We start from the raw sequence: 210,852 nt of genomic DNA, 5'->3' as shown, positions 1-210,852 counted from the left end.
TAACCACCACAAAGAATCATGACATAGCGAAAAGTCTCACGAATGAGCCTTACCGGACTAAATTACTTAACATTAATTTTTGTTAAGTTTGAAATAGCAATAACCCCTTTCCGCTCCTAATTCTGTGATTGGGAGTGGCGGTGGAGAAAGACTGCCATACGTGCAAGACCCACCACGCTTTACCAGGTGGCGGCAGCAAAAATGGCCACTAGGACTTGATTTCTGGCAGCAGATTTTATAGGATTGGTCTGAGTGCAGCTTCTTCAAAGAAGTGGCGTTTTATAGCTGGTCAAGATATCCGTTTTGGAGTGCGTAAAGCGGAGGTGAAAATACTTGTTCTTATTGAAAAGAAGAGCATTTCTATTCCACTTGGAAGGAGAGAGTCATTCTCAAGAGATTAGATCAAACTAAAAGTCTTGACTTTGCTTTTTATATAACGCACTGAACTCTGACTATAATTGGATGAATTCAAGTACACTCAGAGCCATAAGGATGAAAAATAAAAACTCTTTCGAGTCAATTTGACTCCTTTTTGTTATTGCTTTTTCCAGAATATTTTTTCAATTCCTCAGTTTTAGGATTAGTGAGTAGAGCACTAGTGGGATGTGGTCATAAGTAACTTTTTCAAGGTGAGTTTGGTGCTTCCACTTTCAGTGCAAGAAGCCAAAAGAGTATAGCTGGGGGGGAGGGGAAATAAGCAGGTTGGAGGAATTGACGCAGTTGCAATCATAAGTTGGGAGGAGAAGTTGCCAAGCACCCAAATTTTGATTGTCTGACTGTGGGGACACTTCAGTGCTCCTTTCATTCAATGCTGCCATAACTTTGAATCATTGCTGAATGATTGACTGTAAGTCATGTGTACAGTATTTATCTTTTTGAGCAATACAACCCTAATAATGCCTTTTTTTAACATGAAGGAAATTCATAGCAAAAATTCACTTGTTCCAACTAGGGCCAGGGTAGGCAACCTCGGCTCTTTTATGACTCATGGACTTCAACTCCCAGAATTCCTGAGCCAGCCATGCTGGCTCAGGAATTCTGGGAGTTGAAGTCCATGAGTCATAAAAGAGCCGAGGTTGCCTACCCCTGAACTAGGGCTATGATTACAACCATCTGTTTTGCAAATCACTGTGATATCACATTCTGCTTCCAGATTTCTCAGCAACTGAGAAACATATGGGAAAGTAAAAGGTAACATATCCTTCAGTCAAGCTTATCTTCTGATGATGTCATGGATATATTCATATAACTTTTTTAGGCAATGATACAGAAGAGATTTTTCAAAATATTTTATTTACTTTCCAGACTGGCCTGCAGCCCTGGGATTTCTTTAATGGGAATCATGTGCATTAAAGTGACAATGAAGCTTGTATTATATGCTATATGAAAAAAAAATCTGAAATCTACCATTCAGCTTTGCTGGATGATGCTTGATCCTAATATTATGGAATCCCAATTTTTTGCTGTCTTTTGAAAAAAATCTGCAGTTAATTAAATATAAGCGCTGTTAGGCTGCTTCCTCAATTCTCTATACATTAAATTTGGTAATTTTGACATAATGTGGCAAACCATAACATTTAACAGGGGTGTCAAACTGCTGGCCTGCGGGCCAGACGTGTCATCCCAAAACCGCGCTCACTCCATTTCCAGCAATGGAGAAAAACCTCTGATACGTTGTGCGATGTCACATGACTTCGCGAGTTTGACATGTCTGGTAGAATGATGTGTGAACTCAGCCATTACATCTTGTAAGTTCTGGTTTACTTATTGAAATATGTGTCAGCCCCACTAAGCAGACTCCACAGGATGTCTACAATTATTTTTTTATTAAGATTGCAAGTCTGGTTTTGCTCTATTTTCCTTCCTCTTCCTTGTAATTCAGTGAAGTGCCTCGGCCAGTTCTGAACATTATGTGGACTTTCTGGACATAAAAAATATAGTAGTGCTTGTTGCCTTTGCAATGGAGTCTGTGTATCTCCATTAAGGTAATCTTTATTTAACAAATGGTGATTAAGCCAGAATGTCCAGACCATTCAAGGACAGTTGTATAGAATACTAAATACCATTTAAGACTAAGTCAGAATTTACTTCAAAATCATCAGATTAGGACATCTATATGTTCTGCTTTTTTCATAATTAGAATTTAATCTATGCAAAGATAATTAGAACCCCAAGTTTTAAATCCCTCTTTCTCCTTTAGATGCTTCCAGAGAAGATTTCATTCATTATTTTTAGTTAGCCTACTATTGCACCATTCCCAGAATACTATTACAAAATGAAATACAAATACAATCTAAACAGTTTACATTTTCTAGGATATGGAAGTGGACAGCAAACATGAGGCTATTGCTCCATCATTGTTTCTGTTACTGTAAACCTCCTTGAAGAATCACAGCTGTTTAAGGAAAGTTGATTTTCAAAAGCACGTGCTATATATAAAGTTTATGTAAGGTAAGGTAAACTCCTACTTTAGAGGACTTTTACCATGGGATAATATAAGCATGTTTATAATTCAAAGCTACATTAATTTGCAGCTGTGGCCAATTATTGGAGTGAACTATTTTGACCTAAACCTGGATCATCCTGTGTTGGAAGAAGTGTCATAGAATGGAATTTCTTTTAACTCTCAAGATTTTGATGACAGGCTTTTAACTGCACTCAATAATATGCTCTGTGGGTTGAATATGTCCTAGACAATATCTTTTAAGATGATCCAGTAGTACAGAGATTAAGGAAAGTTTAAGGAAAGTTGGTTTTCAAAAGCACGTGCTATATATAAAGTTTATGTAAGGTAAGGTAAACTCCTACTTTAGAGAACTTTTACCATGGGATAATATAAGCATGTTTGTAATTCAAAGCTACATTAATTTGCAGCTGTGGCCAATTATTGGAGTGAACTATTTTGACCTAAACCTGGGTCATCCTGTGTTGGAAGAAGTGTCATAGAATGGAATTTCTTTTAACTCTCAAGATTTTGATGACAGTCTTTTAACTGCACTCAATAATATGCTCTGTGGGTTGAATATGTCCTAGACAATATCTTTTAAGATGATCCAGTAGTACAGAGATTATAAACATGTGTAGTCAAATCCTCACCCCAGGAAGTGCTGGAAAGAAAAAGCTGCTGCTGCTGCTTCTTCTTCTTCTTCTTCTTCTTCTTCTTCTTCTTCTTCTTCTTCTTCTTCTTCTTCTTCTTCTTCTTCTTCTTCTTCTTCTTCTTCCTCTTCCTCTTCTCCTTCTCCTTCTCCTTCTCCTTCTTCCTCCTCTTCCTCTTCCTCTTCTTCTTCCTCTTCTTCTTCTTCTTCTTCTTCTTCTTCTTCTTCTTCTTCTTCTCCTTCTCCTTCTCCTTCTCCTTCTCCTTCTCCTTCTTCTCTGCCTCTCTGCCTCCTTCATCAGAACTCTTGGGAAAGCAGGCTTATGAATTATCCTACTTCAGATTTGTTGAAAAGAATGATCTGCCTCCTTCATCGCATATAACCACAATGGTTCTGGCTTCGCTGCAAAAGCCGGTCTCTGGTTGAGATTTAAAACTCACGCCTATCAGCTGTTTGGCATGTAAACCTCGTTGCGCCGCACGCAGTCCACTGACTGGTAGGTTCCTTGTGCGAAGTGGCATCAGAAAGGTCGCCTTGTTCCTTTGCGTGCGGTCATCATGGTTCTGGTTCTGTTGTGGGACATGTAAGTGACTCGCCCTCCCTCGTACCTCCTTACCCGGTTGCCGAAAGATTGGCTGTGTTGCATGACCTGGTTTTTCGGATCTCAAAGTTACTTTGGTGTGAGGTTGCTGCACGTACCCTTCTTGTTTGCACGGTTGCTTGGTGTGTTTGAATGAAGGCAAGTGTTATGTTTGTCAGCTGTGAGTGATTCTGTGGGATGGGTAATCTGGACTGTCATTTCTTGTTTCATCGCATATGGTGAGACAGGTTTCAGTTTTGGTCGTGGTCTCAATAATCTGTTGCTGTTTGGGTGTTGTGTGTGCTTGTTTGTTGCGTGTGGTTGTTTAGTGATGTTGGATTTGTGTCTTGGATGTTGTAGTCAGAAGTGGCGTTGTTTTTATGTGCATGAGTGTCAGATGGTACATTGGTTATGCAAACCATCATGGTTATGTTAGAATTCTGTCTGTCATTTAGATCAACTGGAGTGGATTGTGTTGAAATAAACCTATCTGTTGTGTTGGTATAATGTTTGACAGGTGGGTGGGATAGTGTTTTTGTATCTTTGTTGACTGTATTGAAATGTTTAGATATTTTGTATTATTGTAAATGTCTCCTCAGAGTTTGATATGGTGGTAATAAGTCAATATGCCTATTGATTGAGTGGTGGTCAGATAGCCAAGCCTCTTTTAATAGACGGCCGCCTTTAGTGGGGTCTTGAGAGATGACGCCAAACAGTTGATAGGCATGACTTTTAAATCTCAACCAGGCTTTTGCAGCGAAGCCACAACCACCATGGTTATATGCGAGTGAGCATGACATGAGCATGCCATACTCACATTCCACACCTTGACCATTATAACTGTCATATAAGTGTATGTACTCCCTTATCATTCAGCCCTTGCTCTGATGATGTCAACAGCTAGTTGATGAAAACTCACCAATAAAGAAGGCTTTTTTCTTATATCCCAGAGTTCATCGTTTTATTTTTACTGATTTCAAATGTCTACACCTGGGATTCCAGTTTTTAAATTTATCATATATATATATATATATATATAAAAGGTAAAGGTAAAGGTTCCCCCGCACATGTGTGCTAGTCATTTCTGACTCTAGGGGCTGGTACTCATCTCCGTTTCAAAGCCGAAGAGCCAGCGCTTCTCTGAGGACGTTTCTGTGGTCATGTGGCCGGCATGACTAGATGCCAAAGGCGCACGGAACGCTGTTACCTTCCCACTGTAGTGGTCCCTATTTTCCTACTTGCATTTTTACGTGCTTTCGAACTGCTAGGTTGGCAGAAGCTGGGACGAGTAACAGATGCTCACTCTGTTACGCGGCACTCGGGATTCGATCCGCCAAACTGCCGACCTTCTGATTGACAAGCTCAGCATCCTAACCCACTGTTAACTCTCCCTGCTAGTTTGTTCTGCCAGAACTCAAGTCTGTTGAGCTCTATGACCTTGTGATAGTTTAGCTTTAATTGTTCTCAATCACTAGATTTGATACAGAAGAAAGCTTTCTTCCATGTTGATTGCTATTTATACATAAATTTTGCTTTAAAAATTCCTGTTTGCCATATTAATTTCAGCACAATATATAGACCAATTTACACTTCTCCAATCTCTGCTTAACTGTGGTTTACATTTTTGTTAATTTTTGATTTTGGCTGTATTATGTTCCAGATGGGAAATGCATTATATTTATTTTTCATATACTGCATAAGAAGAGTTTATAAGAAGACAAAAATAAAAAAAATCTGATCTGTAAAAATTGAGATGAACACTGTGGGGCAGCAAAGTACTAGAAATTTCTGTATTCCTTTGCTGCCATCTGATGAATATATATATTTTTGCAGCCTAGATGTTTCTTCTTAGAATTTTTGTTGTAAGTTTTTTCTCTTCATTTTCTTAAAATTATAATAAACTATGTAAAGTCGCGTGCTTCACATAGAGACGGACACAGAGCTGGGGTAAAGATGAGTTTATTCTGAACAGAACGAACTGGGGAAACAGGGAAGCCTGGCATCTATTTGTACCTGCCCAGGTGCATGGCATCCAATCAGTTCAAACCTGGGCTTCCTGCCAGTGCAGGTGACAATGGGTGTAGATCCTGGCTTCCCACCAGGCTGACCATGCCTGGGGCTGTCAACAGCTTAACTCATTAGGCTTATCCTGAGTGAGCAGTTATCGCCCGGAGCTGTCCAACCCCTCTGCTGATCTGCACCATCAGCCTCCTGCTGTGCTGTCCTTTGTGTATGCTGGGAGGCATACACTGCAAACTATTAATATTAAAATCTGAATTTCAGTAGCACAGATGTTAGAGGCACAGCTAAGTATAGGTCAGAGCTGAATCTTGACCCTTCTTCTGAAAATCTGGGCTAAACTGTGCTTTAAACCCCTGCACATTCCCTTCCCTTCCCTGTGTCCTTGAGGGCACAAGGTTGTGTTATGCTAACCCTTTTAATCTTCACTTGTTAGTTTTTAAAGAATTTGACCCCCCCTTCCCTGCTTTTAACTGCTATCCTGTGTAATGTCAGCAGAAGGATGGAAGGAGGATAGTGCACTCCTTTCCCAGCTCTCCCTTGCAGAGAATGAGAGCCGAGAAAATAAATAATTATTTCAGCTTCATTTCCAAATAAGGTATTTAATCTTTTTGCTGAATTGTGCCAGAACAAGCTTTGTGTAGTCTATAAAATGACAGCACATTGATCAGGAAAGGCAGACAGAAAATCCCACAAAAAACAACTAAAAAACCCCAAAGGTTTCTGTTTGTGGGTGAGAGATGGTTTCATCACCCTGTTAACCATTGTGAGAGATAAAAGAGAAAACCCTTTTTCCAAAATTGCGGGTTTTCAACTGCTTTTATCACAGATCTTTAGGAAAGGAGGGTTGCTACATTTTCTTCTGCGTAGATGTTGACTGAGTAGCTGATGACAACATGCCACATTTTAAGGGAAATCCATTCCAAATCTCTAAAAGCTGTCTTTGGTTTAAATCCCATTTGAATTCCTGCTTCTGGTAATAAATTCTAACAGGCTTTGTGGAAAAAGATACTGAAATTTAAGGAAGCATTCCACATGAGTAATATTTATTGGATCTATTAACAACCCAAGAGCTTATCAGCACAGGAAACAGAAGGCCTGTTTTAGAAATTATTGGCTCAGTCAGATTAACTTTTTAAGACCACATTTTTATATTTCACAGTGATTTCCCTCATTTCTTTCAACGCAGTTTTCCCAGCATGCAGGAGACAAACACCATGAAGGTCTCTTCCAAGTCTGTTATTCTGTTCTGTTCTGTTATAAAATGGGTGAAGTTGATTAATACTTCACAGATAGCAAAATTAATGTGAATGAAGATTTAGCAAAACCATGCCAGATGCAAAAGGCAAGAAGACAGGGCCACTGGTTGTTTTTTGAACAGAGATGTAAGATGGGAGGAGAGTATTGTGGGAATAAAAATTAAAAATGACCCTTACAAGCTAAGAGCTCCTACAGTTGATGTGATGCTGACTTTGGAAGATCTTAAAAGGAATTGAAATATTAATGGGAAAACTAAGAGAATTTGTTGCATTTACAGGTTTCAGGATTAAAACACCGAAGTCAAAGATGTTAAAAAATGTGAAGATACAAGATCAAACAGAGTTGATGACTAAAACAGATTTTAAGATTGAGAAAAGGGTGAAACACTTGGGTATTACTATGACAAATATGAACTATATGTTATTTCAAAATAATTATATTAAGACAGAATGAAATTAAAACAGACATGTTAAGATGGGCGACAGTTAATTGTCATTGTTGGGGAGTATTTCTGTGATTAATATTAATGTATTGCCCAGAATGTTATTTTTGTTTCAGATGATACATGTTTTGAAACTAATGTAACAAATAATTGCAAAAAGATATATATATAAATTTGCGTGTTGAGGGGGGGAGGAGAAATACAAGTTAAATATAAAATATTACAATCTATAAAAGAAAGAAGAGGATTGAGTATACATTTTTGAAATTATACTTTGAAGTTGTTTAATGAAAGAGTGGCTGTTTGCTAATAAATAGAAGGCTTTTAGAGTTAGAAGGACATGACTTGAGATTTGGGTGGTATGGATATTTATAGTACAATAAACATAAGGATAATTTAGATTTTAAAAATAATTTTGTTAGCTATGCAGTACTGATAATATGTAATGGTTACTAACCCAGATTGTATCCCCAAAAACCTTTTGTGGTTGTTAGCTCAAAAACATTTACTAGCAGGGAGCTGATAATTAAGCACAAATGAATAACTTCTCATAACATACAGGTTAGTCTTCAAGGTATAACAGGTCATTTAATGACAGTTTGAAGATACAAAGACCCTCCCCCCAAAAGCCATATACAGCCCTATTTCAAAGTTAAAAATTCTCCAAGATCCACCCAGTCATTTGCCCTTATGACCAACTGCAGAGACAGTGCACCATGCCCACCTGTCTGTTCCCCCGACATCCTGCCTTGACAATCCATGAAGTCATTGGGCCTGCTTTCCCCCCTACTGAATTCCACACACGGTCCTCCTCTGCTCCCACAATCACTCTCTTACCTTGTGAAGATAGGTAAGTGCTCAGGAGATGGGAGGAAGAGGAGGCAAACAAGTCTCTCTAGCTGGGCCACGTGGGAGAAAGCAGCTTGATCCAGCCACCTTGCAGCCTAGTCTACTTCCCTCGTCGCGTGTTTTGAAATCTGAGCTTACAGTAGTTCTGTATAAGTAGCCCTCTGCCTTCCCTGTAGGCTTATTATCTCTTTATTTTGAAATCTGCCAACAGTGGACAACAGAAACAATACAGAGGTAAGCCAGAAGGGAAGTGAGGGAAAAAAGGCTTATTATGTTGGCTGGATGGAAAAAGAAGCCACTTTCCCCCGTGTAGTTCAACAAGAGAGGCCGTCTTTCCTTCCTTACGTTCACCTCCTGAGCTTTACAGGTCTTTGCAAGGTAGGTAAGCAATTGTGAAGAGTAGAGGAGACTGAAGTGTCTGTGGGGATTCCAAATGCTGGGAAGTGGAGGATGGGACATCTCAGGGGATGGGGGGAAGGTCTTGGGAGGCCCAAGGCAGGCATCCAGAAGCATCCTATGCACACTTAACTATCCACACATTCCGTTTAACGAATGCATTTGTAACAGCAAGGATGGATGGTCATTAATGTCTTGGTTCATTTAATGCTTCTTTCAACATTTGACAGCAATGGGCAAGTTCCATTACTGTTACATCTCAAGGATTATTAGAATTTTGTTTAAGAGAATGTAAAATAAAACCAAGAGATCTGATGGCAGAAGGTAGCAGTTGGAAATGTTTTTTTATGTATAATTAGTAGAAACATTTAAAGAAAAGATTTTTTGGTTTTGAGTAATGTAAATCTGAGTTTGGAATAGAATGTATGCAAATTCTGAACATGTTACTAAAATGTATAAATTTTGCTGAAATTTTAAATAGAAGAACAAGTAAAAGAATGTGTAATAAACCAAACTGACATTTTTTGATTACAATATCTTTATCTTTATCTTTGTTAGACTTATATACCACCCTTCTCCCGTAGGACTCAGGGCGGTTCACAAGGTTTTTAAAATAACAACACAATACAATACAACAATTACAAAAATTAAGAACAGTTAAAATGATTACATTTAGACCTTAAATAAATATAAAAACCCCAATTAAAATCCAATTAAAACCCCAATTAATACTCTCAGTCCAGGCCACAAAGCTCAAAGAGCCAGGTCTTCAGGTCCCGGCAGTCTTAAGCTCTATGGGCAGCTGGTTCCAAAGGGCAGTCACACCCACAGAGAAGGCCCTCCCCCTGGGTGTTGTCCACCGGCAATCTTTTACCAGTGGTACCCTGAGAAGACCCTCCCTGTGGGAGCGCACAGGACGAAGGGAAGTTGACGCCGGCAGCAGGTGCTCCCGTACTAATCTGGACCCATGCCATTTAGGGCTTTATAGGTCATCACCAGCACCTTGAATCTCACCTGGAGGGCAACCGGAAGCCAATGCAGCTCGTGGAGCAGAGGTGTTACATGGGAGTATCGGGAAACCCCCATCACAACCTGTGCGGCTGCATTCTGCACCAGCTGAAGCCTCTGGGTGGTCTTCAAGGGCAGCCCCATGTAGAGAGCGTTGCAGTAGTCCAATTGGGAGGTCACGAGCACATGAGTGACTGTGCGCAGGGCATCTTGGTCCAGGTAGGGCCGCAACTGGCACACCAGGCGAACCTGAGCAAAGGCCCCCCTGGTCACGGCTCCTATATGGTCTTCAAAACTGAGCCGTGAATCCAGGAGGACGGATGCAAATGGAGTAGGATAATATTGGTTGAATGGACTGAAATTTATATTATGTTATAATTTTAAAGACAATTTTTATAAAATGTTAGTATATGTCAATAAAGTAATTGTTTAGAACAGGCATGTCAAACTCGCAATGTCATGTGACGTTGCATGACGTATCATGACTTTTTCCCCATTGCCGGAAATGGGGTAGGCTCGGTTTCATTATGATGCATCCGGCCTGCGGGCCGGCAGTTTGACACGCCTGGTTTAGAATGGTGCTTCAAATTTATGTTGGAAATGTGAACAACTGTGTGAACAACAACTCCAGCAACTATTGCGAACGCTTTCTCTGTACTTTTTCTTTATTTTTTCTTTATTTCTTCTTTCCCCCCCAAATATTAGTTTTTGCTAATTTTCAACTCTCTTTGTGATAATCCTATATTGTAATAAAACTGTAATAAAATAAAACAATAACGTTATATGAAAAAGTAGTAGATAAAAATGATGTCAAACAACAAATGTAAATAACTTATAAAAGGGTAAAACAAGTCTGAAAAACCAAAAATGCCCGATGGGTTCCAACCAGTCCTTTTTTTTGCAAAAGAAAAAGGTGCCAAAACTTACATGTGTCATACAACCCACCTTGCCTACCCCACAAGGTTCCATCCAAAAAAGGTGCCGGAACTCTATTCTGAGTATTCTATGAGAAAAAAAGCCCTGGTTCCAACTAATTTCCTGGGTCCAGTACCTGGAAATGCATCTAGGTCTTCAAGTCTGTAATAGCTTTCACTACCATATTCTGGAGCTTCTGCATGGTCTTCAAGGCACTTGGTATAGTCTGCTTGGGAAAAGATGAGAACATGAGTGACCATGAGTGGTGCCTAATGCTATTTTCTTTAGAATTAAATTAAACATCGTTTCCAAATTTTATTTGCCTTGGGTGGAAACCAGGAGAAATGACTGTGGCTTTAACATATTCTGGACTGGGGTCAGTTTGGCACTATTAGTATCTGTTCTATCTGTCTGTGTAATAACAGTTCTTTTGATTGCTTATGTCTCATCATATATTAGTTTATATTACATTAACTGAAGCATCTGTACTGCAGATGGTTTAGACAATATATTAACCTTTGCACTCCAGCTCAATTACAGTTCAGATATTCTAAACAGTGCAGATACTCAAAACAACAATGTCAACATTTTAAAAGATCTTTTTGAGGCAAAATGCACAAGAAAGACATTTATACTTCTGGCTTCCTAAATCTATAAACTTCAGACTGGTTACTGTTAAGATTTGACTGCCCCATTCTAAGCTTTAAATGAACTGAGAGTACATTTTTTCTTTTATTCTATAAGATTGTTATAAATAATTTTTATACAATTGCTTTGGATAGAGAGATGGGTGGCATATAAAATTTAACAAACAAATAGAATACCTTTAACCACATTCAGATATGAACCTGTAAGAGTAACTTTGATTAAAGGCATTTTCTTTCCTGTCTGAACCAATACAAAGACAATATTATTTTTCTGGTGATTATTAACTCTGACATAGTTGTCAAAAAAAAATAAATAAATGTATGGACTGAAACATTATGGATTCCTCAGTTTGTTATGTTATATTGAACTTTTTATTCAAATACATTGGGGTAGCCACTTCTTTCCAGCTGGGGGGACAGATTATTTTTTTAAAATTTCTAGGAGACATTGGAATTATGACTGATAGTGAAATTGGAGAGAGTGGGGCATTTTCCAACTTGTTATTAAATAGGTTTGGATGAAATTTGGAATTTTAAAATCACTGGAGTGAGAAAAATACACCAGTTTTATGAAATAAGTTTTAAAGATGTGAAATATACTGGAATTCAATTTTGGGGGCACTGGTTTTCAGCATTTATAAGCCCACTGACTAACAGAACTAGACATAGCAATAGCTTAGCCTATATATCTCCATTCCTTGTTTAATTTTTTTTTGCTTTCCCCACCCAATCTCTTAGAACTGAGGGTGTCTCTTAGAACTGATAGAAAATGTCAAGATGAGGTCTACCACAGGGTGATTGAATTCCACATTTTTTTAAAATGTCAATCATGGCTGCCATCTTGACTGAATGAAGCCCTGATTGAAATGTCAACTGGAGAAAAATAAAGTATCAGAGATTTCCTTGGGCAAGAAAAAAGAAGTGGCAAAAAAATCTGAATATAGGTCAAAGTGTATCGAATGGGGACCAACAGCGAACAATCTGCCTATAACTTTCGAAGTTAAAAAAAAGCCACAATATCTCATTCCAGATGCACAATCTCATTATCCTGTAATAGTTCTTCACTTATGCAGAATAATTCTGCACTCGACTTATGCTAACAAATTGGAACCAAAATTTCCATTGCTAAGCAAGGCAGTTGTTAAGTCAACAGTGTCCAATTTTATGACGTTTTTTGTGCTCATTGTTAAGCAAATCACCATAGTTTTACGTGAATTACATGGTTGCTAAGTAAATCTGTCTTACCCCATTGAGTTTGCTTGTTGGAAGCCAGTTGGGAAGATTGTAAATAGCAGTCACATGACTCCAGCATGAAAGATAGTCATAAGTATAAGAACTGGTTGTAAGCCCTCCTTTTCAGTACTATTATAACTTTGAATGGTTACTAAATGAATGGTTGCTAGTCAAGGACTACAGTAGAAATGTTGAGAGTTTGGAAAAAAATCAGAGAAGAGCAACTAAGATGATCAAAGGCCTCGAGACTAGAACATACAAAAAACGTCTATGGAACTTGGGTTTTATTAGTCTAAAGAAAAGAAGAGATAGGGGAGACATGATAGCAGTATTCCAGTATCTGAGGGGCTGCCACAAGGAAGAGGGGGTCAGGTTGTTCACCAAAGCTCCAAAGAGAAGAATGAAACAATGGTTGGAAACTGATCAAAGAGAGAAGCAAGCTGGAATTAAGGAGAAACTTCCTGACAGTGAGCACAATCAACCAGTGGAACTGCTTGCCTTCAGAAATAGTGGGTGCTCCATCACTGGAGATTTTTAAGAAGAGACTAGACATTCATCTATCTGAGACAGTATAGGTTCTCCTGCTTGAGCAGGGGGCTGGACTAGAAGACCTCCAAGGTCCCTTCCAGCTCTACCCTACTCTACTCTACTCTACTCTACTCTACTCTACTCTACTCTACTCTACTCTACTCTACTCTACTCTATTCTATTCTATTCTATTCTATTCTATTCTATTCTATTCTATTCTATTCTATTCCATATAATTTAAATATGCTGTTTTTAATCCAGAGTGATTCTAAGATTGATACTGTCTTATTATTTCTAGGAATCTCTATTCCATAGTGATGGTGGTTACAATGACAATAAATGTCTGTGTCATGGTTGAATCTATTAATTGGTAGAGCACAGTATTGAATAATGAAGGTCATAGTAAGTGTAGGTAAATGGGGGAATTGGGAGAAATGTTCAGCTATAGTCTTGTTGTGACTCAGTTGCAAAATATTTTATAGATAATATGTTCATATTATTGTTTGTATTTAGTTTTGTTCTGTTTCACAATGACTATTTTTATTTGTCCTATCTTTATTTTTCTTTCTTTTTTGTATCATTTTGTATAGTCTCAATATGCAGACATAGTTTTTGAAGAGGTGAAGTATTTGACAACACATTTTATCAATTAAATCCTGGAAAACAACTTTCCAAGTTTTTAGATTGTTGGGAATTCTGATAATTTTAAATCTAAATACTTGGAAGACATCAGTTAATGTTAGCCACTCTTGAATTTTGGATCAGACAGGCCTGGACTATGATTTACAGAGATATTGATGACTTACATGCTTGGTGAAGGAAGAAACTATGGACATGGTTCTGTTGAAGGAAGCTGTGATGAGGTTTCTAAAAATTAATCATTGTCTACTTTAGTTTTTAGAATGTTTCCCTAGCCTGCACTATTTATAAACTGCATAATTTCTATACGTGTTCTTTCTGCAGTTCCCTCTCTGGATGGGACAAGTAAGCTTCCTCTTGCCAAGAAGTTCTTCCTGAGAAGTGGATGTGCAGTCTCTCAATTGCTGGCTCTGGGTTTAAGTACAATCCTTTCAATCCAGAACGTTAGTATTTTTCCATGTAATATTTTTTCTTTTGCTGTTTTCTCATGATGGTTACAAATTATCTACGTAAATTCTTTGATCTTACATTCTTAAGCAAGCTTCTATAAATGAAGGGCTACTTCTGCCAAGTTATTTTAAGTACTGCAAGCTGAATATGTTTTTTCTTAATTTAAAACAATTTTGAGCAAGATAAAAATCACTAGATCTGCCCTGATCTGCTTCATCACATTTCCCTATGTAAAATTTCTTTGAACTCAGTCATTTACTCAATTTGAAGTAATTATGTTCCATATACATTTGTAATTAAATTACAAATCTGAATCCTTTCCACTTTTGTTGTTGTTGCCATTAATAAAAAGAGTTTTGACAAGGGTCTGTTTTTCATCAATAGTTAAGGTATGAATAGATCTTCTGTTATAGTCATTTAAATGGAACTTGTCACCTGAAAAGCACAATCTTGAAGATCAAGAGTATAGTTTTTTAAAAGTAGCAGTTCATCTATTAGCCGAGCAATATTAGACATAAATATTTTGTATACATATTTCTGCCATTCAGACTCATCTTGAAGGGATAATGGATGGCATAGAAAATCAATCAATCAATTTTTCAAAATGAATAAATGAAAACGTGTGTATACACACACACGTTTGCATTTATTCATTTTGAAAAATTGATTGTATACACACACATACACACACACATTTATATTATATAAAACCTTTCTGAAATATGAGCTGCGACATCTATTGATCTATATTCATAATAGCAACAGCCTCCGTTACTAATGTCTTATTTGATTGGATTTATCTCTTAAGGCTGGAGGGACTGCATCTGGGAACCTGAATTCTGAAGAAAATGTAAGTTTATGTTGTCCCTGAATATGCAAGTCCATAGTTCTCATCCCAATAAACTGAAAAGGAAGAAATGATGGGGCTAATGCAGTGGGAGTGAGGATGGAACAAGGACATTCTTAATAAGTGATTGTCCTGTGACTGACTCACATTTTTCAATTAATATCTGGAAGAGAGACTACTTAGACAAGTTACCTTTTCCTATTTATTCATGTGAGCTGTCAGATAACAAACTTTCTGCTGTAATCCCAATTACATAATTATTTCCCTGTTTTGTGTTAAAGAAAAAAGAGAAAGTTTTCTCCTGCCAGTTGTATCCAACTCTAGACTGTGATGCTCATCTCCTGTTTACAGAGGAAGAGCCAGCATTGTCTGAAGATGCCTTAGAGTCATGTGGCTGGTATGACTATATGCCAAAGGTGCACAGACCACTGTTATTTTCCTACTGAAGTGATACCTATTTATCTACTTGCATTTACATGCTTTCAAACTACTAGGTGGGCAGGAACTGGGGCAAGTAATAGAAGTTCACTCCATCACATGGTACTTGGTCTAGAACTGCCGACCTTTTAATTGACAAACCCAGTATCTTAACCACTCAGCCACCATGCCCTAGTGGGCTCCAATAATTACTAAACAATTAATTCACATTAATGTCTAATTGCTGATGCCTAAAGTGAACAATTCTAGGGAGAGAAAAGTAGAAGATTTATAAAAGTTATTGTACAGCAGGGATTTAACTGAAATCAAAACAACTTGACTCCGTATATAGTTTACTTTGCAATATATATTTTAAAATAATGCATCTTGGAAATATACTTCTTTTCTGCTGCAGCACAGGGCATTTATTCAGTTTAAACAGGAGCCAAGAGGTTGATTTGGGAGGATGTATTCTCCAAACGGTCTGCCCTAAGTAGAATTAGGAGGCGGGTTTCTAAGTTTGGAGGGAGTGTGTTTGCCTCTTTTCCAGAGAAATAAGAGATGACTGAGAGCAAATCATATGGACCACTAGATAAAATTCAGATGGGCTTCTAAGTAGTTTGGTGAGTGCAATGTTTTATTCTTTCAAGTTTTCCATTCACTTTCTTTACTTAGAAACACATGGAGCAGCTGTCTCAGGAGATTGTTCATTAATAAAAACTTCAAAGAGACGTTTAACATTTAAAATCGACTGATTTGCTAATGAATAGGATTTTGTGGACAACATCATGAATTCACGATCCTTTGGTCTGTGCCTCTAAAGGGAAAAGTGTGTCTTTGTTACCAAAGCATTTTAGCGTTGCTGTGTTTCGAATAGATTAATGATTCTGAGTGAGATTGACCTGACTGTGAAGATAAGAAGAGGATTATTAAATAAGTTTTCTTACCTCATAGAATGGCTATGCTTGAAATGCATTGCTAACTTTTTCTAGATCCTTGTGATTGTTATGAATTATGGGAACAAGCCCTTATAAAAAAAAACAAGGGATCACTTTCTAGGAAGGAAAATGAAACACTGAACATGTGTGTTAAAGCTCTGTAGGGTTTTTTTTAATTTTATTTTAGATTGTCATCCTTTGCTGAGATTTCCAGAGAAAACAACGCAGGATAGAGAAAAGGAGGAAGAATACGCAACAGCTTTCGAAGGTAAGAGGAAGAATAATTATCTAAAATAATTTACTAATAGTTATTTAAAAATTATGTAATCATTGCCTCTCTAAGTTCAAAAGAAAAGAAACAACAAGCAGAATATTGCAAAAAGGTATAAAAGGCATACAAGTTTCCACAATTCTGTCTGGATACAAAATCTAATCCAAGAATAAATTTTCTTCCAAATAGGGAAAGGAAAAGGGATATTAGTCAGATGTGAGATGACCTTATAATCTAGCAGCAAATAGATGCCAGTATGGGATATAATACTGCTGAATGTGTATTTATTACAATTGTAAATAACTATGTTGAGAAATACAATATTCATATATTTCAGTGGTATCTACGTATTCCAAAAAAATATTGTTTTTCATACCATAGCAAATATATCTTCCATCCCTTTCTCCCTTTCCCTCTTTTGTTTATAAAAGTAGGTAGGGAAAAATTATTTTGTAATAGTGATATAAGGGTTTTAATTTCTCACAATTAACATTTATAACTGAATAGCATGTCAGTTAGGTTTTTTGGGAATATTATTTTTTTGTGTTTATTTTTTTCCTCTTTTTGTGAAATGTTTACTATGCACATTATGATCTGGTATGCTTAATCTTTAGCTAAGTGGCAAAATACCTTTTTTTAAAAAGAGAAATTAACTTAATATGTGGCTAAAACTGATTAATTGTCATAGTCGCAATAAATCACTAGGAACCATATTTTTACTTCACTGAGCTATATTGAACATATTTGAATTAAATATTTCAAAAAAAATTGTTCAGTGGAAAAGTTGAGAACATTTTTAATAATTTTATTAAATATTACAATTAAAAAGAAACTAATGCAAACTAAAAAAATAAAAGAAAAAATAAGAGAAGTAAAGAAAAAAGTAAAGAATTTCATCTCTAAAGATGAAGTTATCCCACATATGACTTTTTAAATATAAAAATGCACATGGTTGATTGGGATTCAATGACACAATAAGATGAACTTTGGTGATGTGTACGTTAGTTGCTATTGGACAGATGTTTATTTATTTGTTTCAGTTCAATTTAGGTGCTTCAGACTGAGCCACGTTGCTCATAATATACCGTAATTAACCATAGAAATACAACACAGGACAAAACAAGATAGGATCTGGTCATCTATATAAAATCTTAGATGGAACCCATCCAACAAGGGATTCCATCAATTTTAACACAAGGCCTTATGGAATGGTGAAGTGGTGAAAGCCACACAAATTTAAGGGATTTGTGTGAGGCATCTCATTTCAGAGGGCAGAAGTTGTGGCTGAAGGCACATTTCCTGACTCCTGATTGATGGTTTTGTTGAATTGAAGGAACCCAGAATGCTCCATGATGGAACAACTAAGGAACAATAGATTTCATTTTTGAAATGAGAAGGAACTGATATGGTCCCACTCTTTGAGGCAGAGTGCTTTTAGAGTTGATGGAGACTGCTGTATAACATAAAGAGTAATTTCCTATTCAAATCCTAACCAGTTCCAATTTGACTTAGCTTGAGGACCAGTAAGTACTTGAATGGTACTTGAATGGGGAACTAACTACCTATTTCAGTGCTGTGGGTTTTACTGAAAAATTAAACAGAGCAGAATGACAAACAATTCCTATAAAATTGTACTTCCTCTCCCCAAATCCTACATGGCTATAGCTATCTGGATTGTCCTCATATATAAAAAAGGGAATAAAAAGGATCCTAGTAATTATAGGCCCATCAGCCTGATTGACATTGTAGCAAAAATATATGCTAGGTACCTTTTGAACAGAATTGAAATCTGGGTAGAGGAAAACAACATCCTCACAGAAGAACAAGCAGGTTTTAGACAAAACAGATCTACTATTGATAACTGCTTTGTCTTGAACCATCTAATTGCCAAATATGCCTATAAGAGGAGACCCCTGTTTGCTGCTTTCATAGACCTTACAGCAGCATTTGATATGGTAAATAGAGACCTACTATGGAGTAAATTGACATCTCTTAAAATAGAACCCAGACTCCTAAGCTTTGATTAAAGCCCTTTACACAAGTACCTGTTTGAGGGTGCGGTATGGGGTTAATGGGGCCCTGACTAACAGGATTCACACAAATAAAGGGATAAGGCAAGGGTGTATCCTGGCCCCATTATTATTTAATTTATACATCAATGACTTGCCAGGATTAATGAAAGATACCATGGTACACATGCCGATGATCCTAAATACTTACTGTAACAGCTTGCTTTATGCTGATGAAATGATTTTATTATCATACTCACAAGTAGGATTACGTAGGCTATTAAGAAGATTCAGCTCTTATTGCCAGGATAACTCCTTAATCATTAGCAAATCTAAATCGAAAATAATGGTGTTTGGAAGAAACCATCAGAGACATAAGTGGCAATTAGATAGTGAACCAATTGAGCAGGTTAATACCTTTGTATATTTGGGAGTAACTTTTTCCAAGACTGGATCTTGGGCCTGCCATCATCAACGGAGTACATTTAGAGCAAAAGCCCATTTGAATTTATTGCTCAAACTAAAGAACCATAGTTACCCAGGGTCCCTAGCTCCATTACTCAAGGTTTATAAGGCTAAGGTTACCACAATGCTCTTGTATGGAGCAGAAATTTGGGGTCTTTACTCAACCACAGTCCTAGAACAAACACAGTCCCAGCATTTGAGATGTATTTTGGGTGTAGATCCAAGAACATCTGCTGCAGCAGTTAGAGCTGAATTGGGAATTCATACAATTCAGGCATTATCTAAAATTAGAGCTTATAATTACTGGTGCAAAGTTAATGAAATGGAGACTGATAGACTCCCCAACTTATGCCTACTAGAGCAAATAAAACTACAATCACAAATCTCCTGGATCACCAAACTAACAGATTTTGTAAGAAGCTGTGGCCTTCCTGTCTCTTGCGTAACAGGAGAACAATCTAAAAAAAAGAGTTGCCCAAAGAATTAATGATAAAGAAGCACAAACTGATATAGCTATCCTTAGTAAGATGGGTAACTTTAAATGGCTGAGTAAATACAAATGTACTTTTCAAGTGGACAGTTATTTGAAGTTACAACTCCCAAAACATCTTAGGGAGATATTTACGAGAGCGAGATTCGAACAGCTTGACACAATGGTCAGATATGGGAGATTTCATGCTATACCATACAATGAGCGTCTCTGCATTTGTGGAGCGGCAGAGGTAGAGGACCTGGCTCACATCCTATTTGACTGTTGTTTGTATAAGAGGGTGAGAGACAGGTATCTTGGTCTATATACCAAATGAATGACCCATTGGGATCCCCACATCAAAATAACTTACCTTATGTCCGGTCAGAACTTGAAAATAACATTTAACGTAGCACAGTACTTAAACAAAATGATCCAGTTAAGATCTGCATATGTGGGAATGATTGGGGTAGATTGCAAGGGCGACTCCAAAATATAATGTTATCATATTTTATCTATATCTTAAATTATTGTACATTATTACAATTTCATTTTAGATTGTATTTTATTACTATTTCATCTTAAATTGTATTTTATTTTAATTCCATTTTAAATTGTATTTTATCAAATTCCATTTTAAATTATATTTTATCAAATTCCATTTTGGATTGCTTTTATCAAGTTTTGGTGACGGTTTGTTGCTGGAACTTTGCACTTTGATACGGCCCAAGGGCTAATCAATAAAGTTGTTGTTATAGCTATCTGGAATTGAATTTTGCTCAATGCATCTTTATCTTTAGTCTACCCAAATACATTTAAAAATAATAATCCATCAGTTTAGAACCTTTGAGCTTATTCTACTAATGAAGACCAGTAAAAAATTGAATTCTTTGTGAAAAGGACCTTTGCTTTTTGAGCAATTAAAAGCAGTTAAATCTTAAATCCAATGCACTTGGCTATAAGCTGTGCAATATCCTGCACTGAGTCAGCAAAAAATCAGACTTGTTCCCAAATCCAGGATAGGTAAGATTGGGCAGCTGAAAGTTAGCTTGTGGGGAGCTGCGGAATGGACCTTTTAATTTCAGTGAAAATGAAATATAGTTAGTATCTTCTCCATGCTACCCTGTTTTTATTATCATGCTGCATTTCTTAATGTTACTTTTAATGTTTTTAATGAAATGAATAACATTTTACATGCTTGTTGCTTTCAAGTAGAAGGTTATAAACATACTTAGATATATTTCTTTTGTTCTGTGGAAGCCTTTCACAATCAGTTCTCCTATGTCAAAAACTAGCATGTCAGGAAAAAGATGGATCCTAAGCATTTTCCTTGATATCTAATGCGACAGCTATGGGTTTTCTATGCACATGAATTTTTTTTGATACAAAGAACTATCAACTGAGGCATTACTTGCAGACATAAGCAAAATTCAGAAATAGTGATTATCTGCTCCATGGACCATTCCTTTTGACATGTTAATGTTAAGATTTGTTTTTAAAAAACCCATAATGATGTACAAATACTATTAATTTTTAAGCCTGTGTATATTTCAGAAGGGAGGTTGCATTTGGGCAAAGGTTAATGCCTTCCAAGCTGTTTGATAAAGCAGTGTGTTTCTCTGCTTCAGAATACTGGAAGAGGTGTGTTGTGAATCACTTCAGTGAAGAAGGGCACATCATACCCAGCCTTCTTAAGGCAGTGCATGTTGCCTTTGCAGGGCAAGAGGCATGACTGAAATAAATCCCACCCAATTGCCACCATTGGTGATTGAAATAAATGAAATAAATGAAAAATAAGCTGTTCACATTTGTTGCCAGTCCTGGCAATGGAGTTGATACAGACACACACAATGAGAAGACATTGATTTCTCCATAAGGAAAAATAAAAATACGTGTAATCATGGGGCATATATTTCCAAAGGTGGAAATGTTTGTATGATAGTATCCTATACTGGAATGGAAAAAATCCAATAATTCAAAAATCCTGTCACAATTCTGTCTTCAGTAAAATTCAGAGCATCTATGGAGATTATCAATTATCCAGGTCATTTGTTATCCCAAAGGTGCTTTTCTAGAAGGCAGCTGGACTTTTGCTTCTCATCCAAGAAGCTTCTTCAGTTCTTCAGAGGCGAAATGTTTTCAAGAAAAAACCCAAGAAAGTCCACTTGTCTTCTGGAAAAGCACTTTTGGGATAAAATTCAAAGCATTGTTGTAAATTCTGGGAGAATTAATCCACATTGTATGTTATACAGTGCGAAAAATTTCTACTTTGAGTAATCTCCATTAACAGTCTTCCACAATTTGGTGCTTTCCAGATGTGATATTGGACTATAGCTCCATAGTCCAATTGTCTGGTTAGCATCAATTTTGGAATTCTTTTCAGGGATTACAAATCCATCCTGTTTCCTTTCACTGAGCAAGATTGATTTAATTTACATCTAACATATGGCAGTTCTAATCAATCTTCCTTTCCATTTCCCAGTCTTTCTTATCCAAGTTTAAAACACATCTGAAATTGATCCAGGGTGTGTTGACTACTTTCAGCATCAAGACATGACCATGGATGTGTAGAAAACCAAGAGATAGTCAACATTTTTGCTTTATGGCCATTATGGAGAATTTCAAATCAACCAATGCTTGATTTCTTGTTTGCCTCAGCTGGTATTTCAGGTGCTTGCAAAAACACACCTCACATCCATGGCCTTACTGCTAAGCTTGTAAGCCGCCCTGAGTCTTCGGAGAAGGGCGGGATATAAATGGAATTAAAATAAAATAAATAAAATAAATGTCTTTTCAATAAAAGAAAGTAAATTTCTAACAAAATTTCATATTCTATCTGGTTGGCATGCCAAGATGCTCATTTCACCCACTTTTACAAAAAAAAGGCCAGTTCTATAATGGGATTTTGGAAGGCACTGTTTCTAATAGGAACATTTTTATTGATAATGTGCTATCAAGTTAGTTTCAACTCTTATCTATCTATCTACCTACCTACCTATCTATCTATCTATCTCTATTTTCTCCCTGACTATCTGTCCTTAACTTGGTCTTGGTATTTCAAATTTTCTATTGTATCCATTGCTTCTGTAACTAAGACCATCCACCTTGTAACAAGAACCTATGTAGTATGCAGCTGTTTGTTTCAAGCAGCAATTACTCCTTAAAAATTGATGTGCCACAGAATTATATGTTCACCACTGTAATATTCCTATCTAAATTTTACTATTCCAATATCTTGGTCAACATATTGTTTGAAGCTTCTTAAAATGTAAAGCTTGCAGGTAGAACTGGTGAGGTGAGCCTAATAGCAAGATTGCAATTGTTAATTGATGATATACTTGTAATGTGTCTCACATGTAATTTGTATCTGCATAAGCAATCTATTTTCCCCTCCCTTTCCCCACCCATATCACCTCCATTTAAATCCTAGATCAGTTTAATTACTCTATATATCTGATGAAGTGAACTGCAGCTCACCAAAGCTGCATTTTAATAAAATTTGATACTTAGGAAAGGTACTTTCTGATGCATTGAGTCCCATGGTTTTAGATCTCATGGTTTTAGATCTGTGTTTTAACCTTATGACCAGGGCTTGTTTTGTCATAGAATGCCCAGAACGGAGTTCCGGCACCTTTTTTGGATGGAACCTTGTAGGGTAGGCAAGGCAGTTTGTATGACATGTATGAGTCCTGGACCTTTTTTTTCTTTTTTCTTTTACAAAAAAAGCACTGCTTATGACTATCAACTGAAGGTCTTTATGGTAGCTTTCAAATTCTTAACTGTAACTATTGAACACCAGGTAACCCTAACCCTAACCCTAACCCTAATCATTAATGTATAAATCTGTCTAATAATCTGTAGTCTCTGATCCTAACATAATTGGTGTTGCTTGAAACCCCTCCCCCCATTCATTACAACATCATTTGATCACAAGATAGGTAATCTCATACTAAAACAGCACTTTCATTTGGGGTCCCTCACAAATCTTATCTGTATGGTCTTGAATTTTCAAATCATAGGAATAAAACTGTTGTTGTTGTTAGCTGCGACGTCGTGTCCGACCCATTGTGACCCTATGGACAACGTTCTTCCAGGCCTTTCTGTCCTCTACAATCTTCTGGCGTCCATTTAAGCTCATGCCTACTGTTTCAGTGACTCCATCCAGCCACCTCATTCTCTGTTGTCCCCTTCTTCCATTGCCCTCAATCTTTCCCAGCATTAGGGCCTTCTCCAGTGAGTCCTTCCTTCTCATTAGGTGGCCAAAGTATTTGAGTTTTAGCTTCAGGATCTGGCCTTCTAAAGAGCAGTCAGGGTTGATCTCCTCTAGGACTGACCAGTTTAATCGCCTTGCAGTCCAAGGGACTCGCAGGATGGTGTTAGTTCTATAAGGTGCTGTAGGGCTTCATAGAACCAGTCAATTTCATCCTCTTCAGCACTGGTGGTTGGGGCATAGACTTGGACTACTGTGATATTGAATAGTTTGCCTTGGATTCAAACTGAGATCATTCTGTCATTTTGAGGATTGTATCCCAGTACTGCTTTTCCTACTCTTTTATTGACTATGAAGGCTACTCCATTTCTTCTGAGGGATTCTTGCCTGCAGTAGTATACCTGATGGTCATCTGAATTAAATTCACCCATTCCTGTCCATTTTAGTTCACTGATACCTAAGATGTCGATGTTCAGTCTTGTCATCTCTTGTTTGACCACATCCAGCTTTCCTTGATTCATGGATCTTACATTCCAGGTTCCTATGGAGAAAAAATGTTTACAGCATCGGACTTTCCTTTCATCACCAGACACATCCACAGCTGAGCGTCCTTTCGGCTTTGGCCCAGTCGCTTCATTCTTTCTGGTGCTACTAGTACTAGCCCTCTGCTCTTCCCCAGTAGCATATTGGACACCTTCTGACCTGAGGGGCTCATCTTCCAGCATCATATCGTTTTGCCTTTTGGTACTGTCCATGGGGTTTTCATGGCAAAGATACTGGAGTGGGTTGCCATTTCCTTCTCCAGTGGATCACGTTTTGTCAGAACTCTCTGCTATGACCTGTCCGATTTGGGTGGCCCTGTACGGCATAGCTCATAGCTTCATTGAATTATGCAAGCCGCCACGACAAGGCAGTAATCCATGAAGGGGAGTAATAGAACTATTAACAAATTATTTTCCAAATTAGTTGGCTTAATCTTATTACCAAGATAATTAGTGCTTGATTTTGCTCTGAAAACTGTCCAGAAACTCCATGTTTATAAAAAGTTAGTCACTGCAACAGATTGCTTGGAAGCAAGCCCCCGAGTGAAACATGGTTGATACCACATTGTCTAAACAAAAGATGAAATAAATCTTGAACAGTGTTTTTTAGTGTTGCATTTTATAGCTCATTGTTCTCATTTCTCAAGGTTATTGGCTTCCTGCTATGGAATTCAGCAATCTTAAGAAGGACTTCATTAAAATATTTTTTTTTAAAAAAGTGGGAGGGGGGGGAGCCAAGAACATTTTTTTGTTATTCAGGCAGTTGGCGTGGGGGAAGTGGCTAATACATACAGCTAATCCTTGAATTAAACTACAGTTGAGACCAGAATTTTAGTCATTGAGTGAAGGGTTGTTAAAGGGAGCTGAGCAAGTGACTGCTTCACTCAACAACCTCAATCCTGGTATCCCCAGTTGCACTTGTTAAGTGATTTCCTGGTCATTAAGAAGAGAGAACAAAAGAGGTGCTTGCCAGAGGATCTCAGCTTTGCCCAGGGCTGAATTCCTCTGGCAGGCAGTGCTTTCATCCTCAAAGAGGCTGGCTGAAAACGGTCCATCCTGAAATCCAGGCAAGAAATTGGCAGGGAGTTTTGCAGCATGGGCATTTGCAGCTAGCCCCCAACATCAAGAATAACCCCTCTCATTTCTGGGGGGCTGATTGCAAATGTCCTGTGTTGCATCTATCCTGAAATCCAAGCAGAATTTGTCATGGAGTGTTTGCAGCTTGCAGTGTTTGCAGTCAACCAGAGACAAGAAGATTCCTTCTAATTTCTTGGGGCTGGGTGCAAGCACCCCGTGCTGGGGACAAAGACTGTATACAAAGAGAGTTTAATGTTTCACCCCTATTTTTTTATAAAATATATTAAAGAACATTGTCAGAGTTGTGACTTGAGTGATGATACATTTAACATGAAATAGCAAGTTCACCATCAGGTGAGTCAGCTTCTTTTTTAAAATTCTATTTCTATTGAATTTTACTGTGATGTTTGAACTTACTGTGACATTTTATGAAATTATCGCTATAGGTGAATGGTTAAACACCAATGAAGAAGACTAGGAAGAATTTTCTTGAACTCATATGTAACATAAACTATGGTTTAACTATTGTTTAGTGAATAGATCACAATAGCTGGATTCATGCAACATAAGATAAAATCAGAGTAGCACACTATGATTTATCTATTATTTGTAAATCAAGGTATTATTAAAGAGAGCAAAACACAAGTCTAGGCAGGTTGCATCACACCATCCTAAAAACAGTCATGAAGTAAATATTTTATGAAATTCAGCTAATTTAATCCAATGACATTCTATTCTAAGATTGGAGACTATCTTTAATTATTTCAAAATTAGAACGAGTCAATAAAATTGTACAGAGATATACTTTCTGAAATTCTGGAAAGATTTAGATTCAACAATTTCATTCTGGTGCTTATTATTTGATTCTGACACTATCCACTTTTTAAAAGCAGATTTCCTGACCAAGTGCTTCTAAATGGATTGGGCTGCATTGGATTGCAATCCCATAACCCCCAAATCAGGATAGCCCAGGGGTAGGCAACCTTGGCTCTTTTATGACTCGTGGACTTCAACTCCCAGAATTCCTGAGCCAGCATGCTCAGCTTTCCCCTCAGCATGGCTGGCTCAGGAATTCTGGGAGTTGAAGTTCACGAGTCATAAAAGAGTCAAGGTTGCCTACCCCGGGATAGCCACTGAGTTGGGGAAAGTTGAAGTCTGAGCTTAGATTTTTGCATGTCCATACAGAGCTAAGCTTCAGCTGTTATAAATCACTGCATTCATCTTCCTTTTCAATCCACTCTTTCCTTCTCATATGATGTATGGGCTATGAGGCTTTATTCAAAGCATTTTGGCTTAGCTAGTTTTGAAAAAGGATTTGTTATGAAAAGATCAACATCGGTTTGCAAGGCCATACATTGACTGATGGTACTGCTTTCAGGATTTTTGGAATTGGTTTGCAGTCTACTTTCCATAAAGGGAAAAATGCACCGAGAAAGCAGTATGAAACAGTTTCAGAAGGTCGTACTGAAGGAGCTTCTGAAATACATGAAACATGTTTCATTGAACAGAACAGCTGCTGTACAGTCAGCAACAGATTCTAATTATTTAGTTTGTGGTAAAGAATGCTAATATTATCTGTAAGATTTCCTTGTCACGATGAATTCAGAATCAGTTGCTTTCTTTTATTAATTATAATAGATGTTTGGCCTAACACTCTCCATCTGACTACTTACAGCCAAAAGACTAAAAGCAGATTTTGACAATTTGAGCCTAATTCTGATGTATATCAAATCATTGTTTCTGCTTGCCATAGTTAAGGCTCAAACTATACTTTGAGCTTCCAGAGATACCCCATGTCACTGTGGTTTAGGGATCTCTAACCTTCCTTAGGTTCAGCTATGTCAAGTTTCCATTTCTGCCTCAAGAAACTACTTGAGATAACACAATGATTGCAACTGTGACTCCCAATTGTTTTGGTATTAAGGACTAAGCCCTTTTTTTGAAAGAAAGTCCAGTTGCCTTTTGGAAAAAGCAGCTTTGGACAGATAATAACTTGTTCAAGCATAATACTATACCATGAGTGTTGTGTAAATGCAGGCAATACTTTTGATACAGTCCAGCTAGACATTTAGCATCATACCATTGCAATGCACTTTGGCACCCTTCATTTGTATTGGACTACAGCCATAATCCTTAACCATCATACATATGTGCTATTATTATAATAAATATATTTGAACAATATGCACCAGTTTAGAGAAGCTTGGTATATACTAATAGTTAATGTAAGCTTACTGACAGTGAAATTCTGGATTAGAATAGTATGATCTTTTTTTTCTAGAATGGATAATTGAGGTTTTTTTTCCTTTTTAAAAGTATTTGCTGTGGAGGTGTGTTCAAGATGAATAATTGGAGCTACATTCTTACTGTTTCCATTTTAACTACTTGGTGCTACACAGATGCTCAAGCTACTGGTAATGTCATACTTTGATATTCAATGAGATCAATTACAAAATATACTTAGTTTTCAAAAGAAAATAAGATTTGGGAAATAGATATAATAATCCAAAGACTGGAGCAATTGTCATTGATTTGAATTCAGTCACAGCCTTTCCAAATGGGAAAATCCTCCATTTGCGAATGCTGCAATTTGGCAGCTTTGTGCAAGCTTAGTTTGGAGCTTGGAAAGTAAGGGGAAAGGGTGGAAGCCTTTGAATATTCTTGAATGAAAGATCATTCAAAGATCTTGAATGGTCTTCAATGATCATAGTTCCAGCTGTTCGCATGTTTACTAATTGAAATTTCTAGAGAGTTTTGGATTATACTGCCATTTTTGCCCCATGCTCAGTGCCAATAGGTTTATAGTTCAAAAACATGGAAATACTAGTTAGGAAGTTGTCCTAGACACTATCCTTCTTCTACAGAAGAACAAAGAAGCAAAAATAAACTATTGCTGTTCAAAATAAGTAGAAGACTATTTTTGGTATTTCAGCTTGGGGGGGAAGGTAGAGAAAGAAAAAAAATGTAATTGAATAGTACATACTTTGGAAAAAAGAAAAACATTTCTGCAATAATAATTGGAGATAATGATTCAATTGACATAGTACTCAGTATTCATCAGTAGGCATCGAGAGTCTTCCCCACCCCCACCCTCCCAAAATCAAAAGTAGGATATGAAAGCTTCAGTTGTTCACATAATTTATACGGGTTGTGATTGTTAGAAAATTTCAAAAATTGGACTATTTTAACTAATGATCATGGCATTCAGTGGTAGTGAATTAGCCACCAACTAATTAATGCTAAGAATGGAAAATGAAACTATCATGTGTTTCTTCAGTCTGCAGAGAAGCTTCTGTCGCTGATATTGTGTTCATGGTGGATGGATCATGGAGTATAGGACCAAAAAACTTCAGAATCATACAAGAATTTCTCTACACATTGGTTAACAGTTTTGACATTGGAAAAGACAAAATTCAAGTTGGGATGATTCAGTATAGTGATGATCCTCGCAATGAATTCTTGTTGAATTTTTTCCATCAGAAAAAGGACATTTTAAAGAAAATACAAAATCTAATCTACAAAGGTGGGGGTACCAAAACTGGAAAAAGTTTGAAGTTTATGCTAGATGAGCAGTTCAATGAAATGGCTGGAAGTCGACACAGTGAAGGCGTTCCCCAAATTGCACTAGTGATAACAGATGGGCAAAGTCAAGACAACTTTTCTGGGCCAGCAGAAGAAGTCAAGAATGCAGGCATCATACTTTATGCCATAGGCATCAAAGATGCTATTTTGTCTGAGCTTCAGGAAATTGCTAGTGATCCAGATGAAATGCATGTTTATAATGTGGAAGATTTTGCTGGCTTGCAAGGTATCTCTCAGAACATACTCCAAGTGTTATGTACTACTGTTGAAGAAGCCTCTCAAGACTTTATACATATTTCTCCAGGTAAATTTAAAAGGCTAACTATTTTCTACATGAAAAATGGCCACCTACCCCTTATTTTATATACAACAAATAATATAATCTAACACTAGTGGCTTGTGTAATTTGCAACATCTTATCCAGTGCCAGGCCTATGGTAGGAAATGGGAATCTGTTGTTCATCAAGTGCATGGCAAGGATAAAGCAGTCTCCCTCCTCTCCCCCAGTCCTCCAACAAGACTTTGCACTCCAGATGCATTAACATTATTCTGTAATCCTATGAGGTATCTCAGTGGGGTATGCAAAGTTCTCTGGGGATGGCTGCACTAAAGAGAGGTAAGGGCATTTTTTTACTAAATTACCGAGTACAGTAGCAAACTAAAATTGGTGCTCCAATTTCTCCAAATTTTTATTCTACTATAAAAAGAGATGCTCAGGATTATTTAGAAATCATTTCCAGTAAATTTTATTGTTGTAAAGGGAGTAAGTCTACTGCCTCCTCCCTATCTCATTTTTACCTCTTCCCCCCCCCTTCCTAGTGTTTTCCCACAAGTGCAGGATTTGTGTGTTGTTGTTTTTTTGGTCAACATTTGCTTGTGACTGGAATTGACCAACCAGCTTGTTGCCTGATGTCATGGGTTGAGAGAGAATGATTGGCCCAGCTGGCTTTCATGCTTAAAGTGGAACTAGAACTCATGGTCTTCTGGTTTCTAGCCTGATGCCTTAACCACTAGACCAAACTGATTCTCTCCTCCTTACTTCCTTGTGTGATGCAATAGGAACTACTTCCGCTACTCAGCCATCTCATAACATTAATAGGATAACTCTATTCACCGTTCGTACAGCTGCCGCGCTCGTCCATGTTTGACGAGTGCGGCAGGTCTCCAAACGGGCGGTGGTGGTTTGAAGAGGTGCGCACGCACTCTCCAAACTACCACCGCCCCGTTTGCACAGCTGCTGCATTCGTCCGTGTTTCTTTCAAACGCGGAGAAATGCAGCAGCTCGGCAAATAGGGTGGAGGCAGTTTGGAGAGCTGCACAGCTCTCCAAACCTCCGCCTCCACGTTTGGAGAGCTGCTGCCTTCATCAAATGCAGAGGTTTGGAGGTCCCGGGAGAGGGGCAGGGCGCTCGGGTGGCTCTGGCGGCGCCCGGGCTGAAGGTTCCACTGCAACCCAGTGCCCGTCGCCAGGGAGACCCATCACCGCCGTTGCACAGGTGCCTCACGGCTCGAGGGAGCCGCACTGCAGGAGATGCTCACGAGGCTTCCTTCGGCCAGAAAAGGGCCCGTTGCCTCCGAGGGGGGCCGGGCAGGATCCTCTGAAAGGCCGTTTCCTTCCTCGGCCTGCGAGTCTGTCCTCCCCCCCCCTAAGCTGGCAGCACTGGGCAGCGACAGGTGCGTGCGGCTCAGGATGCGGTGCAGGCATAGGGGTGGTGTATGTTTTTGCTTGTTCTGCGCATGCCCGTGCGTGCCCACAGGCGTGCACACATTTTGCGGCTCCCACTTTTTTGTCTGTATGACGGAACCGGTTCCGAGTGGCTCTTTTGCTGTTTTGGGTTGCTGACCCCTGCACTAGGGCTTAGTGCAGCATGACTTAGTTCTCATTTTAGTCAGTTGTACATTTTAATAGTCATAATATTAAGAGGAGTAAAAATAAAATGAGGTACTATAAACATTTGTGAAAACAAACCTTTCTTCTTTCTTTCTCTCTCTCTCCTCCTTTACCCGGCCTGGTTTTCATTAAATGGTCATAGAACTATTTTTTCCCACTGAAGCTTTGAAATATCTACTTGTTTGGAGTCAATCCATCTGCAATTCTCTAAACAACTCACTAAATTAAAGTTAGATGTCCATGTCTCCTCCTTTAAAAACTCATGTTTCTAGATAACTCTATCAGTATCATTCCCCAAGCATGTACATTGAGAATGATATAAATGCATCTTATCTGGAATAATTTCATGGGACACTGATTTCATCTGAAGTTTTATAAAATGGAAAGGTCTGCCAATCGCATGAGATGTGTATTACCATTCTGTAAGAATTGGGCTTGTTTACCAGTTTTTACAGAATAGGCTGGTTCCCCAGTGCTCACAGACAGGGATATTTTTCAGTTTAAGATATATATGATGAAAAAAATTTCTTACCATCACACCTAGATAAACAATAGCATCAGGGATAGAGAGAGAAAGAGAAAAAGTAATCCTCTTAGTTTAAGAGAAAATTGAAGTTCTTATTCACGTGCCTATTTTGTAATTATTGTCCAAGCATCCTGAAGGTGGACATTTAAATTATTCTTAGGTGGACAGTTTTAGCTTATCAAAACTATAGGACAAAAGCCAGTTATTATGTGTTTATTTATTAGACTCATATCTGTTGCAATTAAAAGTGTGGCTTGAAAGCCATTGCCTTAGCAGGGCAAGTGTATCATTACAGTATATCAAATACCAAGAATACTGAAATTGGTTCTCAATCCCATTATAATTGGGCCGTGCACATTTTTATTTTATTTTATCTTATTTTATTTTTTATTACCTTACCTTACCTCTTATCCAAAGTATTATAGCTTGTCATTTTTATTCATTGCTTCATCTTTAGGCTCCTCCATAGAATACATTAGATCAGGGGTGTCAAACTCAATTTCACTGAGGGCCGCATCAGCATTGCGGTTGCCCTCAAGGGGCAGGGTGGGTATGGCCAGGGTGGGTGTGGCCTACTGGGTGGGCATGGCTAGAGTGCGTATGGCCTACTGGGTGGGCATGGCCAGCTCTACATCATTGGCATCAAGGGTGCCTATGGGGGCCTGGGCAGGAGTGGGACAGATCTGAGGGTCTCTGGCAGAAGGAGGGTCTCTGGGCCGGGGCCAAGGCAGCGGGGGCTGTTCCCTCACTGTTTCCAGGATGGCTTCGCGAGCCACATGAAACCACTTTGTGGGCCGGATCCGGCCCCCGGGCCTTGTGTTTGACATGTCTGCATTAGATGTTCTCTCCAGGCTTCCTTTTAAAAGATGTTGATTTTTACACTTTAAGCCTAGCAGTGCATGGGAGTTATTCCAAGAACAGAAGATATTTGGGTCTTTTGAATATAAAGGGTTATAATTTAGCAGCTAACTACATTTTCAGGCACTGGATGTCATTAAGCAAGTTGATATAATGACTGGCCTAGAAGTGGCTAATATTTTTATGAAGGAATAAATGTATGATTTCAAAGGGATATTGAAATAATATTTTTAAATATTTTATTTTGGTTCTGAGTATAAAATTAAATTCATTGGAAAAAAAGATTTATATGATGAGAGTAAGAAATTCTCAAGTTATATTTGAAGCCAGAAATAACCTCAGACTGAAAGGGCTAATGAACTCTCCTTTTTCTTCTTATATATGTATATTTCTCATTTAGTATGCCGAAAAGCCACTGCGGCTGACATTGTGTTTTTGGTGGACAGTTCATCAAGCATTGATCTGGAGAATTTCCAGAAGGTGAAAAGCTTCCTCTACAACCTGATTTCCAGCCTTTTTGTTGGTCATGACCAGGTCAGAATTGGAGTGGCCCAGTATAGTGATGAGATCTTTAGCGAGTTTCATCTGAACCAATATCCTTCGAAAAATGATATTCTAGAACATATAGAGAACTTAACTTTACGGAAAGGAAGCACTCACACAGGTGCTGCTTTGGATTTTATCAAGGAAGAATACTTCACTGAATCTGCTGGGAGCAGAATTCAAGAAAACATCCCACAAGTATTGGTCCTACTCACAGACAGGGAGTCACATGATGAAGTTAAAGTTCCAGCCCACAAATTAAAAAATGAAGGAATCTTAATTTATGTGGTGGGCATTGGGATCCAGAACACCACTGAACTTATGAATATTGCAAACCAACCTTTTAATAAGTTTCTGTTTAATATTGACAATTTTGATATCCTTCAAGACCTTATCAACAGCCTTCTTGAAACAATGTGCTTTGCTTTGGAGAGCCAGATTAAAGGTAATTAAATGGCCTCTGGTGGTAATGTAAGATTTCAGAAGGTATTTTTATTCTTTTATTTCCGTGTTAAGTTATACAGTTTTCTTTTTGGGCAAATGGTGCATTTTTCTTTTTGTATTGTGATTTCTATGACACCAATTTAATTTGGAAAACTTTTCAGGCTTTACTTTAATTGGAAAGTCAAAGACTTTTTTAAAAGTTGCATTTGCACAGAAAAAAACCTTAAAACTTAGTGTTCCAGAGACATTTGGATGCATTTTTTTGGCCATTTCTAAAGGCATTAAAAGGATCTGTGTGTATGTATGTGTAGTTAGCTTTGCTGCTGAATATCAACAATATGCTCTGAGGCTCACAAAACAGAAAATGAAGGCAATATAGGCATGACACATTGTCTTTTTATGTTTAATAATGTTATTATCTTCATTCCCACTCTTATAAGACAGACGTTACAGAAGGAATTATGGAAGTCAGACTGTATATATTCAAGTACGGTATATCCCTCTATGAGTTAGAGTGGAGACACTGATTATTTTGTTCTTTTTTCAACCAGATTTTAATCTGGTAGGATATAATTATTCAGCTTTACACAATAATCTCTTGAATGTTTATTTGTCTGGTAAAGAATTCTTGAAAAGAAATTGAAGTTAAGAGGCAGGGAGATTTGGGTCCCACTCCATAGAAATCGGCAACTAATTAAATCCAACCTACTTTGTGTAAGTGATTTCTTGGGGCTTTCTGACAAAAAAAAAAAGATTTTGAGAGCATGTGGGTATCATTTTAAAAAATAGCTGCCACAGTAGAACAGTAGGAAATGGCTAGACACAAATAAGTTGCAATTGTAATGTGAGTTCTATTCCATCCTGTATGAGTGTACGTCTTTTAAAAGCATGCTGTTCTATTTTTCCTACAGCATTCACAAAGCGCTATGCTGATATTGTTTTCCTTTTGGACTCCTCTAACAGCATGGGATCTGCCAATTTTGAAAAAGTAAAAAAAGTAATTGTCCAGATTGTTGAACAATTAGACATTGGCGCTAAAAAACACCAGATTGGACTTGCACAGTACAGCGAAGGAGGGAAAGTGGAATTTTTATTGAATAGATATAAGACGAAGAAAGATATTCTTAACCATATTCAGCAGAACACTGTATTCATGGGAGGCCCTTTGAAGACTGGCAGTGCTCTCCAATTTTTGCGAGAAGTCTATTTTGTTGAGAAAGCCGGAAGCCGTCTTCGGCAAGGAACACCACAATTTACAGTGATTTTTTCCTCTGCTAAATCGGAAGATGATGTCAGGAAACCTGCAAAAGAACTGAAAGAAATGGGAGTGAACATTGCAGCAGTTGGTGTCTTACAGTCTGATGAGGAAGAAATGAATATGATTGCTACCTCCCCTCTACTTGACCAGGTTGATGACATAGAGTATCTTGATCAGCTTCAGAAAATCGTCAAAGATATTGTGGACGCACCAGTCCAGCAAGAGTATGAGGCTGTTTTAGATGCCAGTGTGCCTGCAGGTATTGTTATATCACTAGAAGAACTACACATTAAAATAGGAAGGAGGCTAATATAATTTATTCAGCTTCTACAACCAAACATGATTGTTATTATATTTCCTCATGAAGTTAATGAACAATATTTCCTGAATTTTTCTCAGATGGATTTACTTGAACTAGAATGTCATTAATTCTTAAAAGGACTTCAATAATCAGTTCTGTGCAGAGTTCTGGATTCAAAGGGGAAATTATTTCAGTGTGTTTATGACTGTGTATATTGCAACTGTTGGTGTTTTCTTAAACATGCCTTTCTTCTCTGGAATTTAGTTGGCAGCACAGCCTCTTTAAGTATTGCCAATAGGTGCAATGTGCATGTCATAGATACTTCAAATTTTTCTCTTCATATATGATTGTTAGACAGACCTACTAATAAAACATCAGGATAATTTCCAGAAATTCCAGGAGCCTTGGGCCATGACATGTCATGAAAGAGAGGCTTTAATTATATTGCTTATGAGGTTGGGTTAAATTCCTGAATTTGAACTATGATATATATTTACCTACTGAAAATATTTACCTACTTTCAAACCAGCAAATATTTCTGATCAGCACCTAAGTTAAAACAGGTATGTTTGACTTTAACTTATTGGAAAATAGCTTCATGGCTTTTTGCGAAACAGAAGCAAATCAGGGAAGAGTTTACATTAATGAGCTTCCATTCTTTCTTCAGCATATAGTCCTCAGTATTATTCTCCTGGTATCTTCTAACTTTTTGGTAGGATTTCCAATTATTTCTTCATCTATTTGGGCCTTACTTCTTAAACAAATAAATGTCGGTCAGCAATGTTAAATACACTTACCTGTGGAATAGTCTCATGCAACTTCTAAGATTGTGTGGTTATCACTTTGTTTTTACTAACTTTTATTTGCTTATTTTGTTCATAGTTTGCTCCACTGCCTCAGTGGCAGACATTGTGTTTCTTGTGGATGAATCCACTCGCATTGGTCAAAAGAATTTTCAATTGATCAGGACTTTTCTGCTCAAAATAATCAATGCTCTGGAAATTGCCCCAGATGATGTACGAGTTGCCTTGGTACTTTACAGCGATAAACCAAGATTAGAGTTTAGCCTGAATACATTTGAAGACAAATCAGAGGTTATGAACTATCTAAAAAGATTGCCTTATCGTGGTGGGCAAACATATACAGGTGCTGCTATGGACTTCCTAAGGAAAAAAGTTTTCACCAAAAGAGCAGGGAGCAGGAAAAGTCAAGGAGTGCAGCAATTGGCTGTTGTGATTACGGATGGTCAGTCACTAGATGATTTCACTGTTGCTGCATCCAAGCTTCGCCGAGCAGGTGTTACAGTTTATGCTGTGGGTATTCAAAACATTTCTGCAAGTAGCCAACTATACAAAATTGCATCTTATCCCCCAAGGAAACATGTTACTACCATGGAATATTTCTTGCAACTATCGAACTTGGAATATGTTATAAAAAAACAACTTTGTAGTGAAATAGTTTCACAAGCATTTTCAATTCCAGTGCGGGTTCGTTCCCTGAAGGAAGGTAAGAGAGTGATATCTTGATCAATCTCAAATCCTATTTCAATAAACTTTGGAAAATTAGATGTGAGTGAGGGGTTGTTTTGGACTTACCTTATCTGCCTAGGCACACATATGCTTATTTCTTCTTTCTCTTTTTCTCTCTTGGGCAGCTAGTAAAGAGAGAAATAAGGTAAGGGGTGGATGATATCAAATGAAAGATAGTTGAATCAAGGTGGGAAGCTTGCCATCATCAACCTACTCTTATTCTGATTCTATTCACACCGTTCAACCTTCTGCTACCTATTTCTTTTCTCCCCCCAAAAAAGGTCTTCAGCGCAGCCTTCACCTGTTAGATTTCTCTTCCAGAATATAAACTGCCATATCTAGTATTCTTAGCCATTTTAATAGAATTGTAATTGAAAATTCTGTGAGTTGTTGTTTGCATAATCTGGAAGGCTTGGAGAAAGCTGTGTTTAGCAAAGGCAGAAGGCTCTATTATGTGTGGGATAAGCAATGTGCTGGCCACTGCAAATAGGGTGTTTGAGGTCCAATCCATTGTCACAACTTGAAAAGAAGCTATAGCTTTGTTTAACTGCCAGCAAAGTTGTGGTGACTCTGTTCAAAAGCATCTTGTCCTCCCTCCCTTAAGAGGGAAAGAAGCAGACACTGGGCCGGTAATTGTTTTGCCCAAATAAAACTACATAATGAAATACTAAACTATTTTCAATAATTACCTATAAAGTTTGCAGGATGTGATTGACTTTGGGGATGTTTTCATGCTTCCCCAACTTAAAGGATCCATGCTTTATTCTGTGTCTTGTCCCCATTTCCCATAAAGCAAAAGCTGGACAGCATTGAAAGAATATAGTGAGTGGGAGGAATAAAGGTAAAGGTAAAGGTTCCCCCGCACATGTGTGCTAGTCGTTTCCTACTCTAGGGGCCGGTGCTCATCTCCGTTTCAAAGCCGAAGAGCCAGCGCTTGTCCGAGGACGTCTCCGTGGTCATGTGGCCGGCATGACTAGACGCCAAAGGCGCACGGAATGCTGTTACCTTCCCACCGGAATGGTCCCTATTTTTCTACTTGCATTTTTTACGTGCTTTCGAACTGCTAGGTGGGCAGAAGCTGGGACGAGTAACAGGCGCTCACTCTGTTACGCGGCACTCGGGATTCGACCCGCCAAACTGCCGACCTTGTGATCGACAAGCTCAGCGTCCTAGTGCTCCATCTTCAAACTTTGGATTTTAAATTGCCCCTAGTAAAGCTTGGAGGTTAGAAATGGCTGGGAAGAAAAAATGTTCTCGGAAAGAAACAGGATGCAGAAAAATAATTATTATGCCTTTAATTACATCCTTTAAATTTACAGTAAGCTAACAGGAGCTACATTGTATGCATATGAATATGGCCATTTTGTCTTGTTATGCTTGAGTGTTTGCATTAAACTATATATGTATGCATCTTTCTCAAAGTATATATCTTTTTGCTTATAATATTGTCTAGCATACAGAGTTGTTACTATTTTACATAATGTAATCCTTCAAATTTTTGGACTTACTGAGTCTCGGCTTGTGTTTTGGCTTCAAAAATTAGAAATTATATAATTTCATACTTAGTATGAATTCAACAACCTTCTCCTCCACCCTTAATTGTAATACACCACCTACTTTGTTCTTAAGGCAGTAGTTCTTTACATAAATGTTGTGCAAGGAACTACTGGATAAGTAGTAGGGGAAGCTGAGATAATATTGTAGAACATGTCACTGATGTTTATTGAAAGTGAGTGTAGGCTTCACAGTAAAGGAATTGTCATTCTTACTTTCCTCTCTTCTACTTTTCATTAGGCTGTGAAGAGACAGAGGAAGCAGATATTTATTTCTTGATTGATGGTTCTGGCAGTATACAGACCGAAGGGTTCCATGATATGAAAGTCTTTATGAATGAAGTGATTAGCATGTTCCAGATTGGCCCCAATCAAGTTCGTTTTGGGGTGGTTCAATATGGAAGTGATCCCAATAAAGAGTTTTTGATTAATGAGTACGATACATTGACCCAGTTAAAAGAAGCAATAAAAGCGATCTGGCAGATTGGTGGTGGCACTCAAACTGGAAAAGCTTTACAATACATGAAGAATTTGTTCAAAACTTCAGCCAGGGACAATGTCCCCCAGTTCCTCATTGTTATTACAGATGGTAAATCGCAGGATCAAGTGACCATGCCTGCAGAAATGCTGAGGAATGCAGGGATTGTTATATATGCCATAGGTGTCAAGGATGCTGTTAAAAGAGAACTAGAAGATATAGCTGGGACCAAAGACAGGATGTTTTTTGTGAATGATTTTGATTCCCTGAAGCTCATCAAACATGATATTGCACAGGATATTTGTTCTCCTGAGGGTAAGGTGTTTTCTTCAATGAAAGTTTCTCAATGTTTTATCATAACCAATCTTTTGAAGGCTTAAATGGAAACAAATTCCTTTTAATTTTCCAACACGGATCATATTTATGTTTTCAAAGCATCATCTGAAAAGAATTCACCTTTGCTGGGTAAATCTCCACCCTTTTGGGGTGATTATTAAGGGATATCCCGTGGGAAGGCCGTATGGCTGACACTTGTTTCAAGTACAGAAGCTTTCATGTGAGGTTCACTTTTGATGGGTTTTTCCTACATATAAGGGGTAGCTAAGACCTATTAAAGAAAAGTCATGAGAGTAAATTCATGAGCAAGCAGAATTTAGTTTTACTTCTTATTAAATGAGAATTTGACAAAAAATGAGCAAGAAAATAAAATAAAGAAATAAGGCAACCCTTGATAACACATACTGGTTAATAGATTTTAAACCTTAAATTTCATGTTAATTCCATGCCAAAAAGAATAATGATCTTACCCACATTAAATTACAGCTGGAGGGAGTGTGTGATAGATGTTCCATTCTCTCCCTCCTGTGATCTCCTTCCTTCTTTTTAATAAGTACTTTAAGGGAGTTTCCGCACTCCCTACAAGATCTGCAAGTGTTTCCATGGAACAGGCCATTCAAGCTCCTAGCTAGACTTCCAAATAGAGCTTTCAAATAAGTCCACACATCTTGGTGACTTCTGCTTGGATTGTTTAATTAGGAACACATAGTAGTTCACTAAAAGATGTTATTTCACTACATAATTCTCAGGGGTTAACACTGTAAATGTGAAGAACACTGGATTATAATGGTATTTTTATTTAGAAACTGCAACGGCATGAATATTATAATATAAAACATAGCTACTGTTCATTCTTTCTCCATAGCATATGCCTATTATATGGTTATTATAGTGATTGCAATATAGTTAACTGAGTAAAACCCAACAAAAATCCATCTGCTGTTTAAAGGTTTCTTAAAAAACTCCCAAGTCATTAATTTTGCATTATTTTAGGAAGCTGAACAAAGCCCATTATTTTTTAAAAAGTGGAAACTCAGTTGCAAAGATGAAATGCAGCCTAGGTTCTGGAAAAATCTCTTGTTAAGAAGAGTAGACATTGTGTACAGTCAAAAAACATTTTTAGGTAGTGAATGCCAAGGACTTATTGCTTTGAAATGAAAATGTCCTATTGTTTGGGCCTGTAATATTTTGCAAATTTATTTAATATATTTATATATCTTTTTCATTTGTCTACTTTCAGCCTGTAAAAACTTGAAAGCTGACATAATTTTGCTAATTGATACATCGGAAAGTATGGATCAGTTTGAATTTGAACAGATCAAGGATTTCATTGATTTAATTGTGAACAAGTCTGATGTTGGGACTGATAAGGTTCAGATTGGGCTGCTCCAATTTGGCTTCAATCCAGAAGAAGTTTTCCCACTGAACAAGTACAACAACAAGGCTGACCTGAGGAAAGCAATAACTACAATGAGGCAGGTTCAAGAAGGAGCCAGAATTGGAAGAGCTCTAGACTTTGCCTCCCCTTACTTTGACAAATCTGAGGGAGGGCGTTTGGGTGTAAAACAATATTTGATAGTGGTCACAGATGAGGAATCTAGCGACGACGTGAGAAGAGCAGCCAGGGCACTCAGGAAGAAAGGTGTCATCATCTATGCAATTGGAATACTGAAAGCAAACAACTCCCAGCTTTTAGACATTGCTGGAACTCAGGATAAAGTATTTTCAGAGGATTATTTTCAATCCCTCGTGTTTCTGGTGAAACCAATTCTATTTCAGATTTGCAACCCTGACAAGGGTAAGTATTGAAGCGAGAAACGTTATTTCTTCAGAAAATTATTTTGCACTCTCCATATTTTCTGCTATAACCCAGAGCCAGATATTGTCAGGGTCAGGGTTAATGATTGTAATAGTATGTGGGAATGACCTGGGAGACAGTAGGGAAAGCCACAGACTGGGCAACTGGACAGCATGTAAAAGAGATCTCTGCCTCAGGAGGAAGAATGTGGGAAATGTTTTATACGAGAGGCAAGCTTTCCTGAGAGTAAAAGGAAAGAAGAGGAGAAATATTTTTAATCTTGCAATACTATTTATTAATTAATCAAATTTGTATATTGAGTGTTTTTGGGCAGTTCACAAATAAAGCCATAAAATCTATATAAAAAGTAGACTAATTTTAAAAAAATCAATTTGAGAAGTTAAAAAGACAGAGGGATTGCCCTTAAGTCATCAGCCAACCCTAAAGTTGCATGCCATGCTAGCAGGCAGGGCCAAGTTTTAATGCTGTTGCAGTGCACCAGAAGAGTGAGACCCAACCAATGTAACCTTATAATAAAGTCAGGATTCATACTCCTGGTTGTATTTCTTATCTGGATTACCTCACAGGGCAAGTAATTGTATAGAAAACAGCAGTAAAAGATTTGAGATCAGAACTTATATATATATATGTGTGTGTGTGTGTGTGTGTGTGTATGTGTACAGTATGTGTGTGTGTGTGTGTGTGTGTGTGTGTAAATTTTTTGGCTTGCTAACAAAGAATAAAGGGAGACCAATATGATCATTTCAAACTTATTTGTTCTCATCAGTCAGCCATACCCTTCTAGATTCAAACCTGGGCCGACTGCGTCTTAAGCAGTTGTTTTAACCCCTAGGCCCCTCTCTCTCTCTCTCTCTCTCTCTCTCTCTCTCTCTCTCTCTCTCTCTCTCCCTCTCCCTCCCTCCCTCCCTCCCTCCCTCCCTCCCTCCCTCTCTCTCTCTCTCTCTCAGCTGAGAAGCAAGGAAGATATGTGTTAAATGTTTGTTAAGCATTCAGAATACACTTTCTTAGTCCCAGACACGGGACAAATCTTATTTCCTGTTTCAGTCTAGCCCAAGGCCATCTACAGTGGCAGCTCATATTTGTGTAAATTTTTTGGCTTGCTAACAAAGAATAAAGGGAGACCGATATGATCATTTCAAACCTATTTGACTGATGAGAACATTGACTGATGGTCCCATTATTATTATATTACACACACACACACACACACACACACACACACACACACACACACATATATATATATATATATATATATATATATATATATATATATGCAAATTATTCAAATTGCTAATAAAGAATTTGGGAGGCTAAGATGATCATTTCGAACTATTTATGTTCTCATCAGTTAGTCATACCCTTTATCTGAGATTCGAACCCGGGCTGATTATATATATCAGGCAGTGTTTTAACCTCCTGAGCCACGGGTTCCTTCTCTCTTATATTAGCTGGAAGGCAAGGCAAATGTATGTTTAAGTATTTGTCAAGGTTTTTTGAGTGGACCTTGCTACTTAAACATACATTTGCCTTGCCTTCCAGCTAATATAAGAGAGAAGGAACCCGTGGCTCAGGAGGTTAAAACACTGCCTGATATATATAATCAGCCCGGGTTTGAATCTCAGATAAAGGGTATGACTAACTGATGAGAACATAAATAGTTCGAAATGATCATCTTAGCCTCCCAAATTCTTTATTAGCAATTTGAATAATTTGCACAAATAATGAGCTGTCATAAGTTGACTAGTTCCTGCGGATAAGCCCTGAGCCGGGCCAAAACAGGAATGAAAGAGTTAATTAGCAAGGTCCACTCAAAAAACCTTGACAAATACTTAAACATATATATATATATATATATATATATATATATATATATATATATATATATATATATATATATAATTTGAAGGAATTCTAATGCAGATTATACAGTATATTTTCTTCCTTTCTTATAACAAAACTGGAACATTTTGCATTATATCCTTATAAAAAACATATTTTTTGAAGGACAGTTGGAAAAAGTGACTTATTCAAAAGAAACCAACAGGCTTCACAAAGTGTCCAATTCCCTACTGCACAAAACAGCTATAGTCATTATTTCCTCTACTCTACATGATAGCTGCCTACATATTCCTAAGAAAAGTGTCCATGCATCTGATGAAGTCCATGTTATTTTATATAATGTTACAAGTGTTATCTTACAAGATGCTATGCAATGAGAGAGAGAGAGAGAGAGAGAGAGAGAGAGAGAGAGAGAGAGAGAGAGAGAGAGAGAGAGAGATTACTATAATTGGTTAGATGCTAAGAGAGTAGAAAGTGCTATGGTTCAATACATTTTAAAGTAGTTTGGATAATTCTGATGTCAGCGACCAAAACATAGATGAAACCAAAAAATCAACTCCATATTAAGACTAAAATTACTTTTATTAAAATTTGCTAAAGTAACAATGCAGAGACTTGTTAGATATGACTGAATGGAACACAAAAAAGTAGTAATCTTGCAAGTCAGATTACAGATACTTCTCAATTTATGAACACAAATGGGACCAGAATTTCCATCATAACACATTGCAGTCATAATTCAAGTTGGATCAATTTTATAAAAAAATTTATGACAGTCACAAAGTAAATTACCACCATCACTAAGAAAATAATGCAGTTTTTAAGTGAATCGCATGGTCATTAGGCGAATCCAGCTTACTCAATAGGTGGGGGTTTTTTTGCTAAAAATTGGCAAAAAATCTTGCAAATTGTAATCATGACTGTAGGATATTGCAGCCAGTTGTAAATGTGAGCTGGTTGCCAATCCCCCAAATTGCAGTTGTGACCATGGGGATGGTACGTCTTAAGCATGAGTACAGAACTGAGTAAGTGTTATTAACCCACATTTGCCAAGGCCAGGGGTAGGCAACTTCGGCTCTTTTATGACTCATGGACTTCAACTCCCAGAATTCCTGAGTCAGCATAGCTGACTCAGGAATTCTGGGAGTTGAAGTCCATGAGTCATAAAAGAGCCGAGGTTGCCTACCTGTGGCCAAGGCCATTATAACTTTGAACCACTGTTATTCCCTCCTTCTTGCACTGGTAACAGATCCCTCCTCTCTATCAAGATAATTTTCCTTATTCTCAACAATTGCCTTTGCCAAAGGCTGCGACTTAATCATTATGAATCCTACCTTGATTTAAGAATTTTTTTCCATGGGTGCAGCCTCTGGATTTTGCTAATTTACAGCTTTCAGCAATCCCTTCCCAGAGTGATTTATCCCAGAACTTTTGAGAGCTGTAGCTCTTAACCTCTAGGTAGCCATCACACTGTTATGTTTGCACTATTCTCTATTGTTTCTATTTTAACTTCACCTTTAGCAATTCATATTTTTCAAAGAAATGTCCTAAAAGTTAACAGCAAGGGTGAGGAAGCATTTGACACTAGATTATTGAAGCAAAAGAAGCAGAAATTTATTTTAACACTGCCATTTTTTTTTTTAATGACAGTATGCAAGCGAACTGAAGTTGCTGACATAATCTTTGTAGTTCATGGATCCAGAGACATTACAGATCTGCAGTTTGAGGGGATTCAAAGGCTTATGGAAGCAATTGTGAATGATTCAGTTGTGGGCAAAGACAATGCTCAGTTTGGAGCTGTTATTTTTGGGACTCTACCTGAGGAAAAATTTCAGCTAAATACCTATTCCACAAAATTTCAACTCAGGGAAGCCATTAAAAACCTGGTTCCTTTAAGAGAATTCACCTTTACAGCAAGAGCTTTGAATTTTGCAAGGGAACGCTTTGGTGCTGCTTATGGTGGCCGAACATCATACCTAAATATCACAAAGATCATCGTCCTGATCACAGATGAACCAACAACACCCACAGATAGACCTAATCTCTCAGCAGCAGTTCAGGCTTTGAAGCAAGAAGGCATCCAGGTCATTGCAGTAGGAATAGAAGACGCGAGTAGAACAGAACTAGCAGAAATAGTTGGTGAAAAGGGAAAATGGTTTTTTACTCCCAGTTACAACACACTGGACAGTTTATATGAAAACATAACGTATCTTATATGTGATGAATCAAAACCAGGTAACTAGAACCTTTGTTTATGTATATATTTGATTTATTACTAGCATTCATTTTATATTGCCACACTAAACTGAATCTTCTTCTCTACTTGGCAAATAAAGCCACTTGGGATGGACTGGAGGAATTGATTTGGACACTAGTTGAACTTCTTCCCTCTACAGTCCCTCATTTTGTTCCTTGCTTCCCTTAATTTGGCAAGGTAGTTTCTAAAAATCTGCATCTTGGCCAAATGAGAAGCAGCTGTCATACCTAAATTTGAAAACACTTGGCTATGTTTTGTCAGTATGAAACACTGCAAACTTTTGGTAGGGGGTCAAGTTGGGATATTATGCTAGATATAGCTAAAGAGCAGGAATTTGGTCTGGGAAGTACAAGATACAATAAAATATTTTACTTTTCTATGCCTTTGATTCATGTGATTTACTGATCTTCGTTTGGAAAGAAGTATATTTCATTTACTTCAGCTCCCCTGTTATTCATATTGCAGAATGTTTTTGTTAGGCAATAATATAATACAATAAGTGTGCCACTTCAGGAGAAATAGGACAACAACCAGAAGCTCCCCTATCTGCTTACCAAGATTAAATAATATAAATATTATATTATATTTGGTAAATATAAATATTTATATTTATAAATAGCCAACAGTTTTCAGTCCTCAAGGCACACATTAGGAGAAAAAAATATATCTTGCAGTACTTCAAAGTGTAATATGTTATGAGATAACCTACCCTTTTTTAACATGGTACACTCCAGATCTGTTGAGCATGGCTGTCTGTTAAGTTATTACTGTTACGTTACATTACATTTTGTTATGTTATGTGGTACAGATAGTCCTCAGCTTTCAACCACAATTGGAATTTTGGTCACTAATAGATGCACTCATTGAACAAGGCATCCCATGACCAGAACCAATTTTGTGATCATTATGACCCTGGTAGTTAAACAAATCACACGGTCAATAAGTAAATCATGCAACTGTTAAATGACTGTTGATTGTTAGAAGTTGGCTGAAAAGGTTGTAAATGGTGATCACATGACTGCAGGATGGTGCAAATGTTGGAAATGTCAGCTAATCGCCAAGCACCAAATCACAATCATGTGATTTTGCACAGGTGGTACAACAGCTATAACTTTAGAACAGGTCATTTTTTCCCCAATGCTGTTGTAACTCTGAATCATTGTTACATGAATTGTCATAAGCCAAGAATTACCTGTGGTATTTTCAGTGCTAAAAAGTTATTTGTTAATTTTGCAAAAATACAAAATATTATATATAAAACAGAATATGAATACATTTTCTGGAAAGAAAATCTATTGATTTGTGTGGAATAATAATAATTTTAGTATTATAGAAGTGGAATAATAATAATTTTAGTATTATAGAAGTAAGTGTCGCTGAGCTCAATAGAACCTACAGTATTTCCTAGAAGTGTATTCAGAATATTACCTTAGGTGTGTTGAGAGTTACTTCATCTTTTTGTATCTCACAATCAAATGGATTTTCTTTCTGCAGCTTGTGATACTGGAGAGGCAGATCTTGTGTTTCTGATCGATGGCTCAGACAGCATTTCAGCACAGAACTTTTCTACTATGAAGACGTTCATGAAAGAAGTAGTTGATAGCTTTATGATTGCAAAGGACAAGGTCCGGGTTGGAGTGGCTCAGTACAGCACAAAACCTCAGAAAGAATTTTATCTCAATGAATTTTTTAATAATAATGCCATAAAAAAGAAGATCGATGCAATTGCTCAGTTAAAAGCTCGCACTTTCACAGGCGCAGGGTTGAAATTTGTCAAGAGCTTCTTTGAACCTGTGAATGGTGGTCGGCAATATAATGGGGTGGTGCAGTATTTGATTGTCATCACAGATGGGCACTCTGATGACAAAGTGGAGGATGCAGCCATTGCTCTAAGAAAAGATGGCATCTACATCTTTGTAATAGGCATTGGGAATTTAAGTCCTTTTGACTTCCAAAAAATTGCTGGCTTTGCTAGCAGAGTGTATCTGTTGGAGAACTTTGAACAACTGCAAAGTGATACAAGGAAGATTGTCAGAGAGATCTGTAATCCTGGTGATAAACCCCCTCCAGGTAAGTCTCAGCATTTTTAAAACTCTATACATCTCCATCTTATTTTTTCCACCTCAGAGTGTTTAATCTTATTCGCAAAATATGAGATAGTTTTTAATACTTTCTTTTTAAATAATTGCTTTGCTTCAATTAAGGAGGTTATTTATCTATCAAAAGAGGAAAAAAGGCTGCAGTTGTGTGAAGAGAATCCAAGAGGAAATTTAAGAAATACTGAATGCATTAGATATTAAGGAAAGTAGATTATAGTAATTTAAAAGAACACAAAAATGACAACAGCAAGTCAATGTTATCAATCTCCTCCTCCTCCTTCTTCTTCCTTCTTCTTTCTTCTCCATTCTCATTTGCTGTTGTTACATTAGCAAGGAGACCAAAATGTTAGTGCAGAATAGTAGTTTGGCTGCCAATTTACCAGGTCTGTTGTAGGGCATACTCGCATGCTTCCCAAAGTGCTAGTAGGATGAGCTGGATTCGCAGTAGAAAGAAAGACAAATGGCTCTTCCTGCAGTGTCATCCTAGGCCCCCTCCCTTCCCCGGAGCCATCTCATAAATCAGTGCCATAAATAGGAAGGTTCAGAGCCAGCAGAAATCTGACTGACTGCACAGAGTACCAACTTGTTCCTCTCCCCACCGTGCCACTGAAGTGGTACCTATTTATCTACTCACATAGAACATGCTTTCAAACTGTTCAGTGGGCAGAAGTTGAGGTGAGTAAGCCACTGAGCCACCACAGCTCTACACTATCCTACTGTAACAACAATTTTAAAATACAATTAAGAAATTACTGTAGTTATATTATGAATTCCATGAGACTCAGTTTTTAATTTAATATATGCTGTTTTGTATCTACATGAAACAACCTGGAGAAATTATTCAGAGTTGGAGTTAAAAGTATCACAAATATGCAGATGTCCTCAAGGTTTACCTTTTTATATCAAAACTATATGAGGCAGTGAATAATCTTAAATCAGAATTTGAATATAATAATATACTAGATGAAGGTTGATAAGTTGTCATTAAAATCAGATAAGACAGATGTGTCATTAAATGTGTTTCAATTGCTTCACTATTGTAATCAGTGTGTTGGGTATGTATATGTGTATGTATATATTACACTTCCTTGGATCCAATATTATCTCTAGAAGTACAGTTAGTTTTAGTGATACAGAATTTCTTTTATCAGATTGGTTCTATAGTTATAGATTTGGTTGCTTACCATCTGCCTCACCCTTTTGAATACATTTTTTAATATTAAAAATAATTATATGCCACTTCTGATCAGCCTAAATGGTCTCTATCTAATGATGCTGTGTTTCTCACTGCTTTTTGTAGTATATGGGAACTATTCATTCTTAGCATGTATCTAATGAGAAAATATATTTATGAACTAATCTTTGTATGGAATCCAGATATTAGAAGCAGATCTTGTCTCAATTGTCTGCTCTCATCATTCAAATTGACAAACTTGAGCTTTCATAATAGTGTTCTGAGAACTTTAACTTCGCTATCCAGGACAATATGTTTATGGCCCACAAAGAAAGGAAGGGGAGGGGAGGACCAAAAGTGATTTAGAAGTGACAGGCATTCCAGAAAGGTCTGCTTTTTGCAGTTGGAAAGTTTTAAAATTAAGGGTATCTTTTCCTCCTATTCATCTGAACATTATTATATAGGCTGTGTGACACATGTTATATATGATCTGTTAGAAGCAATAAAGAATCAACCATGGAATATGTTGGGCAATATCTTTGGAGATTTTATTAGAAATGCAAGAGTCTAGATTACCTGATACCCAAGTTCAAATTGGAATATCATCTGTCCTGATACAAACATCATAAGGATCATTGTTAAAGTTCACAGAAATCTTCTTGGTGGCAGGGCATGAACAAGTCAAAGCTAGCACATCAAATGTTTATTTCCAGCCCAAAAGTTCACATCTGGGATCAAACAGTCCCCACAACTAATAAAAACTTGTTCATAGTAAATTGTAAAATGCTATAGCAGCATCTAGTGGCTTGCTTAGAGCCTCTTGGCTCTATCACAAGCTGATCATTTTGCAACTTTGGAAAAAAAGTTCTATTGTTCCCTTAAGTTGTTTTCAGAGCACATAATGCAAAACAGAGTACAACTTTTAAAAAAAACATTTATAAGCCTTTGTGTTGGTCCACTGACATAATGTTTGTGTTATTTTTTTAAAAAAATGTGCCAAATTTTAAGGAAATTCATATATACGCTTAATTATTCCATAGTAACTATGTTGGGGAGAGAGGTGGGGAGAAGGAGAGGGAGGAATAATAATAATAATAATAATAATAATAATAATAATAATAATAATAATAATAATAATAATAATAATAATAATAATTTTATTTGTATACCACCCTTCTCCCGAAGGACTCAGGGTGGTGAACAGGGCAAACATATAAAAGTGCAAAAATACAAAAATTAAAAAAGAATTAAACGACATGCCCAAGTTACAACAATAGATTAAAATACATTTAAAACAACAATAAAATCCAAACCCATCCCCCATCAGGCCAGGCCGGCTTGTTCGAACAAATAACTCTTCAGATTGCGTCGGAAGGAGCGAAGGTCAGGCGCCATCCGGAGTTCAACAGGCAAACGATTCCATAAATCCGGGGCGCCCACAGAGAAGGACCTCCCCCTGGGGGCCACCAGACGACATTCTCTGACCGGTGGCACCCTGAGGAGGCCCTCTCTGTGGGAACGCACAGGACGGAGGGAAGTTGACGCCGGCAGCAGGTGATCCCTAAGGTACTCCGGACCCATGCCATGTAGGGCCTTGAACGGAGGAGAGAGAGAGAGAGAGTAAGAGAGAGAGAGAGAGGGAGAGAGAGAGAGAGAGGCTTCTACATTTTCCGAAACACTTAAAGAAAAAAAGAGCATCATCCACCATCTTTGTCATCCTGCTTAATTCTTAACACTTTTTATTGAGAAACATAAAAAACAGTGATCCTCATTATTCACTGATTTCATAATTGCAAATTTGCCTAATTGCTAAAATTTATTTGTAACCCCAGAATCAATACTAATATTATTATTATTTGTGATTATTCATGGACTTGCACAGAGTAACAGAAAATTTGAGTTGACCAGTTCCAACTTGGCCATCCGACATTCCCACCTGAGGTTCAGTATTTGCTAATTCAGTCTTTATGGTAACTATAGGACATAGCAAATAATGAGAATCTGTATGTTTCCCTTAATAAACTATCTACTTCAAATGATAAAATCAAGCAAACATGTGGGTTTGCTCTGATCCATGTCAAAGTCCAGAATTGCTTGATTGCTAGAAAATCTCATTATGCTGATACCTGCAAGATTATTATTGGAGCTAAAATATTCTGCCACTTGTCTATACTTTGGAAAGTCTTGATTTATTTTTTGCATCATTCCAACTGGGATTACACCAGTTCTTTTTTTAAAATCCCAGTGTTAAGATATTTTCAGCAAGTAACAAAAAGGGTTTCTTGGAATTTTTTGTTTGGGTTGTTTACTGTTAGCTTGTTTGGATAGGGATTGTTACCTATTGGGCTTAAGTGTAACACCATTTGGTAAGCTGGAGCTAGCTAACGGCTCCCAGCAACTCAGACACCCCGTCTCCGGTGCTGCTATTGGCTGCCCTTAGGCAGCAATGGGTTGCTTTAAACCTATTGGCTACCACCTAGGGGCCAGGTTATAAATCGCTGCAGGCTGCAGCTCAGTTCCAGTTCAGATCCTGCAAGCAAATAAACATGACCATTGCTGAGCTCACTCGCCTCGTCTTCATTCCTGCGCAACGAACTCACTACACAACAGGGAAATTGTTTACTTCTTGATTATTGGTTTGATGTTAAACTTGGTGTTAAATTATGCTCATCTGGGTATTGATTGCTGGTGGGGAAGTGCTTTGATCTTTTTCTTCTTTCTTTGGCTTGTTGATTGTCTCCTTTGCACAGTATGTAGATGCTGTTTATGTCTATGTGTCTATTTGTCATAGTGCCAGGCTTCCAGAAATTCTTTAGCATTTTTGGACTTGCTTTGGTCTTGGATGGTCACAGTTTCCCAGTTGAACCTATGGTTATGTCTGTCCATATGAATCTTACAAGAGTAGCAGAATGCAGCCACAACCACCAACTATTAGTCAGAAGATATGAAAACTCTTTAATTCCACAACATACGGACACACTTAACCATAGTTTGGTTAATGAAATGTTTTCAGGAAAACAACCAAGCTCAGAGAGCATCAAGGTCCCCTCATTTCAATCCTGAGTTACAAATATACTCCTAGTAACAATAACAATAGTAACAATAAAGCAAGTGTTTCTTTCAAGCCAGATTATATTAATTGAAGATTACCCAGATATTTTGACTACAACATCTATTTTTAATTTTTACTATTGTACTCCTATTCTCAGTCCTGATGGAAAGATTGTAGATAAAGATAACTTTTATAATTGCACATTTTCCTTCCCTTTTTTACAGATTGTGAGATAGATATTTCTATAGGGGTGGATATCTCTGAGCCTGTGAGTTCTCCATCTGCAGCCAGTTTGAAGGAAAAAATGCAAGCATTCTTGCCTCAGATCATTCAACAAATGAGTTTTGTAAACAACATCAGTTGTACTGCAGTAACTGCAGATAACATCAGGTTCAGGTACCAAGTATCCACAGAAAGCAACCCAACTTTGTTTGACTCAGGTTTTGAAAGTTACAGCGATGAAATCTTTCAGAAATTCTGGGCTGTACAAACAACTGTGGAAACTCATTTTACAGTGGACTTCCTGCAGTCTTTCTGGGACAGATTGGTTACTGTGGACTCTGCCAATGTGAAGGTAATAATTTTGCTGTTGTTTAATTTTTTTATTTTTTTTATTTTAATCCCATTTATATCCCGCCCTTCTCCGAAGACTCAGGGCGGCTTACAATTTAAGCACAAACCAATGTGCTTAGCAACAATAGCCTTCATTCTATGTATATGCCTGCTTATTAGGGCTTTCGCCCTCCCCCCCCCCGAAGCGGCATTATTACAAAGTCAGCTTAATTGCCCCCAACAACCTGGGTCCTCATTTTACCTACCTCGGAAGGATGGAAGGCTGAGTCAACCTTGAGCCTAGTGGGATGCAAACCTGCACTAATTGCAGGCAGCTGGTGTTACTTAAGGAGGCATTAGCCCACTGCTCCACCAAGGTTTTATTTTTATTTTATTTTAATTCCATTTATATCCCACCCTTCTCCGAAGACTCAGGGCGGCTTACAAGCTTAGCAGTAGCCTTCATTCTATGTATATGCCTGCTTATTAGGGCTTTCACACACACCCCAAGCGGCATTATTACAAAGTCAGCTTATTGCCCCCAACAATCTGGGTCCTCATTTTACCTACCTCAGAAGGATGGAAGGCTGAGTCAACCTTGAGCCTGGTGGGATGCAAACCTGCACTAATTGCAGGCAGCTGGTGTTACTTAAGGAGGCATTAGCCCACTGCTCCACCAAGGCTAGCAGTAATGTAGCAGTAATGACCTAAGCACATTTCAATGAGTATTGAGTGATTCCTTTCTTTGTTCCAGGCATATCCTCTGAGGAATAATCATAAAGTTTTGAAAAAATGAATAAAGGAAAGGAAGTTAAAAGTCCATCTAATGTGAAAACAGTGTTGTATTCTGATCCTTGCAAGGCAAACAAATTGGACAGGGGAGGGCAAGAAGTTTTTATCACATCCTTTCAGGTGTCTGCAGAGTGATGAGTGATATAATTATCATATAATTAACCAAAAATTTGGATGGCTAGGCAATAGTCTTGCAGTCTTTGTGGCTCATCAAAAGTCCACAATGCCCACTAGGACCTTCTATCTGAGGGGGCTGCCAAATCTAATTTCCTTTTTTAAAAAAATGAATATGGCCAATATCATTTTTATTTCTTGGCAGAAATGGAAGCATATTTATTTGTTTGGAGGGTAGGAAGAAAACTGCTAATTAACCAAGGTAGAATCATGGAAACCATGTTTATATATGATAGGTCACAAGGGAAGCCTTAAAAGGATGAGAAAGTGGCAGTTATCATACAATAGAAAGAAGAATAAGACTTCTATCTCAGCTACCATGTTTACCATTTTGACCAACTTTCCCAATTGGCCACTTATGGTAACCTGTAGTATGCAAAGATGGCTCTCAGTTTCCCTTATTAAAAGTAATGGTCCATTACAAGGCTCTGTCAAATTTTAGAAAGTGAAATATTACAGTCAGCTGCAAGATCTATCATACAACTTTTTGATGTGCCCAAACCCCCTAAGCTGGGCTTTCCTGCAAAACCCACCTATGTGATATGCCATCTTCATTTGCTATTTTTCACAGGCTCTTCTCATATTTTCTGATGGACCCAATGATAGGATAGACGTTCTTAAAACTACAGTGGATGGTCTCCGTGGACAAGGTATTCAGATAATAAAAAAGATCTTTGCATTTTACTATTGTACCATAATATTTGGTTATTTGCAGGATAGATTTCAAGGAAAAAGGTGTTTTAATGTTTTGGAGTCTGCCTTGCTTATCCCTTTTTTTCCTTTACTTATAATAAAATTTTAAAGTATTGTCTATTGTAAACTATTGTAGTTTCCAGGATGAAGACAGAACTTCCTAGAGTAACTTTATTAGAGGTTGCCAAACAGCATTTTAAAACCCTGTGTCTCTTTGAAATATTAGTTAGAGAAATATAATTCTGTAGCAATGCAAATAACCAAATGCACTCTGTCTTAGAAGCTAATTTTTTAGCCAAAAAATTGATGAGGTACAGTCCTTTGATGCATGATCACTCCAATGCTTAACAATAAATACAGGGCAATCAATGCTGGATATGATATTCCAAAACATCGGTGAAAAAAATATCTAGGTACTTTAAGACATGTTGAAATCTTATGTGTGCTGAAGACTCAGAACAAAAAGAGGTGGAAAATCAATCAGCTATTTTTGCAAAGTATTTAAGAAAAAATTCTGTTTCTGAATAACTGTAATGAAAGAACAGATTCCAACTGTCTTGATTTATCTGTAAAAAATGATATCCTCTAAAAAGAATTCATTTCAAAACACATTGGATACAAAATTGTTATATTTTATCAGCTGTCTTGAAGGGTTTTTTTTTTTAAATTTTAGCCAAATGTGCTCAACATGTGTTAAAGAGACAGCTGATTCCAGCAACTTCCTTGCTTCTCAGAAAACTAAGATCACTCCTACAAATAGGTCTGAAAACATTTCAGGGCTGAAAAAGCACCCATGACTTATCTGCATTCATGACTTTATTGTATGGAAGTATTCATCCTTAGGATAGTGACTGAATATATTCAAGTTGCTAAAATTCAAGTACAGCTGGAGGAGAGAATAAGTTCTCTGGAACCATTTTGCCTGTTAGAGAATTAAATTTAAGAGGATTCTATATAAATTATAAACCTAATTACATCAATATTATTAATAAACATAAAACTCCACATCAAAATAACTTGGGGACTTCCGGTGGCTCCGCGGCGCCGGAGACAGCCTTCCCGGGCTGCCCGCGGCTCAGCTGTGTGATTTTTCGCCCGAAACAGCGCCGATCAGCTGTTCGGGCGAATTTGAAGCCCCCTCCTCGGGAGAAGAGGAGGGGGTGAGCCCCCAGGTAGGGGTCGAGTTCTCCGGGGCCGCCTGAGCTTGGAGCTTGGGCGGCTGAAGGATTGAACTCCCCCGTAGCCTGGGCTGCTCCCAGCTGGCTAGCGTCTCTGCTCCGGACTTCATGGAGCAGAGCCAGGCGTCTGCGACCATCCCTGCTTGAAGGAGAGACTATGAAAGGAAAAGAGCAGGCAGAGCAGTACAAGAGGGAAAGATGAAGAGATGAAGAGGATTATTTTATTTTACTCTCGAGCTTGATGGACTTTGCTTAAAACTTAAAGTGAAAGTGCGTCACAATTGTAAGTAAAAGATGGCGGCTAAACCTCCCCCTAGAACTTTTCGGAGTGCTGGAAATTCTCCGGTGCAACAACAATCATTACTGCAGGCGTTGCATTCTCCCGATGTATTGACATTGAAGGATCTTGAAAAACATACCCAGTTAATTTTGGAGTCAATGGGTGTTAAATTTGTACAGATGGAGGAGAAATTGGAGAAATTGGAGCAGAGAATGGAAGAAAGGATGGAACAGAAATTCAGAGAGATGAAGGTAGACATTTTGTCCTCAGTGCATAAAGTAGCTAAATGTGTGGAGGTGCTGGATGACAAAGTGGAAGATCTGACTCAAAAGAATGCTATATTAGAAGCAAAAGTATTGGAAATTGAAGATTTAAAAGACAAAATGGATAGCGAACTGAGTCTGGCTCAATTTTACCGGATGCAGTTTGCTGTTAGAATTAGAGGCCTAAAAGAGAATATTAAGGAAGATTTAAAGCAGCTGGTTTCTGAGGCTTTTGAGGTGGTATTGAACCATCCAGCATCTGAAATAAAACAAGGCATGGACAAAGTGTTTCGTGTGAACTCGTGGATTGCTAAACAGAGAAAGTTGCCTAGAGATGTGGTGGTTTATTTTGTAAAAAGGGAAATTATAGATGAAGTTATACAAGCTGCCTATGATACTAAAGTTGTGATTGCTGGTCAAGAAGTTTTGGTTCTAAAAGAAATTCCTCCAAAGATTTTAAAGAGAAGGAAGGACTTTATATTTCTTGTGCAAGAGCTCAAGCAAAGAGATATAAGGTTCAGATGGGAGATCCCAGCTGGGTTGAGCTTCATGTATGAAGGCAAAAGGTACTGTTTGGGTACTGTGAAGCAAGCGCATGATTTTTACAACAATGTCTTAAAAGCAACCCCATCAACACTTTTGGAAGCTGCAGAGGGATCTGGAGAAGGAGAACATCAAGAGGATGAAGATGGACAGATAGACGAGAATGGTACAGGAGGAGATCAAGCTGTAACTCTTTTGGATGATCCTAGAGAACAGAGGGTGACGCGTGCTGCCTTAAAACGCTCAAAAAAGATAAAAAAATAAGACCAGTAGAAATCTATGGAACTTCCACAACATACTTACAGTCAAGTGGTAGTTGTGTTTTTAAGAGTTTTGGGATGATATGTATGGTAACAGAATCTTCAATTTGGAATTAATGGACAATTTACTACAGAGGAAGAGGAAGAAAGTTTTGTGGGTTAATGTGGGTTAATTTGTGTAAGAACTATCTATTATAGCCTATTTTGGCTAGAGAGGTTAATAGGGATAGGTGCTTGTGATGTGTAAATGAGAATTTGTTTAGGAAATAGTGAATTGTGGAAGAACATAGATGGGAATGACGCTAGTTTTCTTTTATTTTAGTTCTTTATACATATTTAGTATTATTAAGGATTGGTTTACTCTATATAAGCTAGAGAGTGATGGATTTTAGAGTTTATAATTGTTAGTATATGATTGTTTATGATTGCTTTTTAGATATATACCTTGTATTTTGCTCTGGGAAGTCGGGGGGGGAGGGGGGGAGGAGGGGAAGTAGGGGGGGGAGGCAGGGGAGGGAGGAGGGAGAGGGGGAGGGGGGGAGATAGGGGGGAGGTAGGGAGGGGAGGAGGGAGGGGGAAGGGGGGTTTTTTAAAGGAAAACTGTATTTTAAAACTTTTCAATAAAAAAAAATAACTTGGAGCTGCTAGGTCTTAGATTCTGCTATGTATTGGAGTTACAGTGTATAGAAAGCAGATTGACAGAGACCACCAGGTGGCACTGTAACACGACTGCCGCAGGCTGGGTTTAGTTTTGGCGGGAAAGTCCTGTTTGAATTGATTGGCTGGCAGCACACCTGGCCAGGTATAAAAAGGGCACAGGTAACCCTATTCCCCTGTTGAATCTACCTCTCAATAAAGAGCTGAACTACCTGCCTAGCGTTGACTGTTTCCTGAACCCACAACATTGCACTGGCGATGAAGGTGGGATCCTGCTTCAAAGAGAGCTGAAATCACGAAGGGACAGTATCGTTCGCTGGGTGGAAAGAGGCATCTTTTCACCTCTCTCCCTTCTACATCAACCGGCTAGCCACCACGCTAGAGGTCTACACGAAGCAGGACTGGCAGGATCAGATGCAGCATGGCACAGATCGGCCAGATCCAGCCTTTCGACCCCAGGTGCCCCGAGCGTTGGAAGTCACACCTGAGCCAGGTCGAATTTTACCTACAGGTAAATCGGATCATGGAGGACGGTATGAAGGTCACGGCTCTAATGTGCACAAGTGGCCCCGCTGTTCACGATCTGGCCGTCGGCTTGTGCACACTGACAGCCATTGGAGCTGTTACATACAATGACCTCGTGGAAAAGCTGAACAGACACTTCAACCAGAAAATGTCTGAGCTGACCTGGCGATTCCATTTTGAAAAAAGGGATCAACGGCCAGGTGAATCAGCGGCAGATTTCATAGCGGGCATGCGACAGGCCGCCCGCTTCTGCAAATTCACGAATCTAGACAAGAGGCTTCATGACCGGATCATCTTTGGCCTCCGCAACAAATGGTTGTGGCAGAAGTTTTGTGCCAGGCCGAACCTGACCTTCCAGGGGGTCCAGGACAAGGTCTTAGCCAGAGACATGGACGACGGAGTGGACCCAAGCGAACCCTGACCCAGCAGCATAGGAGAGGGCATGCACCACAGGAATGCTGCGTACAGCAGGAGCAGGCTCACGGAAGAGTCCACCGACATCGACGCAGTTCACCGGAACCAAGTTCCACAACAACGGTCAGGGTGCAACAACAGTAAGGGAACCCAGAAGAGGCCAACAACACCAATGACGCAACACAAGTGCTCCAGCTGTGGAGGCGGTGCGGCCCAGCCCAAGTGTGCAGGCTGTGGGGGAAATCACGCCAGAGCAGCCTGCAAATTCTGCACGGCCAAGTGTCGGGCCTGCGGAAAAACAGGCCACATCGCTGCAGTCTGCTGGAATTGCTCCAGAGATGGCCTGCATGAGATCCAGTCTGAGGACGAGGCATTATCAGGTACTGGGCACCTCCAACACTCTGTCATAGACTATTTTAAAATTTGTAACACCGGGGTTCACCGGTTACTCATCCCCAAAATTAAATTGGACATCTGTCTGCAGGGAATTCCCTGCCAGGTGGAACTGGACTCTGGTTCAGTGGTCTCAGTGATTTCATATGAGACTTTTAAACACGTGTGCGACTGCAGCTGAAGGTGGGTCAAATTGAGGCCCTCCGATATCAAATTGACCGATTTTCAACACACCCCAGTTAAAATCAAGGGGGAGGCCACATTGTCTGTGGGGTTCAGGGGGTTCCATGGGCATTTGGATGTCCTCGTGGTTGAAGGCCGGAGGACTAGTGGGGTTGGATTGGTTCAAGGCCCTGGGCATCAATATCTCAGATATTCACAAAACCCAGGCCAACAGCATCGAAGCCGTCTGCAAAATGTTTGCAGACGTGTTCGATGACCGTTAGGAAAATACACGGGGCCACCCATTTTGTTTAAATTAGACCCTAATGTTAGGCCCGTTAGATGAAAGCCCTGGAGAGTTCCCTTCGCTCTCAAGCCAAAGATTGAGAGCAAACTGGATAAATTAGTGGAACAAGGAGTATTAGAGCCTGTAGAGGGGGGAGAGTGGGAAACCCCAATAGTTACTCCCCTCAAATCAAATGGGGAGGTTAGAATTTGTGCAGATTTTAAGTGCACGATTAATCAAGCACTTAATCCGCATGCTTACCCGGTTCCAACCATCAGCCACGTTCTTGCTGCACTCCAAGGCGGCACCATTTTTGCTAAGCTCGATTTGGTGCAGGCATATCAGCAGCTCCCAGTTACCTGGGAGACAGCAGATGCGCAAACTATTGTAACTCACAGAGGGGCTTTTATAGGGTCAACCGATTGCAGTTCGGTGTGACTGTGGCTCCAGGAATTTTCCAGGAAATAATGGAGAGAACTCTGAAGGGAATCCCAGGAGTGTGTCCATACTTTGATGATGTCCTCATCTCTGGAGACACGGAAGAGATATTAGCTGACAGATTGCAGGCAGTGTTAGGAAGATTTCGTGCTGCAGGACTTAAATTTAAAAAGGACAAATGCAGCATAGGCGTTAAGGCCACAGAATTCCTGGGATTCAGGATTGATGCCAAGGGCATCCACCCTGCAGAGTCCAAGATAAGGGCCATCAAGATGGCCCCCACCCCGAAGAATAAAAGCTACAGGCGTTCCTGGGACTACTGAATTTCTATCATTCATTTCTCCCAAACAAAGCAGCAATTGCTGAGCCACTTCACAGACTGCTGGACAAGCAGGCAGTGTGGAGCTAGAGCCAGAGTCAGGACAGGAGTTTCAGGAATTTAAAAAAATTACTGTCAAGTGAGTCCACTGTGACTCACTTTATAGAATCCAAACCCATTTGCATCGCGTGTGATGCATCCCCATATGGAGTGGGTGCAGTCCTGAGTCACTTGGAAGGGGACGGGACCCAAAGATCCATCGCCTATTACTCCAGGACACTGTCAGGGGTGGAAAAGAATTATGCTGAAATAGATAAGGAGGCACTGGCAATAGTGGCGGGAGTAAAAAAGTTTCACAATTATTTGTATGGCCGGGAATTCACCATATTCACCGACCATAAGCCACTGCTGGGATTGTTCACAACGGACAGGCAAACTGCTCAGCTTTTATTCCCAAGGATGCTCAGGTGGTCCATTTTCCTATTGGCCTATAACTGTAAACTGGTATACAGGCCAGGGAGGGATATGGGCCATGCAGATGGATTAAGTAGGCTGCCACTAACTCAAATGGAGCCGGACCCTGCACCGGCAGCTCAAATACTGGCCATCCAGGACCTGCCAGAATGCCCGCTAAATGCTAAGGATATTGCTGCAGGAACTACTGCAGACAAAATCCTGAGCAGAGTGCAAACATGGGTAGAAACCGGGTAGCAAGGGAAAAGCCCAGGCCCAGAATTCCAGGTGTATTTCACACACAGGAATGAACTATCCATGCACAGGGGTTGTTTATTGTGGGGTAGCAGGGTAGTCATTCCGAAGAAGCTAAGGGACAGGGTCATACAATCACTACATGAAGGACACCTGGGAATGGTAAGGATGAAGGCCCTAGCGAGGAGCTACCTCTGGTGGCTGGCTTTAGACAAGGCCATTGAGGAGCAGGTGAATGGGTGCTATGCCTGCCAAAGGTCCAGACCAGAGATGCCCCATGCGCCTGTTCACAAGTGGGAGGCCACACACACACCATGGTCCCACATCCATATTGATTACGCGGGGCCATTCCAGGGCCAGTTATTCTTAGTGGTAGTAGATAGCCATTCCAAATGGCTGGAGGTGGTCCCAGTAACTAGCATGACCACACCAAGGACAATCCAGGTGCTCAGGGGACTTTTCGCCACACATGGCCTCCCAGATGTCTTGGTATCGGATAATGGCGCTCAATTCACATCCACTGAATTCCAGGTTTTTATGAGGAGCTACACAATTAAAAACGTCAAGTCAGCGCCCTTCCACCTGGCCACCAACGGATTGGCAGAACGCATGGTGCGCACAACAAAGGATGCATTGAAATGCATCATCAGCGGTGACTAGCACAAAAGTTTAGCCCAATTCCTACTAAACCAACACACCACACCGTGCACGGCTACTGGGAAGAGCCCAGCGGAACTTTGTTGGGGCAGAAGGCTTATCACTAAGCTGGACAGACTTCACCCTGACAGAGTAGCTATGGAAAAGGAACAAACCAACCCCCTGAGAGAACTTCACACTGGTGACCGGGTTTGGGCCAGGAATTATGAGTCTGGACATGTATGGATTCCAGGGGTGGTGGTTGATTGGACGGGACCCTTGTCATACATTATTGGGGTGGAAGGGGGTCGACAGATCCAGAGACACATCGATCAGGTCAGGAGACGAGCTCCTGAAAGATCACCGCCCGCAATCAACAAGGGAAACAGCCTTCAGGACCCACAAGCCTGTGGGACCACCAAACTGACGCAGAGGAGGACCCAGACCTGCTGTCAGAAAAGCCTGTTCAACCCAGCCAACAACTGGCCCAAGGTGGTCACAATGAACCGGTTACAAGATCAGACACTGGGGCACTGGCCCAAGGTAGTCACAATGAACCAATTACAAGATCAGACAGTGGGACAGGTTCACTGGGAGGGGACGAAGCAAGGCTACCAACTAACTCGGCTGCTCAGGACAGGGCCAGACCACATTGACAGTCAGTTAGGACCCATAGGCCTCTGGCCTATCTCAAAGACTATGTGTGACCATAGGGAAACGGATGTGTCTGTCAATTAAACAATGTATATAGTTATGCATGTATAAAAAAGAAATGTTCATGCTTAAGGGGGAAGGGGTGCTATGTATTGGGGTTACAGCGTATAGAACGCAGATCAACAGAGACCACTAGGTGGCACTGTAATGCGACTGCTGCAGGCTGGGTTTAGTTTCAGTGGGAAAGTCCAGTTTGAATTGATTGGCTGGCAGCACACCTGGCCAGGTATAAAAAGGGCACAGGTAACCCTATTCCCCTGTTGAATCTACCTCCCAATAAAGAGCTGAACTATCTGCCTAGCGTTGACTGTTTCCTGCACCCACAACATTGCAGATTCTAATTCCCAAAATCTTTCTCCACTGGTTGTTCCAATTCATTTTGATAGACAAAGAATTCAAGATCGCCTAGAACAGGGGCGTCAAACTCAATTTCATTGAGGGGCACATCAGCATTGCGGTTGCCCTCAGGGGGCCGGGTGGGTATGGTCAGGGTGGGTGTGGCCTACTGGCTGGGCGTGGCTAGAGTGTGTATGGCCTACTGGGTGGGCGTGGCCAGCTCTATATCATTTGCATCAAGGGTGCCTTTGGGGGCCTGGGCAGGAGTGGGACAGATCTGAGGGTCTCTGGCAGAAGGAGGGTCTCTGGGCCAGGGCCAAGGCAGTGGGGGCCATTCCCTCACTGTTTCCAGGATGGCTTCGCGGGCCGCATGAAACTACTTCGAGGGCCGGATCTGGCCCCCGGGCCTTGTGTTTGACATGTCTGGCCTAGAAGGTTTTGTTATCCTAGAGAATTAGTGAACTCATTTGTTTTTACCTCTTTAAGATGAAAGCACATGGCTTGCTTTCATTATTGGAATCAGTTTATTCTGAAAAAATTGGGGTGTACCCTCTCCCTTGCAGTCCTCCTCCCCATTATATCTTCAGAATATGGACTCCTATTATTCATGCAAGGGGGAATCAACCTTTGAGAGAAACCAAACATGGATGTGAATATGCCAAGTACTTCTTACATGGAAAGAAAGCAAAAAAACAGAAACAAAAAACAACTATATAAAATCCTTCAAGAGGGAATTGGATTTCTTCTTCTTCTGGGGAATAATGAATGTTACCTATATTTCATTCTGACTATGAGTCATCCAAATATTACGATCCAAAAATCATTTTTTTTCCTACAAAAATTGTAACAATATAGCTTTGTATCCCTAATCTGAACATGCAGCTAAATGAAATTATTGTACCTCAGTAACCAGGGACGTGGTGGCTCAGTGGGTTAGGATGCTGAGCTTGTCAATCAGAAGGTCGGCAGTTTGGCGGGTCGGATCCCGAGTGCCGCGTAACAGAGTGAGCACCTGTTACTCGTCCCAGCTTCTGCCAACCTAGCAGTTCGAAAGCACGTAAAAATGCAAGTAGAAAAATAGGGACCACTACGGTGGGAAGGTAACAGCGTTCCGTGTGCCTCTGGCATCTAGTCATGCCGGCCACATGACCATGGAGACGTCCTCGAACAAGCGCTGGCTCTTCGGCTTTGAAACGGAGATGAGCACCGGCCCCTAGAGTCGGGGGAACCTTTACCTTTACCTTTAACCAGGGAAATGTGTGTGTGTGTGTGTGTGTGTGTGTGTGTGTTATTGTTTTTAATGTTTGTATATTGGGTTTTTACTTTTTGTAAGCCACCCAAAGTCATTGAGGTGGCCATATAAATTCTCATAAACAATCTAGGATTCACACATGAACAGCTCTTGGTTTTACAGTAGAGGAACAGCAGTGATTTATTTTGTACAATAACTTGTTCCTGATCTAAGTAGAACCTGCTTTTTACCAGCTTACCTAAAAGGGGGAAGAAAAGGAAAACTGTTTATGAACATGCTGTTTGTCCTTATTTTGCTTTAGTTTGCTTATTATTTACATACAAATACATTCATTTCATAATATAACAGTCTTTATTTGAGCCTTTAAGCATTCAGGAAATTTTGTTTTGATAGTTTTATGAATAACACTGATATCTCCTTGTCTTCTCCCCAGACTTGGAAAAAAAAAGGTAAATCCAGTTTATATAGCCACATGTCTAATTTAGAAAATCAAACAGCAACCTTCCTTTGTTTTTCAGGACTAAATGCACTCTGGATTGTTGGATTAAAACATTTTCCAGAATATCATATGTTGCAAGAACTTGAGTTTGGTAGAGGATTTAGTTATCGGGAGCCTTTATATTTTGGAAACCCTGAATTACCAAGCATGTTGAGAAGAACCATTGTAAGTTTCTTCACAACAAAATGAAAAATAAAAGGAGAACAAGGTCAGGTTTTAATTTAATAAAATTTTGTACAATGACTGATTTGCATTTATTGTTTTGAAGGACACTATTATAGAGCGAGAATGCTGTAAAGTTTGTTGCAAATGTTTTGGGGAAGATGGAGTTCAAGGGATTGCTGGATATCCTGGAAATAAGGTAAGATTTGAATAGTTAAGGAAATTATTTGCAAATTATGCTGATTAATGCTTACATAGTACAAGATGGAGTGATAATGTGCTTTTAAATTTGAAATCATCATTTGGATACTGTTAATTTATTGCTTGATATAGATAGTCCTTGCTTAATGATAATTTGTTTAGCAGTTGTTCCAAATTACTTCAGTGCTAACATAGTGACTTACTACTAGTCTCCACACTTAGAACCATATGGCAACCATCATAGATTTATGAGAGTCATAGCATCCTGCAATCATGCTATCCTCTTTGCAATTTTCCCAACTAGTTTCCAACAGGCAAATTCATTACTTCTAACAAGCAAAGTCAAATGGGAAGCCAGCAGGAGATCACAAGTTGGGATCACATGATATCTCACTTAATGACCACGAATGATTTGCTTAACAACTGCAGCAAAAATTATAAAATTGTGTGTGATGTTTCATGTAATGATTGTACCAGGTAATGATAAATTTTCTGATCCCTCATATGGTTGTAAATTGAGGACTATCGGTATCAGAAAGAGATCATATACTGCACTGTTTTTAGCCCCCCCCTTCTGCTAATAAAGAACGAAAGAGAAACTAGGATTGCATGATCTATAGCAGGGGTAGGGAACAATGGCCCCTTTCTGAATTGTGGACTTCAATTCCCAGAATTCCTGAGCCAGCATGGGCCAATCTTTCCCCACTCTATATAATAAAGGAAAGAATCGGTCAAGTAAAGGAAGGAATCGGTCTGTGTTTATATGTTTGGCTTTCTGCACTAGCATCTAAAAGACACATATAATGAAAATTCCACAGATGATCTTCTATCCATGCTCTACTAGACTCAGATTTTCTTCACAGCATTCTTTGTAGCCATATTGCTTAGGAGTTCTGGAAATAATAGTTCAACAGATATTAAGGGCAATCTGACTGGAGAAGCTCATCTTACCATACTCTTAATGCTTCAAATGGCAAGCACATTTTGTTATTTGACAGGGCAAAACAAAGTACCTGTATTTGCTTTAATAGAGCCTCACTAATTAGGACAATGGGGGGGGGAAGCATATACAGCTTAAGAATTGAACATAGGAATTACTTTGAGTTCCACATCATATGATTCCAAAATTTCTTGACTGCCCAAGCATTTTTTATGCCTGCCATATAATTTAGGATGCACAAACCAGTGTCTTTTTTGCTCTTATGTAAGGGTCAGAAATCCTTGCTGAATTAATGATGTTAACTAAACTTTTATAGATAGCTTTAGATCTATCTTCTATCTTGTTATTTCCATAAAATTGTTTCTATCTAACTACAGAGCAACATATACATTGTACCCAACCAATCTTCAATGTGGAGGTTGACAAATGGCAATTTGCTGAAGTTCACAACAAAGGAAAAAAACTCTTGAATCACTAGGTGGCAGCTAAGAGTTAGTATTCTATATCACTTTGCTGCCATCTAGTGGTTTTTGAATATTTTCAGTCATATATAGTACGTAATACTGGAGATGGCTTCTGGATTAATTGGCTGATCCTACCTTCCCCTTAAGTTTCCTGCTCCCCCTGCCCATCTTTTTAATTTATTTTGTTATACTTTTACTGTTTTATTGTTTCGTTGCTTTCCTATTATTAGGTTTACATTTTGCTTTATCATTTCTTTCTGTTTCACTGTTGTAACCTGCCCAAAGTAGCCTCAAGCTAGATGGGTGGTAAATAAATTTAACAAATAAATAAATAAATAATAAAACCTTATTTTCTGCATAAATAAATAAATAAATAAAACAACCGCAGAGAGAACAGGAAAACTCACTGAGACTTTTACAGGCCAGTCCTATTTTTTAAAAATTTAAAGAACCAATAACTCTCTTTCTCATTAGCCAATATTTAACCATCATGAGGAGGGGCAAACTGCCATTTGGTATCATTTCTATTGTAAATGACATTGCACATATTAATTGGTGAGATCTGGGCAACAGAATATTGTCCTGAAATGTAGCCTCCAGATAGGGATCTTACCCTGCCCTGGATAGCATGAAAATGCTTGGAGAAAACTGCTTTTGCTGTTAGCTGGGAATGACTTGAATTAAACTAAGTTTGTAACCTATTCAATGTTTTCGCTTTCTTAGAAAAAGAATTATGCGAAAGCCTTAATTGGCCAAAGTCACGATGAGGACGATGTTTATAGGTCTACTTAGTGATTAATCATGTCATAAAAGATTATAACTTGAAATGTAAGAAAAGTTAATCATAAGGATAATGAATTAACAAATGAAGCAGCTGAAAGAAATACAAATACATTATGTGTCTATGAAATCAATAGAGAAAGGTAAAGGGGTAATAGATATGATTGAAGATGGTATATCGAGATGGAATTGCTGAATATATGCTGGAAATGGTAGGGTCAGTTGTGAAGGAAAGCTAAAGGCATACAATATGACAATAGCTAGAGTGAATAGCAAATCTGGATGAATCAGGTATGAGTTTTGGAAAACATTATGCATCATTCTGAATCAATGAGATCTGGGGGAAGAAATATTCTGAGAGAGTATAAGGTCAGAGATTGTAAATGAGACAAATATTTAGTCCACTCAGAGGCCTAAGGTTGAATGAAAATGGGGACTACTTTATATGCTTAGGAAAGGGTCTGTATGTTTCAAATGTCTCACTTAGTTGGCCATGTCATGTGGGGGAATTCACTGGAGAAAGCAATTACAATTGTCTGTAAGTGGGAAAATGAAACCAGCCTGCCAAAAGACACCATCAGCTGGACACTATCAAAGCTGACAACAGCCAGAGCATAGAACAATTCAAAGATGTAGTACAAGACTGGAAGATGTGGAGAGACCTGGCCCATAGGATCACCAAGAGTTGGACATGATTGAATGGATGACATCATCATCATCATCATCATCATCATCATCATCATCATCATGATTCAAATGGAAGAATTTAATACAACTAATTTAATATTTTACATTGAAAGAATGAGAGAATTAGTGAAGGGTTATAATTATGAGGAATATTGGATGTAGGAGAAACAAATGTGGATATTGTCAAGAGTAGATCTTTGGGTGAAATGAACACAGAAAAAATAGAAAGACAAGAAAAGAATTATATAACATTGAAGATGAAAGTGTAGATCAAGTCATTAGTGACTGTAGCAAAATCACTTAAACAGAATAAAAACAATGTCATGACAGGGTTGCAAAAATGTTCGTTGCAATTAATGTAGAAAATTAGTTTTTGCTATATGCAAGAACCACTATGTGTCCTGCCCCCCCCCAAAAGTTGCAAAACAAAATGAAAATTCAAACAGGCATTGAAAATATACCATACATTAGCAATATAGTATATTATATTACTTATAAAAATGATCCCCTTGGTTCGCTGATGTGATGATACCAGGAGACAATTCAATTGATTAAAAAAAACCTGAAGAAAATAACAGAATATTGTGATTTACAAATTAAGATTGAAAGATGGTGCAAGAAAAAGTAGATTGCCATATTGGGTATAATTAGAGGTCAAATGATTCACAAAATATTTTGCACTTTTAATTTTTTTTATTTCTCTTTGCATTATTTTGTAAAAGATTGTCCTATTGAGACAATAGACATGTTATGATGTCTTCTTGAATCCTTAGCTAGGAACTGAATAATTGAGCCAGCCCACAATTGATTTGGATGTATTTAGATATTTGGATGGATAAAATAAATAAAATTAAAAATATCTTTTAATGGTGTCTCTTCAACACTTAATTTGTATATGAACACTATGCTGTGTAACAGTTTGTTTGCTTTTGGCATAACATATTGTTCAAAATGGTCCGATGTGCTTTGAATCCTGACTGTTCTTTAGTCTCACCTTTAGAAAATATTTGGATTGAACTGTGGAGTCCCTAATGGTCTCTTATTTTCTGGCAGACATTTCATTACTCAACTGGTAACATTATTGGTGCTATCTAGTTGTTTAGTGAAAGGGAATGAGGTCTGTTCTTTGTTTATATAAAGTGGTTCTACTTCCTTCTAGCTCTGATGATGTTATCTAGTTGGATAATGAAATGTCTGCAAGAAAACACTATCACTTTTCTTTAGTCGTGTTGAGCTTGGTCAATAGTCTTTAATTAAGGAATTATTATACATTTCAAAATAAGAACATGCAATCTGGGTATAATAATTTACTGTTAGGAAAGTATTCTGTTGTTTGAGGAACGTATTTGCTGAAGTGCAGAAGAAAGAGCTCTGCTATCAATAAGATGCAACACTATACTGAATTAAGTTTGACTTTGTCCTTGTTATCTTTCAGGGAAAGACAGGCTTTATGGGCTATTCAGGCCATCCTGGTGAAGAAGGAGGAATTGTAAGTAACACACCAAGAATACATTATTCAAAGAATACGTTGTGGTCACTTAAGATAAGACCACCTGGAATTATCCCTAGCAATCTACATTAACTCTTATTTTTGTAACATTCTAAGAAAGAGAGAGAGAGAGAGAGAGACAGAGATGGGGGGGGAGGGAGGGAGGGAGAGAGAGGCGCAGAGGCACACAGACAGACAAATACTTCTGTGACAGGCATTTATAAGATGGAATGTGTCAGTCATATGGAAGAGGGTTTAAAGAATACAGCAGATCTTATTCAATGCTTCAGTTGTAGATTATTTATGATCACTGATCAAATAAAGCTTATTATAAGGAGAAAATAATATAAAACATAGGTGATGGAGAAGAAGATGAAATGCTAGCAATCTGTACATCTGAACTATACCTTTGAAAAAGATTGCTTCATTTCTTCCTTCATCAGGATGTGTGTTCATTCAGGTGTCTGTATGTGCTTCTTAACAAACCTGTGCAGTAAGCTCAAATTTGAACAAGTTCACAATCTAAATATGTCTATAGTATTAAAAATAGTTTTTGGTAATATTTGTCTATCTCATTAGTTAATCTTACATTATTTAGTTATTATTGTTAGGTCTGATTCAGCAAAGGCTGCATTTCACAGCATGTAGTCAGGAGACAACTCAGCAATTTTCAGAAATTCTAATTAGAGATATTAACCATATATCCTTCAAAGAGAAGGCAAATGTATCTAAGGCATTGGGCATATTCAAAGGACAGGTTTTCCAATTTTTCACTTTTTTATTTTGCTTTAGGGAAATCGTGGTCTGATGGGTTCTGATGGAACGCAAGGAGAAGTTGGATGCTCTGGGGCTAGAGGTCCCAAGGCAAGTCTTGAAACCATTTCCCAAAGGGATCACCTTAGGTGTTCTTGTGACATTACACTTCATATTATTTCATTTCTTACCATCTTGGTGTGGTTCCAGTGTGTGCTCATTTCATTTTGAAAAATGATTTCATAGTTCTCTTCCACTTCAAGAAATGAGAATGCATGGGTGTCTGTAAGTTATCCTTCAAAAAAATCCAAATGGTGGCTACAGTGATGTGTTTGATACTCTGCTTATGTGATGTACATAAAAAAAGACAAGTGTAAGTTGAATTGCATTGTTGTGGCTGCCTTTGAAACAATTTGACCACACTCTGAGTTCTCCCATGTTATAAGGTGTGCATTTTTATCCAGTAAATTATATTTTGTATTTACCAAAAGGAAGGTGTCCCTGAGAAGATGAGAAAAATAATCTCCTCTCAAAAAAGAAAGATTGAACACCAGCAGTAGCATCAATAACAAACAGAATATAACAAGATACGAAGTTTGCACATGGCTCAACTGCTCTAATTTGCCAGCTAGAGTTGCTGGCTCCTGTTAAAATAAGAGTTGAAGGGTGTGTGTTTTTTTTCCACCCAACAAATGTGCTTGGTATATAATATACTTGTTCATAGGGCTTTGAACACAATAAATGGGGGAGGGAAAAGCACTTTTGCACATAAGAACTTCAGATTAAAAGTCAGTAGGAATCTTATGGGTGGTAAGAAATGCATTGTTTTCTATGCTTCTCTGAACAATAAAAAATGAGAAAGAAGCTGCCGAGTTCCTAATGTGAGGTGAACAATTGCTGGGAATGAGCATTTGAACTATCACTATACTGTAAGGCAGTATAGAAAAAAAAAATCTACTAATCCCCACTACCTGAATGCTAATTTGCATTTCTGATTGTCTAGTATTTATAGTTCAGAAAAATACTCTGTATTTGGCAATCTGTTTCAGGACTTCTGAATTTCTTCTGTGTAACACCTGGTTTCTTCTACATTTCAGGGAGTAAGAGGATATAGAGGAAAAAAGGTAGGCAAATTTTTAAAATAGAGAAATAAAATGCTTTGTTCAACAGATACGACTGGAAGATTTATTTTGATTATTATTACTATCTTGTAGTTCAGACATGTCAAACACAAGGCCCGGGGGCCAGATCCGGCCCGCGAAGTGGTTTCATGTGGCCCGCGAAGCCATCCTGGAAACAGTGAGGGAACGGCCCCCACTGCCTTGGCCCTGGCCCAGAGAACCTCCTTCTGCCAGAGACCCTCAGATCTGTCCCACTCCTGACCAGGCCCCATAGGCACCCTTGATGCGAATGATGTAGAGCTGGCCACGCCCACCCAGTAGGCCATACACACTCTAGCCACGCCCACCCAGTAGGCCACGCCCACCCTGGCCATACCCACCCGGCCCCCTGAGGGCAACCGCAATGCTGATGCGGCCCTCAATGAAATTGAGTTTGACACCCCTGTTGTAGTTGGTAGATATGGACTTTTTGCAGTCTAAGGCACTGTATAAGGGCACCTCCACAGCTTCATTATTTTTATCTCATCATCTTTCAAAATCAGGATAAAGATGGTTTGTCATTCTTTTCACTTCTGCTGTATGGGGTGTGGTGGCCTAGCAGTTAAGATGCTGGGCTTATCACTGGAAAGTTAGCAGTTTGAGAACCAAGTATCATTTGATGGGGTGAGCTCCTGTTCTTGCCTTGTTGTTGTTAGTTGCAAAGTCATATCCGACCCATCACAACCCTATGGACAACATTCCTCCAGGCCTTCCTGTCCTCTACCATCTTCTGGAATCCATTTAAGCTCACGTCTACTGCTTCAGTGACTCCATCCAGCCACCTCATTCTCTGTCATCTCCTTCTTCTATTGCCCTCAATCTTTCCCAGCATTAGGCTTTCCCAGAATTCTCCAGTGAGTCCTTCCTTCTCATTAGGTGGCCAAAGTATCTGAGTTTCAACTTCAGGATCTGGCCTTCTAAAGAGCAGTCAGGGTTGATCTCCTCTAGGACTGACCGGTTTGAATGCCTTGTAGTCCAAGGGACTCGCAGGAGTCTTCTCCAGCACCATAGTTCAAAGGCCTCAATTCTTTGCCGCTCAGCCTTTCTTATGGTCCAACTTTCACAGCCATACATTGCAACTGGGAAAACCATGGCCTTGACTATACACATTTTTGTTGGCAGGGTGATGTCTCTGCTTTTTAGTATGCTGTCTAGATTTGCCATAGCTTTCCTCCTCAGGAGCATGCATCTTTTAATTTCTTGGCTGCCTCCTGCCTATCTAGCAGTTCAAAAGCATGCAAATGCTTTTATCCCCCCCCCACTTCTGCTGAACTTGCAATGTTGAGAACAAGGAACAAACAAAATTACACTTCCACCTCAAGTCCTAAGAAACAAAATGTCTTTCTCTCTTGCATGTGAAGAGGCGGGGGGTGGGGGGAAGGTACTTGATTATAACATCTCTTTCCCTTTCATGTCTTTCATATTATATGTCATATGAAATTGTTCATATGAGTGGGAGATAAAGAATCACCCTACATTACTCTTGAAAGATTAGTCTAGGAGAGAATGGGAGAACAAAGCTTTCAAATACAGTGATGAAGTCATGGGACCATGAAGGTCCAGACGTGCTCTCAAAATGGCCCAGAATTATTAAGTGAAAGTGAGTTAATTTGAGTAGGGCTTTTATTTTTTCTTTATCAGTATATTATTATTTATGATTCATCACACAATCAGCCAGATATTCAGACTGGATATGGCATTTTTGCCTGCTTATCAAGTCCTCCCCAAGGATCTGGGATAGGCAGATATTGATGATTGATGGTGTTACGCATATTGTCTCAGGATGTAAATTGTTCCAAGTAAAGCTCCATTTTGCAATTGACTGATAATGAATTTGTCAATGCCGATGGTTATTATTATTAGGTTAGCAGAACCTCATCAGAACTATTTGGTTGTATCTAACATTATATATATGTTAGTGCTGGTTTATCAGGCCTTTGAGGATACATAAGCTATATTCATAAGGGACACGGTGGCTCAGTGGGTTAGGACGCTGAGCTTGTCGATCAGAAGGTTGGCAGTTTGGCGGGTTGAATCCTGAGTGCCACGTAACAGAGTGAGTGCCTGTTACTCGTCCCAGCTTTTGCCAACCTAGCAGTTCAAAAGCATGTAAAAATGCAAGTAGAAAAATAGGGACCACTACGGTGGGAAGGTAACAGCGTTTCATGCACATTTGGCGTCTAGTCATGCCAGCCACATGACCATGGAGACGTCCTCGGACAAGCGCTGGCTCTTCGGCTTTGAAACGGAGATGAGCACCGGCCCCTAGAGTCGGAAACGACTAGCACGCATGTGCGGGGGAACCTTTACCTTTACCTAAGCTATATTCAGAAGAAGGGAGAAAAAAGAATGTGTCATGCATGGAAGACTTCTTATTTGATGCTGCAAAAATAACAAAGAATTTCATACTTATATTTCCTCCAACAGGGTGAACCTGGTAATTCTGGGATTGATGGTATTGATGGACAGGAGGTATTTATTCAATATATTTTTATCCTCCATATACATACATATGTGCTTACATACATACATATAGTGTGTGTATATGTGTGTGTTTTATAAATAACTCAAGGAAGTGAACATACATAGTATTCCTTTCTTCTCCTATTTTCCCCATAAAAACAACCTTGTGACATGGGTTGGATTGTGAGAATGTTACTGGCCCAAAGTCACCCTAGTGGCTTTCATACTTAAGACAGGATTAGAACTCAGTTTCCTGGTTTCTAGGCCAGCAGCACAATTTGATGATCCCATTTTTATGTAGATGATTTAAAGATGCATATAGCTTCTGAATAAATGCAGAACTGAATTAAGTCACAAAACCGATCATCTGTTTAAATGTTACAATCTAATGAATACTTTGTAAAAGCGACTTTAAAAAGGATTAGAGTCACAAAGGCTTTCCAGATGTCTCCTGAAAGATTGGAGATCATCTGTAATCTAGATCTTTTAAGAAACATGTTTCATAAGGTTATTGAATTACTGTCCTTTTCTTTTGGGGTCTAGGGAGAACAAGGAGTTCCTGGATCACATGGACAAAAGGGACATTCAGGACGAAGGGTAAACCAAATTCTATGTTGAAAGCAATTATGGGCAGGGGGCACTATAATTTCTTGCAGCTTTCCCTAATTTGTCACTGTCCAGATCTCTTGAGATCACAACTCCCAAAATTTCTTGCTGGTGATTCTCCTATATATATATAGTGTCAATACATCTGAAAAAGGGGAAAACTGCTATATAGTGTTGTCAGCAAGCTTCAAACTTTTTGCAGTCATGTGAATTAATGATTATATGATAAATAAATGCATTATCTACACAGAGAGACTGGTTAATGCCCATTGATCTACCTCAAGGGGCATCAGACACAAATGCTATAACCCAGCTTAGAGTTAAATGACTTTAAGCCACTTCCTTTCCACTTTACTACTGTGAACATGATTACAGAGCACCAAACAATGACTGGGATGATAGGCGGATGAACCCTAAGTGAACTCTCTCCTTTCTTCTCTTCATGGTCAAAGGGTAGAGAAGGCCCTAGAGGAGAACCAGGTCAGCCTGGACAGCCTGGAGCAAGAGGAGACAGTGTAAGTTAAGAACAGCTATTGTTTTGGTTTTAAAAAGCAAATGGAATGGAATGACAATAATTAGAAATAACAATTTTAGAATTATTTTTTGCATGAGAGAGAGAGGGGGGGGCTGGCTGTTTGGGCTACAAAGTTAAGCACTACTGGACCTCATTAGTGCTTGAACAGGAGAGTACTATGGAATACCAAAGAATGTAACTTTGGCTGGGGAGTTGGGGAAAAAAACCCATGGCAAACCCATGTTGTTATTGTTGCTGATATCGTTACACAGATATTTGTGATATGACTGGTTTTTCTTAACTTGATATTTCTTCCTTTCTGGAACTGCACTCTTTTCAGTCTTTTCTTGCAGTAGCTGGAAGAGGCACCACCATGTTTTGCACATGTCTGGAGGCCTCTTCCAGTTGCTGAGTCTCAAAGCTGCAGAGAAGCAAGCATTTAAGAGCAATGGGGCAATTTGTCTTGGTTGTCTAAATCCCCTCATTGCAACTTCAAAACCTTTCTTTCTTTCTTTCTTTCTTTCTTTCTTTCTTTCTTTCTTTCTTTCTTTCTTTCTTTCTTTCTTTCTTTCTTTCTTTCTTTTCTTCCTTCCTTCCTTCCTTCCTTCCTTCCTTCCTTCCTTCCTTCCTTCCTTCCTTCCTTCCTTCCTTCCTTCCTTCCTTCCTTCCTTCCTTCCTTCTGCATAATTGAATGCTTTTCTCAGGAAAGCTATGATATTATCCATATAGTACACAGTTTGGCAAAGACTTACTGTATTGTTCTGTTCCATGCTTACATGAAAACTTTTGTAACTGCTTTGTAAAATTGATTCTGGTGCCATAAAGTTCTTTGGAAAGTTTTTTGTTTTTTCTTTAAGTAGGGAAGTTTTTGTAAGTTGGAACTGATCATAATTGAAAAACTGGAAATAGCATTGAAGAAAGCTTTATATAACTTTGTGGCAGATTGCTCATCTAGGTTGCTATCTATTCTAATCTAATAAAAATAAAAATCTACACTGTGCAGCCCTGGAACTGTTGTAAATTTTTCAGTTCTAATCTAATTTAATGCTGAAGAACCACAAACCATATAACAATAAATACAAATAAGGAATACAAGAGGCCTTGAAGCTTCCCAGCAACAGTTATCAATTGCTTAACAAATTGAACTAATATTGCAGTGCTTCAATTCAAGTTCTGCCCCTTCTATACATGCACCATGACATTGCACGCATCAATGAAAGGAGAGGAGTTTACAATGTGTCAGTGCTTTCATAACCTGGTAAAAGCTTCCTTTGTCGTTCATGCAAAGAGCTGAACATAGAATCAGAGTCAAGGTACAAATCAGGAATAAGAACTTATCAATCCTCATAGGATCAATAGAAATGCCAAAGTGTACATAAAAACTTTGAAAACCTTTTGATTCAACCAAGATTCAAGTTCAAAAGAGTGCCCTATGTAAACTTCCTATTCAGGAGGAGCTAATGCATATCATTTCTTGTATATACATATATAGATTTCAGGAGGGCATGAGCCAAATAGACCAGGTAACATGCTCGTTAGCCAAACAATTGGCGTTACAGAGACTATAAAAACATGATTTTCAATCCTGGCTAGAACTTTGATGATGTCAGCAGCTGCTGACAAAAGCTAATTTTTAAAAATAAATTTTTAGTCTTGGTGATCTGTGTTTTAGTTTTTAAACATATATAGATACATACAATTCAGCAGAGATATACTACTATAAGACATGATGTCTCCCAGTCCATTGTTGAAAACACAAGAAATTACTTGGTTCAATAATTCAGAATGTTGTTGTATTTTTTAAAGGGTAGGGAAATAGAAATTGTTTTACATGAAGGTATTTATAAATTCAGTCATGAATCCAGCTATTCAGATTATATTGCAAGATTTTCTTGCCGGCCACATTGATTGCCTCTGTTGCTTTTGACTGAAAACCTATTTTATACTAAGATGAATGTAGCTTCTATTACACTGACTCATTTTTTTCAGCTGCAGAAAAAGCAGAAGTCTGTGAAGCTACTTAAGAGCTTGTTTGTTCTTTTCAGGGGTTTCTTGGATCTGACAACAATGAACTTGGTCTTCCGGGTAAAAAAGGAAATATGGGGCCGCAGGTATCCAATCATCTACAAATCATTAAGAGCATACATAGCTATTTCTAAACATAATGTTGCATATTTTGACTAGTCTGCATCATGTTGTCTTATGATACTGAATCAGTATGTTATCCATTCATTTATTAGTGCTGATTAAAATTCATTTTGAGATTCAGGTGTATCACAGGTATCAAAAATAAAAAGAGAGAGCCACTCAATGACTGTCTAGTGCACGGGTCGGCAACCTTAAACACTCAGAGAGCCCTTTGGACACCTTTCCCACAGAAAACAAAACACTGGAAGCCACAAAACGCTGCTGCTTCCCCCCCCAGCACTCCACTGCTGCTGCTGCTTACCTCCTCTCCTGTGTAGAGCACCCTGCCACTGCTGTTTCTTCCTCTATGTCCCCCGCGTGGAGTGCGCCCTGCCACCAGTTCTCCCTCCTAACTCCCCCATGCGGAGCGCCCTGCTGCCACTGCTTTTCTTTCCTACCTCCCCCACATGGAGCACACCCTGCCACCACTTTTCCCTCCTACTTCCCCCGCACGGAGTGCCCTGCTGCCACTTTTCCCTCCTACCTCCCCCATGTGGAGCATGCCCTGCCACCACTTTTCCCTCCTATCTCCCCTGCACGGAGTGCCCTGCTGCTGCCACTTTTTTCTTCTACCTCCCCCATGTGGAGCATGCCCTGCTGCCACTTTTCCCTCCTACCTCCCCCATGTAGAGCGTGCCCTGGCACTGTTTTTACCTCCTATCTCCCCTGTGTGGAGTGCCCTGCTCCCGCCACTTTTTTCTTCTACCTCCCCCATGCAAAGTGCCCTTCTGCTGCCACTTTTCCCTCCTACCTCTCTCATGTGGAGCATGCCCTGCTGCTGCTTTTCCCTCCTACCTCCCCCATGTAGAGCATTCCCTGCCACCACTTTTACCTCAATCTCCCCTGCATGGAGTGCCCTGCTGCCACTTTTCCCTCCTACCTCCCCCATGTGGAGCATGCCCTGCCACCACTTTTCCCTCCTATCTCCCCTGCACGGAGTGCCCTGCTGCTGCCACTTTTTTCTTCTACCTCCCCCATGTGGAGCATGCCCTGCTGCCACTTTTCCCTCCTACCTCCCCCATGTAGAGTGTGCCCTGGCACTGTTTTTACCTCCTATCTCCCCTGTGTGGAGTGCCCTGCTCCCGCCACTTTTTTCTTCTACCTCCCCCATGCAAAGTGCCCTTCTGCTGCCACTTTTCCCTCCTACCTCTCTCATGTGGAGCATGCCCTACTGCCGCTTTTCCCTCCTACCTCCCCCATGTAGAGCATGCCCTGCCACCACTTTTACCTCCTATCTCCCCTCCATGGAGTGCCCTGCTGCCACTTTTCCCTCCTACCTCCCCCATGCAAAGCGCCCTTCTGCTGCCACTTTTCCCTCTTTCCTTCCCCATGTGGAGCATGCCCTGCTGCCACTTTTCCCTCCTACCTTCCCTGTGTGGAGCATGCCCTGCCACTGCGGCTTTTCCCAGCAGCAAACTCCCAGGAGTTTGGGAGGCAGCGGCAGGGCATAGCCCAGGCATGGCCCAGCAGCAAAGCTCATCCTTCCGACTCAAGAAGCCCCCAGTGGCTCCGCGGCTCCATCCAAGTTGAAGAAAGTGGAGGTGCAGCAGAGAGATTACTCTCAATAAGAGCCAGGTGTGCTGCTCGCTCGTATGCACCTGTCTTATTGAGAGCAATCCCGCTGCTGCGTCTCCACTTTCTTCAACTTGGATGGAGCAGAGTGGGGAGGAGAACAAGGAGGAGGAGAGTGGTGAGGCTTTTTGCCAGCCAGCTGGCCAGGTGTGCGGTAGGTTGGGCGATGGTGGCTGGCTGGCTGGGGGGGGGATCATGGCCACTGGGGGGAATTTGACAAGCCTCATGGCAGAGGAATTGGCAGCTCCCCCCACGCAGCCCATTTCCCCGGCCTCATACAAGATGCTTGGCAGAAAACCACCCGCCCTTATTGGACCCACGTGGCACTTTCTTTCCAGCTCTGACATGGTCCTCCATCACTTCCTCTGTTGCCGTGTGCAGTCTTACAAACAAAAGAAGCTTGTGGGCAGTCCCACAAACTTCTTTTGTTTGTTGGACTGCCCACAAACGTCTTTTGTTTGTGGGACTAAAAAAAAGTTCAACCAACCAATTCCAACTTCATGAGATCTTTTTTTCCCCCCGTGAGAAGTTGGAATTGATTGATTAAACTTTTTCTTTAGGTGGCGGAGGACTGGGAGCCACAGTGGAGGGATGAAAGAGCCGCATGTGGCTCCGGATCTGTGGGTTGCTGACCCCTGGTCTAGTGGCTCCATCTTAACTAAGGCCCGATTGTCGGAGGTGCACTATGTTTCATTGTTTTCCTCTGGATTTTGGCAGCTTTCCAGAGTTAGTTGAAGCCAAACGGAATCAAGATACCATTGGCAGCATGAACTGAATTTGCAAGTGTCTGTTACTTGGCTTTTTCAGACTGAATCAGATTTATACACACATGTTTACACAGCAAATGTGTTTGCAAGTCACACATACATACACTCACAGTTGTAATGATGAAGCTTAAAAAGTCAGGCCATATTGTGAACATTTGCTTCAATCACAGGTCAGAATTCATCACCAATATATTATGGTACCTAAAAAAGATACAAATGTATTTTAAATAATCTTGCTCTCCTTTGCAGGGAGAACCAGGGGATGATGGAGAACCAGGAGAAGCAGGCGAGACTGGTGCTAATGTAAGACTACTTGTATGCAAAGAAAACAAATAGTCACAACAGTCCTGTCCCTTTCTCAAATGTAATCTCTCTTTAACATATTCTAAAATTAGCTATAGGTAATACAACATAGACCAAAGTAAAGTCACAAGTTGCCAAAAGTTTATGGAGCCCCTAGTATCTCAGTAATTTATTTATTTTTATGGTGTACCATAGCTTGCAATTCACCCAGTGTCTCATGGATGTCAAACATTGCTGTGGTTTGCTCTATGACACCTCTGTGTGTTTGTTGCAATGCTCTTGAATGATGTGGCACACAGTTTGGGAACTACAGCCCTAGGCAAATAGAAAAAAAAGCCTCTTAAGCTTATTAAATCCTTTTCTATACAAGCCTGGTCTTTTCCTCTTTATCACTGCATTATATTTTTCTCTTTCCGTTTTAAGATGCTTTAGCCTATGACAGGTACATCATTGTAAAAAAGAAGGAAAGGGGTCTATAGTTACAAAGAAGGCTATAGGAGATGTCAAAAATATCAAGATGGCATGGACAAAGACTTAGCAACAGAAATTCCAGTCCCAACTGTGGTTGTAAATCAAGGATTTCCTGTAGTTTTATAACTTGCTTCAGTATGAGATACTATAACTGCTTTTTCTTCCCTCTTTTAGGGTTTTACTGGGCAAAGAGGTCCTCCTGGTTTAATGGTTAGTAACCATTGTATTCACACATTACTGCTTTACTGAGAACAGTCTGAGTTTTCTTCTCTCTCTCATTTAACATTGAATTTCATGAATACTAATCAATGCTTTTACAGACTTATTCCAGTGCTGAATCAATCCTGATATGTGGAATTAACAATTTAAGTGAAAACTGACATTCATAAAATTAATGATATTTCTAATTGTTCTTGGAAAAGGTGTTGACTTTCTTATCATTATGATCAAATCTTGAACTGCCAATAATTAAACTTAAAAAAATCATGATGTACAACCTGTCCAGATCTTAATTTAGGCATTCTTTTAAATATTTTTTTCTTAAAAATATTTTTAGTTATTTGATTACAAAGTTTAACACCTACTTCACTTTCATGTCTGTATTTTGCCAGTAATTCTCCTGCCCTTACAATGTTCCTTCCTTGAGTTTATTCGGTAGTTTAATTAATTTATTTTACTTGACAGTATTTCATTTTGCTGAATGTTTGCTGACTATCAACTTAAAAATAGCAAATACTTCATACTTCAAATAGTGAAATTTAATGCCATTTTCCATCCCATTATTTGGCCATATGTGCTGCATTTTCAGACATTTATTTAATCACTGTATTTTTAGAGGATGAAGTTAAGGTTTCCTCTGTTCAGTCTTTTCCAACTCCAGGGAGGGGTTATCTCCATTTCTTAGCCAAGGAATTTAATTTAATTTAATTTAATAATTTGATTTCTATACCGCCCTTCTCCCGAAGGACTCAGGGCGGTGAACAGGACAATACACAATAAAAATCAAATACAAAAATTAAAAAAACCATTAAAAAACCATTAAACATCATGCCCATAAAATCAATACAGATTAAGTTAAAAACTAATTTTAAAAACCCAACCCCATCCCGTCAGACCAGGCCAGCTTGTTCGAAAAAGAATGTTTTAAGATCGCGCCGGAAGGAGCGAAGGTCGGGGGCCGTCTGGAGCTCAACCGGTAAGCTGTTCCAAAGGTCTGGCGCGCCCACAGAGAACGCTCTCCCCCTGGGGGTCACCAATCGGCATTCTTTGATCGGCGGCACCCTGAGGAGGCCCTCTCTGTGGGAGCGCACTGGACGGAGGGAAATTGACGCCGGTCGCAGGTGTTGCTGTAGGTAATCCGGACCCATGCCATGAAGGGCTTTGTACGTCATAACTAACACCTTGAACCTCACCCGGAGAGCAACCGGTAGCCAATGCAGCTCGCGGAGCAGAGGTGTAACATGGGAGTATCGGGAAACTCCCAAGACGACTCGCGCGGCTGCATTCTGCACCAGCTGGAGTCTCCGGGTGGACCTCAAGGGCAGCCCCATGTAGAGAGCATTACAGTAGTCTAGACGAGAGGTCACGAGCGCATGAGCGAACCTGGGCAAAGGCCCCCCTAGTCACAGCTCCAATATGCTCTTCCAAAGAGAGCTGTGAATCTAGAAGGACCCCCAAGTTGCGGGCCCTATCTACGGGGGGTAATAGCTCACCCCCCATGGCCAATGATGGAATAATCGGAATTTCCCGGGATGCCGGCACGAACAGCCACTCAGTCTTGTCAGGGTTGAGTCGAAGCCTGTTCCTCCCCATCCAGACCTGGACCGCCTCCAGGCAACGGGACATCACGTCGAGGGCATTGCTGGGGTGGTTTGGGGTAGAAATAAAAAGTTGGGTATCATCAGCATATTGGTGATACCCAACTCCAAAACCACGAATGATCTCACCCAGCGGCTTCATATAGATGTTGAACAGGAGAGGCGAGAGAACCGATCCCTGAGGAACTCCACAAATGAGAGGTCTCAGGGTCGATCTCTGCCCCCCTACTAACACCGACTGCGAACGTCCCAGGAGGTAAGAGGAGAACCACTGGAGAACCGTGCCTCCCACTCCTAACCCCCTGAGACGTCGCAGCAGGATACCATGGTCGATGGTATCAAAAGCCACTGAGAGGTCTAAAAGGACTAGGACAGAGGAACAACCCCTGTCCCGGGCCCGCCAGAGATCATTCACCAGCGCGACCAATGCCGTCTCCGTGCTGTACCCGGGCCTGAAACCCGATTGGTACGGGTCTAGGAAGCCAGCATTCTACAAATATATTAGCATGTTCATGTGGCCAGCATGACTATATGCGGAGGCACATGGAACACTCTTACCTTCCCACTGAAGGGATACCTATTTATCTACTTTAATGCTTTTGAACTGCTAGATGGGCAGTTGCTAGGGCAGGAATGGGAGCTTACTCCATTGTGCAATGCTTGGGTCTTGAACCCAGGTTGTCAACTTTCCAGCTGATAAACTCAGTGTCTTTAACCATTGAGCCATCACACCCCGTTATTGTATTTATATTTTATATTTTTTGTGGTAGCAGACAATGCTACATATAGAAATCTCCACAAAAATTATAGGGCTAAAGGAGAAAGACTGGCCCAATAAATTAAGATACAGAGTAAACTGAAGAATCCTAACTGAAAAGGGTCAAGATAATCCGTGTCCCCAGAGCTGGATGTTGACTATCTTCTCAACCACCTTCTTGAAAAATATAGTTGGAAACCAGATTAAAACTGTCCAGATTGACTGGATCCAGCTATCTTCTCTTGGGGATGGATGCAATCTCATCACTTTCAAAGCAGCTGGAATGATCAAGAGAAGCATTTACCACCACATAAGGATCCAATTTTCCTCTTAATAAACAAGGAGGGAGATGGATCAAAAATACAAGGAGCTGCATCTGAGATCCAAGGACTGTGTTCACATCTTTGGGACTAATAGATTTAAACCACCCCAGATAACATCACAATACTGTTCCTTCATTGCTAGAGTTTAAGTGAGAGCAAATCTGAGTGATTTTATTGTGAACAATCTTGAGCATGACCTGCAGATGCTCCATTGACCCAATCATGTAACAAAACATCAGTGAAGCTCCGTCTGAAATCCAGTAGGACCATTAGGTGAATATTGTAGTTGGATAAAGGAATCTTGCATACCAAACATTTCTTTACCTTGTGATCTGGGTTGACTTTAGTATAATTTCCTTTTTGTCTGCCTTACAATCCAGCTACTCACTGGCAATGTTCTTATAAAACCCTAGAGGGCCCTGTAGGCTTTGACATTTTTATAAAACATTTCTCTTCCTTCACTTTAGTAAAATGTTATGGGAAAATATCTTTCCATTAAAATTTTATCATTAGTATAGCTAGGTTTTCTTTTATTTATATCTAGACTCTTTCTTTATTAAATATTGCCTCAGATGGCTAAACTTAAGTTACTTCTTAGAATAGCTCACATTGTCTTTGTTCTAAACTTTCAACTGAATTATCAAAGGCATCTGTGCCTGGTACGTTGCAGATGAAGTATAACTGAAAATAATAGGTTTGATTTCCATTTTTAAAAACAATATTAATGTGAAGAATGTAAACATTAGACCAAGAAAGGAATGTTATTCCCAATGATTTTCATTCATATGTACATAGTCAATTATGGTGAAAGGAAATGTGTTATTGTAAAACTAGAGGAGCGTTTAAATCAGACTCAGCTTTAACATATGGAAGTTTTGCGCTATAGCAATTTTCCTATCATTTAAGTAAAAGTCAGGACATGTAGCCAGGTTGACTACATGTACTGGTTAATATTTAAATGATGGGAATCAACATGTGAAAAACTTTCCTTCCTTCCTTCCTTCCTTCCTTCCTTCCTTCCTTCCTTCCTTCCTTCCTTCCTTCCTTCCTTCCTCCCTCCCTCCCTCCCTCCCTCCCTCCCTCTTTTTTCTATAAATGTTCAAGTGAAATATCAGAAACTTTAGATGTGTATATATGAATGACTGATGTTAAAATTAGATTTGTTTTATTTTTTAATTTTGCAAAAACAGAAAATTGTGGCTTTATATTTTTCTAAATTGCTAATAAGAAAATGCATCCTACACCCTATTAAATTTCTTACATCAACTTTTTTCAATCTGGTACCATCCACAGTTATTGTACTGCATTTCTCATAATTCCCAGCCATGGTGGTTACTGTAGTGTATAAATCATAGCATTTCCAGTCCAGTGGTATTGGAAGTTATTGGACTGAAGAAAGATGCAACGGAGGCAAGTAGGTGGCTTAAGTATCTATACTCATGTAGTTTTGTCTCCTTCCCTTTAGGATTGTGACTAATATGGTTAGCAGCAGTGATTGTCAGTACTTGGCAAGAATACAATAATATCAGTGGATTTGGGTTTACAAATACATATTTCTTTTATGTTTTCATTTTTTATCTAACAGGGTGAACTAGGAAAGGAAGGGGACCAGGGCTATCCTGGGGAAGCTGGGCTACAAGGACAAACGGTAATATTTAAGTTATATTGTGCAGCAGTATGTATGAATGTATGTATGTATGTATGTATGTATGTATGCCTCACCTTTATTATTTTTACAAATTTGAGGGGGCAAACATATTCAATATGCCTTCCTCCTCCTATTTTCCCTACAAGAATCCTGTGAGATGATTTCTCAATCTTTGTGATGTGAAGATGTATGGACTTCAGTTCTCAACTTCAAGCCGTGGGAGTTGAGGTCCATGGATTTTCACTAATATTGAATCTAATTTTTCTCTTTATTCCTCACTAGGGTGTTTTAGGGTTACAAGGAATACCTGGACCCATAGGACCTCATGGTATACCTGGCCATCAGGTAAAGTGGAAATTACCGTACTTTTGGTAAACTAAATATTGTTTATGTGTGTTTATCTCTTTGTATGTCTGTGTTGTTATATATGTGATTAGACCTAGAAAGAATTTGTCTCTGGTACAGAAGTCCTCAGCAACAGAATAACAATTCATAATAATTTTGTCATTCTTGTATAGTGAATCTTGCTTTAATAAACTGATTGAGGAAAACAGGCGCATCTGTTATTCTCCATGTCATTGCAATGATGTCATTTAATCAAACTATATTATCTCCACAATGATATTATTCTACAAATCAGATCAACTGTCACAAATAATGTATTTCACATATTGGCACCATTACACAATTCACATAAATTGCAAGAAAATTAAGCCTTCATCAAATTTCAGATTTAAATCATGTTTGCTGTACATATAAATGTGTGGAGACATAGAAAGATTTTGATTAATGAAAGAATGCATCCAACTACTACCATCATTCCTTTATCTTTCTCTCCTTAGAACTTCAGTCTTATCAATTCTATTATATTTTTTTTTCTATGGGAAAAATCCCTCTCTCCCTGAAGTTTCATTCCTTTGGATAAGTGAGTTCCCCCAAAGATAACTTGTGGGCCTGGATTGTTTCATGAGACATGGATTGGCATTTAAAAAAAAGAAACAAATGACTTCAGTTTCATCTGTAGAGCAAATAGGATGTCTGTGTCTCTCTGCATAGTGATTTAGCAGACATTGCTTAAACTTGGATACGATTACAGAAAAAACACAAAAACTATTTTGGCTGCCAGTAGTATCTGTGGCAGTAGGTCCATTAGCTGTGTACTTGGAAAAAAAATGCCATTAATTCTGTGCCATAAAAGTCTGGAATTCCATTTTCTTTAAAAACTAACTTTCAATATGTGCTTCTGATTGGAGGGTAATGGAGGAATCAAAGGCGAATCTGGTGCTATAGGAAGAGGAGGCCATGTGGGACCAAAGGTGAGCACTCCTGATTTTTCAGTGATATGGGGGCAAGGTACAAATTCATTTCTTTTTAAATAAAATGCAGCTGACATCATTTCTATTATTAATACAGTATAAACAATTGTCCAACACAGGGATTACTCACATTCCTTTGAACTTGGTGCAATATAAGAACGAGTCTTGAGGTTTTTTTTTTCTTCAAGTTTGAACTACAAAGTAGTCCTCACTTAACAGCCACAATTGGGATCAGCATCTCCTTCAGTAAGCAACATGGTCATTAAACAAGACATCACGTGACTATGATTTGCTATTTTAATTCTGACTTCTCCATTGACTCTGCTTGTCAGAATCCATCTGTGAAGCACACAAATAGTGATCACATGACTTTATAATGGGTATAACATCTGCCATTTCTGAAGCACTCAAATCTCAATCATATGTCTGCAGGGATGCTGTAATAGTCATAGGTGCGAGGACCGGTCATAAAGTTACTTTTTCAGTACCACTATAACTTGTAATAGTTCCTAACAAGGCAGTTGTTAAGTGAGGATTACCTGCATATTGTCTGCTGGATTTATCTGGAAGAGTTGGTCCTCTCCTTTAAAGTCCTAAATATTCAGGCCCTGGGTAGTCTCTTGCCTGCCTAATGAGAACAGCAGTGACAATTTCTTGGCATAGGTTTGTCCCATCTATTGTAAAATGCAACTGATAGGCTATGGGAAAAGAACTACTGGTCTGAGTATTCAGTATGTGTAGAACTTTTTACTTCAAGATATCTATGTGTTTTTTTAAAAATCCATATTCTGTCAAGTGTGGGCTGGATGTCAGAAGTCTTTGGCCTGATTTTAGTTTGGCTATTTTTGGGCCTGTTGCTTTTGACCATTAGCATTTTTCTTATTTTTTTTAAAAAAAAAACATTTTATTGTTTACATTTTATTTTCTGGAACTCACTTGCAGTAATCCATGATCTGAGTGGAAATGTGGGATAAAAACTCTATTAAACAAATATAAGGAAGGTAGAATTTCACAAGCGTTGCAAAACATAAGTCATGGAAAAAGAGAAAGGTGGAAAACTATGCTAAAAACTACATTAAATAAATTTGAGGAAGATAGAGTTTCCCAAGATTAGCAAAAATGTTATGAAGAAACGAAGAAAGAGCTTTAGAGATTGTATATTTATCATAAACTCACTTAATCAGTTCTGACCATTTAACTGTATATCCACTTACCTAGTAATGGTTATTTCTTTCTTTATTTGATTTATAGCTCACATTACCTGCAGGAGGTCAAGATAGCATACATAAAACCCTCTCTTTAATAATTCCCATAATATGTACATTTATGATATAGGTTGAGTGGAAAAGTCTGAGCTTTAACTTCTCTAAATCATACTCCAATATACATCACTACATTCACCAACATCCCAATTATTATATGTTAGATAAGAACCATCTGATTTTGAATCCAACTCATCAGAGAGCCTTTGGTTGGATTCATTGAACTTTTCTTTTGGAAAAAGCAGCAGCAAACCTTTTAACTTCAATGCTGGTTGACTTGTAAATCCAAGCTAGTGATACTGACTTCCATGTCCAATCTTACCGGCGCAAAAAGTGAGCATTTTGTACAGGGATTCTTGTATTTTATGTTATCTTCCAATCTCGCTGATTTCTCATGGGAATATGTTCCCTTTCCTCAAGAGCGGCATTTTTGTGGCACAATGCTGGGCAGTATTAATACTCTGTTCTACCTAAACTTTTTGTGCAGTGATTTTTCAGCATTTATCCTAACTCATACCTTCCTAGACAAAACGGTGGATCCTGCTTCCTTAGCATCTAGCTTCCTATGAGAAGGGCCATGTTTTATATGGTTTTTGTCATTTTGTTACACCAAACCCTCCTTGGTGTGTGAAGAGGTACAGTTAGACCTATGTTTCTTGTTTCGGAGGGAGCAAGAAAACTGCAATTGGATCATTGGTAGCAATAGTTAATGCGGCTGAGTGTCTAATATTTCTTTCATTCCATGAAAGGGTGAACAAGGCAATCCTGGAGAAAAAGGGCAAAAGGGGCTACCTGGAGCAAGAGGTTTTCCTGTGAGTTTTACCTAATTGCTTCTGAATTCCTCTTTTTTTCCTGGTTTATTTGACTGGCGCTCCTTCATCTTTTGTTTCAAGTTCATGACGTTTCCATTGTTTGCAAGAGTTTCATCTCAGTGTTAAGAAAATTTGTTTCATTCAAGGAAAACAACAGCATTAAAAAATATCAACAGCAGGATCAAAAAAATGAAGATGGCAGCCACCATCACACAATTGAATTTGTGCCTCTTTTTAAGTGCATTGTGATGGCAATAAAAAGGACAGAGTTTTAATCACATGGTTGTGGCTTCCATCTTGACTTTTTTGGTCTTTTATATGTGGTCATCTGAGCAACACATGCAATTGTCTTCTAAATTATTTTTATGAAATAGTCTTATTTTTAAAGCACTGGACTCCTCAACTTCACAACAAATCTTGTTTTTTAACTTGATGCAAAAGCTCAAGATTGAGAAAGAGGAACTTGTCACTGGAGTTGGGATATATTTGATTTTTGGTAAGACGTTTAAGTTAAACTCTTTAAATGTTGATTATAATTCATAATTCCTAACTGAAAACTAACAGTATAAAAATTCAGGATTGAAGTAAATGAGTGCATCAATGTAACTTTCAGAATTCCAGTTTCAAATAGATTATTGTTCTCCTATATACTATCCTTAACTATGAAGAATCAGTGATGATAGCATGTGGCTGTGGCAGTGTAGCTTTCTAAATGTAGGCAGTCCCCATTTAGTGACCACAATTGGGACCAATTTACATGAAGTGGTTGCTAAGTGAAACCACGACTATGCTTTTGATCTTACTTTCCTTTGCTTTACAGACCTGCAAAGGTTATAAATGTGGGATTGATCATAAACTTACTGTTCATTACCATTGTAACTGCAAAAGATAACTAAACAAGATATTAACTGAACTAGGACTGCCTGTACTGGAACAAACAATTTGTCCCCAAGGCAAGGAGAGAAATTACTGTGTTTTCAGACTTTTCATAGTTTCAGTTACTTTATCTAAAATATTTGTTATATATTGTATCTTGCTATTACAATCAGTACACTTGTGGTCCCACATCCTTCTTGAAATGTCAGTGCTCCAAGGTCATATAGTGTCAGTCAAAAGAACCAGATCTATTTAGGAAAGGTCTCAGTCAATGCCTTTTTTGTGTTTTATCTCTATTACAAGATTCTCTGTAGACTGTTTGCCTTCCCTTGAGAATAATCAGATAAGGTTCCATGGAGTTTGGGATGGTGATGGTCAACTTATGCTTCTTGCAGCTGCACAAGAACTTAAGGCTAGTTCGCTGCTTGATCCTTCCTCCTTGCCTGGCTAGAGCTTCCCAAAACATGGTGTGCTGATCCAGTGCATTTGGCTGCTTGAGATTTTATTTATTTATTTATTTATTTTATTAAACTTATATACCGCCCTTCTCCCGTAGGACTCAGGGCGGTTCACAAGGTTTTTTAAAAAAAGCAATACAAGAAGTTACAAAAATTAAAAACAATTAAAATGATTACACTAACCTTGAACTAAAAACCCCAATTACAATTAAAATACAATTAAAACCCCAGTTAATACTCTCAGTCCAGGCCAGAAAGCTCGAAGAGCCAGGTCTTCAGGTCCTGGCGGAATGAGTGAAGGTCAGGGGCAGTCCTAAGCTCTACAGGCAGCTGGTTCCAAAGGGCCAGCGCACCCACAAAGAAGGCCCTCCCCCTGGGTATTGTCCACCGGCAATCTTTTACCGGCGGTACGCTGAGAAGACCCTCCCTGTGGGAGTGCACAGGACGAAGGGAGCTTGATGCTGGCAGTAGGTGTTCCCTCAGATATCCCAAACCCAAGCCATTAAGGGTTTTATAGGTCATCACCAGCACCTTGAATCTCACCCGGAGGGCAACTGGAAGCCAATGCAGCTCGCGGAGTAGAGGTGTTACATGGGAGTATCACAACCCGCACAGCTGCATTCTGCACCAGCTGGAGCCTCCGAGTGGTCATCAAGGGCAGCCCCATGTAGAGAGCGTTGCAGTAGTCCAATCGGGAGGTCATGAGCGCATGAGTGACTGTGCGCAGGGCATCTCGGTCCAGGTAGGGCCGCAACTGGCGCACCAGGCGAACCTGGGCAAAAGCCCCCCTGGTCACGGCTCCTATATGGTCTTCAAAACTGAGCCACGAGTCCAGGAGAACACCCAAGTTGCGAGCCCTATCGACGGGGGTAACACCTCACCCCCATCATTAAAGATGGAATGGACTGGGTAGTCCGAGATGCCGGTATGCAGAGCCACTCAGTCTTGGCAGGATTGAGATGAAGCCTGTTTCTCCCCATCCAGACCTGGACCACCTCCAGGCAGCGGGACATCATGGCGAGGGCATCACTGGGTTGGTTTGGGGTGGAGAAAAAAAGTTGGGTATCATCAGCGTACTGATGATGCCCCACCCCGAAGCCACGAATGATCTCGCCCAGCGGCTTCATATAGTTGTTGAACAGGAGGGGAGAGAGAACCGACCACTGAGGAACTCCACAAATGAGAGGCCTCGGGGCGGACCTCTGCCCTCCTGTCAACACCGATTGTGAGCGGCCCAGGAGATAGGAGGAGAATGACTGCAAGACAGTGCCTCCCACTCCCAACCCCCTGAGATGCCGCAATAGGATACCATGGTCGATGGTATCAAAAGCCGCTGAGAGATCTAATAGAACTAGGACAGAGGAGCAACCCCTGTCCCGAGCCCGCCAGAGATCATTCACCAGCATGACCAATGCCGTCTCCGTGCTGTACCTGGGCCTTAAACCCGATTGGTACGGGTCCAGATAATCAGTTTCCTCCAGGAACAGAGGAAGCTGATGTGCTATCAACACTATCAACAACCTTCGCCAGAAAGCGAAGGTTGGAGACAGGACGATAGTTGTTTAAAATTGCTGGGTCCAGGGCAGGCTTCTTGAGAAGGGGCCTCACCACCGCCTCCTTCAAAGTGGTGGGGAAGACACCCTCACTCAAAGAGGCAGATATTACTGTCTGGAACCAGCTTCGTGTCTCCTCCCGAGCCACATAAATTAGCCAAGAGGGACACTGGTCCAATAAACAGGTGGTGGAACTCAGCCTCCCCATGATCCTGTCCACATCATCAGGGGAAAGGATCGAACTCAGTCCAGATAACATGCTCAAGACCATCCAATTCCTCCATATCAGACTCTGCCCAGTTAGAGTCTAAACCAGCCCGGATCTGAGCGATTTTGTCCGTCAGATGATGACTAAACTCCTCAGCTTGACCCTGCAAGGGCTTCTCTCTCACCTCCTGATTGAGGAGGGAGCGAGTCACCCTAAACAGAGCGGCCGGGTGATTATCTGCAGATGCAATGAGGGCAGCGAAGTAATTAGCCTTCTCTGTCCTCATTGCAGCAAGATAAGACCTTATGAAGATTCTTAACTGCAATTGGTCAGATTCGGAATGGCTGTACCTCCAACCGCTCTCTAGACCCCGTCTCCGATGCTTCATCTCCCGGAGCTCCACAGAAAACCATGGAGCCCAACGGGATCTGCGCCGGGTCAGTGGTCGCAAGGGTACAACACAGTTGAGTGCCTCAGTGGCCGCCTTTTCCCAGGCATCAACCAAGGCATCAACTGGGCTGTGAGTGAGGGTGATGGGTATAGACCCAAGCACCATCTGGAACCATTCTGGGTCCATTAGGTGCCTGGGGCAGAACCATCTGGTCGGTTCCGCAGCCCAGCGGTAGGGGGGTGGCATAACGGAAGACCAGCCGCAGGAGATAATGGTCAGACCATGACAGGGGAACAATGACCAGTGAACCCCCTCCAAGATCATCCAACCACTGTCCGGACAGGAATACCAGGTCGAGAGTGTGACCCCCCACATGAGTCGGGCCTTGAATTACCTGGGTCAGGTCCATGGCCGTCATGGAAGCCATGAACTCCCGGGCTGACTCCGACGACCCTCCCAGGGAAGGCAGGTTGAAGTCACCCAGCACTATAAGCCTGGGGAACTCCACCGCCAACCCTGAGAGGGTGTCGAGCAGCTCAGGCAGGGCTGTTGCCACACAGATTAAGCAGAACCTCTCTGTGTAACATATATGTTATTTTAGCAAAACATCCAAAAAGATCTCTATGTCATAAACAAAGTAATAAATAAAAAAAATCTCCCTTTCTTTTCTTTTCACCCAGAATTAGCTGATTAAAAATATTGTCTCCTGTCCAATTCTCAGAGATTGCCTGGAAAAGTCCCTGCAGTTTTCTTGGCAAGGTTTTCAAAAGTAGTTTGCCTGAGAGAAAGTGACTGGCCAAGACTAAAACTCAGGGTTTCCAGGTTTTTAGTTTGATGTCTTAACTACTACACCAAACTAGTTCTCACTGGCTAATGTTAGGCTTGCCCTAATAGAATATATTAACATTAATTTGCCATTTATTTTTTCCCCATATTTTATAGGGCGTTGATGGTAGTAATGGCTATGGCCTTGTAGGAAGAAAAGGCACAAAGGTAAGAATTATTCTTTAGTCTTTTTGGACAAATAAACATAATCTAGTGATAATACAAACATTCAGACTGCAACTATTTGAGAATACTTCTTATGGTACCTCAGTAAAAATAAATTGGAGTCAACCTACTAAAAACCTTTCTGCTTTCATGTGACTTACATAAAAGTTTCTAGTGATTGTATTTCGAGTGGATTATGGGGATCTAATTCTTCAAAAATAAGTAATTAATATGTTACATTAGTTTTTGTGTAAGTAGAAAATGGTTGTTTTCATTTGCTGCAAACATAGGTCTCATTCCATGCTTGCAAAACCCACAATCAACTACGGAAAGTACAGATCTATGCATCCAAACCACTCCATGGCAGGCAAGAGAAAGCAATAAAGTTCAGTTCATCAATGGAGGACTAAATTAAAAATTCTATATGTTTTGGCTGAAGTAGTCATGGAAACCATTCCAAATTAACATTAAAGTGCTACTTTTATCCAACTTTTTATTAGAATAAGCTACAATTTTGATCATCAGGGTTTTCTGTGTCAAAAGCAAGCAATTTTAGCATACTATAAAATGGGTGGGGAGGAAACATCAACAATTCTAAGTTCTTATGGTATTATAACTGAAAGAAAAGATAGATTGTGTTTGGAAGAAACTAAACCAATTTTTCCTACAGCGTAGACAGCATTACATTGACCATCCAATTTATATATCAGGACATATAAAAAGGTTCTTTCATTAGAAATTCCTTCTTCTTGAAAGACTGAAAAAATGCTTTAAAAAGATGGATAGAGTCTATGGTCTTTACATGAACTATTGCTTCAGAAGAAGACTAACTAACTGTTTCATGGTTTGTTTTTTAATGGTCATTGTATCAGAACTGATTCGCTCTGCCCTTTTTTACCTTAATTGCCAGAGTAATGTCCTGTAATGTTGTTGTAATGCTAACATGTAAAGAATTGCACATAAATATTTATATGGAGACCTATTTGGGCAATATTTTCTATGAAAATTTATGCATTTGAAGAACAACACTGGTTAAGCCATGATTAGGTTCCATTTGTTTTGTGCAGAAACTACTGCTATTTTTCTTTATGTGGTTAACATTGTGTGGAAGAGGAAATCTGAATAATTCTTTAGTATGTCAGCAAATAAGCAACTCTAAGTAGGTGATTGTATTCTGTCACTTCCTTTGTCTTGAATACATGGCTTGCAATAAGTTTTAAACCAGATGTGTTATAGAAAAACCTATTTGGTACATTAAGGTTTATGATAGACACTTGTTGAATCAATTAAAAGGCATAAGCTATTTCAGTTATGGATTTGGCTTTCCAAGATGGCTGTTGAGTAAAACAATATTGGTGCCACATATGTATTTAATTAAAGAGTAATTAAAAAGAAGAATATCCACTGATTTTTTTTAAACTGTGAATAAGCAGTTTGAAAACCAACACTGTGTTTTTGTTTTACTAATATCAGGGATTGACTGGATCTCCTGGAAACCCTGGACGACAGGTGTGCAAGAGTGAATGTTGTGATAGTGAAGTTTTAAATTTTGGGTTGGGACTAGAACATTAGGTAATTTTCTCCATTTTTATTCTCTCTGTTCTCACCTCTTAGTAACATTAAAAAACAACAATTGACTGCATCCAAATTAATATTTTTTTAAAAAGGAAGGTGGGGGTCATGGGAATCTAGGATTGCAGGTTAAATATCTGCAGTGGGACCTTTTACAGCAGACATGTCAAACACAAGGCCCGGGGGCCAGATCCGGCCCGCAGAGTGGTTTAATGCGGCCCGCGAAGCCATCCTGGAAACAGTGAGGGACCGGCCCCCACTGCCTTGGCCCTGGCCCAGAGACCCTCCTCCTGCCAGAGACCCTCAGATCTGTCCCACTCCTGCCCAGGCCCCCATAGGCACCCTTGATGCAAACGATTTAGAGCTGGCCACGCCCACCCAGTAGGCCATACGCACTCTAGCCACACCCACCCAGTAGGCCACGCCCACCCTGGCCATACCCACCCGGCCCCCTGAGGGCAACCGCAATGCTGATGCGGCCCTCAATGACATTGAGTTTGACACCCCTGTTTTACAGCTTTATTTTGAGAAACACACACACACACACACACAAATGCTAAATCTGAAACTCTCACATCATTTCATGCTGGTTTCCTGGTTGCAATTTCTGCTTCTGCTTTCTTTTATAGGGGGAAATTGGTGATCCAGGCAATACTGGAAACAAAGGTGCCAAAGGAATTAAAGAACAAAGGGTAATACATTTTCATTGCTGCTTCTCTTTTGCAGAAATGGAAGATTCTAACGGCCCTCAACACTATTGTATTCTTACTTTCCCCCCCTATATGTACAGCAGACCCCTTTAGTTTCAAAATAAGATATTGGATATGGAAACAAAGGTGCAATACTATGTGTGTCTGCCTTCCAAGACAGTGCAGAAAAGAAGCACACATAGAAGTACTAGCTCTAACTTTATTGCAAGGTTTCATTATCAGACTCTTGCAAATCTGAAAGTACATCCCTCCCCCTTTGCCTTTATATTCAGGACACTAAAGATGGTCCCTTCTGAGATATATGCCATGCCCTTATTCTTTCTATGGGTTCAGCTCCTCTTATCTGATCATAGCCTAGTAGTCTGTGGCTCTTCCTTTTGCCTTCCAAGGTCATTCCCACATAGAATTATATTGGGGAATAGAAGCGTTTTTTTCAGATCACCTAAAATTCTTCAGTCATCTGAGTTTAGAGTTTAGAGTAAGGGCAGGTCCACATACAAGGAAGTGGTGTCTAAAATAACCTGGATCTAAACTCTTCGGTAGTTTATAAATAATGCAAACACTAGCAATATTCAACTTGATAACTATGTCATAGTAGGATATGCACAAAAGTACTATATCATAACATGGTCTTGCATGTGAACCCCTTTCAGCATTTTGGAACAACTGCAATATGTAAGGCCCGTATTAGTATGGCTGTATCTAATTAATAATTGTTCGATTATCATCTTACTATATGCAGAGAGTTACTGCTGCATGTAGTCATTGTACCTAGTTTCAGCTATTTTAAAGAAGAATCCAGTTGCCTTAATGTATAGTTGATATCATTGAAGCAATTTTTGTAACGAAAATTAAGCCAGATTGCTCTGTCAATTCAATTAACATGCTCTCTGAATTTGTTTAAGGCCAGAGATGGAACACCAGGGACAAAGGGTAATCCAGGCAGTCAAGGGCCACCTGGAAGAATGGTAATATGAATATAAATTTAACCTAATAACATTACCAAATTAAATCTATTTTATTTTATTGAATGATCTTCTGTACTGCTAAACCTCAAGACAATCCTACCAGTTTATATCATATGAAATATATAATATGAAACATTATCAAACAAACCAACTTAAAATAATAATTAAAAAGAAATAAGGAGATGAAATGCAAACTATTGCAATGATGATAGCTTCTTTTCCAAATGCTGTCTGGAACAGCTCAGTCTTAAGTAATTTCTAGAAAGACAGTGTTAAAAACGTTTACCTAATTTCAACAGGAAAGCTGTTCCATAATATGGCGCTGCAATTAAAAAACATTGTCTGAAGGTCCTTGCCCCCTGCATCTCACAGGCTTGAAAAGAAGATGAGATGTACATCAATCAGGCTGTATTTAAATTTACACATTTAAGGAGTGTTTTGTTTATTGCAACTTGTCATAGGAAGAATGTTACTACACATGATTATGGGTATATGTGATTACTGAGTAATGGACTGCCAATTGAATATAGGTATGTAGAAAAGCTCCATGTTTGTATTCCAGAAGGAGAAAAGAACTGAGATGGAGAGATTTGGGAAGTCAGGGTGGGAAGACAGGTCTAAGTGATGTTAACTCTAGGAAAACTTTTAATTTTTCCAAATGATGGAGATATAAGTCATGTGGTTCCAAGGAAGGCATTTGTCAGACTATAGATACATTGTAATAGAGGTAGTCATCAACTTATGACCATATGGAGTCATGGTCATTATGTGAGTCAAATTCCCCAATGGGTGATTATTTTTTGCTGGAAATTAGATTTTTTTTGCTAGAAACTGGCAAAAAATTTTGTTACACTTCATGATCCTGTAACTGTGGGATGATGCAAATGGTTATAAAGATAAGCTGGTTGCCAAGAATCCAAAATGTTATCATATGATCATAGGGTGTGTTTGTTTAGACATCATAACTTCAAAAATGGATTGTAAATAGATTTGGGGGAGTCGGTGATAACTTTGAGGAACCAGTTGTAGGTCAAGGACCATTTCTTTTATGGGAACTATTAAATATCTTAAATAATTTAAACAAAGCATGTTTCTTTGCTTAAATTTAATAAAACAATTGTACTTCCTGATGTTCCACTAAATCATATTATTTCAGAGGCATAAAAAAAATAAAAAGATTAAAAACGAAATATTTTGTAAATGAGAACAGATGTTGTAGTAACAGCAAGACAAATTTGCCACAATTAATGATATTTCTATTTTAATTCTAACAAGAAAATACACGTCCAACAAATATATAAAAATATATCAGACAAAATCCAAGTCTGGATTTCCCTACGTTAAATAATACCATAAGAATGGAACAAAGACAGAAGCATATCAAATTGGTGGGTTTGAAAAAGTACTGGTTTAGGAATTTCTAATGTTGCTTCTTACCTGTCAGTCTATCATCTATCTCTGTCTCACTATCTCTCTTTCTAAATCCATTTATAAATCCATTTTTTCTTTCTCTCCAGGGTCCAAAAGGTCCAAAAGGCACAACTGCTATGACGGTATGTGTTGCTATATTTGACATTGCTAACTACTACCCTTTCTGTATAGAAAATTAATTTAACTATAAAAATATATATTTAAACAGAAAAGGTCTACATAGCGGTTGATTTTCAAAAGTTCTCCTGATTAGGCAAACCATGAGTTAAGCAGGAAAAGAGAAGCAGCCTAAATGAAAACTTTGGGAAAGTTATCAAATTCTAACTGACTTCAAAGCTAAGAAGAAATCTCAAGATCGATACGGTACTTCCTATATACAGTAAATCTGTAGGTTTCTGAGCAGATATGCACAGATATATGCTACTAATCATACTATTTTTCCTATTGTCTACAGACTTGTCAACTTGTGAACCTTACAAGAGGAAACTGCCGTAAGTAGTAACTTCAGGTTACCAGTATCTACTATTACTACTAAAACTATTATCAAGTTTAAGAAAGCCACTCATTTTGTTTTGGTTGGTTGTATTAAATTATTTAATCCCCAGATATACAAATTTAGAAGAAAGCATATTCCTTGAGTTTACTTTGAAAAGAGGCAGAACTACAGTAACCAAGTCTTTGATTATATTATAAATAGATCATTATACATTGGTTATAGTAGATGATAAATGGGAATTGCCACAATGAAGATTAAAAAGAAGGAAAGTGTGAACTTTTAGATGTACAATTTTTCTGTTTTAAAGGGAACAATGTTAGCTTTTTTAAATTAAATTTGATTCCTAAATTAAATCAATTATTCCCTTAAATTATATTAATATTTTATATTTAAACAAAACAGTAGCAAATTTTTCAAAGCCATTTAATGGCTCACTTAAATTTTAACATATACTTGGGCTTAAAAAAGGTATACTAGTATTGTGACATATTTTTAATGCTTTATCCAAACCAATTTGAAGCCAATTTTTCATTGGATATTGGAACAAAGAACATGCTCAGAGTAAATTCTCTCTTGTGTTTATTTACACTGTGTAGATGGCCAAATAAGTATAACAATTTGAATTAAAACAACTTTCTTTTATCCCATCCAGCTTGCTGTGTAGGTAAGTTACTTGAATTAGATCATATTTAAGAAAAAAAAAGTTGTGCTCTCTAAGTCCAAGAAACATTCTGATACATTTTTACTTTTATTATAAGGCAATAGCAAATGTCCAGTTTACCCAACTGAAGTGGTGTTCGCTCTTGACATGTCTGAAGATGTTACTCCAGTGTCCTTTGAAAGGATGAAAGACATTATGAAGTCTTTGCTGAAGGATTTGAGCATTAGCAGAAGCAATTGCCCAACTGGTGCTAGGATATCAGTGCTTTCATACAATACCAATATAAAATACCTCATCCGGTTCTCCGACTTTCAGAGGAAAGATCTCCTTATGGAGGCAGTACAGGGAATTCCTTTGGAGAGGTCTTCAGGCCAAAGGAATATCGGAAGGGCCATGCGCTTTGTTGCCAGGAATGCTTTTAAACGTCATCGCCAAGGGGCTCTTATAAAAAAAGTTGCTGTTTTCCTTACTGCTGGCCCATCACAAGATGCTGCTTCCATCAATACAGCTGTGCTGGAATTCAGCGCTTTAGATATTATCCCAGCAGTCATTGCTTTGAGAGAAACATCAAATGTCAGAGAAGCATTTTTGGTAAGGAGGTCATCGTCAGAAAAAAATAACTGGCAGGTTGATGAGGGAGTGTGATCAGAGAGGTGTCAGTAGCAATATGGATGTGACTAACATATTTTATCACTGAAGATTCCCAGTCATACAGATAGAGTTGTCTGCAAATTGAGTCAACTGGACTTTGATATGATATTTCAGAAATTACCATCAGAATTATAACTAAATTCTGACTCCTCTCCATTGTCTAGAAATATTTTCCAGATGTTTGTTTTTAGAAAATATTTTCTCCTGATGGGAGCGCTCTCAATTTTTTTTCCTTGAATGTATGTGAATGTTGTACAATGCCTTAGCCATGAAAGCCAACTGGGTGACTTTGGGCCAGTCATTCTCTCTCAACCCAACTCACCTCACAGGGTTATTGTTGTGGGAAAAATAGGAGGAGGAAGGTGTGTTGGATATGTTTGTGCCTTGAGTTATTTGTAAAAATAATAAAGACGTAATACAAATAAATACAAATAAATAAATTACAACCATTCATTGCCCAGAGTGAGCAGTTGAAACAGTGTGAGCCCAGAGACCAAAGTGGGTAAGACCCCCATTCATTCTCTGACACCCCACATCTTGTTTCTGAAACTTAACTTCTTTTCTATCTCTCCTCCCAAATGTCAAGTAGCAGGAAAAGCCCACTGCACATACCTGAGACTAGATTTATTTCCTGCAGGGAATCTTTAGCAGTAGAATAAGATTACATGGAATGAAACCAGTATAGCTATATTATTCAAGTGTCATTTTGGGTAATGGAAAACAGATAGGCAAATTCTCATTTTATGCATTGTTGAATATTAAATGTGCAAATTTAATTTCAACAATAAAGTCAGAAGAGTGAAATGGGAAGATTATCATATTATTTATTTATTAAATCTTCATCCTTTTGTAACTTGATCTCAGATGTGGCTTATAGACTCGTTTTAAAAAAATAAAAATAAAGCAGGGATGGAGAACATTGGCCTATGTATCATCATTATTGGAGTAATGATTGTTAAACTTGGTCTGTGTTATGTAGGTTTTTATTTCAAATATAAAATTAGCAATCACAATGCTTAATTCATTTTCACTTGGTCCTTTGAAGTTAGTTATATGTAAAAGAAAATCTGAAGCAAAAACGTATCCTTACAGATTATTGGATTTGGGCAATAAGTAAAAATAAATCTCTTTCAACCCCAGAAATTGTTTAGTAACAGTGTACTTGACATGATTTTTTTTCTTTTGTGATATTTAGAAACATGAAGGCCCAATGAGGTAATTAATACATGCTGGGGATAGCAAACATAGAAGTTAATCCAGGATTATTCTTGCATTTTAATTATTGTATGGTGCATTTTAGGGAGCCAAATTGCATTCTAGATTCCCATTCCAAATGTATAATGATTTTTACAGAATCTTGAATTTTACTCTGATTTCTTGCCAGTTTTTTTTAAAAATCCTTTTGGTTTAGTTTCAAAAGTTGTAAACTTGAGAGCGGTAAAAGAAATAATTAATTTCTTTGGAATCAGTTGTAAAATACCAGGCCATATTGAAAGATATCCAGCCAACTCTGAAGGGAGTATTTTGCTTGATTTCCCCCCCCCCCATGAATAATGCCTGGGATGACCTTGATTTACCTTTGATCATGTTCTCCATCAATGTAAACTTTAATTTTTTCTATAGCACTAAGTGAATCTGTTCTTTTTCTTTCAAAACAGTGGGAATCATAAGGCATCTCTGTGAAAATATGAAAGTGAATCCAGATACATTCATTTAAATTAAGATTAGGAGTGAATTAGAACATGGTGCATGTTCTTGTCTGCTGGATGGAATTTAATTATAGAGGGGAGTGGAGGTGTTTTTGTGGGCAACTTTTTTCGATGACCAAGTTCCCAGGAGTGGAAAATATTAGCATTATTCTGACCATTGGGGTCCAACCTGAGTTCTGAACTGGAATATTCAGCAATGGACTGGGGAGAGACATCAGATGCCTTTATATATGGAGGCAAACCAGACCCTTCCCCCAGCAATTAAGTTAGGTCAAAGAAAGGCTAAACACACTATTAATTCATACTTGAAGCCAAACTTATGTGAACCTCCATTATGAACCAAGGGATAACTGAATCTTCTCATTTGAAATTTAGAATTTTATGAAGTTTGCAGTACAAATAATAATTCTAAAATGTTTATTATGAAAAGTCTGTAGAAAGATGGACATCCCCTTTATTCCAGATTGTCAGATTAAGATATAAAAATAAAAGGAAGCTCTTAGCACCAGTTGAACATTTTTGAACACTTTCTAAAATATGGCATACATATTACCATTACCATTATTTGTTTTCCTGTTATTAAGCAGGCTGCAGCTTTCCTTTAATTCTAATATTTTGATATTCTTCCAGTAATGGACTTTAACAGACCCCTGAAATTCCTTTCTAGCTACATAAGTGTATGTTTCTGTGTGTGCATGTATAAATAAAATACCTTGCAGTTCAGAAAATATTTCCAATGCTTTTCTTCCTATGTTGTCTTCTCATTTATCTAGACAGATGATACTGGTCGATTTAAATTGTTTGTTTGGGAATCCAAGGAGGAAGAGAGATTGAATTATGTTTCACTTTGTTCTCTCTGCTATGGTGAGCTCAATGATCCTCGTTATTTCTTAAAATGGTTATATATACCTGCTAGGTCTTTTAATTTCAGAACTCAAATTTCCTTTATCTCTTTGTATATGGTTCTAGCAAGCATCAGATATTCTCTGGTAAAATTAAGCAAAAAGATGTCATGTTAAGATCATAGGTATTTGGTAAAAACAGCGATGATGAAAAATGATAGAACGAATGGTGCACACTTACAGTGCAATTCTGCATCCTAACATCAGTCCATAGGTTAAATAATTTCAGTGATTTTACTTCCTTTTGCCTACCCCGGAGACTAAGATGGAAGCTAAGACTTTGAATGATCTGGTACTATAAAGCTCAGCTGGAAATTTAGAAACCAAGATGTCTTGCTTAGTTGGCTTAGTGATAAAAATTACAATCTTTCAGAGAATTATGCTAATAAGAAAAAAAGGAAATTGTAAGGCAAGGAACGTCTGAAACTGGAAGGTTACCATAATCTTAAATGTAATCTATATTTATTACGTGGAGAAGGTATTCTACCTGTGGACCATGATTCATTGTTTGGGGTTTTTTTATACATTGTTTAAAATATTTTTAAAGAAATTGTATAAGTAGTTCATTATGAGCAGAAGATATGGTTGAGTTAAATAGGATGATTTAAAGTAATATTTTTGTGCAATTTGATACATTTTCATTTACTTTCGTATATTGCTTTTGTTTGGGCTATTGTTTTACTCTTGTTTTATAAAATAACGTGATACTCATTATGTCCATTGCTTCTACCAGAAGCATTGGCATCAGGGATTAAAAAAAATAAGATGACAGCTACAGCTGTGTGTTTGAACCCCTTCTCCTTTTTATGTGTGTTGTGCTGGTAATACAACTGAAAAAGGGACATGGTTTCAATTGCATAGGCACCAGTGACTTTTTAAAAACCCAAATCCTGCCGCTGGATACTCCCAGCTACTAGCTTTTAAAATAAAGTTGAACTGAAAAATCAATTAATTTCTTAATAATAAGAAATAAATACATTCAGCCAGTTAATGTGCAGAATATTCTCAGCAAATAAGAAAAAAGAGGAAAATGTGTAGTTTGTGTTTTGATGAATGAGTACATCACATAGAGAGATTTTTTTAAAGCATGCATCAAATTCTAATCACGGCTGCCCTAAAATGCTTTCTCAAACCAGATACTCTTCAAATTTATCAACACTATAATTTCCTGTATTCGTACCCATAGCATTTCTTGTATCTCTGAGGGAGGGTAATTTCAAATTCATTTACTGAGAAACATTTATAAAAGAGAAGCCAATCAAAATATTATCTCTATGCATTCATCTTTTCAGTCACTCCATGGAAACAGTTACCACTTTGTGCTTCTTCCACAGATACATGTAATCCTGTTTCACAATGTGAAATAATGGAACCCCCTCCGATTAATATAAATATGGATATAGCTTATATCATGGATGGCTCTCGGGATGTCAACAGTGACGAGTTTGAAACTATGAAGGAGTTCATGAGCAACATGTTGGATTATTTTGATATTGCTTCCCTGCCACTTGAGTCAGACAAAGAAGCAAGAGTTGCTCTGGTACAACATGCTCCAAGAAATTTCTCAGGGACTGAATTATCAAGCCCAGTATCTGAAGAGTTTGACTTGACTACATACAACACTAAGCATCTGATGAAAAGGCATATTCAGGAATCACTTCATCAGCTGGAAGGTCCATCAGCTGTGGGTCATGCCCTGGAATGGACCATTAATAATGTGTTCATGGACGTCGATAGGCCAAGAAAGCACAAAGTCATTTTTACAATACTGGGAAGTAAGACAAGCACCTGGGATAGAGAGAAACTTCTAAAAATGTCATTGGAAGCTAAATGTCAAGGATTCACCATGTTTACCTTGGCCCTTGGCAGTGAAGCTGATGATTCAGAAACGGCAGAACTCTCCAGTGTTCCAGTGGAACAGCACCTATTACATATGGGCAGAGTTGATAAGGTTGAATTGCCATATGCTCTGAGGTTTAGCAAGGCCTTCTTAAATCTTTTGAAAAGTAAGTGGTATACTTTAATTCCTTTTGTGGAACTGTTTGTTGATACCTGATACACTTGTTATTTTGACATCTACATGGCTTGCTAGAGATGCTTAAAGGTAAAAGGTAAAGGTTCTCCCGCACATGCGTGCTAGTCGTTTCCGACTCTAGGGGCCAGTGCTCATCTCCGTTTCAAAGCCGAAGAGCCAGCGCTTGTCCGAGGACGTCTCCATCATCATGTGGCCAGCATGACTAGACGCCAAAGGTGCACAGAACGCTGTTACCTTCCCACTGTAGTGGTCCCTATTTTTCTACTTGCATTTTTAGGTGCTTTTGAACTGCTAGGTTGGCAGAAGCTGGGACGAGTAACAGTCACTCACTCTGTTACGTGGCACTCGGCATTCGACCCGCCAAACTGCTGACCTTCTGATCGACAAGCTCAGCCTCCTAACCCAGGCAAATTAGAAAAATAAGCTTGGATGCAATCACAATTCTGATTTGCTAAGTGACATTAAGCCAGTGTCCTTGTTTGAACATAGGCCATTATTCTGTCTTTGTCTCAGTAATCTCTTACCCAAGCCTATGTTCAAATGCAGGGGTGGGGAACTATGGTCCCTTTATGAACTGTGGACTTCATCTCCCAGAATTCCTGAGCCAGCCATTCTTTGAATGCTCTGGTAGTTTAAAGCTGCGCTGGAAATTTAGAATGCTGGCTCAGGGATTGTTGGAGTTGAAGTCTACAGGTCATAAAGGGGGCATAATTCCCCATTCCTGATCTAATGGGAGGTATATGCATGTGACGGGAATGCATGAGTCAGGGCATGACTCACTATCAAGTCTCCTCAAATCATAGTATGTGAACATGCAGACATTGGTTTAATAGTATTTTTAAAATGGTATTTTTCCATTTACAAATAAGTAATTTATTGTAATATTTGGATCTAAACAGTGTTTAGTATTCTTTTCTTTCCTCTCCTCCCATGTTCCCAGGGGAATTGAATCTTTATCCTCCTATAAACCTGCAGGAAAAATGTGACAACCTGGAACGAGGAGACACCTATCAGCAAGCTGTAGGGATAACTGACAGGTATAAAAATAAGTTCTTCTCATGAGAAGTAAGTGGCAATAATTGCCATAGGCGTTAGCTGATCAGAAAGTCCTAAGTTGGATAATTGTATACAAATCTGAATTATAGACTTCTTGGGTATAATTTTCAAAATTGTGTAACTAACACATTTTCTTCTCTCTTTTCTCTTTATAGGATTCTGTTCTCTGAATCAAAACATAATGATTTATTTGAACCTTCAGAATTATCCAGGAAAAATGTGCAAAATAAAAATTTAAAGACCACCCAAGGGCCAAGAGAAGAACAATATGGTCAAAGAGAAAATAAATACTTCACCAGCATCAGTATTCAAAATGGGGATGGGACAGAGACTGAAAAACGTTTTGGGAAACTACAAAAACCAAAGGGTATGTAAATATGGATGTATGTGCACGTTATATAAATTGGAATATTGAAAATTGCCTGTTGGTTGATTTTATAAAAATTCCCTAAACATGTGAAATATATCTATCATTATATAATAATACATTAAAGATGCAATGCCTGCCATACATGCACTTAATGATGGGGAAAGTTTTGAGAAAAACAGCCAAAGCTCCTAAAGCTAAAGAGCCATTTATACATTTCAGTAATGAGTTTTGTTTTCTGATCAAAGGGTTAATTCTGCAACAAGAGTTGAGGCATAGAAGAAATGTACCCCATTCCTTCCCACCTCTTTTATTTTTCTTCAGTGTGTTCTGCACTAAGGTAGTCAGACTCTCATTTCGCTTATTTGGTTTTGCTTATTATAGTTTAACATTAGTCAAAGTTACATCTAACAATGCATTTAAACTGAAATTCTTACTTTCACACTGATCTGAAATCTCTGGAGAATAGCCTGCTGGTCAGCAAGTATTTCCATTTAAGTGATTTTCAAGTTCATCTTAATTTTTTTATTTTTAAAGTTTTGCACCATTTTTGGATTTGTAATACAGTTTTTAAAATGGAAATATCTCATTGCTTTGAATTCCTTTACATATATTATGAAGAAATCTCTGCTGTTAAAGACTATAATTCCTTTCTTATCCAGCTTGGAAGATAATAGAATTGGAATTACGGGGATTGTAGTCAATTTGGAAGACATTAGAACAGACATGTCAAACACAAGGCCCGGGGGCCAGATCCAGCCCGCGAAGTGGTTTCATGTGGCCCGCGAAGCCATCCTGGAAACAGTGAGGGAATGGACCCCACTGCCTTGGCCCTGGTCCAGAGACCCTCCTTCTGCCAGAGACCCTCAGATCTGTCCCACTCCTGCCCAGGCCCCCAAAGGCACCCTTGATGCGAACGATGTAGAGCTGGCCATGCCCACCCAGTAGGCCATACACACTCTAGCCACGCCCAACCAGTAGGCCATGCCCACCCAGTAGGCCACGCCCACCCAGGCCATACCCACCCGGCCGCCTGAGGGCAACCACAATGCTGATGCAGCCCTCAATGAAATTGAGCTTGACACCCCTGCATTAGAAGATGGAGAAAAGGCTGATAGAGAAATATTATTTTAATTATGTAGCTTTGAAACTGATTATTTAAACTAGGCCAGTTATTGTTAATACATATTGGGCAATAGGCTTTCAAATTAGGTATTATATCATCCAAACCTAAAAGAATAACAAAGCCAAGCAATATACAGAAACATATATATTTCTGGAAGAAAGAACAGAAAAGAATTCCATTCTTTTTCTTTCATCATCCTAACCAAAATTTCATTGAAACTGAAGAAATGGGATATTTATTTTCTGATGAATTTTGTATACCTTAGTTTAGAGAAAAATATGATTAAGCAATAGGCACTGAAGAAGCTAAGGAACATATGGAATGAATTTTTTCAATGAATCTTGTCTTTTCATTCCATTAACGTCTGCAACATCCTTTTCCTAACTTCATGATATTTAGGTTAGTTGGGATTATTACTGGAGAGATTTTCAACTACCATAGCCATACCTTTTGAGAGTGATGGGCAGTTCAGAAATGTTAAATAAATAAATAAATAAATAAATAAATAAATAAATAAATAAATAAATAAATAAAATATTAGATAGATAGATAACAGACAGACAGATAAATAGATAGATAGAAATTTTCAAGAAAAGACTGGACCATCATTTGTCCAAGATGGTAAGAGGACTCCTGCATTGCATGCAGGGTTGGACTAGAAGATGTCCTCAGTCCCCTTGAGCCCTATGATTCTATAAATCTTACTAGTAGGGTTATGTAGTTAACCATGTCTGGAAGCCATTAGGTTGTGAATTGTTCAAAAAACTCATCAAATTTGCAGATGACACCAAACCGGCAGGAGTATCCAACACCCCAGAAGACAAACTCAGGATCCAAAAAGAACTTGACAAACTTGAACAATAGGCCCTATCCAACAAAATGAATTTCAATATGGAGAAAAGCAAAGTTTTACACTTAGACAGGAAAAATCAAAGGTACAAGTACAGATTGGGTGAGACCTGGCTTAAATAAAGCAACTGTGAGAGGGACCTTGGAGTCCTAGTGGACGATCACTTGACTATGAGCCAGCAGTGTGCAGCTGCTGCCAAAAAAGCTAATACAATCCTAGGTTGTATACACAGAGGCATAGAATCAAGATCACACAAAGTATTAGTACCACTTTATAAAACCCTAGTAAGACTACATTTGGATTACTGCAGCCAATTTTGATTACCATATCACAAAAAAGAGATTGAGAGTTTGGGAAAAATTCAGAGAAGACCAACAAAGATGATTAGGGGACTGGAGGCTAAAAGATATAAGGAACGGTTTCTGGAATTGGGTATGTCTAGTTGAATGAAAAGAAGGACTAGGGGGTGACATGATAGCAGTCTTCAAGTATCTCAGGGGTTGCCACAAAGAAGAGGGAGTCAAGCTATTCTCTAAAGCACCTGAAGGCACGACAAGAAGCAATGGATGGAAACTAATCAAGGAGAGAAGCAACCTGGAATTAAGGAGAAACTTCCTGACAGGGAGGACAATTAACCAGTGGAACAGCTTGCCTCCAGAAATTGTAGGTGCTACATCACTGGAGATTTTTAAGAAGAGGCTAGACCAGTGATGGCAAACCTTTTAGAGACCAAGAGCCCAAAACCTGCCCCTGCTCTGCCTGCCTGCTCTGCCCCTTCTGCCGCTGCTCTGCCCACCCGCCCGCAGGGCCACCCACCACCTCCATGGCCTGCCGCAGCAGAACACCCAGGTGGCCCTGCAATGCCATGGCCATGCCTTCCGCCCATGCCCAACAGCATCATCTGCGTGTGATGGGGGTGAGGGTGGAGTCTTGTCCCAGCTGCCTGTGCTTGGCTGCACTGCTCTGCGCGGGCTGCACCCGGGGTTGACTCTCCTTCAGGGAAGCTGCTGGTGAGGGGGCCACAGGCAGAGGTGGGGCTGGGTCGATGGCACGCATGGCCACAGAGAGGGCTCAGAGTGGCGCCTCTGGCATGCATGCCATAGGTTCGCCACCACTGGGCTAGACAACTTGTCTGAGATGGTATAGGTTCTTCTGGTTAAGCAGGGGGCTGGACTAGAAGACCTCCAAGGTCCCTTCCAGCTCTATTTTATTCGAGAGAGAGAGAGAGAGAGAGAGAGAGAGAGAGAGAGAGAGAGAGAGAGAGAGAGAGAGAGAGAGAGAGAGAGAGAACTCCCTATTGAAAATGCTACAGAACAAATATGGTAAGAAATGTTTGCTAACTTGTATTCAAAGGAACTGCTGAATATCCAAAAAGCTTGCTGGGATGATGTCATTCATGTTTAATATCTTACGCTGCCATGCTTTGCTTTTTTTCAAATCAAAGCAAATGACTATATAAAGTCTTTTTGTTTCACAAAGAGATAAAACTTATGCTAGACAGAAAACCTAATTAAAGTATAGAAAAATCAGGAAGCTGTATGTCACTAGAGAACTGAATATACAAGGCAAGACAGGAAATTACACAGAGATATTTTTTAATTATCTCAAGATGAAATAAGTACAGGGATTTACACCATCCGGGAAAAATTCTGCACAATTCTCTTTTCCTTTGATACATTTCAAGAGCTGATAGAAAAAAAAGTGGAATCTCTCTCTCAAACTGTCTTGCCAGGCTTGAAAGAAGGATACTGATTCTGCTTCCAAGTGCAGAGAGTATTTCTATCTGCCAGAAATGGAAGTGATGAAGACTTACTTGTCTCTGGATCTTTCCATCATCAGAAGTGAAGACAAGAGGGCCTTTTCAATTCTAGTGCACTTAGCATGGTTTTTAAAGAAAGGTTTTCTAACGTTGAGTGAGGTTTCCTTTTATGTTCCAATTATTAAGAAATGATATTTTTTTAGTTCTACATTGTACTGTCTTTAAGGAATTTCATTCTTGGGGTTGTTTTTAAACTCCTTAATTTCTTATGTTGTAATTTGTATGTAAGCTGCTTTGAAAATCCTTGGAGTAAAATGGGGAATGAAAAATAACAATAATAAATTAGGATGGTGTTGTAGAAGGTAGACTGGAAACAAAACTAGGTTTGACAGCTGAGAAGGCCTGCACAGCTAATAACCCATAGCAAGCCAAAGATAAGCTAACATCTCTATATTTGTGGACTCAATGGACTCTTTTTTCCCATGATGCCAAGAAACAAAAAAAAGCAGTGAGTGGGTGTGTGGGACATAGTTCTACACAGCATCTTGCTTGTCTTAGAGTCATAAGTTGCAGAAAAAATTATTGCAACTGCACAAAAGGGCCTTGCCCATCCTTGCTATAGCTAGTTATTAAATCTTACAATACAATGAGTATAAAAAATGAAAAGAGAAACCAGAAAGATAAAAAGTAAACAAGTAAGAAACACAGAAATTTGATTTTCTCATCTTACTCTCATCTTAACTCTTTTTTTTTACTACTGACCCAGTTCTTCTTTTTATATAAGGCTTCCAATGAAGCATTCTTTATTGTTTCTATGCAAGTACTTTGATATCATGTCACTAACCACAAAGCATTTTTATTTTATAGATGCTTGTTCAAAAGACAAGGACATTGGAGAGTGTGGAAATTATACTCTGAAGTGGTACTACCATAAACAGCAAAACATGTGCTTCCAGTACTGGTATGGTGGCTGTGGTGGAAATAAAAATAGATTTGAAACTCAAGAAGAATGTTATGCTTTATGTGTGGTATCACTGTAGTGTGAAAATTTATAAACTCTATGCCTAGCTATGCACTAAATAAGAAAAAAAGTAGAATGAATCAAATATAAATTCCCATCATCAGGTGAAACAGGTTTTTAAATTCTTTGTTGCAGAGAGGAAATTCATATGTGCTTGAATGCAAATTTTAAACAACAAGCATTTTAAAAATCAACATATTTGGCATCTTGGAGATCAACCTGTGTATTGTCAACTTCTTAGTCCTTAAGAATTTGTTTTCTGATGACTTTTTTTTTGGTGATAGACTGAAGTTACAATCTTGTTCCCAATTACCTTAATAAATCCTGTTGTACTCATGGAATAATGTGAATACAGTGATGTACTCAAAATTGTATTACAAAACAGTAAGATTTCTGTTTCATTTTTAATGCTATTGTATTTCCATGCTTTCAGATTATCTACTTTGGGAATATTGAACGAATTATGTGATTGAACAAAGAATATGTAATATACATTACAAATTGAATAAAACTTGATATTGCTTTACAACACCTAAATATATATTTTGTTCAAAAGAAAAACAAAACAAAGCAAAATAGGATATTTCAGACAACTGTATATTTATCTTTAGTAAAACTAAATGTAGAAATGTTTTTTTTCTAAGATGCATGCAGAAGTGCAGACAATTTTTTTTAATATTGCTTTTTGTTAGAAATAAATACATTGAACAAAAAACTCTTTTCTTCCTTTCACATGGATGATAGCTTGACAAAAAAGACAAAAGAGAGGGATGTCAGAGTTTATTAGAAAAGCAATAGCATCCTTTCTCTGTACCCCTTTTATTTTAGTCCTTCCTACCCTTTTGGCTTCAACAGGTTATCCAAAGGAGAGGAAGCCTTCCAGCCAAAAAAAGATTTTCTGTACATTGTTCTTTGTAATTCTTCAAACATTTCCTGAGCTATAAATAAGCAATGGGTTGGACATTCACTCTATCATAAATTCCTTGCTCTCATGGTAAACAAATCTGATTGCCTCATGTCCTAATTAAAAAGAAAAGCTGGACCTTGAATTTGTGAAGGTCCATATGTTTAAAGAAGTTCTGAAGAACTCTGCTATGTTCTCCTTTCCTGCTATTGTATGTATCCCTCCTCACAAGGTGAAACATGCATTTCTCTTGACTGGGAAATCTTAACTTTCAGTGAGAAAATAGTACAAAATAAATTGTACTTTAATTCAGTGGAAAATCTTTTGAATTTTGGCACATATCAGTTCTACTTTAGTGGAAACGTTACTATAGTCCAAAACCGCAGATTTTCATAAAGTATTTTCTATCCATTAATGCAGGGTGATTTTTTTTGGTACTTTAAAGATGAATAGACTTTTGTTCTTGCTCATACACAGTCTTCTTTTATTTGTAAGAATAAAGATCTTGATCACATAATACAGAATAGGAAAGGATTAGCATCAGGTGAAATTCAAATATTTTGAAAACATACTGGTACATTGAAATGAGTATGATAATAAATATTATACATATGCAGATAGGAAGATATTACTTTCCTTTGTACAATAACAATGCATCACTTTTTGGATCTGAAACTGTACAGTTCCTTTAGTTCTCCAGGACATGGATTTATTTTGAGCAAGCATGTGTAAACATGAACCATAGTGTATGAAAAAAGCCCACTTTCAATTGAAATGTATTTGAATAAATATGATATATGCACATCAGGATGGAGAAATTACCTATAAAAATTTATAGCATGCTACATTCCTGTATTTTTAATATTCCTATTCATGCTCTGTGGAATTCCTAAATCCAGATGTATAGATGTCCAACTATTACATTTCTCAAAAGTATCTTCAAATTGTTTTTCCATATGCTATATTTTACAGGCTACTAGAACACAAAATAAACATATTCCAGCAAGCAAAATGAATACTTTGCAGATATGTTTGTAGTTCTGACTTTAATAACTAGAACAATTCTGGAGAAATAATACAGTAAAACTATGATCTATTATTACCTGAGTAGTATAATTCCAAAACAGGTCTGCTAATCCAATTATATTTAGATAATTTCTTTAATAGATGGATGTATGGTGTGGTCTCTTGATAGCACTGAAGTATTTAAGAAAGGACTCTATGAGGTCAAATAATTCAGAGTGGATCTGGTGGGAAAACTTTATTCAATCCACATTTGGCTGGAAGATGGAAATGGTTCCTCTGAAATGGAAATTACAAGGTTTAGTACTGGATAGATAGATTCCAGTAAAAAAATTGGGATCTTTTTCTATGCTAGAAGAATCAACAGAGGCTGTATATTAGCTTAATACAGGTAATCCTCGACTTATAACACTTTGTTACAACATGACAAATTAGCAGTGATAGTGCATTGGGAGATCTGCCAGAAGTATCATTTGCCTGCAAGCAAGAACTGGTGGGACCATAAAATAGAGAAAGTAAGAGAAAATGATGAAGCTAAAGTGCTCTGGGAATTTAGAATTCAAATAGGCACCTGTCATATAATACACCAGACTTAACAATTGTTGATAAGGAAGGCAAAAAAGTCTGGATAGTGGACATGGCAATATCTGGAAGACAGCAAAATAAAAGAGAAGGAACGGGAGAAGATAAAAAAATATAAATATCTACAAATAGAAAAACTATGGCAAAAGAAAGCCAAGGTAGTACTAATAGTAATAGGTACCTTATGTAAAATCCCAGAACAATCACAGCACCACTTGAACACCATCAGCATCGACCAATTCACCACCAGTCAATTGCAAGGGGACAGCTTTACTTAGAACAGCTTATATCCTGCAACAATACCTCTAACATCAAAAAAACATCAACATCTGTCTATCCCAGGTCCTTGGGAAGGACTCAATAGGTAGATAAAAGTGCAAAATCCAGTTTGAACATCTGGCTGACTGTGTGACACAACATCTTTCCTTTCACTTCCAATCTTTTCTTTTGCTTCCAACAATTTTGATCTTTAGTCCAAATAAAGACCCAGAACTGTGCTTCTCATTTTTTTTCCTTTCTCCCTTCTCACAAAGTTCTTCAAAGCTTTAACAAGTCTCTTTTGTAAATTCATTAATAGGAAAATAATGCTTGTTATTTGCATATTCATTTTAAATATAAAATGGCTTCTATTTTATATCCAGTGTAACATCTTTTTTTATTTGATTCTTGTACCCTGTCATTTTTAAATCCACTTTCATATCTGTCTCCAATTTTGTGAGGTAAAATTTGTTCCTCTTCGATAACATCTTTTAAACACTAGCTATAGAGGCAGACATTCTTAAAATTAACTGTTGTTAATTTTAATCTATCTATTGTTCAAAAATATCCTTCAATATATCCGATGTTAAAATATTTTGCTTCATTCTATATTAGTAGTAGAGTTGAGTGTTCTTTAATTGTAATCTCTCATTACTTCTAGTTTCCTCTAGCATCCAATTTTACTGTCCAATTTTTAGTCTTACTATAGTTTTTAAAGAATTCATATCAAAAGAATTTTTCTATGAGAAAGATTCTTTATAATTATTTCCAAAGTCATCCCCAATCTACACAATTTCAATTGATTATGGAAGCAGATACCATACATGTAGATTTCAAACATGGAAATCCTGCAGAATGATAGAATATCAATTAGGGTTTGATTTTTGATGACCAAAAGACAACAATATGGAACTGTTCCACCATTATTTTCTTCACATGTTTTTTCTTATTTTCTAGATAAACCTATGTGTTTGTGTGTAATGGCAGATTCTAATTTGTTTTGGTTATATCTTGAAAAAACTAAGATCAGATTTGGCTAATACTGAATGGAAGACCAGGATATTCTATAACCACTGATGAGACTGAGAAGCTGGAAAGCCCTCTTGGAAGTAAGAAATGGCAAGCCACTCTCATATTTTTCACAAGAAAATTATATGTATATGTCCGTGTAGACACTAAAATCAAGACTGATTCTTTGCTTTGCTTTGCTTCTTTCTAAGTTCTACATTTATATTTCATGACTACTCCTGTTAGATGAAGAGTTGTTCAAAATTATTCAGAATTCAAAATTCAAAATTGAGGCCTTTAGAAATCATCATTCCCCTTCCACTTTGGATATCTGTAATTTTATTTGGTATTATTGTATGTTTTCAAGCTCACAATAACCACTTCAAGAATTACAAGCAAAAGGAAAAAAACAAGCAATTCTTTCAGGATATTAAATGTGAATTCAAGCAATTGTGAATCCACATTTTATAATTTGTGATGCTATACAATTCTATATATTTCCATAGTATTTTTGGGCTTCAGCTGTTTGTATCTTGGGCAAGACACTGAAGTTAAGGTAGCCTTTCTCCTGCTGGTTTTTCATGGACCAATCAGGTTCACTACTGTTTCTCCACACTCAGTTGAACTTCCCTCCTTCCTTATAGCCTCTACAGGGTGACTTTAGGCCCATTTAGGGTCCACTAACAGGCAGAAATCGCCCGTAGGGTATGGAGCCCTGTGATTCCTCTGCTGCTACACTACTGTGCAAAACCGGAAGCCAGGTTTCTGGAAGAATTCTCATTCTCCATGATTTTTCATTGGCTTTTAGTACCATTAATCATGGCATCATTCTGGACCAACTATGGGGATTAAGAGTGAGAACCAACAAATCTTGTAGAATTTCTAGTTTTAGTCGTCAGTGGGTTTGCATTTCTTTATTCATGAGTTCTAAGATGGATTGGATTGGCTGTGGCTGCATTGGCTCTTGAAGGTGAAAAATTTTGGGAGGGATATTAAGGGATATAGGCCACATGATCAGGAAGTGTTTGATGTGTTTGAGCAATGTGATGGAAGTAAGCTAACATATGACATACAACCAACAATCTTTGCTGGCATGGCAAGTTTCTAACTATTTTGGAACTGTTGGTGAGACCATTAAAAGTCGTTGGTGTTGTTTGAAATTGTACTGCTGGCAGCAAGATCTGACTGCTGGCCCAGCGACGGATTCTATTGCAAATCAGGGCTGTTTCCAAATGAGGCAGAGGAGGAGAGGTCCCGGGGCTTATGGAGTGAAGGACTGGATGAGGCTGTTGGCAGGCCCAGAGGATGGGAGAGAGGCTTTTGGAGGAGTTGGAGGCAGCAGCAGAGTTCTCCAGGGGTGAAAAGAAGTGAGGCCTCTTTAAGGAAAAGGTGGAAGAGAAAGGATCAGAAAAAGGAAAGGAGGCAAAGTTGCCGTGCAGGAATACAAGCTAATTTGAGGGATAATCCATATGGAGCTCCATTTCCATCTGTCCTGTTTGCCATCGTTTGCTCCCTAGAGACTAAAATGAAAGATCTGTAACTTGAGCTGGCCACGAACAAGGAGTATATATTGGAGGTGGTGACCCTTTGAGAGCTGTATGCAACAAAATTTCATTTTGATGTATGCCGATTGGTGAACATTGAATGTGACAATAAAGTTGTTGCTGTTGTTGTTGTTATTATATATTTTGAAGTGTTTTCTAAATTTGAAAGTCTTGCTTAAAAAACAGGCAGCAGCTCAGATAAGAAAGCCTTTGTACAGATTCAATTTGTGTGCCGGCTGTAGCCATACTTGCTTAGGGAGCCCCTCCAGACAGTCATTCATGCCTTGGTTATTTCACATGAGGAATATTGTGATCTAGCCCAAAAGGGTTGAAGATTACTCAGAAGTGACAGATAATACAGGACTCAGTGAATTCAGGCAGTAGTGAGCATGCCATAGCATGTAACTTCTGCTTTGTTAGCTCTGTTAACTCTGTTCGTTGTTAGCTACTTTCCTGGTACAATTTCAGGTGCTGGTTGCTACCTACAAAACCTTTCATGGTGTAAGGCTTGGCTATATGAGGAATCATCTCTCTAGTAGTTTATGTCCATTGTGTACAATGGGAGTTGCCTTGCTTGGGAGTCTCATTGATCAAATGGTGCCATTTAATGGGATCCAAGAAGTTGGCCTTGTCTACTGCAATGTCTCTCTTCTGGAACAGCATCTCCCCAGAGAATTATATCTATATGATTTCTTCCTTGCTGTTCTTCTAATGATCCTTAAAAACATGGCTTTGCCCCAGGCTTTGGGCTAAGAAGGATGCTTAGACCTCTTATGCAAACATGAATCTTAGGTTGTATGTTTTATTGCTTGGTCTTTATTATTTTATTTTCATACTGTTTTAATGTATGTTATTCAGAACAATTATGGAATTGATTGGCCATATAAATTTAATAAAGAAATATATCTCAGAGCAGTCATTTCTAACCTTACTCGGGGGGGGGGTATTTATTATTAAAAACATGGCCCTGTCTCAATGTCACAATGCTTTAATTCTTTTGATTAAAACTAGTTCCAGACAAGTGATCAGTACATAGTTTTGTGATTACTTACATAGAGTGAGCTCAAGTGTCAACTTTCCAGCTGGCCCATTTTAGGAAAAGTCTGAAAAAACAACTGAAGACAATTGCTGAATTCATATAGCATGCTTAAGACGCTCAGTTAAATAAACAGTAGCATTTTACAGCATACTAAAGTTGGTTAGTGGTAACCTTGCTTAGTTTATATAGGTTTAGTATGTGCGAACACAGCTTATTTGTCTATTTATGATTTATTGCAAAGTATTGTATGAATTTAGAAAATAGTATTAATTCTATAACTACATTAAGTGTGTTATGTGAATGTAGCTAAGTAGCTTCTGAACAGCTTTGGCTGTTTGGAAAGCCAAGTGTTAAGCTTTGTATCCAATAAATTATTAAGGGTTCATAAACATTTCAAGAAGGGCCCCTGCAGGATATGATAACAAAAGGTGATGGTGATTATGGTGATTATGGCCATGTGACCAAGGTTCTACCTGTTTGGACACTCCTAGCTTTAGGGTTCTCATGCAGAGGAAAGAACCAGCATAGAACTCTACCAAACACTATCATGAGCATGGTACATCTTCAACACAATTTCCATCTAATCAGCTATTGACTTTATTTGTTTTTAGTGACCTGATACAGGTTTTTTCCCTTGTCACTACACTATGTATTGGCATGTAGCAATAGCAATGGCACTTGGACTTATATACTGTTTCACAGTGCTTTACAGCCCCCTCTAAGCAGTTTACACAGTCAGCATATTGCCCCCAACAGTCTGGGTACTCATTTTACCAACCTCGGAAGGATGGAAGGCTGAGTCAACATTGACCTGGTCAGGACTGAACTCCTGGCAATGGGCAGAATCAGCCTGTAATACTGCATTCTACTGCACCACCACGGCTCTTCAGATGTAGAGATCTGAACAAAGTTATACTCCTTTTCACACAAACGTACATGCACACCAGCTCTTTGGTGAATGAATATTGATGTACAATTTTGCAATGGTAATAAGAAATCATTGTTAATGAAACATTGTCCCCTTTAAGTAATGTTGTCATCTATATAAGTTAACATAACATTTTCAGTATTTTTGTTCCCTCTCTTTGAAAGTTGGGTACATTGTTCTTGAATTGAGCATCTCTTACATCAGGAATACACAACCCAGGGCTCCGTATGGTGTCCTAAAAAGGTCCTACTGGCTGGGCTTGGAAGCTAAGCAAGATTGGGCTTAATTGATATTTGGATGGGAGACAATCAGGAATAGGCAGCTATAGTGTAGAGTGACAAATCAAAAACGTCTAAGGAGAATTCATAGATAAATGGCTTTTCTACAGTTGCCTAGAAGACACCTGGAATTGAGATTTATGCAAAAAAGACTTTATTTTTTATTTGCATAAAGAGGTGGGACAGAGCCAGGATAAAACATACAGTCTACTGAATCTCATCTAATTTAAATTAAATTAGAATGAATTAAATGCAAATAATGTGATTATTCCCCCTACACTACCCTGCATTTAATATGTTTCTTTACTCTTATTTGAAAAATCATGTTTTGGAAACAATTTTTGGAAGGACTTCAGAAAGTAGCTCCAGTGATTTGAGAAACACAGGTGGTCCTGACCACAGATGTGCATCCCTGACATCAATCCAATGTCCCAGACAGTGACTTGGGTTCTTTGCCCTTCAACAGATTTTGGGCGTTGACTAGGTTGCTACAGGGCAATGGTTCAATATGAAATATAAGGCCTCTTTTAAAATGCCATTTCCTCCATTGTTATCATTGGAAATAACCTTAAGTACTCTCACATTATGAGTATTAAAGCATGTATTCGGACATACCATTCATTTTTCAGCAAAACTTTGAAGAATATATTATATTTATACAAGTCAGCAATGGTTCTCCTGCCTGTCTACTCTGAATCCAAAATCATTTCTGGGATTGAACAAGGAAGAAACTTCTCCAGTTAATTTTGTCTAATGCCAAGAATGGTGCATTAAGGAAGGCCAGGAAAATCACTTGAAGTTCATCCCACTGGAGTTCTTCTAGCATTTCAGCCACCAAAGCAAGCTTCAGGAACAGCTCAGATTTTTTCCCCCCTCCAAATTGACTTTGCAGAACTGTTATCAGCGGGCATCATTTTGGTTGCCAAAATTTTATTGGGAGGAGAAAATATTTAACCCTGAAAATAGGCATATGAAGAATTTATTTTAGGATGCTTCAAGTTTTTCCCCCCTTTCTCTCTTGCTATAAGCTACAAAATACCAGAACCATCTGAGAAGCTCTGCTCCTGGAGAAGGAATTTACCAGATTGGATTGAGTCCCAAAGAGCAGTTCAGGTTAGTAAAAAATTCTCATAGGTCAAAATTTAGACACGGTCACTTTCTCCTTGGCTAGTGATAGAATCATCATTGAAAATTGGTTGGGGAAAAACGGGGAATTAAGAAACAGGGAAATAAACCTGTAATTTTGAGGACAAAAAGTTTTGATTGCAACATTTTTACAACTACACCCTAGGACTGCAAATCAATTAGAGAGACTTAGTCCCACCTCTGAGATTCTTTGGACCAGTGGCAGGTTTGTTAAACAGCAACTGTCTTTGGTGCTGAATATAACAAGAGACTTCATTACTGCACACAATGTCTCTTATTAGATCTCTCTTCATATGTACTGAGTTCAACAGAAACTGTTTTCAGGATATGCATATAAAATTGCAGCTTTATTTGTTTTTTTAAAAATATCTGTTCTGGATATCCATGGCTATTTAAATTATGGTGATTGGGCTCACTTTCAATCTTCAATATGTATTTAACTACAAGAATGACATACAATCGTTTTTATAAGGGAAGATGTATAAATCTTGGCATCATCTTATAACCTTTTGGCTTATGTATTTAAATGAAGACCTATTATAGTAACCATTACCAGTTTTTCTTCAAAATGTTAAGATCATGTGTATTAAAAGAAGATCTAAATATTATTGTTTGGGCAAACCTGTTGCAAACAAACAAACAAAACACAGCTGAACCTTTTAGCAAATACCTTTTAAAATGTCTTCAACATTCATGATTTAGAATGCATTAGAAAAACAAAGAATCTATCTGACTCAAAGTAAGTCTATCTGTAAAAAAAATTAACTACCTTGTGATTATTTGCTTTGAAAGAAGTAAACTAAATTGGATTTTGAGAGGGTAAGAAAGAAAATTTCTTGTCTCCATCTAAAAATGAAACTCCTCAAGTTATATAGGCGATGGGTACTTCTAAAAAACATGGTGTGGAGTTCCTGGAAAAATGAAGGGAGATGAAGATTAGAACTTTAAAAAATACATTTGAACATAGAGTTGCTTATTTTAGAAAAAATGTTTAACATTGATATAGATTTTCTATTTTGAAATGTTTAATCACCACAGTGTTAACAGCTTCCCATTTCCACTTTATAGACCCTAGTGAAGTTAGTTATTGTTTGTATGTTATATTATTTGTGTTCTTTAATAAAAATAATTTAGAAAAAATAAAATAAAATGCCATTTAGTGCTACTTAAATAAAATGAGAATTTCTCCTCCATTGACTTCCTGAAATGATTTTTCAACTGAATTCTAGTTTATTGTTTTTTTCTCAGAAGTCTATTGTAAAATGTTTAAGAAAACAGAGATAGAAGCTGATGCAGAGGGAATTAAAAAGGGAAAATTTCTTTCTGTGCGTGTCTCAAATTTACTTAGATTAGGAGTCTCTGAAAAGTCTAACAATGGATAATGAGGATTCTTATTAGCTAATGTTTATAATGCTGGATTTAACCCCAAATCAATAGGAAATTTAAATCACCCCATTTTCACACATGAAGATGTTTCAAAATTACGGGCTGTATGATACAACATAACATAACAGCTCCCCTCTCCCCAAATGCCCACAAAACAGTAACTGACAACATTTATTCTCTGAAACACTTAATTTGAAAAAATGTCTCTCAGCTTTTGAAAGCTGTGTTGAGGGGGGGAAAATTGTATATTTGAAAAAAAGGAGTCAAAAATATATTCCCAAATTATATTTGATGAAGCTGTATATCTTATCACAGAGCTAAACCTAAAAAGATGATATGACGTGTTGGATGTTTAATGCTGTGTTTTGTTTCATTGATATTAAATATTGCACTCTGCTTTTTTAGTGTACATTCATTCATAACCCACTCAGGGTGGTGCCAGGTAGACTCATAAGCTTATTGGTACAGTTAAAGAAATCTTTGGGAAAAATCAGGACACTATTCTCCTGGAATGAACACTGAATAGCAAATGGATATCCTAAGTGGCAGATTTGAAAATTGATATTTGCAAAACCTCAGAAAGATAATAATTTGCACTAAAAATCATTCTGCAAATGATGATCTGTAAACAAATAAATGAAATTAACTGGCCAGGGTTACATGAATAATGACTTTTCAGAAATATCAGTAATTCTAATTGCAAATATATAAACAAAAATCTGAATCTTCAGTCAGGGGAGTGTCAAGAAATATTATTTAACAGCTTCCAGAATACAATTATTTCTCAAATGACAATTGAACAATGTTTAATCATCTCAAGTGTTGAAGAGCTTTTGAGAGAAAGCAAATAGTCTGGTAGAACTTACTTCAAATGACATATTGAAAAAAAAAGTTCCCTATGCATTGAGAATAACATAATGAAAAAAAGGGTTTGCCCAGCTCAAATTAAAAGTTTACACTAGAATATGATTAATACTGTACACAGTGAATGTACTTAAATATTATCCTTGTGATTCTGTACTCAGATGTAGCGGTGGGTGGTAAGGAAATAGGGGAACTCAGGCACCACACAGGTTATGAAGAAAGTAAGCACGAGATCAGCCATAAAGGATTCAAATATCTATACACCAACACACAGAGTATGAGCAATAAAAAGGGTGAATTAGAAATTCAGGTAAATGAGGGCAGACATGATATTGTTGCCATTATGGAAACTTGGTGGGATGAAATACACAAATGGAACACACAGCTAGAGGAATTTAAATTATTTAAAAGAAACATACTAAATAAAAGAGGAGCTGGAGTTGCTCTCTAGATAAGAAATAACTACATCTCTACAGACATAGAGCACAACAATGATGAAAACAGTCTTGAAGGCATTTAGGTCAATATAAAAGAGGCAAAATAACATTGCCATAGGTGTATACTATAGGCCACCCAACCAAACAGAGGAAATAGATGAACTTTTTGCTAGTCAGTTAACTAAGGTATGTAGGAAGCACATCACAATGGTAACGGGGGACTTAAATTACCCTGACATCAACTGGGAGACAAACTCTGCACCAAGTGGAAGATCAAACAGATTCCTGTCAAACCTAGCAGACAACTTTGTCTCCCAAAAAGTAGAGAAGGGAACTAGGGGATCAGCCATATTGGACTTAATTCTCACTAATAGAGATGAAATGATAGAAGGTGCCACAGGAACCTTGGTGTGGGGGGGAGTGATCATGCAATATTGGAATTCAACATTATGCAAGCACAAGCAATAGAACATAGTCAAACTAGTGTCTTGGACTGTAAGAGAGCTAATCTCAATAAACTTAGAGACAACTTGGGAAGGATTCCATGAATGAGAATCCCAAAGGGGAAAACAACTCAAGAAGTCTGGGAAATTTCGAAAAGTGAGATAATAAAAGCCCAGGCTAGCACAATACCAACAAAGAAGAAAAATAACAGCTCTGAAAAGAAACCAGCACAGCTGCATAAAGAACTCTCTGATAAAGTGAAAGACAAAAATGACAAGTATAGAAGTATAAAAGTGGAAAGAGGGGCAAATAACTAAGGCAGAATATCAGCCCAAGCATACAAAGTTGAAGTGAGGAAAGCTAAGGCTCAAAATGAACTAAGGCTTGAGAAAAAAGTAAAAAATAACAACAAAAAGCTTCTTTCAACATGTAAAAAACACGAAAAAATTAAGGAAATGATTAGTCCACTCATGGGAGAAAGTGGCAAGACGGTGACAACCAACAGGGAGAAAGCAGAACTAACCTTGTTTTTTGCATCCGTCTTTATAGAAAGGGAAAAAAACAGTCCAACCTATCAAAAAAAATACTATAAAAAAAAGGTCAGAAACACAAATTAAGATAGGCAAGAAAATTGTAAGTGAGCACCTGTCCACCCTAAAAGGTAAATGTAAAGGTTCCCCCGCACATGTGTGCTAGTCATTTCCGACTCTAGGGGCCTGTGCTCATCTCCGTTTCAAAGCCGAAGAGCCAGCGCTTGTCCGAGGACGTCTCTGTGGTCATGTGACTGGCATGACTAGATGCCAAAGGCGCACGGAACGCTGTTACCTTCCCACTGTAGTGGTCCCTATTTTTCTACTTGCATTTTTATGTGCTTTCGAACTGCTAGACGAGTTCAAATCACCAGGACCAGATGGATTACACCCCAAGGTTCTGAAGGAACTGACAGAACCACTGAACTATATCTTTCAAAGATCCTGGAGCACTGGGGAGCTACGAGAGGACTGGAAAAGAGCTGATGTAGTTTCCATTTTCAAAAAAGGAAAAAAATGGATCCAGGAAACTACAGACCTATCAGCCTGACCTCAATACCTGGGAAGATTCTGAAAAAGATAATCAAGCAATGAATCAGTGAATACTTAGAGGCAAACAAAGTCATTACCAAAAGCCAACATGAGTTGGTCAAAAACAGATCATGCCAGACAAATCTTATTGCATTCTTTGACCAGGTGACAAAATTAGTGGACTAGAGGAAATCTGTGGATATAATTTACTTGGACCTCAGTAAAGCATTTGATAAAGTAGGCCACAACCTACTATTTGATAAGATGTGGGTTAGACAGCATCACCACCAGATGGAATTGTAGCTGACTGACCGGCTGTATTCAGTGTGTGGTTCTCAATGGAACTGCATCTACATGGAGGGAAGTGTGTAGTGAGGGGGCCCAGGGCTCTGTTATGGGCCCAGTGCTCTTCAACATCTTTATCAATGGTTTGGTGAACTCATCAAACTTGCAGATGACACCAAGCTGCTTGTCAGGAATGGCCAACACTCCAGAAAATAGGCTTAAGATACAGAAGGATCTTGACAGACTTGAACATTGGGCACTATCTAACAAAATGAAATTCAATGGTGAAAAACGTAAGGTTCTACATTTAGGCAAGAAAAACCAAATACACAGGTACAGTATAGGTGGTACCTTGCTCAATAGTAGTAACTGTAGAGGAATCTCAGAGTCCTAGTGGACAATCACTTAAATATGAGCCAGCAGTGTGCTGAAGCTGCCAAAAATGCCAAAACAGTGCTAGGCTGCATTAACAGAGGGATAAAATCAAGATCACATGAAGTATTAATACCACTTTACAATGCCTTGGTAAGGCCACACTTGCAATACTGCATCCAGTTTTGGTCACCACGATGTAAAAAAGATGTTGAGACTCTAGAAAGAGTAAAAAGAAGAGCAACAAAGATGATCAGGGGACTGGTGGCTAAAACATATAAAGAACAGTTGCTGGAATTGGGCATGTCTAGTTTAATGAAGACAAGGATTAGGGGTGACATGATAGCAGTGTTCCAATATCTCAGAGGATGCCACAAAGAAGAGGGAGTCAAGCTATTCTCCAAAGCACCTGAAAGCAGGACAAGAAGCAACGGATGGAAACTAGTCAAGGAGAGAAGCAACCTAGAACTAAGGAGAAACTTCCTGACAGTTAGAACAATTAACCAGTGGAACAACCTGCCTCCAGAAGCAGTGAATTCTCCAACACTGGAAGCTTTTAACAAGAGACTGGACAGTCATTTGTCTGAAATGGTATAGGGTTTCCTGCTGGAGCAGGGGGTTGGACTGAAAGACCTCCAAAGTCTCTTCCAGTCTTCTTCTTCTTCTTCTTCTTCTTCTTCTTCTTCTTCTTCTTCTTCTTCTTCTTCTTCTTCTTCTTCTTCTTCTTCTTCTTCTTCTTCTTCTTCTTCTTCTTCTTCATCATCATCATCATCATCATCATCATCATCATCATTATTATTATTATTATTATTATTATTATTATTATTATTATTATTATAAAACTTTTATTCATAAAGCATGAAACACAGTCAACTGAACACTCAAATTGACTGGCACTAATGGTTGACACGGGTTGCTGCCAGCATCCTAGGTATCAACCAGGTATCTCCTTAAAATGTAAGATGTTCTGAGTAGCACAGTTTTTTGTAGCTTTGCTCGAGTTATTGCAGGAAGCTGCAATTTCTTGATGTGTTTTGCAAAGTTTTTGGACATAGTTCCCACTGCCCTGATGACAATGGGTATCACTGCTATGTGTTTCATCCATAATCGCGCAGTTTCGATGGCCAGGTTGCGGTATTTCGTAATGTTTTCCAGTTTTTTTTCTTCAACTCTGGCATCTCTTGGTACAGCGATATCAATCAACTGTATGCTTTGGTTCTCTACAACTGTGATATCTGGCGTGTTGTGTTCCAAATGGCGATCTGTCTGTATTCAGAAGTCCCACAAGATCTTCACCCTCTCATTCTCGACAACTTTTTCCACCCTATGTTCCCATGACTTTTCAGACACAGGCAAGTCGTATTTTTTACACAATGCCCAGTGGATTAGTTAGCAACTCGGTCATGTCTAGCTTTGTAATCAGTTTGCATGATTTTTCTGCACTCACATATTAAATGTGAAACAGTTTCAACTTTGTTGTTGCAAAGTCAGCAATTTGGATTGTCAGTAGATTTTTGTATCTTCACTTTCATGGCATTAGTTTGTAATGCTTGTTCTTGAGCAGCCAGTATTAAGCCTTCTGTTTCTTTCTTGATGGTTCCCATCTAAAGCCATGCCCATGTCAAGTTGTTATCACATTTTCCTTCAATGTTTTTCAAATGTTGTCCTTGCAAAGCTTTGGTTTTCCATCTATTTAATCTATCATCCAGCCGTTTTTCCTTATATTCTGCCTTTGTTTCTGTTATTTTGATAATGCTCTCTCTTTTCACAGCCTGCAGCATTTTTTTTGTACTTTGATTCACATAATCATTCAAACTTCGTTTTTCTTCTTCTACAGTTTGATGGATTTGCAGTAGCCCTCTGCCCCCTATTCTTCTTGGCAGGTACAATCTGTCCGTCACAATGCTTCCTTGACGACAAACCACAGACACATCCAAGGTACGAGTGACGTTGTTTATTCTTCTTGCAAGCAGTCAGACTAAACTGGAATAAAGTCAGTGTTGGCAGCATCCTGCTCCAACACTCCTTTTTCGTTTGAACATGCCCCGGCCCCACCCCGCCAACACAAACCAGCATCCGCCCACAATCTAATAAAGTCCCTGCCCATCTCCTCCCTGCACGCCAGCTCCGCTCCTTGTGCAATGGCAGCAACCGTCAGGTGACTCTGCCAGGTAACACCTGGCCCAGTCCCTGAAACCCCTCCTCGCGCTTCCCCGACCGTCCTTTCCCCATCCCCACCACCTGTACCACGCAGACCCTTCCCCACGTACACGCCCACAGCCCCCATTGTTCCTTGCTGCGTCCATCATGTCCCCACCATCAGTTCGGCCTGACAGCCATGTGCCTCCTGGGGTGGTTGCGCCGCTCTGGATTGGTCATGGCCAGCCGGTCGCCGGAGAGGCCCAAGGACCCCTATCGAAGGCCCGGCAGAGGAAGGAGACTGTGCAGGCATGGCCGTCAGCTGTTTGGCGGCTGCCTGCACTGGCTTGGCAGAGGGAAGAGACTGCGCAGGTGTGGCCGTCAGCTGTTTGGCGGCTGCCTGCGCTGGCCCCGACTGTTTGGCCGTTCCACAGGTGTTCCGCGCTATGTGAGTGGTGGGTCGAGCCCTCTGCGCCGCTACGGAACCGTCGGAAGGAACCAGAGGCCAGTTGGCGCGTCGGAAGCAGGAGGCAGGTAACACCGGGCTGGCTGGTGCCCCCCCGGAGTTGAAAGGCATCCCCAGAGAGTGGCGAGCCAGCGGGGCTCGACACTGTCGATGTTACCTCGTGGATGTAGAGCATGTTGCATGTTCAAAAGTTTACGTGTTTTCCAGTCTAGGTGTTCCAATTCGGCCAATGTCCAGTTGATAATTCCAGCTGGGTAGCGTATCACTGGGACTGCCCATGCATTAATGGCTTTAATTATATTTCCAGCATTCAGCTTTGATTTTAGTATTTTACGGACTCTTCTGATGTATTCCTTTTGTGTTGACTCTTTGACTTTTCCATTCAAGATGTAATCTGCTTCCAATATGCCTAGGTATTTGTAACGGTCATCTTTTCCTAGTGCTTTCATAATACTTCCATTTCCCAGTTCTATTCCTTCTATTTTTCCCATTTTTCCTCGTTGCATGGATAATATAGCACATTTTCCAAGTCCAAAGTCCATTCTGATGTCACTGCTAAACAGTTGAATTGCGTTGAGTATTGATTCAAGTTCAGTGTGCTTTTCGCATACAGTTTTAAGTCATCCATGGTTTATCTTGCCATGCTGGCTTGAGATGTGGTATCCCAGTTTTGTGTTTCGTAATATTATTGTCAGTGGAATTAATGCAATGTTGAACAATAGTGGTGAAAGTGAGTCCCCTTGGAAGATTCCTCATCTGATGTTGATTTCACCAATGTTCTCCCCATTTGCTGTTAGAATTGTTTTCCCTTTTTGTATATTTGCTTTCAAAAATGTACAGATGTTTTTGCTGATTCCAAAGTTTTCCAAACACACATTAATCCAAATGTGGGGTAATGAGTCAAATGCTTTCTTGTAATCAATCCACACCATATTTAAATTTGTTTTTGTCATTTTACATTTTTAAGTACCATTTTGTCAATGAGCAGCTGATCTTTTGTTCCTCTTGATTTTTTATAATTTCCTTTTTGTTCTGCTGGGTACAAATTGTTTTCCATCAGATGATTGAATACTGAATTTGCCAGTATTCTTGTGAAAAGTTTGAGCATTGTTGGCAGACATGTAATTGGGCGGTAGTTGCTTGGTTCTGTGCTCTTTTCAAGGTCTTTCACTATCAAGTATGTTTGACCAGCTGTTAACCATTCTTCACTTGTGGCATTTTGAAGCATTTTATCAAGCTGATTGGCCATGCGGTGATGCAGGCTGGTGAGGTGTTTCAACCAGTATCCATGCAGCTCGCCCAGGCCAGGTGCACTCCAGTTCTTGACCTTCTTTACTTGTTTTGCAACCATATCAGTGGTTATTACAATATTCTTCATTTTGTTTTGTGTTGCTTGTTTTTGGATATCTTTGATCCAAGAGGCAGTTTTATTATGTTCCACTGGGTTTTCCCACAGTTCTTTCCAAAATTTTAAGGTTTTTTCTTTACATGGTAGAACAGTAGTTTGAACTTTATTTTCATCAAGTGACTGATAGAAGAGGTACTGGTTTCTTCTGAACTGGACGTTTTCACAATATTGTTTTATTCGTCCTTCATATCTTTCAATTTTCTTTGCTGTTGCTATTACACGCTGTTTTAGGTTTTCCATTATTTCTGTTATTGTTTTTTCCTTCAGGTTATATTTTTTGTATAACTATTTTTCAGCTTTTCATTCTTTAGTTTTCCTTTTTTCAAGTATTTCGATTTGCTGACATCTCCTCGTAGTTTTTTTGTTTTATTTTCAAGTCAAATTTTCCACTGGTGTTCCAGTGGGTTTCTTTTTTGGCATTTTATAACCCAATTCTGTGGTTATAACGGCGGCTGTACTGTACATTAGTTGGTTTGTTTCATACAGTGTGCTGGATGGGATGGAAGTTAAAATGTTGTTCACAGCATTTAGTAGATCTTTCACTCGTTTGCTATGCACTTCACGGATGGCAGGCATTCTTTTTCTTTCTGTGTTTTCTTTGATGTGGTTTTCAATCTTTTCTTTCAGCATTTTTGCTAGATTACTTAGCTCTACACTTTCGAATTGTTGCACAGGGGAATCTTCATCCTGTGTGGTGGCTTCTTCCGCTGGTTGGTCAGTTTGTTGGTCAGTTTGTTCAGGTATTGGAACAATTTCTTCAGCCTGTTCATCATCATTGCTTGTTGTTTTCTTTTTAGCCATTGTTCCTAGATGTTGAATTTCCACATCTGTAAAAACTTTATTACGGATGATGAAACGTGTTTGATCCATTAATCGTTGTCTGGTTACATCACTTTCCGGATGCTTTTCCTTCCACAGTTGTATCATTATTTTTTTTTAAATCCCCTGGCTGTTGGTTCTGCCTGGTAGTAGCATTGGATGATTTCTCAATTTTCTTCGGTTGTCCAGGTTTTGCGCTTTTGTTCCAGTTGCTTTACAGTTGTACGCTCTGGTTCCCCAGCAGTAACAACTGAGCCCTGTGGCCCATTTTTTGACAGATGTCCAGGAGCCATAGCATCTCACAGCGGTCCTTGTTGACCCGGGCGACAACTGATTCGGTATGGCATTTTTTTATTTCTTCTCATCATTGGTGATGGGAGGTGCCTGGGTTGGTTCACGGTGGCTAAGCTACTACCAATCAGAAGACCGGTAATCCCATAACCATAGGGACCACACCCGATAGCTGTCCAGGCCCAGCCTCAGGATTATCATCATCATCATCATCATCATCAACATCAACATCAACATCAACATCAACATCAACATCAACATCAACATCAACATCATCATCATCATCATCATCATTATCATCATAGCTGAGTGCTGCTTATTGCATGCATTCGCTGCCTCCTGTGCATGCACCCAGGTGGAGCACCAGGCCCGGCTGGGGTGGGCCAGGGCCGAAGCAGCAGTGGTCAGCCCCTTGTCTTCTCTAGGGCGGCCCTCTGGGCCACATCTAAATCGTGGGCTGGATCTGGCCCAGATCCAGAGCAGGGGGGTTGGACTAGCAGACCTCCAATGTCCCTTCCAACTCTGTTATTCTGTTATTCTGTTATTTTTATTATTATTATAAGAAGAGACATTAATGGGATTTTTTATTTGCCTCAGATGACTAAATGACTGGTTTTGCCTTTATACAGGGGACAAATCTGTTCTCTTTGCCTCAAGCAGGAAAATATTTTGGGCCTACATAATAGTGAATTTTGTTAGAATCATAATGAGAGTTGAATGTAACAACCTTTTTTGTAATCTATGTGATTTTCTAGCAAATGGCTAGTCGCACACTGCAGATCTCATCTGGGAGATGGAACTAATCTTTTAGATTCTGAGTTATATTTTTGATATTCAATTGATTTCATTGTTTGTAGCTTTATTTTGAAATCTGCTAAAGGACAAAGTGGCAAATCACTGGAGATTTCATCATGTTAGGATAATCTAAATCAGATATAGATCAGTTTATTCAACAATTTGGCAAAACCTTTGAAATTTTAGTAAGGAAGAAAATTTCCTTATTGTAGTATAACATCTTTGCACAACAATACAAAAATTAGGATCACCTAGTTTGTTTGCTATCAACATGTATTTGACAGTGATTTTATACGATAGGGATCCATAATAGCCAGCTTCAAATCCTATATGTTAGAATGGTAACATTTTTTTTAAAAAAATGTATAGCTTATAGTATACTGAAACACTGCTTTATCACTGTGGGGAGATGTTTTAGCCTTCATTTGTCACAACAGTAATGGACTTCCTTGGTGTTCTTAAAAAAACAATGAGAGAGAACACATTTTGAATTGGTGAAAAGAAGGCAAAGCAGAATTAAGGCTGAAGAATAATTAATTTTTGTTCTACAGATTACTTAGTTTACAAACATAAATATATTTTCTAAAGTCCATTTTGATGTTCAGGGACTTAGTTTGGCTTTTGAAGATTAATACCATATGCAAAGCAAATTAAAGCCTTGCCAAGATATTTGGCTTTCAGCATACATTCTGCTGTCCTGTGTAAGAAATTATACATTTATCTCAAAGAATGGAAAAAATGAGGCCTCATCGGATGGAAGATCAGGATACAAATATAGCACTTGTTCAGACATTACCACGTGTTTGAATGTTCGCATAGCAAACATTCTGAGCATTCTATCTCCTCAGAAAATCTGAGCAACAGAGTGTAACCAACTGTGTCTTCTGGAGCTAAAGCAAGTTAATGATATTTTGATTTTTGAAACTTGCTAGAACCTTTATCTGAAAATCAAATTTGTGACACATTTACTAACCACTTTTTCTTTATTAGGGATTGATTGTTTATAAAGTAGTCATGGGACAAGAATGCAAGGGATAGTAGTGATGTCAAAGAATGAATGCAGTGTTGTTTTTAAAATGAAAATTTTTTAATGCCTTCAAGTTAGTAGTGACTCCTTGCAACTGCCTGGAAAATCCTTGTAGATTTTTCCTCCTTCCTAGGGCTGAGAAAGAATAATTGGCCCAAACTTACCCAGCTGGCTTTGTGTCTAAGGTAGACTAGAAGTTATAGTCTCCCAACCTTAACTGCTACATCATATTGACTGCAACAAAATGGAATAAAATTAGTGGCTGACTTTTAAAAAGCCCTCAAAAGGCTGACATAGTTTACAGATATGAATGTTGTGCCATAGTATTTGAGATAGAATTATTTTATCAACTGTCGTCAAGGCCCAGTAACAATAATTTAAGAGCCTAGAAATTACTGCCCCTTAGATGCAGAGGCCTGATTCACATTTAGAGAATGTGTGAACCTAGTTGAACTGAAAACAATTGTCTATGACAGAGATTCATACGTCGTTTTATGCTAAGGCCTTTACTTAACTAATTAGAAAAGTAAAGGACTCCAAGATTAAAATAAAGTTCCTCATTCAAGCTAATTACAGTATATTTTAGAATTCTCTATTTGCTTATTTTCTCTTCAAACATATTAAATTGGAATTTGCTGGCAGCTTTTGGAGTCTTTGAGGATTGTATACATGGCTCTCAAGTACAACATGCAAGTCTTAGGTTGTGAATGCTTGCCGATCTTTGTGGAGGAATAAGCCATGTCTAGCCAAAGTTAAACTTGTTTTAACATAAATTGAATCTACAGGTGTGTACACAAGCTCTTACCAAAAATGTAAAATGAAGTAATTGGTTCTGATAATAGTTTTAAAAGAGAAATGTTCAACTAGCCACCTCACACAACAGATGTTGTAGAGACACCAGTTGCAGTCCCCTTAGTGTTTGTCCGGACTGTTATTTCCCAAATATCTCTCTCTGTGAGGGAAAAGATTAAACCCACTACAAGGCCTATCTACCATTTTCTAAGCTAGTCTGTTGCCTTCAATAGTTGGATATGCGTCAATACATGTACAAGTAGGAACCTGAGTTCAGTCATGATGCTGTGACTACTATCTTGCCTGTTTTGATGTCTCTATGGATATTACTGGAGGATAATATCCTGGCATACATGGTATGGTTATATATATATATATATATATATATATATATATATATATATATATATATATATATATATATATATATATATATATATATATATACATATATATATATATATATATATATATATATATATATATATATATATCTCTGTGTGTGTGTGTGTGTGTGTGTGTGTGTGTGTATGTATATATGTATATGTATATGTATATGTATATGTATATATTTGTGTGTGTGTGTGTGTGTGTGTGTGAATTTGCATGTGCAAATATTAGCCTTTATTTTAGGCCCTGGCTCATCTTTATGTCATATTCTCTTGTCATACAATTCAAAATTAATTGCAATTACATGTGAAATAAATATAAATGGCATTTTAAATTTTTACTTTACAGCTAAGGATTGGAACATTGCTCAAACTTTGAAAATGCTGTTGATATTAATTTTCATAGTTACTGGGACACAGACATTCATGGCTCACAAACCAGGTACAATAGATTTTTAAAAAATTCCCTAATCCCTAGAAACAGCTAAGATTTAGTAGTATGAGTTCCATGAACATGACACCAAAAGAAGGATGCGTTTGAACTACTGTGAAAAGTGTAAAAACAGTTAGCATATAACAAAAGATTGCTATCAGTAGTTCTTTTCAACCAGTTAGCCTCCAGGACTTTGGAATTTATAGTTCTTAGAATTCAAAGAGTACATGCAAATCAGACGTCAGCTTCCTTAAATGAGGGTGGAGAAAAGGCTGTCAAGTAACATAAGAGGTAAAAGATGTTTTGATTGATTGAGAAGTAGACAGCTACTCAGTCTTACTTTTTTTTAATGGCCAGTTGATGACCTTCTTATTTCAATCTTCTATCTGGAGAACTTTAAAAATTTTTTTTTAGTGTTATTGTTATTAGTTTGTTTTGCTTATTAAAAATTGCTGAATTGCACTGCAGTATGCCTTTAGCTGTTCCAAGAGTTTCCAGGAATGAATAGCAGATGATATTTAAAAACTGAAACAATATTGTTTCCTCCTATGATGATGTATCTGTGCAGAAGACAGAGGAATAGAAAGAGAAGATTCTGCTGTTCCCTGTAAATTTCTTTGCATACAAATACAGTTCATTGTTTGGGAGAAAGATTAATACCTGAATTAAAATTTGGTGCTATGAAGGCATCTTAGACAAAATGCCATCTGGGGTCCTGTGGAAAGAAATTCAAGAGGCTTAATGTCTATGGAAATTCTCAGTCATTCAGGTCATGGTTGTCCCATTGGTGCTTTCTTCCAAAAGGCAACTGTACTTTCTTGTTTTAATAATAATTTAATTTTAATAATTTAATTTGTATACCGCCCTTCTCCCGAAGGACTCAGGGCGGTGAACAGGGCAATACACAATAAAAATAGAATACAAAAATTAAAAAGCCATTAAACATTATGCCCATAAAATTAATACATATTAAAATTAAAACTATTTATAAAAACCCAACCCTATCCCGTCAGACCAGGCCAGCTTGTTCGAAAAAGAAAGTTTTGAGATCGCGCCGGAAGGAGCGAAGGTCGGGGGCTATCCGGAGCTCAACCGGTAAGCGGTTCCAAAGGTCTGGCGTGCCCACAGAGAACGCTCTCCCCCTGGGGGTCACCAATCGGCATTCTTTGATCGGCGGCACCCTGAGGAGGCCCTCTCTGTGGGAGTGCACTGGACGGAGGGAAGTTGACGCCGGCTGCAGGTGTTGCCGTAGGTAATCCGGACCCATGCCATGAAGGGCTTTGTAAGTCATCACTAACACCTTGAACCTCATGTTTTGTTAAAACTCATTTCACTTCTCATCCAAGAAGCTTCTTCAGTTCTGACTGAATGGTGGAGAATAGAAGGATTTATATTTCTTGCAGTCATGTCATTAGACTCTCAGAAGGCTAATGACCACAAGATTGCAAGGAATGTAAATCTTTCCATTCTCCACCATTCAGTCAGAACTGAAGAAGACTCTTGGATGAGAAGCAAAAATCTTATATCAAAACAAGTAAGTACAGTTGCCTTTTGAAAGAAAGCATCTTTGGGATATTCAAGAGGCTTGCGTAAACCTCCCTCCTGCTATTTCCTCCATAACTAGAACTTTTCTCTGTTGTGCAATAGGTGAGATAGTACTGGTCCAAGATTACACAATAGCCTTTACTTATAAGGTCTGCCACGGACCCAGCTCTCTTTTGTCATAGGCTAACATGAAGTCCAATATTAAATTCAATTCTCTAATTAAAATTAAATATGTATTGATTAATGACGCTTATATAGCCAACCATCTCACTAAAACCAACTCATATTAAACATAATTTAATTTTAATCTCTAATCATATTTTAAACAATGTTTTCCCTTTGCCAGCTTGCCAGCTTCTAAGTGGGAATAAATTCTGGAGGACTCTAATGACTGCACTTCAAGGTCCTTGACAGATTGTGGACCTTTTCTAGTTATACCTTATGATCTGTTCTACAAAGTTTTGAAAAACAGTTTTAGCCTTTTAGCTTCCAGTTGCCTGGCTCACTTTAATAGGATCTTTGAAAATGTACTGAAATACTTGAACATTTTGTTTTATAGCCATAACGTTTAAGCATTACATGATATAATTATATCTTTTCTTCTTTTTCAGTTCCCAAGCCTGTTGATATTATTTTTTTGGTTTCCAGTAGTAATACATCTTTCCTGCATGTCAAAACATTTATTAGTACAGCAATCAAGTTTTTACCTTTTGGCCCTAATGAATATCGCATTGCACTTGCTCAATATACTGATCAAGTATATACTGAATTCCAACTGGATACCTACAAAGGGAAGAATCCAATGTTAAATCATATCAAAAAGAAAATGGTGCTTAGAACTGGCTTATTAAAAACTGGCAGTGCTCTCTACAGAATAAATGAGATTGATTACTGGAAACCAATTCTTGGAGAAGAAAGATCCAAGATTTTGATAGTGATCACATCTCAACAATCTAAAGATGATATAGAAGAAGCTGGTTCGCTGCTGCAGAAAGCTGGAGTAAATATCATTTCAATTGGAGTGGAAGAGGCCTCTACTGATGAACTACGTCTCATGGCTACAAAGCCATTTTATTTCTTCTTTCCTAGAATAGAAGATCTTAGTTTATTTGCTCAGAATATTTCTAGGATTGTGGTTGAAGCTATTCACATAGGTAATACTGGTATAAACCTTTTAAATATGGCAGCTGTAAACATGAATTACAAAACAGTAATAGAAGGTAAGATATTCCATGACTAATAGTTTTATTAGAAAGGAATTAGCAGTAGCCACAAAAGTGTAAATTTGATTAATTTAAAATGTAGTTGGAAAGTTAGCATATCTACTTACCAAAATGAGGTTATTTATTTATTTATTTATTCCAATTTCATCTCAACAATGCAGTTCTGGAAACTATTGTCTATGGAGATTCTCAGTCATCCAGGTCATAGTTATCCCCAGGACTTTTTTTCTCATAGAACGCTCAGAACGGAGTTCTGGCACTTTTTTTGGGTGGAACCTTGTAGGGTAGGCAAGGCAGGTTGTATGACATGTGTGAGTTCTGGCACCTTTTTCTTTTACAAAAAAAGCACTGGTTATCCCAAAGGTGCTTTTTCATGAATCAAGAAACAAGAAAATCCAGCTGCCTCATGAAAAAGCGCCTTTGGGATATGGATATTATTGTGTAGAAAAATAGCAAAGTCAGTGCTAGATATATTGCCTTGTACTACTGGAGGTATTATGAGATCTCTGGTCAAGAAACAGCTAATAAAAGTACATCTAAATATCTGCATCCTGATCTACTATCAAATATTTCCTGCTGGTGGGGGATGCACTTGACTCACCAATAGTTCTTTCTTATTCTCTTATTCTCTGGCCTCAGAAATAAATCTTAACAACAGCTAGAAAATATGCATGTTGTCTTTATGTTGACAGATTTGAACTCCCCCCTCCCCAAAGTTAGGACCTCCATCCTTAGTATAATTCTTCTTTCTGACAACCCTCAGTAGTTTCCACTTGCCAAAAGATTGAATGCTACTGACCTAGAGCAGTCTCTTCTCAGTAACCTTGTGTGCTCCAGATGTGCCTATATTTTCCAGCCTGGCCAAGACCATGTTGGCTAGTGAGGGTGGAGGTTATAGTTCAGTATCTCTGAAAGGCACTATTTGGAAAAGATTTGCCAGAGCAAAAGCAAAGCAGAAAGCAGATACTTTAGAATGGATAGATGTGGCTATGTTGATTCACTAATAGAGGTGCTTGAAAAAGCTATATAGAATCCAAAATGCAATGTTGTGTTTCCTTCTAATTATAGCATGTCATGGTGATGGAGTTGCTGATTTAGTATTTATAGTGGATGCAGGCTCATCACAAACAAACTTCGAAAAGATGCAGCTCTTTTTGGAAAACCTGGTATCTTCTTTGGATGTGAAGGAGAAATGCATAAGAATAGGCCTAGTGACCTTCAGCACTAAGCCCCAGATGATATCTTCATTGAAGATGACAACTGATGGAATTCACCTTCTACAACATATCCAGGGCCTATCACCTAAGCCAGGAAAAGCTAACATAGGTACTGCCATTAATTTTACAAGACAGAAGGTCTTCAATGCCATTGCTGGAAGCAGGAAGGCTCAAGGAGTAGAACAAATAGCCATTCTGATTAGTCACAGGCCTTCAGAAGAGGATGTGAGAGATGCAGCTAAATTGCTCAGAAGAGCTGGTGTGACTATATTTGCTGTTGGCATTAAAGATGCTAATATTACCCAACTAACCCAGATTGCTGCTTACCCATCACCACAGTATGTTACTCAACTAAGCACATTTTCTCAGTTGCTTAATAAATCTCTGGATTTTCAGAAGAAAATTATGAATCAAATACAGCAGAAACTCTACATGGATACCAAAAGAACAGAACTTCTGAAAAAAGGTAATTTCTTCTCAACAAAGTTTGCAGGGGTGGGTTCTTAACAGGTAAAATCAAGAGGGAATTATGTAAACATATTCTGTAAGAACTGTTTTCTTGCCAGAATTGATGTGAGAACATTCTAGAAACTGAGCACACAAATGTATAATAAAAGGATAGTTTTTATTAAGTAGTTACAAAAACTATAGAGGAATATATTTATGAGATCAACCCAAAGATTAAAGAATTTCTTGAAATTCTTCATTACTCTAAAATAGTAGTGTGTAATTTCTGACAGTGGAAAGTTTGCACTGTGCTTTACATGGTGTGTTAGGGGCTGCATATTTGGGGAGGATATCAGGTTTTTTATTTAAAAAATGGAATCTATATTACCACTTGTTTGCAACAGCTCAGGAGCCATAAATAAAGGTTGGCTTAATAAATGTGTCAGCACTCAGTCTGTGAACAGCCTTTGTATCAGCATTAAGGCAAGACTGACAATATGATACTTCATTTCTTTTTTAAAAGCTAAATTAAATAATTTTAATATTATCATTGTCTAATGATGTACCATAATTTATTATTATAATAGAATATAATCATGTCATATTCTCACTTTGATATTGCAGAAAAGTAGTCGAGGTACAATAATATTGTGTTTTCTTTTTTCTTTAGTTTTTTAAATATATAGTTTTGGAATAAAATTTAGAATGAAATTACAATCAATTTTCTTCTGAATTGCTATTGTGTGTATTGTTTAAATACTCAACAAAACTTTTAAATGAATTCCTATTTCACTAAAGGAACCCTATTCCAACAATCCACAAAAAGAGGAAAATATCTCAGGCTTGTTAATATGTGTAATGCAGTCTTGGCTGCTTTGCATCATCATATTAAACATGAAATTCTGCCTTTGGTCACTAATTCTGTCCTTCTTTGGTTAATGTGTAGCAATGAGTCAAATTTTTTTATATAAAAGAACCTATGTACCTAGATTTTACATGTATCTATGTATTCCGATAGAACCGATAGATATTTATTTCCTGGTTTACCCAGTCTTGGCTTGGTCCAAGACTGTGATGGACAAGTCAATGGTTGTCTCATCAGCATAATGCTCAGGGAAAGTTAGAAGTCAACAAAAAGATGCTCATATTCAATGGTTAAATATCTCATCATGCATCAACATTCTGTCGCCTACAGGATGTGTGGATATGGAAGAAGCTGATATTTATTTTCTCATTGATGGTTCATCAAACCTTGATTATCTGGACTTTGTGGATCTTAAATTATTTTTGAAAGAAGTAGTTAAATTGTTTACCATTGGCCCAAATAAAGTCCGCATTGGAGTTGTACAGTATGCTGAAACCAGTGAACTGGAATTTGATCTTGAGGAATACGGCAAAACAAATGATATATTGAAAGCCATTGATAACATTCGTCAAATTGGTGGGACTCCCCACACAGGAGCAGCTTTGACATTCATTCAGCCCTTGTTCAGGAAATTGCAAAGTCAGCGTTCCAGAAGTGTACCCTGTCATCTGATTGTGTTATTAGACCAGATATCAAAAGACCATGTAAAGGAGCCTGCCAGGAGATTGCGGAATGAGAAGATAAATCTTTATGCCATTGGTGTAAGACATACAAATGCGTCTCAGATCTACACAATTGCAGATTCAACTAACCAAGCTTATTTTGTGAATGATTTTGCCTCTTTAAAGTACATAAAGAATGATGTTGTTCGAGAGATCTGTGCTACAGAAGGTAAAAGATTATAGTTTTGGTTTATATTTTATTAATAAAAGTTGATCAATGGCTAGCAGGTATATTTTGTTACAAGCTGGTCATTGGGCAAAATAAATCAAAGTAAGAGGCATGTCTCCTCTAGGGGTGGCAAATGAGGGCAAAGGCCTGGTTAGGAATATGAGGCTTTGTGGGAATTTTTTGGTCAGATGTTAATTATATTAGTTCTGGGCTTATTTCCTCTTTTGGTTTTTAAATAATTATTGGACATGTTTTTAACAGCATGCTGCCCAAAGTCATTTGCAGTTAGACAGCTTATGCTTGATATTAACTAACTTCTGAAATGGCCAAAATCTCAGGAAATTTTATATTAGGGTTATCTAAGGGTATGATAAAAAAGGCAAGTTAATCACCATGATAGTCCAATCAAATCCACTTGTTTTTTATATACCATGTATGCACACCACACACAAAAAGTGGATGGAACCTTGATTGGACTACATCTTGCTTCTTTTAACCATGTTATAGGGACCTTATCATATCATAAGCTGCTGAGATTTCATAATACGATAGATTTCAGCAATTTAAAACTTTTAAGAAAATGAAATGGATTGCAATTATGCATGCAATTATGATGATGCAGTGTTTTGTGGTCCTGTGATTATAATTTGTGACTTTCAGTGCAACTTGCAACAAGCAAAGTCAGTGAGGAAGCTGGCAGGAAGTCCCAAATAATGGTTACTTCAGTTCACACTTAATGATCACATGATATTCATTTAATAATTGAAACCAGAACTGCTGTCATAGCTTGGTTCAGTCACATGATTTTTTTTTTTGCTTTATGACCATTTTGCTTAGTGATGGAGTTACTGTTCCTAATTATTGTTGTTAACTGATGATTATATAAGCATTGCAGATTTGACTTAATTGTGATTAACTTTTCTGTCTGTTTAAAATTTGAATTATATCCATGATATTTTGAGATCAAGGATATATTTCTTCGTATGTGATTGAAGTGTGAAAAAGTTGCATTATTTTGGCAAAAATAATCTGGGAAATAAGACTTTTAATTAAGCAAAGTGTAGAATATATACCAGGGTTAGGGTATTGCAAAGATACAAACTGCCAAATATATAATAAGATAACAAGTAAGACTTTTAGACAATTTAACAGCTGAAAAAAATAATATTTAAAGGTACAGATGCCATCATTTCAACAACCACACTCCAATCCAGTATATTCATTTCCAATATGTTTTACTTAACAGCTAGTGTAAATATTTAAATATTTGTGTAAATATTATTTACTAGTGTAAATATAAAAAAGATATATCAAATATTACCAGATTTATTTTATTCCCTCTTCTAATAGTCTGCAAAGAAAAGAAAACAGATATTGTGTTTCTAGTGGACAGCTCTAGAAGCAGTGGAACTGAGAACTTTGAAAAAATGAAGAACTTCATGAGATTGCTGGTGGACAAATCTGATGTCAGTCCAGAGACGGTGCACATTGGAGTTGTCCAGTTCAGTGATAAATGCAAAGAAGAATTTCAACTAAATCAACACTTGACAAAACTAGATATCAACAATGCTATTGGGAGAATGTCTCTTATGGGACAGAGCACACTCACTGGAGGTGCCCTGCAATTTGTGTCCAATTATTTCAAACCCGCCAAAGGAGCACGACTATATGTCAAGAAAGTTCTTATTCTGATAACTAACGGAGAAGCACAAGATGAGGTGAAAAACCATGCAGAAGCTTTGAGAGAGGAGAATATAATCATTTACTCAGTGGGGCTGTTCCAGGCTAACAAAACACAGCTGATGGAGATCAGTGGGAAGCCTGAGATGGTGTTTTATGTAGAAGATTTTGAGGTTTTAAAGTACTTCAAAAATGAGATCCTCTTTGAAATATGTAGCTCTTCTGATGGTGAGTACAACTGGGCAGTTTTCAGGGAATACAAGTCTCTACACATTTGGGAATATGGCGTCAGTCTGCAGTCCTTATATGTTGGCATTGGCTAGGAATTTGTAATATGTATTTTAATAACAGAGACCCAACTAATCACTCAGACTGATTTTATTTACTGTGTAGTGTTGGTGACATAATTTGACATTATAAAAGACAAGCTAAGAGGTCAATCCCTATTATAAAATGGGTATGAAACAGAGCCAAGATGGTCACACCTATGCTTATATATGAACAGAAGAATCACACTGTACTACTAAGTACTAGATCAATCCCTTAGTTTTGTTCAATTTGGTTTGTTGTACTTTCTGTTCAAGAATCGCTGCTAAGAGTAATTTCCTAAGGCAGTATCTCACTAGAGAAGCTAATTGCAGCTTGACCTTCTGATTTATTATGTTCGTTGCTTTTTCTCACACTGCTAATTAAATGAACACATCTCTCTAATTTCACTTGAAGGCTCCTGAAAATAAACCCAAGTCTCTAAATCTTGTTTTCCCTTTTAGGGCAAAATTAGGCAGTAGAACATACCAATTCATCTTAAGCAATTTACTCAACGCAGTAATAAACAATCCTAAATAGATCAGTTCAAGGAACAAATGAAATCAAATAGAATATAAGGAAAGCTGATGTATCAAGTTCCAAAATATGCCAAGTTTCAGGTTCAGTATATAGATACTGTGGCCATCCTATGTATTGCTTGTGAAAGTGAGATGCAGGCAGAAGGTAAATTGCTGAGATCTTATATCCCATGATAAAAATACTGCAACTGTGTGAATGTCATCTGGTAAAAGAAGGCCCTTTTTTAGAGCACTGCCACGATCACAGTTGTTTGTCTGCAGTCTATTCTTAGCCAAGGAGGTCTATGGCAATCATTTGGTTACTGAAGGAAATAGTAGGTTTATCTGGTTCACTGGGCAGTGTGGCCACATTTATGATGTTTTGGGATCTCCAGTCAAAAAGGTCATTTTGTAAGCCCAGCACTACTGCTTCCATACAGTATTTACAAATTTACGTAAATATATAAATACATATGTAAATATGTCTAATCCATTTAGCTTTTTATTCCTGACTGTTGTACAGGTAATCCTCATCTTACAATCACAATGTAGCCACCTAAGGTGTATGTTGCCACCATGTTTTTTTATGATTGTAAAGTGAGTCACTGTAGTTGTTAAACAAATCAGATGTTTGTTTAAATAAACCATCTGGTTGTTAAGTGAAATCAAAATATCTAATGGGGATTTTTGCTGTTTTCTGCTGGAAAATGACAAAATTAATTTTAATTTAATTTAATTTAATTTTAATCCCATTTATATCCCGCCCTTCTCCGAAGACTCACGGTGGCTTACAATTTAAGCACAAACCAATGTGCTTAGCAATAGCCTTCATTCTATGTATATGCCTGCTTATTAGGGCTTTCACACCCCCCCCCAAACGGCATTATTACAAAGTCAGCTTATTGCCCCCAACAATCTGGGTCCTCATTTTACCTACCTTGGAAGGATGAAAGGCTGAGTCAACCTTGAGCCTGGTGGGATGCGAACCTGCACTAATTGCAGGCAGCTGGTGTTACTTAAGGAGGCATTAGCCCACTGCTCCACCAAGGCATTACACTTGTATCAAAGGACTATGGGACATTGCAACTGGTTGTAAATTTGAGCTGGTTGCTAAGGATGTGAAATGCAATCACATGATTGTGGGGGAGGAGTGTGTCAGTCATAATTTCAAGAATGGATTCTAAGTAATTTTTAAAAAGTCCATTGTAATTTTGAACAGCAACCAGTGATAAATAGAAGACTAGCCAGTGGCGGGATTCAGCCAGTTCGCACCAGTTCGGCAGAACTGGTAGTGAATTTTTTGTTGCCCAGGCCCAGAATGGACTTCCGGAAGCGGCATCCACACAGAGAACCAGTTGTTCACATGTTTGAATCCCACGACTGAGACTAGCTAAATATAGAACTTAATTCAATAACATAAGCTTAACATTGCAGAATTCTACAGAATTCAAAAGTATATTATAGGAAAACTTCATTCAATTGTAATTAAATGTTGCCATCATATGGCAAAACCCCACATGCAATGGTTGAAAGAGGGTTTGTTTTTTTACTGGCCATAGAGCTAAGGGAATTAGTCATTCAACATAAAGATATTATATTGCTTATGTTACACTTCATTTTACTGAATGAAAACTCTCCAGAATAATGTTTCTGTCTTTTTGTGTTTTTCTTCCTCTATCTTTTGATCAGTTCAGATAAATGTAAGATTGCTCCAACTTCTATGGCTGACAACGGTTCTGAGCCCTTGCAACCATTTTTTGGTAGTCGGGTGATAGGAGTTATAGTCTAATAACTTCTGGAACCTGTTAGGGTTTTATAATATTTCTGGCTGTAGAGCTAGGTAAGATGTCATGGATTTTCTTTGTTGATGCAGCCAGTGGAGCCTCCTTCTTAGCCATCTCCCCCATGATTTTAGTCAAAAGTCCTGATGTTTCATTCTGCACTATTTGAAGTTTCCAAGCATTTTTCATGGGTATTCCTGAAGCTTGCCTATAATAGTTACTTAGTTATTTCAAATGTAATGAACAGTTACAGTATGACAGTTATAAATTTCAAATATTTCGTACTCATATTCACATTTGGCTTACTTTAGTCTAATGAATTAACTCAAGAAATGTTATCTGAGTTGCAAGCAAGATGATTAGGAAATTGTTGCTTGATTCTGAAACAAATTCATAGTGAAGCTATTCTACTTGATTAAGGAAGGAAACATGAACTGCTCATTCAAAACAATTAGACCATCATAAAAGAAAATTGCACTACAGAATGTTAACATTTAGTTGCAGAACTTTATAACAAGAAAACATGATAGTGCTATTAGACCTACCTTTTTTAACATTGTGAAGGCCTCTATAGAAATGGTTTTGTAACAGGTATTAAAGAGTGCCCCGAGAGCCCTCTTGGTAAATTGAATTTTCATGAATTTTAATTCAATTGCAGTTTTAACATTTATTGTTTTAATGTTTTTGTATTATTTTTATTGAATTGTAAGCCACCTAGAGTCACTCTAGATAAGATAGGTGGCATATATATTTAATAAATAGTGTTTTTTATCCAAAAAGAGAGAGATATTTTGACGTGCTTTCATGTAACCTGTTCATCCTATTCTTATTTTAGAATGCCGAAGAATAGAACGTCTAGATATTGTTTTTGTTATTGATGGTTCTAGAAGTATCGATCCCAAAGAATATGATGTTATGAAAGATTTCATGATAACCTTGGTGAAAAAATCTGATGTTGGCTATGATCGAGTTCAGTTTGGAGCGGTCAAATATTCTGCAGAGCCAGAAACATTTTTCTATCTCAACCAGTTCAACACCAAATCAGCAATTATTGAGGCTATTCAGAATGATAAACCTATCGGGGAAACAACTTATACAGCCAAGGCATTGCGTCATTCAGAAAATCTTTTCTCTAAGAAGCAGGGCGGTCGCAAGCACCAGAACATCCCCCAAGTTCTTATAGTGATAACTGATGGGGATTCCCACGATGCAGCAAACCTCGAGGAAGTATCGAAGAATCTCAGGGCTCGCGGGATTGTGATTTATGCTATTGGGATAGAAAGAGCCAAGCCAGATGAACTCTTGGCCATGGCAGGATCTGAAGACAGATTTTTCTATGTAAATACATTTGAAGGCCTGAAAAATCTCTACCCCAGATTATCTGATAACATTTGTGGTGTTTCAAAAACAGGTAGGTGGTTAAATAATGAAATATTTCTGAAAAAAGAAGTACTACAATGAAATGGTATAGTGATTTACTGACTTGTAAATAAAACACAAAATCAGTCTAAAACTAGAAACTAGTTTCAAAGAGATGGTCATTCACAATGCTTATTTTATTAATGCGAATCACATGTATATTGGAGTAATAGTCTTGCAGTGAAATTCTATGTCTACCAAGAAAATAAACTACATAAGACCTAATATGAAATAATATTGTAGGGAAGTACAAACCTAAACACTTTTCTGAACCATGGGGCCTTTATCTCTATGGCAAAATATAATTTACCACCTGCATTTATGCATGACTACCAACCTATTTTACAGAATTATAGTTCAGCTGAAATATGTGTATATTGGACTCCAGGGTTCAGTCAAAATAAATTGAGCAAAAAAATCCCTAGGGTATTCTGAAATCTCTGACTGGTAGGTTATGATCTCTTTATGAATTGGAAATTTCCTTCATAAGTAAAACTTTAACATAAAGTAAATATAATAAATAAGAACTAAAATACAAGCAGAACCGTCTGTGGTTGTCTGTAGCATCCGATTATTTTTCAGGATCCATTGTTGGTTAATCTTCTTTAAACTTGACTTAGGCTACTTTCATCCCTTATTATATTTAATCTTCTTTCTTCTCTATTGCAGAATGTGGAATTCCAGCAGATCTGGTGTTCCTGATTGATGGTTCTAATAGTATAAGTGACAGTGATTTCACTAAGATGAAGAATTTTTTACAAGATTTAATTCATCCGTTTGACACCTCCCACAATGTGCAAGTTGGTATTGCTCAGTATAGTGACAGATACCAGGAAGAATTCAGCCTCAATATTTTCTCACGCAAATCAGAACTTGAAAATCAAATCAGACGCATTCAACAGATGGAAGGACTTCAGACATATATTGGTGCTGCCCTTAAAAAAGTGAAGCTCTACTTTACTCCAGAAGGTGGCAGCAGAATAAATGAAAACATCCAGCAGATTTTGCTGGTGATCACTGATGGAAGGTCACATGATAGAGTTGTTCAAGCAGCAGAAGATCTGAGAAAGAAAGGCGTTGATATATATGCCATAGGAGTAGGGAGAATTGACCATTTGCAGCTTAGTCAGATAGCTGGCTCCTCAGACAGAAAATACACAGTTGATAATTTCAGCGAACTGAAGGTAATTAAAAAAAGACTAGTTGATGATATTTGTGAGCAAGAAGATAAAACATGTAAGTATTCTCACTTCAAGCACTCTAATAGTTCAATATCTTTCCTTTTGGGAAAAAATGGGTTACGTGTCTTTTGTTCCATCTAAGCACTTTGAATGTTCAAACTGCACCCACCACCTGTAATTATTTTAAATAGGGGCAAAAAGAACAAGGATGATTTTCTTCTCTTTTTGGTTGAATTAAAGCCTGTTGTTAAAACATATGTCAATGTAACCTTATATTTACCACAAACAATTGCAAAACTTAACAAAATAGACTTAATCTCTGATTTAGTTTAGAGATGGACAAATCTATCAAGTCTATTGTTAATTTTCCCCCCAAATGTAATTAGTGGTATTCTGTTGTATCAGTTTGCATATTTTTAGATAAACCCAAGATAACATTTTTGTATACCCATCTTAATGCATACATTAATTCATGTTTATGTGCATTTTGCTCAATATGCCCCTAATTGTTTTTATTCTCATGGTCTAAATATTTTTTGCAAGGTGAATTTGGGTTGATGCATTCAATCATAAAGGGACGCGGTGGTTCAGTGGGTTGGGACGCTGAGCTTGTCGATCAGAAGGTCGGCAGTTTGGCGGGTCGAATCCCGAGTGCCGCGTAACAGAGTGAGCGCCTGTTACTCGTCCCAGCTTCTGCCAACCTAGCAGTTCAAAAGCATGTAAAAATGCAAGTAGAAAAATAGGGACCACCACGGTGGGAAGGTAACAGCGTTCCGTGCGCCTTTGGCGTCTAGTCATGCTGGCCACATGACCATGGAGACGTCCTCGGACAAACGCTGGCTCTTTGGCTTTGAAACGGAGATGAGCACCTGCCCCTAGAGTCGGAAATGACTAGTACGCATGTGCGGGGGAACCTTTACCTTTACCTTTTATTCAATCATAAAGTAATGAAAAATGTGAATGTGAGTGCATTTTGAATCAGATATAGGTTCAGAAGGTACATATTAGGCATTTTCACATTAAAAGTGAACCAGATAAACTTTAGAGTGATGAATATTTAAATTATTCAAAGTTTTAGGTTTTTGAATTAACTGTCTCATGGCTTTCCTTTTAATGTTGTGACCTAGCTAGTGATTATAAAAAAATTTCCCCACTCTTCCATGCTTTCACTCTTTTTTGTTTTTTTAATTTCTTTTTCCTTTGATAGTAATTGATTGTAACTGATGCTATCTTCTCCTTCTTTGTAACAAACAATAGCATGCTTCATGGATATTGTTGTGGGAATAGAAGTCTCTTCACAAAATCAAGGTGATTATGTATTCCATGGACAGCCCCAGCTGGAATTCTATCTGCCTCAGATTATAAGTTCTCTCACATCTTTAACTAGCCTAAGCTGTAATGCAGGATCACAAACACAAACTAGTGTGGCACTGAAAATTAAAAACACAGATCCACCGGTGGCATCAAAGTTCCAAATTGATAGTGAAAAACTTATAAACAGTTTTGTGGGCACCACCATCACCAATGCATCTCATCTTACTGCAGAATTCTTGGATTCACTTTGGGAAACATTCCAGATCAAATCTGCAAACAGAAGGAAAGTGAGTTTTCTGTTTTTAATCCTTTGTACTCAAATTCTTTTGTCTATAATACAATTTTAGACAGTCTACACGTTATTATTTTTACTTTCATATTAGGTACTACTAATCTTTTCAGATGGCTTGGATGATAGAATAGAAATCCTGGAAGACAAATCAGAAGAACTGAAGAAAAAAGGTATGTCATGAGTTTTATTAACTTCATGGAACTATTCTATATTCCCATATTTCTGAGTAAAAAAAAATTCCTTTCCAGGCAAAAGCCAGAAGAGAAATAGGGAGCTATAAATCTGAGATAAAGGATGTATTGGACACAATAAATTGGCATGTTGTTGTGGACATAGTAATTGGCCTTGAAAGTTTAAGAGGAAAAATGGAACCTGATTCTCAGAGGTTTGAGATAAGGGTTATATGTTAAATGTTTAATTTTCCAGAAAAACGCATCATCATCAGCCACGATAAAGCAAAGGTACAAATAGAACAAAAAGGAACAAGTTAGGCTCACTGTATTTTTAATGCAATTCTATGCTTGGCCAATAAATGGCAATACATGCCTGCTGCTGTAAACTTCTTCAGTGGCTGAAGTGATGTGATAGTTAATTCTCCTATGGTCAGAGAAAAACAATCTGATATCAGATTTGTCTGTTGCAAAAAAAAAAGAGAAGCAGATGGAAATTGGGTCTCTTACCCCTCTCATAGGTTAGGTGGGAGAAAGGCCCAAGAATCTGAACATCAATTTCACTATAAATGGAGACCAACAGAAGATCCTTCTTCTTCCTTCCCTGCAAATCCTGCCCTCCCCATCTTTTACTTATAATTTGTATGATTATTATTATTAGAAATATTTATTTTTATGGTTTTATTGATTTTATAGATTGTAAGCTGCCCAGAGTTGCCTTGAGGCAAGATGGGCAGCAAACCAATTTAATAAATAAATAAATAGAACAGATGCCAAAATTCTTTCATAATGGTTTCTTAACTTTTATACAAGACTCTTATTAGAAGTTGTTAAATTTTTGTGTGCCAGTTTTCCAAGAGAAGCCTGACAAGTGCTCTAGGGCTCACTGATTTGCAAAAGCATTTACTGTTATTACAATGTAAATATTTCATATTAATCTGTCTATTGTATTATAATTAGATATTGCATTCAACTCTAATATTCCTTAATTAGTCATAGTTCATGTCTTGCAATACTGTATTTTGCATAAAAGAGTCTACAACTCTTTAAGTATTTAGTTTGCATTAAACTATGACAAAATGCAGCAAAAACTAATGTTTTTTTGCTTAAGGCCCAATTCTTGACCCTTTTTCTTAAGACCCAGTTCCATTTTCACTAAACACTTGGTCTAATCTTCTCTGTAACCTTCCATTTGTTGTAGTCCTCCACAACATACCTGGTATTATTCTAGGGATATCCTTAAAAACAGACTTGGAGATAAATTGCTTAAATGTGAAAACTAGGGGATATGTTTGTGTGGGAATATAGATGGTTAATCAAATTCATCATTGGATTTTTCCCCCCGATCAGAGCTTCTAGTACACAGTTTCTGTAGGCCTCATTTTATATGTGTGTGTGTGTGTGTGTGAGAGTGTATGTGCGTGTATATATATATATATATATATATATATATATATATATATATATATATATATATATATATATATAATGTATATGTATGTATATATATGTGTGTGTGTGTATATGTGTATATATATATATATATATATATATATATATATATATATATGTGTGTGTGTGTGTGTGTGTGTGTGTGTGTGTGTGTGTGTGTGTGTGATATGTTAACTCTTAGATTACCTTGCTAGGCCCCAAACATGGGGCAAATCTTTATTTGATGGCCTTCAAGATAGGCTGAAAACAGGAAATAAAGATTTGCCCCATGTTTGGGGCCTAACAAGGTAATCTAAATAGTTAACATTTGACACACATATATATATTAGTAATGTTAGAAATTTACACAAATATATATATATATATATATATATATATATATATATATATATATATATATATATATATGTTAAATGTTTGTTAAGTATTTAGATTACCTTGCTAGGCCCCAAACATGGGACAAATCTTTATTTCCTGTTTCAGCCTAACCCAAGGCCATCCACAGGCAGTGGTCACAGTAGTGACAGCTCATATATATGTAAAATTTTTTTTGGATTGTTTTAATTCTTTGTTAGCAATCCAAAAAAAAAAATTTACACACACACTCACATATACTGCTCAAAAAAATAAAGGGAACACTTAAAAAACACAATGTTCTGTATTTAATAGTAGGATGTCTTATCTTGTGTTCCCTTTATTTTTTGAGCAATATATATATATATATATATATATATATATATATATGTATGTATGTATGTATGTATGTATGTATGTATTTATGGGATGCGGTGGCTCAGTGGGTTAGGATGCTGAGCTTGTCGATCAGAAGGTCGGCAGTTTGGCGTGTCGAATCCCGAGTGCCGCATAGCAGAGTGAGCGCCTGTTACTCATCCCAGCTTCTGCCAACCTAGCAGTTCAAAAGCACGTAAAAATGCAAGTAGAAAAATAGGGACCACTATGGTGGGAAGGTAACAGTGCTCTGTGCACCTTTGGCGTCTGGTCATGCCGGCCACATGACCACGGAGACATCCTCGGACAAGTGCTGGCTCTTTGGCTTTGAAAGGGAGATGAGCACCGGCCCCTAGAGTTGGAAATGACTAGCACGCATGTGTGTGTGTGTATGTATATATATGTGTGTATGTATATATATATATATATATATATATATATATATATATATATATATATATATATATATATATATATATATAAATCTTTACATGGCCATTAAAACCTAAGTCCTGTATTAGAATGAACTGCAGGTATTACATTTTTTGTTACAAAGTCTAGTTGAATACTTACAAATAATCATAAATATTTTAACCAGGATTGGATGCATTAATAACTGTGGTTTTGGAAGGAGCTTCAAATTTTAATGACATGCAATTCATTGAATTTGGAAAAGGCTACGGCTACAAGATCCAGCTGAATATTGGCATGAGAGATATTGCCAGTCAATTGTTCAAATACATGGTAAGCAATTCAGGAAAAATGAAGGCATAAGTACATCCTTCCAAATACTTTGTGAGGGTGTTAGGACTGCAATTTTAGAGCCGAAGTCTATAATAAATTGGTACGGGTGAAATATCATTTAAATTTATGGGACAAAGGTGAACTATTGTGACTTGAGAGCCAAGAAACTTGGTTACAATCTTTTGAGAGGTGAAAGAAAGATCTCCCATTAGACTAGCAGTCCAGAAAGTTCCAATGTATGTTGGATTTGTCAAGAAAGTTATGAATTGCCTCCCTTTCTAAATTCTATAGATACAATTCTATAGATTCAAACAAATACAAGACTGTAAAAAGCTACAGATAAAGGGCAATATTTCCATCTTCCTGCCCTGTCACTACAAATCCACATTATAGAGAAAAATGAAAACCTTCTACCTTGGTTTTACTCTATCCTGTAAGATTGTATTGTTAATTAATAATAACTGGTAAAGCTTTTTGCGTTGTTTTTCATCATAAGCTACATATGATGTAAAGGCAAATAAGACATACAGCTTTTAATATTGGCTGTGTTTGCAAACTGAATGAAGCTAGAGTTAGTTTTTAACATAGTTTGATAGTTCATAGTTCATAGTTCATAGTTCAATGAACTGATTCATAGAAAATGTAAGCCATAAACTATGAATAAAGCACTTTAGTGTGGTGTAACTGTATGATTATATTGTTTGGCATTGCTCATCTGTGTCGCTTTGTCTCTTCTTCTGATATTCACTCAGACATAAGTTACACTTCAACATAATAGAAACCACCTACTTATAGGTGTGTTCTAGTGTAGCATTTGATATATCAGAAAGCAAAGACAGAATGGCCTAAGAAAAGCAAAACAAAAAAACCTACTAAATTAACCTACATTTCTCTTATGAAACAAAATAGAGAGCAACTTGGGACAAATTTCCCCAGTTGTGCTGAAAAGAGCAGCAATAAGCTGCTTTAGGTTCAATTTATTTGCTTGTGAAATCTAGAAAAATGTTTCTTCTCCCAGTAGATAGGCTACTACAACTGGGAAGTGCATTTCGTACCTTCTGCCCAAATAACCAAAAATCATGTTAATCAAGCACAAACAGGTTGAAATATCTTTCTTTGACAAAAATGCTCCACATAAACCAAACAAATAAATAAATGTTTAGAAAAAGTTCTAGCTCCTTAAATCATCTTTTTAAGACTGGGAGACAAAGTAATGAACAGAGAAAAAATGCAATTTGAGAGTGGTGCTTATCTGAGATGCTGAAAGAACTTGTTACATTATTTTCTTGATGTTATACTTGATAAAAGGATACGTTTTATTTTGACTGGTAATTTTTATTACTGTGACCAATCTCCTTTTTGAAAGAGTAACATTGCTGAACGGACTTGTTGCTGTATGTACTGCAAATGTATTGGTGAAGACGGAGCACCAGGTGAACAAGGAAGATATGGAATGGAGGTAAAGGGGGGAAAACCCTATTTGTTTAGACAGTTTAATTTAAGAGGCATAATTAATCTTTGCACAAGATAGGATCATTATGTATTCTTCAAATGATATTTGATTTCAGTTATTGTTATCATAATTTCAGGGACCTCAAGGTTTTGAAGGAAGCCCAGGACACTTAGGAGATGAAGGAGCACCTGTAAGTTATTAAATTACATTACATGCATTTACCAAAAAGAGAAAATTTAAAAATCATGATAAGAATCAAAACAACATGCAGTGTTTCTGTACTGTGTAGCATTACTTCTACATTACATTACTTCTGCTCACTCATTCTCTCAAAGTTTTCCATCTTCATTAAATATGTTCCTGTTTTTCTGACTTATGCTTGACACAGTTCAGACATCCTTTGGGAGAACCTTTGGTGTTAGTTTTAAGTTTCTTCAAACTGCTGCGTATTATTTTCTTTCTGTTACCCTTGTTTATGGATACCCAGATTGCCCACAGAATCTGTCCAGCAGAGACATATTTCAAAAAATTATTCCATTAGTCTTAATGAGACCCAGGTATCAGAAAAGGTTGTGATTGGCTAGGTAGCTTTCTAGAAGTAAAGGAAAACGTGTAAAACTATCTTGAGTTTCTATGAAAAAGGATGTCAGAGTTTAAAGATCTATGAATATAATTTCCCACAATTTAACATTCCTTTTTCTTTTCCTGTGCTCTGCATAACGCTTTTCATCCCCAAAGAGAATCATGTAATGGGGCATGTGTATACATGCACATACTCATGCATACATACATGCATACATGCATATGTATAATTTGGCAATATATGAAAGCCAATGCATTCTCTGGCTATGACATGGAGATGATACAAATTCTTTACAATAAACTTTCTTTTAATTTTCACTATTATTAGGGTCCAAGAGGGGTGCCAGGATCAGATGGTGATAAAGGGTACGGCGGTTGCCGAGGCAATAGAGGCCCTAAGGTAGGAAATACAGTATTTATCCAATACCTTTAAAGTTTCAACAAAAAGTTCTTTAACTCACTGCCTGCATTTAAGATTATTGTATTGATCTTTCTCTTCTTTTTCAGGGACAAAGAGGAATAACTGGTGAGAAGGTACAGAAACTTGATTTAAAAGCATGGACTGAAAGAAAAGTATTGTGTGCTCAAATTAGAGATCATATCCAAACAAGGACTAGCTACCCTTCTTCCCATTTTTGGAAATTGCAATATCCTCAATATTCTTATTGATATTTGCTATTTGGAGACAGAGGAGGATTTTAATATTTACTCAACCAAGAAAATAATAAATTAGAATTTAGCAACACATGATGTCAAAAGATAAAAAGCATGTGATCTCACTTTGTTATGGAAAGCCAAAGTAGGCAAAAATTTGTGTTTGGAGAAACACAATCCAAGCATTATAAAATGATGGAGATGATGCTTCATATCACAGAGGGGTTAGTAGCATTGGATAAAAGACAAAGGCCAAAAAAGGGGATTTTCTTTTCACCTTTTTTTTCCTTTAATTTCTTTTTTAAAATTATTTTTTTGCCTTCCCATCAAGGTTTCACCATGAATGTAATCAACTATAGAGCTGGTAAAATTGTGTAGACTCATTTAAAGTCTACCAGGTAATTCAAGGAGTTCAAAAAATATTGTGACTTGCAGAAGATAAGGACAAGATGAAACAAAAAAATAGGGGGGGGGGATTTAGAAGCAGATATAAATACAATTAAATCTTAAAGAAAGATAATATGTATAGCCTGTTGGGAGATAAGCTTGAATCCTAGTGACCTCATGAAATCTCCTGCATGATTTTCTTGGCAACATTATGGAAACAGGTTAGCCATTGTCTTACTCCAGATTTTGTTTGTTTGATTTTTTTAAAATTTATTTCCCAGTCTTGCTCATAGCTCAGGGATTTTCTGATACTCAGTCATCCAAACATAAGAAATTTAGATCTTATTTAATTTTCAGTCAGGAGTAAGTAGATATTACCACCTATCTTGTAAGCTAATACTGCATTTCTGCCCAGAAAGGCAATTGGATAGATGAAAGCAATCACTTAGTAACTGGCTCATTGATTCAGCATTTGAATTAATGATTTCTTCAGGAGCTTTTTCTGATGTGTTCCTTTTTCAGTAACAGCTGTTTCCACATTTTAAAAATGTGTTGTTCCAAAGAATGTTGGCTAGTACTTTAGTTTTCCAATGTATTGCTGCAATCAATCTGGCAGCTGTCCAACATGATTCTTTGTTTTACAGAAATGCAACTTTTTGTAAAACTTGTAAATTATATAATACATTCAAGAGTTAATTGCTAATTATTATTAGTTTTTTTTTACTTCTTCAAAAAAAAAAAAAACTCCGGACCAAAATGAATATATAAATGACAACTATTTTTAGAGATGAAATTATGTGTCATTTTGTTGTCCCTCTGAGGCCAAAGGATTTCTCAGATATCTAGTTTGTAGTCTTGAAGCATGGCTTTAAAGTTTATTTTTTTATTTATTTTATTTTATTTAGATTTATATACCGCCCTTTCCCGAAGGACTCAGGGCGGTTTACAGGGCATTTAAAAAACAGTCAATACAAACATTAAAACAAGTTTAAGTTTAAGTTTATTGAATTTATATACCGCCCTTTTTCCGTAGGACTCAGGGCGGTTGACAAGGTATTTTAAAATGTCAATACAATACAAAAGTTAAAAACAATTAAAAATAATTAAATTTGATCCCTGAAAAATATAAAACCCCCAATTAAAAACTCTCAGCCTGGGCCGGAAAGCTCAAAGAGCCAGGTCTTCAGGTCCTGGTGGAATGAACAAAGGTCGGGGGCAGTCCTAAGCTCCACGGGCAGCTGGTTCCAAAGGGCAGGCGCACCCACTGAGAAGGCCCTCCCTCTGGGTGTTATCCGCCGGCAGTCTTTTACCGGGGGCACCCTGATAAGGCCCTCCCTGTGGGAGCGCACAGGACGAAGGGAACTTGATGCCGGCAGCAGGTGTTCCCTCAAATATCCCGGGCCCAAGCCATTTAGGGCTTTATAGGTCATCAACAAGGCATTTTGTTATTAGGCATCAGCATTAAATATAGTCCTTACAATTGCTTGGAGAAATTGTGGGAATCTAAAAGTCACACTATTCAATAGCTGCAATCCTAAGGGCCAGATTTCCACACTATGTGCCTTCTGGAAGAGTTGATATAACACCCAGAATTCTCAAGCAAACCATATGAACTCTAGTTCAAAGTGTTCTGGAATGGTCCAACTTATAGCAAATCTCTGATAAGTAATTTTATTTCATTTATCAAATTTATTGGCCGCCTTTCTCACCACATGGTAGGATTCCACTATAGTGTAATTTGTGTCTTCAGATGTGATTTCTGACAACTACCTGGACAAATCCTTGCAGTTTTCTTGGCAATATTTTCAGAAGTGGTTTGCTTTTGACTTCTTCCTAGGGCTGAGAAGGAGAATGGTGCAAGGTCACCCAGGTGGCTTCATGCTTAAAGCAGGGCTAGAACTCCCAGTCTCCTAATTTCCAATTAGGAAACGACTGGCTGCAAATAATATAACAATCAATAATTATCACAAATGGAAGCAATAATAGTCTTGTAAAGTTTTCCTAAGTTTTAAAATTGTTTGCTTGACATATTTGACTGTGTCCTGTCCCTTTCAGAAACTAAAACCTGAAAACAGCTAAAAGAAAAAAAATATAGTTTGGATGCTATACTTTTTGTGCTTGGTATCAAATCATAGGATAGTAACATGTGTTTGATCTTGTGGTAAACTACCTGATAATATCACTTGCTTTATCTTTGCAGGGAAGCAATGGAGAAAAAGGATTTGATAGCATTAATGGAGAGCCAGTAAGATCACTTTCTCTCTTTTTCTGTTAGTGTTCCATCTAAATTAATGGTGCTTAATTTGTTTAATTAATTAAATTTGATTAAATATTTAATTTAAATCAATAAATTTAATGACAAGAGATCTTTTGTCTCCAAGGGCTCCCCTGGGGTTCCAGGATTTAAAGGAGAAAAAGGTGACCCTGGCAACCAGGTACTTTGATTTATTTGGTTTACATAGTTGAAATGCAGAGTGCTGTCATTCCAAACTCCAGACATTCTAATTTCTTTCCAGCTGAGGTCAAGACGTTAATCACACTGCACAATCAAAGCCCCCCCTTTGTATGGTCATTTGATACTATCACCTATGGAAAAGAAGTGGGGCTTTGCTTCATGTGATTTTTGCAATCTGAATATATATATATAAGCCACCAGCCTGAGGATGACGGATGGGATTTCGTCGAAATGTTTATTTATTTATTTATTTATTTATTTATTTATTTATTTATTTATTTATTTATTTATTACATTTATATACCGCCCTTTCCCGAAGGACTCAGGGCGGTTTACAGGGTAATTAAAAACCAAAAATACAAAAGTTAAAAACCAAGTTTAAAAAAGATTAAATTTATCCCTGTATAAATAAAACCCCAATTAAAATAAATTAATCCTCAGCCTGGGCCAGAGAGCTCGAAGAGCCAGGGGGCAGTCCTCAGCTCCACTGGCAGCTGGTTCCAAAGGGCCGGCGCCCCAACTGAGAAGGCCCTATCCCTGGGTGTTACTCGCCAGCAATCTCTTACCGGTGGCACCCTGAGAAGACCCTCCCTGTGGGAGCGCACTGGACGAAGGGAACTTGATGCCGGCAGCAGGTGTTCCCTCAGATATCCCGGACCCAAGCCATGTAGGGCTTTATAGGTCATCACCAGCACCTTGAATTTCACCCGGAGGGCAACCAGATGCCAATGCAGCTCGCGGAGTAGAGGTGTTACGTGGGAGTATCGGGAGACCCCCATCACAACTCACGCGGCCGCATTCTGCACCAGTTGAAGCCTTTTACACCTTCAATTCTACGTGGGAAAAAACCCAAATGACCAAAGATCCACATATATATATATATATATATATATATATATATATATATATATATATATATATATATATATATATATATATATATATATATCGTGATGGTTGCCTTATGGTCAAACGTCCTCCTCTTAATTATGTTACTTTTATTGGATTGCTATATTTACGCTACAAGGTATGCGGCATTTAGGCACCATAATACATTGAAAACTTTACTTTTGGATTTATTTTGCTGAATGTCTTCCCTTATTTATTTATGAGGAATTATACTTCAGCAATTACCATAGGGCCATAGGGTCCTTACTTTCATTATAAGACTGAGTGGCTGTTCATACCCGCATCTCGGGCTGACCAGCCTTCACCATCATTAACAATAGGGGATGAGGTATTACCCCTTGTTGATAGGGCTCGCAACTTGGGAGTCCTCCTGGATTCACGGCTCAGTTTGGAAGATCATATAGGAGCCGTGACCAGGGGGGCTTTTGCCCAGATTCGCCTGGTGCACCAGTTGCGTCCCTATCTGGACCGAGATGCTCTACGTATGCATGCGCTCGTGACCTCCCGGTTAGGCTACTGCAATGCCCTCTACATGGGGCTGCCCTTGAGGACCACCCGAAGGCTTCAACTGGTGCAGAATTCAGCCGCACGAGTTTTGATGGGAACTTCCCGATACTCCCGTGTAACACCTCTTCTCCGTGAGCTGCATTGGCTTCCAGTTGCCCTCCGGGTGAGATTCAAGGTGCTGGTAAATGGCTTGGGTCTGGACTATCTAAGGGAACACCTGCTGCCAGCATTATCTTCCCATCATCCTGTGTGTCCCCACAGGGAGGGCCTTCTCAGGGTACCACCGGTTAATGAATGCCAGCGGGTTATTCCCAGGGGAAGGGCGTTCTCTGTGGGTGCGCCTGCCCTATGGAACCAACTACCCACAGAACTTAGCACTGCCCCCGACCTTCGCTCATTTCGCTGGGACCTGAAAACTTGGCTCTTCAATCTGTTTGGTCCAGACTGTGGGGTTGTTAATTTAACTGGGTTTTAGATTTACTCTTGGGGCTTGAATTTAATTTAATTGTTTTAATTGTTTTTAATTTTTTGTATTCATGGTTTTAACTGCCCTGTAAACCGCCCTGAGTCCTACGGGAATAGGGCGGTATACAAATCCAATAAAATAAATAAATAAATAAATAATATGCATTTATTTCTATCAAACATTTTTGAACTTCTAGAATTGGGGGCACTTCAAACTTGCTGGTACCGCCCTTTTCTGCCAGTATGGTTTCAGCTATAAGAACAATGGCACTCAGAGCCATTGAACATTGAATCAGGGGGATGAGGCCACATTCTTCAAACAAATATTTTCCAAGTCTTACAATAAGACTAAAAATTCAATTTATAGTATAAAGTATATAATAACTGAGGTCTAATCTAGCATTAATGTCATCCTTCTCCCAAATAGTACCATAACATTTTGGTATTCTAAAAGAAAGTTACTGATATATTGTTCTATCTCTGTCCATACTACAATGATCTCAGTTTCTCTTTGTAGTGGAGGAAGGTATAAACATTGATAGCTAATAGTGAGCCAGCACCCACACTGAGAAATAGGGCAATAGTAATTCGCTTTAAAGGAGAGATGGATGTAGATGCTTCTCTCAGAAGCCTTCAGCTATCCTGGCCCTCTGCCAGAAATTGCTTCCATTTTGTATGAATTAAGACTCAGTTACATTTTATTGCTCAAAATATCTCTCATAGGTTTTGTTTTTTTAAAGGGCAGCCCAGGAGTCAAGGGAATCCCTGGTGAATGTGGCGAAAATGGTTTCCAAGGAGATCTGGTAAAGGGTGGTGTGTTTTTTTAAAAAGGAAATGAATGCTGTGTGTTGTTCTATGGCTAAAGGTATTGGGGAAGGATGAGTGCTTTTATGTATAATAATGTTTCTTTTTAAAAGCTATTGATAAGAGACAATTGAGGACATTCACTTTATTTTTGGTCTTACTTATTCTGTCTGGTTATGCTCATTTGTATATTATAGATATATTAAGAGATTAGAATTGTGTTAGAATTAACAGAGAATCCCTGTTAATTTAGGTCTACAATGCTAATGTGCATGTGTTCATCTTTGTAAAAGAGAGTATGCCAGTAATATTACACATTTATATTGCAATTTTAAAATATTGTATATTTGTCCTTAGGGAGAGAACTACTGTGAATATTTGTCCCAAATATATATTATATAAGTCCTTCCTCTGTCTCTACCATATGAAGGGTACCAGTATTATTCTTCTAGATGTTGATGGATTTATTTAATTTATATAATCCATTTGGTTTATAGTGCAGTTTCAGGATGCTAATTCAACTGTGCTGGTACATCCTTCAAAAGGGCTGACAAAAGTATATCAACCTAATCTTTTACTAAAGATGTTAATGTACTGTTCAGTTTGCATTTCAGAAACATGCCTAATGACAAAATAACATAAACATTTTTTCTCACAATATATCCAGGGTATTCCTGGAATAAATAATAACACAGCAGGATCAAAAGGTTTTAAAGGAAGAAATGGAAGACAGGTAATCAGTTATTTTTTATAAAATGTATCTTGATCAGGGGAATGTTAGTTGAAAGTTGGTTCCATAAAAATGTAGTATGTTGTTGTGATATTAGGGAAGACTAGAATAGATTTGGTAACCACCTGTCCTTTGAACCACTTGTTCAAAACAAACAGATTTTCTGTTGGTGTCTTGGTTCTAAATTGTTTAAGTAGAGAAGCATACAGATTATATAAAATAATACAACTATCTACCCACCAAGGGCATCTATGTGGAGGGACAAAAAGTGACAATGATGATCATGACTGGGCAACTGAAGTTCTACCACATTTTTATGCACACATGTGACACACATACAGTAAATATTGCATGGGACTTTGAACGTGTAGCAGCAGCCATTATCTTCACTCCCATCTGTCTTTCTATCTGTGTCTAGCTATCTATATCAAATCTATCTATCTATCTATCTATCTATCTATCTATCTATCTATCTATCTATCTATCTATCTATCTATCTATCATGTATCCATAATCTACCTGTTGCATTTCTCAAATCATTTTTGTACTGCAGATAATGTATAAATCTCCCGAAATGCTGAAAATGGGATATGTAGTCCACAAATGGAGGTTGCATAATTGCAGAATGTTAATAGAGTGTTTATAGATTAAGGTATGGAATTTAGGAAAAAAGTAATTTCATTAATTCAAAATCAAACACAATGTTTTGTTTATAGGGTGAAAAGGGACCGTCAGGCCCCATAGGAGATCCAGGATCCAAAGGAACCAAGGTAAGAACCAAAGAAATAAGATTCTGTACCAATTGTCCTTATGAATGATCCCCATGATAGCATATTGAAGGCCATTTCCAATTTTTTTTATAGTACCAGACAGAAAGAAGCTGCCAGCTCAAATCTTTCTCTTCCTAAATACAACTGAGTTGTGGGAAAATTATTGTGTGAAGTAGCAACTAATTCCTCTTAATTTTATGGAAACAGGAAGTATAAAGTTATGGAAGTATGAACTTGGGAATTCAGGGTGCTGCCTGCCATACTTAGGGCTCTTCACCACATGCCAGCATTGAAAGTGGCAAATCAAAGCCTCAGAACAGTCCTGTTATTGTACCTCAAAAATGTGGCTAGAAAAATCGTTGCATGTATGTGAGACTGGGGGCTTTTATTAGACAGAGAAGCAAGGTAGGGGATTCTACCTGTTATTGCTTTTATCACTTATTCAACAAATCCTGGCTATCCCTCCATATTTGCTGGAGATTGCCATGTTGTGGCTGTTGAGGCTGACAATGCTGCTGTCCAGCTAATCTGGATATAAGATATAAGATCACCATGGTGGAAGCCAGTAGGAATATTGAGCTTCTGGGGCAAAGCCTGCCAAGATTTTCAGATAAGTATAGTTGTATGAGAGGGGTTCAATATTAAGACTCACATGTGGTACTGAATCATAATGTGAGCAGTTTGGGTTTTGTTTAATATGTTTTATATGGTTGGGAAGTGTGGTGTACTCAGTAAGTATGGTAAAACAAACCATGGCTAAATATAATGCATCAATCCAGAGAAACTCATTGTCTCCAGATTGTCCTTTAGCTCAGTCATACTTCTAGCATTCATGAATGAAAAATCTGAAGCTCTTCAGATGTAGCCATACTGTCAGTAATGCTGCAATATGGCCAATGATGAATGATGATGTCAGTTGTAGTTGAATAGCTTATAGTGTGTCATGGGTACTTTATCCTTGCCTTAAATGATCTGAATCCTTATAAGTTATGCAGTGTATGCCTCCCAGCATACATAAAGGACAGCACAGCAGGAGGCTGATGGTGCAGATCAGCAGAGGGGCTGGACAGCTCAGGGCGATAACTGCTCACTCAGGATAAGCCTAATGACTTAAGCTGTTGACAGCCTCAGGCATGGTCAGCCTGGTGGGAAGCCAGGATCTACACCCATTGTCACCTGCACTGGCAGGAAGCCCAGGTTTGAACTGATTGGATGCCATCCACCTGGGCAGGTACAAATAGACGCCAGGCTTCCCTGTTCCCCCAGTTCGTTCTGTTCAGAATAAACTCATCTTTACCCCAGCTCTGTGTCCGTCTCTATGTGAAGCATGCGACTTTACAAGTTACTTAAAGAAATATTATTTAAACATCATCTTTATCATTTGAACTAGCTTACCTCTGTCTCAGATATTTGGATAGACCATTGATGGTGTCATAGGATAAACCAGAGAGGAATCACAATCAGCTGAGCTAATTCTACTTTATTATAAAGCTAGATTGACAGGATCTTGCAAGTCTGAAAGCACAGCCTTCCTCCCTGCCACCTGCCTTTATAACCCAAGATACTGTGTGTTTCTCTTCTGAACCTCTTGCCCCATCCACTATCCAGTGCAGGCTCTATATTGTCTCTTATCTGATTGCTCCCTTGGTAGCGTCTCTTTACCCAATCTCTTAAGATTTTTGTTTTCCACATACTGTTGCACCATTCAGTGTAGCGCCTTGAAACAGATTGAAAGGTAAGTCTCCTGAATGCCATCCTGTGCAAGCTAATTTGGAAGTAAATAACTGTTACAAAGTATAGTTGTATAAACGTCACACAGTTTCTAACTTCCTTTAATTTTCTTATTTCAGGGATACCAAGGTAAAAGAGGTCCCCATGGTCCCCAGGTAAGTATACCTTTTTAAATGTTTAAGTGAAAACTGATACACATTTTTTTCTTTCATTGCAATATACTACCTCTGCTGCAAAATAAAGGTATTGAATGATATTGCTATAAGTATTGAATAGTAATAAAGAACAAGGAAGAACAGAAAGACTCTTGGGCTTTGCATGGGGAGTCCAAAGGAGCATGCAGTCGTGGGGTTGGTTGGTGCCATGAGAAGCCGCTCTTTGCCTTGGTGTCAATTAATTTAAGAAGGGCTAAAATTGCCTTCTTGAAAATTTTCTTGCCTCCTTGAAAATGTTTATAACTTTTAATGTTTTAATTCTCAAATTTTAATTTTAGCTGTTTAATTTTACAGACTGTTTCATATTTTGATGCTGTATTGTACACTGCCCAGAATTTATTTTATTTATTTTTATTTTATTAGATTTATATACCGCCCTTTCCCGAAGGACTCAGGCCGGTTTACAGGGTATTTTAAAATCAAACCAATACAAAGTACAAAAGTTAAAAAACAATTTAAAAAGATTAAATTATCCCTAAAAATAAAAACCCCAGTTAAAAATTCTCAGCCTGGGCCGGAGAGCTCAAAGAGCCAGGTCTTCAGGTCCTTGCGGAATGAACGAAGGTCAGGGGCAGTCCTAAGCTCCACGGGCAGCTGGTTCTAGAGGGCAGGCGCACCCACAGAGAAGGCCCTCTCCCTGGGTGTTATCCGCCGGCAATCTTTTACCGGCGGCACCCTGAGAAGACCCTCCCTGTGTGAGCGCACTGGACGAAGGGAACTTGATGCTGGCAGCAGGTGTTCCCTCAAATAACCCAGACCCAAGCCATTCAGGGCTTTATAAGTCATCACCAGCACCTTGAATCTCACCCGGAGGGCAACTGGAAGCCAATGCAGCTCGCGGAGTAGAGGTGTTACATACTACATCGCGGAGTAGAGGTGTTACTGATGATACCCAACCCCGAAAACACGAATGACCTCACCCAGCGGCTTCATGTAGATGTTGAACAGAAGGGGCGAGAGAACCGACTCCTGAGGGACTCCGCAAACGAGAGGCCTCGGGGTGGATCTCTGCCCTCCCGTCAACACCGACTATGAGCGGTCCAGGAGATAGGAGGAGAACCACCGTAAAACGGTGCCTCCCACTCCCAGCCCCCCTGAGATGCCGCAGTAGGATACCATGGTCGATGGTATCAAAAGCCGCTGAGAGATCTAATAGGACTAGGACAGAGGAGCAACCCCTGTCCCGAGCCCGCCAGAGATCATTTACCAGCGCGACCAATGCCGTCTTCGTGCTGTGCCCAGGCCTGAAACCTGATTGGTACGGGTCCAGATAATCAGTTTCCTCCAGAAACAGAGGAAGCTGATGCACCACCATGCTCTCAACAACCTTCGCCAGAAAGCGAAGGTTGGAGACTGGACAATAGTTATTTAAAACAGCCGGGTCCAGGGCAGGCTTTTTAAGGAGGGGTCTCACCACCGCCTCCTTCAAGGCGGCGGGGAAGACACCCTCCTTCAAAGAAGCAGTTATTACTGCCTGGAACCAGCCTCGTGTCCCCTCCCAGGCTGTATAAACCAGCCAGGATGGGCACGGATCCAACAAACAGGTGGTGGAGCTCAGCCTCCCCATGATCCTGTCCACATCATCAGGGGAAACAGGATCGAACTCAGTCCAGATGACATGCTCAAGACCGTCTGATTCCTCCGCGTCAGACTCTGCCCACTCAGAGTCCAAGCCGGCCCGGATCTGAGCGATTTTGTCCGTCAGATGATGACTAAACTCCTCAGCCCGTCCCTGTAAGGGATCCTCCCTCACCTCCTGGTTAAGAAGGGAGCGAGTCATATAACCATATATATATATATGTTAAGTATTTGTCAAGGCTTTTTGAAAGCACCTTGCTAATTAACTCTTTCATTCCTGTATTGGCCTGTCTCAAGGCTTATCCACAGGATGTAGTCAACTATGACAGCTCATTATTTGTGCAAATTATTCAAATTGCTAATAAAGAATTTTGGGAGGCTGATATGGCCATTTTGAACTCTTTATGTTCTCATCAGTCAGTCAGACCCTTTATCTGAGATTATATATGTGTTAAATGTCATGTAGGCGGGAGGTGTCGTCTCGCTTGTTCATACTGTCTGGGTGTTTTTCTATTTCAATGGCTTCTCTGATTATTCTGCTATCGCCAAAATAGAACATCTCAATAGCAGAATAATCAGAGAAGCCATTGAAATAGAAAAACACCCAGACAGTATGAACAAGCGAGACGACACCTCCCGCCTACATGACATTTGGAAACCAGCATTGATAGAGAAACGAATTTCAGCAAACAAGGATTTAAAAAACCAACAAACAACCCCAAATGCCACCAGCCCCAGCAAGACTCATCCACACCCAGAACAAAAACTCTCCCACACAGAAGACAGAACAAGTCAAGCAAAAGTGCCATCACCCAAGCAGAAGAACGCACACACGAACCTGACTGACCCATACCAGAGATACATAGCAGGTCCTCGAACTCGGAGCCAAACCAAAGCTCTGGAGGCCACTACACAGCCCACTCCTCAGGACACCAAATCACAACACTCAGGATATTACAACACAACAAAAAAACCCACCCATTCAGAACACACCCCACCCAATCAGAAGACAGCCACGCCTCCAACCAATCAGAAGACAACCACGCATCCACCCAATCAGAAGACAGCCACGCCTCCACTCAATCAGAAGACAACCACGCCTCCACCCAATCGGAGGACACCCCCACCCAATCAGAAAGCAGCCACGCCTCCACCCAGTCAGAACACAGCCCCACCGGCAGTTGGAAGGAAAGGAACAGCCAGACCACGCATTGCTCCTGGAAGCAGCAGGAGGAACACTCCGGCCTGATGATGACGGATGGGATTTCGTCGAAACGTCGCCACAACTTTCTGAAGATGAAAGGAACGCGGGAAGAAACCCGAGACTCTAGATCTACACATACAGACACCCGCGAGAATCTACGAAAACAAATATCATACCTCTACGGGGAGGACATCTACCAACTAACCAGGACTTACGAAAAGTCAGAAGTACAAAGAGCAAGAATACTAAGTGACATACCTTTCCTATGCCAATGTCGAGACCAAAATATAAGACCAAATTGTTTCAAATTGAAATTCCACATCAATACCACTTCAACCAAACGCATTCTAAGAAGAACAGAAATGGCATTACTAAGAAATGAACTCCACAATAAAAGATTTCAATTAGACCAAACAAACAAGGACCTACTAACATTACATCTCAAACTCAGCAACATTATTCACCCGATACTATGGGAGAAAGTGAAACAACTGGCGGTTTGGAGAGCAGAAACAGAGACCATCTATAAAAACAACAGACATTCAAAGAAACTCAAACAATTAGAGAACTACAACAACCAAACAACCACATCACAACAACATCTACAACAAGTAGTGCATAACATCTCCCACAGAAGACTAACAACAGCAGAAACAAACGTCCTAGCAAAAGGTTTCAACTTCGCTGTTGCACCAAAGAAAATTCCCACAGAAACCATCATATGTGGAGTTGAAACCAGCTTAACTAAACTCAATGCAGATGAAGCAGACCAAGTCAGACATGAAGTCACCCACATCCTATGCACAAGCAAACCACCCAAAAGCAACCTAACAAAAGAAGAACAAGTAGCATTGCAAAACCTAAGAAAAGACAACAGCATAATCATACTACCAGCAGATAAAGGCAATGCTACAGTGGTAATGGACGCATCAGACTATGAAGAGAAACTGTCCAACTTACTCAAAGAAACTACATACAAACCTATATATACAGATCCCACAACCTATCTAGAAAAGACCACCAAGAAAAAGATAAAATCAACTTCTATAAGCCAAGAAATCCAACAAACAATCATTCCTAGGGAGAAGTCATCCAGATGCCCAAAACTATATGGCCTCCCCAAAATACACAAAGATGGAATCCCACTAAGACCCATAGTAAGTTCTATAGGCTCACCACTACAAAACCTAGCTAAATACCTAGCAAAACAACTTCAACCTCAAGCAGAAATGGCAGCTTCATATGTCCAAAACTCATACCACTTTATAGAATTAGTGAAAAATCTACAGATAGACCAAAAAGACTTGCTAGTCAGCTTCGATGTGGTATCACTATTCACCCAGGTGCCAGTCCAAGAAGCTCTATCAACAATAAGAAGCAAATACCAACCACCAAACCATATTATAGAACTAGCAGAACACTGCTTATCAAACACATACTTCATACACAGAGGCCAGAGATACAAACAAATAGAAGGCGCACCAATGGGATCCCCTCTATCACCAGTTATCGCCAACCTTTTCATGGAAGAATTTGAAACTAACGCTCTGGAAAAGACTACAAACAAACCAAAACTGTGGCTCAGATATGTGGATGACACCTTCGTGATCTGGCCCCACGGAAGAAAGGAGCTAGAAAACTTCCTAACACACCTGAACAGCCTACATCCCAAAATAAAATTCACCATGGAGATTGAAACAAATAACCAGTTACCTTTCCTGGATGTACTTATATACAAAAAACAAAACGGCACCCTAGGACACACAGTCTACCGAAAGAAAACGCACACCAACCGTTACCTCAATGCGCAATCACATCATCACCCAGCACAAATAAATTCAGTAGCCAAAACACTAATAACAAGAACCAGACGCCTTGCAGATAAAACACATATACAAACAGAACTACACACCCTGACAGACATATTGACAGCAAACAAGTTCCCAAAAAACAAAATCACCAATATGATTCAGCAGGGGACTCCGAAACAGAAAAACATCCAAGAAGAAGAACAGAACAACGGACGAGCCATCTTGCCCTACATAAAAGGAACAACCGACAAAATCAGTAAAGTACTACGCAAACATAACATCAAAACCGCATTTAACACTGACAGAAAGATATCAACCATCCTGAGAAATCCCAAAGACAAAATAGAACTGGAAAACCAGGGCATATACCAAATCCCATGCGCCTCCTGTCCAGCAACATACATCGGACAGACTAACAGAAGAATAGAGGTACGTGTAGAAGAACATAAGAACTCAGTACAGAAGAAAGATCACACATCTTCACTAGTACAACACATAAACACTACGGGACACAACATCAATTTTGAAGGTACAAAAACAATCGCCAAAATAGAACATCTCAATAGCAGAATAATCAGAGAAGCCATTGAAATAGAAAAACACCCAGACAGTATGAACAAGCGAGACGACACCTCCCGCCTACATGACATTTGGAAACCAGCATTGATAGAGAAACGAATTTCAGCAAACAAGGATTTAAAAAACCAACAAACAACCCCAAATGCCACCAGCCCCAGCAAGACTCATCCACACCCAGAACAAAAACTCTCCCACACAGAAGACAGAACAAGTCAAGCAAAAGTGCCATCACCCAAGCAGAAGAACGCACACACGAACCTGACTGACCCATACCAGAGATACATAGCAGGTCCTCGAACTCGGAGCCAAACCAAAGCTCTGGAGGCCACTACACAGCCCACTCCTCAGGACACCAAATCACAACACTCAGGATATTACAACACAACAAAAAAACCCACCCATTCAGAACACACCCCACCCAATCAGAAGACAGCCACGCCTCCAACCAATCAGAAGACAACCACGCATCCACCCAATCAGAAGACAGCCACGCCTCCACTCAATCAGAAGACAACCACGCCTCCACCCAATCGGAGGACACCCCCACCCAATCAGAAAGCAGCCACGCCTCCACCCAGTCAGAACACAGCCCCACCGGCAGTTGGAAGGAAAGGAACAGCCAGACCACGCATTGCTCCTGGAAGCAGCAGGAGGAACACTCCGGCCTGATGATGACGGATGGGATTTCGTCGAAACGTCGCCACAACTTTCTGAAGATGAAAGGAACGCGGGAAGAAACCCGAGACTCTAGATCTACACATACAGACACCCGCGAGAATCTACGAAAACAAATATCATACCTCTACGGGGAGGACATCTACCAACTAACCAGGACTTACGAAAAGTCAGAAGTACAAAGAGCAAGAATACTAAGTGACATACCTTTCCTATGCCAATGTCGAGACCAAAATATAAGACCAAATTGTTTCAAATTGAAATTCCACATCAATACCACTTCAACCAAACGCATTCTAAGAAGAACAGAAATGGCATTACTAAGAAATGAACTCCACAATAAAAGATTTCAATTAGACCAAACAAACAAGGACCTACTAACATTACATCTCAAACTCAGCAACATTATTCACCCGATACTATGGGAGAAAGTGAAACAACTGGCGGTTTGGAGAGCAGAAACAGAGACCATCTATAAAAACAACAGACATTCAAAGAAACTCAAACAATTAGAGAACTACAACAACCAAACAACCACATCACAACAACATCTACAACAAGTAGTGCATAACATCTCCCACAGAAGACTAACAACAGCAGAAACAAACGTCCTAGCAAAAGGTTTCAACTTCGCTGTTGCACCAAAGAAAATTCCCACAGAAACCATCATATGTGGAGTTGAAACCAGCTTAACTAAACTCAATGCAGATGAAGCAGACCAAGTCAGACATGAAGTCACCCACATCCTATGCACAAGCAAACCACCCAAAAGCAACCTAACAAAAGAAGAACAAGTAGCATTGCAAAACCTAAGAAAAGACAACAGCATAATCATACTACCAGCAGATAAAGGCAATGCTACAGTGGTAATGGACGCATCAGACTATGAAGAGAAACTGTCCAACTTACTCAAAGAAACTACATACAAACCTATATATACAGATCCCACAACCTATCTAGAAAAGACCACCAAGAAAAAGATAAAATCAACTTCTATAAGCCAAGAAATCCAACAAACAATCATTCCTAGGGAGAAGTCATCCAGATGCCCAAAACTATATGGCCTCCCCAAAATACACAAAGATGGAATCCCACTAAGACCCATAGTAAGTTCTATAGGCTCACCACTACAAAACCTAGCTAAATACCTAGCAAAACAACTTCAACCTCAAGCAGAAATGGCAGCTTCATATGTCCAAAACTCATACCACTTTATAGAATTAGTGAAAAATCTACAGATAGACCAAAAAGACTTGCTAGTCAGCTTCGATGTGGTATCACTATTCACCCAGGTGCCAGTCCAAGAAGCTCTATCAACAATAAGAAGCAAATACCAACCACCAAACCATATTATAGAACTAGCAGAACACTGCTTATCAAACACATACTTCATACACAGAGGCCAGAGATACAAACAAATAGAAGGCGCACCAATGGGATCCCCTCTATCACCAGTTATCGCCAACCTTTTCATGGAAGAATTTGAAACTAACGCTCTGGAAAAGACTACAAACAAACCAAAACTGTGGCTCAGATATGTGGATGACACCTTCGTGATCTGGCCCCACGGAAGAAAGGAGCTAGAAAACTTCCTAACACACCTGAACAGCCTACATCCCAAAATAAAATTCACCATGGAGATTGAAACAAATAACCAGTTACCTTTCCTGGATGTACTTATATACAAAAAACAAAACGGCACCCTAGGACACACAGTCTACCGAAAGAAAACGCACACCAACCGTTACCTCAATGCGCAATCACATCATCACCCAGCACAAATAAATTCAGTAGCCAAAACACTAATAACAAGAACCAGACGCCTTGCAGATAAAACACATATACAAACAGAACTACACACCCTGACAGACATATTGACAGCAAACAAGTTCCCAAAAAACAAAATCACCAATATGATTCAGCAGGGGACTCCGAAACAGAAAAACATCCAAGAAGAAGAACAGAACAACGGACGAGCCATCTTGCCCTACATAAAAGGAACAACCGACAAAATCAGTAAAGTACTACGCAAACATAACATCAAAACCGCATTTAACACTGACAGAAAGATATCAACCATCCTGAGAAATCCCAAAGACAAAATAGAACTGGAAAACCAGGGCATATACCAAATCCCATGCGCCTCCTGTCCAGCAACATACATCGGACAGACTAACAGAAGAATAGAGGTACGTGTAGAAGAACATAAGAACTCAGTACAGAAGAAAGATCACACATCTTCACTAGTACAACACATAAACACTACGGGACACAACATCAATTTTGAAGGTACAAAAACAATCGCCAAAATAGAACATCTCAATAGCAGAATAATCAGAGAAGCCATTGAAATAGAAAAACACCCAGACAGTATGAACAAGCGAGACGACACCTCCCGCCTACATGACATTTGGAAACCAGCATTGATAGAGAAACGAATTTCAGCAAACAAGGATTTAAAAAACCAACAAACAACCCCAAATGCCACCAGCCCCAGCAAGACTCATCCACACCCAGAACAAAAACTCTCCCACACAGAAGACAGAACAAGTCAAGCAAAAGTGCCATCACCCAAGCAGAAGAACGCACACACGAACCTGACTGACCCATACCAGAGATACATAGCAGGTCCTCGAACTCGGAGCCAAACCAAAGCTCTGGAGGCCACTACACAGCCCACTCCTCAGGACACCAAATCACAACACTCAGGATATTACAACACAACAAAAAAACCCACCCATTCAGAACACACCCCACCCAATCAGAAGACAGCCACGCCTCCAACCAATCAGAAGACAACCACGCATCCACCCAATCAGAAGACAGCCACGCCTCCACTCAATCAGAAGACAACCACGCCTCCACCCAATCGGAGGACACCCCCACCCAATCAGAAAGCAGCCACGCCTCCACCCAGTCAGAACACAGCCCCACCGGCAGTTGGAAGGAAAGGAACAGCCAGACCACGCATTGCTCCTGGAAGCAGCAGGAGGAACACTCCGGCCTGATGATGACGGATGGGATTTCGTCGAAACGTCGCCACAACTTTCTGAAGATGAAAGGAACGCGGGAAGAAACCCGAGACTCTAGATCTACATATATATATATATATATATGTTTCAAATGTTAACTCTTTAGATTACCTTGCTAGGCCCCAAACATGGGGCAAATCTTTATTTCCTGTTTTCAGCCTATCTTGAAGGCTATCGAACAGGCAGTAGTCACACCGGACAATTCCTATATTTGTGTAAATTACTAACAAAGAATTAAAGGATATATATATATCTCCTTGGTTTTTCGGGTTTTTCCCCCGCGTAGAACTAGAGGTGTAGGCGCAACGTTTCGACGGAATCCCATCCGTCATCATCAGGCTTTAGCTTCCTTCTTCTGGGAGAAGCATGTGGCTGTTTGTTCCTCTTTTTTAAACTGCCAGAGGGGGTGTGTTCTGTGGAGGTGTGCTCTGATTGGGTAGGGGACCAAGTGTGTTCTGATTGGGTGGGAGTGTGTTTTGAATGGTGGGTGTGTTCTGATTGGGTGGGGGGGTGTTCTGAGTGGATGGGCTGGTCTCAGCTGCCAGCTCCAGACCTGAGCTGGTGAGTTGTGCTGCTTTTGTTCGGCTTCGTGTTTGTGGTGGTGCCATGTTTTTATAGTGGGTGTCAGTTTGCTTATTGTGTGGTTTGGAGGGGTTTAAAGTGGCTGATGTTGCAGCTGTAGTTAGGTTTCTGTTTTGTGGTTGTGTGTCTTTATCGTTGTGCGTTCGGATTTGCTTTTTGAATGGTTGTGTGGTGGTGATGTCATGTGATGTTATCATGAGTTTGGGTCTGGTATCATTCTTGGTGGTTGGGCCTCGTCTGTCAATCAAGGCGGGTTTCCAAATGGCTGGTAGACGAGAGGTATCATCTCGTTTATTCATGCTGTGGGGGCGTTTTTCTATCTCAATGGCTTCTCTGATTATTCTGTTGTTAAAATGTTCAATTTTGGCGATAGTTTTGGTTTTTTTAAAATCAATTTCATGTCCCGTGGCTTCAAAGTGTTGGACCAGGGATGAAGTTTGTTCTCCCTTTCTGAGTGAGTTTTTGTGCTCTTCAATGCGTGCACTTATTCTTCTGTTGGTCTGTCCGATGTATGTGGTGGGGCAGGTGGTGCATGGGATTTCGTATACTCCTTGGTTTTCTAACCCAATTATGTCCTTGGGGTTTCTTAGGATGGTGGATATTTTTCTGTCTGTGTAGAATGCTGTTTTGATGTTGTGTTTTTGGAGGACCTTGCTGATTCTGTCTGTGGTCCCTTTTAAGTATGGGAGGAGGGCTTTGCCATTTTCTTGTTCTCTGTCTTGGGTTTTTGTGGGTGTCTCTCTTCGGATTAAGTTGGTAATCGTGTTTCTTTGGAATCCATTGGCTGTTAGTACATTAGTGAGAGTGTGTAGTTCGGTTTTTAGGTGTTGTTCGTCAGCTAGGTGTTTTGTTCTGGAGATGAGTGTCTTGGCTACGGAGTTGATCTGTGCTGGGTGGTGGTGTGAGAGTGCGTTCAGATAGCGGTTTGTGTGTGTTTTTTTATGGTAGATAGTGTGTCCTAGGGAGCCATTGGATTTCTTGTAGACTAAGACATCAAGAAAGGGAAGTTGATTGTTAGCTTCTGTTTCCATGGTGAATTGTATTTTGGGGTGTAGGCTATTGAGGTGTATGAGGAAGTCATCCAGTTTTTCTTTGCCGTGTGGCCAGATTACGAAGGTGTCATCTACGTATCTGAGCCAGAGTTTGGGTTTGTGGTTGGATTTTTCTAGAAGCGAGGGTTTCAAAGTGTTCCATGTAGAGGTTTGCGATGACAGGTGAGAGGGGTGATCCCATGGGTGCTCCTTCCATTTGTTTGTATCTTTGTCCATTGTAGATAAAGTATGTGTTAGATAGGCAGTGGTTGGTCAGATCTAGGATGTGTTTTGGGGGGTTGTATTTATTTAGGATAGCTGTCAAGGCTTCTTTGATTGGCACTTGGGTGAAGAGGGATACAACATCGAAGCTCACAAGTAGGTCACAGGACTGTAAGTTTAGTTTACTTATGATCTCTATGAATTGGAATGAGTTTTGTACGTGTGAGGTGATGGAATTTGCATAAGGCTGTAGTTGTTTGGCAAGAAATTTGGCTAGATTTTGTAGAGGTGAGCCTATGGAGCTGACTATGGGTCTGAGTGGAGTTCCTTCTTTGTGTATCTTGGGCAGACCATAGAGCTTAGGACATCTGGATGATTTTTCTCTGGGAATGATTGTTTTCTGGATCTCTTCACTGATGGGGGTGGCTTTTATTTTTGATTTTGTGGTTTTTTCCAGGTAGGTGGTGGGATCTGTCTTGAGGAGTTTGTATGTGGAGTCTCGGAGTAGGTTGGATAATTTGGTATGGTAGTCAGATGAGTTCATTACCACCGTGGCGTTGCCTTTGTCTGCTGGCAGAATGATTATGCTGGTGTCATTTTTTAGGTTAAGTAGTGCTGTCTGTTCCTCTTTGGGTAAGTTGCTTTTGGGTGGTTTGCTGGTGCAGAGGATGTTGGTAACTTCGAGTCTGATTTTGTTGGCGTCATCAGGGTTAATTTTGGTCAGGCTGGATTCGACTCAAGACTAAAGGAACGCCAGCAACAAACCCCTCCTCTCCCACAGCAACACATGAAACAAACTGTGCACAACATCTCAGATAGGATTCTCACCAAAGCCGAAACCAACGTCCTGTCTAAAGGATTTAATTTTGCAGTCGCTCCCAAACACATTCCCACGGAAACCATTATATGCAGAGTCGAATCCAGCCTGACCAAAATTAACCCTGATGACGCCAACAAAATCAGACTCGAAGTTACCAACATCCTCTGCACCAACAAACCACCCAAAAGCAACTTACCCAAAGAGGAACAGACAGCACTACTTAACCTAAAAAATGACACCAGCATAATCATTCTGCCAGCAGACAAAGGCAACGCCACGGTGGTAATGAACTCATCTGACTACCATACCAAATTATCCAACCTACTCCGAGACTCCACATACAAACTCCTCAAGACAGATCCCACCACCTACCTGGAAAAAACCACAAAATCAAAAATAAAAGCCACCCCCATCAGTGAAGAGATCCAGAAAACAATCATTCCCAGAGAAAAATCATCCAGATGTCCTAAGCTCTATGGTCTGCCCAAGATACACAAAGAAGGAACTCCACTCAGACCCATAGTCAGCTCCATAGGCTCACCTCTACAAAATCTAGCCAAATTTCTTGCCAAACAACTACAGCCTTATGCAAATTCCATCACCTCACACGTACAAAACTCATTCCAATTCATAGAGATCATAAGTAAACTAAACTTACAGTCCTGTGACCTACTTGTGAGCTTCGATGTTGTATCCCTCTTCACCCAAGTGCCAATCAAAGAAGCCTTGACAGCTATCCTAAATAAATACAACCCCCCAAAACACATCCTAGATCTGACCAACCACTGCCTATCTAACACATACTTCATCTACAATGGACAAAGATACAAACAAATGGAAGGAGCACCCATGGGATCACCCCTCTCACCTGTCATCGCAAACCTCTACATGGAACACTTTGAAACCCTCGCTCTAGAAAAATCCAACCACAAACCCAAACTCTGGCTCAGATACGTAGATGACACCTTCGTAATCTGGCCACACGGCAAAGAAAAACTGGATGACTTCCTCATACACCTCAATAGCCTACACCCCAAAATACAATTCACCATGGAAACAGAAGCTAACAATCAACTTCCCTTTCTTGATGTCTTAGTCTACAAGAAATCCAATGGCTCCCTAGGACACACTATCTACCATAAAAAAACACACACAAACCGCTATCTGAACGCACTCTCACACCACCACCCAGCACAGATCAACTCCGTAGCCAAGACACTCATCTCCAGAACAAAACACCTAGCTGACGAACAACACCTAAAAACCGAACTACACACTCTCACTAATGTACTAACAGCCAATGGATTCCAAAGAAACACGATTACCAACTTAATCCGAAGAGAGACACCCACAAAAACCCAAGACAGAGAACAAGAAAATGGCAAAGCCCTCCTCCCATACTTAAAAGGGACCACAGACAGAATCAGCAAGGTCCTCCAAAAACACAACATCAAAACAGCATTCTACACAGACAGAAAAATATCCACCATCCTAAGAAACCCCAAGGACATAATTGGGTTAGAAAACCAAGGAGTATACGAAATCCCATGCACCACCTGCCCCACCACATACATCGGACAGACCAACAGAAGAATAAGTGCACGCATTGAAGAGCACAAAAACTCACTCAGAAAGGGAGAACAAACTTCATCCCTGGTCCAACACTTTGAAGCCACGGGACATGAAATTGATTTTAAAAAAACCAAAACTATCGCCAAAATTGAACATTTTAACAACAGAATAATCAGAGAAGCCATTGAGATAGAAAAACGCCCCCACAGCATGAATAAACGAGATGATACCTCTCGTCTACCAGCCATTTGGAAACCCGCCTTGATTGACAGACGAGGCCCAACCACCAAGAATGATACCAGACGCAAACTCATGATAACATCACATGACATCACCACCACACAACCATTCAAAAAGCAAATCCGAACGCACAACGATAAAGACACACAACCACAAAACAGAAACCTAACTACAGCTGCAACATCAGCCACTTTAAACCCCTCCAAACCACACAATAAGCAAACTGACACCCACTATAAAAACATGGCACCACCACAAACACGAAGCCGAACAAAAGCAGCACAACTCACCAGCTCAGGTCTGGAGCTGGCAGCTGAGACCAGCCCATCCACTCAGAACACCCCCCCACCCAATCAGAACACACCCACCATTCAAAACACACTCCCACCCAATCAGAACACACTTGGTCCCCTACCCAATCAGAGCACACCTCCACAGAACACACCCCCTCTGGCAGTTTAAAAAAGAGGAACAAACAGCCACATGCTTCTCCCAGAAGAAGGAAGCTAAAGCCATATATATATGTATGTATGTATGTATGTATGTATGTATGTATGTATATATATATGTGTGTGTGTGTGTGTGTGTATATATATATATATGGATCCTTGGTTTTTCGGGTTTTTCCCCGCGTAGAACTAAAGGTGTAGGCGCAACGTTTCGACATGCTTCTCCCAGAAGAAGGAAGCTAAAGCCTGATGATGACGGATGGGATTCCGTCGAAACGTTGCGCCTACACCTTTAGTTCTACGCGGGGAAAAACCCGAAAAACCAAGGATCCACATACAGGAACCCGCGAAAACCTCAGAAAACAAATATATATATATATATATATATATGGCTTTATATATATATATAATGTCAAATGTTAACTATTTAGCTTACCTTGCTAGGCCCCAAACATGGGGCAAATCTTTATTTCCTGTTTTCAGCCTATCTTGAAGGCTATCGAACAGGCAGTAGTCACACCGGACAGTTCATATATTTGTGTAAATTACTAACAAAGAATTAAGGGAGACTGAAATGCATTTCTAAATCTGTTGTTGCTCAGATTTCCTAAGGCCCATTTCACTTCACATTCTAGGATGTCTGGCTCGGGGTCAGTGACCATGCAATCGTGGTTATCTGGGATGTTAAGCTCATTCTCGTAAAGTTCTTGTGTGTAGGAGCCTTGGTGGAGCAGTGGGCTAATGCCTCCTTAAGTAACACCAGCTGCCTGCAATTAGTGCAGGTTCGCATCCCACCAGGCTCAAGGTTGACTCAGCCTTCCATCCTTCCGAGGTAGGTAAAATGAGGACCCAGATTGTTAGGAGCAATAAGCTGACTTTGTAATAATGCCGCTTGGGGGGGGGGCAAAAGCCCTAATAAGCAGGCATATACATAGAATGAAGGCTATTGCTAAGCACATTGGTTTGTGCTTAAATTGTAAGCCGCCCTGAGTCTTCGGAGAAGGGCGGGATATAAATGGGATTAAAAATAAAAATAAAATAAAATAGTTTTGCCACCTCTTAATCTCTTCTGCCTCTGTTGGGTCCCTGCCATTTTGGTCCATTGTCATGCCCATCTCTGCATGAAATGTTCCCTTCATCTCTTCAATTTTCTTGAAGAGATCTCTGGTCCTCCATATTCAATTGTTTTCTTCTATTTTTTGCACTGTTCATTTAAGAAGGCATTCTTATCTCTTCTAGCTATTCTCTGGAATTCTGCATTCAATTGGCTGTATCTTTCTCTTTCTCCCTTGCCTTTCCATTCCCTTCTTTCCTCAGCTATTTGCAAAGCTTCCTCAGACAGCCATTTTGCTTTCTTGCATTTCTTTTTCTTTGGGATGGTTTTAGTTACTACCTTTTGTACAATGTTGCAAACCTCCTTCCATAATTCTTCAGGCACTCTGTCTATTGGATCTAATTCCTTAAATCTATTTCTCACCTCTACTGTGTATTCATGTATCTGAGTGGCCTAGTGCTTTTCCCTACTTTCTTCAGTTTAAGCCTAAATTTTGCAACGAGACGCTCATGATCTGAGCCACAGTCAGCTCCTGGTCTTGTTTTTAATGACTGTATAGAGCTTATCCATCTTTGGCTGCAGAGCACATAATCAATCTGATTTCTGTGTTGGCTGTCTGGTGATGTCCATGTGTAGAGCCATCTCTTGGGTTGTTGGAACAGAGTGTTTGCTATGACCATCGTATTGTGTTGACAAAATTCTATGAGTCTGTGCCCTGCTTCATTTTGTACTCCAAGGTCAAACTTATTATTCTGGTTATCTTTTGGCTTCCTACTTTACCATTTCAATCCCCCATGATGATAAGGACATCAGTTTTGGTGTTAATTGTATAAGGTGCTGTAGGGCTTCATAGAACCGTTCAATTTCATTCTCTTCAGCACCAGTGGTTGGGGCATAGACTTGGACTACTGTGATGGTTTGCCTTGGATTTGAACTGAGATCATTCTGTCATTTTGGCGATTGTATCCCAGTATTGCTTTTCCTACTCTTTTATTGACTATGAAGGCTACTCCATTTCGTCTGAGGGATTCTTGCCCACAGTAGTATACCTGATGGTCATCTGAATTAAATTCACCCATTCCTCTCCATTTTAGTTTGCTGATTCCTAAGATGTCGATGTTCAGTCTTGTCATCTCTTGTTTGACCACATCCAGCTTTCCTTGATTCATGTATCTTAAATTCCAGGTTCCTATGGAGAAAAAATCTTTACAGCATCGGACTTTCCTTTCCACAGCTAAGCCTCCTTTCGGCTTTCACCCAGTGACTTCATTCTTTCTGACGCTACTAGTACTAGCCCTCTGCTCTTCCCCAGTAGCATATTGGACACCTTCCAACCTGAGGGTGTCATCTTCCAGCATCATATCTTTTTGCCTTTTGGTACTGTCCATAGGGTTTTCATGGCAAAGATACTGGAGTGGGTTGCCATTTCCTTCTCCAGTGGATGACGTTGTTCTGTACCAGCCTGCTACCGGCCTTGCAGAAAAGGCAACCCCTTTATAAACGGCAAGAGGCTGGAATACGTCTGCCAAATTTATTACAAAAACAAACAAGACACGTACCAAGATACAGGAGCTTTGAAACACTATCTGAGCGGTTGCTTTCAGCAAACCAGCCCTCCCCAAACATTCCCTTTATAAAGAGTTCAGGGCGTGGCCTCTCTTTGCCTCCTTCCGAGAAGCCCCACAGCTTCCTCTGTTTGCTCCTACTTGACTGCCTCCTGCGTCGGGCGTCCTTGAACAGGGCCACCTGTGGGTCATCTTCATCCACACTGTCAGGCTCACACAGCTGGGCCTCCATGGTGACCAAGTGGGAGGGGCCTGCCTGAGGGCTATCATCAGCAAGATCTTCAACACCCCCCTCCTCCTCTGAGTCGTCGTCCGACCCAACTGCCGAACCCACAGGCTGACCCTGAATCACAACAGACATTTTGTCAGAACTCTCTGCTATGACCTGTCCATCTTGGGTGGCCCTGCATGGCATAGGTCATAGCTTCATTGAGTTACACAAGCTCCTTCACCACGACAAGGCAGTAATCCAGAAAGGGGATGAATCCAGTATTGTATGGTTTTAAATTCTACTTACATACCTACCCATCCTCATATTTATCAATTGATCTATCTACTCTTAAAAAAAAAAGAAGGTACAAAAAAGCACTAGGATGTGGATGGCTCCTAAAGATAATGCTCTACACACAGCTGTGTAAAGTGCAGAGATTTGTGAGTTCAATTCCCGGTAGAGGTTTTGAACCCCAGAAACTTACCCATATTTGAGGACTCCAATAGGGACAAAGCTGGCAAAGTATGGCCTGCTGGTGGTCCAAGTAGCAAAATAGTTGAACATGCTATATTATTTTGTTTAGTTTGACTATGAATTAGGCTTTCTTTTAATGGATCCAATTTTTAATTTAATTTAATTTAATAATATTTCTATACCGCCCTTCTCCCGAAGGACTCAGGGCGGTGAACAGGGCAAGAATAAAAATACAGGATTACAAAAGTTAAAAAAATGATTAAATACATGCCCATATACTAAAAATACATTAGCAATGAAAGCAATCATTTCTGTTATTACAGGGAAGAAAAGGAGCCCAGGGGCCAGGGGGTTTTCCTGGAGATCAAGGATTTAAGGGCCCACAGGTAAACTTCTGAAGTGCTCATTTTTTTATTTGTAAACAAAAATTCAAAGTGCAAAAGTGAAGTACAACTGTCTGAAAAAGGGCTTGCTCTACCTTCATGGCTTGTTACTTTTTCCAAAGTAAAGAAAGCTTTGGAAGATGCTGGATTTCTTCAAGATCTCTAAATTCTACTACTACTAACATGTCTTCTAAGGAAAAATACGACTTCTTGACTGACTAATGACTGATGTAACTGAGTTCAAGCTGAGGTTAAATCTTCTTGACTAAATCCATGTAATTTCCGTAGCAACTTTTCAACTGGTTCTTCGATTATTCTTTTTCAGGTTCTCAGTTCAGCCTATAGCCCTGGGATTTTATGGTGTCCTTACATCCATTTATTAATTAGATCTAACTACTTAAGCTTTTCTGAGATAAGGCAGAGTTTTAAAATATACTGTTTGAAAAGAGCAGTTGATAACACAGTCATAAGATGGAGTATGTTTCAGATAAAGAAATGTACACAGGAAGAAACAAAATATCGCCAATTAATTGAGTCAACATTTCTTGATAATGATTTCACTGACTTATTTCCAGTCATTGTTTTATCAATAATTGTCAAAATGATAACAGTAACGGAAACTCGTGCTTAGTATCTGAATTGTTTAATGAATAAATAAGACATCTGAATCCATTGTGTGTACTGTTTGAACTTAATACTGTTTTTTTAAAATGTTTCTAGGGTGAAAAAGGAATTCAGGGACTGAAAGGAATGAAAGGAAATCCAGGAAGGGAAGGATTCCCAGTATGTCTCAGCACAATAGAATTTTTTAGATTGTTTCACGGGGGAGTGGGTTGTCCCCTCACATGCTTTTTTGTTTTTATCTGCTTCAGGTAATGCTGTGCCAAAATCCTGTATAATTGTTCAGAAGTTCTATCCCTGTAGAATTTTTTGGTCTTTCACTCTCGTTTTTGGAGCTTGTGAATCTTTTGAATTAATTTATGTATTAGAAAAAATAGTTATGGCATTATGTATTTATCTTATGTGTCTCCCATAACTCTGAAGACTTGCTACCTGTCCATCCTTCCCAATCTGAAAAAACCTTCTGAAAAGAGTTTTCTGATGAGGTCTTCTCTTAGGACTGATGTACAGTAAGGAAGGCTGCAGATCTCTGGAGAAGTTCTTGCACTATGCATGATAGAACATTCTCCTCTCCCCATACATAGTTTTTGGCCATTCAGAAACCAGAGGACTGCAAGAGCACTTGCCTCAATCCAGAATAATTTCAATGAAATTATTATTCCCTTGGAAAGAAATTTTCAAAGCAAAACCTCTTTCTTAAAGTGGAATGGGAAGTGGAAGGAAAAAAACAAGGGAGACTTATTTTGCAGAACAGAATATCCCCTAATTGACGTTTGGATCTTGCTCCAGCATGGAGGAATAGTTTCATTAAATTCTATTGAATGGTTTTAAGCTTGTAATTCTTAAAATGGCAGCAGATTTTGGAAGAATTTTATATGAAGCACTTAATCAACTCCAGATGGATTTATTGCCTTGTTTCATTTTAGAGTATTCCAGGAAGAACAGGTCCAGTAGGGATTCTTGGGAAATTGGGACCCAGAGGGAATAAGGTATATAATTTTACTTGTCCTTAAAAACAATAGAGTATCTCTATATTCCTTCTCAGTATGCTTTTGGGACATGTTCATATTTACTTTGAAATTGTTCTCTGTCTAAAAAGCAGGCTACCAACAGAAGATTGTTCCCAATTATAACATCATTGCCTTCCAATTGCTTGGAAACATAGAAATTGTTCTCAAACTGTGCAGTTTAATGTTACAGAATGGAAATGATATAATATATAGTACATGGAAAAATAATATCAAATACAGTTTTCTTGGCCAATAGTATGGATTTTGTTTGCCTTTGCCTTCTTCTAAGAATGAAGTTTTAGCTTCCCAGTTCTGGATTCTTAGGTTGTCCTCCATCCAAGTACTGCTCATAGCTGACCTTGTTTAGCATCTACAATTTGCCAAGGTTGGTTAGGTAGTAAGACTATTAAATTTATTTGTATTAGTCATAATATCAACAGCAGAGACAGTAGAGATCTGGGTTTCTGGGTTCTATAATCTCCCAGGATTTGAAATGGACACCTAACATTAGAACTATCATTAAAAAGGCACAACAAAAATGTTGTTCTTGCATCAACTCAGAAAGCTTAGACTGCCCAAGGAGCAGCTGATACAGTTCTGCAGAGGAATTATTGAGTCTATCATTTGTACTTTTATAACTGGTTTCACACAGCAACAAAACAGGACAGGTATAGACTTTAACAGATAGTTAGGACTACGGAAAAAACAATTGCTACTAGCCTTCCTTCCACTGAGGACTGGTATACTACACGGGTCAAAAAGAGAGCTGAAAAAAACATTTACAGACCCCTTACATCCTAGATATAAACTGTTTCCTCTCCTCCCCTCAGTGCTATAGGGCACTGCGTACCAAAACAACTAGACACAAAGATAGGTTTTTCCCTTATGCCATCACTCTGCCTAACACGTCGTTACCACAGTACTGTCTTATGTCTAAAGATATTTACCCATGTAATGTGGCTGTATTATTATTATTATTATTATTATTATTATTATTATTATTATTATTATTATTATTATTATTATTATTATTATTATTATTATCTTTTCTACTACCTTCTCTTATTGGTATCTTATGATTATATTACTTTGTTGCTTGTATATACATTGAGAGCTTATGCAATGGAGACAGATTCCTTATGTGTCCTAATGTATTCTCTTCTCTTCTGTTCTGTGCTGTCCAGTCCTATCCTGTCACATCCCATCCTGTCCCAACCCGTCCTATCCCATCCCATCCCATGCTTAATTGAGGTCTGCTTCTTGAATGTCATCCAAAAGCAAAAATTCTTCACCCAAAATATGTGGATGATAGGAACCAGTAGAATATTGCCAAAACATATATATTTATTCTCTCCCTCCTCTATCATCATTCATCAATGTTAAAACAGTCCACCCAAAAATTAATTTAATCTTTATATAATATTCAATATGCTCCTAAGAAAACTGGATCCACAAAATAGAAAATTGAATTGCTATAAAGTGGGTGGTGGTGGTGGTGGTGCCATTCTTGCATGGCGTTGTTGTTGTTAGTTGTGAAGTCATGTCTGACCCATCGTGACCCCATGGACAATGTTCCTCTACCTTCCTGTCCTCTACCATCTTCTGGAGTCCATTTAAGCTCGCGCCTACTGCTTCAGTGACTCCATCCAGCCACCTCATTCTCTGTCGTTCCCTTCTTCTCTTGCCCTCAATCTTTCCCAGCATTAGGCTCTTCTCCAGTGAGTCCTTCCTTCTCATTAGGTGGCCAAAGTATTTGAGTTTCAACTTCAGGATCTGGCCTTCTAAAGAGCAATCAGGGTTGATTTCCTCTAGGACTGAACGGTTTGATCACCTTGCAGTCCAAGGGACTCACGGGAATCTTCTCCAGCACCATAGTTCAAAGGCCTCAATTCTTTGGCGCTCAGCCTTTCTTATGGTCCAACTTTCACAGCCATACATTTCAACTGGGAAGACCATAGCCTTGACTATACACACTTTTGTTGACAGGGTGATGTCTCTGCTTTTTAGTATGCTGTCTAGATTTGCCATGGCTTTCCTCCCCAGGAGCAAGAGTCTTTTAATTTCTTGGTTTCAGTCCCCATCTGCGCTGATCTTGGAGCCCAGGAAAATAAAATCTGTCAGTACCTCCATTTCTTCCCCATCTATTTGCCAGGAATTGAGAGGGCCAGATGCCATGATCTTGGTTTTCTTACTGTTTAGTTTCAACCCAACTTTTGCAGTCTCCTTCTTCACTCGCAGCAAGAGGCTCTTTAGTTCCTCTTCACTTTTTGCCATTAGAGTGGTATCATCTGCATATCTTAGGTTATTGATATTTCTCCCAACAATCTTAATTCCAAGTTTTGATTCATCTAGCCCTACCTTTCTCATGATGTGCCCTGCATATAAGTTAAATAGGCAGGGTGACAGTATACAGCCTTGCCGGACTCCTTTCCCAATTTTGAACCAGTCAGTGGTTCCATGTCCAGTTCTCACTGTTGCTTCTTGACCCGCATAAAAGTTTCTCAAGAGACAAATAAGATGGTCTGGTACTCCAATCTCTTTAAGGACTTGCCACAATTTGTTGTGATCCACACAATCAAATGCTTTAGCATAGTCAATGAAGCAGAAAGAGATGTTTTTCTGGAACTCCCCAGCTTTCTCCATGATCCAGCGTATGCTGGCAATTTGATCTTTAGTTCCTCTGCCTCTTCGAAATCCTGCCTGTACTTATGGTAGTTCTCGATCCACATACTGCTGGATTCTAGCTTGTAGGATTTTGAGCATAACTTTACTAGCATGTGAAATGAGTACAATGGTGTGATAGTTTGAACATTCTTTGGCATTGCCTTTCTTTGGAATTGGAATGTAAAGTGATCTTTTCCAATCCTGTGGCTACTGTTGAGTTTTCCAAATTTGCTGGCAAATTGAGTGTAGCACATTTCCTGCATCGTCTTTAAGATTTTGAATAGCTCAGCTGGAATACTGTCACTTCCACTAGCTTTGTTGTTGCTCGGATTTCCTAAGGCCCACTTCACTTCACATTAGATGTCCAGCTCGAGGTCAGTGACCACCTCATTGTGGTTATCAGGGACGTTAAGCTTGTTCTTGTATAGTTCTTCTATGTAGTTTTGCCACACACTTTTTCTTTGGGATGATTTTAGTTGCTGCCTGTTGTACAATGTTGCGAACCTGCATCCATAGTTCTTCAAGCACTTGTCTATCAGATCTAATTCATTAAATCTATTTGTCACCTCTACTGTATATTCATCAGGGATATGATTTAGTTCATACCTGAGTGGCCTAGTGCTTTTCCCTACTTTCTTCAGCCATTTTGGTCCATTGTCATGCCCATCTCTGTATGAAATGTTCCCTTCATCTCTTCAATTTTCTTGAAGAGATCTCTGGTCCTCCATATTCAATTGTTTTCTTCTATTTTTTGCACTGTTCATTTAAGAAGGCATTCTTATCTCTTCTAGCTATTCTCTGGAATTCTGCATTCAATTGGCTGTATCTTTCTCTTTCTCCCTTGCCTTTCCCTTCCCTTCTTTCCTCAGCTATTTGCAAAGCTTCCTGAGACAGCCATTTTGCTTTCTTGCATTTTTTTTTCTTTGGGATGGTTTTAGTTACTACCTTTTGTACAATGTTGCAAACCTCCTTCCATAATTCTCCAGGCACTCTGTCTATTGGATCTAATTCCTTAAATCTATTTCTCACCTCTACTGTGTATTCATGTATCTGAGTGGCCTAGTGCTTTTCCCTACTTTCTTCAGTTTAAGCCTAAATTTTGCAACGAGAAGCTCATGATCTGAGCCAGTCAGCTCCTGGTCTTGTTTTTACTGACTGTATAGAGCTTCTCCTTCTTTGGCTGCAGAGCACATAGTGAATCTGATTTCTGTGTTGACCATCTGGTGATGTCCATGTGTAGAGCCGTCTCTTGGGTTTTTGAAAAAGAGTGTTTGCTATGACCATTGTATTTTCTTGACAAAATTCTATCAGTCTGTGCCCTGCTTCATTTTGTACTCCAAGGCCAAACTTGCCTATTATTCTGGTTATCTTTTGGCTTCCTACCTTAGCATTCCAATCACCCATGATTGACTTGGACTACTGTGATATTGAATGGTTTGCCTTGGATTTGAACTGAGATCATTCTGTCATTTTGGGGATTGTATTCCAGTATTGCTTTTCCTAGTCTTTTATTGCCTATGAAGGCTACTCCATTTCGTCTGAGGGATTCTTGCCTGCAGTAGTATACCTGATGGTCATCTGAATAAACTTCACCCATTCCTCTCCATTTTAGTTCGCTGATTCCTAAGATGTTGATGATCAGTCTTGTCATCTCTTGTTTGACCACATCCAACTTTCCTTGATTCATGGATCTTACATTCCAGGTTCCTATGGAGAAAAAATCTTTACAGCATTGAACTTTCCTTCCACCACCAGATACATCTACAGTTGAGCATCCTTTCGGCTTTGGCCCAGTTGCTTCATTCTTTCTGGCACTACTAGTACTAACCCTATGCTCTTCCCCAGTAGCATATTGGACGCCTTCCGACCTGAGGGGCTCATCTGCCAGCGTCATATCTTTTTGCATTTTGGTACTGTCCATGGGGTTTTCATGGCAAAGATACTGGAGTGGGTTGCCATTTCCTTCTCCAGTGGATCACGTTTTGTCAGAACTCTCTGGTATGACCTGTCCATCTTGGGTGGCCCTGCACAGCATAGCTCATAGCTTCATTGAATTATGCAAGCCGCTTCACCACGACAAGGCAGTAATCCATGAAGAGGTGCATGGCATAAATAATTAAAAATCTACCACATCTGCCTAAGTACTCTCTTGCTTGACCAGTTGAAGAGGGGGAAATCCCTTCTTTTTACAAGCAGGAGGAACGTTTTTTACACATCTTATTTCTTATGTTACTCATGTGATCTTCTGGGTATCTTTGAAGTTTAGTGTGAAGCTAAAATTGAATGTGCTGCTACAGTACTTCCATAATATAGTATGAGATGAAATTAGATTCAACTTTACACTGCACCAGTTTTATTTCCTTTTACAGGGAGAGTTTGGTGATCCCGGAATAAAGGGGGAGAGAGGTTTATCTGGACTACGAGGGCTAAGGGTTTGTATTAATCTATTTACATCTAATGTTCATCCCTGCTACTATTGTATATTCTTGATAATTTGCTGTTTCCATAATTATCAGTAAAAAGTAAGACTGGGTTGAACAAGCATTAGATCTGGACACAAAAGATCTTTTGAAAGTCTGGAGCAGAGCCAGGCGTCTGCGAACCATCCCTGCCTGAAGAAAGGACTATGATTTAAAGGAACAGGCAGAGCGGTACAAGAGGAAAAGGTGAAGAGGACTATTTTACTGTACTCTCTAACTTGTTGGACTTTTTAAACTTTAATTGAAAGTGCGTCATAATTGAGGATTAAAAGATGGCGGCTAAACCTCCCTCTAAAACTCTTCGGAGTGGAGGATCCTCGCCGGTGCAACAATCATCACTACAGGCATTGCACCCTCCTGAAGTGCTGACATCGAAGGATTTGCGAGATGCCTTGGATAAACATGCCCAGGTACTTTTGGAATCAATTAATCAATCAATTGCTGATAAATTTGCACAGATGGAGGAGAAATTGGAGAAATTTGAGGAAAGAATGGAAGAGAGGATGGAACAGAAGTACAGCGTGATGAAGGTAGACATTTTGACTTCAGTGCATAAAGTGGCGGAATGTGTGGAAGATTTAGATGAAAAAGTGGATGATTTGGCTCAAAGGAATGCTATACTAGAAGTAAAAGCACGGGAGAATGAAATTGAAAGAGGCAAGTTGGAAAGGGAGTTAAGCCATGCCCAATATTACCAGATGCAGTTTGCTGTCAGAATTAGAGGCTTAAAAGAGAATGTTAAAGAAGATTTAAAGCAGCTGATCTCTGAGGCTCTCGAAGGGGTATTGAACCAGCCAGCATCTGAAATAAGAGCAGCTATGGATAAAGTGTTTCGGGTGAATTCATGGATTGCCAGACAGAGAAAGTTGCCTAGAGATGTGGTGGTTTATTTTGCAAAAAGAGAAATTAGAGATCAAGTTATACAAGCTGCCTATGATGCTAAGGTTGTGATTGCTGAACAAGAAGTCTTGGTTTTAAAAGAAATTCCTCCAAGGATTTTAAGGGGAAGAAAGGACTATACATTTCTTGTGCAAGAGCTCAAGCAAAGAGATATAAGGTTCAGATGGGAGATTCCAGAGGGGCTGATGGTGATGTATGAAGGTAAAAGGTATAGGCTGATTACTGTGAAACAAGCACGTGATTTCTACAATAATGTCTTGAAAGCAACCCCATTAACGCTCCTGGAAGCTGGAAAGGGATCTGGAGAAGAAGAACAACAAGAGGAGGAAGCAGAGGAAAATGGTGCTGGAGGAGATCAAGCTACAATCTCTTTGGATGATCCTAGAGAGCAAAGAGTGACACGTGCTGCTTTAAAACGAGCAAAGAAAATAAAAGAACAAGATCAGCAAAAGTCTTCAGATTCTTCACACCGCATTCATAGCCAAGCTGTGGGAGGAGCACGGCCTAAAGTAACCAGTCCTATCAAAGCTGTGGTCCAAGAGCTTTTCGGGGATATACATGGCAACTAAATTTTTAACCTGGAATGTTAATGGACTAAACTCACCGCAGAAGAGGAAGAAAGTTTTTCAATATTTAAAACAATTTAAGATAGATGTTATATGCCTGCAAGAAACGCATATTAGAGTTTTGGATCAAAAGTATTTATTGAACTCGAGGCTGGGTACGCAATTTGTTGCTTCTGCAGAGAATAAGAAAAATGGAGTGGTTGCTTATGTTAAAAGTGCCTTAACAGCGGACCTAATTGAGGCAGATAAGCATGGAAGATATGTTATGATCGAGCTGTTGTTTGAAGGTAAAAAGACGCTTTTAGTTGGATTATATGCTCCAAATCAACAACAAGCTGACTTTTTTAGTTTACTTCATACAAAGCTTACCCAGTTGGATTATAAATCCTTTATTTTTATGGGGGACTGGAATGGAGTTATGGATGTACAGTTGGATAAGGCTGGAGCCTTTAAGCGCATTCCAAGTCATGCTAGACTGCCTAAATCTTTTTTTGAAATGATGGATGACCTGGAATTGCGAGATATTTGGCGTGAGAGACATTTGCAGGAGAAGGATTATACATTTTATTCTGATAGACACCAATCTTTTTCGAGGATTGATTTTATTTTGTTGACTAATGACTTTCTTTTGAGAACTAAAAAGGTGAAAATCTGCGCAAGAATTATCTCTGATCACAGTCCAGTGTGGTTGGAGATTGATAAGGAAAGAGGAGATAGACGCTCATGGCGCGTAAATGAGAATTTGTTTAGAAATCAGAGAAATGTGGAAGAATGCAAACAGCGGATGAAGGATTTTTTTGAGATGAATATGAATAAGGGTACCTCTATGGATATGGTTTGGGATGCTAGCAAGGCCTATATGAGAGGGGTGTTGATATATATGAATAATAGACATAGACGTGCAGTGGAAACTAGAAGGAAAGAACTGGAGAATGAAATAAAGGAAAAAGAAAAGGCTTTGATTTTGAACCCAGAGGAGGTGAAGATCAAGGAGGCTATTAGACTGTTACGAGGACAATTTGATAAATTAATGGCTGATCAAGTGGCGACCAATCTGCGGTTTGCTAGGCATAATACTTTTTGCAATGCTAATAAGCCAGGCAGATGGTTGGCTTATAGACTGAGGAAAAAACAAAGGGCATCTAATATAGATAAGATTGAGTATAAAGGAAGGGTTGTGTATCAACAGAATCTTATTAAGGATGCCTTTGTGGATTTTTACTCGAAATTATATACTAAAGAGGACATTAATGCAAAAGATATTGATATGTATTTGGAGAAGGCTAGCATCCCGGTTCTTACGCAAGTACAAAAAGAGGGGATTAACCAACTGATTACAGAAGAAGAAATTTTTACAGCTATTAAGGAACTGAAGGTGGATAAAGCACCAGGCACTGATGGCTTGACTGCGGCCTATTATAAAAACTTACAATTAGAGATGATAAAACCGTTAAAGGAACTGTTCCAGACAATCCAGAGGGGGGGAAAGGTGCCCCCGTCTTGGAGAACAGCTTTTATCTCTTTGATTCCGAAGGAAGACCAGGATGCTACTTTAGTTAAAAATTACAGACCGATATCGCTTTTAAATACAGATTATAAGATATTTGCTAAGGTTTTGGCTAATAGACTGATGAGGGTTCTGCAACAGGTGATTCATGGGGACCAAACGGGGTTTATTAGTGGAAGACAAATGAAAACTAATGTGAGACATATAGTTGATGTGTTAGAGTTTTTGGAAAGGCACAACCAGATCTCTGCTGCGCTAATCTTTTTAGATGCTGAAAAGGCTTTTGATCAATTGAACTGGCAATTTTTGTTGAAAGTTTTAGACAAAATGGATTTTGGGGAAAAATTTTTACAACCGATTAGGGCATTATACCAAAAACAAACTGCCCGAATTATAGTTAACAATAGTTTGACAACAGTATGTAATATTGAGAAGGGCACAAGGCAAGGGTGTCCGCTATCGCCCTTGTTATTTGTATTAACATTAGAGATATTATTGGTTAAGATTCGGAATTCAGAAAAAATTAAGGGGATACAAGTTGGAGATCAGGATTACAGATTGAGAGCATTTGCAGATGATCTGGTTGTTACAGTGACCCAGCCAGAGAACTCTGTTGTGGACCTGATGGAGATAATAACACAATATGGGAAGGTTTCTGGATTTAAAGTAAATATACAGAAAACTAAAATTTTGGCTAGAAATATGACAGTTTCGCAGAAGGCTCTCCTAGAAGGATTAACTGGATTTGAGATTGTTAAAAGGGTTAAATATTTGGGGGTGATTTTGTCGCCCTCTAATACAAAGCTATATAAAAATAATTATGAAAAGTTATGGGGGAAAATTCAAAAAGAACTGGAGAGTTGGGAAAAATTGCAATTGTCTTTGTTGGGACGGATTGCAGCAGTGAAAATGAATGTCCTGCCCAAATTTTTATTCTTATTTCAAATGATACCGATTCTTAAGAAAGACTCTAACTTGGAGGAATGGCAGCGTGGTATCAATAAATTTGTGTGGGCAGGGAAAAAGCCACGAGTTAAACTTAAGATTATGCAGGATACTCGTGAGAGAGGTGGCCTTAAAATGCCTAATTTTAAATTATATTATGAAGCTGCTGCACTAGTAGGAATAAGTGATTGGATTAATTTGACACAATCGAGGTTATTAAATCTTGAGGGCCATGATCTGTTGTTTGGCTGGCATGCATATTTGTTGTATGATAAGAAGGTAGATACTGTGTTTAGGATGCATATTTTAAGACAGGCATTGCTGAGAGTTTGGAAGAAGTATAGACATAAGTTAAGCAGCAAGATACCATTGTGGGCAATCCCAAAACACGCAATAGAAAATATACATGCTGGTTTCAAACATGATGAGACTACTTACAAGGAAATTTTAAGTTTGGAAAGGAATATTTGGTGCTTGAAATCATATAGTTTCTTGCGAGAAGAGAAGGTTGTTCAGACTTGGTTTCAATATATTCAGTTACAGGCCAGGTGGAAAGAAGACCAAAAAAATGGATTTGCAACGACTGATGAAAATTTGATAAAGCAAATTAGAAATCAAGGACCAGCACATATTAAACGGATATATCTTGCATTGATAGAGATCGATTCAGAAACAGAGCTTGTTAAGGATTGTATGATAAAATGGGCCCAAAATATTCAGGAAGTTATTACAATGGACACGTGGGAAAAGATCTGGGTGAGGAATGTAAAATTCACTCAAGCTCAAAGTCTAAGAGAGAACTTTTACAAAATGTTTTATAGATGGCATCTAGATCCTAAAAAGCTTGCAAGTATGTATCCGAATTATCAGCCTAAATGTTGGAGGTGTGGTGATGAAGAGGCAACATATTTTCACATATGGTGGACATGTAAAAAGGTCAAGGCTTTTTGGATAAAAGTCTGGTGGAATATGCAGAAGATTTTTAAACGGAGGATAAAGTTTTGTCCGCAATTTTTTTTGTTGGGAATAATTGTTGACGCTACAGTTGTGGACTCTAAGTTGATGTTGAATTTAGTTACGGCAGCAAGACTTTTGATAGGTCAATATTGGAAGAAAGAGGAACTGCCGACTATACAAGAGTGGATTTTAAAGGTTTCCGACTTGGCAGAGATGGCGAAGATTTCGGCCTATTTGAAAGATTACTCGCAAGAACATTATATTATGGAATGGAGAAAATGGATTGAGTTTATCCAGAATAAGTATAGGGTCAAGAAGTTTTATCTAGCATTTGAATAAGTCTTCTTTCGTTTTCTTTTTTCTTTTTTTATTTTGTCTTCTATATATATTTAATAATGCTAAGTTTTGTCTGATCCTATATAAGTTAGAGAGTGATGGATTTTAGAATTTATAGTTGTTAGTATATGGTTGTTTATGATTGCTTTTTTATATATATATACCTTGTATTTAGCTCTGGGAAGTCCGGGGGGAGGAGGGGGGGGAGGGGGGGAAGGGGGGAGGTAGGGAGGGGAGGAGGGAGGGGGTTTTTTTAAAGGAAAACTGTATTTTTAAAACTTTTCAATAAAAAAAAAAGATCTTTTGAAAGTCTCCATCAGATTCATGGGCAGAGAAATTAATTGGCTTCTTCAAATTTTTCCAGGGGAAGGAGAAATACTTCAATAATTTCTCAGGGATAGAATTCCTCCTCTAATGGTGATAAAAACAATACTCATAAAAATAACCGATGCAGTACCCTTAGTGTGTGTGTGTGTCTGAGGGAGAGAGAGAGGGAGGGAGGGAGGGAGGGAGAGAGAGAGAGAGAGAGAAAGGTCAAAATGGCATTTAGCAATAGATACCGTACCTATTTGTATATGCAGTTGTGGGACACCTTATTCAATTTTTTTATTATCTCTCCAGGGATGACCCTGGTTCTATGGGGAGAATTTCTCCCATATTTTCTTTACATGCAATGTAAGACTCCCAAAGTTACTTTGCAGAGTGAGATGAATTACACATAAATTTAATAAGTAAATAAAAATAAATAAATGTAATTGAGGACTGGAAAGTTCAAGAATCTGCAGTTGTTGAATAATGACTATGAAAACTGTGATATTCATACTATACATTGCCTTTTATTAAAATAAATGCAATAATACCACTCATCCATCTAAATTTCAATGCTTTTCTCTTCTTTAAAAGAATTTCAAAGATTAACAACTGGTAGGAAAAATATGCAAAAGAATTTCTTTTTGGAACCTTTCCCAATCTTGTGACAGCCAAATGCAATGGGAAAACTTGATAAAGTAGTCAAATCCACCTTTTATTAATGTATAGTTATGGTGAGTACAAAAATCCTAAATAATATAAGTTATGCTTTTATTTTAGGGGGATAGTGGTGCAATTGGATATGGTAAGCTGGGAAATAAAGGAATAAAGGTACGTAAGTAAGGACTCTTAAATGAAAACCAATTATAATTGGATTGAATAGAAATAAAACATGTTTTATTTTAGAGATAAGAACAAAATATATTTTTATGGACCAAGTGTGATACTTTATTATCTTTTCACTTTGGAAGACTGGGCAAGAAATTGTGTAGCAGTTTTGGTATGTTTGCATCAAGCATTCCAATGTAATGAAAAATGTTTGGATGACTACAAATGAAATTTAGAGTTTTGGGATATGTTGAGGGCCCAAGCAAATAATGCAATCTGGGCATAACTAGGTTCATTTATACAGATATAAATATAAGGGGTTTAGATTTGTTGTGTGTAGAGAAAATATTGCAGTTTTCAAACAATGTTTTCAAACTTATTTTGGGATTCAAAATCCATTTTGGGATGGGTTTTTTGTCTCAGATTACTGAGACAGTAATTATATCAGGATTTGTGACAATTTTTAAATCAAGAAATAATGGGGCCACATATAGTTTCAATTGTTTAGGTTAAAAAATAACAGAATGTTAAAATAAATTGAAAGATAATTAGAATTAGATTGTAGAAAACATTAAAATAAAAGAAAGAAGAAAGAAATTGTTATTTATTTACTTATTTTAAGGAAAAATCCCACAACCAACTATAGAATGCTAGAAGACCATAACATATTCTGCAGATCTGTCTCAGAATTAGCAGGCATTTTTGAAAGGGAAAGTGGACTCCTTTTTTGGGGGGTCTTTTTTCTTTTCTTCTTACAATGCAATATATCATGTTTCATGTTGAATAAAACCTTGGATAGACAACAGGTTTGCTGGCACAAAAGAGAAAAAGTATATACATTCAAGTGAAAGGACTGAGTTCGGAGAACAGAAATATCTGATAAGCAATTTTCGATTGAGATGGTTGGGGTTTTTTAATCTTTGTTGCATCCATTATTCAAGAATAAATTTTGTTCTCCCATTTGTGTGTTATAGGGGCAAAAAGGATTTCCTGGAGACATAGGACAGGAGGTAATGGGCACTCCAAAAATAAGAATAAAAAAAGACTCTTCTGATTATATTGTGTAACTGCATAGAATACAAATAAAATTGGACAACAATGAAGAGTATTTCTGGTGAAAAATAAGTTATTTAGCCCACAGACTAAAACTTGTTGGGAAGTATAGAGAGATCTTAGCAAAGTGATTCAGTGATTCAGTGTGAGTGTCATCTTATTCAGATCTATGACCAGTACTACCAGTTCATCAAGCACTGAATGTAGCTTCTCTTCCTGGTCCCACCTAACCCTGATCTTCATTTTTAATGCACATTTATTTATTTACAGGGTTTACATGGCTACCTATCTTATCCATTGATTCTACATGTTTCATAATAATCCATTAAAACACAACTAAAAAGAAAACTACATTTTACAACAGGCGCCACACCACACAGCCCCCAGATGAACTGGTCGATGAATGTTCACATTACAGGGGGCATTTTTCATGATATTGGAGCAAATCAGCATGAGGTTTGGAGGGGAAAATCCTGGTAGTACAGTTGCAGCATGGCAGCAATTTGATTCTGGTAGTAGCATAGGTTTTGTGCTAGGTTTGGATTTAATGTTTCAATAAATATTTGGTACTTTAAAAATTCTTGTAACTTTTTTTCTGTTTAGAGATATATTTCACTCAGCTTGATAGGTTTCTAGACAAATGAAAATATGGTTGCTTTGTTAAGGTATTTTTTACAAATCTGGTAACAATCAGAAGTATCTAATAATAATTTCATTTTCAAATTTATATCTATATAATTTAATTTAGGGTGATGTTGGCAATCCTGGAATTCCAGGAGAAATTGGGTTAAGAGGGATCCAAGGGCAAAAGGCAAGTAATTAATATTATTAATAACATTTTTCACAGTCTAAATTATTTAAGAGTGATTCACAGTCAAGAAGATACTATGAGTAATAATAAATCCAACTGTAATCTATAAATGCTACTTCCAAAGGAAAGTCTGTTGCAGTATGACATATAAAACTGTTAAACATGCAGGCAAAAAAATATATTTTAGGGCTTCCGTGCATTTTGTAGAACTTTTATAAAAACTACTTTTTAAGATTCCCCTTGATTGCAAAAATGGCTTACAAAATGGAGAGAATTCGGTAAATATTAGATACAAATCCAAATTTCTTTGGATTCATAGAATTAATTATATATCTCTTTAAATGATAGCCATAAAGAATCAGAATTATTTATCGATGTTATATGATAACTTTAACTTATCACTTCAGATCAATTACTGGATTTCATTAGCATCACTCACTTGAAATTTCCAAAATGGAGGGCTGATTTTTTTTAATGGTAGTTTATCCAATGTCATTGTTTTCAGGGTCCTGCAGGTGTCATCGGCCAAAAAGGAGCTTTAGGAAAGCATGGTCCTCCAGGTCGGCGGGTATGCAAATTTATACCATTTTCTGTAATTAACTTTATTTGCAGGGCAATTTGTATTGCAGAAAGATACAATAGTAGCTTGTAAACTAAGTTTTTTATGTCAGTGCAGCAAGTGAACTGATTGGGCTCATGTAGATGGATTATTTCTTATGAGTAGGATGGATAATATCCTGGTGGTATGTATCACTGGAGCTATTTGGTTTGGGTTGCTGAGATCCTCCAGTCATGCTGTAATCTTCAGTTTTCTGCTGAAACCAATGAAGCAATTACCCCAGTGTTTTAAGTATACACAAGAATAGACAAGAAGTATAGACTAAGTATAGACAGTATAGTTTTAAGAATAGACTAAGAAAAGACAAGAATAGTTCTTTATACCCTTGAACAGGTTTTTAAATTTTAATACATTAAAACAAATTCTAGCCTCCCTGCAAAATAAAAATGACATAAAATAAAATCTCCTAGGACAGCCCATAATTTCATATGATCATTGTTGTTATTATTATTTCTATTAATCTGCACATTGAAAGACAACTTGCTGCTGTCTTTAAAATTAATTTTGCTTCTGTACGTCTTGGGTTGGTTTAAGTCACAAACATTTATTTGATGATTACCCTTATATTGTAGTCCTAAACAACATAATGGGAGGTGAGCTTAATGAAAGATTTTTATCCTTGCATGTATGATTTTTTTTTATGCTTTGAATCTGTGAAGATATATCTTTTATCAAAGAAAAGAAATGATTCAGTCGGTTAAAGAGCCTGGGGTAGATTAAAGAGATAGATATATTGATTTATTTAAAATTATTTAATGTTTAACAGAGCACTGACTATTGAACTCAATTGACAATTAAACCCTTCCCTCAAGATCACAAAATTAAACTCATGAATATTAACCCATGAATTAAAAACCACATTAAAAGTATATCAAAGTTTCACTCACAAGAACGATTAGAAATGGCTGTTACATTGATTGCAATTGTATATTCATGGTTGTTTTAATTCCTACTAAATACATTTGGCTGGTGCTTCTGCATGTATGCACTATGTTTTTGGATCTTGCTGTTATTAATCTCAGATGTTCATACAGTGAATGTGAATGTTAGAATAGCTGGGGGCATATTTGTTATGTCCTAGTAGTTTATATAACAGCTTGGCTTTGAAGTATGTTGTGTTTATAGTTCCTAAATGGGTCATTTCATAATTCCAAGTTATAGAAAAAGTAACAAATAGCCAGGCTGAATGAGAACATTTTGCTGTAGTTATCTCTGATTATTATACCCCTATCACCTTCATTATCCATGGTTCTTATTCATGAGAAGACAATTCCTAATATTTTATTCAAACATATTATTTCTCCCTCTCTCCTTTCAGGGTAACAAAGGATTCAAAGGCATGGCTTCTTTTTCAGTAAGCATTTGTTATATCAAAGTTATATATTAAAAAGTATTTATAGAAACATTTTGTTCAAAACACCCATAGTCTTTAATTTCTCCTTTTTTCATTTTACAGCCATGTGAGCTCATTGCTTATATTCGGAAACACAGTTGTAAGTATCAATTTGTAACATAATAATTGTCTTCTGCAGACATCCAAATAGCTGGAGTGCTTTTCCATTCTAATATATTCAGTTAGGCTTCATATGAGTTGAGCAGTCTCAAACTGAAAGAAGCCAGAGTTTCCAAATGCTGCAGACATTCATACTCAAAGGGGCTATTAAAATAGTGTAACTTCAGAAGTTTATGGTACTGTGGATTATTCTATTATGATGCTAGAAGGAGCAAAGACAAAATCAAAACACACAAAAACAACCCAACCATGCTTTTTTCTGCTATTGTTGTTTCTACACAATTTCTTTTCTGTATGGTTAAATGTTCCCACACAAACAGACTATATCTGCCAATTTCTTAGAAAAGCTAAATCTTTGATAGTTTACTATGACAATTCTGCCAAATTTACAGATAAAACTGCCTCAATGTACTCACATCAGATTTCTTTCAAAGTCAGTATCAGCACTGACACCTTTTTCTGGTTGAATTTTGCTGGATAATATGGATAATTTGGTACTCTTTGTCCTGCATTAGGAATGCACTAACTATGGCCTCAAATCCAAATTAGCCCAAATAAAGCTTAAGTGAGAACTTCCTATCTGCTCTTATAATTGGAAAAGAAGAAAATTAGTAAATGCATGTGAAATAATCCTGTTAAATTTATTTAATGTAAATAGATGTAAATATAATCAGATTTAAAATTAAATTAATCAGACTTAAGATACTTGTCATCCATTTCTTTGTTCTGCCCATGTCTATTTTTGGGGAATTTGGCTTTTGGAGTTCTATTCTGACCATGTTTATCCTGGAGATGCCACATTGCTTTCCTTTGTGACTTTTGTCATTGTTATTACAGGAACTCAGCTGGATACCAATCTGGCCCAGGCTACTTTGAAGGTTCTCATAACTGTAATATTATTTATGGCCTAGCCTATTCTTACAAAATTAATCCAGAGAAAGAGGGACTGGTCCAATGTCACCCAGCTGGTTTTGTGCCTAAGGCAGAATTAGGACTCTTGGTCTCCCAGTTTCAAGCTGGGCACCTTAACCTCTACACCAAATTGGCTCTCTTGATGTTCATTCATTCTGAACCTCCATCAACTATATTGGTTTTTTTTCCTAGTGAATAATACTTGTTGGCACAACATTTCAGTAGATAAATATTATACATATTTTAAAATATTCAGATTTTTCCTTAAAATCATATCATCTTTTTTATTCTTTCATTTCCTTCAATTTTGACTTATGTTTCGTTCTATTTTTTTAAAAAAGTTGTCCTCTATTGTTTGTTTAATAAACCTCAAAAGCAATCCCCATACCCATAATGGAAAAATTGCTGCACAACCTAAAAATAAGCACATTAGGAACAATAAAAGAAAAATAAACCCAAATACATTGAATAACCGAAATAATTTGAATAGTGCTCATGGCTAGCAACATGCATAATAAAACAAAAAACAAATAGAATAGGATCATTTTTAATAAGACAGCATTAGGAAGGGGAAAACTACAGTCATTATTAGATTCACTCAAATCAAACAAATTTTTGCTTTATATAGATAACCTGTGCACTTAAAAATAATCCTCAGATCATTGATATCCAAGTGTGACTGTAAAGTAAGAGACAGAAAAATACATTTAATAATTTATGTAGAAGAAATATCTGCTTGCTAAACAATAATACCACATTATTTTCTCTCTTTTCTTTAGCTTGCTACCAAGGTAAGCTTCATTCTCCATTTAAATACATTCAAATATTGACTTATCATGTGGCATTGTATTGTGAACAGTTTGCAAGAGAAATATCATCTAGTATTGCTTGTGGTCACATTATTGTCAAAGTACAACATGTGTACTTTGAGATTAGCTGAGCCTCGCCCCGTGCTCTCTCCCCCCAACACACAGTGACAACAAACCCTCCATCCCACCACACCATGTGAACCAATTACACCACACACCGGCCTTCCAAGTCAATTCTGCATAAGATTATGTCCTATTTAAAAGCCTAACAGCCCACGGATAAAAGCTATTTTTCAGCCTGTTGGTACGGCTGGCTATATTCCTATATTTCCTACCGGATGGTAGGAGAGTAAAGAGATACCGTCCAGGGTGTGAGTCATCCCTGAGAATCTTCCTCACTCTTCCAAGGCAACAAGCCCTGGCGATGTCATCCAGTGGTGTCAGGGAACAGCCCACAATGTCTTGTGCTGTGCTCACTACCCTCTGTAATACTTTCCTGTCCGCGGCTGTCAGACCAGCATACCATAGGTAGCATGCTGCAAAGAAAATAGGATAGGGAACTGAAAATAGTTATCTTTTGAAATCTCCCCACCTTTTTTAAATGTCTAGTTCAATGAACAATCTGTGTTATTGTTGTAGGAACTGCAGAATGTCCAGCATATGCTACGGAACTAGTATTTGCTTTGGATATATCCCAGGATACCACACACCAGATGTTTGAACAGATGAAAAAAATTGTCATAGAAATTGTGAACCAAACGAACATCAGAGAGAGCAATTGTCCTGTGGGAGCCAGAGTGGCTGTTGTGTCCTACAGCTCCAACACCAACTACCTGATCCGCTTTACAGATATCCAGAGCAAGAACAAGTTGTTGCAGGAGCTCAACAGACTTTCTTTCCAGAGAACAACCAACAGACGGGACATTGGTGGATCTATGAGGTTTGTTGCCAGGCATCTCTTCAAGCGAACTCTCCAAGGTGCTAACGTGAGGAAAGTTGCTGTCTTCTTCAGTAATGGAGAGTCTGACCATCCAAGTTCTGTCAACACAGCACTCCTTGAATACAGTGCATTAGAGATTGTCCCAGTCATTTTAGCTTTTAATAACATACCTGAGATCAATCGTGCTTTTCTGGTGAGATTAAAATTATAATCTTTCACTTCTTTTACATCCAGTAATAAGTGTGTTCTCCCTAACTGACAGCTATAACTTTGCGCATGTCAATGTTTTCTAACATAAATAAATTAATAAGGAAATAAGGTATGAGAAGATATAATTTCTTTGTTCTATTAATTTTAGTTTTGAATCATAAAGAGAGCACAAAGATTATGCATGATCAAAAATGTGTGATGCATTATGTCTGTGGGCTAGCCTCAACATAACAAGTTACAAAATATATAATATTAAAATTAGAGCAATAGTAATAGCATTAGACCTATATATACTGCTTCATAGTGCTTTGTAGCTCTAGCTGTTTTACAAGGTCAGCAAAGTGTCCCCAACAATCTAAGTTCTCATTTTACTGAGTCAACCTTGATTGTTATTGTTTCTTTATCTCATGTTACAGATATCCAATAGCAGCTCTCCAATCACTACGAACATTCAGACCATTTCTCGCTTGCTAAACAATTTCTCTATTCTCCAAATGATTAAAAATTTCTTGTCTATATTTTTGTCTATGCTCATTATTCATTTTGATCCTTTCCAGTGCATAGCTTTCAAGCATCCTTCTAGGCTGTTTATCCTCTTGCTAAAAACAAAAAACAACATTACACCAACCTATTGGATATGTGTCTCTGGACGTTAATTGAGGCATAGGTATCCAGAAAGACTTCATACTATCTGAGTGTGATTCTTCAGTTAGCACCATGTTAATGTTTTTGCCTATATGCCACTACAAAATCAACTTTATAACCATCACACAGGGTGGTAGGAACAGAAATCAGTCTTAATTTAGTACTAGTTAGTATAACACCAGAGAACCCATTTGGTCTCTGGCACTAAGTTAAGGCACTAGGCTAGAAACCAGAACTAATCCTAGTTCTCCTTAGGCATGGAAAACAGATGGGTTTAGGCCAATATCACTCTTTCAGCCCAACCCATTTCACAGAGTTATATGTACTGTAAAATAGGAGGAGGAAGGTGTATTAGACATGTTTCCTGCCTTGAGTTATTTATTAAAAATAATACAAGTGGGAAATAAATAACAAACAAACACCTGCAAACATGGATTAACATAGCAGTTTGTTTTGCTTGCATGATATCACTTGTAGTGGGAGCAGGCCAACATTTCTCTGGTGGAATAACGACAGCCCAATTCCACCCATAAAACAGCAAAACTTCAGTTCCTCTTTTTTAACCTTGTGGTCTTCTGAAAGACTGCGGTATGCTTTTTTGATGCAATTCTCATATCAAAACAACTTTCTTACCGAAGTGTATATTTACCTAAACCTTTTTTTTAAATTGCTGAAAATATATGCATGTATTCTCAAGTACGCTGGTGGAGAATGGAAATAAACCCTTTAAATTTTATGTTTTACTTTAAGAGGAGAAGAGAATACCATGTAAATTATTGGAGCTCCTGATGCAAAATGATTTAATCTTAATAAATAAATAATGCATTGTATAGCAAACTTATTTTTTTTTTAATTTTTAGGTGGATGATTCTGGACAATTTCAAGTCATCACCATCCCCACTGGGGGAGATTACTCACCATTTTTGAAAAGATTCCAACTGTGCACACTTTGCTATGGTATGAAGAATGTTAATATCATGCACATATTTGAAATAGATGGTGATAATTTTTGTATTGAAGCAGAAGCCTGAAAGAGTTTAGTGTCTTTGGGTTTCTGATGAATTGTTACTTGAATATATGTCCATTGTTTTATTTTTTTAATAAAAAAATATATATGAGTCTCCCAGAAGAAGGAAGCAGAAGCCACCAGCCTGATGATGACAGATGGGATTCCGTCGAAACGTCGCCCCTACACCTTTAGTTCTACGCGGGGAAAAACCTGAATAACCAAAGATCCAATAATTTGCATATATATATATATATATATATATATATATATATATATATATATATATATATATAGCCTTTTCAAGGCAGTATATATGGGAGACTCACCAACCAAGCTCCATAGGAGTGGCTCAGCCAGGTCCCCACATTTCCAGTCCAACATCACAATAAGTAATCACATTGATTCTCCATGTAGTTCTTCTGCCAGGAGAACTGGAGAAAATTCCTTTTGTCAAGTTTCATTTGAATGTAAAATAGAAAAAAAGGCTCACATGAACTCTTCAATTAGGTTTCTTTGTCAAAATACCATGGTATAAAAATGGAACAAGCACAATTCTGGAAATATGTGCAAATAATTTGCTTGAGAACAATTCTGTTGAAACTACTGTTCCTAAGTATGCAATAAAACCAGTCCCTGGAGCATTATCTTGTTCTTTGTAAAGAGTAACCTAACTTTCTGTCTTTTTCCAGATAAATGCAAACCAGATGCTGCCTGTGAACTTAACAGAAGAACCAGACCACCATGGGAATATGTGGATGCTGCTTTCATTCTGGATAGCTCAAGCAAGTTAAATCCTGACGAGTTCGAGAAACTGAAGGAATTTCTAAGCAGAGCTCTGAACCATTTTGATATTTCCTCTCAGCCTGCAACTTCTTCTGTTGGAGACAGAATAGCTTTGGTGAGCCATGCTGTACCGGCATTCAAACCACAAACCCAGGTGATACCTGTAAAGAAAGAATTTGATTTAGTGACTTTCAATACAACACAGCTCATGAAAAAATATATCCAGGAATATGTTCAACAATTGGATGGTCAAAGTGCTGTTGGCCATGCTATACAGTGGACAATTAACCACATTTTCTTACATACACCATACCCAAGGAAACACAAGGTTATCATTATTATATCTGTGGGTGGAACAAGTCAATGGGACAAAACAGTGTTAAAGAAAGTGTCTCTAAGAGCCAAGTGTCAAGGCTACGTCTTGCTGGTAGTTTCTGTGGGACGGGTCTATAACAGCACAGAGCTTCAAGAGCTAGCAAGTTACCCTCTGGAGCAGCACCTAATTCAGCTTGGCAGAATTCACAAGCCTGAACTAAACTATGCCATTATGTTCCTGAAACCTTTTCTACGTTTTCTTCAGAGTAAGTGTTCGTAATGTGTGTGTGGTTTTTTGGTTTTTAATCTGTGCAAGGCCTTCCCCATCACAAATGTTTTTCTTCTTCATTATTGTTTTAATAATGCAGTGGCACTCAAATTAATTGCATTAATCTTTTTCAAATCATCTTCTTTATGTCTTCATTCTATACAGAGAGTAATGTGGGTTTCTTTTTTTTTTTAAGTATAAACTCTACATTAAGCCAAACTTTCCAAAATTGGCATTTTGAAAATCTTTGCATACAGCAAAGACAATTTGGAGGGAGGCATAGGACCAACTGGTCATGGATTGTCTTCCCTGGAATACAGAATGCTTCTGTTCATGAAATAGGTGCTGTGTATAATTTTTAAAAAGTTGGAATGGGAATTCTATCAAATTCTCCCACCTATAGGAGAAAAAGTCTATGCACAGAGGAAAGATCAACTCAGACTGATATTATTAATACAAAATATTATTTTTAATATTAGAGGGAGTTGATACATCATAATTAATAAATGGAGTTAATTTTTATTTTTCTACTTGCTCATTTATTGACTCAAACAAATTTTCAAGGAAGGCCAAAATTATTTCCAAAATAACAAAATTGGAATTTTAAACAATTATTGCACCTTAAATATAAAAAGCTGACCCAATTCATGTATAAATGTTTTCTGTTTTTGTAAATTTAATGTTGAAAAGAATATTGCAAAATATTCAATATGAAAGCATTTTTATACTATTTATAATGTTCTAAATGTTTACTTTTTCAAAATAGATGGATTCAACAGCTGTCCATCATTTGAATTTGTAACAAAAAGTCACAAAGTCAGCACAAAAAAATCAAGACATGCTTTTAAGTATCACAGTAACAAGTATAATGTTCTAAATGTTTACTTTTGTGCTTTTGGGTGGGGGGTCAAAATAGATGGATTCAACAGCTATCCACCATCTGAACTTAAAACAAAATGTCACAAGATCAGCACTAAAAAATCTAGACATGTTTTGAAGCGTCACAGTCACAAGTAAGTCAAGCTACTTATTCATTATTCATTATAAATTAATTGCCCTTATTGTTTATATGTTCAACCATCCATTTTAGATTTGAACTATTTTCTGCTCAATTCACCTACTTATATTCATATAAATAATTTAACTGAAAACTTAAAAGCATTCTGAAATCAAGGGAACAAAAGGGAAGATGTAAGACGTATACAAACAGTAATTTGAAAATGAATAAAATGTACATTTATTTAAAAGAGCTAAGCATTATACAATTACGAATTCATATTCTACTGAATCTGCTTTAAGTATGATTAAGGACACTTCAATCTTTAATCTATTATTGTCATGGCTAGTTTGGACTTTGTTCTTTAGTATGTGGAAGGATTTGTAGAATTAGTTTTATTAGTCTTCTGAACATACTCAAAAATGCTTTAATATTTTTCAGATGATTGACAGAAGATGATATGAACCTGCACATCTGCAGTTGCAATGAAACACAACTTTTTATTCTGTAAATTGATAGAAGGAAAAATTAATGTTTATAATAATGTCAACTTGTTTTTTTCCAATGATGTACAGAATTTTAGGAACAGCAGAAAAAAACAAGATGTAATATATAAAATTTGTGGAATGATTGTGATTCTTGTCACATTTTGAAAGAAAATCTTTCTTTTTCAAGATTAACATAGCCATGTCTTCTGGATGTTGCTCTTATCTTCATTGTTCAGAGGTATAGTTGAATAGGTCAATGTCCATTCATATGCTATTTTAGCCTCTCTTTTGAACATGTAGATGGAAAATGATTGAGCAATGTGTGCATTACAACTAGTATAATAATATTACATCTGACAAAATACTCATATTAAAGTGGTTTACTGTAACAAGTAAACAAATAAATTTTTAGACTTTATTCAAAAATACATTTGGGGATTCACTCATTAGAAGCTATGATCAAGCAATGACTGCCAGACTTTTCAGTCACACTTAATGTAGGACAAGTTAGTTACCACTTTTTGATTACAGTTGTAAGTAATTCTCATTAATGGGCTTCAAATCAGCATTGTTAATCCAGGAACCTCTTGAAGAAATAGTCATTCTTAAAAAAAATTGGATGCTCAATAACCTTTTTATTACAAGAAGATATTCAATGGCTTTTCCAGTGTAATAGTAAATTTAGATAATATTTGCATTCTGTACTTGAAATGTTATGCTGAGCAATACTCATGCTAGTATATTAAATTTCCTAATACATTAATGATATGTTTGGCACTTTGAAAACCTCTGGACTTTACTATGCACTTTGAGTACATATTATACACCCTGGCAATCCACTCAAGAAAATGTTACATTTTTATATTCTTTACTTCTTTTCCCTATTCAAATTTTGTCTATCTTTTTCAACCTGTTTTCAGCAACACAACTGACTTATTTTATTCTGTTTCCTCTGCTGTGTTTCTGAATGTCCGGTTTGGAGTTAAATGTATTCTCCTTCTCTATTTTGATAATAAAGAGCTCTCAATTAGGTATTAGTTTCTATATTAACTCTCCTTGCTATTCTTTAATTTCTTGTCATGGTTATTTCTTTTAAAGAGTCATTAATGTATGTTTTACCATTAATTCCAGAGTGGTGTCAAGTTGAAATGTAGCTATATGTTCTCACAAATATCAAGATATGCATTTAGACAACCTTACAAATGTTTATATAGCATAATTAATACAATTAGATCAAAATTAAAATATGAGTCTAAAATTTAAAAATATAACAGAATGAGTTCAGGACTAAAGACACCTCACAGACATAATAAATAAATAAAAGTTTAGCAAGCTGTTGATAAGCAAGACTGAGGTGAGTCAATTCACCTGTTCACATTTAATATATTTACTGTGCTTGATTTTGCCTGTGCTGAGTAGCAGACTGGTATGCAGGGTCTTCTACTTGCCAAAGAAGAAACATAATAAATCCTAGTTAGGATACTACATAGGAGGGAAAATAACCATATCATAATCATAATCATAACAGTAAAGTTGTAAGGGACCTTGGAGGTCATCTAGTCCAACACCCTGCTCAGGCAGGAAACCCTATACCATTTCAGACAAATGGCTGTCCAGTCTCTTCTTAAAACTTCTAGTTTTTCGAGCATTCACAGCTTCTGGAGGCAGGGTGTTGCACTGGTTAATTGTTCTAACTGTCAGGAAGTTTCTCCTTAGTTCTAGGTTGCTTCTCTCCTTGATTAATTTCCATCCGTTGCTTCTTGTCTTGCCTTCGGGTTCTTTGGAGAATAGCTTGACTCCCTCTTCTTTGTGGCAGCCCCTGAGATATTGGAACACTGCTATCATGTCACCCCTAGTCCTTCTCTTCATTAAACTAGACATGTAATGTGATCTCAGAACCGGCCGCCCTGTTTAGGCTGACTCGCTCCCTCCTTAATCAGGAGGTGAGGGAGGATCCCTTGCAGGGTCGTGCCGAGGAGTTTGGTCAACATCTGTCGGATAAAATCGCTTGAATTCGGACCAGTTTGGACTCCAGCTGGGCAGAGTCTGACGATCAGGACACGGGCGGTCTTGTCAATGTTATCTGGGAGGAGTTTGATTCTGTGACCCCTGATGAAGTGGACAGGATTATGGGGAGGTTGAGCTCCACCACATGTTTATTGGATCCGTGCCCTTCCTGGCTGGTTTATGCAGCCAGGGAGAGGACACGAGGCTGGTTCCAGGCGGTGATATCTGCTTCTTTGAGTGAGGGTAATTTCCCCACCGTCTTGAAGGAGGCGGTGGTGAGACCTCTCCTCAAGAAGCCTGCCTTGGACCCAGCTGTCTTGAACAACTTTCGTCCAGTCTCCAACCTTCGCTTTCTTGCGAAGGTTGTTGAGAGTGTGGTGGCGCATCAGCTCCCTCTGGTCCTGGATGAAGCGGATTATCTGGACCCGTACCAATCGGGTTTCAGGCCCGGGTACAGCACGGAGACGGCATTGGTCGCTCTGGTGAATGATCTCTGGAGGGCCCGGGATAGGGGATATTCCTCTGTCCTGGTCCTATTAGACCTCTCGGCGGCTTTCGATACCATCGACCATGGTATCCTGCTGCGGCGTCTCAGGGGATTGGGAGTGGGAGGCACAGTTCTTTGGTGGTTCTCCTATCTCCTGGGACGTTCGCAGTCGGTGTTGGCAGGGGGGCAGAGATCGGCCCCTAGGTCTCTCGTTTGTGGAGTTCCTCAGGGTTCGGTTCTCTCGCCTCTCCTGTTCAACATCTACATGAAACCGCTGGGTGAGATCATTCGTGGTTTTGGAGTTGGGTATCATCAATATGCTGATGATACCCAACTTTTCATTTCGACCCCAAACCACCCCAGTGATGCCCTCGCTGTGATGTCCCATTGCCTGGAGGCGGTTCGGGTCTGGATGGGGAGGAACAGACTTCAACTCAACCCTGACAAGACTGAGTGGCTGTACATTCTGGCATCCCAGGACATTCAAAACGTTCCATCACTTTCTATGGGGGGATGAGTCTTTACCCCCCGTAGATAGGGCTCGCAACTTGGGAGTCCTCCTTGATGCACGGCTCACCTTAGAAGATCATGTAGTAGCCGTGACCAGGGGGGCTTTCGCACAGGTTCGCCTGGTGCGGCAGTTGCAGCCCTATCTGGACCGGGATGCCCTGTGTACAGTCACTCATGCGCTCGTGACCTCTCGTCTTGACTATTGCAATGCTCTCTACATGGGGCTTCCCTTGAAGACCACTCGGAGGCTCCAACTGGTACAGAATGCGGCCGCGAGAGTTGTCTTGGGAGTTTCCCGGTACTCCCATGTTACACCTTTGCTCCGCGAGCTGCATTGGTTACCAGTTGTCTTCTGGGTGAGGTTCAAGGTCTTAGTGATGGTCTTTAAGTCCTTACATGGCATGGGTCTGGAATACCTCGGGGACCACCTGCTGCCGGCGTCAACTCCCCTCCGCCCCGTGCGTTCCCACAGAGAGGGCCTCCTCAGGGTGCCTCCAGTCAGAGAATGTCGGCTGGTGGCCCCCAGGGGGAGGGCCTTCTCTGTGGGCGCTCCGGCTTTGTGGAACCAGCTGCCGGTTGAGCTCCGGATGGCACCGGATCTCCGCTCCTTCCGTCGCGGGTTAAAGACCCATTTATTTGAACAAGCTGGCCTGGCCTGATGGGGAATCACTTAGGGTTTTAATATTTATATATATTTTTATTGTTTTTATTGTGGGCAATAATTTAATTCTTTTTTAATTTTTGTATTTTTGTAGTTTTAAGATATGCCCTGTTCACCGCCCTGAGTCCTTCGGGAGAAGGGCGGTATAAAAATTTAATAAATAATAATAATAATAATAATAATCATCATCATCATCATCATCATCATCATCATCATCATCATCATCATCATCATCTTTCAAAGATCCTGTATCACTGGAGAACTACCAGAGGACTGGAAAAGAGCTGATGTAATTCCCATCTTCAAAAAAGGGAAAAAAATGGATCCAGGAAACTACAAACCTATCACGCTGACCTTAATACCTGAGAAGATCTTGGAAAAGATAATCAAGCAACGAATCAGTGAACACCTAGAGGCAAACAAAGTCTTTACCAAAAGCCAACATGGGTTTGTCAAAAACAGATCATGCCAGACAAATCTTATTGCATTCTTTGACCAAGTGACAAAATTAGTGGATCAGAGGAATGCTGTGGATATAATTTACATGGACTTCAGGAAGGCATTTGATAAAGTAGGCCACCACTTACTACTTGATAATATAGAAAACTGTGGGTTAGACAGCATCACCAGCAGATGGATTTGTAGCTGGCTGGCCATACTCAGTGTGTGATCCTCAATGGAACTGCATCTACATGGAGGGAAGTGTGTAGTGGGGTGCCCCAGGGCTCAGTTCTGGGACCAGTGCTCTTCACAATCTTCATCAATGATTTAAATGTGGGGATAGATGGGGAACTCATCAAATTTGCAGACCACCACAAGCTGGCAAGAATAGCCAACACTCCAGAAGACAGGCTTCAGATACAGAAGGTTCTGGACAGACTTGAACATTGGGTGATATCTAACAAAATGAAATTCAATGGTGAGAAAAGTAAGATTCTACATTTAGGGAAGAAAAACCAAATTCACAGGTATAATATAGGTGATACCTTGCTCAACAATAGCAACTGTGAGGGATTTCGGAGTCGTAGTGGACAATCACATATGAGCCTGCAATGTGCTGCAGCTGCCAAAAAAGCCAACACAGTGTAGGCTGCATTAACAGAGGGATAGAATCAAGATCACATGAAGTATTAATACCACTTTACAATGCCTTGGTAAGGCCACACTTGTAATATTGCATCCAGTTTTGGTCACCACGATGAAAAAAAGATGTTGAGAATCTAGAAAGAGTACAGAGAAGAACAACAAAGTGTTCTGTTCCAGCTTATGACCAGCCCTGATTGAATGTCAGGGAAAACCCCTTTTTATAGTCAATAGGCTGGAAAAAATCCAAATAAATTTATTTACAAAGAGTTCAAACAAAAGTTAAATGAAAAGTTCAAGAGTTAAACCAAAAGTTCAAACAAGAGTTAAACAAGAATAACAGACCAGGACTCTAGCAGAAGATCTTCAAACTGTTGCCTTCAGCAACCAGCACCTCCCACACCTTCCCCTTTTATCAGCAGTCCCAAGGCATGGCTTCTCATTGCCTTCTCCCAACTTGTCTCATTGCCTTCCTCTGTTCTGCTCTGCTAGATTGCCTCCTGCTCCTAGCGTCCCTGAACAGAGCCAGCTGTGGATCATCTTCTTCCAATCCCTCGTACTCACACGGCTGAGTCTGATGAAGAACAAGACGGGAGGGGCCAGGCTGAGAGTCCTGCAGTGCATCAGAACCTTCCTCTGACACCAAAGGTTCTCCAAACCCCTCCTCCTCCTCCTCTTCAGAATCATCTGCCGGAACCACAGGCTGACGCTGAATCACAACACAAAGATGATTAGGGGACCAGAGGCTAAACATAAGGAACAGTTGCTGGAATTGGGTATGTCTAGTGTAATGAAGAGAAGGACGAGGGGGGACATGATAGCTGTGTTCTAATATCTCAGGAGTTGCCATTATGAAGAGGGAGTCAAGCTATTCTCCAAAGCACCTGAAGGCAGAACAAGAAGCAACGGATGGAAATTAATCAAGGAGAGAAGCAACCTAGAACTAAGGAGAAATGTCCTGACAGAACAATTAACCAGTGGAAAAACCTGCCTCCAGAAGCTGTGAATGCTCCAACACTGGAAGTTCTTAAGGAAAGACTGGACAGCCATTTGTCCGAAATGGTATAGGGTTTCCTGCCTGAGCAGGGGGTTGGACTAGATGACCTCCAAGATCCCTTCCAACTTTTTTATTATTATTATTATTATTATTATTATTATTATTATTATTATTATTATTATTATTATTATTATTATTATTATTATTATTATTCCTGCCCACAGCCTGGATTGTTAGGTATATTCTTCAACAGTTGTTGACAATGGGGGATCTTTGGTGCTCTCTGAGCACTGATAATGTTTGGATAATGAAACATCTGCAAGAAAATCTCAGAGAGCACCGAAGACCCTTCATTTCATCCCTGAGCTACAAATATTCTCCTTTATTGGTTGTTGACAATAACAAAGCATATGCACTTCATAAATCTTTTAATTTTTCTTTACATTCAAGATCATTGGAAAAGTTGGAGTGAGATATAAGCTGATAACACTGATGAAAGAAAAAAAGAAAGGAAAGAAGAAAAAAGGAAAAACTTTTTCTAGTAAGGAAAAAGTAGAGGAAATTCATATGTCACATGCTCCTTTACATCTTTTCAGCTTAAATAGGGAGCCCATTTTGTTATGCTGCAAGTGTTCCCAAATCAATACAGCGGTTCTACAAATAAATCTTGATGTACTTGTGATGGGTAGAATTAGAAACAGTCTATAATTTGTTTCCAGTAATTCTGCTGCCAAATTTGACATATCAGCCTTGAAATAATCATTTGGATACCAAGCCAACATAAGCATAGAATAATTGGTTAAATACTGCACATAATATTATATTGTTGCTAATTAATGGTATTATTTACTTTTCATATATCTGCATTAAGGGCCCTCAGAATTCCTCATGCTTATTCTTTGCCATTACAAAAATCATCATATAAGAATAACAGATAATTAGACCATGTGGTTCTTCCCACAGTATATTCAGGAACAGACTCTGAAAAGCAAACCTTAGGTAAAGAAAAAGTGAGGAATAGGAAATCTGATCTCACTTTGTGGAATATTCCCATTAAAGAGCAAAGATAAACCTTAACAGTTTTCATAAAAACTCAAACACTGAGAAAACAATGGTCTTCTCAGCTACAGAGCGCCAATATATATTGAGGTATATATATGTATATTGATGATGTATATCGTTGATTATGATATAAATGGAGAGAATAAAAATAGAAAGGAGATTTGGTAAAAGTAGAACTAAAGCTGTGAGTGTTTTTAAACATGGAATTTTAAAATAATCCCTAGTCAGCAATTCAGTAAATTGAATTTCTTTTTACATGTAATAAGTCTGATGGTTGGACCATACAGGAAGTATATTATGAATTGTTATGAAATGATAACCTCTCATTTCAATAAAAGCAAATGGTAGTTCAGTGTCATGATACTATATCAGATCACACATGAAAAGTGGTATTGAATTGAACCAAAAATCTATCTGATGTACAGGTTTGTATTCCTCTTTTTTTCTTTTTTGAGAACCTGTCTGAATATGGTACTTCTAGCAATTGTTTATTTAAAATTATGAAATGTAATCACAAGGAAGTTTGACTGTTCCAAGTACTACAGAAAGATAAAAATATTCAAATTATTCTCCTGAGAATAATTCAGTCTTAAAATTAGACAAGATCTAGTGATATTTCTGTAAGATTAAAAATTGGTGCCTGAGTAGGTTTTTCATTCTTTACTTCCCATCTCTGTGTTATGTGCTATAGATTGAATGTCAGGAAATGGACTTTAGGTTTGCCAAGGCAACCAATATGGACATCTGGAAGGCAAGCTCTGTCTTCCACGTTCAGTTTCACTTCGCTGGGGGACCCTGGAAAGGGTTGAAAGTCACCTTCTAGGGGCAACCAGCAAGGAGAGGATCTCTGTAGGATTGTGGGAGGGCGGTAGCAATTCTGCTTGATCCAGGGCAACCCTCTAAATCGGCAGACGAAAGACCGGCCATAGCAATATGGCTCATCACTAGACTCCAGACAGCCAAAGTCACACTTAACATCAGGCAATTTTAAGGCAGCGCGGACCAGACTGGGTGAGATTTACCTCTCTTAAATCTTAACTATTTTCTTTACCTGCATAAGCTGCCTTATGTACTTTCCCCCTGAGGAGAGGGAAGGGAGATTTTACCCCTCCCTCTAGAAACAGCAGTGACTGACTATCCAGGGAGTTACTCTTTTTTTAGATGATTGTTTTTATGTCCATCTTTTTCTAACAGAAGCAAATGAATCTTTATATAAAAGATTTAGCTGGCACATTTAATAGCAAATAGTTATAGGCTCATCAAGGTTGCTTGGAGCCATTGGAAAACACAAGAAGCTAAATCCCATAAAGATTCCATTTTTAGCACATTGGCAATATCACAGAATCTGTGGTATGTGGTCTAATTTCCAATGTTAGTTGTACTTTTATTATAAAGCTATAGGGCTAGAGCAAAGCCCATATTTACGATTACAAAGAAAAGTCCTATATTAGCTAATTCTCAAAGATTTTTTATGATTTCTCTCTTTCCTGTCATGCTTAAATGCTTCTGTTATAGAGATCCAAGAAAAAGCTGTTGGGAATCAACTGTGTTTTTTACAGCTGCAAAGAGAAACATATTAAAAGGTTTATATCATTTACTATGGAAATAATGGAAGTCCAGAAAAGTTATTTGCAAAATTCCTCAGAACAAATGGTCAAATTCTACGTTAAATGACTCCTTCAAAATTAGCAATATGACTGACCAGCATTCTCATATCCTGTTTGCTTGCATGATTAATGACCTAAAATTCTCCCCTGTAAATCATTATTCTTTGGGGGGGAAAGGGGCGGGGATGCAGGACTGAATGCTTATTTTTCATGCACGTTCAGTTGATTGTATAATGGAATTATCTGATTATTTTCTATTCTATCTGTATAGAATAACCTTATCAAAATGCATTGAAGAAAATATATTAAAAGAAGGTTTTTTTTATATAAAAATGGAAATTTCGTAAAACCCACTCTTCCTAATTCTCCCTGGAATGGATTAAATTAAAAAAAATTAAAATGGGACTGTGAATATATAACTATTAAGATGTTGCTGAATTAATTCTTAAGACCAGTGTTTTCCATGATAGTTGTGAAATTATGAAAATTGAAGTCCACATATCTTAACATTGCTAAGATTAGGAAAGACTAAAGTTGTTGGAAAGTCATAGTTTCTACATTATATTACTAGTACAAAGTGATTATAAATAATATAGGAATTGGCACAACATCTTTCTTGAATAAATTAATGGGATATCTTTCTCTGTCATTTTAAGGATTTAGCTTAAGATCTTCAACTGCATTAGACCTGACAAAATAATTTAAAATACAGTGAATTGTATTGTACTGCTCCTTGGTGGAG

The 210,852-nt window shown here is 38.4% G+C and overlaps 2 protein-coding genes across 2 annotated transcripts; both read left to right on the top strand.

The window, feature by feature from the left end:
• Positions 1–28,558: 28,558 nt before the first annotated feature.
• Positions 28,559–108,634, top strand: LOC310650183 (collagen alpha-4(VI) chain-like; the record flags this gene model as incomplete). The annotated part of the gene is made up of 38 exons (XM_083379014.1): positions 28,559–29,192; positions 32,563–33,150; positions 34,061–34,666; positions 35,591–36,214; positions 38,032–38,583; positions 39,845–40,402; positions 43,916–44,500; positions 46,017–46,592; positions 51,072–51,655; positions 52,937–53,015; positions 56,610–56,772; positions 60,273–60,778; positions 62,941–63,086; positions 63,190–63,282; positions 67,591–67,644; positions 68,437–68,508; positions 71,985–72,029; positions 72,564–72,617; positions 73,079–73,141; positions 75,186–75,251; positions 77,916–77,969; positions 78,615–78,650; positions 82,923–82,985; positions 83,268–83,330; positions 84,239–84,301; positions 86,313–86,375; positions 90,804–90,854; positions 92,325–92,360; positions 93,053–93,115; positions 94,039–94,101; positions 95,619–95,654; positions 95,987–96,023; positions 96,787–97,280; positions 99,823–99,913; positions 101,286–101,957; positions 102,927–103,023; positions 103,198–103,409; positions 108,012–108,634. The coding sequence occupies 38 exons, from the start codon at positions 28,559–28,561 to the stop codon at positions 108,182–108,184; spliced, it is 9,015 nt and encodes a 3,004-aa protein (XP_083235140.1). The 3' UTR covers positions 108,185–108,634.
• Positions 108,635–124,101: 15,467 nt separating this feature from the next.
• Positions 124,102–200,223, top strand: LOC310650182 (collagen alpha-6(VI) chain-like; the record flags this gene model as incomplete). The annotated part of the gene is made up of 27 exons (XM_083379013.1): positions 124,102–124,318; positions 132,440–133,048; positions 134,120–134,734; positions 135,911–136,471; positions 137,822–138,379; positions 141,592–142,167; positions 142,845–143,411; positions 144,614–144,957; positions 145,054–145,132; positions 147,912–148,057; positions 149,424–149,516; positions 149,647–149,700; positions 150,421–150,492; positions 150,600–150,665; positions 153,334–153,378; positions 156,210–156,272; positions 157,720–157,773; positions 159,624–159,659; positions 190,277–190,327; positions 191,299–191,334; positions 192,126–192,188; positions 192,694–192,756; positions 194,264–194,300; positions 196,012–196,023; positions 196,681–197,174; positions 198,697–198,793; positions 199,535–200,223. 27 exons carry the CDS (start codon positions 124,102–124,104, stop codon positions 200,221–200,223), a joined length of 6,297 nt encoding a protein of 2,098 aa, XP_083235139.1.
• Between the last annotated feature and the right edge of the window lie 10,629 nt (positions 200,224–210,852).

This window comes from Vipera ursinii (assembly GCF_947247035.1).
Source record: "Vipera ursinii genome assembly, chromosome: Z".
Taxonomy (NCBI): domain Eukaryota; kingdom Metazoa; phylum Chordata; class Lepidosauria; order Squamata; family Viperidae; genus Vipera; species Vipera ursinii.
This window is presented reverse-complemented; position numbering and strand designations above follow the sequence as displayed.